The sequence below is a fragment of the Periophthalmus magnuspinnatus genome, chromosome 16 (genome assembly GCF_009829125.3).
Source record: "Periophthalmus magnuspinnatus isolate fPerMag1 chromosome 16, fPerMag1.2.pri, whole genome shotgun sequence".
Taxonomy (NCBI): Eukaryota; Metazoa; Chordata; class Actinopteri; order Gobiiformes; family Gobiidae; genus Periophthalmus; species Periophthalmus magnuspinnatus.
Window position 1 is genome coordinate 28,203,996 of NC_047141.1, and position 288,358 is coordinate 28,492,353.

Consider the following 288,358-nt stretch of genomic DNA (forward strand, 5'->3'; position numbering starts at 1 on the left):
TGACCGCGTGCGCTTCAGTTTCACGTCAAAGAGGCGTCGTGCGTCGTTTTCAGCACCACGGCCAGAGCCCACGGCGCGAGAACAATAGAGGAGGCGTTTAGGGACCGTGTCAAAGCTGCAGCACCACCACGGAACGAAGAAAATCATCAGCTGTGTTTTTTCAGACATAAATCAACAACACACACTCCAGAGACTCTGACACTGTGATTTAGAATGATGCCTTTTTCATTATCTTTTTGCATCTTTTTATTGGCAAGGCAAGTTTATTTGTACAGCACAATTCGTACACAAAGTAATTCAAAGTGGTTTACAGAATAAGGACATTAAAATGACACAAATAAAAACATAAATAATCACAAATAATCATCATAAAATTATTATTAAAACAGAAGAGTGCAAAATAAAAACCTTATAAAAACCTTATAAAAACCTTTCAGTCATATGCACAGCTGAACAGAACCATTTTGAATCTGGATTTAAACATTGTCAAAGTAGAGGTCTGTCTCACATCTTCAGAAAGACTGTTCCAGGTTTTAGCTGCAGAAAACTGAAACACTGATTACGACACTTTAGTTTTGTTAGAACTGGGAGAAATTAAAATAGTTGAATATGTTGTTTTCTTATTTCAAGACCAAAATTGTAAGAGACTTGTCATTAAGTTTAATTTGCATGCTTGATTTTTAGATATGTCTCGGGTGAAGGGTCCACTACATCATACCTTTGGCTGTAAAGTTCCCTTAAATGTGTTTATGTTAGTATATGGTATATTTAATTATGGGTGTTGTAAGAATGTTTGTTTGTGAGAGTCTGAAACATAAAGTCAGAAGGGTTTAAGGTGAAGTGAACGAAGCAATGGACTCTCTGGAAAGTACAGAAAAAGAGTCCTGAGATGTGCATGTTGACAACTTTTATAGTGTTCTCTTCTGGTCTGTGTGGCGTTGAACAAGGGGAGTGTTTTATAACCCTTTCAGATTGAGGGTCATTTATTCCTTCGTGAGGGGCCACAGATAAGAAACGTGGCATGTTCCATATCCACACGTTTTATTCACCTTAGCATTAGTAAATCAAGATACTAGTTTGATGTAGTGCTGCACTGCTAGAAAATACCTTACAGTGTGCTTACATTGTTTAGGCTACTGTGAGTGTGCTTGCATTTTCACAGATCTGACATGCAACACCATACGACAAAGAAACAAAGCAATACACAAGGCAAGTTTATTTGTACAGCACAATTCATACACAATGCAATTCAAAGTGCTTTATAGAATAAGAAGGACATAAAAATCACACAGATCAAAACATAAATAATCACAAAAAATCATCATAAAATATATAAATGAATGAATGAATAAATAAATAAATGAATGAATGAATGAATGAATAAATAACAACTTCATTTACCAGAACATTTACATAGTGTGGGATCCATTTAAACAGGTCTAAACGTATAAAACAAGATCACTCATTAAAACTCATTATTTCTCCAGTAAATGAATGAATAAAAAGTAGAAGTCAGCATTTTATTATTAGATTTGAGCATCTTTTTACGCTTCGTGGATGAACGCTCATTGCGGACGGCCCCTCGCTGTTGCGTCACGAGCTTGATTGAAGGGGGGAGGGAGAGAAAGAGTAGAGCGACCGGCGAAGAACAAGAAGAGGAGCCGAGCATCAGCAGCCGCCGTGGACTCCAGGACAGAGGCACAAATTTAAGGCAGAAGCGGTGACAAAGCGCGTCTCCAACGTCCGCGCCACGACTTTACGCGCTTGGATCGTTCCTTTTCTCGGTTACGCACGAGTTGGCACAGCTCTGGCGCCAGGCTGCTCCCCAAAAAAAACACCAAAACCTAGCGATCCTGTAGTTTGATCCGCACTTTAGACTTGCAAAAGGGTCACAGGGACAATTTGTGGATAACTACACCAAGTTTTTTTGTGAGTGGTTTTGTGAATTTTTTTTGGACTCTGAACAGTGATGTGCGAGTAGCCTGTTCGCGTAGGAGGAGGCAGAGGGGCACAAAAGAACCGCGAGCGCATCTACCCAGGAGAGGCAGGAGGAGGATCAGGATCAGGACTGACACGGGACAGAAGCAGAAGCAGAAGAGGAGACCCACCAGCGCGTCATACAACCCCTAACAAAACCACACCACAGCCTCTTTACGCGCGTTTCATCCAAAAAGTAAGTGTGTTAAATGGTCGTGGTGCCTCCGTGGCGCATGGACTTGTCTTTGGGGTTGGTTGTTGTTGTGCCTATAGTGTGTACATTGAGGGGGAGCGGACAAAGAGCGTGAGGGAGCCCCATGACATCCGTGTATGTTGTAACCTACAGCTGGCTAAACAAAGGAACAGCTCTCTCCCAAAGATTCAGCCGCTCTGCCGGATTTACGCACGACTTTACCCTCACCACCTTTTCATCTAAACGCCCTAAACCCCCACAGAAATCTGAATTAACATTTACTTAACTGAAAATGGGTCATTATTATGTTTTGATTGGCTGGTCCACATTTGCATAAGTGTTTACTGGAATCTGGAGGAGCTCTTTGTCACTAAGGGCTGGAAAGGATGAAACCCAAACAGCAAATGCTGACTGTTTTTTGGCAATATTTGGGGACACGCTGTGACCAGACAAGATGCAGCTCACATTTTGAATTATTTTGATGGATTTGGAATTTTTTCTAACCGATTTGAGCAACAATCTAATATTTCAGCCAGAAGTAGACAAGATAACGAAGCATTAGTTTTGATTTTATATCAAACGTCCGCTCAGAATTGATAAGTTTCTGTCTTACGTTTAGCTAATTCATGTATTATTGCTGAATTTGTACACTTTTATTAAGATTTTGTAAGGTTTAGTCAAATGTTTTGGTTAATAAGAGTAAAAAAAACATGTTCCCTGATTCCATTGTGCACTATGATGATCAATGTTCACAACTTTAAACGCCAATATCTCCCAAAAAAAAAAAAAAGAACGAAACCTTTATGTGTTTTATTCATTTTAATTAGTAGATTTATTAGTACATCACAGATAAACTGGTCAAAACATAACAAACTCTGCCTATTTGGTCCCATATTATCTATATTTAACTGCTTGTTTTGTGCTCTTCCTCGTTTCCAGCATCAGTTGCCTCTCTCGTGGGATTCCTGTCTCTCCACACTGTCCCGATGAAGGAGGCCGATGCCATTAAGCTTTTTGTGGGGCAGATTCCCCGAAATCTGGAAGAAAAAGACCTCAAGCCTATTTTTGAGCAGTTTGGCAAAATCTATGAGCTAACGGTGATAAAGGACAAATACACAGGGATGCACAAAGGTAAGAGACACACATGGGAAAACAAGAGGAGGGTTATTTTAAAAAGAAATACTGCGGTACATTTTTGGTTCTAGTTAAAAGTCCAGATTTGGTCCTGAAAATCCTGGTTTACGCTTGTTTTGTTTTGGTTGAAGTTCATTTTTCCTGACAGTCCTGATTAAAACCCAGTGATACTTTAGATCAGAGCCTCAGAGTGTATAAAGACCTGGTTTAGTCCTGGTTTAGTCCTGATTTAGTCCTGTTTTAGTCCTGGTTGCAATCCTCATGTAGATCCAGTTTAAGTCTGGTTCTGATCTTGTTTAGATTCTGTTAAACCAATCAAGTAGTTTTTGTTTAGACTTGGTTTGCGATTTAGTCTGGTTTTAGACCTGCTCTTGTCCTAGTTTAGACCTGGTTTAGTCCGGCTTTTGAACTAATTTAGTCCTGGTTTAGTTCTGCCTTACTTCTTTATGGTTTAGACTTGGAATTGGTTCAAGATCCTTATTCTTATTTAGTCCTTTAGACCTGATGTAGTCCTTGTTTAGTCCTGATTTAGACCTGGTTTAGTCCTTGTTTAGTCCTGATTTGGTCCTTGTTTCATCCTGGTTTAGTCCTTGTTTAGGTCTGATTTAGTCCTGGTTTAGTCCTTGTTCAATCCTGGTTCAGACCTGGTTTAGTCCTGGTTTAGTCCTGGCTCAGTCCTTGTTTAGTCCTGGTTTAGTCCTGGTTTAGTCCTGGTTTAGTCCTGGTTTAGTCCTGGTTTAGTCCTTGTTCAGTCCTGGTTCAGTCCTGGTTCAGTCCTGGTTCAGTCCTGGTTTAGTCCTGGTTTAGTCCTTGCGTTCACAATTAACACCTGAAAAATCCCGAGGTCTAGACATCTGATCCGTTTTTGACGCTTGCGCCCGTGAGTATAACACGTTACCATGGAAACTGTCACAGCGGCGTTTCTGTCTGTTTTTCACATAATCAGAAAATGGTCACGACAGCCCTGCCTCTGCCAATCAAAGATGCATGACCGAACGGATTTGGGCAAAAAACAAACAATGAAAATATGGTGAAATAAATGAATGAGAAAAAAATAACATAGACCCTAAAAATATGAAACATTTAAATTCTAACAGTCATCTTAAAACAACCATCAGCCTCGCTCTGTCTCTATGTCCCACTTCACACTGGGCCCTGTGTTATGGACCAGATTAAGCCGTGAGCCCCAATCAGTGTAATGGCCCCATAAGCGTGGACGACAGGGTAAGAGTAGTTTGTGTGGAGCGTCCCCTCTGCCCCATAAGCCCCTCTGAGGGGGACAGGGACGAGAGACAAAATACATGTGTGTGTTTCACTGTGTTTCACTGCAGCTCCTTTAACTGTGGGACGTGTTTGTCTAATTGTCTTCTCTCCCTCAATAAAACTTTGAGCTTATCTGAGATGTAACGGCGACTCTAACCTGCTGCTAATCTTGTCTTAGTGCTGGTGACAGGTGTAGTAAACAGCCCCGGCCCCCCTGATCTGGCTCCAGCAGCCCCCACCCCTCCCCTCTGTCAGAGGCTCAGGTACAGCCCATAGGGACTGAGGCGCTGTGTTTGGAGTGATCGTGAGGCATGCTTTAATGGTGCTAGCACAGGTACACGAGTTAGCCCTGTTAGCCCTGCTAGCCCTGCGCACACGTGTGTGGTGCTGTGCCGTGCCGTCCTGAACCGTGCCGTGCCGTGGACTGCTCCTCTTCTGTAGTAACTAATCCTGTTGTTTCCACAGAAGTAACCGTGCATGAAATACTCAGGGCACTCAACATGTGACCAGTAAAAATGTTTACAAACCTAGAATATTCTGACAGTCCTGGTTTCTTTTGTGTTGTGAGATACAGATGAATGTATAGTGTCATTTAAATACTTATGTAATGACTCTTTCTTCCCCTGTATCTGCCCCAGGATGTGCGTTTCTCACATACTGTGCGAGGGAGTCTGCGCTCAAAGCCCAGAGCGCTCTACACGAGCAGAAGACCCTCCCCGGGGTAAGTCCACACGCTGCACTCGGCCGTGTACGAGCCTGTTTTTGAAGCCCCTCCCCCTCAAAACTCTCAGAGACTCTGCTGTTTCTCTGCTCCACTCAGACATAAGTGGCCTTGGCTCGATGTGTGTTTCTACCATTGGTCGCCCAGCTCCCATTAGTAACAGTGACAGCACCCGTGGGTGTCTGTGTGAGGACAAACACTCCCCCAACAGGACACGCAGGGACACAACCAGCTCCTTTAGCCTAAGTAATACAGCTGATTCTGCATCTGAATCAGAAGCACCTGTCTGTCCCTCACATGTCTGTCCCTGTCCTGTCTGTCCCTCACATGTCTGTCCCTCACATGTCTGTCCTTCACGTGTCTGCTCCTGTCATGTCTGATCCTTGCATTTCTGTTCTTCACATGTTTGTCCCTCACCTGTCTGCTCCTGTTCTTCCTGTCCCTCACTTGTCTGTCCCTCACCTGTCTGTCCCTGTCTTGTCTGTCGTTCACCTGTCTGTCCTTCACGTCGCTCAAATGTCTATCTCTGTCTGTTCCGCACTTGTCTGTCCTACACCTGTTTATCTTTCACCTGTCTGCATTTGTCCTGTCTGTCCCTCTGTCTGTCCCTCTCCTGTCTGTTCCTCCTCTATCTGTCCCTCACCTGTCTGTCCCTCCTCTGTCTGTCCCTCACCTGTCTGTTCCTCCTCTATCTGTCCCTTACCTGTCTCTCTCTCCCTGTCTGTCCCTCCCCTGTCTACCCTTCACCTGTCTGTCCCTCCCGTCTACCCTTCACCTGTCTGTCCCTCCCCTGTCTGCCCCTCCCCTGTCTGCCCCTCCCCTGTCTACCCTTCACCTGTTTGTCCCTTCACCTGTCTGTCCCTCCCCTGTCTGTCCCTCCTCTGTCTGTCCCTCACCTGTTTGTCCCTTCACCTGTCTGTCCCTCACCTGTCTGTCCCTCCTCTGTCTGTCCCTCCCCTGTCTACCCTTCACTTGTCTGTCCCTCCCCTGTCTACCCTTCACCTGTTTGTCCCTTCACCTGTCTGTCCCTCACCTGTCTGTTCCTCCCCTGTCTGTCCCTCCTCTGTCTGCCCCTCACCTGTCTGTCCCTCCTCTGTCTGTCCCTCCCCTGTCTGTCCCTCCTTTGTCTGTCCCTCATCTGTTTGTCCCTTCTCTGTCTGTCCCTCCTCTGTCTGTCCCTCACCTGTCTGTCCCTCCTCTGTCTGTCGCTCCTCTGTATGTCCCTCCCCTGTCTGTCCCTCACCTGTCTGTCCCTTCTCTGTCTGTCCCTCCTCTGTCTTTCCCTCACCTGTCTGTCCCTCCCCTGTCTGTCCCTCCCCTGTCTGTCCCTCCCCTGTCTGTCCCTCACCTGTCTGTCCCTCCTCTGTCTGTCCCTCACCTGTCTGCAGTATTGAAAAGTACCTAAACACATAATAAAACACTCATTCATAAAAGTAGTCCTGAAACTGTATCTGACACAGTTACTCTCTTATTTATTTAGAGCGTCGTTACCTCCTAAAATCAAAAGAAAACATTGCGGAACATGTGATTTAAGCTTCAAACTCCACAGAATTAATGAAAAATCCAGATAACCCTGCTCTTGTGTTGAGTGTGTGATCTTTCCCTCTCCACTCAGTGATAAATGAACGCATAAAAAACGACGCAGCAAACATAAATCTTAAAACGCTTAAAACTCCTAAGTCATGAGTTTATACTACAACAAAACGCAACTCGGTGTGAAAGTATTCGCTAGGGCCGTTGTCGCGTTCGTTCGGTGTTTTAATCGGTCGATATTCCTCCGCCCGTCTCACGCTACACCATCGTTCGCCCCATTTAGAGCCCCGTTTACTTCTCCCCAACTCCAGGTGGGCGTGACCCGATTTCGGATCCTCGTTTCGCCGTTTCTAAGACGCAGCCCCGACGTGTGTTCTGTCCGAGTGACTTTGTGCATCGTAAATTCGTGATCGCCAAACATCACCATGGCAACAGCCAATAAAACGACAAACACGGAGGCTCGAGATGCAAAATCAGGAAATGGCGAAGTCTTTGTGCTCGGAGATTTCGTTTAAAACTCAAAAATCATTCTGTTCTTGTTATTCTAAGGATTTCTATTGGACAGCAGCAGTTATTTTGTGAACGAGTTGGAAGATTAAATGGGTTTTTTGGTGTTTACATGTAAAAAAAACACAGATTAACTCCTGATTCACAAGTATAATCTGTTTAAATACGTTGTTTCCAGGTATTTTTTTAATCCCGTGAGTGCAGATACATGGACGTACGTAATAGTCTTTAGTCAAACAGGAATTTTTTACACGTAGCACTCCGCTTGAACCGAATAAACCCAAATTCTTCCCAGTTTTCTCCTCTGTCTCCTTCCCTCAGTCTCCTCAGTTCCCCTTGTGTAATTAATGTGTCCGTTCCCTCGTCTCCGCTCTCGTCTCCGCTCTCGTCTCCCGTCTCCGTTTTGGACTCGATGGTCTTTAACGCGGTGCTGTATTATCTCTGTGTCTTCCCCCATCGTCTCTGTCCCTTCTCTTTTCGTGTTCGCTGTGACCTCGTTTCTGCTGCACTCGCTGAATGTTTTGGGCCATTTTTAACTTATTCCCAAAACAAGGAAAACCACTCTGTGTCAGCTCGGATTTAACACACTGGATTCGGGAAGCTGTTTTTAGTTTACACATTATCAGGTTACAAGAGCGATACAACACGTTTCCAGTAATTCATATTTATTTTTTGGAGTTTTGAGGTTTTTTTCTTTGTGTGACATTGGCAGAGTTATTTTTATTTTATATTGTCATATGTCTCTCTTACGTATTTGGATATCTTACTCCAGATGGCAATATTCCGTAGAAACGCACAGTTAAAACCACACTTCAAAACATTCTCCATGGATATACATTACGCTTTATGCCGTATAGTGCAAGATTATGATTATTATAAGATTATTATTGATGAATTTAAAACCCATCACTGTTTAGTCAATGAAAAAGTAGCTTGGACATCATTATCTGTCAAAAAGGAAAACTGTATAAATGTATTTACCGTATTTTCTGGAGTGTAAGTCGCACCTTTTTTCATAGTTTGGGGGTGCGACTTATACTCAGATGCAATTTATATGTGAAAATATAGAGTTTTTTTCTTCATTATTATGCATTTTTTGGCTGGTGTGACTTATACTCTGGTGCGACTTATACTCCGGTACGACTTATACTCCAGAGCGACTTATACTACGGTGCGACATATACTCTGGTGCGACTTATACTACGGTGCGACTTATACTCCAGAGCGACTTATACTACGGTGCGACATATACTCTGGTGCGACTTATACTACAGTGCGACTTATACTCCGGTACGACTTACACTCCAGAGCGACTTATACTCCGGTGCGACTTATACTGCGGTACGACTTATACTACGGTGCGACTTATACTCTGGTGCGACTTATACTGCGGTACGACTTATACTACGGTGCGACTTATACTCTGGTGCGACTTATACTACGGTGCGACTTATACTCTGGTGCGACTTATACTACGGTGCGACTTATACTGCGGTACGACTTATACTACGGTGCGACTTATACTCTGGTGCGACTTATACTACGGTGCGACTTATACTGCGGTACGACTTATACTACGGTGCGACTTATACTCTGCTGCGACTTATACTACAGTGCGACTTATACTACGGTATGACTTATACTCCGGTGCGACTTATACTCCAGATGGATTTATACTCCTGTGCAACGTATACTCCTGTGCGATTTATACTCCGGTACGACTTATACTATGGTGCAACTTATACTCTGGTGCAATTTATACTATGGTGCGACTTATACTTCGGAAAATACTCTGGAAAAAACTCTGCTATAAGGGACCGCTTCATAAACTGCTGCAATATCTCACGTTTTTGTTGAACTTTAATACAGAAACTTTTAATACAAGATCTCATATTTATATAAGTCTAAAAACTGGCCGCACTAGAACTGAAATGGCAAATAAAAAAAGCTTGTGGTTAATTTGCTTCCCCAAAATGGAATATATTTCAAGGACAAGTAAAACCGGATACTTTGGTGCCACAAATCCACTTTAATAATCTGGTGATGCACATTTATACTCACACCTGCTCCTGTTTTGAATGTTTTAAATAAACTCATGTAATTATTAGTTTTGTTTGTTTTTGTTTTGTATTGTTCTGTATTTGAACTGTGCGCCCGTGAAAAGGAGAGTCTTCACGCTCTCATTGGGCTCTCGCTGTTTAAATAAAGAAAAGTAAATACAAAGTAAATTACAGCTAAAGGAACAACATTTCCATGGAAACAAACCAGGTTTATGGAGATGCAAGCGCCCTCACAGTAAAGACACATGTTTTCCAGTGCAATCAAAGCAACCCTAATGAAAAAATGCTTTAGTTTAGTTCATTTTTGGGCTGGAATGTTACATACTGTAGCTTTAAAGGTCCTAGATTATACTTTTGTGAGCTTTAAGTCATTAGAATGTTGTTACCTCGTCAAAAACACACCTGGAGTTGTGTTTTGTTTCATTCACACACGTTTGAATAATCCTGCATTATTAGTCTGTACATCTCCAAACCTCAAAATGCTCTGTTCCACCTTGTGATGTCATGAAGTGACAGTTTTCACATTAACAGCTAATTTTTTACCATTTGTTAAGTAGCGATTATCAATTTTAGCGCTGAAATCATCCAAAAATGATTCTAGTGAAGGTGTGTGGAGTTTACAAACACTTCCTGTATCACCACACGATGACATCACAAGGTGGAACAGAGCGTTTTTCAGTTTGTTTAAGAACTCAACCTAAAGACGCGGGTTTGTTTGTGCATTAAACATGTGTAAATGTAACAAAACACAACTCCAGGTCTGTTTTTAAAGAGGAAATGACATTATAACACAGATAAAAAAAACAGCGAAATGATACGAGCGCTTTAAACATCAGGAACAGTTACACATGTTTGGTCGTTTCCTCTGGCGCAGACACATACACGCACTTATAAAACAGAGCACAATGACATAAATCCAATTAGGACCTACTAAACAGCCTGACCTTTAGTACAATGCCCCTTCCACTGTGAGCCGCGGTCGCGCGTCTTCACTTACGCCGCGCTTTGTCCTTTTAATCATCGCTATAATAACCTCCGTTGGGCCCTACCTTCCTCTTTGTGTCCCTGTCTTCGGTAATAGACTTGTTTTGTTGAAGGGAAAATGATTCGAAAGCTTTAGCAGTCAATAGTGGTGCCTTACTTCCAGATTACTCGTGATAAATATTCGGGACACAGCAGAGGAAGCATTTGCAGGGAGAATACTCATTAGCGCTTATACAGATTCACTAAAGAGGCAGCTCGCCACAATCAGGACTCAGGCTCCCCAGAGGATGCTGTTGCCGTGGCGAAGGGCGGGTGTGGCTATCGTGTGCTGGGTTCTCAATGAGCTTAAAGCCTTAATGACGAGCATTACTGTTTCCGCTGGTGGTTTTCTGGACTTTGAGAGTTTTCCACTTACAGCCAGGCCGCACTGTAATCATCACAGGGCTAATTGTAACAAACGATGTAAGCAAAAGTGCGCGATTTATTGTGAATGTTTGAATCGTAGATGCAAAGTTAGAATAATTATTGAGCAAAAATATAAAAATAAATACTGTTTTTGAGAGGAAGACGCACGTTTTTACTGATGGAGCGCAAAAATATCCCAGTTTAAAGGACATGTATTACGCTATTTTCTGATCTATGTTATAATGTTTTCTCGTTTCAAACACACCTGGAGTTGTGTTTTTAGGCTGAGTTCTTCTCTCAAACTGAAAACACTCCATCCCACCTTGTGATGTCATCATGTGGTAATACAGGAAGTGCTGTTTTTAAACTCCACACACCTTCACTAAAATCATTTGGATCATTTCAGCCCTGGAGTTGTCAATTTCTACTGAATTAAAGGTAAACTGTAGCGTAGCTGTTAACTTGAAATCTAACACTTCATGACATCACGAGGTGGAACTGAGCATTTTGAACTTTGGAGATGTAGACCAGAAGTGTCCAAACTTTTCTTTTTAAGGGCCACATATAAAAACAGACAAAGCCGAGGGTCGATTGAGGGCCATAGACCGGTCGCGAGTACAGTGAATGCTTCAGATCTGCGTGTTTTTTACAAGTTAGACTGAACCACTAGACCTTTATTCATCCTTACATCCTCAACAGGACACATAAAATATTTTATATGGGCTTGTTAAAGTAGATTTTCAGAAGTGTACCGTAAAAAGTGCTGTTTAAGGTAATATGGGCCAATTCACCTGGAAGCGCGAGGACCGAGAAAGATTGCTCTGAGGGCCGCATTTGACCCCGGGACCACAGGTTGGGCATGGCTGATGTAAACAGACTAGTAATAAAACGTTATTCAAACATGTGCGAATGGAGCAAAACACAACTCCAGGTCTGTTTTTGCGGCGTTAGCAACATTCTAACATGTCTTAACGCTCATAAGAGTTAATTTTGTGTAATACAGGACCTTTAAACGTGTACTACTTCATTCTTTTACACTGTTGTTCAAAGCTGCAGTGTGTAGCTTTTCTGCTTGTCACCATGGAGATGTTATTGTTTTTGTCTGGAACGTTCTAGGCCGGGTTAACTTACAGGTCAGCTCTGTGGAGAGGCAAACCCGTACACACACGCAGCACTCACGTCTCCATGGCAACCAAACAGCCCCCCCCCCCCCCCGAAAACTGACACCGTGTGCCTTTATGAAGGAAAAACACCGCGATGTAGAGACAAACATCCCCTCGTTTTAATTGTTTCCATGCCGCCCGTCTGTCATCCCATCTTTCCCTCCGTCCCGTCGCGTTACTCTCTATTTTTCCGCTATCCTGTGCTCCTCAGATTCTCATTTCACAGTCATTTACGGCCGCCCCTCTCTCTCTTAAACCCCTTCCTCCGTCTCTCCGTATCTCTCTCTTTTCCTCTTTCTCTCCCCCTCCTCCGCCTGATCTCTCCGTCTCATTTCCCTTCCTCTTGATTAGTTGACCCTTTTGACCGTTTTCACACCCCCATCTCCGCACGCACCCCCCTATCCTCTCCTCCTCTCCTCCTCTCCTCCTCTCCTCTCCCCTTCACTTCACTTGTTAAGCTACATGATTAGTTTCTCACAAACTCATTTTCATCGCGGCAGATCTCGGGCTCTCCGTGGACCGGCCTCGCACAGACGCAGGCTTCTCTTTCGTTCGTGTGAATACTATTGACCAACGCACGTCTCGGGTTATGACGTTTAATTGTTATAGATTCGTTCACTGTCGCTGGGTTTACAAGCGGGTCGTGAATGTGAAACGGGTTTGTTATGTGTCGTCTTCAGGTCAAAGATTAATTGAAAACTGAAGGAAATTGTGATTTAAATTACAAAGGGTCAGTACTTCTTATAGGTAATATGAAGAGTATAAACATCCCTAAACCTGTGCAAACATGTTCTGAAAAGCAGGGGATTATTGTTTTAGTTTAGCAGTTCTGACTTTCTCAAAATGTTGAACTGAGCAAAACATATCTAAAAAAACATTTGTAAAAGAAAAAAAAATAATTGTACCAATTATATTAAAGGTAAATAATGGTTCTAATGGTTTAAATGCATGAAATTGAGGTGGAAAACATTGAAAAAAAAACAATATTTCATCATTTTGAAGACAGAAACATTAAAATTCACCTGTAAATGTTTGGATTGAGGTTCAAATATTGCATAAAAATAAGCCGATATTTGCACTTTTTAGCTAATTGGATATCGGCCTTAAATCTCCAGCCCACGCCGATATTTAGTTTTGGCTCATCTGCTGCCTAAAGAACCACCATAAAGCTTGAAGAAACAAACTGGATCACAGCTCTCTAAAGGTTTATGGTTTAAATGAGCTGTGAGGGAGTTTGTGATGAATTTTAATTACAGAAATTGAGGAAAATAATCAAAATGGGTCTAACGTATCGAGTATCGGTTTCTCTAGATTCTATATCGGCATCAGCCATGAAAAAAACATATCTCTCAACCCAGATCTCTACATAAAAAGTGAATGAACTGCAGTATCATATAGTTTTAGTACAGTGTTTGTTTGTTTTCTTTTAAATTTTATTTATTTATTTATTAAATTTTATTTTTTGATACAGCTCATATTTCTACTGCATATATCTCTAGGAAAAGTATAATCTAACACAAACACAGTACTCTAGCCCATTCCTTGCCCATTCTCATTGACTTTAACTGCTATAATTAGGCGTGTGCAATGAATAAATTCCTTACTTTTTTTTTTTACATTATCTCCATGACGATATTCAGACAATATTTGAACAATATATCAAGAATGACGAGTGCTAAATGTCTCTGTAAATGTATTTGTTCGGAAGTCTAGCACAAAACATAAATAGAGCATAAAAGTAACCACAAAAGCACAGAAATATCACTTTATAGTCTCTTTTTGAAGTAATTTTTAATACTTTTTATTTACAGATATTGTAATCCAGCATGCACTAAAGTCTGGACACACTTTTTCATTTATTTTCGTCTTCATTTCCTTGATTATTTGCATTGTAGAGTCTCACTGAAGGCATCAAAACTATGACTAAAATATAACTATAAGTCACTTTTTTCTTTACTACATAATTCCAAACATCTTGCTTCATATATTTGACGTCTTATGCGTGGATTTAAAATGTAGAAAATGGTAAATATTCAGAAAAAATACAAGAAAAATGCGTGTCCAAACTTTTGCCCTGTGATATTATAATTTTTCGATATATCTCCCTCCTCTATTTCCACTGATTATTTCCCGCTGAGTAATAAAACTGATTTAATATAATTGCGTCATTGAACAGAAGCAGAGAAGCTCATTTTAACTTGAGCAGCAGAAATCTTTGACAGAGGGACAGTACCGAGCAGATGCCCTTATCAGACTCGTCTTTAATTTGGACACAGACGGACACAGAGATAAGAGACGCCCGTATTATTCACCCAGGAGGAAATTTCACTGCAAATCCACAAGTTTAAGTCTGAGTCTGGCCCCAGATGTTTCTCTGTGTTAGAAGCAGCGCTCTGGAGACTCCCTTTGGGATCCAGTCACATTAAACAGTGTAGTTAAGCTCTGGCAAATTGAATTTTTTTGTTACATAATTGTGTTCTGTAGTTAAACAAAAGAGACTGCACCAAGGAAGGAAATCTTGCTTCCGTAATTGTATAAGTTAAGACCAAAGGGTTGTTTCACATAAAAGACTCCAACAAGACTGAAAATATATAATGTGATTTAAGCAGCATTACCATTAGAGCTGATATTTATTTTATTAAAGCTGTACTACTGTGTAACATTTGCTTCTCTCAGAGCTGGAATGTTCTACAGTATCTCCACAGAGACAAATGCACGTCAGATCTGTGGAGAGGCAACTATTCTGCAAAAATTTACTATATCTATATATCTAGATGTGTTAGCTGGATCGATGAGTTTAGTAATGCCTTTTTGGGGAACATTCCAGGCAAAGCAGCGACATCTCCATGGAGACGAGGATAATTTGGTAGAACCTGCGGTACTTTTTAAACAGGAGCGTGAACAAATGATGGAAGACAAAGTTATTATCTGCTATAGAAGAGTGTGTTTCAGATGTTTGTAGAGGGTAAGCTGCAGGGTTAGCAGCTTTTACACAGAGTAAGAACTGATGGAGACACGAGGGAGGGCACCTGACACACAAGGAGGGCATCTGACACACGAGGGAGGACACCTGACACACAAGGAGGGCATCTGACGAACAGGAACACTTCAGAGCATGTTTGTAGAGGTCTAAATTACACGGTTAGCAGCTTTTATGCAAAATTAGAACCCATGGAAACAAATGGTGACTATTTGACACAATGAGGTTGGAATCTGACACAGGGAGGGCATCTGACACACGAGGGAGGGCGTCTGACACACAAGGGAGGGCATCTGACACACAGGGGGATGGCATCTGATGCACAGGGAGGGCATCTGACACACAGGAACACTTCAGAACATGTTTGTAAGGGTCAAAACTACAGGGTTAGCAGCTTTTACACAGAATTAGACCCCATGGAAACACAGGGGAGGACATCTGACACACGAGGGAGGGCGTCTGACACACGAGGGAGGGCATCTGACACACGAGGGAGGGCGTCTGACACACAGGAACACTTCAGAACATGTCTGTAGACGTCTAAACTACAGGGACAGCAGCTTTTACACAGAAGTAGACCCCATGGAAACACGGGGGAGGGCATCTGACACACACAAGGACATTGCAGAACATGTTTATATAGACGTCTAAACTACATTGTCAGCAGATTCACATGTATACCTGTATATTTGCTATGCTACGCTACGCTATTGGCTAATTACCTCCATCTTGACTTTTTGATCCAGTTACGTTTAATGTTACATCCTTTTTTCGGTGCATTATTGAAAGAAAAAACTGCTATTTTTCCCCCCGAGTGATAAATAGAGGACGTTATGGGGCAGTCCTTTTTAATTTGCCCGCTGTTAACCAGTTTCCCACCTCCCGTCAGCCAAGTCACGCCGTATAAAGGTTGAGTGTTTAATCATAACCTCATCTGCATTCATGACATGGGATATACACAGCCACATTCATTTACAAGCAGCACCTGCCCCCCTCCGCTCTCAAACGCTTTATGGGCGCCAGCTACGGGCTCTAAACGTGCGCGTCCTACGGGGAGTTGTAACAGTGATGTAGCAGCGGGTGTCTATGGGGTCAAAGGTCGTGTCCCTGCCCCTGTCCAATACTCAAAGGAGCACTGGCGTCAAAGCTGTAAAAATTTCCGAACCGCTAATGGCACAAAGGAACATCTCCCTGGAGTTTTAAAGACGCCGTTTTGTTGCTAATATATGGCCGAACACGGTAAAGTTCATAGGTCATGATTTGGAGTTTAGTAGTTTGTCATGTGCTAAACGAGGGGAGCGTGATGTGGAAAGAAAGTCATATTTAGTTTTGTTTTTTTAGAGCAGGGGTCCCCAACCTTTTTTGCACCACGGACCGGAATAATGTAGGTTTTATTTTCAGGGATCGGCAGATAAATATGGCAAAAATAAGTGACGTTAACTCTGCGCTTGTTTCTTCTTTCCTTCTTGTTCACATTTGTTTCATTCAAAAAACTCTCAAGACTTATCTTTTAATCCAGGGTGGTTAGTCTCCATGTGCCGAAGCAGTTTTGAAGGTTTCATTGCCTCGTTCGCTTATTACGCAGAGCAGACTTGGCGCGTGAGAGTCAACTGCAGCGACAAACTCATATTTTAAGTAAAACTCCTGGTATTGTCTATTAAATTTAGCTTTCTTTTTCTTGGAGGTCGTAGGCTCCTCTTCTGCCTTCTCTTTTGGCCTTTTCCCCTTTGCACAAAAGACTTTTGTTTTGGTTCATTTTCACTCTCTCGTGGCTCTACTTTTGGGCGATGTGTCTGATGCGTTACACGTGATACGTCATCGCGGAGACAAGAGCAGATCTAGCAGAGATAAAATAAAACCGCCGTTATATCAGTTGGATTTCTGTGGCGATTTCCTCTCAGGATTTTCATCATACATCTACAGACGAGCTTATTAGTGCGTCATGAGGGACAGGCGAAAGTTACGTCAGAGAAGATGCGGTCGCTGATAAATTATTTACTGTTTTTGTGCGGTCTGTTAGCAAATGTATAATGAACAGGTACTAGTCCTCGACCTGGTGGTTGGGGACCACTGTTTTAGAGCCTGGATTACAATTTCGATTTGATAACAGTTCATGTGCACACGGGCTCGGGACACACTGGTTTGGACCTAGTTTGGTCCTAGTTTGGTCCTGTTTTATTCCTGTTTTAGTCCTGGTTTAGTTCTGGTTTAGTCCTGGTTTAGTCCTGGTTTAGTCCTGGTTTAGTCCTGGTTTAGTCCTGGTTTAGTCCTGGTTCTGGTTTAGTCCCAGTTTCATTGCCTAAGTCTAAGTCTAAACATCTTTAAATTCATGACTGTATTAAACTTACACTATGTAACCTTTCTGATAGTGATAATCAAAAACGTTTCTTGTCTCCGTGGCGATGCAATGGGTGAATCTTAAATTAAATCACTGGTGTTTTTCTTCCTCAAATATAGATATATATATTGAAAAAAACATGGATTCTTACGGAGAGATGCCTCGCTTCTCCAAAGATCTGCCCTGTAACTTGATCTCTATTAAGATTTTGTTTTAATAAAGGTTTAAAGCCACATTTCTCGACATAAACATCACTGGTTGGTAGTTCCTTAATGTAAAGCGCTCTGAGTGTCTTGAAAGTGGAAAAGCGTGATATAAAAATGCGACTTTTTGTAACAAACCAATACTATTTCCATGGAGACCCTACGTCAGAGAAGTTACGTAGTGCGCCTTTAAACAGCGAAGACTGGCAGATTTCGGGTCACAATGTGTTATTCCGCTGTTACATCACCAACCCCCATACAACTGTTGACATCCTTGTACATGATTATGGTAATTTTGTTAAATGCATAATTCATATTTTCATCTTCCATCTTGTCTCGTCTTTGCTTTGCTCAGGGCTGTTTGGATTTAGCCACGCTCTTATCTCCAGTAGCATCTCGCACTTCCTCAACCCACCTCCGTCTCTGGCTTTCCTCTTCATATCTTATCGTTTTCTTTTGTTCTTTCTCTCCGCATCTGTCTCTCTCTCTCGGTTTTAATCTGCACTCTCTCCTTTCGTTTATCTCAGTCTTCATCGGCACTGGACTTGGAACACACATAGCTTATACACATCTGTTTAGTGTAGGTGAAATTAAAGTGCGATAAGAGGCTTAGCAGGTGTGTTGTCTTGCTTTACTGCGCTATAGGCTCCACTCTGCAACACAAACCCAGGGCCGGTCCCATTTTTCAGGGGGCCCTAAGCTGAATTTGTCTCTGGGGGCCCCACCTGGCTCATTGTCTATTGGTGATTCACATTTGACAACATTATGACTCTGCTCTCATCACCTTGACCAGTTTTATTTGTATTTATAAGACTAAAATCAGACTGAAAACATCCAAAACGTCACAACTACCACAGTCACAAGAACAGAACACGAACATATAAAGGGGGTCGTCAAGACTTTTTAAAATTCTAGACATTTTTTCATCGTTTTTGGTGGATTTTAACATGTTCCAGTTGGTGACAGTGGGCTTAAATTTACATTATAAAGCAGGGGCATCAAACTCAATTTCACCATATCAGCCATATCAGCAAAATAGTTTGTCTCAAATTTGCAAAGATATAAAAAATATGTTTGTGTAACTGCTTAACTCCAGATAAACTGACATTTTAAGACAGTCATACATTTAAATTTACCTTGTCGCGGGCCACATAAAATGACATGGCGTGCCGCCTTTGGCCCCCGGGCCTTGAGTTTGACACATGTGTTATAAAGGGTCCTTGCACCGGTGTAAACACATAGCTGCCCTCACCTCTGCCTGACTCAAAAACAAATATAGCAACAGCCGATATTTTGCGACTATAGATATAAAACAAATGTAATTGTTTTAGAGGGATATTTAGGCTGATGTAAACAAACAAGCCCTCTGTCCAGTAAAACTTTTTTTTTTTTTTTTTTTTTTTTTTTTTTTTTTAGGGTTAGGGTTGGGTTAGGGTTAGGGTTAGGTTAGGGTTGGGGGTTAGGGTTAGGGGTTGGGTTAGGGGTTGGGTTGGGGTTAGGGTTGGGTTAGGGTTAGGGGTTGGGTTAGGGTTAGGGTTAGAGGGTTAGGGTTAGGGGGTTAGTGTTAGGGTTAGAGGTTAGAGGTTAGGGTTAGAGGTTAGGGTTAGGGTGGGTTAGGGTTAGGGTTTGGGTTGGGGTTGGGTTAGGGTTAGGTTGGGTTAGGGTTGGGTTAGGGTTTAGGGTCAGGGTTAGGGTTTAGGGTTAGGGTTAGGGTTTAGGGTTAGGGTTAGGGTTGGGTTAGGGTTGGGTTAGGGTTTAGGGTTAGGGTTAGGGTTGGGTTAGGGTTGGGGTCGGGGTTGGGGTTAGGGTTAGGTCTTGTTTAATCTTTTTTTTTTATTTTTATTTTTTATTTTTTATTTTGAAGAACACCCAGTGACATAGAAACACATACAATATTTACAGCTTACTATTTACAGAGAAAGTTGTGTCCAGTAAAACTTGATGTATTATATTATTTTCAATATAAATGTATGGACTCTTGCGGGCCCCTTGGTGACCTCGGGGCCCTAAGCAGCTGCTCATCCTGCTTAAAGGCTGGACCGGCCCTGCTTGAACCTTTCGCCGAACATAAAGTTCAAATATCCACAAACAAAAACATGTACTCTAATGATAAATAGCCACGTTCTTATACAGCGCTTTTACATCATAGAACCAATCCCTCGTTCATTCATCAGTGTACGCAGACAATGGGGGTGTGGCGGGTTAAGTGTCTTGCGCAAGGACACAACAACAGTAAAGCATGTCGAGAGCGGGATTCGAACCAACGCTCTACCAACTGAGCCACTGTCGCCTGTAATACCTTCACTGATATCAGACAGGACTGAGTGACATGGAAAAAATATCTTTATATCGATAAACCACAATTTTTCAGTCAACTTTATTTTACAAATGACTTTCGCTAATAAGGCTGACGAGGCTGACTTTTAAAACAAACCTAATTTTAAAGAACAAATCAATGCTTTCCAATATGTTGCTAATTAAAAAAAACAAATCTTAAACTCCAAACAGCATTTTACTACCAAAGCGTTGGTTATAGACTCCCCAAACTCATTACTGACATTTGCAACTATTTGATCGTGATTTAATTAAAATGTTGGTTGGTTTTGAAATTGTTATTTGTAATAAGGCTGCTGCAAATGATTATTTTAAAACTTTTCATAATATGCACAGAAAGAACACCAAGACACCAAAAGACACCAAATTAAATCAGTGTTTTTAAAGTTTATTTAGCCTTAACTATATATTTTCTTGTCATTATAATCACTGTGTTTACTATGTACTTTTTAACTATAGTATTATTTATTATTAAGTGGGTGTTTTACTTTATATTGCTGTATTCATGCCTGAGGTTCTTGTGGTTTTCTGGTTTAGTTTTTCATGCCTGACTCACTGGTGGAGGCAGGACGACAGCGCCATCTGCAGTCCGACTTCTTCAGAAAAGTATCCTAGGTGTGTGAGAGTAAATAGGCCCCCTCGTCCCGGTTCAAAGCAGTCGAAACGGGAAACAAACTAAACCTTGGTCTGAAAATAGAATCCGTTCAAGTAAATATCCATCCATTTTCTTCCGCTTATCCTGGGTCGGTTTGCGGGGGACTTAATTAGGACTTAACTTTAACCAGGACTAAACCAAGACTAGAACAAGACAAGTTTACATCAGGACTCTACTTTGGGTTCAAATCAGGACCGAAAACGGGACAATCGTGAACGCAGCTACTGGCAACAAACCCCGACTGAATAATTCAAAGGAAAACGCAGCTCCATGGCTAATACAACAGGATCAATTTCTATTTTCCAACTAACTCCATATTTCTTGATTCGACACAGTTTTATGATACATTTCAGAGCAGTGATAAGAACAGCTTCAGGGCTCAACGGCTCAAACATACAAAACACGAGCCGCTACAGCTTTTTATGGAATCGAAGACAGAAAGATTTCATTTGATATTCACATAGGGCTGAGGAGAGTATAACACGGTGTAACTTCATACATGCCTCAGCCGTGGAGTCGCCGCTGCAGTTTACAGGTTGTCTTGTGTTTCTACGATCACACGCTTTTGCATTAAGTTGAGAAAAATACAGACAATATTACATCTCGGGATCTGATGAGGAGTTTAAGCCAGGTTATAAATATACAACTATGAGAAACTGAAGCATTTAAAGCTGCTTTGCGTAGCATGTCTGTGAGGATACGACACTTTGTTGTTTCCATGGAGATGTTTTTGCTTTGACAGTATGGCATTCAACTTTTTCTTAGCGTTTATTTAATTACTGGTGTTTGTATTGCTTAGAAAATGCTTTAAAAAAAAAACAAAAAAAAACAAAAAAACCAAAGCATTACTGAGAGTGGGGCATCGCTTCTCCATAGATCTGACCTGTAACTTGTGAATTTTGTGTATATATTTAGTTTATGTGACTAGAAACTTGTCTTGTTGTCTCCAAAAACTGCATTCACAAAAACCAATATGTCATCTTGCATTTTTAAAACTTACTTTACTAAAAAATTCCACTTTTAATTACCAGAAAATGTGAATTGTTTCAATCTATTGCGTCTTAATTTCAAACTAAATGATCCTCGATTGGGGTAAAAACACAGCCCATTGGCAGATTTATGTTCTTATTCATTTCAAGCTCAATTATCATCAAACCAATCAGAAACGTCCTGAAATAAATCACATAATTTAGCAGTATTTTTGTATTTTTGCCTCGTTATATTCATTCTCAGCGTAGCTCAGATCATAAAACCCATTCAAAACAACTCAGATCAATTGATATTCTGAATACGACCCATTTAAACTCTTGTGTTTTTGCAGCGTAGACCTCATTGTCATATTGATTCCAACTTCCTTAAAAGTTTAAATAATAGACTTCGGATTAATCAATAAATGGAGTCTATCCCAAACCGGCTCCTCGTCGTCTGAATACACGTCGTTTGAACACGTTTCGCAGTGCAGCCCTGACTCGTCTCACCGTTTCTCCTCATCTATCAGCTTGTATCTACCCTCCATCTCCAGTCCAGTGTGTGTGCGTGTGTGTGTGCGTGTTGCGTGTGCGGTTGTGCGTGTGTTTCCGTGTGGATTCTCCGATGCCTGGCAGCCGCCTCCCTGTGGGGGCAGAGCTATGATGAGCAATTATACACTAGGGCGACTTTGTAGGCTAATTTTGCATATTTATGTGGTCAGCAGCAGCACTGTTTACAATTCCCCTTCACTGCTTACTGCTGCACTTTCAATTTAGAGCAGTCCCTCTCTCTCCGTCTCTCTCTCTCCGTCTCTCTCTCTCCGTCTCTCTCTCTCTCTCCTCTCGTTTGTTTTGCTGTGTCTCTCTCTCCCTCTGTCCCGCGTGTTCTATCTCTCCGCCTGATGGGGTTTGTGATCTGTATCGCTCCCCCCTTCCTCATTCTCTGCCTCTATTTTTATCCCCGTTGTGTGGGATGGAGGGATGGAGGGATGGATGGAGAGGAGGAGAGGAGGGACAGGTGTAGCGTCATGTGTTTGTGTGTTTCTGCACTGTAAAAAAGAACGAGTGAAATTACAAACATTTACCATATTTAGTTTTGTCTCTATATTGCGCTGTATAATTGGAATCAGCTTTTTTTTTACTTTAAAGTGCACTGTGTAACTTTTCTGGTGGAGCGTCTGTTATTGCTTTGCTGGGAATGTTCCGCAGTATGGCATTAACCTTGTGTTTCTCCATAAGGACAAGCTGGGGCACATTAAACATGCATGGTTTTCAAGTTAGGAATAAAAGCATCTATAATTGAATAATGCAAGATAGATCAGCTTAATGCCATACTCTGTAACATTTCAGCCAGCGTAATAACATTTTCATGGAGACGAGAGATTGCAGACCTGCCAATAGAGAAGTTACACAACTATAACTATCTAATCTAAGTAAAAAACATACACAACGGGCAGATAATACAGATATAAACAAGAAAAATATAGAAAATATTCAGGAAAAGTTTGAAACAAATCCAGAAATCTAGCCGTAAATAAATATAAACATGCCAAGCCTACATCGGGGCTAATCCGAGCCTACGTCAGGACCAAACTGAGCCTACATCAGGACCAAACCGAGCCTACATCAGGACTATACTGAGCCTACATCAGGACTAAACTGAACCTACATCGGGACTAAACCGAGCCTACCTGAGCACTAAACCGAGCCTATATCAGGACTAAACTGAGCCTACCTGAGGACTAAACCGGGCCTACATCGGGACTAAACTGAGCCTACTTGAGGACTAAACTGAGCCTACCTGAGGACTAAACTGAGCCTACACAAGGACCAAACCGAGCCTACATCAGGACTAAACCGGGCCTACATCAGGACTAAACCGGGCCTATATCAGGACTAAACTGAGCCTACCTGAGGACTAAACCAGGCCTACATCGGGACTAAACTGAGCCTACTTGAGGACTAAACTGAGCCTACCTGAGGACTAAACTGAGCCTACACAAGGACCAAACCGAGCCTACATCAGGACTAAACCGGGCCTACATCAGGACTAAACCGGGCCTATATCAGGACTAAACTGAGCCTACCTGAGGACTAAACCGGGCCTACATCGGGACTAAACTGAGCCTACTTGAGGACTAAACCGGGCCTACATCGGGACTAAACTGAGCCTACTTGAGGACTAAACCGAGCCTACATCAGGACTAAACTGAGTCTCCATCAGGACTAAACCGAGCCTACATCAGGACTAAACCAGGCCTACATCAGGACTAAACCGAGCCTACCTGAGGACTAAACCGAGCCTACGTCAGGACTAAACTGGGATGAAAGTGTGGACACAGTTTAAATTCAAAGCGCTTTCACCTCCAGTAGACTGTGAGTTTTTGCAGTGCAGGCGGAGCTGCAGATCGTGGCACAGATGGGGTACTTTTCATTGCACAGTTTGGACCAAGAGGGATTTAGGTTATTTGTTTAAAAGTCTGACGTGTGTATGTGTGTGTGTGCGTCCCTGTGTGTGTGCGTGTAAACTATAGAAAGCACCGTGCCTCATATTTCACCACAGAATTGAAGTTGAATCTAATCACAGTCTCATAAAGGCCTGACCCGGGAGAGCCCCTGCCTCTTTAAGGACCCTCATGTTTGTGGGACATTACAGCGCTCATGACATCGCCCATCCTGAACCCTCATAACAACAAAAAACTACACAACAAAACCCGAATATCACACGAGAATATCATTCAGAACATTAATTTAAATAATACTGACTAGTTTAGATGTATTTTTTGGACTAAATTTCAGGATTGTTTCACTGTTTTTCAACATTTTGTTTCTTTTTACAAGCAAATGTATGTTATATTTGTGTTAGCGAAGGTTTTACACTCCTCTGACAAACATTTTGACTTGAAATTAGACCAAAAAATACCTGGAATAATCCATAGAGTGGCATTAAATGTGTATCTTGCGCTAAATTACAGGTATTTTTTCATTGCTGGAAAAAACATCTCGAAAAACATGAATTCTTACTATAAGCTGCGTCACCTGTCCATAGATGTGACCTGTAACTTGACTTGGTGATGTCGCAAGCTTGTTTCCATGGAGACAGATAAGTTATCATAGTTTTTGCTCAGCTTTGTGTATTCCAGATCATTATTATTACTACATTTACATGGCATTTCATCACTAAAACTTTACAAAACTTAAAGAGAAAAACTTCTGCTAAATCTGACAGTAGTCCTACATCCAACGAGTAAATTCTTAATCATAAACTGCTCGTTAAATGAACAGCGTTTCAAAGACGTGGTGCAGAATCAGAGCTCACGGGGGCATTAGTATCATGTGTTGTTGTGGTGTTGTGTGCCTGTGTGATTACCAGGCGGATGGTCTCTGCCAAATCCGCTCCCCTCTGATGCTAAAGAGCGCTAAAGTAACCCAAAGTTGAGCTGAGTCCATCGCACACACCATCTGCTTTGTGAATCCAGCCAGATACAAAAACCTGCTCAGCTCCGGCGCATTCAGATATATTTATTCATCAGCAAAAAATATGTGATTGCTTCTATTCTCTATCATTTTTTTCTATGCTATTGTATTATTATTATTGCTATGAAAGTCTATACAAGTTGCAATTGGACAAACAAACCAAGATTCTCAGACGTTTGTGCTGTTTGATTATAAAAAAAAACAACACATATATAATTACAATTACACGGGTCATAGTTTAAATCATGATTATTTAAAAGTGTAATTTATGTCCGGACAAACGTTAACATAGTGAAAACATATAGACTAAGCTTTTGTAATTCATATTTCAAACCCCAGAGTAAAATGTTTCTATCATTCAAAACATATGAGCCCTTTCTTCTTGTGTTTGTTCGTTTCTATTTAGACAAAAAATACACTTGAAACTGCACTAACAGCATGCACAAACCAAATGTGCAGCTTATACACTGAGTTTTATACGCAGACTGTAGTGGGGGGCTAATGGGTCAGACATACGCCTCTTTGTTGGTGCACAGGACGGCCTCTTTCTGTGGCGTTGTGTCTTACTCCCATTATTTTAGAGGATTCAGTCTTCATTACCCTGCTCCTTTTCCCCTTGTCAGTTGATTATCAGTTATTATCAGCACAATTTTGAACTAAAACATTGGTTAGAACTGGCTAAACAGTGTTATGCATCGTAGCAATAATATCTACACTTTTGTTTGTGAAGGTTTCCTCCTCGTTTGACGGATATTTTGACTTAAAATTAGACCAAAACATGTAAAAACTATTCAAAAGATACATTTAAAACTGCACTATTTAACTTATTGCTATGTCTGGGATAAAACAGTGTGGCGTTAAATGTGTGTGTCATGTGTTTCTTCAATTAGAGGTGTTTTTATTGCTGAAAAATATCTTGAAAAACATGAATTCTTGCTGTAAGATGGGTCACCTGTCCACAGATCTGACATCTCATGCTTGTCATCCCAGCAATAATACATAATTTTTCCCCTTTTTTTTAACTTATTGTAAAAAGTTGGAAGATATATGTGTAAAAAAGTGATGATATCGACATGTTTTTGTCTATATGTAAAGTTAGAGTTGAATATAGTGAACCTCAACCTCAGTTTTAGTCACACTTTTGCCCATTTTCGATGTATTTTTAGATTAGATTAGAATATTGTCTTTGTATCTATCCGTATAATGCAAAAACACATATGCACAGATCATATTTTCAGAGCAATATTCCACTTTTTTGTGCATTTTATTTTGTCTTTTAGGTTTATTTTTAAAAACACAGATTCAATTAACACCGTAGTGCTCCACGCATGTCAAAAAGTGAATAAAAAACCCCAAATGTTTGCACGGCCCCTCTGAGATCACAGCCGAACGTGTCGATTGTCTAAATGAAAAACGGGGGTCTGCTGCCGAGAGCTTAGGCCTGAATAGCTCCGCCAGGGGGGCAGGGCGAGACGGGGAGGAGCGGGTATAAGACACGGAGGAAACAAGACAAAAGTTTGACATAATGAGCGTGGAGGAGGGGTGGGCGGAGGGGTGGGCGGGTACAAAGAGGGGTATGAAAGAGGGGCTTGTGGGTGGTTGGAGGTTCAGGGGGTGGGGGTACTTCTTGTGTCATTCTGAACTGAGACATCTGTCAGAGGGGCTGCTGCTGATTAGCCAGACAAGAGGAGGAGAAGAGGGGAGAGGCACCTGTGCTCTGACCCCGGCTGGAGCTGCCCTCTTCAGCCACACTTCCACGTAATTGCCTTTGTGCGGAGGCCGGGGGGCATGGGGAGGGGCAAAAGAGAGAGGAGGGGGGGGGGGGGGGGGGGGGGGGGGGGGGTCCTGAGGTTCTGACAGGAGAAGACAGCACCAGGATGAGCCCAGAGCTGCACAAACTATAAGGCTGAACATGGACATGCTTCATTTTTAGTTTGTAAGTTCATATTTAAAGCAGACGTATTGTGCTGTAGTTATAATCTATGACACCTCTGGATCATTTTGTTATAATTTGGACATTTTAAATCGCAATATTCATCTAAAACGACTTAATAAAGAAGCAAATCCGCTGACTTTCGTGGTTGAAAATGGGAAAATGCGATGCCGTAAACCACCTTCTATGGATAGCTGCAGATCACACAAGCAAAAAGCGGATTTCTTTTTTAAATTTCTACCAAAATGACTGCGTGACTCTGCCAAATCTTAAGAAAATGAAATTGAAAAGCAAAGTAAATACAGAGCAGTGCGCGTGGACCTGTGGAGGTGAAAACGGGGATTTATCAGCAATATGGCGTCTTGAAAATAACTCAAATATAACCCGGAGAGGGGAAATGAGAAGAGGAAACAACTATAACATGGTTAAAAGCTCTAAAAGTCGATTTGGCGTTATAGGTCTGTGTTAAGTATTTTGTCGATTATTCAGGACGTGTTTTAAACGTGAACTTTGAAAAGAATCCTCTTATTAAAACACAAATTGCAAGTCTAACCACAACCGCAGAGCCTGTCAGAAAAATCTATATATCTATATTTTTCACAAATGGTTCAGACCTGTCTCCTGTGTTTGGACACAGAGATATAGAGTTTATGGCCCCAGAGGGAAATGAGTCTCCACTGACGTCATGACAGTTGTTGACATTTCACATCATAAACATGTAACACAGAAGACAATCAGCCGAGAGGATTGTGTCCTCTCTCTGTCTCTGACTTTGTCTCTCTCTTTGTCTCTGCCTATCTGTCTCTCTCGGTCTCTCTCTTTGTCTCTCTTTCTGTCTCTCTCTTTGTTTTTCTCTCTCTCTTTATCTCTCTCACTGTCTATCTCTTTGTTTCTCTCTCTTAGTCTCTCTATTTGTCTCTCTCTCTATGTCTTTCTCTTTGTTTCTCTCCCTGTCTGTCTCTCTCTGTCTCTTTCTCTCTGTCTCCCTCTTTGTTTCTCTCTCTCTGCCTTTCACGGTGTCTCTTTGTTTCTCTTTCTGTCTCTCTCTCTTTTTTCTCTCTCTCTTTATCTCTCACTGTCTATCTCTTTGTTTCTCTCTCTCAGTCTCTCTCTGCCTCTCTCTCTATGTCTTTCTCTTTGTTTCTCTCTTTGTTTCTCTCTCTCGGTCTCTCTCTCTCTGTCTCTTTCTCTGTCGCTCTCTTTGTTTCTCTCTCTGTCTCTCACAGTCTCTCTCTTTGTCTCTCTTTCTGTCTCTCTCTTTGTTTTTCTCTCTCTTTATCTCTCTCACTGTCTATCTCTTTGTTTCTCTATATATATATGTCTTTCTCTTTGTTTCTCTCTCTCTCTGTCTCTCTCTTTGTTTCTCTCTCTCTCTGTCTCTCTCTTTGTTTCTCTCTCTCGGTCTCTCTCTCTCTGTCTCTGTCTCTCTCTTTGTTTCTCTCTCTATTTCTCTGTCACTCTCTCTCCCTCTCTCTGTCTCCCTCTCTCTTTGTCTCTCCCTTTCACTCTCTCTCTCTCTCCCTCACTCCAGTGTTGTTTCCATATGGTTCACATCCAGGTTTGTGCCTTAATAGTAAAAACAGGGCATCACTATTATTGTACTAGTTGTTACTTTATATTTATATTACAAGTATAACTCTAATTTTCTTTTGTAAATACCTGCTTGTACAAGTTGCCACATGATTAAAAAGTGTATTTTCTTGAACTAAAGTAAAGTCAGGTAAATACAGAAATTCAGATTTTTTTTTTTATTAATACAAAAAAATGAAACTAATTTAACACCTGCCTGGAGTGTGATGTTTTGACTCATTAAGTTATTGGCACTTGTTAGGTGTAATTTTCTAACTCGTCTGGCAGATAAATTAGCTGGAAATAAGAAGAAACTTTTGGCAAATACTAAATGTACCTTCACTTTCATTAAAGCCAAAGAGAAATTCAATTCTGTCAACTGGGCAAAGGTTTTCAGTTCTAGTCAGATCACCGATGAACACAGGGGGCGCTAGAGGGAGGAGCTAACTACACTGAAACTAACACACCTATTGTTTACAGTTTCTGTTTGTAGGCTAGTTCTACCCCACCCTATTGCACAAGTCATATTTTGTATAATGTTAGAGGCCCCTAATGGATGCTCTCACACCTATTAGCATACTGGCTAGCGCTATTGTTTGTCCTTGTTTTGATTTAAGTCTGAGAATGGGGTTATAAATAAAAGATAAATGTCTAAGATCCCCTTTCCCGTTCAAAAGATGGATTGCCTTTCCTAACAAAAAATGCCTCTTTAACTCCCCCCTTAAACCATTTATTTTCAAAGGAATGATTAGTGGCTTTGAGATGAAGATGTACGGCAGATTGACGTCCTGAGCAGCTCTTACGACAGTTTTGGTACATGCTCTTATGAAGTGGCTGGTCTCTTTCTCCAATATAACACTCACTGCAGTCTTTACTTCACTTTCTCACTTACTCTACTGCATATTCACTTAAATTCTGCTGCTGTCTTTCGATCTTTCGTCGTAGCGTTGGGCCAAACCCTGTGTGCAAATTTACGCGATCGTTCTCTTAATCTGAGCAGATATATGAGACTTTTCCCATCATGAATTTATTTGGTTTTGCAATGCCTTTTTAATTCCCCATTTCCCAAAAGGCTTACTCTTCCTAAAATAGAACTCCAAGGTCCAAGTGCACAGGTCTAGCAGTTATCCTAGTGCGGCTGGATTATGTGGGACTAAAGCCAGTGGATCAAATTTCTGTGAGTGCCTCCCGAAGCCTCTCAGTAGACCTTGATGAAAACAGCATCGCATTATCTGGCTCAACAGGACGGTTAGTTCTGCTTTATGCATGGTTAAATATCATTACTTTAAAGAGGGATAAGGAGAGAGAAAGAGTGATAGAGTGGAGGAGGAGAGGATGACATGCAGTCTCAGGTGTGGAGGAGACAGAGCCGGGACGGGCTGGCAGGGGGATGGGTCACTGTTGTATTATGGTTTCAGGCGCCCGTTGCCAGGCGACAGAGCGGAGCGAGATGCTGGGTTGCCTGGTAACCTCCGGGATGCAGAGTCTAACATGGCGTGATGGAGGAGAGGAAAGCTCCACCTTCCGCTCAGCTCTGAACAGCTCAGACTGAAGAGAACGGGACAGACTTAAAGACTCGCAGCTTCAAGTTTACATTTTATATCATATAGCAGAGCGGCTAGATTAAGCACAGTCGAATCAAGATTGAAATTTCGCCGAATGAAATTAGCAAAACACAAAGGCTGTCATTACTGAAGCACCACAATCTGTCACAAACAACTAAATATCTGTCTTATTCTGTATAAAAACAGCTAATCCTGGAGTTTAGATCTGTGCAAACATGTTCTGAAACGTGATTCTTGTATAAACTGTATTTTGTCAATAATCCTGGAAGTGATGAATGTGAACGTTGAATAGAATGTTATTTTTTTTTAAAACATAAATCGCTAATCTAATAAAAAATGTAAATGTTTGTTAGAAAAATGACATTTGCATATTTAATTATTGCATATTATTATTATAATTATAATTTTTAACCAAATTCAGCTTGATTTATTAAACACTCTTTTGTTGAGACTGAGGCTGTGTTCAGAATCGTTTGGTCCTGGTTTAATCCTGATTTGGACATGGTTTGGTTCTGTTCCAGTCCTGGTTTAGTCCTGTTCTAGTCCTGATTTACTTTTGTTCTAGTCCTGTTTTAGTCCTGTTCTAATTCTGATTTAATCCTGTTCTCATCCTGGTTTAGTCCTGGTTTAGTCCTGATTTAGTCCTGTTCTCATCCTGGTTTAGTCCTGATTTAGTCCTTGTATAGTCCTGGTTTAGCCCTGTTTTAGTCCTGGTTGATTAGACTTGGTTTGGTTCCATTCCAGTCCAGTTTTAGTCCTGGTTTGGTCCTGTTCTAGTCCTGGCTTACTTCTGGGTTCAGTCAGTCCCAATTCTGATGTGAAAATATGAAAAGTGTGAACATTTCCTATCCATGTGTTTCAGAATGTTAAATATTACAACCGTTGCCATAGCAATTCACAATTTAAAACAAAATATTATATCTTCTGGATTGGAAAAAGTCCTCAAAATGCTGCATATAATCCTTATTAAAACATCGATTTGTATATTTCTATGTATGTGTCATTTTTAATCTCATCTATTATATAACACAATTTGTTTTTCTTCTTTCGAAACTTGGGAAACTCGGGATGCCGGGATATCGACTTACAAATATCGGTTCAGCTGATATCCTGGTTGGTGTAATAAAACTTTTTACTGGTTGTAGTTTTCCTCAAAAGAAATCTCATAATGTTTTGAGTTTATCCAAAGCTGTTGAGTGGTTATTTGAGGGAAAAATAAGAGTTACATAACACATTTGGATATGTTTTGCAGATACTAAACGCTATGGCATCAGTATCGATATCGGAAAACTCGATGTGTGTAACCTGCATGCCAAAAACACACACACACGAGGCCCTGTTTTGATCGTGTGAACGTGTACGAGAAAGAACAGCCCACATAACAGGATAGAGAGGAGAAAACGGGGATGGTTGGAAAACAGAAATAGTGGCAGCAGCAGCAGCAGCGTCCTCGGGCTGGGTTTGAAGAGATTAGAGAAGTGAAAGAGAGAGGAGGAGGAGTGAGCGCTAGATTGGGATGGAGGGATATAAATAGTTTTCCTTTCTTCTGCACTCTGGAAAATGGACATGTGAAATGGTGAGGATGGAGAGATAGAGAGAGAGAGAGGAGAGAGAAAGAGGAGGGGGGTGTGATGGGGTATGTGTCAGATATGATAGAAGTCACACACATACACACACACGCACACACACACACACACACACACACACGCTATTGTCTGCTGTCAAATTGTGTTGTCATACAGTTTGAGATTTTGTTCTGGTCATGAAACGTTGACTTGTTTAAATAAGCAATAAATGGATCCACGTATGACGCCGTATGCTAATCTGCACGCTCCGCTTAAGTACACATTTACATATAACTCTCGGCTCTACCCTCGCCGCGCGTCCCGTTGGTTCGTTCCGTTGATTTGGAGGGGGAGGGGGAAAGGGTAGAATGCGATTTGATTGGATAATCCCGGGATTTAATATGACTTAATCCCGGCACAATCCTTTCTGCATCACTGCGGGGACTGAGATTAAGTATATATGTGTAGTATGTGTTTGTGTCCCGGTGCAGGGGGTAGAGGAGGGGGAGAGAGAGGGGGAGAGGAGGGAGGAGGAGGGAGAGGAAGAGAGGGGAAGAGGGGGTAGATGGGGCAGAGAGTGGAGAGGGGGGTAGAGGAGGAGAGGAGGAGGAGAGGAGAGAAGAGGAGGCAGAGGAAGAGAGGACAAGAGGGGCTAGATGAGACAGAATGGAGAGGAGGAGAGAGGGAAGAGGAGGGAGGAGGCAGAGGGCAAGAGGAGCTAGATGACACAGAGAATGGAGAGAGGGAGAGGAGGAGGAGACAGAGGAAGAGAGGGCAAGAGGGGTTAGATGAGACAGAGAATGGAGAGGGGGAGAGGAGGGAGGAGGAGGGAGAGGAAGAGAGGGGAAGAGGGGGTAGATGGGGCAGAGAGTGGAGAGGGGGTAGAGGAGGAGAGGAGGAGGAGAGGAAGGAAGAGGAGGCAGAGGAAGAGAGGACAAGAGGGGTTAGATGAGACAGAGAATGGAGAGGAGGAGAGAGGGAAGAGGAGGGAGGAGGCAGAGGGCAAGAGGAGCTAGATGACACACAGAATGGAGAGAGGAGGAGGAGACAGAGGAAGAGAGGGCAAGAGAGGTTAGATGAGACAGAGAATGGAGAGGGGGAGAGGAGGGAGGAGGAGGGAGAGGAAGAGGGGGTAGATGGGGTAGAGAGTGGAGAGGGGGATAGAGGAGGAGAGGAGGAGGAGAGGAGGGAAGAGGAGGCAGAAGAAGAAAGGACAAGAGGGGCTAGATGAGACAGAGAATGGAGAGGGGGAGAGGTGGGAGAGGAGGAGAGGAGGAGGAGAGAGGGAAGAGGAGGGAGGAGGCAGAGGGCAAGAGGAGCTAGATGACACAGAGAATGGAGAGGAGGAGAGGAGAAGGAGAGAGGGAGAGGAGGAGGAGACAGAGGAAGAGAGGGCAAGAGGGGTTAGATGAGACAGAGAATGGAGAGGAGGAGAGGAGAAGGAGAGAGGGAAGAGGAGGCAGAGGAAGAGAGGGCAAGAGGGGCCAAAAGGGGTTAGATGAAACAGAGGAAGAAGAGGAGGAGAGAGATAGAGCAGGAGAGAGGAGGAGAGGAGGGATAGAAGGTGCAGAGTGGGAGAGAGATGAGGCAAAGAGGGGTAGAGAAGGCCCGAGGAGAGAGAGGAGGATGGAAAGGAGGAGAGGAATTATGGGCTAGAGGTGGAGGGAGAAGGGCGAGAGAGACAGAGAGGAGGCAATGGGGAATAAGAGGTGTGGGGAAAGAGGAGAGGGGTTGAACTAGAAAGAGTAGCAGAGGTAGAAGAGGAATGGGATGAGGAGGCAGACGAGGGAGATGGAGGAATGACGGAGGAAGTCAGACAAAGAGAGAGAGAGAGGAACAGGAGAGAGAGAGAGGGGGTAAATGCCTGGGGCGAGGGGAATAGTTGCCCCACATTGTCATATCCAGTGTGTGATTGAGTTGACACTAGCACATGCAGACAGATAGAGCTCCGTGTTTGCATGTTACACGGATGATGACATGTGCATGGATAGAGACCTGCGTTTGTGTGTTACACGGCTGACCACATGGGCACAGATGGAGCCCTGTGTTTGTATGTTACATGGCTGACCACATCCACATGGACAGAGCTCGGTGTTTGCATGTTACACGTCTGACCACACACACACAGATAAAGCCTGCTGACCACATGCAAACGGATAAATCCCTGTGTTTGTGTGTTACACAGCTGACCACATGGACACAGATGGAGTCCTGTGTTTGCACTCTACACGGCTGACCACTTGTACATGAATAGAGCACTGTGTTTGTGTGTTACACGGCTGACCACATGCACATGGATAGAGTCCTGTGTTCCCTGTATTTGTTTGTTTGTTACACGGCTGACCACATGCACACAGATAGAACCCTGTGTTTGTTTGTTACACGGCTGACCACATGCACACGGATAGAGCCTGCTGACCACATACACACAGATGGAGCCTTGGGTTTGCATGTTACACAGCTGACCACATGCACATGGATAGAGTCCTGTGTTCCCTGTATTTGTTTGTTTGTTACACGGCTGACCACACGCACGCAGATAGAACTCTATGTTTATTTGTTACACGGCTGACCACACGCACACAGATAGAGCTCTATATTTGCCTGTCATATTTCTGATGTGTGAATGGACATGCCTTATGATCCCACTGGCCCCGCTCACAACATACCGTTCGACCCTATACATATCTGGCCTCATGCACCACGCTCTGCCGCCCTGTACATACAAATGCAGAGCGCTGTTGGTATTCAGGTCCACGAGTCAGTCCCAGCTACAGTGTGGAGCTGTAGGACACGGCCATATTTGCAGATGGTTACTGTTAATTAAGACTTAATTGGAACGTGAGTAATTAGAGGGTAATGTGACTTGAAAGGAATGGGGCTGTTCATGTGTGTTCAGTGGAGAGGGGGAGGAAAGGAGGAAGAGGAGAAAGGGAGGGGGACCGAGCTGAAGAAGGGAAGAAAGAAAGAGCAGAGGAGAGAGGAGAGAGATAAATATGAAGCAGAGAGGGAGAGAGAAGGGGAGAGAGAGGAGGAGAGAGAGCAAAGGAGAGAGAGGGGGGAAGTAAAGAGAAAAGAGGGAAAGATAAAGGTGAAGCAGAGAAAGAGCGAGCGAGGCAGACAAATGAGAAAAAGAGGAGAGAGATAGTAGTGAGCGCGCAAGTAAGACAGAGCAGAGAAGGGGAGATAGTGAGAACAAGGAAAGTGGGAAAGATGTGAGAAAAAGAGAGAGAGGGGAAAAACTTGGAAGACAGAAAAAGAGGAACAGGGGAGAAAGAAAGGTGAGGACGGATAGGGAAAAAGTGGAAAGAGGAGTGAGCAACAGAGAGAAAGAGAGGGGAAAGAGGGAGGCAACAAGGGCAGAGGGAAAGAGAAGAGAGAGATAGATGAGGGTGAAGTCAGAGGGACGGCAGGAGAGAAGAGAGGGGGAGAACGAGTAAAGGTGAGAATAAGACAAGGAGAGAACAAGGCGGGTGAGAGGGAGGGATAATGGAGAGAGAAAGATAGAAATGGGGAGAGAGAGAGAGAGAGACTTGAAGCAGTCCCCATGTTGTTTGCATTTTTCTCTTGAGCACTGGGGAATCTTAATTACTCCCACACAGTATAGATCCAGCTGCACTCGTCTGTCCCACACGGAGTTAAATCACACTTTCTGTTCTTCCTGTTGTGTCGACACGCCTCTGTGCAGATGAACTATATCTCACACTTTTTTCTGTCAGATACGTTTACCACTAACATGCTCACGATGGAGTACGTAGCTAGAGATGCAGTGGAACATTCCAGGTGAAGCATTAGCATCTCCGTAGAGACGAGCAAGTGACCGATTCTGCACTAGAAAACCTAAATAGTGCAACTCAAACACGCACGTTATATTAAAATTGGGACTAAATGAGGACTAAACCCATAACCAAACCAAGACTAAACCAGGTCCAAATCAGGACAAGTGAACTACGACACAAATAAAAGGTACACAGCTATAAATCCCCCAAAAATAATGTTATTAATTCTTTAAACAATGTAGAGATTTCAGTGAAAACGTGTAGCACATCTGCATCACTCCTGCCGCTGTCTTTGCACAAACATCGAGAGGGGGGGGGGGGGCTCTCTGTGGCACCAGCCTTTCCTTTTGTTTACCGAGGAGCACAGCGGTCGCCCTTGGCAACAGGCATCCTTGTTTACCTACCCATAATGCCGTCATACGATCGCCATGACAACCGGCTCGTTGCCATGCCAGTTTTCCAATGCCATTTTGTGTGTCATCTTCAGAGCCACGGCCTTTTGCACCGCGTTTGTCGTACCTGGGCCGCAGAGGTGTGCCACAAAGCATTAGATGTACACGGTTTATAGAGTTAGAAGTAGTCAGAATTGGACTGTACTACTTATACGCAGTAGTAGTATACATCACTCCATATGGTTTACTTTACACCAGCGTATTCCAGAGTGACATGTGTTATTCATAGCTTTCAGAATCCTGTTACATGCAACATTTTGAGCACATTTTACCCGTTCAAAAGATGTAATATTTGGCAATTGCTCTGGCTCCTCGTAATTTTTTCATCATTCTGAAGCCCGTGGGAGAAATCAAATCTGTATTTTATTTTCCAGCAATCAGGGAACAAAGTGTACAAAGGGAAATTAGCCAAAATACATCAAAATCAAGGGCCACTACTGGTAAACTGAACCCACAGTAGGCCTAAAACATGCAATTATTTATGTATTTGTTTATATATTTTTGCTTCACAATGAACTGGGGACTCATTGTGTGTTAATTTTGTATAGCAATACATGCATTTGTGTTCTCTATATCTTACAGTATTAGTCGCTGTATTTATCCTTATTTTTACGTTGCATTGTTCTATATATAACGCATGTGTCAAACTCAAGGCCTGGGGGCCAAATGCGGCTCACCACAACATTTTATGTGGCCCGCGAGAAGGTAAATTAAAAGATATGACTGTCATTTTAAAATAAGTCTTTGCTGCTTTAATGTGTGCACTGACCATAAACTAATGAGATTGTTCAGGAAGAGGAAACGTGTATATTTTTGGTGTTATGAGGCGGGTCGGTTTTGAAAGAGTACAATCTATGACGGCATTTTGACACCAAACGCAGAGCTAAGTATGTAAAAGTTCGCCTTCAAGAAAAACAACAAATTGTCCTATAATTAAAAGTCCATAATCACAGGAGAATAAGTTCACAAAAGCCACAACCAAAAAAACATGCATCAGTGAAACTCGCTTTATTATGGCTGAGTCTGAGTCCCGATACACACTTTTAAAAATGTCAGTTAATCAGGGGACACACAGTTACACAAATATGTCATATCTGCATCTCGAATAAGCAATAAATACAGAAAGTTAAACAGTAGTTACCTTTATTTTACATGACATTTGGTTACATTTAGTGACATTTACAAACCCGCACGCACAGTTACATCTGGACCTTGACGGCGGCCATTTTGCTGATGTGGCCCTTGGTGAAAATGAGTTTGACGCCCCTGATATATAACAACAGTGGATAGTTTTTTTTTGACAACCTATTAAAAAACAAAAACTGAATACAAAATCTCACAGTAGCTCAGTTTGTAAAGCGTTTTTTTCCACGGATCCAAAGGTTGACGGTTCAAATCCCGCTCTTGACGTAAACATCATCGGTTGAGCGGTCAAATCCACTGACGCACAGGTTGTTGATGCGATTCCAGCTCCCACAGATGAACACTTGAGCAAGACACTTACCCCACCTCACCTCCAGTGTCTGCGTTCTCCGATGTGTGAATGAAAAAACGCTTCGAGTGCCCTGAAGGTGGAAAAGCACGATATAAAAACGTGACCATTTATCATTAAAGCTCCAACGCTCCTGAACATTACAACATTTTTGGCCCCTCCTCCCTCTCCCTTCCACTCATCCATCGCCGTCTTTCTTGTCATCATCGTCCTTCTTACATTTACTCAATAACTATCACGAGCCGGTTTTTGGTAGTTCCGTAGTTCGCAAACCCTCCGCCCGACGATAGCCCGTGACAGATGGACATTTGTTCCTGCTCATTAGTACTTGTGTTCATCTGGTTTTACTGTCACAGGGAACCAGATCCAATGGACCTAATGAACGGAGAGATAGAAAAAGTGATGGATGAAGCGGAGGGTAGAGAAAGGGTTAGTGGACACAAATCTCGCTACAATCAGGCAGCTTCACAACACGGGCCCAAAATCAATGGACAAGCCTTGGCCTGATCGATGGGTTGATAGTGTAAGATGGATGAGCGCGTGGTACGAGCGCAATAACACTGGGGCATATGATGGATACGTGGACAGGTCCCGGACAGCACCTATACCTCGTAAATGCAAGGCCGCAGAGGGAGTCACGTAGGGTGAGCTGTGTGTACATGCGCTAATGGCTAATGTTTATGGTGGTGGCGAGAGCAGTCGATACGAGCGAAGGGTTAAATGGACTGGAAAAGGGATAGGCTGTATAAAAGTATTGAAAAACAGATACGAATTGATGCTGAAACTAGTATCGAAACTGGATACTCGTTTGAGCGGGTGTTGATACTAAAAAAATTGCATTTGCAGGACAGAAATGAAGCTTTCCTGAATAGTTTTAGAATGATTTTGAGCTGAGGGATTACACAGATATAAGGACACGTGGGAATATAAAAGAAAGTACTACTATTTAATGCTGAAAATCACGTTCTATTGTCTAAAGAAAGAGGGTTTTTATTATCTTATTTTCATTGTGGTATCAGAATCGGTTGGGCATCGCGTCTATTTCTTAGTATCGTAATCAAGTTTGAAATTACGTGAGATTTAAACTGATTTCATTTCGGTTTGTCTTGTTTTGATGTTTGATTGTTCGATGACAAACTCAAAAATAAATCAAATCTGTCATGTCAAAGAAAGAAGTTAAATGTGTACTGTACTTTCTATTAACATAACATATTTAAAGGTGCACTGTGCAGTTTTTCTGGTACCTTCTTGTCTCCATGGAGATATTATCGCTTTGATTTTAATGATCCACAGTATGGCATTAGACTTATGCGTGGAGATAAGTGACGTCAAAGAGCCAAGTGTTATTATTGTTATTTTTTATACTGCAGCTTTATATCAATAGAAAAGTGACATTATGGTTCTGTTCATGTTATTTGTAAAGTGAACATTTTATTGTGTGAGTGTTACAGCTATGCAGTTGGTTTGTATAGGTAAAAAAATAAAAATAAATAAATAAAAACCTTAGAAATTTGTAGTCAGTTTTAATACAAGTTAAATTAGACATATGTTTAGGAGGATTTTTTTGCGTATTTAAATTGACGTGATTTTCTTCTAGCGGATGAGTTTGTTTGGAATACAAAAGCTATATTAACGAAAACCTATTGTGCTTGACGTCTCAAACGTGCACAAATCACATGAAATACAACTCGAAGAAGGGAAATGAGCAGAGGAAACAACTACAACACGGTTAAAAAAGTCGATTTTGTGTTACAGATCTGCTATAAGTCAAATAATCTAAATCTTCCTACAATAACTAATCAAAACTAGATAAATACAGTGAATTCAAAGCATTTTAAAGTAAAGTCCATCTGCAGTGTGGACGTGCCGGTTCCTGCCCTCTTCCCTGTGTGTTTTCCACTGTACTGTGCTGTGTGAGTGAACGAGGGCCCTCCTTGGATCAATAGCGCTGTGGTGACAGCTCAGAGCTGATTAATCAAACGTATGGATCTGTCTCTCTCTCTCTGCCCTCTCCTCAATTACCAGCTTCATTACATTGCCTTAACACCCCACTGGGACCTATTCTTCTCTCCTGCTCTCTCGCTCCTCTCCCGATACTCCTCCCTCCTCTATCCTCGCTCCTCTCTTCTCTTCTCTACACTTGATTTTTCCTCACTCCATCACTTTTATTTAATCTACTTATTTTGACGTTTTCCAGAAAGCTTTAAATTATAACGTAAAAGCAGTTATGAAGCTTTTAATCGGGGTGTCAGAGATTGAGACGTGTTCTTATTATGACGATAATAACAAGTACTGCATTACGTCAACCTTCCAGCTCATCAAACTTCACTCGACGCATTTATATGTTTTAGAGTACCATAGTTTTATATATTTTAACTGTGTCGTCTGTTATTTTAGCTGTGTGCACCTCCAAAACCGATTATATATGGATCAGTATCAACCCAGAAATCCACAGCAATCTGACTCTAGTTCTCACCAATCTTCTTATTTTTGTTGACATAACCCACCGTTTTTTCTCATATAACGCCTCGTTCAGACTAAACCCACATCGTCAAGGTGATCCAGCGTAGTCGCACCTATGAGATCTATGCATTTATATTATAATTTGATTCATAATTTGACCTTTATTTAACCAGGAAAGTCCCATTGACATTCAGAATCTCATTTACAGCGCGGCCATGTCCCCAGAGTGGACCCTTTTGTGCATGTTATAGTGACAGCGAACCAGGGAGGAAACCTATTGTCTCGCTCGTTCTTGTTGCTTCAATCTACACGCACATGTAAAGCTGTATTGCGTAACTTTTCTGGCGTAAAACCTGCCACCTGTTTTTGCTGTAAACCCACATAAGATTGCATGTTTAGATGCGTAATTAAATGCAAAATACACACGTTTAACGGCGTCCTGTGGAATATTTTGCAGTTAAGTAGTTAAAATAACTGCGGAGACAAGCAGGTGTCACAGAAAAGTTGCGTAGTGAACCTTTAACTTGCGGTTTTAACTTCCTCAAGGCAAGTCGTGACAGTTGCAGATCAAACGAGTCACGACTAAATCTGTGTACGCTCTGAAGCAGGCTCTAGGGGGCAGCGTTTCTTTCATCTCGTCTCCTCTCCTCCGTTATCCCAGATGCGTTCTTGAATCTTCACTTCTTTCAGGCCGTGTAGTTTTAGTTGATCAAAGTCTGCCGGGGTCCTTGGGAAGCCTCTTTAGTCCTCTTTAGACAGGATAGTCGAGTTTTAGTCCTGGTTGGGTTCTCATCAGGGCATGTGGGGTTTTCTTTGGTGGCAGTTTGTGAAAAAAAAGTGCACAAGATGTGGTTGAAATTTTTATTTAGTGTCAGTGAAAGCCGGTCTTTGTTTTCAACCTGTAGCTCGGTTAGTTCTGAACTCTCTAAGACCTGGTTTAGAGCTGTAGTTTCAAAGTCTTGGTCCTTGAGAAACCGCTTTAGTCCTGTTTTAATCCTGGTTCGGTTCTTGATGACACATGTAGATGCATTTATCAGGGCGTGCACACCTCTGGTACCATGGTAACAGTAACACGAGTCATGTCCCTGCGTTAAAGGGCCCATATTACGCTATTTTCTAATATGTTTTCTATGTTATAATGTTTCCTCATCACAAACAGACCTGGAGTTGTGTTTCGTTTCATTCACACATGTTTAACCCACAAAACCTGCATATTTAGGCTTCTCTCCAACTCTGTTCCACCTTGTGATGTCATCATGTGGTAACACAGGAAGTGCTTCACTGTGTTTTTAAACTCCACACATCTTCACTAGAATCGTTCAAATGATTTCAGTTCTGGAGTTGCCGATCTATATGAACTAAAGGTAAAAGGAGGTGTTAACTTGAAAACTACCACTGCATGGCATCACAAGGTGGAACAGAGAGCTTTTGAGTTGTAGACAGACTCAAAGACAGCATTATAACACGGCTTAAACCTCACAAGAGTCCATTTTGTGTAATATAGGACCTTTAAACTTACACTGTAAACAAGAAACTAAAAGCTAGCATGAATATTTCTGGTGGATTTCAAAACCAAACTGCCAAACTACATTATCAAGAACAATCTATATGTGTTTGTCTTATACTCAACCATTAACAAATGTTTTAGCACAGACGTACACACAAACTAAAAGCTTGCGTGCATATTCCTGATTAATTTCAAACATTGTCCAATTATTGTTATAAAGAAAAATGGAGTTGTGGCACAAAAAGCTGTGTTGTAAACTTAGCTAAACAGTTTTGCACCTTCATTACAGTTGCTTAAAACAATGCCACTTAATGGAAGAACAGATACTGGAGCAAAAGAAAAAAAAAAAAAACTTAGGTAAAAGCAAAAGTATTAGAGTACCTATTTACTTAAAGAGAAAGAAGTTAAAGTATTTCACACATATTTTGAGGTTTTATAAGGCTTGAAATGTAGTGATTTTGATAAAGATTTGTACTTAAGTTTGTTCAACAGAAACACCTCTATTTTTATTTGTATAAAAATAGATAGAATATTTTTACTTTTCATTCCAAAATGCAGTATAAAATCCAGATTCCTGCTCTCAAATGTAGTGAAATTAAAGTAAAAAGTATCCACTGTAAAGTACAGATATCTAAAATGTGTACTTAAGCATAGTACTTTCCTGCTTTTACTTTGTTACAATCCACTTCTCCGTAAACCTAAACTAATCATTAACTAAAATCCACGTTTAAGCACATTTTTTTCAATTTACAGAAAACCAAAAACTAGCATGCGGTGTATTTCATAACACTGTCTAATCCTAGTTATCAAGATCATTTTGAAACGCTCCAGACGTTTTTATTTGCATCTGTTTCGTGTATACTTGTTGCCATAGCGCCTCCTCTACATTTGCTTTGCGGCTCTTATCTCTATCTCAGCCCACACTCCTGTAGCTCATCTAATCCGGGTTTCTTCTTGTGTAATCCCGATCAGTTGGCCTGTTTCCTTAATCCCGTCACTTCCCAATCCCTCCTACTCCAATCTGTGTCATATGTAACATCAGACGCCCAAAGGTGCCTCATTTGTTTACACTAGACGAGACTTAACGCTCGGAGAAGGAACGAAGCACCTGTCACCTGCTCACCCTGATTAAACTCACTGCAAATAAATAGAGTCAGTTCAAACGAGGTTGGATCTGACCACTTCTCTTTTTTTTTTTTTTTTTACTTGATACTAGCTATGGGTTATTTCACTTGCAAGATTGTTTTTATTTTTTTTTTACAATTTTATTTATTACTGAAACAAGATAATAACCAAAACCCCAAATTTTAATATAAACAACATGTCCAGTGTTAAGAATATATCAGCATTAGAATCGTTATCAGTAAAAGTTATATTTGATTTGAACATGTTTATCCCGTATCTGAGGACATAGATAGAAACATTTAGATTAGAATCTTTCATACATTTAAATGAACAAATCTTACTCTACTGGTAAACAAAAAAAAATAAATTACATAGCAAATCTATGAACTAAAACAATCCAAATTTGTCAAAACTATTCAATTTATTTTATTTTATTTTTAATTTAACTATTTTGTATTTATTTATTTATTTTTATTTATTTTATTTTTATTTATTTATTCATGTATTTATTTATTTATTTTTATTTTATCTAAAGTTTATTTTTAAGCTTACCTAAGCTACTAAAAAAAATCAAAATTTGTCAAAACTATTCAATTTATTTATTTTTTTTGTATTATTTTATTTTTATTTATTTTATTTGTATTCGATTATTTTTATTTATTTATTATATATTTTTTATTTTATTTATTTATTTATTCATGTATTTATTTATTTTAATTTTATTTAAAGCTTATTTCTTGCACCTTTACAAGTCAAATATTTGTAAATCTGATGGGATAAAATCTGTGTTGTGATTATCCCGTCTCTAACCCAACACATGCATAGAATCAACAATATATCTCATTATTGCAATTTTCATTTTTATCAATTTTTCTCTCTTTTTGCTCATTTTTTCCTTAAATTCGAGACATACTTCACACAATATTTTCCCTCCTCCTCTTCCTTATCATCTTGTTGGCACCTTGTAGGTCCTTATGTTGAGCACCTGTTTGTGTTTGTTCCACAGATGAACCGGCCGATCCAGGTGAAGCCGGCGGACAGCGAGGGCAGAGGAGGTGAGACACTTGTCCAATCCACACCTCTCAGTCTCTCTCATAATTACATCACCCCATAGTGAACACTGCCCCCCGCTGGAGAACTGTGGGAGCTCTGCCAGTTCATGACGAGGACTGGACTTGGACTTAGATGTGTTCCTTGTGTTTCAATACGCAGCACTGGACATGGGTTTTGTCTCCACTTTTTCATATTATTAATTTATCATCCTTTATTTATTTCTTTTTTGCTGTGTGACAAAAATATTCCTAAATTTAGTTTATAGTAAAAGGGAATTATAGCATTTTTATTTAGTTTAGAACAAACACGAAACTGGGGAACAATAAGGATTATATGACCCAGGACTAAACCAGGTCAAGATATGTATATACTGTGAAAACTGGGGCTGATCTGGGAAAAAAAGGGACCAAACTAGGACTAAACTAGGACTAAACCGGCCCAGACTAATCCAGGACTAGTATAGGACTAAACAAGGGCTCAAGAAGGACTGTCATACGAACCAGGGCTAGATCATTTACCAAAACCAGGACTAAACCCGGAGTAACCTACGAAAGGTTAAAGTACTGCTCAAGAAGGATTGTGTAATATAAACCAAAACTATTAAGGTCTAACCAGGAACATCAAGACTAAACCAGGACTAAACTAGGGCTCAAGAAGGGAACCTGGGGCTAAATGTGAACCAGGACTAAACCATGTAACTGAACAAAACCAGGACTAAATCAAGAACAACATTTATAAACTTTAAAGCAGGACAAAAGTAGAACTAAACCAGAACTAAGCTAGAACAAAACACGGACTAAACAAGGACTAATGTAGGACTGCACTAGGACTACACCAGGACTAATCAAAGACTGTGTGAACGAGAACTAAACCAGGACTAAACAAGGACTAAAGTAGGTCTACACCAGGACGCAGAAATGACTGCATGAACCAGAAGTAAACCAGGACTAAACCAAAACTAAACCAGGACTAAACCAGGACTAAACCAAAACTAAACCAGGACTAAACAAGGACTAAAGTAGGACTAAGCCAGGACTTAGAAATGACTGCATGAACCAGAACTAAACCAGGACTAAACAAGGACTAAAGTAGGACTACACCAGGATTAAAAAAAGACTGAGTGAACAAGAACTAAATCAAGACTAAACAAGGACTAACATAAAACTACACCAGGACTAAACCAGGACTAAACCAGAACTAAACAAGGACAAACGTAGGACTAAACCAGGACTTAGAAAGGACTGCGTGAACCAGAACTAAACCAGGACTAAACAAGGTCTAACATCAGACTACACTAGTACAAAACAAGGACTGCATGAACCAGAACTAAACCAGAGCTAAAGCAGAACTAAACCAGGACCAAACCAGGACCAAACAAGGGCTAACGTAGGACTACACCAGGACTGCATGAACCAGAACTAAACCAGGACTAAACAAGGATTAAACAAGGACTAAACAAGGACTAAACAAGGACTAACGTAGGTCTATACCAGGACTCAAAAAACACTCCACGAACCAGGACTAAACAAGGACTAAACCAGGACTAAACCAGGACTAAACAAGGACTAACGACGGACTACACCAGGCTTGAGGAAGGACTGCACGAACCAGAACTAAACCAGGACTTTAATGGACCTCAGTGTATCATAAATTCTGCGTACGACCCTGCATCCGGGGCTAATTTCATTTTCCCCTCTCCTTTTGTGCTCCGTCTCAGAGGACAGAAAACTGTTTGTGGGCATGTTGGGAAAACAGCAGAGCGATGAAGACGTCAGGCGGCTGTTTGAACCCTTCGGAAGCATAGACGAGTGTACTGTGCTCAGAGGACCCGACGGCACCAGCAAAGGTACACACAAATACTACTGCATTTAGTACTACATCAACTCCAATGAAGTAGTTTAATAAAATAATAAAAAATGAACAGAAGTTACTCAAGTCAAATCACAAAAGCTGCAGATAACCTGACCGATGACGCCTCTAAAAATCTACATTTCCGATGGACTGTCTCCATGGAAACGTTATTGCTTTGCCTGGAAAGTCCCACAGTATGGCATTAATTTGAGTAGAAGCAGGCAGCACAACCAGCGGCAACAGGTCATATCTGTGGAGCGATGATAACTACGGGACAGTCCAAGCAAAGCAATAACGACTTCATACAGACAAGCAAGGGACTGATCTCTTACCAGAAAAGTGACATAGTGTGGCTTTAAATAATGTTATGTTCTTATTTTTCTTGCAGGATGCGCATTCGTAAAATTCCAGTCTCATGCCGAGGCCCAAGCGGCAATCAACAGTCTCCACGGCAGCCGCACGATGCCGGTGAGTCCTTCCCATGCGGCCGGTGCGATCCACGGGAAAAACTAGGACCGCTGCCATAGTGATTCACAATTTAAAACTAAATATTATACCTTTTGAATGGTAAAAATGTGCACATAATAGGAAGCTGAACCCCATGAATAGAACATGATGGTTTTACTGCTGTACAGGGCTGGAGGCTCTTAAAGATGTGTAAGTAATAATGTTCCAAACCTATACTTGGCCCGTCCCGTGTCCCCTGTGTCCCATAAAAGGATTCAATGGACAGAGAAAAGTCATGAATTAATAAACAGGGAGCACTGGCCCCGTTAACACACCGAGATGGCACATATCATCACTGGTAATGGCACTTTAAACCTCTGCTGCTCTCTAATACAGCTGCTCAAATCCATTTTACAACCTCACTTAAACGTATCACTACACCTGTGTATAGTTTATACAGAAATGTTGTTTTTAATATTTATAACGTGTACCTTTGTGTCTTTTTAGTGTGGGTATTTCGCACAAAAATGAATCTTTATTAATTAAACTTTAACTTGAATCTTAATATTACTTTGGTATTTGACAAGTTTTTTATTTTATTCAACAAAATTATCTACAAAACAGCCGAAGGACAACAGCTCTAATTGGATCACTATTGTTTCGGACTGGATTTTTTTAAAAATATTGATCAAAGATAAATTTTTATATAATTTAACAAACAACAAATAACAAAAATGGCTGAAAAAAAATGTCATTCAATTTGGTAGATTTTTTATGTTTTAAATGGACTTTTGTGCTCGTTTCATACTTTTGTTTGTTTTTCGTTTGTATTCCCGTACTTGAATAGGGCATCCATGAAAACACGAGTCTGAGTGCTCTCATTGGGCTCTCCCTGTGTAAATAAAGAACTAAAAACAAAGATAAATAAAAAATTGAGATAAAACATGTTGGGTTTGGTCACTGAAAAATTCCTCGAGCAGCTTTTACATTTCTGCAGTGCTGGATTTAGCGTTTGTTTTTCTATTTATTGGTTTATTTGTGTACTACCAGTCAATCCATTATTCATTTCTCCCTTGTGTGCACAGGGGGCGTCGTCGAGCCTCGTGGTGAAGTTCGCAGACACAGAGAAGGAGAGAGGGCTCCGGAGGATGCAGCAGGTGGCCTCTCAGCTCGGCATCTTCAGCCCCATGACCCTCAACTTCCCCGCATACAACGCATACACACAGGCCGTCAACGCACAGGCAAGTGTCCCCACATACATACACAACATACAACACACACCATACAACACACACAGGCCGTCAACGCACAGGCAAGTGTCCCCACATATACACACAACATACAACACACACAGGCTGTCAACGCACAGGCAAGTGTCCCCACATACACACAGAACATACAACACACACATGCCGTCAACGCACAGGCAAGTGTCCCCACATATACACACAACATACAACACACACAGGCCGTCAACGCACAGGCAAGTGTCCCCACATATACACACAACATACAACACACACAGGCCGTCAACGCACAGGCAAGTGTCCTCACATACACACACAACATACAACACACACCATACAACACACACAGGCCGTCAACGCACAGGCAAGTGTCCCCACATATACACACAACATACAACACACACAGGCTGTCAACGCACAGGCAAGTGTCCCCACATACACACAGAACATACAACACACACAGGCCGTCAACGCACAGGCAAGTGTCCCCACATATACACACAACATACAACACACACAGGCCGTCAACGCACAGGCAAGTGTCCCCACATATACACACAACATACAACACACACAGGCCGTCAACGCACAGGCAAGTGTCCTCACATACACACACAACATACAACACACACAGGCCGTCAACGCACAGGCAAGTGTCCTCACATACACACAGAACACACAACACATACACACAGGCCGTCAATGCACAGGCAAGTCTCCTCACATACACACAGAACACACAACACATACACACAGGCTGTCAACGCACAGGCAAGTGTCCCCACATATACACACAACATACAACACACACAGGCCGTCAACGCACAAGTCAAGAGCATCTAAACTAATGAATGGTAAAATCAAGATTAAAATTTCCCTAATTCAAACAATTTCAACCAATGCTAGATATTGTATTTAGTTTGTAATTTTTAGCAGCGTGGACAAGTCTGACATATGCACTAATATGAACAGAATCATCATTTTAAAATAAGCTGTAACAGATATAGAGTTCAACCCACTTACCGATAAACTAAACAACACAAAACATCTCGAAACCATCAACACAGTGCACACGGAGAGCGCTGCGCCTGTGAAAGGATCTAATAAGTTTGAAGAGGCTATCAGAGCCCTAATTGTGGCTAATGCTGTTACCTAGACAACAGAACATACGTCATCCGGCATTAGCTTTCCCGCTACACACCGACATTAACCCACTGACTAGGGACATAATGGGCCTGTAATTAGATCTCTATTCATCTATTCCTCCATCATCCCCTCTGCCTGTCCCCTCCTCTACCATCGCCTCTTTGTCTCTCACCGTTTCCCCGGTTCACTTAGCCGACTCGTTTTGCTTTCACTGCAAAAAAGTCTGATCGTATTTAAATGTATTTATGAACTTGTATGACCAGAGCTATCGAAGGCGAGTTCATTTGTAGAGCGCAAAGTCAATTAAAGTGCACCTTCGCTTATTTTATATATATGATATTTCTGAAACTTAAACATAAAATAAGAAAAAAGTAGGAGTGGACGATGCGTGTTATTCGTTTAAATCGGTCCATGCAATTCAGAACTATTACAAACTTTTAGTGCTTTCTGATTGGATGATTGGATTTAAAACCTTATCTCAAAACGTAAACTTTTACCTAATTTCAAAAGTTTTACAATTGTATTACGTTTACTCTATATTTAGTCCATATCTGAAGACGCAGTTTGATAATATGTATGAAATATTTGGAAAAAAATGCTACAAATCTACAAATAATTGAATTTTCTTAACTACCGGGAGTTAAATCTACTTAGATAAATGTAATATTCTGGATTAAAGTGCTGTTACCTCCTACGATCCCTCCCTTTTCGCAGCGCTCGTCCTCCTCGTTTAGCATAACTCTTTATTGTCATTGTAGAATCAATTAGAGCAGTCATTTGCGTTAACCTTTCCTCTGGCTCTTCTGTCTACAGCTTGTCCAACAGCAGGCCCTGGTTGCCCAGTCAGCGTACTTGTCTCCGGTGGCAACAGTTGCCGCGGTACAGATGCAGCAGATGGCGGCTCTCAACGCCAACGGGATCATCGCCGCGCCCATCACACCCATCACACCGTCGTCGGGTAAAAACATGCTCTGCTCACGCTCCTGCCAGGAACAAACTCGCGACGAAATCACGGTTTTGTGTACCAGGGCTGCACACGATGTAATCAAATCGAAAGGGAAATTTGAGTTGGCAGAATTATCCTGAAATGCATGAGGTTTTTTTGTTAGTTTATCAGTTCAGATTTCAGTCTGTCAAATGTTCACGCTTCTGGAGTTGTTTACGATGTGCGCTGTGAACAGAATCTGACTTTTTAACAATATATATCGCAAATCTAAAGCAATGTAGCTCTATTTTCTGCTTAATTTTAAACACCCCTTATGTTACGCTAGGTTAACTTTATTGCATTTCATAACAATTATAATGTTCCCTAATGAAAAACATACTTGAGTTCTGTTTTATATCACAATATGTCTGAGTGATCCTGCATATTGAGTCTCAAAATGCTCTGTTTCACCAGATGATGTCATAAGGTGGTCCATACACCTTTTCATTGCTCAAATTACATGCACTAAAAAGCGTGACATTGCTTATAAGGAGCAGCTATCGTTTTTAGCAGTATTTAAACCGCTTAACTCCAGTTCTTGCCCCCTCTGCTGGCATTATAAAAGTTTTAAAATCACAGAAATCAGCGGTGTTTTAGTCTATTTACTTACTACTTATAGTTTCCATACATATTCATTGTATTAAGTTATAAAACATGAAATAATAAATGTTTAAGAGACTTGTTAACGCATAATATATAAGCAAATGTACACAGAGACGCAGATAAATATTGCGTTTTGTTTCTACATCGTGTAATTTTCCATCATTTCTATTGGATGTCTAGTGTATAGTGAGATTTTTACAACAAACTACATTGAAAAAGTAAGTAAAATTATTAAGTCTGTAATTCATGATGTCTCCTGTTGTTTCCAGGTACAAACACTCCGCCCACAATTGCGGCTACACCTGTGCCAGCGCTGCCTCCACCGATCGGAGTCAACGGATACAGCAGTGTTCCTGCCCCCACCAACGGACAACAAGCAACCGAGACACTGTACACCAACGGGGTTCATCCATATCAAGGTACTTACAATATGTACCATATATGTACAATAATATATGTACCATAGACCAACTGAACCTACTGAAACATATTTGAAGCAGAGGGCTACAAACCGGTGTCAATACAGGGAGTCAGTTGTACCGTTGTACCGTTAATAAGACTTGGAAGATTATTTTTAGGTCTGCGTCACAATGCAAAGTGATGTTATTCAGGTTATAGACATAGAATTTCTTCAGTTTGTAGTAAAAAATTATTCCTGATCAATTGGGCCAGTTTATGAGGAGGCATGACGGCCAAAAAAAAGTGGTCTGAGGGCCATATTTGGCCCCTGGGCCGTAGTTTGGACGGCCCTGACATAGACTTTTGATACTATAATTCAGAGGGAAAAAATAGGGCTGAACAATTTGTTGCAATCAAGATTATAATTTGACTTTTGGGCAGTTATAAAATGACAAAAACTGCAGTTATTTAGGATGTTTTCTGCAAAGAACAAAATATCCTGTCAGTTTATAGAAAAATCTTGTTGTTTCTGTAGTTTAGACGTGTACAAACATGTTCTAAAATGCATGGGATTCTTTTATTAGTTCATGTTTTAGTTCTTTCTCAATGCTCCTTACGTAGTTTGCAGTGTGCCCTACATCTTAAACGGACAATACTAATCTAATCGCAATTGCAATACTTAACATGTTGTAATTAATAGAATAAGCCACCCTCCTTGTATTTAAAATGTTATGTTCTTTGCATTTGTTTCCACAGCCCAAAGCCCGGCTGCTTTGGACCCTCTACAGCAGGCTTATGCAGGAATGCAGCATTACACAGGTTAGTATCAAAAAGAAATGCATAAGAATAAGAGATACAGATACTTTAGGATGGTGAGGAATTACAAACAACATAGCGCAATGAATCTATCTTTCACAATCAGTATTTTCCAGTCATGTGACGCCATTTTGAATCAATCTCTACTTTAAAAACTCTAAAAGAAGAATCAATTTTTTTTTACTTTGAGCTGTGGAGTTTGAAATTTCTACATTCTAATTTACACTTTAAATTGAACTAAATTGAAATCTTAAAACTTGATTTGTTTTTAAATAAAGAATTATGCATAAAGTCCAGTATTTGAATAGTAATGTGAGTGGAAATCTCTGGTCCGGTCCCGGTATGAGCCCAGTTTACATCCTTATATAGTCTTAGTTTTGGTCCAGTTCTAGTCCTGTTTTAGTCCGGGTCTAGTCCAGGTTTAATGCCGGATTTTGTCCCAGATCAGAGTCATTTTAGATGTAGTGAAAGTGCAAATGTGAACGCTCCCTTACACACACTAAACTGACACTAAACCAGAACTAAACCAGGACTAGAACAGGACCAAACGACGACTACACCAGGACTAAACCGAGCTCAAACCAGGACACATGTGCGTTAACCCTAGTCCTGGTTTAGTCCTACTTTTTCTGTGTGTGTATGAGTGTGTGTGCGTGTGTGTGTGAGCCTGAATACACCCCGTAGCATGAAATAAAAAAAGAGACGGACCAAACCCTGTCTAGACATAAAAACAACATTAAAACGACCCTAGACAACACAGATGTACTAATTTGTCTGGGTTTATATCAAATGTGACTTTTTCCAGACTGATCCTGCCCTCTGAGTCAATATCCCCATCTGTACCCCTCATCAATTCTTTTAATACCCAAATGTCAGAGCCCTAGTCTGTTATTGTTTGACTTGCTCCACTGAACCCACTGTTACATTTAATTGTTTTCACCTTCATGTTTTTTGGTTGAAATCGAGCCGCGGCATTGGTCAGTGAGATGTTGCCACCTGTTGTTTCGGGCCAATCAGATGATGTTACTGTCCTGTCTCCCCCAATAGCGGCGTACCCGGCTGCGTACGGATTGGTCGGGCAGCCGTTCCCCCAGCAACCCACATTGGTTACCCAGCAACACCAGCAGCCCCAGCAACAGCAGCAGAGAGAAGGTGAGGAGACTTCCTGTGTGTTATCGGGACACGCCCCCCCTCGTCCTGCACTGTAAAAAACACTACTACACAAGTTTAAATGATGAAATAGCATGTATATATAGTTCAGATGAGTTCAAATTATTTTTTATGTTTGGAAATTGATTCACGGTCAAGAAAATTGCACTTAAATGTAAGTAGTGGGACTGGTTTCAAAATAGTACTGCAATTACCACAGGACCTGGGATGCCTTTCGCTGTCAGATACAGGGACACATTACAGTATATGACAGAGTGTCCTTTTGTCCTTTTACTTTATTACTAAGTTAATTTCATTTGAGCAGGTTGAGTTGCGCAGTTCTGTACATGAAATTTGTACCGTTTGACCTTTTCGTGCTCAAAAGAAACAGGAAAAATTGAAGAGTTCATTCGGAAAAACAGGGAAAGCGACATGTTTGCGTTGTTTGTACGGCACGATACTTCGATATAAGTGTTTTACGGAATAAGAAAGACGTTAAAATCACAATATAGCAAAGCAAAACATAGATAATCAGCGTAAAATTAATGTTAAAAGAGAAGAGTCGCATGCACAGCTGAACAGAAGCGTTTGAACCTGGATTTAAACAGATAAGTGCCATTTTAAAACGTTATCAGAGGCTTACGGTTTACGCTTTCTGTAGCTGTTTTACTCCTATCAAAATATAAATATAAAATCCACTCCACATTATAATACCTGCAGAAGATGGTAGCAAAAACAAAAATACAGAGATGTGTTTTTGCAGTTGGACTCTTAGGATCTGGCAACTCAAATGATGGAGAGTGAATAATTGGCTTGAAAACCAAATCATTAAATATAAACAAGCTCATTTTGTGTGATATATTTGGGTAATAGTGAATAAAACATCATTATTAAAGTTTAAAAAAATATCTAAATTATTTACTTAACGCTGAGGACACAGAAAAATACATGTACTTCTACTAAAATATGAAAATAAAATAAATAATAAAATAAATAGATGATTTGACACTGAAAAATTCGAGGAAGAAATGAAAAGAGACACTGGCCGAGTTTTGTTAATGTGTTAGAAAACAGTGGTGTAACGTAACAAAGTAAAAGTAATAAAGTACTGTACTTTTAGGTATCTGCACTTTACTTAAGTACATTTTAAACTGGATATTTTTGGATAATTTTTTACTTTTACTTCACTACATTTAAGAGCAGTATTTGTACTCTCTACTCCACAACATTTTTGAACAGGACTGAAAAGTAAAAGTATTTGTTTTTATTATTTTTTAACTTGCAGTAAAGGCTGAGGGGTTATTTTTAAGCAAAGCAAACACAAATATACAAAAATAAAAACAGCTAAAAAAAAAAACAAAAACAATTATGGATTCAATTGTTTCTGTTGAAAATTCAGCACAAATCTGTATCAAAATCACTACATCTGAAGCTTTAGACCTCAAAATCTGTGTGAAATACTTGTACTTTTAACTCTTTACGTACATTTTTAAACATGTACTTTTACCTACTTCTGCTTAAGCACATGTTTCATATGACACTTTCACTTTTATTTGAGTATTTTTTTGCTTTGGTATCTATACTTTTACTTAAATAACAAAAAAAAAAAAGAGTACTTCTCGCCCCAGTGTTGCGCTCGATATTCTAAGTTCAAGTTATTTATAGTTAACGGTCTTGTGAAGGAGAAAGTACACGTCTGTAGTACACTGTGTATCTGTGTTTGGAGTCAAGTGTCTCATATCGTGTTTTTTTGGGGGTTTTTTGCAGTGAAGGGTCTTATTCATTTCTTTTTTCATATTTCGTCACCTGTTTTTGATTTATGCGTCTGCTCCTAACGCTCCGTCTGTGTGTGTGTGTACTCGTGTGTGTGTGTGTTTCAGGTCCGGAGGGCTGTAACATCTTCATTTACCACCTGCCCCAGGAGTTCAGCGACTCCGAGATGCTCCAAATGTTCCTCCCTTTCGGCAATGTCATCTCCGCCAAAGTGTTTGTGGACCGCGCCACAAATCAGAGCAAATGCTTCGGTGAGACATAATCAGAAACAGACGGGTAAAAAGAGCGAAAGAGAGAGAGGAAGAGGAAGAGGAGAGGGGGAAGGACAGGTGTGTCAGACGGAGGAGAGGACAAATGGAGGAGAGAGGGAGGGAGAGAAGGAGAGACGGAGGAGGAGGGGGCGTTTAAAGGACAAAAAACACTCACCTTTATTTGCATACTACGATCGACAGCTTTGTTTTTGTTTTCCTGCAGAGGTTGCACTGGGTTTAATGGCGTGTATCCAGGCAGGTCAAGATTAATAGATTAATTGAAAAAAGTCGTTAGTTAATCTCAGTAATTACTAGAATTTATAACAGCAATATCTCAGTTCAATTCAGTTTTATTCATATAGAACATTGACCTTGATGTTGGCACTTAGTTATTATTAAAACCTCCACACGCAACTTGTTTTTTTTATGTTTAACTTGGGCTAAAGTCATTGTGAACATTTAAAATAATTTGCAAACTGGTTCAGTGCAAATTAAATATTTTAAAACAAGTCAAATTAATTAGGTTATGTTAATATTCAAATGCATGTAAATAACTTTAATCTCTTGAAATCACAATCAGAAATTCTGAATCTAAATTGTAATATTTCTTTGTCACTAGAAAAAGCCTAAAATTAAGAAATAATAAGAAAAAAAAAGTTATAATTTTAGAAGCAAAAATCTATGACACTTTAAATAATGTAAACTATATTATTATCATCTGGATTTAACAGCACGTTTGATGTAATGAAACTGCTCTCACAGCTTGAACAATTAGAATCTTAGAATAATAGATTTTTTTTATTTATTTCATTTTATTATTTATTTTAATAGGGACACATGCAACAAACACAGATTAATAATTTATTAATAAATAAATAAATACAGTGAATGTGTCAAAAGTGAATTGAGAATTGAAATAACACACATTTACAAACTCACACACTCATGTTTTATTTTCTTTCAGTTCTCTCTCTCCACCCTGCCCCCTCCGATTCTCTCTCCCTCTTTCCCCCGTCCCCCATACTCTCTCTGTCCCTCTCCCCCTCTCTCCTCTCTGCCCCCATACTCTCCCTCTCTCTGTCCCCCTCGCCCCCATTCTTTCCCTCTCCCTCTCTCCTTCTCCCTTGCCCTGCTGCATTCTCTCTCTCTATTCCTCCCTCTCTCTCCCCTCTGCCCCCCCATATTCTCTCTCTCTGTCTCTATCCATTTGCACCCCATACTCTTTCTCTTCCTCTCTCTCCCTGCCCCCATACTCTCTTCCTCCCTCTTTCCCGCTGTCCCCTCATTCTCTGTCTCTCTCTGTACTTCTTCCTCTCCTGTCCCCCCATTCTCTCTCTCTCTCCCTCCCTATTTCCCCTGGCCCTCCATATTCTCTCCTTCTCTCCCTCCCTCTCTCTCCCCTCGGTCCCTCATTCTCTCTCCCTCTTTCTCTCTGTCCCCTCATTCTCTCTCTCTCTCCCTCTCTCCCCTGTCCCCTTATTTTCTCTCTTCCTCCTTCTTCTCCTGTCCTCTCATTGTCTCTCTCTCCCTCCCACTTTCTCTCTGTCCCCTCAATTGTCTCTCTCTCTCCCTCTTTCTCTCTGTCCCCTCATTGTCTCTCTCTCCCTCCCACTTTCTCTCTGTCCCCTCAATTGTCTCTCTCTCCCCCTCTTTCTCTCTGTCCTCTCATTGTCTCTCTCTCTCCCTCTTTCTCTCTGTCCCCTCATTGTCTCTCTCTTCCTCCCTCTTTCTCTCTGTCCCCTCATTCTCTCTCTCTCCCTCCCTCTTTCTCTCTGTCCCCTCATTTTCTCTCTCTCCCTCCCTCTTTCTCTCTGTCCCCTCATTGTCTCTCTCTTCCTCCCTCTTTCTCTGTCCCCTCATTCTCTCTGTCCCCTCATTTTCTCTCTCTCCCTCCCTCTTTCTCTCTGTCCCCTCATTGTCTCTCTTTTCCTCCCTCTTTCTCTCTGTCCCCTCATTCTCTCTCTCTTCCTCCCTCTTTCTCTCTGTCCCCTCATTCTCTCTCTCTCCCTCCCTCTTTCTCCCTGTCCCCTCATTGTCTCTCTCTCCCTCCCTCTTTCTCTCTGTCCCCTCATTGTCTCTCTCTCCCTCCCTCTTTCTCTCTGTCCCCTCATTCTCTCTCTCCCTCCCTCTTTCTCTCTGTCCCCTCATTGTCTCTCTCTTCCTCCCTCTTTCTCTCTGTCCCCTCATTGTCTCTCTCTCTCTCCCTCTTTCTCTTAACATTAAAATCGCTCGTTTATTGTTACATCTCTCTTGTCCCGACTCTTCTTACAAATGTTTTTTTTTTTATATATATATTTCTCAGGATTTGTAAGTTTTGACAACCCCGCGAGCGCTCAGGCCGCCATCCAGGCCATGAACGGATTCCAGATCGGGATGAAGAGGCTCAAAGTGCAGCTGAAGAGGCCGAAAGACGCCAACCGCCCGTACTGAGCCGCACTGTGGACACGACAGACATAAGATGAGGTACGAGTATAAAAAATAAACTTTACTTCAGTTTTATGATGGAATAAAAAAGCAATAATTGAGAATAAGGAGACGCCGCAGCTGCAGAAATCCCAATTGTGATTAAGACAAAGGTTAACATGAGCAAACACTGCAACGAACAACGGACAGATGAGTTTAAATGACTTTAAATCAGGATCTTAATTTGAGTTTTTAATAGTTTTTTTTTTTTCTTTAGGCCTGTATATATATATATATATATATATATATATATATATATATATATATATATATATATATATATATATATATATATATATATAAAGAAATAAGAGTCAGGTTTATGGAGATGCAATTTATTTATTTATTTAATTTTTATTTTTTACTTTTATTTTTATGTATTAATTAATTAATTTATTTTTAATATTTTTTTTCTCTGTTCAATTAAAAAAAATCTGCTTTTATTAAATTTTTTGGCTTAAACTTACATAATGTACCTCTAAGTAAAAACAAATTTATTTCCTTAATTACATGGAATATTCCTTGTTCCTTAGGAAAATCTTATTTCTAGACACGTCACATTGTACTTATACTACTGCACTACTAATATTACTTTTTTAATTTTAGCATTTTTGTTAAGATTTATTTATTATTAATACATTTGCTCTATTCTCTATTGGCACATTTGGTTTTCCTTCCTTCTGCGCTTAACAAATTTAAAATCAATCAGAAATACCATGAAGCAAACTGTTAACCTGCATGATATTTACGATTAAATAACTACTTGAATTACAATCCATTTTAAAGTCATTTTACCGCAGTCTCGTTGCTCGTTTTTGCAGTGTCGCTATGGCAACCTTACCAAGTCATAAAAGGATTTGCTTTAAGTTGAATCTATCAAATTTATTTATTTTCTTTCCTGCTGTTTCCATCTTTTTCTGACACCCAAGACCCTCCTGTCCAATCATATTTCATGAGGACCCTGGCTATGATAAGCTCTGACCCCTTCCTCTCACGGTGTTGTAAGTTGATTGGTTGGCCTGTGTTTTTTGGGTTGCCGTGACGATTGATTGCCTGTGTTGGTTGCCCTTGGTCACCGCAGCAACCCGCCATGTTGACCTGCATGTCCTGTTGCCGTAGTGACCACGACTGTGTTTGGTGCATTGTGACTTTCTTTTGTATTGACCTGTGCACACACTGATCAATAACTGTCTACAGCCCGGGATTATTTTTTATCTGATTCAAAAGATTTTTAAACATTTAATTTTTCTTAATTTACGCATTGTAAACGATCAATTTTGTAAGTAATTTTCCGAGTTTTTTCTGCAGTTTTGTTTTTGATCAGTCTTGTAGTGTTCTGTTTGGTGTCATTATGATTTGAAGCGTTTTTTGGGTACAGTAGTGGACATTGTGTGTGTGTTTGTTACACTGTAGTGTGTAAAATGAGCGCTGCTATATCCCTGTTGTTTTGGTGTTTGTGTGGACGAGCTCAGCGGTTTAACGACGTGAAACAAGACAAATATAGACCTACACAAAATAGATCATAAAGCTTCTTCAAACTGTTTAATATGAGCAAGAAACAGACCGAAAAACATACGAAAACTGCACTTAAAAGGCTAATAACACACACAGGTTAATAGTTATGCATATTCATAGACTGTATATATAAATGGACATAGCCAACCTGCTAGCCGTCGTGTTCTAAATCATGTGCGCATCACTTTACGTTACAAAACTGTCACTCGTCTCTCCGTAACTGCTTGCTGTGTTGTTTTTATTTCACAATTTTGTCTGTAAATCAAGATATGAACATTAATAACAGACAAATCAGGCGCCCTCTTTCCGCAAAGTCGCTGCTGGTGGAGTTAGCAACAGGTTTGATTGACAGCGTTGCTAAGCGTCCCTGCCAAATCAGCGCTTCAACAGCCTCGCTCCGGATTGGCTCTTGGGTTGCTATGATACTCCTTTCTAACATGGAAGTCAGCTCCAAATTCGCCGCTATAACCGTTAGCCTCGATTAGCTTCATTTGACTTTAGCCGCACGCTGTTATCCCACTTCTTTATACAGTTTATCTGCGTACTGTATTCACACTACTCTGAGTACTATGTATAACCTGGGTATTTCCTATTTGCAGGCCGTATTAAAGCATTACGTAGTGATTAGTTTGCTTTAGTTTTCCTTTTTATTTACAAGTTTTCCATGTGTCGTCCCTGATTATTCCAAAAACTACCTAAAGATGGCGCCACACACAGGTGCAATTTAAATTAAGCAGTTTGTAACTAAGTCTAAACAATGAAAGCGACGCAGCGTAGTGACAGAATTTTAAAAATGGATGATACAAACACGAAGATGTCACATGGGCGTTGGGGACGTTGTGACCTAAAGCTGCCACAAGGAGGCGCTTTACAGTCTGGGATGTAGGACAGAGCAAAAACGCAGGATTACTGAAACAAAACGCAGCTCCAGGTATGTTTTGATGTGGATATAACCTTAAAAACATCACATTTTACTCAACTATACGCTCTTTAAACATGATGCATTTTGGGTAATCCTGTACTTTATAGTCGAGCTGTACTTTGACAGGCAAATATGGGTTGCTTTTACCTTTTCATTTGCAATATTTTTCTTTTATTTGTTGTTTTATTGTCACTTCCGCGTGGCAATGCCTTCTGCACCATATGCTACACTTCCTAAACCTAGTCCTACATGCTCCAGTCTCTCTCTTTCTTTCTTTCTTTCTTTCTCTCTGCTGCCTTTATGTTGTTCCACTTATCCAGGCTAAATTAATTGCATTTATCCATCCTGACCTCCTCTTTCTAACCTCTCTGTGGTTTAAAGGTAAAGGTTATGTGGTTGTCATGGTGGAAACATCTAGTGCCTCTTGCTTATTGGAGATCAGCCTTCAAATATAGGAATTCTGGGAGAAAAACGTTGAATTATTTAGCGTTTAAGCAGCGTAACGTTCAAATTTAAGCTTTTTTAGCAGCATCGGATGAACTCAGATAGACATATTGCCAAAAGGAAGTAGCTGTAAATGTATTTCGGATTTATTTTTAGAGTCAAAATAACAAAAATGGTCACCCAGAATTTCTATACTGCAAATGCGAGAAGGATTTGCATGTCGTAGTGTGTGCTTGCAGTTATCCCAAGAACACAAGTACAGCTATTGCTAATTCCAAGGCGCTCAAAATGCTATCTTTGTCGTTAACCCTGAAAGGTACAAAGTATTTTCACTCTAGACATGCATGGTCCAGGCACTTGTTTGTGGCCCAACAACATGATGTAATATTGCTGTTAGAATCAAACCAAAACGAAACAAAAGTTAGAATTGTAAAGTGGCTTCGAGATGGTGATGGTTATTTTAAAAGTTCCGCATTCAGTGTTGGGGCATGACTGGTTAGATCAATGTAATTCTTATCGTACACAAAAAGGATGATCTAAATGAGTTCAAATGACTTCAGTTCATCTTGTTTCACTTGTTTTGAAAGGCTTTTGGTGTATTTTATAAGTAGGACTACAACGTTTTTACTTCTCGGTGTGTAACAAGAAGTAAATACTTGGTTTTCTGGATCTAAACCAGGTCTAAACAGGACTTTTCCGGTCTAAATTCGAGCTAAAGCAGGTGTGGAAATGAAAAAACTACAGATTCCTATGCTAATTCTACCAAACGAGGACAAAAACGTGGAATAAATTGACTCTAAATTCAGAAAATATTTGAAATGCAGTGCAGGCAAATCAGTATAAAGCCTGAAGGAGCTCACGTATCCCATATTTTGTGAGCCGATACGTCCTGGGAGCTGCACTGCCGTTGCACCGGGTTGCACCAGCAGCATTACGGGATGGGTCAAAAGAAAAGGACATCGTTTCTTTTCAATAATTTCATTTTGGCTCAAGGACGATTTAGTTTCAAAATGATAATAACCAGAACCACTTATCTGCGAGCAAATAAACAAATCCACTTGTCAATTCAAACGATTCAAAACAAGTAAAAAATCCTGAATTCAAGTCATTTCAAGTCATGCGTTCCTTTTTGTACAGTGCGTATTCTAATGTGTCCTTTCCTCTGTCCTTTTTCCCCCTGTTTATACACCTCCATCCTTGTCTATCTTCTTCCTCTCCCCCTCTTTCTTTCTTTCTTTCTTTCTTTCTCTCTGCTCTCTCTCTCCGTCCGCACTTGCAGGTGACTTTTCGGAGACCGTTTTTTGGAGAAAGAAGAAGAAGGAGGAGGAGGAGGAGGAATCCCAGGGTTCATTGTGCTTTCCGACTGCCTGCTACCTTTAGAGCGTTTTAGGAGTGCGGCGTCATCGTCCTCAGCAGAAGCTCGCAGCACTCGCCCCACGCTCCAGCTATCGGTGAACGGACCAATACAAACAAAATGTACATAACGTGCACAAACACAACTTCCTTGCTAACATAACTGCAAGATACGTACTCAAATACTTACCTTCTGCCTGGTATGACGTCTGACCGTAAGAGTGGAATTTGCCAAGTTATAAAAATGGTTTGTAAAAAAAAAAAAAAAAAAAAACAACTACTGCTGTATCACTCCAAAACACTTGTCTATACTATGTCTATTACAGGACAAATATAGAGGGACTGATGTTTCATAGTTAAAAGTGAAGAAAAATCAAAAAATGCAACTACAAATGTAGGTTAGAACGAGTCAGGAGAGGAGAGCTGTAAATATTTTAGTTTACAAAGAGCAGCATTTAAAATCAACACTAGAAAAATGCAAAAATAATACGAGTTTAGATAACACTGAACAGACACGTCATTATTATTATTATTATTATTATTATTATTACTTATTAAGTCAAGACAAATCGCCATTGTCCTCATAAAAGGATATTACATTCCGAATTGTAAAGTAAAAAATCACTAACCTATTTTAAATTTCTACTTAGATTTTAGGTGAACTGTGGGGGTGGGGGGCAGCACTTTTATTCGGGAGCTTTTAATATTTGAACTATTTTTTATTTATTTACTAATTTATGAATTATTTTGTTTATCGGGAGGAGGGGTTTTGAACAGGCTGCAATATTTTGATTTTAGAATTTTATAGTACAAACATTTTCGAGAGCCTGTTTCTGTCAGACTCTTGCCATTGAGGAATTATAATGTATGTATTAATTATTACAACAATTATATTTATTTCTAATTTATTGAATCCTGTTTTTGATCCACTCTGTTTTTAAGTTAAAATAAAAAGTATCATGCGAAAAGTTGTGATTTTTGCTTGTTGCTGTAGCTGCTGTGCCTTTAGTGTCCAGAAGATGGCGCCACTTCAACTCACTGAACATTCTTATCTGTTAAATTCATTTATGGGAGTAGCTACATTAGGGTATTATCTATAAAATGCTCTATTTGTCTTATCTCTGAAGACAACTGCCCTATATTTTGCATTTACTTTGGGTCATTTCTATCAAAAAGTGGGTTAATTAGGTCAAATAATTACATTTTTATAATCATTAACATGATTTAAAAAACATAAAAGCAGTTATCTGGCTGCAGGTGTTCTTACAAACAAATGCTAACATGTTTAATACACAAATCCTGCGCATTTAGGCTGAGTTTGTCTCTCAAACAACAACAAAAACACTCTGTTCCACCTTGTGATGTCATCATGTGGCGATACAGGAAGTGCTCCACTGTGTTTTTAAACTCCAAACACCTTCTCTAGTATCATTTGGATGATTTCAGCACCTTCCCTAGAACAATTTGGATGATTTCAACCCTGGAATTACCAATCTCTACTGAACTAAAGGTAAAATGAGCTGTTAACTGCTCCCACTTCATGACATCACAAGGTGGAACAGATCATTTTGAGCCTTGGAGATGCTACAAAGTTCTATTCAGCTTGTTACGTCTTAATATTATGCACCAAATAGTAAACACAACATTAGCATAAATCTAGTTAGGCCTACGTCTATTAATTAAAAAAACAAAACAACAAAATGCTCTGTTCCACCTTGTGATGTCATTATGTGGTAACACAGGAAGTGCTCCAATGTATTTTTAAACTCCACACACCTTCTCTAGTATCATTTGGATCATTTCAGCCCTGGAATTGCCAGTCGCTACTGCACAAAAGGTAAAATGAGCTGTTAACTGCTCCCACTTGATGACATCACAAGGTGGAACAGAGCATTTTGGGCTTTTTTTAGATGCTATAAAGCTCAAGCCAAACAAACCAAAGAGTAAACACAACATTGTCATAAATCTACAGTCTTTGTGGACACATTCTTACCGTCCAACGCGCATGTCAGAGTCTTGGCACATTTTTTGGCCTTATGGTTCCTTAATATTTAATGTTCGCTTTAATAATTCAGATCTGGGGGATGTGTCTGTTAAGTTAAAAGGCCAACACCACTTACCGCGCTGTAGCCTACTTTACTGCGTCTTCATGTCACTCACCTTACGTGCTTTTTCACGAGTTCAAAGGTCACGAGCGGTGCACATGTCGTGAAAAAGGCTGAAGCTGATTGAGTGTAAAACGCAGAGTGAAACGCAGAGAAACATGTTTGAACTCAGCGGCCTATTGTCGCCTATAGACAAACGCAGAGGGAAAGTGGCACCGGTTTGGCACAGATCCTCGGCGTGTGGACATATGTTGCGGCGGGAGGAGCATGGAGTCCATTACTCCACCTCAAATTTGGAGGGAGAGGACTGAAAAGGAGGAGGAGGAGGTGGTGACTTTACTCTGAGCGGAAACAAAACGCACATGTGTGTCACTGCGGGTATTTATCACACTGTGGGGGCTCGAATCTGTATGTGCTTTTAATTCATGAGGACTAGGGATCAACTTTGTGGGATCCCAATGTTTTTTTTTTTCATTTTTTTCACTACTTTTTTCACTTTTTTTGTCTACAAACTGATCATAGACAGAAATAATCAAGGCTCAGATGTGTTTAAAATGGTTTAAACTGAGATTTGGGGTGTGTTTATGCTTTGAAATTATGAAAATTGAAATAAAATGTTGTGCCACAATGATAATATTTCTGTTTTTGACCTGTCTATCAGGACAAATATCACCTCCCCTGCCCTTATTATTAGATCAACAGCAGGGTTTAAAGTTCAGGTTTGGTTCAAGTAGCACGTTTTGATTAAGGTTATGGTTAAGATCAGTTTCCAGGGAATAAACGAATCCAAACTTAACGTAAAAATGTCCTCAACAAGCTCTGAACGCCAACATGTATGTGTGCGGGCTATTTATAACACTGTGGACACCTAAATCAGTGTGCTCTTAACTCATGCCTGTCTTCTTTATGGGAACCAAAGCGAGGGATGTGGCTGCAGACCTCTGTTCAGAGGACCCGACCCGCAGACCTCTACCAGGATGACCCTCAGGTGACTAACTTCAAATCACAGGGTCCTAAGAGTAAATAAACAAAACAGCGGTCGTGGCAGAACATCGCCAAAAGCTCACTGTTACATGGTCGTGTTGCAAAAGTTGACATTGTTTTACTAAAGACAAGCTTTTTCCTAACCTTAATCATTATAGATTTATGCCTGGTCTTAATAATCTTGACCAGAAACAAGGTCTACATGTGTCAAACTCAAGGCCCGGGGGGCCAAATGCGGCTCGCCACGTCATTTTATGTGGCCCGTGAGAAGATAAATTAAAAGGCATGACTGTCATTTTAAAAATGAGTCTATGCTGCTTTAATGTGTGCACTCACAATGAACTAATGAGATTTTCCCAGTAAGTGGAACTGAGAAATATTTGCAAATAATCATCACAAAATGTTCATGAAGAGGAAAATTGTTGGCATGGAAGGAAGTTTGGAGGAAGAAAGGTGAAGGTGAATAAAAGTTTGTGCTTTGAGGAGAAAAAAACTATGTTTTTTGTGTTTGTGTGTGGTCGGTACAATCTATGTTGACATTTTGACACCAAACACAGAGCTAAGTATGAAAAAGTTATTCTGCAAGAAAAACAACAAATTGTCCAATAATTAAAAGGCTGTAAAAGGACGAATTTGAAGCAGTGCTAAAGGTCTGTGAGGAGGTGTGTCCCGACCAGATACACACTTTTAAAAATGTCAGTTTATCACAGAAACCGTGATTTAACAAGTTAAAAAGTAATTACATTTATTTTACATGACAATCGGTTACATTTAGTGACATTTATAAAGCCGCACAGTCACATCTGGCCCTTGATGGTGGCCATTTTGCTGATGTGGCCCTCAGTGAAAATGAGTTTGACGCCCTTGGTCTACGGCAACACATTCACGGACAAACTACATCTATTACACCTTTGCTGTTTATGCCTTTGTACATTTAAGCCCATGATGAAAGCTAAATATACAGTGTGTTTTTTGATTTGTTTAAAAAGCGAATTAACCCGTGCAAAAAAAGTAAAGCAGAGACAACACAAAGCTACTTCACTTCAAACTAGAAATTAAATCTATTGGTTATTTTTGTATTTTTGTGAACCAAAATGACAGTTCCAAACAGATCCTCGGCCTTTGCTCAGTCGCCTTTTCATTTCAAACTATCAGACAGAGATTCAGCTTCCAGACTCTGAAATTGTCGATAGATTTGAATTATTTTACTAGAAATTTGAAAAAGTACATTTTAGATCATCAAATGTGTCCATGTCAGTCTGGTTAATTGGTAATGTTCTGTATTTACTGTAAAAAATCTGCACATAATTGAGTTTTTAAATTGGTTTGGACTGTAGGAAACATCATGTATTGGGCATATATTGTATTTTCCTGCTAATGTTAAAGATGAACTGTCTGTTTTATAATATAATTGTAATGAAATGTGTGTTTTAATGTGTGTTCACCTGCACAGGGACTGCACATGGACAGTAGTAGAAGCTAAATCTGGTACAAATCATATTTTCTTTTGTCAGATTCATGAATTTGTACATAGTCCCTGAGAAATACAGAAAGAAAGGAAGAAATTCAAAGTTTTGAAATGCAGTTAACAATCTGAAATGAGTTTTTAATCACCATTTATGATCTTTAATAGACAATGACCTAAAGCAACAACTGATAAAAAGTGTAATTAAGTCACCTATAAAGAAAAAATATGAAAAATGGTGAGGAACATGTCAGTGGAGGTGCATCCTGATGTAGGTCTGCGGGGTAGGGGCCTATGGGTGGAAGTCTGTAGCCAGACTCTCTTTAAAAAAACAGACCCCCTCGTTGTACATCCTTTATTATAAGCTCAACATGATTTAGAGTTCAGATATGAGTTAAATTGGGTTAAGGATAAGAAAGAAGCATAGAAGATCTGTCTATATGGTTAAGTTTAGGTTATAAGTCTCCAGTAATCACAAATAAGTCGATATAATGTCTCCAAAAAGCATGGAAACGCAAAATATATATATATATATTTATCATATTTTTTGTACATACACTCAGTTTATGGGGACCTGCCTCTTATAGAAAAAGAGCACCCATTACATGACTCCAATTTCAACATAATTAGATCATTATATTGAAATGTCATGATCTAAAGTGAAGATATGGGTTAAAATAGGTTATGTTTTAGATTCTGATTAGACAAACACTATGTCTAACTGTGGTTGAGGTTAGAATCAGTCTGCAGGAAATGAATGTGTCCCCAAGACGCACGTAAACCCAACATGTGTGCCTGTGTGCATGAGCCAAATGCTCCCTCATGTGCTCGCGCGTCATTTTGTGTCCCTCCCTCTCCGTTATCCCTCACTCCTCCCTCCCCTCTGTCTGTCTGCTGCTCTACGGTCCGCTCTACTGCCCGGCCCGACCTCTGCTGCCTCTGCTGCCTCTGCCCGGCCACACACACACACACACACCCACCCAAACGGACCCTGCTTGATTCCGGGACACGACACGAGGCCAAAAGAATCCAACACCCGGGAAACGGAAACATCAGCGGGACAGAGCTGCGCGAGGACCGGCCCGAATCACGCGCGCTGTGCCATCTTACAAGGGCTCTGATTGTTGTTTTCCACCGTGAAAAAAGCAACCAAAGAAGAAGAAAACATGTCGTGCTCAATGGGGAGATGTAAAAAACAGCGTGGATACTAAAACTTGAGCAGACTTGGCCCTTTTACGCACAGGCGGAGTGGCGCACCGTTAGATTCTGTGGCTGTAGCTGACGCCGAGGCTGCGTGGATCCAAGAAAAGTAGAAAACACCAACAACAAACGCGACACAACGGATAGAAACTCCAAAACAAGTAAGTACAATTTGACTTTCATGTGGATAAGAAGTCTGTATCCGTTTAAATGCGCGTTACACACTGCATCCTGTCTGCGCACGGACGTCATTACGCACGAGGAGGAATTGCTTAATGAAAGGAGCAGCGAGGCATTTTGGGCTTTTTAACTCCAAAACTAAAAGGATTGGACTTTAAATCAACATTTTACCACGCAAAAGAGTACAGATCTAACAAACTGTGTGGTGTAAAAGGCTGTGAAGTGGCACCCGAGTCACAAAACTCTCAGTTATGTGCGATAACCAACACAGCAGCGAACAACATTATCAGACAATTTGCTGATAATTTTATAACTACTATTGTGTTGATACAGTAGCCTAGTTTACAGCCTCTGAGACTCAAGGTTAACAAAGGCCCGGATGATGATGACAATAAGTGAAATTTATATGTCACCAGTGAAGAATAGGAGTAAACAAGATCATTTATTTAGGCAGTGTTTGGTTACTATTGGTCAGCTGTGGAGGAAACACTCAATTTTGTTAAGTGAAAGTAGAAATACAGAGGTAAAAAGTTACTCAAGTACATCTAATTAAGTAAAAGTATTGAAGTAATTGTTTAAAAATGTACTTTAAGAGCAAAAAGTGTTGTTCATTTGTGTTAAATGTAGTAATATTGTATAATATTGTAACATTTTTAAAATTTTTCTTTTGAATTTTGTGTATTTATTTGTTTGCTCAAACCCGAAGGTTGAACTCGGAAGCTTTAATCAGGATGTTAGCACGAAAATTATCAAAATAACTCCTCAAATCATATGAAAAGTACTTTTTACTTGTCAGTCCTGTTTAAAAATGTAGTAGAAAGTACAGATACTGCTCCAAGCCACTGTATCCACTGTAGAATCTACTTAAGTAAAGTACAAATACATACAAATTCTACTTAAGTACAGCACTTTACTGCTTGTATTACTGCTACTGGGCATTATCTCTCATTATTACACACACAAACCCACACAGTCCATTATATTTTAGAGTTTCCCGTATATTCGTAGCATTTCACTTGTTTTGCGTAATGCCTTGGTGTGTATCTTCATCCAAGAGGGATAAATTGCTCTGTTTACGGCATCCCTCTTAATAGAAGGAAGAAGCGGACTCCCAGGAGCCCGTCTAATTGCCCCAAGTATAAACTACCCTCTGGAAAAGGGGGGCATTTAATCATTACTTAAGAGAGTACAAGACAATCAAGACACCACCTCCTAAACCAGTGATCGCTGATTGAAAGTTCACATCAATAATTCATCAAGGCTAAAGCTGAGTGGTTTTAGACAATGCTATTTAGATGTCAGTATTTGCTTATCTGCTGTTCTTAGAGGTAGAGCTGGATAACACTGACGAGCACTGTTCTTCTTTGATGGGTAAAGATAGCTGCTGGCTGTCAGGGCACGAGGCGAAAGGAATGCTTAAAATGTGTGGGATTTGAGTGAGTCACCGTCAGGATGCTAAATGTCCACGTCGTGACCTGAGTTACGGCTAATGGCACAAGTGTAGAAAGTATGCCACTGTGTAAAACGCCTCCCACTGAAAGTATGTGTGTCTGTGCGTTTAGGCTGATTTTGACGGTTTCTGCAAGGAATACAAATGAAATAAATTGTTTTTATAGTTTATATGGTTAATTTATCAATGCTAATTATTCTGTCGTATTAAAATGCTTAGTAGTTTATAGCGTAATTGAAATCTAGTGGGTTTCAGTCCAAGATTTAACGAGTCAAAACAGTCCTGGATGATATGGCCAAACAAATTCATCCAATATTTTTTCCTTGTATCAATTTTCGATTCAATTTTCAAAGTTAAAAGTGCACTATGTAACTTTTCTGGTGGAAAGTCTGTGCTACCTGCGTCTCCATAGAGATGTTATTGCTACGTTTATGCTATTAAACTTATCTATGTACAGTGGTCCCTCAGGTTACGTTCTAAAAATAACCCGCAATAGGCGAAATCCGCGAAGTATCAGCTTTATTTTTACAGTTTTTTGCTGTAAAACACTTTCCTCACACAGGCGTTAACATTTTCTCACATTTCTCTCTTGTTTAAACTCTCTCAAAGTTCAAACAAACACTTCGTAGGCATCTTTGTCGGTGCAGAACGTTTCATCGACATTGTGAGTTTTGTCGGGGAGGAAACAAATTGCAAACGTACAGCACTTCAGAGTCACACTGCGATCCAACGTTTATGTAAATTGTCCGCATGATCGATAACTTTAATGCTATTACGCGAAAAATTTCTAGACATGTCCACATCTCCATGGAGATGAGAAAATGGCGGAAAACCAGCTAAAGTAGCATTTCTGCACCTTTAATTGAAGTGTACAAATGTGTAGTAACTTTTTAAACAGTACTGCAAAGAAAACTAAGGTTAACGGTTCAACTCCAGCTCTAATCACTGTGTATTCTTGTGTCATTGGGCAAAACATTCACCTCGCTCATAGTTTAAGTAATAAAATGTAATGTTGTCCTTTCGTAAAAGCATTTATAGCTCGCTAATAATACCACAAACGCAAGAAAATAATCACCGATTCGAGTGCGAAGGCGACAATGGTCAGGGTCACTGTGATAAGATTTTGCTAATAACATCACATTTTAGCGCGTTTCAGCAAACAGAAGCTCCAGAGTTTGTGTATAGATTACCACGAGGGTCAGTAGAGTAATAAAAAGCCCGTTTCACAAGTGTTGAGAAGGCAGTGTCCTAACAGCTGTCGTAAACGCACAAAGATCAGGCCTAGTTTGAGCATGTGCGAGTACGATCTGATTCATCTGTCTGTCATTAAGCCTAATATAGACAGATACGAGAATATACACAGTGGGACATATGGAGAGTTAGTTATAGCGCTTGCATTTGTTGTCATTAATAACATAACATGTAGCAGTAAAGTTATCCACTCAATGCAGTACAGTAAGTAAATAGGCTCTGTGTGCAGCTGCATGTTTGCTCCATTGCTCAAAGGTGGTGCTACTTTCATTAAAAGCGTAAAATATTAAATACAACAACCTATTTAAATTCAAATTAAGTGTTCCCTCGTTTATCGCAAGGGTCACGTTCTAAAAATAACCCGCAATAGTCGAAATCCGCGAAGTATCAGCTTTATTTTTACGGTTATTCTACGTGTTTTTTGCTGTAAAACCCCTCACCACACACTTTATACACTTTCCTCATTCCTTACATCCTCATTTAGGTAAACGAGGATGTAAATGAGGAGATTTATTGACAGTGGTCTGCAGTCAACTTAAAACGACGTCCCATTAACATGTTGTTTTGGAGTAGTTTTGACCTGATTTGCGTTTATTTGCTTATTTATTTCTCTAAAATACGTGGCAGTGGAATAGGCTTAATTGAACTTAATAAAGCTGATTTTCTTCTCGTGAAAGGGGCAAGTAGGTATTTAAAATTAGCTCCCGTAAACCCTTTGGCACATCGCTCATGCTTGGATTTTTGGGGCACATGCGGAGCTTTAGAACGGCTTTTTCAGATGGAGACGTGAAGCGGGGCCGACGTTGCACAATGACAATCAGCTCGCAATTCAGTTCAAGTTTATTTATATACAGGGTGGCCCAAAAGTCACTGACAGTTAAAAAAAAAGCGTAACTCTTTTGTTTCTTAATATTTTCATTTTTTCAGAGCATTTAGAACGACTCTTCCGACATTAATCTGAGCAAATACAGCAACGAGGAACGAACCTTCATTGTTCAGTGGTACTTTGAGTCACATGGATCAAATACTGAGTTTAACACCAGAGATGCCCCGAGCGTAAACACCATTAAACACCTTGTTTTTCAAAGACAGGGAGCGGTATGTGATCTCCACAGACCTGACTAGTCCTGATTTCTTCCTGTGGGGTGATCTTAAAGAAAAGGTGTTTGTGAATAAACCTCAGACGACTTAATAAACGACTTAAAGCGTAATATCGAGGATCAAATAAGAGCCAAACGCCTGGAAATGCTTTTAAATGTTATGAAAGTGTGTTGGATCGGGCTGTTCAGGGAGAAACCCAAAGTTCTGGACACTTAAAAAACATTATTTTTAAAAAGTAGGTCATTTTTACTTCCGCTAGTTTAAGTTGTGATAATTTAAATTGTAAGTGAACAATTATAACCGTATATATCACCAAAAATATCAGAAGGTTCAGTTTATCTACTGCTAAAATTTGTTGAGTAAAACCTAAGAATTATCAGTGCGATTGAAGATTTAAAAGTGTCAGTGACTCCCTAGCTCCGCTTCTCTCCTCTCTCTTTGTCCTTCTCCCCCTCTTTCATTTCTCTCTCTTTGTCCCTTTCTCCACTCTCTCATCTCTCCATCCCTCCTCTTCACCTCCCTAGCTCCCTTTCCTTCCTCTCTCTTTGCCCCTCTCCACTCTCTCTCTCATCCCTCTCTCCTCTTCATCCCGTTAGCGCCACTTCTCTCCTCTCTCTTTATCCTTCTCCCCCTCTTTCCTTTCTCTCTCTTTGTCCCTCTTTCCACTCTTTCTCTCATCTCATCCCTCCCTCCTCTTCACCTCCCTAGCTCTCTTTCTCTTATCTCTCTTTGTCCTTCGCCCCCTCTTTCCTGTATCTCTCTTTGTCCTTCTCTCCCTCTCTCCAGTCTGTCTCTCATCCCTCCCTCCTCTTCATCTCCTTAGCTCCCTTTCTCTTTTATCTCTTTGTCCTTCTCCCCCTCTTTCCTTTCTCTTTCTTTGTCCCTCTTTCCACTCTTTCTCTCATCTCTCCCTCCCTTCTTTTCACCTCCCTAGCTCCCTTTCCTTCCTCTCTCTTTCTCCCTCTCCCTCTCTCCACTCTCATCTCTCCCTCCCTCCTCTTCACCTCTCTAGCTCTCTTTCTCTCCCTCTCTCTTTGCCCCCTCCCTCTCCACTCTCTCTTTCATCCCTCCCTCCTCTTCATCCCCCTAGCTCCGCTTCTCTCCTCTCTCTTTGTCCTTCTCCCCTTCTTTCCTTTCTCTCTTTACCCCTCTCTCCACTCTCTCTCTCTCATCCCTCCCTCCTCTTCACCTCCCTAGCTGTCTTTCTCTTATCTCTCTTTGTCCTTCTGCCCCTCTCTCCACTCTGTCGTTCATCCCTCCTCTTCACCTCCCTTTCTTCCTTTCTCTTTTATCTCTTTGTCCTCCCCCTCTTTCTCTCCTCCTTTCTCTTTCTTTGCCCCTCTTTCTCTCATCTCTCCCTCATTTTCACCTCCCTAGCTCCCTTTCCTTCCTCTCTCTTTCTCCCTCTCCCTCTCTCCACTCTCTCATCCCTACCTCCTCTTCACCTCCCTAGCTCCCTTTCTCTCCCTCTCTCTTTGTCCTTCTCCCCCTCTTTTTTTTCTCTCTCTTTACCCCTCTCTCCACTCTCTCTCATCCCTCCCTCCTCTTCATCCCCCTAGCTCCGCTTCTCTCCTCTCTCTTTATCCTTCTCCCCCCCTTTCCTTTCTCTCTCTCATCTCTCCCTCCCTCCCCCTTTTAGTCCTTTTTGTTTCATATAAAACTCAACAAAAACGAAATATACCGATAACACGACACAAAGGAAAAGAAAAATAAAACACTAAGATGTCCTGTGGAGCTAGTGTTAAATACCAGGGAGGAGAGGTGGGTTTTCCGCTTTTATCCCGGAGCATCCCACACCGTCGAGTTTGTGATCGGAAAAACATTTTACAATCGTCAGGGAATCACTTACAATAGACTTTACAGACAAAAAACTGATTTATTGCATTGTAAGAGAAAAGTTTAGTAATACTCTATGTGTCTTTACTTGTTTAAAAACGTGCAAGATGCCCTAAAGGTGCACTATGTAACTTTTCTGGAATGTTTTGCCTGCAATGTCTCATAGTATGGCATTAAACAAGTTGCTTCCAGGCCCAGTTACGTGCAGGTAAACTCCCAATAAGAATGCGTGAATGGAAAGTTTGCGTCCACAATGAGACAGGAAAAACAGTAACGTCTCCATGGAAACAAGCAACGGCCAAATGCTCATCTAAAAAAAAGTTACATAATGCCAAAAACGTAAAGATAATTCTCAGCAAAACTCCAAAACAAGGTGATTATTCGTGTCGTTTAACCTGGACAGATGATCGTTTAGATGTGTTTTATGGATCTAAAATAGTAAATGCCGATGCCAGTGTGTTTACATTCCATAAACATTCCCGGGCTCTGTACCAGGATCCTCTCTGCTCCGGAGTCGTCGTCTTCTTCCTGGTTTTTTTACTTAAAACAGAGTCGTGGATATGAAAAACAGCTGGAGGGGTCGTGCCAGACGCAACTGGAGTTCTGTTTACAATCACAACTCGTCTGGAATACATCCCACAGAGAGAGAGGGGGGAGGGAGGGAGAGGGGGAGGAGGAGAGAGGAGCTAGGGAGGTGAAGAGGAGGGAGGGAGAGGGGGAGGAGGAGAGAGGAGGGAGAGGGAGAAGGAGGAAGAGAGGAGAGGAAGGGAGATAGGAAGGTGAAGAGGAGGGAGAGATGAGAGAGGGGGAGAAGGAGGAAGAGAGAGGAGAGTAAGGCCGCTAGGGAGGTGAAGAGGAGGAAGGGATGAGAGAGAGGGAGAGAGGGGTAAAGAGAGAGGAAAGGGAGCGAGGGAGGTGAAGAGGAGGGAGAGATGAGAGAGAGAGGGAGGGAGGGAGAGGGGAAGGAGGAGGAGAGAGGAGAGGGAGGGAGGTGAAGAGGAGCGAGAGATGAGAGAGAGGGAGAAGGGGAGAAGGAGAAAGAGCGAGGAGAGGAAAGGAGCTAGGGAAGTGAAAAGGAGAGAGAGGTGAGAGAGAGAGTGGAGAGAGGGACAAAGAGAGAAAAGAGAGGAAGAAGGACAAAGAGAGAGGAGAGAAAGGGAGCTAGGGAGATGAAGAGGAGGGAGAGAGAGTGGAGAGAGAGAAAGGAGAGAGGGCAAGAGGGAGAAAGAGGGAGGAAAGTAAGGGGGCTGGGGAGGTGAAGAGGAGGGAGGGAGAGATGAGAGTGGAGAGAGGGACAAAGAGAGACAATGGAAAGAGGGGGAGAAGGACAAAGAGAGAGAAGAGAAAGGAAGGTAGGGAGATGAAGAGGAGGGAGGGAGAGAGAGAGAGGAGACTGGGAGAGGGACTAAGAGAGAAAGGAAAGGGGGGAGATGGAGAAAGAGGGAGGAGAGAAAGTGAGCTAAGGAGGTGAAAAGGAGGGAGGTAGAGATGAGAGTGGAGAGAGGGCCAAAGAGAGAGAAAGAAAAGAGGGGGACAAGGACAAAAAGAGAGGTGAGGGAGAGATGAGAGAGAGAGGACAAAGAGAGAGACAGGGCAGTGAGACAGAGAGAGGGAGGAAGGATGGAAGGGTGCGAGGAAGGAAGAGACAGTGAGAGGTGGCAAAGTGAAAGAGGAAAGGGCGAGAGAATTAGAGATAAGATGGAGGGAGGCAGACAGAAAGAGAGCAGAGATATGGAGAGAGAGGGACAAAGAGATGGCAGAAAGAAAGCGCGAAGGGGAGAGAAGGAACAGAGTGAGAGAGAAACATAGGAAGCAGAGAGAGAGGGGGAGACACAGAGAGAGAGGAAAGAGGGAGAGCGCCAGTGGAGAGAGAGAGAGAGACATGAGGAACTTCCTTCTCCCTCCCCCGTGAGAGAGGCGTCCGTTATTTTGATTGGACCTTTGAAATGGTCAGAGTCGGGTCACATGATCGCACCGGCCAATTGGAAGAGGAGCTGGAAAAAAGTGCTTAAATTTGCTGATTTCATTCCATGAGCTCAGCTTTTCTCCTGAAATATCTCCCAAAGTTTATGATTTAGTGACTTTTACCAAAAATGATACTGTTAAAACTTATTAACAAGTGAACTTTATATTAGTGACTGACAGAGAGGGGGAGAGAGAATGAATGAGAAAGAAAGAGCATGGGAGATTGGAGGGTGGGATTCCAGAGAGGGGTGAGGGAATGGGACAAGGGGGGGGGGGTCCAGAGAGGGGTGAGACAATGGGAGAGAGATAGAATAAAGGGAGAGAGAGAAATGGGGGTGACACAGTAAAAGAGGGAGAGGGAGATTAAGGGAAAGAGAGGGAGCAAGAGAAAAGCAGGAGAGAGAGAGAGAAATGGGAAGACAGTAAAAGAGGGAGAGTGATAAAAAGACGGGGACTATGGGGAGAGACTGAAAAGAGGGAGAGAATGGGGATGAAAGAGAGAGAGAAGTGGGGAGAAAGAGAGGGGGTGATAGAATGGTTGAGAGACAAAAAGAGGGAGCGAGAGAAATGGGGGAGAGACAGAATAAAGGGATAGAGAGAGAAATGGGGGAGAGACAGTAAAAGAGGGAGAGAGATTAGGGGAAAGAGATGGAACGAGAGAAGGGGAGTACTGGAAAAGAGGGAGGGGGAGAATGGAGAAAGAGAGGGAGCAAGAGAGTGGGAGTACTGGAAAAGAGGGAGAGGTAGTAAGAGAGGGAGAGATAAAAAGAGGGAGAGTATGGGGGAGACTGAAAGAGGGAGAGTGATTGGGGAAGAAAGAAAGAGAGAGAATTGGGGAGAAAGAGAAGGAGTGATAGAATGGTTTAGAGACAAAAAGAGGGAGAGAGAGAAATAGGGGAGAGTCAGTAAAAGGGGGAGAGAGAGATTAGGGGAAAGAGAAGGAGTGAGAGAGTGGGAGTACAGGAAAAGCAGGGGAGAGAGAGAAATGGGGGAGAGGCAGTAAGAGAGGGAGAGAGATAAAAAGAGGGGTAGTATGGGGAGAGACTGATAAGAGGGAAAGAGAATGGGGAAGAAAGAGAGAGAGAATTGGAAAGAAAGAGAAGGGTTGATAGAATGGTTGAGGAAAAAAAAGGAGAGAGAGAAATGGCAGAATAAAGGGATAGAGAGAAATAGGGGAGAGACAGTAAAAGAGGGAGAGAGAGATTAAGGGAAAGAGAAGGAGTGGGAGAGTGGGAGTAAAAGAAAAGCAGGGGAGAGAGAGAAATGGGGAGAGGCAGTAAGAGAGGGATAGAGATTAGGGGAAAGTGAAGGAGCGAGAGAGTACAGGAAAAGCCAGAGAGACAGAAATGGGGAAGAGGGGTGAGACAATGGGAGAGAGACATGGATAGAGAGAAATGGGGGTGACACAGTAAAAGAGGGAGGGAGAGATTAGGGAAAGAGAAGGAGCGAGAGACTGGGAGTACAAAACAAGCAGGAGAGAGAAAGAAAAGGGGGAGAGACAGTAAAAGAGGGAGAGAGATAAAAAGAGGTGAGTATGGGGGAGACTTAAAAGAGAGAGAGAGAACTGGGAAGAAAGAGATTGGGTGAGAATGGTTGAGAGACAAAAGAATGAGAGAGAGAGAAATGAAATGGGAGAGACAGTAAAAGAGGGAGAGAGATAAAAAGAGGGGGAGTAAGGGGAGAGACTGAAAAAAGGGAGAGAGAGAATTGGGGAGAAAGTGAGGGAGTGATAGAATGGTTGAGAAACAAAAAGAGAGAGAGACAGAAATGGGGGACAGACAGAATAAAGGGAGAGATGGTAAAAGAGGGAGAGAGAGATTAGGAGAAAGAGAAGGAACGAGAGACGGGGAGTACAGGAAAAGCAGGAGAGAGAGAAATGGGGGAGAGGCAGTAAGAGAGGGAGAGAGATAAAAAAGGGGGAGTCTGGGGGAGAGATTGAAAACAAGGAGAGAGAATAGTGAGAGAGAGATTTGGGGTGAATTAGAGGGAGTGATAGAATGGTTGTGAGACAAAAAGACGGAGAGACAGAAAAAGAGGGAAATAGTGAATGGGAACGACCGGAAAAAGAGGGGGGAGGGAGAGAACTGGGGAGAGAGAGAGAGAGTCGGAGCAGAGTCCAAAGCTCATTGGGTTGTGTTGTTGTAACAGGAAACAGAAGTCATGACTAACGTGATGTGGAAAAGAAGAGAGTCGCTGAGCCGTGACACAGACCCCACAGTCAGCAGCTTCAGACCTGGGCCACGGTCACTGAAACAGACCATCGTTTACTCTGGGCACGTTTCAGCAGAAATGATAAACTAATATTATTGTTTACACCTGTACACGAGCGCTAACCTGCTAGCCGCTGCGCTCCAAATAAGAAGTGAACATGGACGCGCTTCCTGCTTCATCGACTCTGGCTCCAATTCACTTTACATTGAAAAACTGTGTCCCTTCTCTCTTTAAATTCTGCTGTCAGACTCGTCATTTTGGTCTTAAATGTTTGTATTAACCCGCTCTCTGTGATCCTACCTTTTTTATTTCACTATTATGTCTGTAAATCAAGATATGAACATTAAAATCAACCAAATCAGGCGCCTTCTTTCCCAGAGGTCGCTCCCGTTAGCGTTAGCAACAGGTTTTGATTGACAGCGTTGGGAAGGGGCGTTACTTTCAACAGCCTCGCTCCGGATTGGTTCTTTGGTTGCTACGATACGCGCGGTCGGAACTCCAAATACGGAAATACGATACACGATATACGGCACACGATTCGCAATATATGTGAAATTTTTAACAAGATACATTCATTTCCAATCGTCAGTTCACTGTCAGGACAAACATGGCGACTTCTGACTTTTGCGTGTTAATTACAATGATTAAAAACCTTAAAAATCTTCATAATCTCCAGAAATATAAATATCAAATAGCATCTTGTTTGTTTTTAATCAGACAAAATCAATGGAATAAAACATTTGGTTTGATCAACACGAGAAAAACACTTTTGTTTTTTTTGGTACATTGCGTAACCCTCATCATATTTGCTGTGTATGAAAAAAAAGCACTGTCTGAGAACTTACAAGGTTAAACTAAAAATAAAACAAGTGCGGATCAGCTTCAAGTGCTGCTTTGAATCGAAATGAATGAACATCTTGATGTGACACACACAGAAAATGTTCCTCAAGAGATAAAACAGCTTTATATAGTTTACAGGGCAGTTCTGAGGGAATATGTCCACTTTGATTTGTGCGTTCCGGTAAAGATTTAACCTTATATGGATCCCAAAACCACTTTTTGTCCTGGCACTGACCAAACGTGTAAAAGGATTTGTCTCACAATACTTATATGTGTATTTCATTCCTTAAAAACTAGTGCATTTGTCTGTCTTTACTGTATTTTTTTCCAAATTTGGATGTAACTCTGATCCCACTCAAAAAGTCAAGTGCTCCATGTTTTTTTTGTCTAAACATAGAAACAATCCTTTGACCCAAATGTCTGAGATATTCATCAAAAATCATCAAAACAATCCCACAAAAACGAGAGTTGATCCTTCAAAATGACAGAATGTGCCACTCCAGTAGAATTATAAGCGTGTTCCACATGAACTACTTCGAAATACAAGAATGTTGAACTCACTGCTCATGCCCGGTTAAGTGTGATTCATAATTCATAGTTGAAAATGTTCCATAGAAGAGCTTTTACTGTACTCAGCTGCACATGTTTCTGACCAAATGGAGGCTGGAGCTGTAGACACAACTTTGTCTCTGTGGGCCAAAAAGGGGAATCCTTGTTTTATTTTCTGGCAGTGTGTGAGAGGCTGGGTGGAGATGGAAGGAGGAGGAGGAGGGAGGTGGAGAAGGGAGGAGGGAGATGGAGGTTCGGGGGATTCTGGCATTTACAGCTGCGGAGGGTGGAACCAGGGCGGGGCTGGTCTCAGATGACATCACAACTTTCAATAGTGTTTAAAACGCGCAGAAAAATGTGTATAAAAGTATCGTTAACATACAGTTTTGAAATGATGGAGCTTGTACTGTTCACGGCAAAGTTGCACAGTGTAACTTTTACGATGGAGACTCCGCCATATGCTTGTTGTTTCCATGGAGATGTTAATTCATTGCTTGTAATGTGCCACAGCATTGAATTAAATGTATTTGCCTTGGATTTATTACTTTGCTACATGCGTTTTACATACATTTTTACGTACTCCTTGAAGATAAATACTGTAAGTTTAATGCTACGCTGTGGAACATGCCAGACAGCGCTATGAAATCTCCATAGAGACAAGCATGTAGCGGCGAAAAAGTTGTATAATGCACCTTTAAAATATCAAGTTCAATATTTGTGGATTTGCTTTTTGGAAATGTGTCAATCATGAGTTACTTACTCAATACTGACACAATAACCCTTAAATCGAATTATCTGCCAAAAACTATTCTAAATGTGTAATATGGTAAAAAATATGAACTGAAACTGCTAAAAAAAATGGCAAAATGAGTCATAGGCAAGTTATTTATTCCACCGTCTACAGCTCAAATCTTATCGTAGTACAAAAAATATAACAAAAAGTTCCAAACCAGTACAAAGAAAAAGTACCATGATGAAAACAGTTGTCCCTCACTAAATCGTGGTTCACCTTTCGTGGTCTTGCTGTTTTTTAATGCCATTTTTCATGCTTTTTTCTTACAGTATATGAACGTGCGTTGTGTTCTGCGTCCTGATTGGCTGTTGGACTGTAGACCATTGTCCATCAGTCTCCTCCGTGCCGTGTCTCCTCCGTTCAGACAAACTTACATAAACGTTGGATCGCAGTGTGACTCTGAAGTGCTGTACGTTTGCAATTTGTTTTCTCCCCGACAAAACCCACGATGTCGACGAAACATTCCGCACCGACAAAGGCGCCTACGAAGGTTTGAACTTTGAGAGAGTTTAAACAAGAGAGAAATGTGAGAAAATGTTAATGCCTGTGTGAGAAAAGTGTATAAAGTGTGTGGTGAGGGGTTTTACAGCTGCAAAACATATAGAATAATTGTTAAAAATAAAGCTGACTACTTGACGGATTATTTTTAGAACGTAATCCCCGCGATAAACGAGGGACCACTGTATAGACCCTCAAAAATCACATTTATTGAACGATAACTCAGTCGTAATTATCATGACAATATGACTAATGGCACTTTGTCGTAGTCATCTGGATTTTCATGCATTTTGAATCGTCAAGAAGATTCCCAATAGTACAAATCATATTAAGAACTCATATATTATTACAATTTAAATAAAACATTAGTGTGACGGTGTAATTTGACGCACTTAACTCATTCATTAACGTCATTCTTTGGCAGTGAAATCTACTCAAGTCTATGCAGTCACATTGAGCAGTTCCACGTCTTTACCCCACAGTTTTTCCAGTGTCGTCCTTGGTCCATCGCTACTTTTCTGTTCCGCACCATAAATCCACAAGCTGCAGTCATTTCCCTCCCCCTCTGACTGTATTAAACTGTACATGAGACACATATGGCCCTAGCATGAGTCACAGCCCTCCCTCTCCACCACAGCCACCCTCAGAGCCACTCCCTAAACTTAGAACTGAAATATTCAAGAGGTCTCTGAGGAAAACCCCACTCGACCAGCTGCCTCCAATGCTCCGTTTAAAAGTGGACCAGGCCTGACACAATAGACCAGTTTAAAGGTCATAAAACGAAAAATATATTTACCTAGATATCAACTACTGCTCGAATGAATCTTGAAACCGGATATTCATTTGGATTCAGCGTCGATACTGGAAAAAAATCACACAAACATGGACCTTTCCTGAATAGTTTTGAATACTCTGAATCTATATCAAAAGACAAATTCAATTCTGCCAACTGGACCAAAGTTTTAGAGTGAACACATTTGCCTTTCATCCGAGCGGCTCCTTCAGTGCTGAGTCATATTTTGCAAAATCTGACTCATCCCAGTTCAACAGAGCGAGCCAACGAGCAGAATCTGTAAACAAGAAACTGCAAACGAGCAGGTGTGATAGTTTCAGAGTTGTTAGCTGCTTAGTTCAGATGGATATAAGGCAGTGTCCGGTAGTAATCTGACCAGAACTGAAGAAGTGTCTTGGATGAGCAGCCAAAACGTTACATCATTCGAAAACTTTCATCCAGTTGACGGAATACATTTTTTCTTTTGCTCTTTTTCTTTTACATCTCTGACATCTTAGTGCCATAAGCATCATCTCACACTCAGGACTTCAGGGACCGACCTCCTGCTGGTGTCCAGAGTCAGAACTAAACATGGAGAATCAGAGTTTCAGTTTTATGCAGCTAAAACCTGGAACATTCCTGAATATGTGAGACATATGTGAGCTCAAACGGTTCTGTTTATCTGTGCATACGACTGAAAGGGTTTTATTCTGCACTGTAAATTTTATGATGATTATTTGTGATTATTTCTGTTTTGATTTCAGTCCAATAAACAAACAAAAAAAACACATGCTTTTATTTTAGTCTTTTTTTTGGCTAAAACATTACATACTGTGGCTTTATCGATATGGAGTTAGAATTCCCAAACCAGGAGTAGCCTATATCCTTTTTTTCTCACATTCAAAGCAAACTCTGATAACATTAACACAAGCTCCTGAAGAAATATTTCAGCAGCGTTGATGGGACAAAGTGAAGTCACATATTCCAGTAATAAATTTGGAAAAAGGGGATCACTGGTCGACCAAAGCTCACTATCTATCACGTCAAATGACTCAAGAGCAAATATTGATCTGGGAAAAACTGTTTTATGTGTCATATTGTGAACGCATTATTTTTGCGACTGGCTTTGCTTATGGAAATTTAAACACGAAACGGCCGTCTTATTTCCACTTATGAAACGCAAGGGACGGAGAAAACGTTTATGAAGAAGCTGCTGATTTGTTGATGTCATAATCTCAGACGCAGGGCAGGGACTTATATAACTCTATGGGACATTTACATTCATTTATCAGAGCAAGGTCTAAACTTATGGCCCCCAAACTAGTCATATTCATTTTATGGCTTGAAGTTTAATCTTTTTTGCTTTTTTATGTTGACTCTTGAACTTTCTGCTAGTTTTGTTTCATGTGGATAAGCTCAGTAATTACAGAGATGCTACTTAACCATAAACCAGACCTATCGTCCAGCTGTTTTAAACAATGGACAAACAATATTCTGGATTATCATTATGTCATTTGAACACAACTATGGCCTGAGAAACAAGAACAGAATCCTACTTTCTAAACATAAATGTCGATAGTAGTGTTGTTCATTTCCGTTGTGTTGTTCATTTTCAGGATGCTGTCCGACCTGAGCGAGTGGTTCTGGCAGGAGCGGCTGTGGTTCCCCAAAGGTCTGGGCTGGGCCGACCTGGAGGACAGAGACGGTCGAGTTTATGCCAAAGCCCGAGACCTGTGGGTGGCGCTCCCCATCGCGGTGGCCTTCCTCATCATACGACAGATATTTGAAAGGTTTGTGTAATGTCATTTTACAGAGCGACACTGAATTTGTAGATTGAAACTGCAGGGAAATTGACTTATGTCTTGAATATAGAACAACTTTTCATTTGAGCAGGTTAGTTTTATAATGAAGGTTGAGACTTTATGAAGGTCGACTGATGATTTGCAGTTTAAGGGCAACAAATCTTCAAAAATACACCATAAAAGCTGGGGAAATACGGAAAAACGTTGTGTAAATGCTACATGTCATGCTCTTAAAGGTTAGTAAAGTTAGTGTACAGAAAATATGTAATTACACATCAATGAATTTACATTTTTATCCCAATATTTTGAATGCAAAAACCATGTAAATTTTGGTCCATGTCAACTTTTTCTGCCTTTGCCGCTTAGCATATTTTTCTTTTTAAGCTAAAAAATAAACAAAAACAGAAGTTAAAGGTCCTATTATATGCAAAATTTATGTTATAATGTTGTTACCTCCTCAAAAACAAACCTGGAGTTGTGTTTTGTTTCATTCACACATGTTTGAGTGACTCTTTATCATGAGTCCATCTACATCTCCAAAGCTCAAAATGCTCTGTTGCACCTTGTGATATCATGAAGCGGTAGTTTTCAAGTTAACGGCTCCTTTTTACCTTTAGTTCAGCAGAGATTAGAAATTCCAGGCCTGAAATCATCTAAATGATTCTAGTGAAGGTGTATGAAGCTTAAAAACACAGCAGAGCACTTCCTGTATTACCACATGATGACATCACAAGGTAGAACAGAGTGTTTTCTGTTCGGAACTCAGCCTAAATATTCAGGATTTGTGTGTTAAACATTTAAGAATGAAACAAAACACAACTCCAGGTCTGTTTGTGATGAGAAAACATTATAACATAGATCAAAAAATAGCATAATATGGGCCCTTTAACTGTTACTTACTGAAAATTAACCAAATATCAAATAAAATGTGATGACTGCTTTTAGTAAAGTAAAAATACACACTTTGGTTATTCACATACATTAGATCACAGCCGCACAGTGACTTAGTGACCAGAACTTTCTCAAGAAGTCGACTCCTGGCGGCAAAGGCCCTTTCCATGTTTGCTTTGTGTGTTTGTTTCTTCCTATTTCTGTGTATTTCAAGAAAACTATTTGCCAGTTTTAGTATGAACAGAACACTACATTTATGACCAAAACAACATCTAAGAGTGTGCACAAGACAACTGCATTAAAATATAGCCAATTTGAGATAAACAATATTACAACAGAGGTATTTTGCGACTCGTGCAGGTGTCGTTCTTGCTTTACTTACCGTGAGTTTCTCTTCTGTTTGCAGGACGGTAGCGACGCCTCTGGCTGCTCTCCTCGGGGTTAAAGAGACAGTACGGCTCAAAGTGCTTCATAACCCCACACTGGAGTTCTACTACTGTAACGTCACCAAGACCCCCTCACAGGTAGAGACGCTCACACAATTTAATGCCGTACTGCGAGACATAGTAGGGAAAGCAACATCTCAAGCACATCTCTGGGCGAGCAAAATTTGAGCCTGTTAAAAGCTGCCAAAAAAGTACATTTTATCTCTTTCTACTGACTCCTCCTGGTGGTTAGGGTTTCTTGTGAATGACAGATGGTTTCAGCTAATTACAGTAAAGTTGGTAGCGTTTGTCCACTGATCCGAAGGTTGGTGGTTCGAATCCCGCTCTTCGCATAAACATCGTTGGTAGAGCAGTTATATCCACTGACCCACAGGTTGGAAATGTGGTTCCAGCTTCCACAAATGAATGCTGGTGTTGTGTCCTTGGGCAAGACACTTAACCAACCTCGCCCCAAGTGTCTGTGTGCACCAGGGTATGAATGTGTTTGTGAATGGGAGAATGATTCCTTGATGTAAAGCGCTTTGAGTGTCTTGAAGGTGGGAAAGTGTGACCATTTACACTGTCTGGCCAAAAAAAAAAGGTCACACACTCATTTGATTCTTCTGCCTTTAGCTTTGATTACGGCGCATTCGCTGTGGCATTGTTTCGATTGCGCTTCCGCAATGCCACAAGATTTATTTCCATCCAGCGTTGCGTTAATTTTCCACCAAGATGTTGCATTGATGATGGTGGAGTCTGACGCTGCACAAAGCTTCTCCAGCACATCCCAAAGATTCTCAATGGGGTTAAGGTCTGGACTCTGTGGTGGACAATCCATGTGTGAAAATTATGTCTCCTGCTCCTGATCCACTCTGTCACAATTTGACCCCGATGAATCCTGGCATTGTCATCTTGGAATACGCCCATGCCATCAGGGAAGAAAAAATCCTTTGATGAAATAACCTGGTCATTCGGTATATTCAGGTGTCAGCTGACCTCATTCTGCTGAACCTAGACCTGACCAACTGCAGCAACACCAACATATTTACTTTAATTAATTAAATTCAGGTGGTGACCTTTTTTTGTGGCAGTGTAGGTTGTGTTCAATGTTATGAATTAAGGACTGGGTTCGTAAACTTTACTTTGAAGTGACATGAATTAGATCTTGTTGGGGTTGAATAATGTCACCTCTTTCTGATGCTTTTGAGAAAAAACATATTTCTATTTAGATGATTTATACTGACACAGAAGACCTTGGATTTTATGTCAGTTTTATGTTTTTGTTTCATGTGGATAGGCGCAGTGATTACACAGACGGAGATATTAACCATAAACCAGGTCCAAACATCTGAAATTATACGTTTATGTAACAACAGATACCACTACAATTCTAACCTGTCCTCCAGCGCAATTTTAAACTATCCACGTGTTTCAAAATTATGAAAAATTAGCAAAATATACAAATTATTATAGATTTTTAATGGGAAGTCCTCAAAATATTGCATGTTAAAAGTTTAAACCCAGGGATAGGCATTATATAATCCTATGTCAAATTTACCCAACCTATTGTACAGAGAATTGTGCTTATTTTAAGTTATATGAACCTCCCTTTAAAACACCTTTGACCCTTTGTTTTCCATATTTGCAGACTTCCATAGTGAGTCTTTGTAAACAAACTGGACACTCGGAGCGACAGGTGCAGCGGTGGTTCAGACGGCGGAGAAACCAGGACCGCCCGAGTCTACTGAAAAAGTTTAGAGAGGCCAGGTAAATCATTCACCTTTTTATCATTTTGTTTTGGGATTTATTGCTTTTTCTGCCTGTGGGAAAATTAAAAGTATATAAACAAAGCATGAAAACGTTAACAGGCAAAATGAACTGTAAATACTGTAAAAGAGAGAAACGAGGCTTGTGTAGAATAATGAAATAAAGTGAATTTAAAGGGGAGTAGGTCGTTTTTATTATAGAAAACTACATTATATTCATGAATTATTGTTTTGTTTTATTTTTTTATGGGGTGCATTGTCTTACCCCACTGAACACTGTTTAGCTTGAAATTAGAACAATTAAAATCTAAATTAGATCAACTAAATACATAATTAAAGAACTATGTAACTTTTCTGATGGAGAGTCCGTCGTCCATCATCTTCTTGTCTCCATGGAGATATTATTGCTTTCACAGAGCAGAACGAAGCGGCTTGGATGAGCAGCGAAACGTCTTCACTCCTACAACTTTTTGTGCAGTTAACAGATTAGAATTTTTCTTTAACTTTGCCTGAAATGTTCCACAGTATGGCATTAAGTTTATCTGTCTAAATTGCTAAGTTACAGGTCAGATATCTGGAGAGGCGACATCATATCTGAAAATGAATAAACGCAAGATAGATGAGTTTTATGCCATAGTGTGGAATCTCCCAGGCAAAGCAGTAACACAGAGGTAAAGCAGCAGAAAAGTTACATAGCGTGGCTTTAATATTCCGAATTCAAGTCAAGGGAGATATTCGTTTTAGCCGTGTGTGGACGAGAAGCAAGGCACTATTTATGCTGATCTTTAATGACAGTGTGAGGATGCTCTGACCACACCCTCCGCGCTCTCGTTTATTCTGTCTGTCAGCAGCAGCTCGAGTTTGTGTTTGAGCTCAGACGCAGGTTAAACACACGAGCAGGTGACAAAACAACATTAATATACCACAGGACAGAAAGAAAGGGTCAGCTGCTGCATTCACAACTGGACATGAGGAGAGAAAATATATTTATACACAATATTAAGTCTAGTAAAGCGTCTAGAGTTGGGACAAGGCAAAATTTCCATAAGATGAGACACAAGATTTAAAGAAACTGCATATTATTATAAGATTTTTATTAAAATTTTCATAAACCTGGTCTATCTTTGTCCCAGATATGATATAAACCAGCTTTTACTGTCTCTCACTTGCCAGAGTTGCCAGTTTTAATGCTGAGATCCATTGGTTTAAACTTAAAATGACCCTTTCTGGTTTGAATCGTCTCTACGTAAACCCCAGCACCTGCAGCCAATCATGAATCAGTGCTAGTGCAGCCTATGCAGCTCAGGGAGTGAATTCTGGAGGTTCTGAGTTTTCACATGAGGTATCGCTTGTTCTTATACAGTGGTCCTTCGTTTATCGCGGGGGTCACGTTCTAAAAATAACACACAATAGGCGAAATCCTATGTTTTTGGCTGTAAAACCCCTCACCACACACTTTATACACTTTTCTCACACAGGCGTTAACATTTTCTCACATTTCTCTCTTGTTTAAACTCTCTCAAAGTTCAAACCTTCGTAGGCGTCTTTGTCGGTGCAGAACATTTCATCGACATTGTGGGTTTTGTCGGGGAGAAAACAAATTGCAAACGTACAGCACTTCAGAGTCACACTGTGATCCAACGTTTATGTAAATTTGTCTGAACACATTCTGTACTGTACAGGAGACACGGCACGGAGGAGACTGATGGACAATGGTCTACAGTCCCTTAGACAGTCAGGACACAGAACACAATGCATGTTCAGATGATGTAAAAAAAATTCAGCGAAACAGCAAGACCGTGAAAGATGAACCACGATAAAACGAGGGACAACTGTACTGAGAATGAGAAAAACCTTTGTCCTCTGTAGGCAGGGTAAGACACTAGCATCACATGTTCAGTTGTGATTGTTATAAATTTTTAAAACAGTAAGAGTAAGTCCAAATATTAACACATGGACAAAAAATAAATGTACATTTTCTCATGTGTGCAAAATCTCTTATCTCATGAGATCTTGCTCCACCCCTAAAAACTTTAATATGTTTTTAAAATCAGTTTCATAGCTACGCAGTGCAGACAGGATATTCAGTCCTCTCAGAGATAAGACACCTGCAAAAATCTAAAATTGCAATCAGACATTTTTATTTAAATTTATTGTTCAGCCCGAGCCAAAAAAAACAAACACAAAAAAACTTTAGAAATTGCAGTGTGATGGAGCAGTTTTGCCTGTTGCGTTTGTGCTCTTACTGGACTTTTTAAAAAATCATATTCCTCCTGGTGTTATCCTCTCACGTGTGTCCCGTGTTATCTGTCCATCGGTTGTCATGACGATGCAACCGGATATTAAATGGACACCTTGGATTGTTCTGGGTTGGATTCTCTCTGACTCTCTAAGCACGTCGTCATTTTAACATTAGTGACTGAGTAATTTTTAACATCATTTTCTCATGTGTGAAATAAACTATACTGTGAATGTGTTTTTGGCACAGTATAAAGAGTGTGTGTGCCGTGTGCTCTCTTTCAGCTGGAGATTTACCTTTTACCTTCTTGCTTTCATTGCTGGCCTTGCCTCCCTCATTGATGTAAGTTTAAAGACATTTAATGGAGCTTGTGTGTTTTGTAACCAGGATTAAACCAGGAATAAAGTAGAATTAAACCAGGACTAAGCCAGAAGTAAATCAGCAATAAACCAGGACTATACCATGTCTGTACCAGGACTAAACCAGGACTAAACCTAGTACACACCAGCTCTAAACAGGACTGAATTTAGACCAGAACCAGCATTAAACCAAGTCTAAACCAAGATCTAAACTAGGACTAAACCAGGACTAAACTAGAAGTAAACCAGGACTAAGGCAGAAGTAAACCAACATTAAACTAGGACTAAACCAGGACTAAACCAGGACTAAACCAGGACCAAACCACGTCTATACCACGACTAAACCTATTATAAACCTGGTCTAAAACAGACCTAATATTGGACCAGAACTAAACCAAGTCTAAACCAAGGTCTAGACCACGACTAAGGACTGTACCAGGACTACGCCAGTACTAAACCAGGACTAAAACCAGGACTAAACCAGGAAAAAAACAAGACTTAACTAGAACAAAACCAGGACTAAGCCAGAACTAAACTAGTCTTAAACCAGGACAAAACCAGGACTAAACTAGAACTAAACCAGCGATGACTAAACCAGGACTTAAATGTGTATACCAGGACTAAACAGGGAATAAACCTTAGTACAAACCAGATCTAAAACAAGACTGAATTTGGATCAGAACCAGAACTAAACCTAGTCTAAATCAAGGTCTAGACTAGGTCTAAACCAGGACTATACCAGGACTATACCTGTACTAAACCACAAATAAAACCAGGAAAAACCAGGACTAAACTAGAACTAAACCAGGACTAAGTCAGAACTAAACCAGCATTAAACCAGGACTAAACTAGAACTAAACCATGTCTATACCAGGACTAGACCTAATACAAACCAGGTCTAAAACAGGACTGAATTTGGACCAAAACCAGAACTAAACCAAGTCTAAATCAAGGTCTAGACCAGGACTTAAATTAGGACTGTACCAGGACTACACCAGTACTAAACCAGGACTAAAACCAGGACTAAACCAGGACTAAAGAGGGACTACAAATACAAACCAGATCTAAACCAGGCCTGACATAGTACTAAACCAGGACAAAACCAGGAAAAAACAGGACTAAACTAGAACTAAAACCATGTCTATACTAGGACTAGACCTAGTACAAACCAGGTCTAAAACAGGATTGAATTTGGACCAAAACCAGAACTAAACCAAGTCTAAATCAAGGTCTAGACCAGGATTAAACCAGGACTGTACCAGGACTACAAGAATACTAAACCAGGACTAAATCCAGGATTAAAACAAGACTAAAGAGTGACTACAAATACAAACCAGATCTAAACCAGGCCTGACTTTGAACCAGGCATAAACAGGGACTAAACCAGGATTAAACCAGATATGACTCAGGTTTAAACTTGGATATAACTTTGATGAATCCAGGTCTAAACGGGACTAAACCAGAGCCTAACAACACTAAACCAGGATAAAACCAGCCCTAAAACCAGCTCTAAACAGCTAAAATGGGGAACACTGGACATTATTTCACTACATCATCGACTGTACAGCTTCCTCTTAAGAAAATGACTGACGTGTTAAATGTTAAATACTGTTGTCTTAAACTTAAATTGTTTGTCTGCACAGAAACCTTGGTTATACGACCTGAAGGAGATGTGGGAAGGATTTCCAGTTCTGGTATGAGCTCCGCCACTTTGTGTTATAACAGTAATTCAAACCCACAATTATGTTTGCCAAAAAATAAATATATTGAAAACCAGATACAATTTGATACTAAAACTAAAACAAAACCTGTATGTAATTGAACAGGTATTAGTACTTAAGAAAATAAGACAAAAATAAGGCAAAATCAGACCTTTCCTATCAAAATAAGACCACATGATAATGTTAAATGAACTATATATAATTTGTGTTGAAAATTGCATGGTATTGTCAAAAATGAGTGTGAATTTTTTGTTTTTCCAATTCAGTTCAAGTTTATTTATAGAGCGCATTTAAAAGAACTTCAGCTGACCAAAGTCACATAAAAATCAACAAAAAGCACATATAAAGATAACACGGTGAGTAGGAAAAGAACAATAAAACATCAAGATATCCCGTCTAGCTAGTGTATCAGGGAGAAGAAGTGGGTTTGCAGGCTAAAAATTGAGTCATTTTAGTAACTCTACCCACAAGTGTTTCATGTGTTTGTTAATATTGTTTTTCGTTCTTTTCTCAGACCCTCCTGCCGTCTCAGTACTGGTACTACATGATCGAGCTCGGCTTCTATTGCTCTCTGCTCTTCAGCGTGGCCTCGGATGTGAAGCGCAAAGTAAAAAATCTCACAGTCTTTGTAAATATAGAGGACTGGGGTAAACTGTTTAAGAAGTCTTCTAAGCAAGACTTTAGTGCTTTACAGAGAGACATTAAAATTACAATAATCACAAATAATCATCATAAAATTAACATTAAAAGAGAAGAGTGCAGAATAAAAACCCTTTCAGTCGTATGCACAGATAAACAGAACTGTTTTGAGCCTGGATTTAAACATTGTCAAAGTAGAATCCTGTCTCACATCTTCAGGACTGCCTGGTTTTAGCTGCAGAAAACTGAAACACTGATTCTCCATGTTTAGTCCTGACTCTGGGACCAGCAGGAGGCCGGTCCCTGAAGTCCTCAGAGTGCGACATGGTTCTTATGGTACTAACATACTTTCTACTCATGGGCTTCAGATTCCTGTTATCTACAACATTTTGCAGACTTTTATCGTTCATTGTTTAAAACCTACTGAAAAGTCTGAGGGGTTTATTTTTTAACATGCTCGTAGTTTAAACAAACAAAAATATGCAAATAAACGCTATGAGAAAAAAACAACAAATGAAATTGTTTCTGTTGAACAAAAATCAGACAAAAATCAAAATCTGTAAATTTGAAGTTTTATTAGATTGAAAAATCTGCGAGAAACACTTTGACTTTTTACTCTTTATGTACATTTTGAAACAGGTACATTAATATTTTTACTTAAGTAGATTGTTCATGTGATACTTTTACTTCTGCTTGAATATTTTTTGCTCCAGTATCTGTACTTTTTCTTAGTAGGTTTTTTCATGCAATACATTTACTTTTACTTGAGTATTTATTTGCTCCAGTATCTGTACTTTTACTTAGGTCGTTTTTTTCATGCGATACTTTTACTTTTACTTGAGTAATTATTTGCTTCAGTATCTGTACTTTTACTTAGGTAGGTTTTTCATGCGATACGTTTACTTTTACTTGAGTTTTGTTTTTGTTTTTTGCTTGAGTACTTCTTCCACGACCGATTAAGACACACTGAGATGTTGTTTGCAGAGAGGACATTATACGACATAGATAATAAAAGTAGACAAGAACAACACAGAACATGACTAATGCTGTCTGTTCTTTCCGCTCTATATAAAACGCTTGATCCTATTGCACCATTTTAACCTCTGAAGTTCATTTTGACATCAGGCCATAGGTGGACATTAGACCCGCGTTACACATGGATTCCACTGCTGAACTTTGCTCAATCCAGGACGAGTTCTCAGTAAAAACAAAAACGCACATGCAACACAACCGCACACAGCTGATAACTTAGCTGATTATTACAATGTTTGAAATACAGTTTCCTTAGACCACTTTAGACAGAACTTTATTAATGTCACAGTTAAGTTCATTTGTTCATTTGGCTCTTAAAGGTCCAAATTGACTCTTGTGAGCTTTAAGTCGTGTTATAATGTTGTTACCTCCTCAAAAACAGACCTGGAGTTGTGTTTTGTTTCATTCACACATCTTTGACTAACCTTTTATTCGTCTGTCTACATCTCCAAAGCTCAAAATGCTCTGCTCCACCTTGTGATGTCATGAAGTGGTTGTTTTCAAGTTAACATCTACCTTTTACCTTTAATTTAGTAGAAATGGGCCGTTCCAGGGCTAAAATCATCCAAATGATTCTAGAAATGAAGGTGTATGGAATTTAAAAACACAGTGGAGCACTTCCTGTATCACCACTTGATGACATCACAAGGTGGAACAGAGTGTTTTTCATTTTAGAGAACAACTCAGCCTAAATATGCCAGGTTTGTGTGTTAAACATGCGTGAATGAAGCAAAACACAACTCCGGGTCTGTTTGTGATGAGGAAACTACATTATAACCCTTTAATAATAATAATACACAGTAGAGATGAACTATATTAAGAAAATGTGTCATCAAAATCTCATAAAAAATGAAGATTTGCTGAATATTAGCTTAGAGTGACTGCATGGCTTTATTTCTAGATGTGGATGTGGTTCTAGTCCTGGTTCAGTTCTAGTCTAATCCAGGTCAAGTCCAAATTCCAGTCCAGTTAAGTCCTTATTTTGATTCAGCATATCTGCAGTCAAGGTCAGACAACATTTTTATTAATCAACAGTGTTTTTTATTGGCATTATAAAGATTTATATGAAGAAAGGAGAGGGCATAGGTGCTGGGACTTTATTTTTAGACTGAACTTTTTGGTCCAGTAAAAATATGAATTGATAAGTGATTGTGTCGTTTTGTTCAGGATTTTAAGGAGCAGATCGTGCACCATGTTGCGACCATCCTCCTCATCAGCTTCTCCTGGTGCGTCAACTACATCCGAGCTGGAACTCTTATAATGCTGGTGCACGACTCCGCTGACTACTTTCTGGAGGTAATTTAAGACCATAGACAATAATACATGAGCTATGCAAGTGTGTTAGATATTTTGTAGTTTTCCAGTAATGATTAAAGGTCCTATATTAGACAAAATCGTCTCTTTTGAGATTTAAGCCACGTTATAATCACCACTTTATTATTAGTCTGTCCACATCTCCAAAGCTCAAAATGCTCTGTCCCACCTTGTGATGTCATGAAGTGGTAGTTTTTAAGTTAATATTTTACCTTTTGTTCAGTAGAGATTGGTAATTCCAGGTCAGAAATGATCCAATCTAGAGACGTTGTATGGAGTTTAAAAACACAGGAGAGCGCTTCCTGTATTACCACATGATGACATCACAAAGTGGAACAGAGTGTTTTCAGTTTGAGAAAAGAACAGAGCAGGGTTTCTTTGTTAGACACGTGTGACTTCAGGTGTGTTTTCGATGAGGAAACAGTGTTATAGATCAGGAAATAGCATAATATGGGTCATGGTTAACACTTGTGGCTACTGATTTCAAGATAAAAAACTCCAGATACTAGGGGTGATGTTATCTCCGGTGGCAGGTTGGTTTGCTTCGAGGTCCAGCCAGTGCATGCTACCAGTGTCCTTCTCATTCACTTAGCGTATATGAGTAATTGGCGGTGAATAGATAGGCTGTCATGTCTCTCTCAGTTCGCCGCGGGGAAACTATGCTTACATTATCTTACCATCAAGTGAGGAGTATGAATGAATAATGTAAGTAGACTTTGAGTGCCCATAAATCTGCTGTATAATTCACTTGGTTTGAGTGACGTTTAATCCTGAACGTGTAGACTTTGTTTGGCTCTACTCGAGTCCTGACTCAGTCCAGGTCTAGCGCAGGTTCTGAATAACAGGGTGAGTTTGGTGCATTACTAAAGGTACTAGCACTACACTGCCATCTTGTGGAGAAACTTTTACATTTACATTTTTGCTTTTTGTGGTTCTTTTTCCAGTCTGCAAAGATGTTCAACTATGCTGGATGGAGAAACGCCTGCAACTACATCTTCATCGTGTTTGCTGCAGTTTTTATCGTCACTCGTCTTGTGATCTTTCCCTTTAGGTTAAAAAAAAAACTGTAATCCACTTATAAACTATAGCATTTAAGCAGCCACGTAATGCAATGTTTTTGTTTCTACATTTCTACAGGATTATTTACTGCACATGGATCTACCCAGTGACGGTCTATGAACCTTTCTTTGGTTACTATTTCTTCAATGGACTCCTCATGGTGTTACAGTGTCTTCATATCTTCTGGGCTGTTCTCATTATAAAGATAGCAGTCCGCTTCCTTACCAACAACGTAAGCAACACTACAGTACAACTCCATATTTATGAATGAAATACTACAGTTAATTTGACATAATAAGCACTTTATGTTCAGTTTTACTTTTTGGAGTATATATTGATTCAAAATGACCTATTTGACTTCTAAAATTGTGTGATTATCATTCATTTTTAGTTCTTAAAGCAAGACAAATAGAATAAGAATAAGAAATACATTAAAATCACACAAATCAAACCAAATAATCACAAATAATCATCATAAAATTACCATTGAAACAGAAGCGAGCAGAATAAAAACCTTTCAGTCAACCTTGCAATTATTGTGACCAGAATTAGAGCTGCACAATTTTGGAAAAACAAAATCTAATTGCCAGTATTGGGTGTATATTTAATCCCTCAGACATAGTTATATAAGCGAAGATGTTTATAGTGTTCACCAGTAATCTGACTAGAACTGGAAAAGTGGCTTCGATGAGCAGAGAAACATCTTCACTCAAATCACTTTTTATTTATCTGACAGAATAGAACTTTTCTTTTACTATTGTGATTGAGATTAGACAAAAAATAACCATAAACTAAATAATCTTGACATTTGAGGAACGTGAACCACATTGATCCACCATACACTTTGCATTTGAATCATTTCTTGCCTCACAAAATATTTGAATTGTCGTTCAGGAAAAAGTTGACGATGAACGAAGCGACAAGGACGAAACAGATTTATCAGAGGACGAAGAAGAGGAGTGTGAGAAAAAGGACATAAAGAAAAATGGACCAGTGCAGAACGGGCACTCAGTTCACAACAATAACCACAACCATAACCACAATCACCAACGCCACAGCAAGATGGAGTGAGACAGAGACAGGACAGAGACAAACAGACAGAAGGACTTGAACCCTCTACTGCTCAGGCTGGAGGCTCAGGAGGGGGGCGGACCAGGGCTTATGTCCCTAAAACCAACGGGTATCCAAGAAAAACAGTGTTCCTCTTGCACAACACGCAAACACATCTGTATATTTAGGTGAAGGAAATAACCTCGTACACTACTACACTCTAAGACACAACTTCATGTCTGTTATTAGAGGATTATTTAGGTTTATTGGGTATTTCCGACTTTCAGAGATTCAAAAAATGGAGGAGCAAAGGGTGTGTTCACACTTAGACACTTACACTTTCCACATCAAAATTGGGATTAAACTGCGGGACTAATTTCGGAACTAAACCAGGACTAGAAAAGGACCAAACCAGGTCTACCATCTGGACTAAACTGTGCTCAAACCAGGACTCAACCAGGACAAGTGTGAACGCACCCAAAGTGTTAAACAGAAGCCATGTTTCTTCTAAAGCTTTCTATGTTCAACTGTGCCTTACTGCCCCCGGTGGCTGAAATATTACACGTTAATATTTCCTCTGCTTTGTTGCAACTATTATTTGTCTTCTGAAGGAACAATAGAAACTAAACCGTGGACAGTTATAGGGCATTTATTCGCTAAATTATTGTAACTATGCAAAATTACTCTTTTGAATCATGGTTTTTGCACAGATTGTTGTAGAACTGACACCAAATATGCTAGATTATCATTTTTAACATGGCGACAGGTACAAATCTGATTCTTGTTACGGAGAATTTAAATCTTTGGTGCCTACGCATGGAGCTGTAGCGTTCTGAAGATAGCTGCAATCGTGCTGTTTCTGTGCCATGTTCAGTGTATCACGTGCCATACATTGTTTAGACTCATTCATCAGCCACATTGAGCGTTTTATTTGAAATCCTAGTTTTAAATTGTGACAGATAGTCTATTTTAATGATACATTATTCTCCAATGGACTATTTCAGCTGTGAGACTGTAAGAAATCTTTTACGTTGCCTTAAAAAAAAAAAGAAGAAGTAAATTTTTTAGCAGTTTTAACAATTATTTTAACGAAATCTCTTTGTTTATGCTTTAAATTGTTTTGTATGCCAAGTGCCTTACGTGTTATTCGCAGACTGCTCTTGCCTCTTTTGTGTAAGTTTTATCTTACATCGTGAACTACTCTGACTTCCAGTGCATCGCTGCATTATCTGTTACTCATGTTTTTTTCTTAATTTTTCTATTTTCAAGCTCTCCATTCAACGACCTTCTTCTCACTAACACAGAGACCAACCAATGACGCCTCCCACCAGGGCAAATAAACTGTCCTATGAAGAGTGTTATTTTTATTTCCATTTTTGTTATGATGCAGAAATATTGTTAAGAATAAAATCTTAAACATTATAAAACAGGTTTGATGTTTTGTTCCTCGATGTTGTTGCCAAGTGACCAAAAGATGCTGAAGAGAAGATGTTGAGCCACTTTTTAGAAACAAAGTCATAGATGTAGTTGTTGTACACTGTAGGTTTGAACATCAGAATTAATTTTGAAAAGAACAACTTAAACCTTTCATGTGTATTAAGTATTTTCTAGACTAGGTTAAACTTAATAATAAAAAATATGTTTAAATTAACATGTGCAGCGAATTATAATAGAGGATACAATAGAAAAACAGTTTGAACTATCTAGTTTCAGAATAATGAAAAATGTGTACAGTTACCAAAGCAATTAACAATTTAAAAATAAATATTACATCTTTTTAACAGGAATAAGCCCTGAATTGTTATAACAGGACGATAAAACCCATTAATATTTAGCCAAACGTTTCCGGTGTAAGGTCCACTACAACGTACCACCGAGTATAAGGGTCACTTAAATAAAAAATATTACGAGAAAAAAGTCGTATTTTTATGAGAGTATAGGCTGCTGTGCGTGAATGAGTGACCAGTGCGTTATGTGTTATGGAGAATTTGGAGCATTTTGTTCAGATAAACTTTCAACTGGGGTTTACACACGATGAAATACTGTGTCTTTTAGCCCACCATCACCACACTATCATCAGTATAAGTACTTAGAAGGGGCACTGCAAGCATTTTGGTTTGTTTAGTTGGAGGAACCACACAGATTTAGAAGAAATTGCTATATCTGAACAAAATGCTCCAAATTCTTCATAACGCACTGGTCACTCATTCACGCACAGCATATTCTCATAAAAATGCGACTTTATTCTCGTAATATTACGACTTTTTTTCCTCGTAATATTACGACCTTTTTTTTCTCGTAGCGCCCGCATATTTTTTTTTTATTTTTATTTAATTGACCCTTATACTCCGTCGTAACAACCAGACTATCCTTGGAGATGTTATTGTTTTTCCTTGAATGTCACAAAGTGTGGCATTTAACTCCATGGAGACACTCAGATGTTGCCACTAGGCTCAGTTACAAGTCAGATTTGTGGAGAAGCGAGCCCGTTCATATTAAGAATACCTGTTGAGTGTAAGATAGACAGGCTATGTTTAATTTTATATTGTGGAGCATTCTAGGCAAAGCATAACATCTTTACAGAGACATGAGGAAAGTTACATAGTGCATCTTTCAAGTTGCCAGGCTACAAGAAGAAAAAAGTGAACGAAAACTAGTTGGATTAGTAGCATTTAATCAGAAGAGGTGGTCAGATGAGTTCACGGGTGCTTTACCGTGGCAAAAATGAGTATTGCATCTTTTCATAACCTACTTCTTAAACCGTCACATAGGATTTCCCAACGTGTTACGTCACTAGTATCCATCTGATTTGGACCAATCAGAGCGAAGGAAACACACAGAGCCGTGGACAGTCCGTGCGCTGCTTGGCTTCGCACGCCATCTTACACACTGAGGATTTAAACCGGCAAAAAACAGCAAAAACAGACACCAACAACAACATCACGCCATCTGTCATCTATTTAAAAGTGTCCGGAGACTTTGGAGCCGACTTGATCATGACTTAAGACTTCCTAAAGAGGAAAAAGAGCGATAAAAACTGCTTAGCCTCCAAGGAGCTCGCGGCTAGCTAGGGGGAGGGGTCAGTTTTTTTTTTCTGCAGCTGAAGTTGTTTGTTTATGTTATTCCACACGGATATGTCTTCATCAAACCCCGGTAAGGACGCGTATAAGTTATATTTGTCATCTAGCAGCTTTGTAGGTGGGTTGCAATCCCGTCTGTTACGTTTAAAGCTGAATTAAATACTTAAACAGAGATAGCGTGACAGCGTCGGGCAAGTCAGCTCAGTAGCTCTTTGGCTAACGCTAAACTAGGCTACATGCTAACAAGATCACATAAGTCGATTATGAAATTTTGCCATGTTAAGTTGAGTCACATTTTGATACAGTTGAAAATCTACTCGTTTACTGAGGTTGTTAATGTTTTTACGTGAGTTAAGGTATTAGATCGTAAGTAATTGAGGAAATATCCACAAATCTATGCAAGGACAATGTTTAAACCTGCCCAAATGTACATCTGTGACTGAATAACGAGATAAGATCATGAACAAAAAGGGAAACTGATTCTCTGAGGTGGTTTACAGAGTTTGGACATAGTGGGGAGATCACCTGTCACTTTGCCAACATTACATGTGGGTGTGACTTTGTTATTAATAGATTTAACAGACATGGGGGCCAGTGGGACCCAGGCGAGTGGAGCTGTCGTCCCCAAAGGAGCCAACAAGAGGCGGGCAGCGTAAGTGTTTGTGGTCTCTGTCTGGGCTGGCTGTTTAGACATGTGTTTGACTTGTAGACAGCTGAATCTCTTGATATGAACAGTTGTTTTTTGGTAACCATTGTGAGAAGGATGACAGCTGTTTGTTATTCTGTATTTCAGGCCTGACTTTGATGACGACGAGGGAAGCAAGTTGTTTAGGTACATTCTTAGTCTATTTACAGTATATTTTTGGTTACTAGGTTTGCACAGAGTTAGTAAAAGTGGTATATTTGCATACTATGTGCGTTAAATGTGGTGATCATATTAAATTATTTACTTTAGGGTTGTCAAAACTATCTAAAATCTGAGAAAGCTGATAACAAAACTAGATACTAATTTAAGCAAGTATTGGTACGTAAAAAACACATAACTATAAAATTGGACCTTTCCTGAACATTTTTATCTTGAGTTTTATCAGAACTAGTGTCAGACTACATGGTATAATAAACAAATACTATTATGTTTTGTTGAAAATGAGAACATTGTCTAAAAAAGAGCTTTCATAATTATCATTTGGGTATTGCTATTGAGTCTATTCTTTAGTAATGAAATCAAGTTTGAAATTTTAGTATTGTGGCAACACTAATTTAATTGCACCCTTTGGATCTAGTAAGTCCAGTTAGAATAGATTTTGAACAGTCAAAATGTGTCAGATCTTTTAATCAACAGTTCCTAATATTGACATAATAACTGTATTTTGTGTTGTGTTATGCAGCCCTGTTAGTTAATGTTTATTATTTGCTTATAACACCTCAAATCTGTTTCATTCCACAGGTGTGACGATGATACTTCAGGCTCCAACAACGACAAAGAGCGCTTTGCCAGGTACGAGGGTGGAAAAGCTTTAGTTACAGTGTGGAGGCAGCGTGTAGGAGTGACCGCACACGGCAACAATAATATCTCATCCTGCAGTCCACCGCTTCCCTTGTTATTATTTTTAGTGGTCTCTCTTTGGGCTCATGTTCAGTAGGTTAATTTCATTTCCAGGTTTTTGGAGGAAGATCAGAGTTTTGCAGATAAGGAAAAGCTAGCCAGGTATGCCCTCCACTACTGTGAAAGGCTCTTGCTTGTATCAACACAGACTGTGCTGTTAAATACTTAAATACAGATATCGTGTATGTTAATGTAGTCTATTGCACTGTGCATCTGTTTTGGTGCCTGCTTTGTATGAGACTCCCGTGGCACTAACTGCTGTGGAGTGACTCAAAAGCAGAGGTGGAACTAGACATCAGTTACATTTATGTGAAACATGGTGCTAGTACATTGTGTGTGATAGATATTTAATGATTTTTTAACCAAAATAACTTGCCAAGATTGTTGTTGTATATAATTGTATAGTCCATGTCTGTACCTCTTTGAAGATCTGTTCCTTTTATACTTCTACTTGTTTTTTTAAGTACTCTTTAGCTGGTAATCTATGTTTTAGTTTCTCTTTAAACTGTGAGTCTATAAGTGCCAAAAGCTTTGTTCACTCTTCATTAATTTGCACATTAATGCCTATGGAGCCTATGCACATAGAACTCTTTGTATGCAAAACTGATGCAATATCCCAAGTAAAACTAAACACTAAGACTAAAGAAATTACTTCTATTCTCCACTTTTTGGCATTTTAATGTGAATATGTAAAAGCCAAAGTATGGATCAGTATGGATCAGACCTGGACGGCTGAGGGATTTCACAGACTTTTTAATGTGAACTTAATTAATTTGCTGTTGAAAATGGTTAAACGGTACTACATATTTTTTTTACTCACAATTGCCATATTCAGGCCTGTACTTCAACTTGAGTAATTTCATTTTAAAGTAACAGTATTCTTAATTTTTGGCTACTTAATCCACCTCTGCTCCAGAGCCTCCTTCTGTTGATAACTCCCTCCCTCTTGAACTGTCCTCTCTCTTTTCTTCTCCCTCTCAGGACAAGTTCTGTCTCTTTTTACACCCACTCTCTTTGTCTCATACTAAAAGACAAGCTTCTCTTGCTTTCTCAGTTCATTTGGAGCGATCATGATCTACACAATATTATTTTGAACCATTTTTCCTCTCACTCCAACTTTGCTTTTGTTGTAACATAAACTCTAAACTGGACTCCATGTTGTCCACCCTCCTGCCTCTGTCCCACACCTCAATCCGTCCTATCCTCTCAAAATCCTGCCCCCGTTTCCAGGGAGAACCACAGCGAAATCGAAAGGCGGAGGCGAAACAAGATGACAGCGTATATCACTGAGTTATCGGACATGGTACCGACCTGCAGCGCTTTGGCGAGAAAACCTGACAAACTGACTATTCTGCGGATGGCCGTGTCCCACATGAAGTCTCTGAGAGGCAGTGGCAGCACCAACGCAGATGGGTCCTATAAGCCCTCATTTCTCACTGATCAGGTAAACAACAAATTAACAGATTAAGTCACCACATTTATGTTGTCTAAGCTTTGAGTAAAAATAAGTATAATATAATTAAAAACATACTTCATTTATATCTTAAGACAAACAATCGATCAATGTTTAGTAAAGCGGTTCAGTTTAAACATTGAAGGGTGCGTTCACTTCAGTTCAGTCCTGATATAGACTTGGTTTGGTCCTGTTCTAATTCTGGTTTAATCCAAGTTTGATGTGGTGTGTGAACGCACCCTGAACCTGAACTATACCAAGGCCTGGTAAGAATGAACCCGGATGTATATTAAAATAGAGAAAATACCACATTTTAATGCAGGACATGTGCTTTAAAAAAATCAGAGGTTGGGTTCATGTTTTGCCGTTTTTATATTGTAATATTTTTGGTGAAAGGCGCAAACAGAATTCTGGCATCCCATCAAGTCAATTGATTAAAGACTAGAACAGCAGTAGAAGCCCCCAAAATTTGAGAACCACTCTAGTCGATTGTATGAAGCTTTGACGATCCCTTTTGTTAACAGAGATTATCTCCTTGCTCCAAGTCCCATTCTCCCTGTATTTGTTTAGGAACTCAAGCACCTTATTTTGGAAGCGGCAGATGGCTTCCTCTTTGTGGTGTCCTGTGAGACCGGGCGTATCGTGTATGTGTCGGACTCTCTCACTCCCGTCCTGAACCACGCCCAAGGTGATTGGCTGGGCTCCTCTCTGTATGATCAGCTGCACCCCGACGACGCCGACAAGCTGAGGGAGCAACTGTCCACTGCTGAGAACAACAACACAGGTAAAGAGCACACAGGAGGGTTTAAAGAGGCTCATCGGATAATTTAATGCTGTATATGCCGGTGGAATTTTGGAAGAAATATTTAATTGATGTTACTATGATGATAAAAGGCTCTGTACCTGATTTTTAGCTATTTACTTACAAACTGTTTTCAGCGGTCCAAACTTATACATCCAACACATTGCGGTTTCATTTTAATCCTAAGAGCTGCTTTTATAATATATCTGTTCTATTCTATTTTACTTTATTGCATGAAATAAAAATGGGTACAGCTTATGTGAATTTACTGCACATTATAAACATCTATGAGCATTAACGTTTGAACAGTTGAGCTTCTAATCTAATACTTTGATTAGAATTTATGTATAAGTAGAGAAAGTATGTCTACATGCACTATAGCGTCGGCAGGTTTTGTGCATAGTCAAATCCCACTGGAGATAGAATACGTGGTTGTTTAGAATACAAAGCAACCGATGGCCAATAAGCTCTGCAGATATTTTTGGGCCAGTTTTGATTATTTTGCCTCAAATTATGTAATTTAAATTTACTACAAACTCATCCCAAGCCTTTTTTTTAACCACAAACCTATAAGAGTGCTGTGTTGTCACATTTTGGGCAGCTATCTCTTCGTATTAAAATGTTAATATAAAGTTTTTTGTGTATTTCTTAGGCAGCAGATTGAACAAAACCAAATATCGGCCTATGCTGGAGATTTAAGGCCGATAGCCATTATGCTAAAAAGTCAAAATATCTCTATCTATTTCATTCCAAATGTAAATTGGTCTTGCAACTGTGGTTCTTATAAGTCCTCACTGTTGGCACAATAAAATCAAAACTGGATTAACTGCAATAAAGATATACTTCTGTAATAAATGTGTTTTTAGGGAGGATGTTGGATCTGAAAACAGGAACAGTTAAAAAGGAAAGCCAACAGTCCTCAGCCAGAATGACGATGGGAGCTCGGCGATCTTTTATCTGCAGAATGAGGTCTAACACACTGTTATTAACATCTGTTATACAATATTTATTCATTAGTGATGTTTTATTGGTCCATCAGCCACAATAATGCTCTGTGTCTCTGCAGGTGTGGTAACTGTCCCGTGGAGCCAATGTCGATGAACAGGCTCAACTTTTTAAGAAACAGAAATAGGTAATTTTATCAGTGGTATATATTAGTACTTACTCTAGGGCTTGACTCTTTCCCTAGTCATGTTTGGCTTTTAACTCCACTTTTTAAGTCAGTTGCTATTAACTTGTATAATGTTAAGAAAGATGTGTTACTTACCTGAACTTTACTTTCCTAAAATATGTCTGTGTAATCCCTCAGTCATCCAGGTCTGATCCATAGCAAAAGATGAAGTTTAAATCTGTCAACTGGACAAATCGTCGTAAGAGTGAAGACGTTTCGCTGCTCATCCAAGCCGCTTCTTCAGTTCTGGTGATGCAGTGGCCACCAGTAATCGCTCCAGAACTGAAGAAGCGGCTTTGTCCAGTTGACGGATTTAAAATTCATCTTTTTGCTATGTCCTAAAATATTTTAAAAAAAAAGTTAATTTTAAACAGTTGCAGTGGTCCAAACCTATTCCTCACTTTCCTAATGCATTGCTACCATGTCATCTTTGCAAATTGTTATAGGATTCTGGTGTAAGGAAACACATCACTTTTTTTATTCTAGTCGTTTATTTTCTTAACACAAGGGCTACTGTAGGCCGTAACTCACACCAAAATAAGAGAAAAAACAACAGCAGCCTCCAAAAGTCTCCAAAACAGACCAGTAACTAACGAACAGAACCTTCACATCACATTGTCACACTGTCGGCATAGCAACCGAGTGTTATTTACAAAAAGCAGCACATTAACCACAACATAAACAGTTACAGGAACAACAAAAGGTGTCAACTCTGAAATAAACACAAAATATCAGACCATTACACTATTTAAATTGGCTGTACCAAAACCGTATAGATACGCTCATTTTTCATTTTAAGGAAGTGAACGCACAAATTGCCTGCTATTTTCAAAAAGATTAGTCATGGTATTGGCTAGTGAACAAAGACAATGCCCTGATTGAATCTAAGTGATATGAGCCAATATTACTCACGCACTTACTTCCTGTGTTTTTAGGAACGGTTTGGGAGCAGCCAAAGAAGGAGAGCCTCAGTATGTGGTAGTTCACTGCACGGGATACATCAAATCTTGGCCCCCTGCTGGTGAGCCCAAGATCTGTCTGCTGTCTTGTGTTGCTTCAGTTCACACTCTCATAATGATGTTAATATATATTTTTAAAGGAGTGTCGCTAACAGACGAAGAGGCGGATAGTAATCAGGGGAGTCGCTACTGTCTTGTTGCCATTGGAAGATTACAGGTAATTTATTTTATTCTGAATAAGCTGCAGTTGGTCAACAGTACAATGAAAACGATGCATTTCAGATTGAAATAAATAATTAATAAATGTGTTGGCAGCATTCACACTTGCACATACACACACATGACCTCAAAAATGGGACTAAACCTGAAACTAAACCACGACAAGAACAAGGATTGGAACAGGACGAAAAAAAATCGATCTCAAGATTAAACTAGGCTCAAACCAGGACCTGTGGGAAAGCAGCCAATAAGTTCCAATTTACTGAAGTATGTAAGGAAAATATATAGTAAACAATATAAACAAGAGATTGGGTACAGATATAGGAGCACTAAAATATGAATGACATATTTTAGTCTTCATATTGCATAACGATTTCCTTTGAGCAGCAATACAACTTATATTAAATGTGATCTTTTTCCAGGTAACGTGTTGTCCAGGAGACACAGATATGAATAACGTCAGCGTCCCAGTCGAGTTTATTTCGCGGCACAACTGTCAAGGTGTCTTTACGTTCGTGGACCATCGCTGCATGGCTGCTATCGGTTACCAGCCCCAGGTGAAGAGTTTTACCAATAGATATGTGCATTTTTTATGACTATTTCTTATATAGTTATACATTTATTAACTAACTGTTGCTGTCATGTGGTGTGGTGCAGAGGGCTGAATAACACGTTAGAATCATTATGGCCGCCATCTGCTAAACAGTGGTGGAATGTAACAAAGTACAGATTTTAGGTCATTTTACAGTGGATATCTATACATTTGAGAGCATGTACCTGTACTTTCTACTCCATTACATTTTAGATCTGAACTGAAAAGTAAACAGTACTTTTCATTATGGTTTGAGAAGTGCTGAAATCGCTGAGACTTACTTTTAGCACATTTATTTTTGAGTTAATTTCCCAACTTTGAGCAAACCAAATACACAAAATTAGCTAGAACAATAAAGAAATCGATTGAACTACTTGAATTCCGCTAAATTATTTATCAAAATATCCAAAAATCACTACATTTAATAGTTCAAAAAATCTCTTCAAAATACATTCTCTTGAAGTTGGATGAATGCGTTTAATTAAGTCGATTTTTTTCATGTGATACTTTTATTTAAGTATAGATACAGGGGTTAAAGATTACTCAAGTAACAAAATGGAGTACTTCATCCTGCCTGGTGCTAAGTAAATTTGAAGGACACTTTAGCTACATGAACGCAAGGCAGATTGTTTAATGTCACACAGAGGAACATTTCCAGACAAACATCTCGATGAAGACAAGCAGCTGACAAAACAAAAAAAATAAAACAAACTCCAGGAATGTTTTTGATGAGGTAACAACATTATAATTGTAGTATGAGCTCTTTAAGTACAGTTTACTTGGATTATCGTGCTTCAGAGTTGTGGCAGTGTCATAAAATGCTGATGAAATGGTAACAAAAAAATGATTATTGCTGTAGTTTCTGCATCCTAAACTAGTTACCAGTTATTAATACCTAAAACATGACAAAAAACTCATAAAAACAACACAATCACTATTTAGGCATCTGGTAAAAACATGTGTAGGTGTGAGTATAAAAATGTGTTAATGTTTTATATGGACTTTTATACTCATTTGTTTTGTTTGATTGGTGTTTGTCTTGTATTTTGAACAAGGCACCTATGAAAAAGAGAGTTTAAGTGCTCTCATTGAGTTAAATAAAGATTAAAAAGACCCAGTATGTTCATTTGTCTTATAATTAACGAACGATGAACTGTGTATCATTTCAGGATTTACTGGGAAAGAATATTCTGGAGTTGGCACATCCAGAGGACCAGGGTTTACTCAGAGACAGCTTCCAACAGGTACAACAACACACAAACCTTTTATAAGGTTTTTAACCTTTGTAGATGCATATGTAGTTTTAATTTCAACCTTGCTGAAAATTAAATGAACCTCAGGATAATTTGCAGTTTAAAAACTATTGTAAATGCGCAAAAGAGAGACAGATTTTATTATTTTTCCTCTCTCTATTCATTTTTGTTCATGTCTATAAACATATCTTGTTATGTAATAACTGTGCCACTAAATAAATACATAGATAAGAGTTCAAACATAATTAATTTTAAAAGATTTTTAGATGACCGTTTTTCCTTTTCTGTCCTAAAGAATTGTTGCCATCTCTAAATATAACGCTCTATTTTGTGGATCCATTACATTAAACCCAGTGTCTTGAGTGGTGACGAACGGTGTTTGCAGGTTTTGAAGTTGAAGGGCCAGGTGCTGTCTGTGATGTTCAGATTCCGCTCCAAATCCAGAGAGTGGATTTGGATGAGGACAAGCTCTTTTACATTTCAAAACCCATTTTCAGAGGAGATCGAATACATCATCTGCACCAACGTCAACGTCAAGTAAGGCCAATTTTATTCTATCACATCATTACATAGGTTGTGTTGGGGAGGTCTGTTTATATTTTTTTGTAGTAGCACATTATCATTGATGCTAATTAAATCGACTTTTTAGAGCTTTTAACCATGTCATAGTTGTTTCCCCTCAACATTTACTCAACCGAAGTTGTTTTTAGAGTGATTCGCGCATGTTTAAGCAATTTTTAATCAATTTTTAATCAATTATTTTCAAGCCGATCAGCTGCCGTTTTCACCACCACCTGCACACGCCCTCTTCTCTGTACTCACGTCGTTTTTCAATTTTATTTTCTTAATCGTTAATAAGCGCAGGATTCAACAGCGCTGCTTAGTTATTTTGGTACAAATGAAAAAAAATCTGCTACTCGCAACCGTGATCTTCAGCTATCCATCCTTCTAATGTGAAAATCAGTGGACTTGTTTATTTTAAGTCATTTTAGCTGAATATTGCGATTTAAAATGTCCAAATTATAACATAATGATCCACCGGTGTTGTATAGCATAATTATATATTAGACACAAGCACTTGTGACACTTTAACATATCTGTGACTCATTATAGATTACAACTGACATAATTGTGCTATTTGTCCATTGCAGCTCATTTTTAAATTCCGATGTGGTTCATTTAGAAAAAAATGTTTACTGGGGTTGTCCTGCTTTAAGGTTAATATGGATAAACATCTGTTCCTTTTTATGTTGTTGTTTATATTAGAGATTGTCTGATATATATATATATTTTTTTCATGGCCAATGCAAATACTGATAAATTAGAATAAACACCGCAGAATTTTTGGGCCAGTTATGTAGGGCTGATTTTGATAATTTCCCACAAAATTTATGATTTGAAATGACTACAAATGTATTTACAGTCAAGACTTTGCACTACTCCGCATAATTATAATAAGGGGAAAAAATATCAATAGAAATCTGTCACATCTGTTTTAATACTAATTTATAATGCAGCAGTGCAGTGCCATCATTGCACTCAAGTGTTTAAATAAAGCTTCATGTTTTTCCTTTGAACAACTGGTCAGCCCAAACACAGTATAGGCCAAAGCTGATGGTCACTATGCTAAAAAGTGCAAATGTCGGCCAACCTCTATATTGGTCCATTTCTAGTTTATACTTTTATTTATGATTTTATTTTTTTCTTTTGCACATTTGTTATTGTGTAGGGCACTTTGCTGATAAACTGAAACACAACCGCAGTCACTGATTTCTTCTCATAATCAACTATTTCACAGCTCAAATGAACAAAAATCTAACTCTGATCAGTCTTTTCCTCTGCACCACTTCTTATCATGACAAAATAGAAACTCGTCCCAGGAAGCCCTCACCCCCATGTCCTCCCCCGGGGGCTCCCTCCCCTCCCTGGGTCAGAGCAGCCCAAATAGAGTCCCTGTGCTCAGCCCGGCTCAGGTGCCCTCCAGGTGAGACCAGGCCGGACCTCGCTCCTGCTGCATGGGACCACAATGCATTCTTCTCACCGTCATCTCTGGTGTAAAACTGTTGGGACTTTCTTTTCAAGGGGTTTTGTTGTAGCTCTTGTTTTGAGATTCTAACCTTTACTTTTGCCAGTGTTTTTTTTTTTTTTTTGTAAAAACTAGTGAACAGGAGTGAGCGATATTGATATTGAGCAATAAAAATGAATAGGATTTTTTTATTCTTCCAGTACTGATAATCAGATTCTATAGAGTGTCCATAATGTATCTTTACAATTTTATAATTTAATTACAAATGCAATTGATAAAATATATTAATTAGATTTGTTCTGTTGTACTCAGTGATTATAAAGGTTTTTAATCACACTGAGGAACTCACAAACATGCAGACCCCAATCAAACATTTCCAGACTGTTGGATTGAAAGAGATGGAACAATTCTGGGACCACCACGTTCATCAGATCTCACACCTCTGGATTTTATTTGTGAACTGTGTTAAAAATGTTGTATATCAAACAAAGATACAGGACAATACTGAACTTAAAACATAACAGATGCGATTGCAACCATTGATGAGGTGAACGAGGCTAGAAATCTTTGGAAACCTCTGAGTACAATTGAAGTCTGATTAAAATAACTTATAGATAGATATCTTTTTTATTTTAAAGCGACTTTATGGACACCCTGTTTTTTTGCAGTCTGCCAAGAATGTGCTACAACGTATATGATCGTTTAGACTGTTTGGAATACTAAACACTAATAGTTTCAGTTGTTTTTATTTTTTAGCACATTTTTTCTTTCTTTTTTTTGCAGTAATGTTCTAAATGTGACCCAAATGATGTTAAGGCCTGATGCAGCTTTTGTCTATCAGAGTACACTTACAGACAAAATGGCTTTTTCTTCAAAAACACACAGTATTACACATGTCTTGTCTCATTTTGATGGAAATACTGCTCTGTCCGAGTCAACGTATGGCAACTTTTTGAGTCTGTTTAAACCGATTACTACATGAATACACAGTTGTTTGAATAATTGTTTTAAGTTGCGATGAATCGATTTGATTCACTAGTTTCATCCTTAAAACAGTATTTGCAGTTTATTCAAAACAAATATTTAAGTATAATCTTGTTGAAACTATATCGCTCACTCTTTTGTCGTCCAGTTAACTTTCCCCCCAGGTGCGGTAGTGGTGTACTTTCCTCTTCTTTTTTTTGTTGCTATGGTGACTGGTGGTGGGTTGGAGATTCTGTTTGGCAAAAGGTGAAGGCCAAAGAAACAGGTGTATTTAAAGCTTATCATTGATTTTCTGTGTTATTTTTAGGCAGTTACAGCAGCAGCAGACAGAGCTTGACGGTGGAGGAAGCAGAGATGGGTTATACGAGACAGGACAGGTCCCTCTGTCACAGGTAAGTCATCAACAACTGCTGCTGCAAGATTATAATGTGCAACTAACCCTAAATGTTATCGTTATTATTGCTCAAATCAATTACAAAAAAAACAAAGTAATAGTTATGTTTCCTCTCCTCTAATCCTGGCATATTTACACAAATGTTCATTTATATGTTCATTAATAATATGCACTGTCCCCAAAATAAATGCATAAATAAATCATACCTGGACCATAGTTATTTTAATCTACAGTGGGTTCTGCAACATGAACCGCAAACCATTACACATAATTGAAAGGTCTATTCTTCCTCTATTGAAAACCTGTAGCCACACATAAATAATAATGCCATAGTCTTATATAGGGCTTTTCCCGATGCTCAAAATGAATTTACAATTTTATGCATTATTCATTCACTCCACACTCAGTGGTGTTTGCAACCACCACTGACCAGGTGCAGACTGACAGAAGCGACACTGCCAATCTTCCCCATGGGCCCTTCAGAGCCGTTAAACTGCACATGTCCCTGTTACATGTAAAAAATAAGCTGTGGATGAGTAATACTGGCCAATGGAACAATGTCTTTTTCTAGTTGTTAAAATGCCCAAAACAAAATGCACTGTTATGTTCATTCATCTTCAATAAATGGAAGCTAAAAATAAATACAATTAATATTTATTTTTTGTGAAAATTGGGTTGATCTTTAAGTGTCCCGAAAGCCTTTATTTTTCACTGAATCGTATCAAATCGATTTGAAATATATCGTATTGTATAGGAAGTGACTGTGCACTGTATCAAGTTACATATCGTATCATGGCCTATGTGTTGGGGTATGTATCGTATCGGCAACTTCTTAATGATGCCCAGCCCTACTAAGGACACAACAACAGTGGCGTCCCATTGTGGCCCCTGGTAGAGTCCCAGCGGTCTCCCAAGTACTAACCAGGTCTGGTCTTGTTAAAGCCTGATCTTGTCAGATCTCAGAAGCCAAGCAAGAAGGTTTGGCCACATAAATGATCATTTCAAATAATTCAGATTTCAGTTATGACCTAAATAATTATGTTATTGTAAGTATATTTTATTATTATTATTATTTTGAAGAGATCTTTTTTTTCAAAAACAGTTAAGTGCCATGTTACGAATTACAGAGGCTTGCAGTTTGTATAGTCATGTTTTCAAAAGCCAAATGTATTTTACAGCAATACAAATATTACTCCAGTATAAATTATTTTCATTGATAAAATATGTTCAAATTGATAGATATCTATATTTGCAATAGAGCACTTCATGCTTGTTTTCAAATTTTAGCTGCTGGAAAACCTTTTGAACCTGAATCTTATTAATACATTTCAGATTCCAGTGCAGCCGGTGACAGCAGCAGCCCCAGACCACAGTAAGAGCCTGGAGAAGACAGAACTCTTCTCACCCCTGTTCCAAAGTCCAGAGCAGAGCAAAGGCCTGCCCTCCTCCTCTGCGCCTCCCAACCAGATCTACCCCCCATCCAACAACTACCCCGCACCTCGTCCTGAAGCCTACAAGTGAGTCCTCCTTCAATCTGCAACACAGTTTTAATCAGGAAATATTAGTTTAATTTTACTTTCAACAATCTTACCCCGAAGGTACAACATGTGTAAACAGTGATCATACATTTGATTTGAAGAACGTAATTGCTCTCACAGTGGATAAATTGACCTGTCACGGCTCTTTAATGAAGCTGGCTCAATCACATATACACACAAACATGGATGTCTTGATTTTTGTTCATGGAGCCCAGGGAGGGAGGTTTGGGATGTCACCATGAGCTTGGGATTGGGGATTTTTATTTTTATTTATTTTAAAATATCTAGATTTTGTTATCATACAAAAGAAAAAAAAAAGAAAAAAAATGTATTAAAAAAAATAAATTAAGTCAGTCTCCCAAAAAAATGACCACATGCAATGAATGAAAAATGTACTCAACGATAATAATTAGGATATACACTAATATTAATAGTTATAAATGTGTAAAATTGTTAAAGGTAGCTAGTTTGCAAGAATGTAAATACTTTCTTGGTGGAGGATCTGCTACCTTGCTTCTGTGGAGATAGTATTTCTTTGCCTAAAATGTTCCACAGTATAACATTGAATATATTTATCTTGCATTTGTTAAATTGCTGTTGTTTTTAGTGCTCAAATATATTTAAAAACCTTTCTAAAGGCTGTGTCTTACTTAGAGTGAGACCACCTCTCCACAGATCTGAACTTGGTTTTGTACTTTAACCGTTTGTATTTATTGAGAATGTTAAGTTGTTCAAGTTATGGAAATAATGAGATTGGAAAAGTTACATAATGGACCTTTGATTTGACATCAGGCACCATCAAGTTTAGTATTGCTTCTTTAAAGGGACCATATTATACTATTTTCTGATCTGTGTTCTACCTGGAATTGTGTTTTGTTCCGTTCCACTTCCTTAACACACAAATCCTGAATATTTAGGCTGAGTTCTTCTCCCAAACAGAAAACACTCTGTTCCACCTTGTGATGTCATGTGATAATACAGGAAGTGCTTAACTGTGTTTTTAAACTCTATACACCTTCACGAGAATCACTTGGATAATTTCAGTCTTGGAATTTTCCGCCTATTGAACTAGAGGTAAAAGGTTGCTGTTAACTTGAAAACTACCATGACCTCATATCACAAGGTGGAGCACAGCATTTTCACAGACTAATAATGCCGGATTACGCAAACATGTGTGAATGAAACAAAACATAACTCCAGGTATGTTTTTGATGAGGTAACAACATTATAACGTGGCTTAAAGCTCACGATTTTCAAATCCATTTGGTGAGATTAGAGATAATAGTTATTTGTTTCTATTTTCAGTCGTCCAGTGAGCATGGCCCCACAGATGGCACCGCAGCCACACTCAGCAGGGCAGATGTTGGCTCAGATTTCTCGTCAGAACGGAGCCCCTCAGACTGTGGCCCCCGGGACCACCACCAGCCCTCTGCATGCGGGTCCCAACGGAGGGTGGCCTGCTCCAGCTGCTGGAGCCAGACCGCAGTACAATAACCCTGTAAGCAAAACTTTTAATCATAGGTCCTGTACCTGATATGGTTCTTGTTGTAGAGTCAAATATTTTGTTCTACGTAAAGTACATTGTGTAAGATGAATTTAAGAAAAAAATCTGAAATGATCAAACTTTATCCATTTGTACACTGCTTTTCAGATGTAACTTTGTTTGTTTTTTGCATTTGAAAATTCAAACTTCCCTGTTATTAGTTAAAGCCAAATGTCACTTATTGAGAGCCTTAAAGGAACAGTATGTGCTGTTACTATGGGCTGAGATCAGAAAGAGTCCTTTTAGGTTTTAACCAACTGAATTTAGGTGTTGGAATTGGCAACTCAAATGAGAGACTAATGTGAGACTCATTCTGCTTTCTGATCGGAGAGCTACTTTCCAAACAGGCACCAAATCACAGTATAGGATCTGATTCTTCTGTTTTTATCATGGTACTGCCCAGACTTAATTATAAAGTATTATATTGTCCTGGTGTAATGAAACATGCTGAAATTCTTGTTGTTTTATTTCCTGAACACAAGAGCTGCCTTCGGCCATAATCCACGCTAAAGCAAGAGCAAAACAACCGCAATCTCAGCTCACTAGAGCCAGTCTCCAAAACAGACCACTGTCGGCATAGCAACCAAGTGTCACATACAAAAGCAGTTACATTAACAACAACACAAACAGTTACAAGAACAACAAAAGGTGTCAACTCTGGACTGAACGCAGAATATCAGATTGTTTTTCAATGTTCACAATTACTGCAGTTTAGGAATTGGGGTCTTTACATACATAATTGGGACTTAAAAGGTAGGTTTAAACTCTGTCACAGTCACAGACAGACACAGGATTATTCTAGTACAGGACCTTTAACTCTCACTGTTTTATAATTTGGCTTCACGTTTGACCTTGTGTTTTCTTCACTCAGCAGAAGGTAGCTCCACAGGCTGCAAAGACCATGCCGCCACAGTTCGCCCCGGTTGGAGGATTTTCAAATTCTTTTAACCAAATGCCAACCGGGACTGCTCCTACCCAGAACAACAGCGCCCCCTACCCTCCTATGAACCCCCGTGCAACCATCAACAACGGTTACGGTAACCTGAGTGAAAATGTGTGCTTTATTTTTGTTCAGTCCATATTTAGTACATGTCTTGAGTCCTTCCTGTTTCTGTCAGATGGTTCCCAGTCCGGACCGCAGTTCCCTTCCCGAGCAGCTGAGGCAGTGTGGCCCCAGTGGCAGGGTCAACAGCACCCACAGGGCAACCAAGAGCAGCACCCGCACGCTCAGGGCAACCAACAAGACATGTTTCCTGTGAGTGCAGTTCATTTACTACAACTAAGGCTCAATAACTGAATCGTGAAGTTCTGATAGATTTAGCAGGTTTTGAGATTTATATTTTAAAATTTAGATTCAATTTGCACATTTTTAAACACATCCAGAAGCATTAATATGTGAGAGGAGGCAGTAAAATGAACTTCTAAACTTGACAAAAATCACATGCCTTTCAGAACTTGTGTGCAGAGGTCTGAAACTAAAAGAACCACCTTCTTGACTCTACGGAGATGTTATTGCTTCAACTGGATCATTCCTCCAGTTCAGCAGTATTATCTATCTTGCATTTGTTCAATTACGGGTGTTTATTAGTTAAAATACCTAGCCTCTCCACAGATCTGACCTGTAAATTGGTTTGGTGACATTACCTGCTTGCCTCCAGGGAGATATACACGTTTAATGTCATACTTTTGAATATTCTAGTGAAAGTAAATAAGCAATAACATCCGTATTGAGACTAGCAAGTACTGGACCCTCCACCAGAAAAGTTACATACTGCACCTTTAACTGCAGGTTTGGCAGGTTTAACGTAAGACCTTATGGAGACAGGATATTTTGTTTGTTGAGGTCATTTTAAAGGATCTATATGTAAGATTAAAATTTAAAATGTGCATAAATTTTAACCAAGGTTCTGTTGTGATTGTTGCACTATTTTTTTTAAACGGCCCATATTAACATTATTTCTGCTCTGTTATCTTTTTGTGGAATTGTGTTTTGTTTCATTCACACACGTTTAACACACAACCCCTGCATATTTAGGCTGAGTTCTTCTCTCAAACTGAAAACACTCTGTTCCACCTTGTGATGTCATCATGTGGTGATACGGGAAGTGCTCTACTGTGTTTTTAAACTCCACACACCTTCACTAGAATCAATTGGGTGATTTCAGCCCTGGAACTGCCCATTTCTACTAAACTAAAGATAAAAGGTAGACGTTAACTTGAAAACTACCACTTCATGACATCACAAGGTGGAACAGAGGGTTTTGAGCTTTGGAGATATAGACAGAGGGTTACTCAAACATGTGTGAATGAAACAAAACACAACTCCAGATATGTTTTTGAGGAAGTAACAACATTTTAACATGGCTTAAAGCTCACAAGAGTCAATTTCGCATATTTTAGGACCTTTTACAGTTCTGTTTATGCCTAAATAACAGCAGATTTTGTGACTATTCAAATTAGGATTAGATCTTATTATCGCCATATTTAGGCTTGAATTTAAAAAAAAAAACCTTCCCCTTATATTAAAATTATTACTTCCCCTTCTGTTATGATTCAAACTTGACTTTTATGTTCTATCTTTTGAAACAGGATGTGCTGTCGATGCTGGACCAGCCCGCCAACTTCAACAGTGATGATTTTGAGATCCCCATGTACCCTTCATTTAACGAGTGACTTTATAAACACTTCTCTGGTATTTCTGCTCGACGTTTGAGCCCTCACTCTTCCATATTTAATTTAATGCTTCCCACAATCCCTCAAAACTGTCTTCTTCTGCTTTGCATGGCTTGTATTGCACTGCCATCTACAGTCACAAAGGGAGAACAAACCAGGAAACGCTACTGACAATTTTTAGCCATGAGATTACCCGACTAGCACTGCCCAAAGCTCCAATACCTGTTTTTATTTAAGTTTTGAACGCACAATCACTACTAAATCACACTTGAACTGCCTGCACACGCACACTTTTCTGCTTGGTCCAAAACACACAAGGCCTTTATTCTGTTTTTTCAGGTTTTTTCTCAGGCTTAAGGTCATGACTGTCCTTTGTTGAACAGTTTGGACTGCACAGTATACTGATCAGTATTTACAATATTGGTTAAAACGGTTTACACATAGCAACAGACTTAATGTTGCACAGTTCACAGCAGCACGCTAGCTAGCACACTGTGTCTCACTTTAAATAATAAAATAAAATAAACTTATTAAAATTCAAATTAACCAAAATAAACACTGCCAAATTATTTTTATATGTAGAATACTTCAGTTTGTGGCACTGTTTTAATATATAGTATGCCTAAAATTAGCATTAGCGTTAGCATTGAGACACACTGAAGACGCTTCTGTGTGAAGTTTTAATTTTCTTTGTGTAGTTTTCAACATCCATCCACCTGCAGCTTCTTTTCCACTGCCTGATCTCTAATGATTTATTCGTTTAGTGTGACTCGGTAAAAACCTCACAGTGATGCAAACGGACAGGAAGTAGTGACACTAGCAGTGAGGTCGCCGAGTGCTGTTGTGCTCAGTGCCAATTAAGGTGTTTATGGTGCACAATGTAATTTTTCTGTCTCCATGGAGATGTTATTCCTTTACCTGAAATGGTACACAGTAAACATGTCTGTCTTGCACTTAGCAGCTCACTTCTCCACAGATCTGACCTGTAATTTGCCCTGGTTGGGTCACCTGCTTGTTTCCATGGAGATATGTTAAATGCTAACCCTATTGCACCAGAAAAGTCAAGATTTTTTTCATCTTTGTTTTGATCATGGCTTGGTCACTAGTGAGTTCTTTAAAATTCCATCTGCAAAAAAAAGAAAATTGGAAAATCACAACACATTTTTCCTCATATTGTGCAGTCCTAACTCCAATAGTTTTAATTTATTCTCTCAGGAAACTGCAGAGCGCACAAACCGTAACTGTCTTCACTAATGTCCCTTTGATTTGACTGGTCAGCGCTGAAAATGCTGTTTTCTACATTTACTCTGGTTATGGCTTATTTTGGTGGACCTATTTTAGTCGTGTTCATGTACCTCTTGAAGAATGTGTAATTATTCTATTCTAACGAGCTTTAACTCAGTGGTTCTCAACTGGTGTAGCTTTGAGATTCAACTTCTTTTTGTCATGACAAGCCACAATCCAAACTAAAATCTATGCAATACTGCATATCACCCTGTAGTACAAAAACAGTACAGTGGTCCCTCATTTATGGCGGGGGTCACGTTCTAAAAATAACCCGCAATAGGTGAAATCTGCGAAGTATCAGCTTTATTTTTTACAATTATTCTTTGTGTTTTTTGCTGTAAAACCCCTCACCACACACTTTATACACTTTTCTCACACAGGCGTTAACATTTTTTCACATTTCTCTCTCATTTAAACACTTTCAAAGTTCAAACCTTTGTAGGCGCCTTTGTCGGTGCAGAACGTTTCATCGACATTGTGGGTTTTGTCGAGGAGAAGACAAATTGCAAACATACAGCACTTCAGAGTCACACTGCCATACAATATTTATGTAAATTGTGAGACTGATGGACAGTGGTCATGCACGCTCATACGATGTAAAAAACAACAACTGTGAAACCACGAAAGATGAACCGCGATATAGTGAGGGACAACTGTATTTTATCCATGAGGTTTGTCTGTTTCTTCATTCATAATAAGGTTCACTATCCAAAAAAAATCAAGATTCATTTTTTGCAAAGACACGCAACTCACTGAAAAGTAGTTTTAACATGGTCCTGATCTTTTCATGGGTTTCAGAATGATGAAAAATGTGGACCACTGCCATAGCGAGTAACAATTTAAAACAAAATATTATCCTTTGAATGGAAAAAAATTCTTACAATGTTCCATATAACAGGAACTTAAGACCCCATAAATATCAGAACATGTATTACACCACTTGATACTACTAGACTCAATACTAGACTTTTACTTGGTCATTCAATCCATTTTTTTATTAAGAACATTTTCTACACAAAGTGTCTGGTCTATATTTAAAAAAAAAAAAATTATAGAACCATCAAAATTTGTAGTAAACCTTTTCTTTAGGTTGAAATTTTACGTGTGTCCAGTCCCAGCCCATGAGTTGAGAACCACTGCTCTAACATACACTAGTGTTTACTATGCCTGTGCTGGTTGTCATAGTACCTAATGTTTTTCACTTAAAGCTCTGCTATGTAACATCTCTAATACAAGGTCTGTCTGCCACTGTGTTGATCTTGCATGTATGAATGTTACATAGTGGATCTTTAAACTACAGTAATATAAATAGTGACTGTATGCAAGTAAAACGGATGCTTATTTGACACCGAGTGAGGATCAGACTGTTTTTTTTCTTCTAATGCTACGTCACCCTGTACCAAGTATGGGACTTCTGTAAGAAAATGTTTAAAAAGCAATAATTAACAAGCAGGAAATGTGTACTTTTAAAGCCATTCTATATTGTGTTTTAAGGTTATTTTAATATTCTGGTTTTGTGTAGTAATGCTATGTTTTTAATTTTATGTTGCCCTATTCCAATTGGTATTTAATGAGTGGTTTAATCAGGGTATTCAGGATTCAAATGGAATTGTCTGAGGTAAAACAGTTTTTCCAATTGTTTAAAGGGCCCGTATTATGCTGTTTTCTAAGTTATGTTATAATGTTTCCTCTCACTCTGTTCCACCTTGTGATGTCATCATGTGATAATACAGGAAGTGCTCCGCTGTGTTTTTAGACTCCACACACCTTCACTAGAAACATTTGGATAATTTCAGCCCTGGAATTGCCAATCGCTACTGAACTAAAGGTAAAAAGTAGCTTGAAAACTACCACTTCGTGACATCACAAGGTGGAACGGAGCGTTTTGAGCATTAGAGATGTAGACAGACTAATAATAAAGTGTCACTCAGGTCTGTTTTTGAGACAGTAACAACATTATAACATGGCTAAAAATCTCACAGGAGTCAATTTTGCGTAATGTAGGACCTTTAAAAAAAACAACTGTTCTTTTGTATAAAATTGTCTTTGATTGAGACTTAGCCATAATTTTCCACTGAGTTTTCTAATCAATTTGTATTATAGGCAACTGTTGGAGTTTAATTTTGAATTGTAAAGTTGTGTGTGGCACTTGCACACTTGTGATGACAAATCATGAAAATATGTTTGTAACTGTCTGTTTCTCCACGTTGATTTGGAGGCTGCTTTGGTATCTCTCTATATCCTTCTCTCTCGTTGATGTCGACCTTTATCACACAAATATAATATACTGTATATGTTAAAGAAATGTAAGAAGAGCTGTTTGTTTTTGTATTAAATTGTTACATTGTTAAACGTGAATATGTACATTTATTTTATTTTTGGTCAAATGTTCTAGAGGTTCCAGTCAAGTAGTTGTTGTGGAAAACCTGTACAAAAAACAGTTGTGTTACCTGAGTTAACCCAGGTCTTTGCCGCCATAATCCCTGGAGGAACTTGTGTTTTTAGTCACATTTGAAGAGGCAGAGCGAGACACGCAAAAGTTCAAATCGTTTAATATCTTTTGGGACATTCTAGACTTAATCACAGTTGGATGATTAACCAAAACTTGTACTTAAGTCAGAATACTGTGACTCTAAACTATAACGCAGGTAGTAAATGTGTATTGTCTAGAACTTCTTAAAGATATTAGTTGCACAAGTTAATTAATCTGAGTTTAACTAAGTGTTCTGGATACAAAAAAACAACACCAAAAAAGTGCCCTTACGAGAGACAACAGAGTAAAAACACTGTAGACCAATCCAACGAGATAACAACTGTTGAAATAGCATAAGTTTCAAGTTCTAATTAATAAAAAAGTTTGTCACAAGTGGACCCACCTTTGGCTGTTTGACTTGGGTTGATACCACCCTGTCCTATTTCTTTGTACTAATTGACCTGCAGTTGTACCTGCTTGTTCTTGAGGCTTGGGTGACGTAATGACACACTTTAATTGGCCTGGATCCTTTTCTCTCATTTTGGCGACAGGCTCTGGGTGGATCAGTTTCGCACCTTGCCCTTCTCTCTCTCAAGAAAGAAAGAAAATGGGTCGCAAAACCACCAGGAGTAGTAGGAGTAACTGGACCGGTGGGGGTAGGGACTCATCTCCACGTCTGGAGCTGCTTTGGATTTGACGTTTTGGGTTGATGGAGGAAACTGCAAGGAATAAATCCACTCATACATGGAGAAATTATACAGTAGACATTACCTATTAGTGGATTTGGCACCAGAAAGTTCATATCCAGTAAGTCAAAAGTAAATCACACTTTTTATGTAGCCCAGTAAAAACAAGTTGATGAAAGTGCTGCACAAACAAAAACTACTTAGGCCTGGGAGCTTGAGGGTTCTGCGCAGTATCTTTTCTGTTTCTAGTACTTTTCTGGACTGAGATGTCTGATGTTTTTCCTGAGATTTGCTGTAGCCACTCCTTGAGTTTTGGGGGTCATTTCCTCGAGTGCTTCGATGACCACGGGCAGCACTGATGTCTTCACCTTAGAGACCTTCTCCAGCTCTTCTTTGAACCCCTGGTATTTCTGTAGTTTTTCATGTTCCAGTTCCCATTTCCATGTTCCAATGTCCGGTCACCACCACGCTGTCACCATTCTGTCAGTCTGTGTCTGGAAATGGAGTATGATCTTTTCACATACCTATCAACAAATAATTTAATAACAATTTAACAAATTGAAAAACATCTCATTACTCTAGGTCACACGTGTCAAACTCAAGGCCCGTGGGCCAAATGCGGTCCGCCATGTCACTTTATGTGGCCCGCGACAAAGTAAATTAAAAGATCTGAAAATGGTCTTAAAATATCAGTTCATCAGGAGATACGCAGTTACACAGACATTTTTTCATATCTATACAAATCCATATGCAATATTTGTAACTTGAATAAGTAATAAATATAGAAACGGTTAATTAAAAAGAATAAAAAGTAGTTGCGTTTATTTGACATTACATTTGGTTACGTTTAGTTACATTTATCTTACAGTTACATCTGGCCCTTTGAGAGCGACCATTTTGTTGATGTGGTCCTCTGTGAAAATGAGTTTGACACCTCTGCTCTAGGTTCGTTAAGTAAAGATGTCTGAATTCATGTCATTTAAACTTTCCTATAGACTGAACATTTTTGCAGTGTTGTTTCTGATCTGCTGTGATGTTTTATTCTCCTTGAGCGTAAACAAAGCCCACTAGAGGCACGATCCGTCATGTTTATAGACATGTCCCTTCCTGAGTTTATTAAGTTTTGTTGCTAATTGCTGGAGTCACTTTACTTTTAACTTGTGTCTCTGTGGTGGCATCAGAATACAGCAATCTGCATTTTTTGCCTTGGATCAGTTTCCTACCCCTCTCAAGTGGATTGCCACAAAGGCGTCATATCCTCTTTCTTCTCCCCAAGCTTCCCTTTCTACTTTTCACCCCGAGTTTAACATTTCGTTGCATTACATAAAACTGCAGAAACGAGTATTATTTTGCTATTTCGACTAATCAAAATGTGCAGGGTTTTGCCCTCCTTTCCAGCTCATAATTCTCCATTTTTCCATTGGTTCTCAGAAATAGGAAAGAAAATGATACTTTAAAGCGGATTAAAAAAAGCCAAAAATGGTTTACATAAGGACAAAGTACACAGCCTTTACCTCTGTCAGTAGTGAACCCTCCATGTCCAGTATTGGGAAGTAACTAAATACAAAATACCAAAAATAGCCTACATATTCAGAATACGACATTTGAGTAACTATATTCTGGGAGAGTTATCTTTCATTTGATGCTTTTCATAATACAGTTAGACTACTTTTCTCAAATCAAAAGAACATTGCAGTACTTCATTCTGTAATTTACTTTAACTTCCACCACTGCATAAAAGTAGTAAAGTACTGTGCTTAAATCAAATTTTTAGGTATCTGCACTTTACTTAAGTACATTTTACAGCAGATATTTTTTACTTTTACTTCACTACTTTTGAGAGCAGGTATCTGTACTTTCTACTCCACTACATTTTGAACTGGACTGAAAAGTAAAAAAGTACTTTTCATATTTATCATGTTCGTGGTAACACCTTGACTAAAGTTTTTGAGCTCAAGCTTTGGCTTTGAGCAAAACAAAAATAAATACAAACATGAGAAAAATTAAGAAACTGATTTGTATTGCTACTTTTAACCAAAATCTGTATATTTTTTTAATCAATATAATCAACATTTAACACATTAAAACATTAACAACCCTTTATCAAAATCTGTGTGAAATATTTTTACTTAACTATTACTTAAGTACATTTGTAAACAGATACTTTATTACTTTTACTCATGCAGATTTTTTTCATGTGATACTGTTACTTGAGTAATGTTTTACTTCTGTATTAGTACTTTTACTTAAGTAACAACTGAGTACTTCATCCATCACTTCATTTAGGCTTTGAACTGAATAACATTAGATTGAAAATTTTTCCCCATTTCCAAACAGTCTAACAAATACAAACCGGTTTTACACAATAACATAATGCAACTCTGTGTAAAAGTATCAGACCATGTAACGCAGTACAAAACACTTTTTAATGTAGGTATTCAGTACTGTGTAACTAAATCCATGTTTAAAGTATTCCTCTTCCCATCACTGTCAATGTCCCACCACATCTTACAACGACTCACTTTTACTACCCTTTGAGGTTGTCACCCTATCAGAGACACCGGGTCGTTCTAATCTCAGGAGCTGCCTGGATGACTGTCACCAAATTCCTCATTAAAGTTTAAAGTGTGACACAGGTGCCAAATGAGGCTTGCAGTGTCCTCCCGCCCATCTTATGTTCGGGACAATGACTGTACGAGTGTATAGGTGTCAACAGCAAGTGCCTCTACTCAAAGGATCAACTTTTTTCCCCCAAGCATGTAACCAAACAACACCAAGGATAAACTTTATTTTTCAAAGTTTTGCATAATGGACCCACCCACGGTTCCTTCAACCCGGTTAGAGGTAGACGTAGACCTGGGATTTGTTTTGTTCTTTTTCTCGCTCCTCTGTTTCTTCTTGTTGGTGACCATAGTGCGCTGTGCCCAGATGGTGCTGGATCCTTACAGCGCTATCTCCACTACAACTTATCAAGAGGAGCAAACGGAGGACTCATGAACGGGGCAAGACTTGTGGCACTTTTTTGTCCAACTTTGGAAATAATGCCCAGCCAATGCTCGCGTGTGTTTAACAATGTAGGTGCACCACTCTTAATTGGATGTTGCATAAAGAGTAGATTCAAAACAACAAAAATGAGGTAAGATCTGTTGGTCTAATTCCCCATTTGGCGTAAATAAGATGCTTTAAGTCATATCATGGGGGTTAGAGAGTGCAGAGTTTGGTGAGCACTGCAGCCCACCTCCTAAAAGCTGCTAAATTTAATGACCATGTACAGATCCAAAATAGACTGCACAATCTGGTATGGCTGGAAAGTAACTAATTACAAATACTTTTATTTATTTAGCACATTTACAACATCAGCTGCCCAAACACTTCACATGTACAACAAATGATAAAACAATATAAACCAGTAAAAGCATAAATCAAGATGCTCTGCTCCTGCTCTCATTTAAACACTTTATCTCAGCTTTAATAAGTTTAAATTTTTTGGCTATATTTTCTGTATAAAGATATTTATATATACAATCTATGCAGCAGTACTTGTACTTGCAACAGAGTACACGAGCCATGTATTCTACTGTAAAGTACTAAACATCTTTACTATACTGTAAAGTAGTGGAACATTTATAAATTTAATTGAGTAAACATTTTTTTTGAAGCCTACTTTTTCTCTTGTGCAATTTGGTTATACATTTTAATTAGTTTAAGTTTTCAAAAATAGAATCCAGGAGCTGTCAACATCTGCTTTTACTTTACAGTTGTTTGCGGTCTTATTATGATTATAACGAGGGAAATTAGGCGCCCAATCAGAAGGCAGAGTTAATGGTAGTTTGGTAATAGAAATATTGGTATTCCAACCGGGCGGTGCTTATTTTTTTACGAGCCGAACGCGAATATCACCGCCCATTCCAGATGCGCCGCACAGCAAACCCAGTGCTCCTATGCGCTGTTAGCATTAGACCGCTAGCTTTGTTTTCATATGAGGAAGCTGCAAGGATGGACGTCACAGAGGGGTGAGTGTTAAACGCGTGTTCTGCCTTAAATCGTATGATCTAAAGTACATTTTATCACTGGTCATTTGGAAACAGCAGATCGGTTCATGGTCCATTTGTTCTGCTTTTATTTGAGCACGTTAGACACTGCAAACAAAGCATGATGCTAAACAACGCTAACACGCTAGCCCCCAAAACTTCATCCGTGACCAAAACAAAGCGCTTAAACGAATTGGTTTTAATGTGAGTGATTTACAAAGGCACAGATGTCACGTGCTTGAAAATATCAGAGTGGATTGGTGGTGGAGTGTAAACAAACCCTGGCCCGGTGTAAATTTCAGCACGAGCAGCTCTGCCAATGCTTTTTAATTACTGACTGCGCGTTGTCTTAAACTATACATTGAAGGGTATGTCAAGTAATACAACTTTTTAGATGCATTATATAATTCATATACCATATCAAAACATAATAATTCATATATCCTTTGAATATTGTCATGTAAGCACCATTTTTATACTGAATTCATATATTCTTTGAATGCTGTATTCTTTTGAAGGTTGTCTAACAAGCACTATTTTTATACTAAAGTTTGAGCACTCAACATGAATATGCAAATATTATGCTGAGCAGGTTGACGCCTTGGTTCCTCCTTCCGGCCTCGTTCACCTCTCCGGCCTGCACCGGTCTGTTTTTCGGCCTTGAGTCTACTCCGGCAGCCTTATCTCTGTAAAGGAGTGTCTACACAACCCCAACAATTTCCCATAATTCATATCACACAATGTTGCCTTTAAAGAGAGGCTGTTATAATGAGTGAATAGTTTCAGTGTTAGAATATAGTGCTTCTTAGATATTTTCAAAAGGATACAACATTAATGAATAGTTTCAGTGTTATAGTATCAAACCAGTGCTCAAACTTTAGTATAAAAATAGTGCTTGTTAGACAACCTTCAAAAGGATACAGCATTCAAAGAATATATGAATTCAGTATAAAAATGGTGCTTACATGACAATATTCAAAGGATATATGAATTATTATGTTTTGATATGGTATATGAATGATATAATGCATCTAAAAAGCTGTATTACTTGACATACCCTTCAACATGCACACAATAAAATGAGATCAAAATACATGTACTTGTGTTTTATAGAGAAATCAGTGTTACACCTGTACTGCAACACTTTTAGACCAGAGCAATATATCAAAAATATTAAAGATATATAAGGATTCATATAGGATTTTGTTTTAATATAACTTATATTACAGTACAGTTAATAGCTATATAATTTACTTTTTTTTGAATAACTTGTTATAAAGGCTATTACACTGTCATTAAAGCAGATTTTCTGGGAGCCTAAAAGTGTAATACTTTTAGTCAACCCACGCAATTAGCAGTACCATATTTTTCGGACTATCGCGCTTTTTTCATAGTTTGTCCGGGGCTGTGGCTTATAATCAGATGCAGACTTATATGTGAAATTATTAAAATATATAATTTCACATCTTGGTTGTTGTCACAGTGAGAGCCGCGCGGGGGCGCTCTAGGCTCGTGTATCAGTGTGTGCTACTCCCGGATAGACACCTGAGAAAGACAGCACAAAGATGCCCCTTAAAAGAAAATCATATCCTGCAGATTACAAGCTGCAAGTAGTAGAATATGCAGCTAAAAACGGCAACCGAGCAGCAGAAAGAAAGTTTCGAGTCAATGAGAAACTTGTGCGGAACTGGCGAAAAGCGGAGGTTAATCTTATTTCAATGAAGAAAACGAAAAAAGCTAATCGTGGGCTAAAAGCTCGATGGCCAGAGCTGGAGGAACAACTCCACAAATGGGTGTTAGAACAACGCACTGCCGGGACAGGCTTTTCAACGGCGCAGTTAGGTGTCCAAGCCCAGGTAATTGCGAAGGAGATGAATATAAATGGTTTTACGGGAGGACGTTCTTGGTGTACTCGCTTCATGCAACGCAACAGTCTCTCTATCAGACCAAGGACAACGATGTACAAAATGTCACAAAAAGTGTCAACAGAATTCCAAGACAAGTTGCACACTTTCCATGAATTCTTAGAAAAGCAAGTAACTGAGCACAACGTGACCCCGGATCATATTATTAACATGGGCGAGGTCCACCTTTCGTTTGGCATCCCCATAGGATGGGATGTCCCAGAGACAGGGCAAAAGAGTGTGAATGTAGAGACAGCTGGTCATGAGAAATTACACTTCACAGTTGTGCTGGCATGTTGTGGAGATGGATCAAAACTGCCACCCATGGTCATTTTCAAACGAAAAAAAATTCCAAAAATTGTATCCCCCTCAGTTGTTGTGGCCGTGCATAACAAAGGGTGGATGGATGAAGAAATGTTGAACTTTTGGCTTACAGAGTGCTACACTAAGCGTCCAGATGGCTTCTTTAGAATAGACAAAGCCCTACTTCTGATGGACAGTTTGCAAGCAAACATCACGTCACAGTTAAAAGATCAATTAGAAGTTTTCAACTCCATACCTTGCATCATCCCTGGAGGCTTAACCAAAGTACTCCAGCCACTTGACATCTCCGTGAACCGGAGCTTTAAGGCAGTCTTGCACCACCTATGGGAGCAGTGGATGGTGGATGGAGAGCACAGCTTCACGGCAACTGGGAAGATGCGCCATCCAACTTTCCTGCAAGTCACTGAATGGATCGACAAAGCATGGACTTCAGTGACGACCGAAACCATCCTGTTGGGATTTAGAATGGCCGGAATAATTGGAACTGATGCTGAGTTTTATGACAGCCACGCAGAAGCTGGGTTTCATCTACCTCCGGAGTTGGCGGGGTTTTTCAGAAGCGACATCGAGGATGAAGAATTCAATGGATTTAGTGATTTGGAGTGAGATCGAGATTTTATGCTTTAGTTATCTGATTAATTGTTAATAACTTATATTAACATATCAGACATGTATTCAGTTCGTTGTCTATGCTTCATGTTGCTGAATAAATATAAATGTTCTACGGTAGTGTTATATATGTTTTTTCTTCATTATGCATTTTTTTGGCTGTTGTGACTTATACCCTGGAGCAATTTATAGTCCGGAAAATACGATAATATGGTAAATGTTGTCAGGAAATTATCACAGATGACATAACAATACATTGAGTTCATTATGCCAATTTTGTTCATTGTTATTGCATTGTAAACATGATTTTCACCTGATGTTTCTCTGTGTCAGTCTGGAGGTGAGCATGGAGGTGGAGGGCTGGGACTCGAGTCTGGAGGAGGAGCTGGGTATTTCCCTGGTGGAGCTGAAGCAGTGGATCGACGAGGCAGTGGAGAAGAGTGAGATGGTGCAGAAGAAGAAGGCCGAGCTGCAGGAGCTTCAGGAGTGGGTGGAGAAGAAAGAGCAGGAAAACGCAGTGGCTGAGTCGCTGCTAAAAGATGCCAATCAGTGAGTACATAATGCACTGTAGGTGTAACCGGTCCACCTCTTTTGATAGTACTCTGCCTTGTGTTCTGGTAGAAATGACGGGCTCAGTCCAGGTTAAGAGGGTTTACTGTTTGATTTACGGACGCAATAGGGAAATAAAAATACTAGGATCACCTCCAAAATGAAAGAGATGGTCTTTGACATTAGACGTGATACACCCCCAATTCAAACTGTGACCATCAGTGGTGAAGATATTGAAATAGTGTCCACATATAAATACCTGGGATTGCATCTGGACAACAAGCTCGACTGGTCCACAAATACAGATGCACTTTGTAGAAAAGGCCAAAGCTGGCTATATGTTCTAAGAGGGGAGAGGGGGGACAACATGGACCATGCTATATAAATAAACTTGAATTGAATTGAATCCCCTGAATTCAGCTTTTGAACAATAGCGAGCACACAGTTTGTGTCTGAGGTCAGTGAACTGCAGCACAGAACGTCAGAAGAACTCTTTCTTCTCAACTGCCGTAAGACCGTACAATAAGCAGGTTTGTAGGAGGTGAAGATTTAAAGAGACCCACAATCTGAATTTCCCCTTAGGGATAAATAAAGTCCTTTTGATTTGATTGATTTGTTGACGACTTTTAAAGCAGCAGTTACAGAGAGAGGGTCACCACTTTGCGTCTTTTTATTTGTATACACATTCATCTGATTACAAGAAGCAAAACGTTCTAACCAAGTTATTGTGAATTATTTATGTATGTAGTTATTTAAAAGGGACATTGCACATTAGAGTGACAGTAGCTCAGTTGAAAGAGTGTTTGTCCATTAAACCACAGGTTGGAGGTGTGACTCAGTTCCCCCAGATGAATGCTGTCATTGTGCCCCTTGGCTAAACACTTAACTTCCCTCTTCCTCAGTGTCTGCACATGCTGGTGTATGAATGTGACTGTCAATCAGCCTCAAACAATGTAAAAGCTCCCAAGTTGTTTTGAGGTAATAAGTTAATACTTAATACTGATTTCACACCACTGGGGGAAATGGTAAAACCTGTAATGTTCTTATCAAAGTTAAATTGATTTCATGTTCATTTTGGGGCCAATAATATGCATTCATTTGCTTGTTTTATTCTGTTTTAGATCTTTACTTGAATGTGAGAAACTGGTGAAGCAGACCTATGAACAGAATGGCCTGGTGTATGTGGAGAGCAGTTCGGAGGAGGAGGGTTTGGGAGGAGAGCCACTATCCTCTGAGGTCATTGAGATCGACGATGACGACGATGATGATGTTATCGCTGTCGGCTGCTGTATGTCTCATTTATAGCAGTTTGCTCATACCGTGTTTCTATGTATCATTATACTGATGTTTTTGTGCTATGTCTGTCTTGTAGTGGTTCCTCCCAAGTCCCCAGCACTTACTTCACCGGTGAGACATTGAATCTTTTAATATTTTATGTTTAAAGACACTTTTAAAGGTGCATTATGTAACTTGCTGCTAAATGCTTCTGACCATGGAGATTTGCCTGGAATAATTCACAGTATGGCATTAAACGTATCTATCTCCATGTAGACTAACAGGTGATACTCTTATAAGAATGTTTCACAAGTTATTTTTGAGCTATATGAACAAATGTAAAGAATAGATGCACGCTAGAAAGTTTAATGCTGCACTGGGTAACATTACATGGATCGCAATGACATCACCACGGAGAAAACCTGCAGTACATCGTGCATTTTTGAACTTTGATTAAAAAAGTTAATAACCGCTTGGTAAAAAATAGACTAAGAATTCCAAGGGATTATTATTATTATTATTATTATTATTATTATGTATTTATTATTTACTATGTATTTTATATGAACAAAAAAGAATTCCAGAGGGGTTGTTTGCGTTTTAGTTTATATGGTTTAGTCTTTATTTGTTCACACATATCCAGAAATTTAAAGATGCACCAAAACACTGACAAAATAACTTGTTTTTTTTTTTCATTTGACCTATTGTCTCTTCCATTGGCAGATGAAAGATACCTCAGCAGCTTTGCAGAAAACTTCTCAACAAGTTCAAGAGTTAGTCCAGTTTGTGAGCAAGTCGGCATTAGGACCTCCCCCGGGCAGGCAGGCAGGTGAGGACAAATCTGCCTTTTGTATTTGTTTTATATATTTACCTATATTTTACAAATCTGAATTGGTAGACTTGTATTTAAAAAAAGAGTCATATTTAGTTTTTTATTTATATTTGTATTTTTATTTACTCTATCAAACCAATGAATGTACAGTTGAAACCAGAAGTTTACATACACTATAAAAAGACACATACATTTTTTGTCACTGTCTCAGATAAAATCAAACTAAACTTTTCCTGTTTTAGGTCAGTTAGGATTACCAAAATTATTAGTATTTGCTAAATGCCAGAATAATGACAGAAGGATCACTATGCCTTTAAACTGTTTGGGAAAACCCAGATAATGACGTCATGTCTTTGGAAGGTTTATTGACAACATTTGAGTTAATTAGAGACACACCTGTGAATGGATTTGAAGGCACAGCTGAAACACACTGCTTCTTTGTGTAACATCATGGGAAAGTCAAAAGAAATCAGCCAAGATATCAGGAAGAGAATTGTGGACTTGCACAAGTCCAGTTCATCCTTGGGTGCAATTTCCAGATGTCTGGATGTGCCACGTTCATCTGTTCAAACTATTATACGCAAATATAAACACCATGGGAATGTCCAGCCATCACATCGCTCAGGGAGACCAAAGAACAACCCAAGAACAAAAGAAGACCTTGTGAAGATCCAGGTTGAAGCTGGTAAGAACGTGTCATTATTCAGAGAAATGATTACTGTACCGTCATGGGCTGAAAGGACATTCTGCAGGAAGAAGCCGTCACTCCAAAAGAAACAACAAGGGCACAGAGGCACAAAAACGTTCATTTTTGGAGATATGTCCTGTGATCTGACAAAACTACAAAAGGGGGAAGCTTCCAAGCCTAAGAACGACATCCCAGCTGTAAAATATGAGAGTGGCAGCATCATACGGTGGGGTTGTTTTGTTGGAGGAGGAACTGGTGCATTTCACAACATGGGTGGCATCATGAGGAAAGAATATTATGTGGAAATAGTGAAGCAACATCTTAAGACACCAGCCAGGAAGTTAACGATTGGGTGAAAATGGCTCTTCCAAATGAACAATGACCCAAAGCATACTGCCAAACAAAGTGGTTACAAAGTGGTTTAAGGATAAGAGTCAATGTTTTGGAGTGGCCATCACAAAGCCCTGATCTCAATACTATTGAAAATTTATGGGCAGACTTGAAAATGCATGTGCGAGCAAGACGGCCCACAAACTTGGCTCAGTTACACCAGTTCTGTCTGGAGGAATGGGCCAAAATTCCTGCCAACTATTTTGAGAACCTTGTGGAAGGATATCCAAAACATTTAAACCAAATCATACGGTTTAAAAGCAGTGGTACCAAATACTAATGTAATGAAAAATGGTCTAAAAACATTCTTCTCTAATTTTTCTGGCATTTGGCAAATAGAAATAATTTTGGTCATTCTAATTGACCTAAAACAGGAAATTTCATGTCAGACAGTGAGAAAAGAAATGTATGTGTCTTTTTATATAGTGTATGTAAACTTCTGGTTTCAATTGTATTTTGGTTACATTTAAGGACAAAGAAACACTAAATTCATAATGGAAATAATTGTTTATTAATAGGAGTCAAGGCATTAAATAAAAGGATAGTAACTCCTTAACCCTATAGCGTCAGATCCTATCGTCGCCGATAGAGCGCGAAAGCGGACTTTCCAGCAGCGTAACTCCGCAACCAGTCGTGCTCTCATGTAAATTCAAACGGCGTCTCAAAGTGGAGACACGGGGCCATCTAAATATTTTACCGTCATTATGGTAATCTGCCTCTGTTGTCCCTCGAAGGTGACAACTGAGAGCGCGTGTGCTGCGGGGATTTTCCCAGTCATTTATTCGATGTGTAAAAGAAAAAATACGGATGGATGTGTAAAATAGAAGTAGTTGTGTGAAAAAATTCAGTAAATTCTGATACTTTGTTTAAGATTTGATTTGATTTTTATGGCTAAAAAAGAATAAAAGTCTAGGTGAGCTATACTGGCCCATAGTGTGCTCAGTCCTTAAAGGGTTAAGGGGCTAAGATTAAGAGTTAGGAGATGAGGTTAATATTACTTAAGTAGTCACTAAGCCTGAATGATTCTTAAAAAACAGTTTGTTCATTCTGAATTAAATCTTTGCTCATGCTCTATTAAGGTAGTTATTATAAAGTGTTATCATTGTTTTTTTCTGTGTTATTTTCTTTAGGTCAGGTTCACCCTCAGGCTCCTCCAGTGATTGTGTCCCAGATCTCGTCCCAGTCGGTGACTCAGCCAAACCACTCAAACATCAAAGAGTACGAACTCAAAGTCGGGATGGTGGTCCTGGGGAAAAAACGCACCAAAATCTGGCACAACGGGACCCTCGTCGCCATACAGCCGTCTGGAGGTGTGTGAGCCTAGATGTCAAAGGGACTGTCTCTACATTTTTCATGTAAAAGTAAAATTTCACGAGTCAGGAAGTAAGGCTGGTTTATAAAGAAACATATTAACCCAGTATATAACGTCATAATATTAATCTGAAAGTCTTTTAGAATTATTTATCCTCTTTTTCGTTTTTTCGTCTCTCAGCAGATGGTGTTGAAAAGTTTAAAGTGAAGTTTGAAAAAGGCAAAAGTCTCCTCTCTGGAAATCACATCGCTTTCACCTTCAACCCAATCTTGGAAAACCTGTACGTCGGAGCTCGCGTTGTGGCAAAGTACAAAGACGGGAACTCCGAGTGGCTTTATGCCGGGATAGTCGCGGAAATGCCCAGTACCAAAAACCGTATGAGGTAATTGGGCAACTTTATAATCACAAGGCTGCGGGGGGGTATTTTTTTTAACTAATAAGGCAGCACAGGAACAAGTTTTAAAAGCACTGCCTTACACAGTTGTTCTAATCCCCTTATATTTTGTAGATTCCTGATATTCTTTGATGACGGTTATGCTTCATATGTAGGTTTACGAGATCTGTTTCCAGTTTGTCGGCCATGTAAGTGACAACTACATATCGCTCCAAGTACTGCTTTTGTGTTTGTTTTTCATTTTGTAAAATTTTAACTATACTACTACCTCCTGATAAAGAATATTACCGTAAATTTTGGACTTTAGAGCGCACCTAAATATTAGCCGCATCAGCTAAATTTGAAAAGAAAATCATTTTTGTCCATATATAAACCGCACCTGAATATAAGCCGCAGGTTTTGTGTTGTAACATGTGATATTTACACAGAAAGATGGTATACAGAAGAGTTTTTTTTGTTTTAATCTAGGAACTTTTTAAATTAAGGACTTTTTTTCTTTTTTTTAAAAACTGTGTCTGAAAAGCATCAGTTCATAATCTTTCCCCATTTCTCACTTTTACATTTACTGTTAGAGTGCCCCCCAGTGGCCGTTAGGCAGTAAAAATCTATAAATTAGCCGCACTGTTGAATAAGCCGCAGGGTTCAAAGCGTGGGAAAAAAGTAGCGGCATAAAGTCAGAAATTTACGGTAATTGAAATCACAAAATAAACTTGTGACATTTTGGCTTCATAACACAGACGTCTTTTGTACAGTCTTTATTACAGTAGACTGTGTACACAGCACCTAATAGATCCATAGCGCAGCAGCATGCTAGCTCAAAACTTATTAAAATCAGAAAACATAATATAAACAACCTATTAAAATTCAGTAATTAATAAAGACTACTCAATTACTTTTATATGTAGAATACTTCAGTTTAAGGCACTGTTTTAATATTTATTATGCCTGAAAATTAGCGTTAGCGTTAGCATTGAGACACAAACATCCCTCTTTCTAAACATAGTGGTGTCCACTGGTGAAGTATTTAATTTATTTGTGTAGTTTTTAACATGTTGTCAGTGACATCCATCTGCAGCTCCCTGTCCACTGCCTGATCTTTAATTATTTATACATTTTAGCGTGACTCGGCTAAAACTTCATAGAGATAAAATTGGGCAGGAAGTAGTGACGCTAACAGTGCGGTTGCCGGGAGCTTTTGTGCACAGAGCCTGTTATTAACTATGAAACAGTCACATTTAATCCCTATTTGTCATTGTAGCCCCTGTTATTAATGATTTTCTGGCTTTGAGGAGAATATAAAAACATTTCTAACTCGTTTTTTACCTGGTTTTATAGTGAACCGCACTTGGGAGGACATTGAAGACGGGTCATGTCGAGACTTCATTGAAGAGTACATCACTGCGTATCCCAGCAGGCCTATGGTGCTTCTAAAAGTGGGACAGATCATCAAAACTGAATGGGAAGGCACCTGGTGGAAGAGCAGGGTCGAGGAGGTGGAGGGAAGCTTGGTCAAAATCTTATTCTTGGTGGGTCATAGTAAATACAATAAATTCCTGTTACACTTTATAATGACTACACCTTCATTTCAATGTGTTTATTTATATAGCACATTTGCACCCCCCCCCCCACACACACACACTCTTACACTCCCATGCCAGAAGAACAGGAACTGTTCTTGTCTCGTCATCCACTTCAGACCTTGTGTGTCCACTCCCTCTTCCCAAAAAATGCCAATAGTCTCAGTTCATATTTTGTGATAATGTTTAACCTGTTTTTCAGTAACAATGTGTCCAAATCATTTCCTTCTTGCATCAGTTAAATCAAAATGTTAATACTACGTGAATTATAAAATATTGCATATATTTTATACTTTGATTGTTTGACAGGACGATAAAAGGAGTGAGTGGATCTACAGAGGCTCGACGCGTCTGGAGCCGATGTTTAATCTGAGAATGACCACAGCCAACACACAGGAGAAGCAGCTGGCCGGGCTGCAGAGGTCACGCCCCAATATGGGTAACACAGATCATTAGTATGTTTAATATAAAATTCTGATGTAGTTTTTTCCATTCAGTGTTGAAGTTCTTTACAATTGAAACCAGAAGTTTACAGTTGAAACTTTACATACACTTTATAAAAAGACATACTTTTTTCTCACTGTCTGATATGAAATCAGACTAAACGTTTCCTGTTTTGGGTCAATTAGGATTACTAAACTACTTCTATTTGTTAAATGCCAGAAAAATGAGAGAAGGATTTTTTTTGGGACAAATTTTCATTACTTTCTTCAAAGACAGAAGTTCACAAACATTTTGTAAGTATATGGTAACTTTACCTTTAAACTGTACAACTTGTGTCAAACTTTTGGTTGTCCTGGCACAAGACTCTCACAGTAGTTGGCAGGAATTTTGGAGAACTTTGAAGAAAGTAATGAAAATTCAGGAATTTAGCAGAAAGAAATTATTTTGGTAATACTAAAACAGGAAAAGTTTAGTCTGATTTCATGTCAGACAGTGAGGAAAAAAAAGCACATGTGTCTTTTTATGTAGTGTATGCAAACGTCTGCTTTCCACTGTATCTGTAATTGTAGATTTAAAAAATGTTATGACTTTTTATTTTGTCTGTGACCCGCAGGTGCTCTGAGGACTAAGGGCCCCGTGGTTCAGTACACCAGTGAGGGAGCAGTAGGAACGTCTCCAGCCAAAGCCCCACAGCCCACCTTAAACCCACCCTCACAAACCCAGATGCCCTCCCTTCCTACTCTTATCACGCCTCCACAACTAATACAGCAACCCTCCCCACAGCAGCCGCCTCAGCCTGTACAGCCTCCACGCGTTGAGTAAGTTTAGCAAAAATATGTCTGTTTACGTTCAAATAGTAGGGCTTTTGAACATTTGTATTAAAAGAGGGAAATTAACTTTGCTTTTATCAATAAATAGATTGCCAATATTTATGTAAATGTTATGACAATTTGCTATACTTGAAATCATGGTCAATTTAAACCATTATTTATGTACTGTCTAATGTTAAATTATAGAGGATTGATTTTCAAACTGTCCCAGGAAACATTAATGTGCCTTGAGATACGGCCAGTCCAGGCGCAATTAAATTAAGTCTCAATATTCTCTTTACACAGCAGCACGCGAGCTAGCTCACTGTCTCAAAGCTAAGAATCACTTTTATTAAAATCAGAAAACATATAATAAACAACCTATTAAAATTAAAATAAAGTCTACCCCATGATTTTATGTCAGAAGATTTCAGTTTGTGGCATTGTTTATTAGCATTAGCATTAGCATTAGCATTAGGATTGAGACACACGCACATCTTTCTCTCTAAAGTGTCCTCTGGTGAAATATTCATTTTGTTTGTGTAGTTTTTAACATGTTGTCAGTGACATCCACCCTTCCTGTCCACTGCCTGATCTTTAAATATTTATTCACTTTAGCGTGACTCAGCGTCGCTACTTCCCGTCTAATTGTGTGAGAGGTTTTTGCCAACAGTGAGGAGAGCCCATTCATTGAATAATTAACTATTTTTGAGTTTCCTAAGCTACTTCTGAACCAGTTGAAAATGCAAAACAATAATCATTTCTAAATATAAAGAGCGAGACACAGGGGCAAGGAAATGTGGGTTGTGTGTAATCGAAAAAAGGCTAAAAAAAAGTCTCAAAAAAGGTTGAAAAACACTGCTGTAGAGGATGATCAACATTGTTATCAATTTTTTATCAGCAATAACCACCTATCTTGTTTTTTTAAAGCTCAAAGCATCAGATGGCAAAGAAAAGCACGTCTCCGTTTGTCCCTGGGGTCGGAGGTACTCATGCTTCTAAAGTTATGCAGTCTCTATCCAACAGTCCCAGCAACGTCTCGGGGTAAGTCCTTTAACTATCAGGATAAGTTAAACAGAGCTAGTAACTATTGGAAGTGTGACCATTGTTAAATGAAAAAATGAGTTATAGGAAAATAAATGGGGTGAATCGTCTACAGTAAAACATGTCAGACAAAACCTGCAAAATCAGATGAAAAAATATTAACCTGAAGAGAATATAACATGTCTCTGCAGCTGTGGTTCATTTTACAGTCCAGACATTTTTTTTTATATGATAGTTGAACGTCACCCACCTGATTTTTGCCATCTTAAAACAAACTCGCTCATTTTAAACAGTTTGCAGTGGTCCAATTTTATTCCTCACTTACTTTATGCAGTACAAGCATCTTAATTATTCACTTCGATGAGCTTATAAGCGTTTTTCACAGCTCTGAGAGACGAGTGCGGAGTTTGCCATTACGGTAACGCACACTTCCTGATTATCTGAAAATAAAAACATTCATAATTAGATGCAGAGCGCACGCACCAGACTTATAGACTATATCGATACTGAGGCAAGGCAAAGTTTACTGGGAAAAAATAAATGGAGCACAGGCCCTTTTAATGATTCACTTTATTAAACTTTTCTTCTTCTTTTTGCTTTATCTGCAGGGCTAGAATACTGAGTCCTCCAACTACGTACCAGCGCCCACAGCCCATCTTACCCTCCTCTCCTCCCATGCCCCTCCCGGTCACCACCATCCCGCAGCAGCCCTCGTACCGCGCCCCTTCAGATCGCATCTTCTATTTTGCACATGGCTGTCAACCATCCTGCCTCAATAGGGTCAGACCCACAAAACTGGACTTTTACAGAGGAAAGAACCCCCTCCTCGTACCTCTGCTGTACGACTTCAGACGTATGACCGCACGCCGTAAAGTTAATCGAAAGGTACGTCTCATCATGATATCTAAAGTCGAAGAAATAAGCTTAAATAAGTCCTCAAAAGCGAAACAATAAGTGCTACATGAGTTTTGAAACCAACAATATTGCATTACAGCACTATTGGGATAAATTAATCAACCACTAAGGAAACAAACATAAAAAAAAACAAAAATTCAGACCTCCCAAAATAACCATACATCTGACCTGAGACCCCCAATACATAATGAAACTTTCCATTCATCCATCCATTTTCTTCCGCTTATCCGGGGCCGGGTCGCGGGGGCAGTAGTCTAAGCAGGGACTCCCAGACTTCCCTCACCCCGGACACGTCCTCCAGCTCCTCCGGTGGGACCCCAAGGCGTTCCCAGGCCAGCCGAGAGACATAGTCCCTCCAGCGTGTCCTGGGTCTTCCCTGGGGCCTCCTCCCGGTGGGACATGCCCAGAACACCTCCCTAGGGAGGCGTCCAGGAGGCATCCTGAGCAGATGCCCGAGCCACCTCAACTGGTTCCTCTCAACGTGTAGGAGCAGCGGCTCTACTCCGAGCTCCTCCCGTGTGACCGAGCTCCTCACCCTATCCCTAAGGGTGCGCCCGGCCACTCTGCGGAGGAAACCCATTTCGGCCGCTTGTATCCGCGACCTTGTCCTTTCGGTCATTACCCAGAGCTCATGACCATAGGTGAGGGTAGGAACGTAGATTGACCGGTAAATCGAGAGCTTCGCCTTCCGGCTCAGCTCCTTCTTCACCACAATGGACCGATACAGCGACCGCATCACTGTAGACGCTGCACCGATCTGCCTGTCAATCTCCCGCTCCATCCTTCCCTCACTCGTGAACAAGACCCCGAGATACTTGAACTCCTCCACTTGGGGTAGAGACTCACCACCCACCCGGAGAGAGCAAACCACCTTTTTCCGTTCAAGAACCATGGCCTCGGATTTGGAGGAGCTGATTCTCATCCCAGCCGCTTCACACTCGGCTGCAAACCGCCCCAGTGCCTGTTGCAGGTCCTGGCTCGAAGAAGCCATCAGGACAACATCATCCGCAAACAGCAGAGATGAAATCCTGTGGTTCCCAAACCAGGCCCCCTCTGGCCCCTGGCTGCACCTAGAAATTCTGTCCATAAATATAATGAACAGAACCGGTGACAAAGGGCAGCCCTGGCGGAGTCCAACATGCACCGGGAACAGGTCTGACTTACTGCCGGCGATGCGAACACAGCTCCTGCTCCGGTCATACAGGGACCGGACAGCCCTTAGCAAAGGGCCCCGGACCCCATACTCCCAGAGCACCCCCCAAAGGACACCACGAGGGACACGGTCGAATGCCTTCTCCAGATCCACAAAACACATGTGGACTGGTTGGGCATACTCCCATGAGCCCTCGAGGAGCTGGTCCAGTGTTCCACGACCAGGACGAAAACCACACTGCTCCTCCTGAATCCGAGGTTCGACTATCGGTCGGATTCTCCTCTCCAGTACCCTGGAATAGACCTTACCGGGAAGGCTGAGGAGTGTGATTCCCCTGTAATTTGAACACACCCTCCAGTCCCCCTTCTTATACAGAGGGACCACCACCCCGGTCTGCCATTCCACAGGTACTGTCCCCGACCGCCACGCGATGTTGCAGAGACGTGTCAGCCAAGACAGCCCCACAACATCCAGAGACTTGAGGTACTCAGGACGGATCTCGTCCACCCCCGGAGCCTTGCCACCGAGGAGCTTGCTAACCACCTCAGTGACTTCAGCCAGGGTGATGGACGAGTCCGCCTCTGGGTCCCCAGTTTCTGCTTCCTCCTCGGAAGACGTGACAGTGGGATTGAGGAGATCCTCAAAGTATTCCTTCCACCGCCCGACAACATCCCCAGTCGAGGTCAGCAGCTCTCCACCCGCACTGTAAACAGTGTTGGTGAAGCACTGCTTCCCCCTCCTGAGGCGTCGGACGGTTTGCCAGAATCTCTTTGAGGCCATCCGATAGTCCTCCTCCATGGCCTACCCGAACTCCGCTCATCCCCTCTCTTCACCCGAGTGTCCAAGACACGCGGTCGGAGGTCAGATGACACGACAACAAAGTCGATCATCGACCTCCGACCTAGAGTGTCCTGGTGCCATGTGCACCGATGGACACCCTTGTGCTCGAACATGGTGTTCGTTATGGACAAACTGTGACTAGCACAGAAGTCCAATAACAAAACACCGCTCGGGTTCAGATCGGGGAGGCCGTTCCTCCCAATCACGCCCCTCCAAGTGTCACTGTCGTTACCCACATGGGCGTTGAAGTCCCCCAGGAGAACAACGTTCCCCGGTTGGTGCACTGTCTAGTACCCCTCCCAGGAACTCCAAGAAGGCCGGGTACTCTGCACTGCTGTTTGGCCCGTAGGCCGACACAACACTGAGAGACCTGTCCCCGACCCGAAGGCTCAGGGACATGACCCTCTCGTTCACCGGTGTGAACCCCAACACGCAGCGGCTGAGCTGTAGGGCAATGAGCAAGCCCACACCAGCTCGCCGCCGCTCCCCGCAGGCAACGCCAGAGAAATGGAGAGTCCAGCCCCTCTCAAGAAGTTGGGTTCCAGAGCCCAAGCTGTGCGTGGAGGTGAGGCCGACTATATCTAGCCGGTAACGCTCAACCTCCCGCACAAGCTCAGGCTCCTTCCCCCCCAGCGAGGTGACATTCCATGTCCCCAGAGCTAGTCTCCATGTCCGGAGATCCAGTCGTCGAGGTCCCCGCCTTCGACTGCCGTCCGGATCTCTCTCCACCCGCCCCGCATGGCTCCTCTCGCAGGTGGTGGGTCCACGGGAGGACGGCCCCAGGCGCTCGCTGCCGAGCACCCACCCCAGGCCTGGCTCCAGGGTGGGGCCCCGGTAACGCCAGTCCGGCCGATGTAAACGGCCTTGTTGTGTTTTTCTTCATGAAGGGCTTCTGAACCGCTCTTAGTCAGACCCGTCTCCGAGGACCTGTTTGCCATGGGTGACCCTACCAGGGGCATGAAGCCCCCGACAACATAGCTCACAGGATCATTCGGGTGCTCAAACCCCTCCACCACGTTAAGGTGGCGGTTCGGGGAGGGGTTATCCTATGATTATCCTTTTTTTAAATTGTAATTGTTATAGTTATTATTTTTATGTGACCGTCACCCTCCTCTTTCCCCAGATGTCGTTCCATGTGATTTACAAAGCTCCGTGTGGGCTGTGTCTGAGGACCATGGCGGAGATCCAGAAATACCTTTTCCTGACGTCGTGCGACTTTATCTTTTTGGAGATGTTTTGCTTGGACCCGTATGTCCTGGTGAACAAGCCATTCCACCCTCAGAAACCCTTGTATTATTACATCGCTGACATCACCCGAGGCAAAGAGGACGTGCCCCTGTCCTGTGTCAACGATATGGACTCCATGCCCCCTCCCAAAGTCGCTTACAGTAAGTGAGACAACAGTTACACCAGTAATTCAATCTACTTCCTAAAAATGTATAGTACGTAACAATTTTTCATGTGCGATATATAGATGAAGAAAATATAGACGATAAACGATAATATGGATACTAATATTTCATAACCCTAAAGCAGGAGTATCCCCAAAAAACTACGCTACATGTAGAACACGGTTAAAAAATACAAACTGCAATAAATAAACATCAGAATGAGACACTTCAGTAGTTTTATTTTGTGTCTATAATGAGTTGTAGAGGTTATTTATTCAACCCCAAAATAAGTCACACCGGCTCCTGAAGATGTGAGACAGACCTTTACTTTGACGATGTTTAAATCCAGGCTCCAAACGGTTCTGTTTAGCTGAAAAGTTTTTATTTTGCACTCTTTTCTTTTAATATTAATTTTATGATGACTGTTTATATTTTGTGACTTTAATGTCTTTCTTATTCTGTAAAGCACCTTGAATTACTTACTTTACTTGCAGTGAATAATTAGGATGATAATATAATAATTAGGATAAAGAATAACATTGGACCACTGCAAACTGTTTAAAATTAACTCGTTTTTTTCAGGTTTTTCACATTCTTTTGTGCACGAATTATGCTACACAAATAAACTTGCCTTGCCTAAAGGTTCCCCACTAGTTCAAAGAAAATCTCCCCATGATAAATATTGACCTCCAAAATTAAATTATTGTTCCATCTATCATGTATTGAACAATAACTCGATGTAGCAATTATCATGACAGTCCTAATAGTAAAAGTATATTATAGTCTTGTTTGAATGAGGAGTCTTTTTCCATTTTAATCCAAGTACATATTTATATTTGCATGTACCAATAAAAAATCTTTCCTTTCTTTTTCTAGGTAAAGAGAGAATCCCTGAAGATGGCGTCTTTATAAACACCAGTTCAGATTTCCTGGTTGGATGTGACTGCACTGATGGATGTCAAGACAAGTTAGTACCTCATCCTGACTACTCTTTGCAGTACCACCCTTTTTCATTCTAATTATTTCATTATGTTTTTGCTTTTCCTGTAGATCCAAATGTTCCTGTCACCAGCTCACTCTGCAGGCGACAGCGTGTACTCCGGGAGGACAGATCAATCCAAACGCCGGATATTTGCACAAAAGACTCGAGGAATGTCTGCCCACCGGGTGAGATAGGGGGCAACAGTGGCTCAGTTGGTAGAATGTTTGTCCGCTGACGTCTTTTTACAAAATCATGCAACTTGATGGATGAATAGACGATTGGTTGGTTAACTGAAATTCAACAAAACAGTCGGGGTAGCATTTAGTTACATGTATCTTAAATGAAAGCTTATGTTTGTCTTATTTTTGGCAGGACTATCCACTCCAATTTAAAAGGTTTTTGCAACAAATAAAGAGTTAGCCCTATCTATGTAGTTTTACAATTACAATGCTAAAAGTGCATTTAACTGTCCTAAAAAGTGCTTTGAGTGCCTTGAAAGCGGAAAAGTGATTTATTGAACTGAGAATAAAAATAATGCAGCTTACATTTGGATAGATGAATTTCCGTTGTAGCCAAACACCCATTCATCCAACAAAAAAAATAGGGGAAACATTTAGTTACATTTAGTTATCTTAAATGAACGCTTATGTTTCGCTCTTATGTTTTATTTTTGGCAGGACTATCCTCTCCAATCTAAAAGGTTTTTGCAATAAATATAGAGTTAGTGGTGAAAAACAAAGCCCTATCTATGTAGTTTTAGAATCACAATGCCAAAAGTCCGTTTAACTGTCCTGAAAAGTGCTTTGAATGCCGCTTAAGTGGAAAAGCGCGATATAAAAATGTGACCGTTTACCATTTATTGAACTGAGAATAAAAATAATGCAGCTTACATTTGAATAGATGGATGGAAATTCAATAAAAGAATAGGGGAATTATTTAGTTACATTTAGTTATCTTAAATGAAAGCTTATGTTTGGCTCTATCCACTCCAATTTTAAAAAAGTTTTCGCAATAATTGTACAGTTATTGTTGGAAAAAAACCCTCATCTCTATGTAGTGTCAAAACTGTCCACCCATTTTCTTTCGCTTATCCAGTGTGAGCAGGGATTCCCAGACTTCCCCCACCCCAGACACTACCTCCAGCTCCTGCACTGGGACCCCAGGGCAGTCCCAGGCCAGTCCCCAGATACACCGTCCCTCCAGTGTTAGTTTCAGAACCACAATCGCAAAAGTCTGTACTACAAATTGCTTTATTAACAAGTTTCAGGAATTATCCATTTTACTTGTGGGTACATAATTGTTATTTTCCCCTTCTATAAACTTACAAAGCTTTTTTTAATGATCGCCGTTCTGTTATTATGACATTATCACCACGTTCCATTATGTTGACGCATAAAAACACGTCCATTAAATTGTTGTCTGTGTTTTCCCTCAGGATTTATGAGTGTAATAAGATGTGCAAGTGTTCCCATGAAATGTGCACAAACAGACTGGTGCAGCACGGCCTTCAGGTCCGACTGCAACTGTTCAAAACAACGAACAAAGGCTGGGGCATCCGCTGCTTAGACGATGTGGCAAAGGGCTCATTCGTTTGTATTTATGCCGGTAAGAAGAAAAAACATTTTACACAACTATTTTTCTATCGTCGTTGATTGATGATAATTTAATATTTGATTTGTTTTAATAAGAAAAAAATCAAATCAAGTATAAACATTTTCATGAATATTAACGAGACTGAAGCTGAAGAAACGATTAAATCTTGATTTGATTAAAATGTAATAATTTCACAGTCAAACTTTTGGATGATTTGCAAACTGGTCTTAGATTTCGTCCCTTTGGTTTGCCAGATACTACAACTATCTGCTTTCTGAATGGATAATCGAATTGACACAAAATATAAACATAAACATTATCAAGTAAAAAGGTTTTGTAAATGTGAATAAATCAACTTTACAAAACAAATATTTATCTGTAAAATCTATTTAATTTGAACATACCAGTAATTTCTTTTGTAGGCACACAGGTAATATCTGTGGAAAATGTAAGAAACAACATACTGTGTAATATAAAATTTAAATGGCTTTGTTAATGTAAATGTTAATATAAAGTTATTAACAGCTGTGTAAAAAACATTCTATCCAAGTGAACATTTCCTTTGTCTCTTTTCTGTTCAAAGGAAAAATATTGACGGATGATTTTGCGGACAAAGAGGGTCTGGAGATGGGGGATGAGTACTTTGCTAATCTGGATCACATCGAGAGTGTGGAAAACTTCAAAGAGGGATATGAAAGTGAGGCGCACTGCTCCGACAGCGACGGGAGCGGCGTGGACGTGTCCCGAATGAAAGTCAAATCCTCTACTGGGGCGTCCAACACACGACAGAAAGGTACAACAGACAACGTATGGACTTAACACAAAAATAAAGCTAGACCAGGACTAAAGCACTAGACCAGGACTAGACCAGGACTAGTACACTAGATCTGGACTAGTACACTAGATCTGGACTAGTACACTAGATCTGGACTAGTACACTAGATCTGGACTAGTACACTAGATCTGGACTCGACCAGGACTCGACCAGGACTCGACCAGGACTCGACCAGGACTCGACCAGGACTCGACCAGGACTAGACCAGGACTAGACCAGGACTAGACCAGGACTAGACCAGGACTAGACCAGGACTAGACCAGGACTAGACCAGGACTAGACCAGGACTAGACCAGGACTACAAAATGTCATGTTAATTTAGTAAATTAAATAAATAATTTTTACCAGAAAATATATTTTTTGGTTTTAACTATGATAAATTGTGTTGCATTCTTTGCTTCACGGGACCTGTAAAGAAGTGTTTTAGTTTGTTTTAGTTTTGTTTGTTCTGGTTTCAGGCTCTTGGAGTCAAAAGGGGAACTTGGATCTAGTCATCACTTGTTCCTTTCATTCATTTAATTAGTTGTTTTTTTTAATGATAATATCAGTACTTTAACTCAACAAAAACATCAACTTTTAATCACTGTATTTAATTTTAGTCATAGTTTTGTCATCATCACATTTTACTTAGTTTTAATCTGCAAAAATATGACATTAACAAAACTCGACCGAATTAACCCCGACTCTAAACCTTTTGTCTTTTGTTCTAAGGCAAAGGTTCGAGCTCATCTGGGGACAGCAGTGATGGAAACGATAAGGACTCAAAGAGCGAAGACGAAAGCGACAGTTCTGACAACACGTTTGTCAAAGAAAACTGCTTCAACTCCAGCTCAGTGTGGAGGAGCTACACCACCCGGCAGGCGAAAGGCAAGGAAGGTAAGGAAGGTAAGACCAAAGCTTAGGGCCTCATTTATCAAGCACTAAACAGCTAACAACGCAGTTTCTCAAAGATGCTAAAGAACACACTGCACGGTTTTGCTCCTATGAGGGAGTGAATCACCAAAATGGGGAGATTTTTTTGTCAAATTTGCAAAATCTGAGGCAGGAGAAATGTAAATGAAGTTGTTTAGTGAGTGTTGCCAGATTTATTACAATTATGAGAGCAAAAACTGCGTGGGAATACAGTACATTGGAGAGACAGGTGTGAATTTCTCGCAACACCTACATCTGATTTATAATTCACTGTTTTTATGAAGATGTTAAATAAAACTGATTTTCTTAGTGATTTTTCTTTGCAAGTCCAAAATTAGCCTTGATTAAGTCCTAGTTTTGTCTCCGTTTGGTTCTTATTTTTTACAAATTTTCAGTTGTACATGAAATTATTGAGTCAAAAAGCATTTTAAAAAATCGCAATATTATTAAAATCGCCGTTCCTGACAGGCATATCGTAAAATGTAACAATATGGTGCTGCCCTATTCCGCAGTAAGGCATTAAACTTGTCTATCTCCATGGAGACAAGGAGATAGGTTCAGGTTCAACATTGGATGGGATAAAGTAGCATATATTCAAAACTTTGCTCGCTCCTGCCCCCATCTGGAACTATGACATTATCACACAATCAATTAACGATCAATTACCTTGAATATTTTAAAAGATGTGTTTTCAGTAAAATCCTTGATGTATTATTATTATGTTTTTATTATTTTATTATCATGTTTTTTCAATATCTGAATACACAAATGGACAGTGTTTATGTGTTTAAACGTATTTGTTTAAATGTTGTGGACTTATTTCCGTGTGTCCTGCTTTGTTGATAATTCAGGGAGTCAGGACAGTAAAGACGACATGAACTCAAAGAAAACCAAAGTGACTCCGAACAAACCTCCATCGATGCCCGAGGAGACGGGGAAGAGCAAAGTGGCCTCATGGCTCACCAGCCAAGGTCTCAAGAAGGTGAGAGTGATGTCCAGCATCATTATTATGTGAAAATAGTAAATGACTCTAAACACTTTTATATACACTTTCACAATATACACATTTTACTTTATCGAAGGGATAGCTGCGCAAAACCTGACTACACAGGGCTTTTATAAGTTTGTGGTGATAAAACGGCTTTGGGGGACTTTGTAGTAAATTAAAAAGACATAATTTGTGGAAACTAATCAAAATCTGTCCAGCATATCGGCTCAAAATACTGTGAGAGCTTATCGGCCATTGGTTGCTCTGTATTCTCGGCATTCAGCATCGGCATTGGCCATGAAAGAAACATAATTCGGTCTCTAAGACACTACTAGTCAAAAGTTTGGACACAGCTGCTCATTCAATGTCTTTTTTTCTTTATTTTTATTACTTTCTACATTACAGATACACACAGAAGATTTCAAATATGTGATGTAAGATATATGGAATTCTGTAGCAAAGAAAAAAAGTTTATTTATTTTTGTGTAGTTATATTCAAATCTTCTAAGTAACCACCCTTTGCTTTGTCAAAAATATTTAGTAGAGTTATTTAACCTTTTTCCTTACTAAATAATTCAATATGTCTTGCTTCTTATGTTTAATGTCTTCTGTTTGTGTTGAAACTTTTGACTGGCAGTTTATGTTTAAACGACACCAAAACGTCAAAAGTTTGGGCACACTCTGTAATTCAGTGTTTTGTTTTTTTTCTTTATTTTTACCACTTTCTACATTTTATATACATACAAAAGACATCAAATATATGAAGCAAGATATATGGAATTATGTAGTAAAGAAAAAAGTATACGGAATTATGTAGTAAAAAAAAAAAGTATATGGAATTATGTTGTAAAGAAAAAAGTATACGGAATTATGTTGTAAAGAAAAAAGTATACAGAATTATGTAGTAAAGAAAAAAAGTATACGGAATTATGTTGTAAAGAAAAAAGTATACGGAATTATGTTGTAAAGAAAAAAGTATACGGAATTATGTTGTAAAGAAAAAAGTATACGGAATTATGTTGTAAAGAAAAAAAATGTACGAAATTATGTAGTAAAGAAAAAAGTATACGGAATTATGTTGTAAAGAAAAGTATACGGAATTATGTAGTAAAGAAAAAAAGTATACGGAATTATGTTGTAAAGAAAAGTATACGGAATTATGTAGTAAAGAAAAACAGTATACGGAATTATGTAGTAACGAAAAAAAGTATACGGAATTATGTTGTAAAGAAAAAAAGTGTACGGAACTAGGTAGTAAAGAAAAATTTTTTACGTAATTATGTAGTAAAGAAAAAATTTTTACGGAATTATGTAGTAAAGAAAAACAGTATACGGAATTATGTAGTAACGAAAAAAAGTTGACGGAATTATGTAGTAAAGAAAAAAAGTAACTCTAATGCCTCACAAGAGTCTATTTTGTGTAATGTAGGACCTTTTTAAAGGTGCATTGTGCAGCATTTCAGTCACCTTTATCTCTATAGAAAAAAATAAATAAAGGCAAGGTGGCAGCTGGAAAGTGATGTTCTGAAACATTCCTGGTAAAGCAAAAGGATCGACACGTTTTCATGCCATACTGTGGGACATTCCAGGCAAAGCAAGAACATCCTCAGACAAACAGGTGTCAGACCCTCCACCAGAAAAGTTACATAGTGCACCTTTAAACATTGGCTATATATGTGCAGTTTTTGTACTGGAATGCAGTCGTTTCATTAATTTTTCATTTTTGTTTTGTTTTCCTGCAGGATTCTGGAGAAGGCAAAAGGTGTGTGATGACATGATTAACAGGGAGAACAGTTTTCTCCATGTGATTATTGTGTTGTTTGGGTTGTAATACAGAATGTGTTTGAATATCTTACAGTGAAGGGAAAACTGAAACAAAAAAGCAGGAAGTCATGACTTTGTCGGACAGTGACGATGTTCAGACCATCAGCTCTGGGTCTGATGAAAAGGACAAAGAGAAAATCAGTGAGTTTTAATTTTATATATTTGTTTAGTGATTTCCTTCAAGAGAGGAGACATTGCAGCTGGTTTAGTGCAAAATGCTGCTTCTTAACAACCAGCTGGACAAAATATTGTTTATTTTTTATTTATCTGTCTTTATTTATACAGGGAGAGCCCATTGACAGCGCTTACTGTACTTTTCATGGGCGCCCTGTTCAAATACAGAACAATACAAAACAAATAAGTACATAAGTCTATAAATCCATTTGAAACAGTAAAAACAGGAGCAGCTGTGACTATAAATGTTTATCACCAGATTATTAAATTGCATTTGTGGCACCAGTGTATCCAGTTTTGAATGAGCTTGAAATGTACTCAGTTTTTGGAAGCAAAATAACAAAAGCTTTTTTTCTCTCATCTCAGTCCTGGTGCGGCCAGTTTTTTGACTTTCACAATCATAAGATCTTGTATTAAAAATCATCATTAACACTTTAATACTGTTCTTTAATACTGCGACGTGTGAGCATTTGAATTACTGCATTTTGTTCTGTTGTTCAGCTGTGACCAAGAAGCAGGTCGCTGTCAAATCCACCAGAGGCATCGGCCTGAAGACGAGTTACGGGATGATGGTGAAGACCGGAGGGGCGGGGGCTGGGGGGACGGGGGGTCAGGGAGGAAAACAACAAACCCCAGGAGGCAAAGACAGCGGACCCCGAAACACGCGCTCATTCTTCGACGGAGAGGAGTCTTGTTACATCATCGATGCCAAGCTCGAAGGCAATCTCGGGCGTTACCTCAATGTAAGTTGAACATACAGTTTTATTACACTGTTTACTATATGACATTAAAGAGGCATTATGTAACTCAAATGGTTGGAGCTCTGACACTTGTCTCCATGGAGATGTTATTGTTCTGCCTGGAATGTTCTACAGCAGGGGCGTCAAACTCAATTTCACCGAGGGCCACGTGAGCAAAATGGTTCGTCTCAAATTTGCAAAGATATAAAAAATATGTCTGTAACTGCGTAACTCCTGATAAACTGACATTTAAATTTACCTTGTCGCGGGCCACATAAAATGACATGGCGGGCCGCATTTGACACCTGGGCCTTGAGTTTGACACATGCGCTCTACAGTATGGCATTAAACGTGCAATAAAACACCTCTAATTAAATACATGTAAAAAGATAATGCATTCTTACTTTGAGTGGGGTTGCCTGTGCACAGATGTGACATGTAACTTGGCCTGGCTGCATCATCTCTTGTCTCCATGGAGATAGATGGATATAGGTTTTGATGACTCTGGAACATTCCAGGTGAAGCGATAACATTTCAAGATAAGCAGGTGGCAGATCTTCCACCAAAAAAGTCACTGACACTTTTAAATCTTCAATGACTCCTATAGTTTTTAAGTTACACTCAACAAATTTTAGCAGTAGATAAACTGAACATTCTGAGATTTTTGGTAATACATACGTTATAATTGTTCACTTACACTTGAACTCATCACTACTTAACCTAAACAATGTTTTTTTAAGTGTCCACCAATTTCAGTTTCGCCCTGAATAGCCCGATCCAACACACTTTACATAACATTTAAAAGCATTTCCGGCTTATGGCTCTTATTTGATCCTCGATATTACGTTTTTAAGTCGTTTATCATTTGAGGTTTATTCACAAACACCTTTTCTTTAAGATCGCACCACAGAAAGAAATCGGGACTAGTCAGGTCTGTGGAGATCACATACTGCCCCCTGTCTTTGAAAACCACTTATGCCCAGAGCGTAAACGCCATTAAAGGAATCTCTGGTATTAAACTCAGTATTTGACCCATGTGACTCAAAGTACCACTGAACAATGAGGGTTCATTCCTCGGTGCTGGATTTGGTCATATTAATGTCGATAGGGTCGTTCTAAATGCTCTGAAAAAATAAAAGGAAAATATCTAGAAACAAAAGAGTTATGGATTTTTTTCTAGCTGTCAGTAGTACATCTTTAACATCCTCCTCCCATTGAACACATGACCCCTGTCCTCAGGGATCTCCACTGGCTCCCGGCTCCTAACCACTGTGTACAATTTCCTCCAAAACCTGGTCCCCACCCACCTCTCTGAGCTCTTCCACCACCACACACCCACCCGTGCTCTCCGATCAGCTGATTCCAATCTCCTGTCACCCCCCGATCAGGACTAAACTGCTGCTCCCACACTACAGAGCTTACAGAAAATATAATGTGTGATAACGCTGCCTCTCACTCCTGTCTCTTTGTATTGTGTCTTATAGCACAGCTGCAGTCCAAACCTTTTCGTCCAGAATGTCTTTGTGGACACACACGACTTGCGCTTTCCCTGGGTAGCGTTCTTTGCCAGCAAGTGAGTGACACTCGATTAATCTTTAACACTCAAACGGGTTACAGATGACATCACTATTTTAGACTGGGACGACCAAAATAACCACATGAAAAACCCTGCTCCCCCTCCGTCAGATTGTGTTTAAAATAAAGCTCAGATTAAGTCTAAGTTGAGTAACAGAGCTTCTTACAGATTAGTGCTTTCAGTTAGCATCAGCTGCAGGATATCAGTGTATTTAAAATCATCTTTATTATCTCATAAAACTGCAGGGTATTCAAAAAGCTGGTGTAATTACATGAGAAAAGACAACACATACAGTAAGAGTCGCTGTTTATTTTGAGAAACCCTTTTGAAACCTGTGTAATTAAGACGACGCAGGCAAATGGAAAAGTTATGATGTAGTTACACAAATATAACATGACTAACAATAAGGCTGACCTCATATGTATTTATCGGTCCCTTGGTTGACCACACCCCAAAAATCCCATGATGCATTTATCGTTTCACTGACTCCCATCGCTTACAGAAACTGGTGATGTCATCTGAAACCCACCAGCGTTCTCCCCCCTGCACTGCACAGTATATCCTCCGGGGGGCACCGAAGCGTTTCAAATTCCCACAGCACATTTTTATTTATTCATAATGTTTACTATGTTTTTATATTTCAACCTCTCCTGTTTTCTTTACTTATTTATTTACCCGAGAAGTTATTTATGTGCATGTGAAACTGTTGCGTTACATCTTGACATAGTGAGTTGATTTTAGGGGTGGAAAATCGTTTGAAAAATTGATAATATCGCAGTTGTTTTGGAGATATGCAAAATTACAATATCGAGTACATTGTCTGTAGTTAAAACTGTTAAAAATTAGCTCTAATAAAGCTTTAAATGCAGTGATTTTTGATACAGACTTCTGCAGTATTTTGTTCAACAACTGAATCAATAGGGTTTTTTTTATTTTGCTATTTGTATTTGAACATCTTAAAAATAAACCTTCAGCCTTTTCTCAAGCAATAATAAAACACACTTTTACTTTTCAGTCCAGTTCAAGATGTAGTGAAGTGCAACGTACAGATATCTGCTCTCAAATGTAGTGAAGTAAAAGTAAAAAGCATCCTCTTTACTTAAGTACAGTATGTTATTACTTGTACTTTGTCCCACCACTGCATTTATGTTTCGTGCAATACTTAGGCCAAAATGTGCCTGTCTCAGTTGAGGTTCATTCCTGATATATAGTTGAAAATATTGTCCGAATATTGTTATGAAGATTTAAAAAAACATTAGTTATTCATTATTGTCATTATTGTCATCGCCGACCCCTGGTTGATGCAACCATGGTCCTTCCAATCACTCCAATCAGATTTTGCAGTTTGAGTTTGCAGTTGCGACAGTCACTCAGGCGGAAAAGCACTATATAAAAATGTTAATGTGTTTATGACAAATTCATCTATCTGCGACTTGTTTTGCAGACGTATCCGAGCTGGCATAGAGCTGACGTGGGACTATAACTACGAGGTGGGCAGTGTGGAGGGCAAAGTGCTGCTGTGCTGTTGTCTAGCTCCAGAGTGCAGAGGGAGACTACTGTAACCAGCTGTATCGACAGGAAGCTATTTAATTATATTTTATTAATTTAGTTGTAGTACATTTATGTTGTCCTTATTTTTTACAAAGCTGTTTCATCGTCTTTTAATGTTTTTCATTTCTCCTGAATAAAGATATTTCAGTGAACCCTGTGATTTGTGAGTCTCTTCTGCAATTTAAAACATGTACTACAAAGGCAACTGATAAGATATCTTAATCAGTTTTATTGTTTTATTGTAGTCTGTGGTTATAAATGTTTAAAACACCTCTATATGGGCACTATTAGTCATGAAAAACTTTAAGACAGTACTGGATTTCTTGCCGTGTTCGCTGTAGCAGAACCTCATTCACGGTTGCAATTACATGATATATTTTGCTTTAGCTCAATAATGTCCCGTATTTTTGTTCGACACATTAACACAGCCCCAATAAACCATGATACACACTGTGCTTCTCTTGAGGAATAGACATTTCTTAGGGCTTCGTTCTCTTTAATCAACAGGATGCATGAAATACAAAAGTGCAATGTGATTCAAAACTTGTCTAACCATTGAGTGAGAACAAATCTAATTAATAGATCTTATCAATTGCCTTTGTAATTCAAATTCAAGACTGTAAATAGACTTAATGGACACCCTGTATTTCTTCTTTTTTGTTGATATTTAGCCCAGGCAACCAAACTGCAGCTTGAATTTCATTAGTCAATATCAAACCTGAGGCTGACCAATCTGTTTGTGAGAAAATGTAAACATCAAACTGATACATTTTGAAATACTGCCGCCATTTTTGTTTCTTTTTTTCCTCAAACTGCAGGAAAAGAGCAGCAATTTAAAATGTTTTACTATCCAGCTGTCCTGAGGCGTCACACAGGATGCTTTTCTACTGTTTGGTGAGTTAAAATTGCGCATGGAGCCGCTTTTTACGCATGAGTTTTGTTGTGCCATTTTAAATTTAAATCTGGTAAAAGCTTAAGCCATTCTGTTCCTGGACGTGCTTATAAAACATCAATACAAAAACTTGTTAATATGTATCCTACTCAAACTTTATCTGTTTCATAAAGTTTGAATTGTTTCATAAATTGGCGACTGTAGGAAATGTGGCAGTGGGATCCAGCACCATTCTAGGACAAAATGTTGGCTAATAATTAAAATAACTTCAGTATTTTTAAATTCTAATTAATATAATGACAGCCTAATGCCATGGTTCACATATCTGCCAGGTTAAGAGAAATATGCCTTTGTTAAAATGCAAAGTTGCACCATTTTGCGCGCTTAAATGTTACAGACTTCAATCAGATCCAAGGCTTTGAAATGAGCTATTGATTAAAATATAGATTCATTTAAACAGGATAGTTAATCCTGTAGGATGTGATGGTGTGAAAAGTGCTGTAATCTACAAATTAATATGAATCAGAAAGGCCTATTCTAGTTTCAGTACTTTTATTTCTTAAAATGCTACTTTCTTTAGCAACAGCTTTTTGTCATGAATACACCTGTTGATTATTTTGTAGCCTACAATTAACTGAAGTGTTCAACTCCACCCCTAAAACTCTCTCTGTGCTCTGCCTACTCTCTGTGTGTTCAAACTTATCCCCTAAAACTGTCCCTATGTTCAATTCTACCCCCAAAACTCCCTCCGTGTAAATGCTGTGTTCAACATTATCTCCCCAAACTCTGTGTTCAACTCTACCCCCTAAAACTTTCTCTGTGTTCCCACCCACCCCCTAAAACTGTCTCCATGTTCAATTCTACCCCCCAAAACTGTCTTTGTCTGCAACTGTATGCCCCAAAACTCTCTCTGTGTTCAAACCTACCCCCAGAACTCTCTCTGTGTTCAACCCTACCCCTTAAAACTCTCTGTATTCAACTCTACAACCTAAAACTCCCTCTGTGTTCAACTCTACAACCTAAAACTCCCTCTGTGTTCAACTCTACAACCCAAAACTCTCACTGTGTTCACTCCTACCCCCCAAAACTCTCTGTGTTCAATTCTACAACCTGAAACACTCTCTGTATTGAATCCTACCTCAAAACTCTCTCTGTGTTCACTCCTATCCCCTAAAACTCTCTGTGTGTTCAAGCCTACCCGCCAAAACTCTCTGTGTTGACCCTACCCCCCAAAACACTCTGTGTGTTCAAGCCCAAAACTGTCTCTGTTCAAACCCTACCCCATAAAATATCCTCTGTGTTCAACCATACCCCCTAAAACTCTCTCTCTGTGTTCAAGCCTACTCCCCAAAACTCTCTCTTTTTTCTCTCTGCAGTAGGCCGCGTAAAGAGCTGCGTATGTGTGTATTTATTGTGTATTTTTCAGGCTGGTGGCCACAAAGGGCATAAGAGTCACACGTCGGGATTTCCTCAAAGTCAATGTTACCAAGACGTGGTGAGTCCTGGTTTTATATCAGTACTACATATTATAACGCTCTCATATGAGCCACAGCTCAGACCCAGGCTTCAGTACTTTTATGTTTACCGTGAATAGGACTAAATCCAGATGAAATGAAAACAGAAATAAACTGGGGAGCAACACAAGTCAGTAAGAAAATAGACTACATAGATAAACAGCTATTTATATGCACTTTCTCAACCAAGTATAATCCTACAGGGCTCTGCAAGTACTTTATTAGGGACAGTTTGATTGAAGAAATGAAGTAAACAATGATGGAAGAAGTAATTCTGTTACTTAAGTAAATGTACAGAGGCAGTAATATTAAAGTAAAAGTATCATATGAAATAATCTACTTAAGTAAAAATAGTAAAGTACCTCTTTAAAAATGCACTTAAAGAGAATAAGTAAAAGTATTTTGTGCATATGTGACGCCCACGATGTGTGGTCACATAGTTTTTATCTAATGTAATTTTATAAAAGAGTATTAGTGGTGTTTTTATTTTGATAACTGAACAATTGCAATTCTGATTGTCACCACTTGATGGCAGCACGCGCAGCGAGACGGTTTGCGAGAGGTCAGGCTTCTGCTTCCCGTTAGCGGCAGTAGCAGCGAGCCAAGACAGCACGAAATTAATGTGTCCGTCTCATTTTGTTTATTCCAGGTTGGTACAGTTCCACCAAACACGAAAATTGACTCATATGAAGTCCTAATGATATAACTTTTGTTGTAAGATTTGCTAGTCGTTTACTATTTGATTTATTTTATTTAGAAATATGATTAGCTCTTTATGCTAACTCCCGCGCTAGCGCTTAGCCTAGACCTTGCTACTTCTCCGTTGGCTCCACATGCTGTAATATAAAATTGTTCTCTTTCGCCACATATGGATTGTTTATATGTTAATGCAATGTGCTTGTATAAAAATAAAGTTGGCGGCAGTAGCAGCGAGCCAATACAGCACGAAATTAATGTGTCCGTCTCATTTTGTTTATTCCAGCAACCAACTCTCCCCTACAAATAATATTTTAAACTAGTAGCGGTGGTTGTACCGGCCCAGTACCTGCTACAGTTTCTTGGTGGCCCGTACGGGGAGAGTATCGGTCAACAATGATGAGCCCAGCAGTAACCAGAGGGATGAATCCAGATGGTGCCAGCTGCTGTTTACTGATGAAGATTCAACACTACTACACCTGTGGTGCTGAGTAAAGAGTACAGCTACAGTGTACAAGAACAAAGACTGAGTAAAGCCAACTTCAGTGTGGACCAGGTGAAACGACAATGGAGACAGCTATGGCAGAAGGTGAGAGGAAAGATTTGATGTGGAGCATCAAGAGAAGCCTGCTCACCCTCTCAGCTAATGAACTGTTTCAGCTTGCCAAGTCACTGGGGACCATGCCTGGAGTGGACGAGTCACGTCTTATGTCAGGGGACGAGGAGAGTTGTTTCCAGTACATAAGTGATGTTATGTGCAGTAAAGCTTTAATAGAATCTGAGGACCAGGGGATGTCACATCTACTACAGCTCAAAGATGTTATTGATCAAATCATACAAAGTCGTGGTTTGTTCACCAGTGTAGTCATGAATAGTCCAGATGCCCTATCCCCAGACACACAAGTTAAAGAGACTGTACAAAGCCAAAATAACTCTGAAAATGAGAAAACTGAAACCCAAAATATGACTGCAAATGACACAGAGATACAGGAGTTGCAGTTATGAAGAGCTAAGTAAAAAGGTAGCACAGTACATGCCTTCAGAAGCGGTGCCGTCTGCCACTCAGTCACCTGTAAAACCACAGTCAAAGTCACAGTTAAGAATCTAGAGTAACTCTGTTGAACTCCCCACGTATGAGAAAGTTGTGTCACTCAGAGATCTATCTTACCTGCATCGGAGAGAGTTCAAAATTCAAGGAGGTCAGATAGGGGATCAGGGGTCAGACATTAGTTATAATAACATTTTTTGTCAGATTGAAGAAGGGTTCAAAGAACAGTTCAGTGATGCTAAAATAGTCCGAGCTGTCTTGAAAGCCATCAAACCAGGTAATTTCAAGGACATGCTGATGAATAAAGATGAACTGAATGTAGAGGAATTAAAAGACTTTTTACATTCTCATCTTGGTGAACAGAACAACACTGAGCTTTTCCAAGAACTGATGTGTACTAAACAAAATGACAATGAGACACCCCAGCAGTTCCTATATCGAGTCATAGACCTAAAGCAAAAGGTTCTGCTTGCCTCAAAACATTGCTACCGATGTAAAATACAATGCTAGTACCGTTCAACACGTGTTTCTCCACACAGTGTACCAGGGCTTAGGGCACAAACACGGTGACATTCGCAGAGAACTCAAACCATTACTAGCTGACCCTTCAGTCACTGATGAAGCTATACTCAAACATCTCAAGAAAGTAATGAGTGATGAGAGTGAAAGGCAGCGTCGGTTAGGTCCCGTGTCACGCCCCAGAGGTACCAACGCGCACAGTGCAGTAACAGAAGTAAATGCTGCACAGGGCACTCCTGCAAAAGAAGACACGTGTGGGAAGAAACAAACTGACAAAAAGATTGACATCATTCAACAGCTTGTTGACAAGGTTGAAAAATTAACAAGTATGGTTGAACATCTGCAGTCACAAAAAGCAGAGCAGACAAATCAGTACATGAAAGGTAAAGCAAGTTATCAGAAGTCAAAACGACATGGTTGTGCCACATGTCTTGCTCAGGACCGCTCCGATTGTCCTCACTGTTTTTACTGTGGAGACGAAGGACATCGAGCAGTGGGCTGTCTCAAGAAGCCAATGCGCCAGGGAAACTGGAGCCGGTCACTGTCAAGGGACAAACAGTGATCGGATCCCATTCTTCGTCCCAACTTGCCACAAGTAAAAACAAGGACCAACACAGGGAAAAGCAAACACAGACTAAACATGTCAACACAATGGCTACAGACTTATCTGATGTTAAGAGTGAAAAACTGGCTAAGCTTATTGGGAAGAAGGCTGTTGCCCAGTGTAATTTAAATGGTTTAGCAGTTAGCGCACTATTGGACACTGGGGCCTAAGTAAACATTATTGATAAAGAATGGAAAGCCAAATATTAACCTGACACATCAGTTAGACCTATCAGTGAGATTGTTCATGAGAATGAGGACTTTAGACTACATGCTGTGAATGGTGACATTCTACCATTCGAGGGTTGGGTAGCTAAAACAGTGAACCTTATTGGCAACGTAGATCCCAATTTGTCAATTACAGTACCTTTCCTCATTAGTAGTTTTGCTCTGGAGAGACCCATATTAGGTTTTAACGTACTAGAGGAAGTAATCCAAAAACAACCTGAGAGGCTTATCCCAACACTCACCAGCCTACTCTGTAATGCCATATCCTTTCCATCTGAAAAAGCAGAGCTACTTGTGAACTTTATTCAGACGGACAAACTCTCTGTTCAGAATGAACAATTGCGCACAGGCAAGTGTGACACCATTATACAAGCTGGTCAACTTGCTTGGATCAAGTGTAATGTGTCCTCTGAAATAGACTTGTCAGAGACTGTTTTCCTTTTTGAACCTGATGAAACTAACACACATCTTACAGAACTTGACATTGGTGAGGGTCTTGTGGATGTGCAGAACGTGAAGAACCCCTATGTATTGGTACCGGTGGGCAACAACACTAAACATGCAGTGACAATACGAAGAAAAACTTCCCTTGGTAGTATCCAGAGTGTTGACAAAGTAATGAAATTTAACTCAGCTGAAGACCCCGAGCCCACAGTGACAGTCAGCGGCACCACCTGCACCCCTACCACTGACCCATTGCCATGGCAACCGCCTGTTGACTTAAGTCACCTCACTCATGAGCAACAAGCAAAAGTTAACAAAATGCTATGTGAAGAATCAGCAGCTTTTGCACAGAACAGTACAGACATTGGATGTATACTGATCCAGCAGATGTCAATCAACCTAACGGATGATATCCCTGTCCAAAGAGCCTACTCGTCAATACCAAAGCCACTTTTCAAAGAGGTCAAGGACTACATACAAGAGTTGTTGTTGAAAGGGTGGATAGTAAAATCGAGGTCCCCATATGCTGCTCCAATTGTATGTGTCAGAAAAAAGATGGCAGCTTAAGATTATGTATTGACTATCGGCTTCTCAACAAAAAACTGTTCCTGATAGACATCCACTGCCCAGAATACAAGACCTGACAGACACACTTGGTGGTTATGTCTGGTTCAGCAGCCTTGACCAGGGGAAGCCATACCACCACGGTTTTGTTGCTGAGGGGTCCCGCCAGTTCACTGCTTTCATCACGCCCTGGGGCTTATATGAATGGGTCCGCATCCCCTTTGGACTGACTGACGCCCCTGCGGCATTCCAAAGGAGCATGGAAGAAATGCTGGGTCCTCTCAGAGATGAATGCTGCTTACCTTATCTGGATGATATATTGTGTTATGCAAAAACCTTTGATGAACATGTGAGTGCCTTCGCAAATTTGCAGCTTCTTGGTTTAAATTATGCCTGATATGTCTAAAATTTGCTATATTTAGTTTCACTGTTTGGGTGGCCTTCTTTACATGTTGTTTAAAGGTAAGGTTTGAATCTAACACAACACCCAAATATTTATATTGCGTCACGATGCTTATTTTTTACCCAAAACAACAACATCAGGATTTGTGGAAGTTGATGATCTTTTTGCAAAAAACATGCATTCAGTTTTTTTTACATTTAGATGAAGATATGATCCAGTCATCCAATTTGAAATGTGGACCATAGTTTCAGACAGTTTTTTAGCAGTTTCATCTTTGTTTTTTCCATGTACATAGATCACAGTGTTGTCCTGCTTACATCCAAGACTTTTCTAGAATATCCAGACCTATCTATGAACTGCTCCAGACCAAGCCAGGCACAGCCCAAAGTCTTACCTGTAACAAAAATAGCAAACGCCCACAGTTACACTCCAAGTAGACTGTTGTATGGACAATTGTTCACCAAGAAGCTTTGGAACAGCTAGTCACCCTCTTCACTAGTCCCCCTGTACTAGCATATCCTGACTTTAACTTACCTTTCACACTGCACACAGACGCTTTGCTGTTGTGCTACAGCCAGGAGACCGAGTCCTAGTGTGAAATCTCAGTGAACGTGGAGGGCCCGGCAAGCTGAGATCCTATTGGGAAAAGACTGTTTACATAGTAAAAGAACAGCTTGGCCAAAATCCAGTGTATGTTGTCGGTCCTGAGAGTGGAGAAAACAGAAAAACTCAGACACTGCATCGCAACCTCCTACTGTTAGTAAATGACTTGCCTGTTGAGATCAGTACCCACCCTGCACAACCCAGAAGTGACAAAAACACAAAAGAAAACAGACCGAAGAGAAGGAGGATTGTAGAGAAACAACCACAGCCAAATAAAAGTGACAACTCTGAAAGCGAGTCAGATGAAGAGAGCAGCTCAGGCTACTGGTTAATGATACCTGTCGAGAGGACAGTGCATAAACTCCATACTAATGAGCAGCCTCCATCCCACTCAAAGACAGTACAGGAGCACATCAGAGAGCCTGCAAAGGGACAAACCAGATACTTACCTGTGACAACATGCCAGAGAGGACATGCCAGGTGCACCTGCCTACTTGCCTGCTGGAGAGGATCCATCTGCTGCAACTTGCACACCAACGAGAGTGGAGGTAACCGAGGACAACCCATCTCTAGTCATTCTGCCTGAAGAAGAGGGACCTGAGGACTACCCGACATTGGACCAAGAGCAGAGACTACCTACTCACCCAGTAGAGCACACAGAGGTTAGAAGGTCCACACGTGACAGAAAACCACATCAGGTATTCACTTATGAGTCACTAGGTCAGCCTTCACAAGCAACAGTCAACTTAGTGGAAGGACAATCTAGCCTGCAACACTTACCTGTTACGCACACCCAAAGTACATATCCACTAATGACCTACATGCTATCTATATACATGCCATACTTACCTAATGCATACTATCCTCTAGCTGCATACTCACCTTACACTTACCAGACACCTGCACACTCACCTGTGTACATGCAACCTATGGTGTTTGCCCAATGAAGTATTAGTGCTTTAAAGACATTTTTCAAGAAAGCTGAAGTTAAATATTGTTAAATGTGGACTGAGAAAAAGTTATATTTTGTTTTATGTTGGGAGCCATCTTTTCTTTTGTCAGGGAGCGTGTGACGCCCACGATGTGTGGTCACAGTTTTTATCTAATGTAATTTTATAAAAGAGTATTAGTGGTGTTTTTATTTTGATAACTGAACAATTGCAATTCTGATTGTCACCACTTGATGGCAGCACGCGCAGCGAGACGGTTTGCGAGAGGTCAGGCTTCTGCTTCCCGTTAGCGGCAGTAGCAGCGAGCCAAGACAGCACGAAATTAATGTGTCCGGCTCATTTTGTTTATTCCAGGTTGGTACAGTTCCACCACACACGAAAATTGATTCATATGAAGTCCTAATGATATAACTTTTGTTGTAAGATTTGCTAGTCGTTCACTATTTGATGTATTTTATTTAAAAATATGATTAGCTCTTTATGCTAACTCCCGCGCTAGCGCTTAGCCTAGACCTTGCTACTTCTCCGTTGGCTCCACATGCTGTAATATAAAATTGTTCTCTTTCGCCACATATGGATTGTTTATATGTTAATGCAATGTGCTTGTATAAAAATAAAGTTGGCGGCAGTAGCAGCGAGCCAATACAGCACGAAATTAATGTGTCCGTCTCATTTTGTTTATTCCAGCAACCAACTCTCCCCTACAAATAATATTTTAAACTAGTAGCGGTGGTTGTACCGGCCCAGTACCTGCTACACATACTTTGAGATCTAATAAAGCTTGAAATGTATTGGTTTGTGCTGAATTTTGTTCAGCAGAAACAACTGAATCAATTGTTTTTGTTTCCTCAAATTAGGAACGTGTTAAAAATAAACCCTCAGCCTTTTCAGCAGGTCTGAAACAATAATGAAAAATACTTTAACATTTCAGTCCAGTTCAAAAATGTAGTGGAGAAAGTACAGATAAGTAAAAAGTATCATCTTTAAAATGTACTTAAGTAAAGATACTGAACACTTTTACTTAATTATTTTACTACTTTTACTTTGTTACCTTTCCACTACTGAAATAGAATGATATTTGGAATATTTTTTATAATAATTTTCTTTGTCTCAGATACTTTATACCTTTAAGAATGTTTTTTCAAAGGACAATTTTGGCATATCATTAAAACAAATAGATGTAATGTGTAAGTGTCCTAATATTTAAACTGTACTAATAAACAAGGTGTTACTCCAGACAAAAAAACAACACTAACCCAAGATTTGCATAACACAAACCCTGTTACCTTCCAATCATTTTGCACGTCCCTGTTCACATATTGTTTCTGAGTAATATTGATCGTACTCTGCAGTGACGACATCATGGACTACGTGCTGGAGCGCGTGGAGCCCCCTAGAGCCGACCTGCCGCGACCGCGTTTCTGTACCTGTCGTCCCAGCTGCAGTACGGGGTCATCCTGGTGTACCATCGTCAGTGTGCCATTCTCCTGGGTATGGGATATTTGATTGAGAGAAGAAGTCAGCCTAAATGTGCAGGATTTGTGTGAGAATGAAACAAAACACAACTCCAGGTCTGTTTTTGATGAGGAAACAACATAACAGATCAGAAAATAGCATAATATGGGCCTTTTAAAAAAAACTGACATGTAGAGCTGACTCTGTTTGTTTTTAAGGAGTAATAAAAACACCCTTAATGAAATAAATGCCAGATAGATACTTGTTTTGGTCAATGATTAATACCTGTGAAATTCCTGAGCCTGTCCACATAAAACAAAAACTAGCACAGAGCCCAAAAGTATCAGCATTATCATCTCACACAGGTTTTCAAAGGAGTATGAGGATTTAAAGACACTAAAACACAATTAACCTGTGATTATAGGGTCATCCGCTGTGGACAAACACATTATATTTGGGTATTTTTAATTTAAATGGTGCTTTTCTGGACCATTTTTCCATTTTCCCTCAATTCAAATCTAGTCTGAAGCTATTATAAACCCAACAATTTGTCTTTGTAGAGGAGATCCAGTATGTAGTGGACTGGCTACTGAAGCAGAAAACAGGTCAGAAGAGCGATATGGACGACCACGGCAGGTCTGACCGCTGATAAATCCTGGTCTGAATCCATTCGGCAAAGGCTCATTATTAGTTATAACTCATGTTTGTTTGTGTTCAGACCAGCGCTGCTCCTCAAGGATGTGCTGTCCTTGATGGAGGAGACAGAAGACGCCCCTGACCCCCTGTTTGGGCGGATGTACATGCAAGAGGAGCTGTCCAGTCTGACGGCGCTGCTGCAGGTCCTGATTCAGCACTGTTTTATTCACAGGAACATAAGTACAGATGTTTTTATTAAAGAACACAATCAGATTTAGGATTTTTGACCATGTTATTCACTTTATTCTGAAGTTGCTGTGGGCGCCGCCATCGTCATTTGGTTAGTACAGTATTATTTTTGCATGGGGCTATTGATTTTGACAGCAAATTAATATATCCATACAGACTACACAGCTGTTTTAACGAACATGAACATAACACATTTTACACAAATCAACACTACTTTATATCATAGTTTTGAGGCAAAACTTTCCCAAATTCGCCCTTGAAAAGAATGGAATTTCCCCTTAACCCGGAAGTGCCACCACAAAAAAAGAGTGTTTAGAGGCAAAAGTGGGCGGGGCCGAATAAGGTCAATAATGTTTTCCTTTCTTAGCTTACAACAGTGGCTTTTGTAGTTAAAAAGGGGGTATTATACAAGGTTTCTGCCATGTTATAACATCGTTCTCACATCAGAAATATGCCTGAAGAGGTTTTATCTAGTTTTATAGCTTATGTCATCCATGTATGTTTGAGTAATATTTCGATTTAGCCGTATTTGAAACCTTCGAACAGTTACGGTACGATTCTGTCCAATGCTCAGCTCGCACGTCTACGTCACCCCTGCTCCCACATGGCGATTTTTCATAAATACAGTACACAAAAGCATGATGCAAAACAATACATTACAACTTGACAAACCTGATGCGATGTGCGGTAGTTTCATTAGCAGAAAGCAGGCAGATTGTGTTGTGGTAGCTCTCTGAATTGGGAGTGACTTAGCGTGGGGAGCAAGAGGAGGGAGACGTTGTTTAAAATGTTGTTTTTGGCAAATATAGCATTTTCAAAACAGTAAAAGTTAACACGGTGATGTAAATATATCATGTGTTTAATAGTATAATACCCTTAAAACCTATAGTTATGTATGAGCCCATGAGCTTTTTATAATGTAAATAGGCAAGTTTATTAGTATCACACACTTCGTACACAATTCAAAGTGTTTTACAGAATAAAAAAGATCACAATACAACAAATTGAAACATAAATAATCACAAATAATCAGTATTAAATTAACAATAAAGGTGAAAAGTGCAGGATAAAAGTGCAGGACTTTTACATATAATTAAGCGTGTAAACTAAAAGCTATAGATAAACTTTGTATGTATGTTATGTTTTTTAATCACTAATGTTCTTGTTGTCTGTCATTCTCTCACATTGTACAGGGTCACCTTAGGGACAAATCACCTGAGGCCACTCGTCCCTCACCTGTGGAAGAGGCGCTTCACACCGGTATGACATTTTTACATTATTGTTACCTCACTTTTAGCAACACATTTATTTATGAAGATTTTTAGGGCCAAACCAATATGTGGTTTCGTACATTTTTCATCCCTTTAGATATGTAAAAACGAAGGACATAGTACAAATGTATAGAAAATAGAGCTGTCTGGTTTGGAAAAGTGAAAAAGATATAGTCATTATTATTTGGTTAAGAAATTGTCATAACCGGTGAGTGTAGCGGACCAAGGGATGCAGACTCGGGGCAGATTTACGGTGTTTATTGACAAAAAGGTGCAGAAATGGGACAAAGTACGAACGGGGTGATCCGGAGGTGAGCAGGAACACTGGAACCGACAGGAACCGACAGGAACCGACAGGAACCGACAGGAACCGACAGGAACCGACAGGAACCGACAGGAACCGACAGGAACCGACAGGAACCGACAGGAGACACGACAAACGCAGCACAGACAGGGTGAGTACAAACAGACGATCTCGCACCAAGTGTCTTCCCCCATCTCCTCTTATCCATGGCAGGTGTGGTGATTAGCCAGATGGAGAGCAGGTGCGCGCGGGAGGAGCCGAGAGCTCTGCCCAGCTCCAGGTACAGGCAGGTGAGGGAGGGGGAAGAGCACACAGGGAGGAAAACCAGGAGCGGACAGTGCGGATCATGACAGAAATATATCCTGTTCATTTTGTGATTCATGTTTTAAAAGCCACTGCGGATCAGATTAGAAGTGGCTCTACTCTTGATACTGAGGGACAAAATTGAATTAATCATGTTTTTCCCATTTGCACCATTTTTGCAATCGTTTGTAGCAATAATTTTAATCACGATAACCACAGACTTGGCTGAGTTTGTATCGTATATTCCACTATGTTGCTCTTTTGATTGACAACTGAGGCGCCCCAGCCAACCACTCTAGATCTAGACAGAGGAGAGCTCTTTAAAGACAGTCTGATTATCTGATGTCTCTCCTGGAGTTTTGTGCAGATGGTTGAGATAATCTTTTGTTTTTCTCCAGGGCTCACAGCGTCTCCAGACACCATCACGCTGAGGGAGCCCGAGCCTCTCTCCGTGCCCTTTGCAGAGGTACGATTTGTCATAGGAAGAACTAAAGGAGAACTATGTAACTATCTGTGTGTGTTCTTGAAGATAGATCAATAAAAGGAAAAAAATCAATACACGTTAAAAAAGAAAATGGGGACTGAGTGGCTAGGACTCACGCTTCAGAGCAAGAAGGTTCTGGGTTCGATCCCCTGCTTGTCCTGGCCTTTCTGTGTGGAGTTTGCATGTTCTGCCCATGTCTAAATGAGTTTCTTCCAAGCACTCCAGTTCCCCCCATCAACCCAAAACATTCACCATAACTATAATCCTCTAGCTAAAATCGTCCTGACCGTTTCCCATGAGTTCCTCCCGGCACTAGGAATGGGACAATAAACAATAACATCGTGATGAAAGGGGAACACAATAATCATTCGTGGGACATTTTATATGATCGTGATAATCTCCAACAAAGATAAACAAAGCCATGGTATCACCAGAGTCAACAGGGGAGGACTAAGTGGTCTATTGTCCCAGGCCCCAGGGTTTTAGAAGCCCAGAATTGTGAGGCTTCTTGTCCTGGGCCCCCAAATCTCTGTGGAGGGCCCTGTTTATTCACAGTGTTCTCTGCGGGATTAAACTGTCAGCAACTTTAATTGTTATCGTGATATAATCGTTAATTGCATTTATTTTGGCGATGATAATTGCCACAAACACAAAATTTCAATATTGTCCCATGTCTACTGGGCACTGCTCCTGATGAAGTGCCCCAGCAGCACTGCAGGATGGGTCAAATGCAGAGGACAACTTTCTCTACAGGGACAGTAAAATGTACCTTAAAGATCAGTTTAATAGTTCAGTTAAATTCTGATAATTCTACTTAAAAAATGTCTTATTTACTCGGTTTAACGTGTCAAAGCTTGTCATCTGTTTTCTAGTTTGGAGGGATGGAGTTAGCAGACGTTCCGACCACTATCGACTTCCTGCTCGCCGAAACAGATGAATTTGTAGAAGGTCAGTTTCCAAATTCAGTTCGACTCTTCGACTGTTTTATATCAGCTTTGTTTTTGTTTCTTTGACCTTCATCACCAGGAGAGTTACCAAGAGGAGCTGAGCTAGAGAGAGAGCAAGAGAGAGGAGTGACCGAACAAGAGCGGACCGGAGAGCAGACAGAATCCACTGCAGAGTAAATGAACACAACAAAACATCAGTCATAGGAAAATATTTAATCAAATGCTGTGGTGATTCAGTGACTATCTGCTAATACGATGCATTCATGTCAAGAATTTGTAGGGTAGTGGCCTGTATAATGTTTCCACCGTCACAAAAAGAGCACTTTACATCATTCTACTTATGACGTTTATGTCGAGAGCGGAATTTGAACTCCCAACCTTCGGATCAGTGGGAAAAAACTCGACCAACTGAGCCACTGAACCAGATCATTATTTGTTTAAGACAGTCTCCACAAACTTGCCATTTCAATTTTATGTCTTTCAACTGACAACTATCATGTCTTTGGAGTTGAAAATGGCGCTACTTTCTGAAATTATTGTAAAAAAAAAAAAAAATTAAAATGTATTTATTCTAACGGAGAAGACTTTGAACTTTGTGCCAATTTTAGTTTCGTGTGAATAAACCCACTAATCACAAAGATATTAACCATAAACCAGGTCAACACATCTACAATCTGACAGTTAAACAGCTAATTCCACCATAGAATTGTTAAACTATTAGGATTCTAGGATGCAGTGGCGTTTATATAATATATTTCTTCTCATTCTCCAGATTACAGCCGACCACCACCACCCTGTCAAGTGAGGACCAGGCTCCGTTGCCCCAGGATAAGCCACACCTGCCCCCGGAGCCTCTAGCGCCCCCTGTGGACCAGCTCGCACCAGTTTCTGCCCCAGTCATGCCCTCCCTTCCATCTGCTGCAGATCGAGAAGACAGACAGAGGGCAGAGATAGAGGTGTGGCCGTTAAGAAAAATGAATTTATTTAAACAGTTACTACTACCTACACTACACATAGTCTTTTATTCTTTATTTTTTATCATTAAGGACATATAAAGGTGGAAAGTAACAAAGTAAACATAGTAAAGTACTCTGCTTAAGTATAATTTTTAGGTATCTGTTCTTTAATATTTGATCTGGATACTTTTTCTTTTACTTCACTACATTTGAGAGCAGGTATCTGTACTTTCTACTCCACTATATTTTGATTTTTGGACTGAGAGTTGCTGAAAAGGCTGAGAGGTTTTTCTTTAACACGTTCATAGTTTGAGCAAACAAAACTATAAACTGCAAAATAAACTGCACAATCTGGTATAGGTGGAAAGTAACTAATTAAAAATACTTTTATTTATTTAGCACATTTACAACATCAGCTGCCCAAACACTTCACATGTACAACAAATGATAAAACAATATAAACCAGTAAAAGCATTTTGGCTATATTTTCTGTATAAAGATATTTAGATATACAATCTATGCAGCAGTACTTGTACTTGCAACAGAGTACATGAGCTATGTATTCTACCATGTATTCTACTGTAAAGTACTAAACATCTTTACTATACTGTAAAGTAGTGGAACATTTATAAATTCAATTGAGTAAACATTTTTTTGAAGCCTACTTTTTCTCTTGTGCAATTTGGTTATACATTTTAATTAGTTTAAGTTTTCAAAAATAGAATCCAGGAGCTGTCAACATCTGCTTTTACTTTACAGTTGTTTGCGGTCTTATTATGATTATAACGAGGGAAATTAGGCGCCCAATCAGAAGGCAGAGTTAATGGTAGTTTGGTAATATGAATATTGGTATTCCAACCGGGCGGTGCTTATTTTTTTACGAGCCGAACGCGAATGTCACCGCCCATTCCAGTTGCGTCGCACAGCAAACCCAGTGCCCCTATGCGCTGTTAGCATTAGCCCGCTAGCTTTGTTTTCATATGAGGAAGCTGCAAGGATGGACGTCACAGAGGGGTGAGTGTTAAACGCGTGTTCTGCCTTAAATCGTATGATCTAAAGTACATTTTATCACTGGTCATTTGGAAACAGCAGATCGGTCCATGGTCCATTTGTTCTGCTTTTATTTGAGCACGTTAGACACTGCAAACTAAGCATGATGCTAAACAACGCTAACACGCTAGCCCCCAAAACTTCATCCGTGACCAAAACAAAGCGCTTAAACGAATTGGTTTTAATGTGAGTGATTTACAAAGGCACAGATGTCACGTGCTTGAAAATATCAGAGTGGATTGGTGGTGGAGTGTAAACAAACCCTGGCCCGGTGTAAATTTCAGCACGAGCAGCTCTGCCAATGCTTTTTAATTACTGACTGCGCGTTGTCTTAAACTATACATGCACACAATAAAATGAGATCAAAATACATGTACTTGTGTTTTTTAGAGAAATCAGCGTTACACCTGTACTGCAACACTTTTAGACCAGAGCAATATATCAAAAATATTAAAGATATATAAGGATTCATATAGGATTTTGTTTTAATATAACTTATATTACAGTGCAGTTAATATCTATATAATTTACTTTTTTTGAATAACTTGTTAAAATGTGTATAAAGGCTATTACACTGTCATTAAAGCAGATTTTCTGGGAGCCTAAAAGTGTAATACTTTTAGTCATCCCACGCAATTAGCAGTACCATATTTTTCGGACTATCGCGCTTTTTTCATAGTTTGTCCGGGACTGTGGCTTATAATCAGATGCAGACTTATATGTGAAATTAGTAAAATATATAATTTCATAATTTTGGTTGTTGTCACAGTGAGAGCCGCGCGGGGGCGCTCTAGGCTCGTGTATCAGTGTGTGCTACTCCCGGATAGACACCTGAGAAAGACAGCACAAAGATGCCCCTTAAAAGAAAATCATATCCTGCAGATTACAAGCTGCAAGTAGTAGAATATGCAGCTAAAAACGGCAACCGAGCAGCAGAAAGAAAGTTTCGAGTCAATGAGAAACTTGTGCGGAACTGGCGAAAAGCGGAGGTTAATCTTATTTCAATGAAGAAAACGAAAAAAGCTAATCGTGGGCTAAAAGCTCGATGGCCAGAGCTGGAGGAACAACTCCACAAATGGGTGTTAGAACAACGCACTGCCGGGACAGGCTTTTCAACGGCGCAGTTAGGTGTCCAAGCCCAGGTAATTGCGAAGGAGATGAATATAAATGGTTTTACGGGAGGACGTTCTTGGTGTACTCGCTTCATGCAACGCAACAGTCTCTCTATCAGACCAAGGACAACGATGTACAAAATGTCACAAAACGTGTCAACAGAATTCCAAGACAAGTTGCACACTTTCCATGAATTCTTAGAAAAGCAAGTAACTGAGCACAACGTGACCCCGGATCATATTATTAACATGGGCGAGGTCCACCTTTCGTTTGGCATCCCCGTAGGATGGGATGTCCCAGAGACAGGGCAAAAGAGTGTGAATGTAGAGACAGCTGGTCATGAGAAATTACACTTCACAGTTGTGCTGGCATGTTGTGGAGATGGATCAAAACTGCCACCCATGGTCATTTTCAAACGAAAAAAAATTCCAAAAATTGTATCCCCCTCAGTTGTTGTGGCCGTGCATGACAAAGGGTGGATGGATGAAGAAATGTTGAACTTTTGGCTTACAGAGTGCTACACTAAGCGTCCAGATGGCTTCTTTAGAATAGACAAAGCCCTACTTCTGATGGACAGTTTGCAAGCAAACATCACGCCACAGTTAAAAGATCAATTAGAAGTTTTCAACTCCATACCTTGCATCATCCCTGGAGGCTTAACCAAAGTACTCCAGCCACTTGACATCTCCGTGAACCGGAGCTTTAAGGCAGTCTTGCACCACCTATGGGAGCAGTGGATGGTGGATGGAGAGCACAGCTTCACGGCAACTGGGAAGATGCGCCATCCAACTTTCCTGCAAGTCACTGAATGGATCGACAAAGCATGGACTTCAGTGACGACCGAAACCATCCTGTTGGGATTTAGAATGGCCGGAATAATTGGAACTGATGCTGAGTTTTATGACAGCCACGCAGAAGCTGGGTTTCATCTACCTCCGGAGTTGGCGGGGTTTTTCAGAAGCGACATCGAGGATGAAGAATTCAATGGATTTAGTGATTTGGAGTGAGATCGAGATTTTATGCTTTAGTTATCTGATTAATTGTTAATAACTTATATTAACATATCAGACATGTATTCAGTTCGTTGTCTATGCTTCATGTTGCTGAATAAATATAAATGTTCTACGGTAGTGTTATATATGTTTTTTCTTCATTATTATGCATTTTTTTGGCTGTTGTGACTTATACCCTGGAGCAATTTATAGTCCGGAAAATACGATAATATGGTAAATGTTGTCAGGAAATTATCACAGATGACATAATACATTGAGTTCATTATGCCAATTTTGTTAATTGTTATTGCATTGTAAACATGATTTTCACCTGATGTTTCTCTGTGTCAGTCTGGAGGTGAGCATGGAGGTGGAGGGCTGGGACTCGAGTCTGGAGGAGGAGCTGGGTATTTCCCTGGTGGAGCTGAAGCAGTGGATCGACGAGGCAGTGGAGAAGAGTGAGATGGTGCAGAAGAAGAAGGCCGAGCTGCAGGAGCTTCAGGAGTGGGTGGAGAAGAAAGAGCAGGAAAACGCAGTGGCTGAGTCGCTGCTAAAAGATGCCAATCAGTGAGTACATAATGCACTGTAGGTGTAACCGGTCCACCTCTTTTGATAGTACTCTGCCTTGTGTTCTGGTAGAAATGACGGGCTCAGTCCAGGTTAAGAGGGTTTACTGTTTGATTTACGGACGCAATAGGGAAATAAAAATACTAGGATCACCTCCAAAATGAAAGAGATGGTCTTTGACATTAGACGTGATACACCCCCAATTCAAACTGTGACCATCAGTGGTGAAGATATTGAAGTAGTGTCCACATATAAATACCTGGGATTGCATCTGGACAACAAGCTCGACTGGTCCACAAATACAGATGCACTTTGTAGAAAAAGCCAAAGCCGGCTATATGTTCTAAGAGGGGAGAGGGGGGAAAACATGGACCATCCGCTGAATTCAGCTTTTGAACAATAGAGAGCACACAGTTTGTGTCTGAGGTCAGTGAACTGCAGCACAGAACGTCAGAAGAACTCTTTCTTCCCAACTGCCGTAAGACCGTACAATAAGCAGGTTTGTAGGAGGTGAAGATTTAAAGAGACCCACAATCTGAATTTCCCCTTAGGGATAAATAAAGTCCTTTTGATTTGATTGATTTGTTGACGACTTTTAAAGCAGCAGTTACAGAGAGAGGGTCACCTCTTTGCGTCTTTTTTATTTGTATACACATTCATCTGATTGCAAGAAGCAAAACGTTTTAACCAAGTTATTGTGAATTATTTATGTTTGTAGTTATTTAAAAGGGACATTGCACATTAGAGTGACAGTAGCTCAGTTGAAAGAGTGTTTGTCCATTAAACCACAGGTTGGAGGTGTGACTCAGTTCCCCCAGATGAATGCTGTCATTGTGCCCCTTGGCTAAACACTCAACTTCCCTCTTCCTCAGTGTCTGCACATGCTGGTGTACGAATGTGACTGTCAATCAGCCTCAAACAATGTAAAAGCTCCCAAGTTGTTTTGAGGTAATAAGTTAATACTTAATACTGATTTCACACCACTGGGGGAAATGGGAAAACCTGTAATGTTCTTATCAAAGTTAGATTGATTTCATGTTCATTTTGGGGCCAATAATATGCATTAATTTGCTTGTTTTATTCTGTTTTAGATCTTTACTTGAATGTGAGAAACTGGTGAAGCAGACCTATGAACAGAATGGCCTGGTGTATGTGGAGAGCAGTTCGGAGGAGGAGGGTTTGGGAGGAGAGCCACTATCCTCTGAGGTCATTGAGATCGACGATGACGACGATGATGATGTTATCGCTGTCGGCTGCTGTATGTCTCATTTAAAGCAGTTTGCTCATACCGTGTTTCTATGTATCATTATACTGATGTTTTTGTGCTATGTCTGTCTTGTAGTGGTTCCTCCCAAGTCCCCAGCACTTACTTCACCGGTGAGACATTGAATCTTTTAATATTTTATGTTTAAAGCCACTTTTAAAGGTGCATTACGTAACTTGCTGCTAAATGCTTCTGACCATGGAGATTTACCTGGAATAATTCACAGTATGGCATTAAACATATCTATCTCCATGTAGACTAACAGGTGATACTCTTATAAGAATGTTTCACAAGTTATTTTTGAGCTATATGAACAAATGTAAAGAATAGATGCATGCTATAAAGTTTAATGCTGCACTGGGTAACATTACATGGATCGCAATGACATAACACGGAGAAAACCTGCAGTACATCATGCATTTTTGAACTTTGATTGGTAAAAAATAGACTAAGAATTCCAAGGGGATATTATTATTATTATATATTATTATTATTTGTTATTATTATTATTATTATTTATTATGTATTTTATATTATTTATTTTTTAAGTTCTAGTTCTTATATAAATATTAAAAGGTGTGTATGCATTTGTTGTTTTAAATGACAGTATACTGTAACACTTGTTCACACATAAATAATAATATGAAACAAAAACAAAAAAGAATTCCAGAGGGGTTGTTTGCGTTTTAGTTTATATGGTTTAGTCCAGGGGTCGGCAACTTCGCTTGGCTTCGGGCCAATTTTTTTCAGCGCCCACAGGTGGCGGGCCAGATGGTTAAAGGTATTGGCTTACATATATTTATAAATACATAAATATGAATTACATGCATTTTAACTCACCTAAAACAGCCAATTAAAAAATCCTCGGACAAAAGCTTTTGCTCCTTTTATTATGGTTTTGGTAAGAATTATGCCTTTGTTGAACATGGTAATATGGATACTAAAGGCGCACAGTATCGGGTAGAGCTATGAAAAACTTTTCACTTTAAGGTTTTACCTCATTTATTCAGGTCTTTGTCTCATGATATTAATCGAAACTAATACTTTTGTGGTTAAAATGTGCGGATTTAAACAAGGATAAAATCTTTCTAAGACGATTACTTGAACCAGGAAGCTGCGTAATTATTGCTTATCGTCAAATCTCTCCATCAAAATTCTTTTCTCACGCTGTCTTCTTGTGACCATCACTGCGATTTAGCTCTGCCTCGAAGGTTAAACTACGACAGGCTTTTAGTCGTGCGTAATACCGCACTAACGGCTTCCTTACTCCGCATTTGGTGCCGTAATGACCTGCACCTTTACGCACCACTGTGGGAGAGCTGTAGGACTTGGATGATGCCAAGTGCAGCAAGGATCGTGATAAAATCACAACGTAAATGAAAAATGTTTAAAATTGACATGGCTAAGTGGATTTATGTTGTGTCAAACATGAGCAAAGGTCGGGAACAATAAAACCTGACATGCGGACAAAAAGCAAGTCCCCACCCCGGTTAAAAGAAATCTTCAAACTGAGTATTTTGACAGTTTTGTGATTAAGTGATTTATTTTAATAAAATAGGGAATTTTGAATAACTAACCACAGAAGTGCAAGAAGGCTATAGCGTAACGGGTACACATTCCTTGAGCTGCGCGCAGTCTGCTTGCTTGCCTCACCAGATGTCCAAAAACAGTTAGCCACGATTTTGACTGGTGAAGGTGTATGTACACACCAGTTCATTGTTTGCTTTTAATGTTGTGTTACATGCACACCATGGGTAGTGGAATGCCCGTAGCAGTGCCCACATAACTTGGTATTTGTCGTAACGGTGGGTGTAGCGGACCAAAGGATGCAGACTCGGGGAATATTTACAGTATTTATTAAAGAAATGACAAATGGTGCAGTTCGAGGGTTGATCCGGCGGTGAGCAGGAGGTGAGGCGGGCCAGGATCCAGGAGCGGAACGTGGAGCGCAGCGGAGATGACGATGCGGGCAGCACCAGGGCAGGACGCAGAGTGCTAACCAGGGTCCGGGGTCGCGGAATGCAGAGATAAAACAGACAGTACCAGGGCTGGGAAGCAGGGTGGAAGCAGGGTCGGAGCTGAGCCGGGAGCGCTGGAGCTGAGACGGTCCAGCAAGCTGGGTGGAGACGCACATACGATCCGGCACCGAACGGGATGAGGATGAAACGAAGATGAACCGGCACTGAACAGGGTGTAGAAACGCAGATGATCTCGCCCTGAGTGTCTGGTCCTGCCTCCTCTTATACACAGCAGGTGGTGGTGATTGCGCTGATGAGCTGCAGGTGCGCGCAGGAGGAGCCAGGAGCTCAGCCCAGCTCGGCAGGTGAGGGAGGGAACGAGCAGGACAGGAGGAAAAACGTGGAGCAGACGGAGCGGATCATGACAGTATTAAAGAATCAATGCCGGAAGAAAGTCCAAAATCCTCTGGCGGGCCAAAATAAATTGGCAAAGGGCCAACATTTTCCCGCGGGCCGGACGTTGCCGACCACTGGTTTAGTCTTTATTTGTTCACACATATCCAGAAATTTAAAAATGCACCAAAACACTGACAAAATAACTTGTTGTTTTTTTTCATTTCACCTATTGTCTCTTCCATTGGCAGATGAAAGATACCTCAGCAGCTCTGCAGAAAACTTCTCAACAAGTTCAAGAGTTAGTCCAGTTTGTGAGCAAGTCGGCATTAGGACCTCCCCCGGGCAGGCAGGCAGGTGAGGGCAAATCTGCCTTTTGTATTTGTTTTATATATTTACCTATATTTTACAAATCTGCATTGGTAGACTTGTATTTAAAAAAATAGTCATATTTAGTTTTTTATTTATATTTGTATTTTTATTTTTATTTACTCTATCAAACCAATGAATGTACAGTTGAAACCAGAAGTTTACATACACTATAAAAAGACACATACATTTTTTTTGTCACTGTCTCAGATAAAATCAAACTAAACTTTTCCTGTTTTAGGTCAGTTAGGATTACCAAAATTATTAGTATTTGCTAAATGCCAGAACAATGACAGAAGGATCACTATGCCTTTAAACTGTTTGGGAAAACCCAGATAATGACGTCATGTCTTTGGAAGGTTTATTGACAACATTTGAGTTAATTAGAGACACACCTGTGGATGGATTTGAAGGCACAGCTGAAACACACTGCTTCTTTGTGTAACATCATGGGAAAGTCAAAAGAAATCAGCCAAGATATCAGGAAGAGAATTGTGGACTTGCACAAGTCCGGTTCTTCCTTGGGTGCAATTTCCAGATGTCTGGATGTGCCACGTTCATCTGTTCAAACTATTATACGCAAATATAAACACCATGGGAATGTCCAGCCATCACATCGCTCAGGGAGACCGAAGAACAACCCAAGAACAAAAGAAGACCTTGTGAAGATCCAGGTTGAAGCTGGTAAGAATGTGTCATTATTTACAGAGAAATGATTACTGTACCGTCATGGGCTGAAAGGACATTCTGCAGGAAGAAGCCGTCACTCCAAAAGAAACAACAAGGGCACAGAGGCACAAAAACGTTCATTTTTGGAGATATGTCCTGTGATCTGACAAAACTACAAAAGGGGGGGGAAGCTTCCATGCCTGAGAACGACATCCCAGCTGTAAAATATGAGAGTGGCAGCATCATACGGTGGGGTTGTTTTGTTGAAGGAGGAACTGGTGCATTTCACAACATGGGTGGCATCATGAGGAAAGAATATTATGTGGAAATAGTGAAGCAACATCTTAAGACACCAGCCAGGAAGTTAACGATTGAGTGAAAATGGCTCTTCCAAATGGACAATGTCCCAAAGCATACTGCCAAACAAAGTGGTTACAAAGTGGTTTAAGGATAAGAGTCAATGTTTTGGAGTGGCCATCACAAAGCCCTGATCTCAATACTATTGAAAATTTATGGGCAGACTTGAAAATGCATGTGCGAGCAAGACGGTCCACAAACTTGGCTCAGTTACACCAGTTCTGTCTGGAGGAATGGGCCAAAATTCCTGCCAACTTTTTTGAGAACCTTGTGGAAGGATATCCAAAACATTTAAACCAAATCATACGGTTTAAAAGCAGTGGTACCAAATACTAATGTAATGAAAAATGGTCTAAAAACATTCTTCTCTCATTTTTCTGGCATTTAGCAAATAGAAATAATTTTGGTCATTCTAATTGACCTAAAACAGGAAATGTCATGTCAGACAGTGAGAAAAGAAATGTATGTGTCTTTTTATATAGTGTATGTAAACTTCTGGTTTCAATTGTATTTTGGTTACATTTAAGGACGAAGAAACACTAAATTCATAATGGAAATAATTGTTTATGAATAGGAGTCAAGGCATTAACTAAAGGATAGTAACTCCTTAACCCTATAGCGTCGGATCCTATCGTCGCCGATAGAGGGCGAAAGTGGACTTTCCAGCAGCATAACTCCGTAACCAGTCGTGCTCTCATGTAAATTCAAACGGCATCTCAAAGTGGAGACACGGGGCTATCTAAATATTTTACTGTCATTATGGTAATCTGCCTCTGTTGTCCCTCGAAGGTGACGACTAAGAGCGCATGTGCTGTGGGGATTTATTCGATGTGTAAGAAAAAATACGGATGGATGTGTAAAATAGAAGTAGTTGTGTGAAAAAATGCAGTAAATTCTGATACTTTGTTTAAGATTTGATTTGATTTTTATGGCTAAAAAAGACTAGAAGTCTAGGTGAGCTATACTGGCCCATAGTGTGCTCAGTCCGTAAAAGGTTAAGGGGCTAAGATTAAGAGTTAGGAGATGAGGTTAATATTACTTAAGTAGTCACTAAGCCTGAATGATTCTTAAAAAACAGTTTGTTCATTCTGAATTAAATCTTTGCTCATGCTCTATTAAGGTAGTTATTATAAAGTGTTATCATTATTTTTTTCTGTGTTATTTTCTTTAGGTCAGGTTCACCCTCAGGCTCCTCCAGTGATTGTGTCCCAGATCTCGTCCCAGTCGGTGACTCAGCCAAACCACTCAAACATCAAAGAGTACGAACTCAAAGTCGGGATGGTGGTCCTGGGGAAAAAACGCACCAAAATCTGGCACAACGGGACCCTCGTCGCCATACAGCCGTCTGGAGGTGTGTGAGGCTAGATGTCAAAGGGACTGTCTCTACTTTTTTCATGTAAAAGTAAAATTTCACGAGTCGGGAAGTAAGGCTGGTTTATAAAGAAACATATTAACCCAGTATATAACGTCATAATATTAATCTGAAAGTCTTTTCGAAATATTTATCCTCTTTTTCGTCTCTCAGCAGATGGTGTTGAAAAGTTTAAAGTGAAGTTTGAAAAAGGCAAAAGTCTCCTCTCTGGAAATCACATCGCTTTCACCTTCAACCCAATCTTGGAAAACCTGTACGTCGGAGCTCGCGTTGTGGCCAAGTACAAAGACGGGAACTCAGAGTGGCTTTATGCCGGCATAGTCGCGGAAATGCCCAGTACCAAAAACCGTATGAGGTAATTGGGCAACTTTATAATCTCAAGGCTGCGGGGGGGTATTTTTTTTAACTATAAGGCAGCACAGGAACAAGTTTTAGAAGCACTGCCTTACACAGTTGTTCTAATCCCCTTATATTTTGTAGATTCCTGATATTCTTTGATGACGGTTATGCTTCATATGTAGGTTTACGAGATCTGTTTCCAGTTTGTCGGCCATGTAAGTGACGATTACATATCGCTCCAAGTACTGCTTTTGTGTTTGTTTTTCATTTTGTAAAATTTTAACTATACTACTACCTCCTGATAAAGAATATTACCGTAAATTTTGGACTATAGAGCGCACCTAAATATAAGCCGCATCAGCTAAATTTGAAAAGAAAATCATTTTTGTCCATATATAAGCCGCACCTGAATATAAGCCGCAGGTTTTGTGTTGTAACATGTGATATTTACATAGAAAGATGGTATACAGAAGAGTTTTTTTGTTTTAATCTAGGAACTTTTTAAATTAAGGACTTTTTTTCTTTTTTTAAAAACTGTGTCTGAAAAGTATCAGTTCATAATCTTTCCCCATGTCTCACTTTTGCATTTACTGTTAGAGTGCACCCCAGTGGCCGTTAGGCAGTAAAAATCTATAAATTAGCCGCACTGTTGAATAAGCCGCAGGGTTCAAAGCATGGGAAAAAAGTAGCGGCTTATAGTCCAAAATGTACGGTAATTGAAATCACAAAATAAACTTGTGACATTTTGGCTTCATAACACATGTCTTTTGTACAGTCTTTATTACAGTAGACTGTGTACGCAGCACCTAATAGATCCATAGCGCAGCAGCATGCTAGCTCAAAACTTGTCTCAAAGCTAACAGTCACTTATTAAAATCAGAAAACATAATATAAACAACCTATTAAAATTCAGTAATTAATAAAGACTACTCGATTACTTTTATATGTAGAATACTTCAGTTTAAGGCGCTGTTTTAATATTTATTATGCCTGAAAATTAGCGTTAGCATTGAGACACAAACATCCCTCTTTCTAAACATAGTGGTGTCCACTGGTGAAGTATTTAATTTATTTGTGTAGTTTTTAACATGTTGTCAGTGACATCCATCTGCAGCTCCCTGTCCACTGCCTGATCTTTATTTATTTATACATTTTAGCATGACTCGGCTAAAACTTCATAGAGATAAAATTGGGCAGGAAGTAGTGACGCTAACAGTGCGGTTGCCGGGAGCTTTTGTGCACAGAGCCTTAACTATGAAACAGTCACATTTAATCCCTATTTGTCACTGTAGCCCCTGTTATTAATGATTTTCTGGCCTTGAGGAGAATATAAAAACATTTCTAACTCGTTTTACCTGGTTTTATAGTGAACCGCACTTGGGAGGACATTGAAGACGGGTCATGTCGAGACTTCATTGAAGAGTACATCACTGCGTATCCCAGCAGGCCTATGGTGCTTCTAAAAGTGGGACAGATCATCAAAACTGAATGGGAAGGCACCTGGTGGAAGAGCAGGGTCGAGGAGGTGGAGGGAAGCTTGGTCAAAATCTTATTCTTGGTGGGTCATAGTAAATACAATAAATTCCTGTTACACTTTATAATGACTACACCTTCATTTCAATGTGTTTATTTATATAGCACATTTAAAACAACTTCAGCTGCCCAAAGGAGTCAACAAAAAACAAATATAGATTGATAACACGATACATAGGACAAGAACAATAAAACACCAAGACATCCTGTTTAGCTAGTATTAAATGCCAGGGAGAAGGATGGGGTTTTAAAGACTGAGAGGATTCCATAGTCATCTTAATTAGTGTTAATGATGCATGAAGAAAGCCTTAATTCATTGTGAACAAATAGGTTATTAAGAATGATTCAGGTTTAATAACTACTTAATTAAAGGTTTAGAAGTTAGGATATTAACTACTTACTAAGCCTAAATCATTCTTAATAAACTGATGGTATATTTTTTATTTTAATGTGCAGTTTTAGTTCCCCCAACTAAGACACATGAAGTTGCCAGAGATTACATTACTTAGTCCATGTATTTGTTTATGTTGTTTGTAAACTTGTGCATAAATCAACTTTGGTATCTATTCTGCTAAATGTGAAAATTACCTGGACTCAGTAGCTCAAAAATACAATCTAAAAATATTGCCGTATAATTAAGTGCAAATAGAATTATAATACAAGTCATCAATTTGGTACTGGCACTACCTGGCAAAAAAATCAACAAAAGAAACAAAGGTAACGGAAGGGGAGGGAGGGAACGAGAAAAGGGAGTAAAAAAAGAGGAAGAAAAAAAACAATAAGGCAGGGATGTCAAACACATTTTCACCGAGGGCCACATCAGCAGAATGGCTGCTCTCAAAGGGCCAGAGCTAAAATAAATCTAACTACTTTTTTAACTTGTTAATTCACTGTTCTGTATTTATTACTTATTCAAGTTACAAATAATGCATATGAATTTGCCTAGATGTAAAAATATGGCCGTGTAACTGTACATCTCTTGGTAAAATGACATTTTAAGACTGTCATACCTTTTAATTTACCCTGTCGAGGGCCACATAAAATGATGTGGAGGGCCGCATTTGGCCCGTGGGCCTTGAGTTTGAAATGTGTGCAATAAGGAAATGAAAGGACAAAAATTAGAATCTCACTTGATAATTTTTTTTTCTCATCCTTTCCCTGTTATTTTTCTGTTTTAGTGCTTACACACGCGTGCACCCCCCCCCCCACACACACACACACACCCCACACACACACTTACACTCCCATGCCAGAAGAACAGGAACCGTTCTTGTCTCGTCACCCCCTTTAGACCTTGTGTGTCCACTCCCTCTTCCCAAAAAATGCCAAAAGTCTCAGTTCATATTTTGTGATAATGTTTAACCTGTTTTTCTGTAACAATGTGTCCAAATCATTTCCTTCTTGCATCAGTTAAATCAAAATGTTAATACTACGTGAATTATAAAATATCGCATATATTTTATACTTTGATTGTTTGACAGGACGATAAAAGGAGTGAGTGGATCTACAGAGGCTCGACGCGTCTGGAGCCGATGTTTAATCTGAGAATGACCACAGCCAACACACAGGAGAAGAAGCTGGCCGGGCTGCAGAGGTCACGCCCCAATATGGGTAACACAGATCATTAGTATGTTTAATATAAAATTCTGATGTAGGTTTTTTTCATTCAGTGTTGTTCAGTTTGATAATTGACATTTATGGGAAGGTTTTTAAGGGTTTAAATGTGTTTTTTAACACATCTTAAAGGTGTAAGATGCCTATATATATATATATATATATATATATATATATATATATATATCTTTAGAAAAGGTTTGAAGTCTTTAAATGTAATGGGTAAAGTGTTTCCTCCAATTAGCTTACTCCCTTTTTCTAAGTGGACAATCAGAAACCAAAACACAAATGAAGCATTGACAATATTGAGAAATTATAACTGTGATAAAGTTTATAGCACTGCTGTATCAGAAGCAGCTGTTTGATTAGACAAAATTTTGCATGGTTTTGGAAATAGTTTCTTAAATGTCTTAAATGTTTTCAGACACACTCATGCATTTTTTATTTATCTTTTTTAATTCTTAATACATTTATTAAGTTAGTTATTTCAGGAACAGGGCATATTAATTATCATTTCTGTAAATATGCCAGAATTATACAGCACGGCTATTTTCCATCTGCAGTCGTCTGTATTTTATTGTTGAAGTTCTTTACAGTTGAAACCAGAAGTTTACAGTTGAAACTTTACATACACTTTATAAAAAGACACACTTTTTTCTCACTGTCTGATATGAAATCAGACTAAATGTTTCCTGTTTTGGGTCAATTAGGATTACTAAACTACTTCTATTTGTTAAATGCCAGAAAAATGAGAGAAGGATTTTTTTTTGGACAAATTTTCATTACTTTCTTCAAAGACAGAAGTTCACAAACATTTTGTAAGTATATGGTAACTTTACCTTTAAACTGTACAACTTGTGTCAAACTTTTGGTTGTCCTGGCACAAGACTCTCACAGTAGTTGGCAGGAATTTTGGAGAACTTTGAAGAAAGTAATGAAAATTCTGGAATTTAGCAGACAGAAATGATTTTGGTAATACTAAAACAGGAAAAGTTTAGTCTGATTTCATGTCAGACAGTGAGGGAAAAAAAAGCACATGTGTCTTTTTATGTAGTGTATGCAAACGTCTGCTTTCCACTGTATCTGTAATTGTAGATTTAAAAAATGTTATGACTTTTTATTTTGTCTGTGACCCGCAGGTGCTCTGAGGACTAAGGGCCCCGTGGTTCAGTACACCAGTGAGGGAGCAGTAGGAACGTCTCCAGCCAAAGCCCCACAGCCCACCTTAAACCCACCCTCACAAACCCAGATGCCCTCCCTTCCTGCTCTTATCACGCCTCCACAACTAATACAGCAAACCTCCCCACAGCAGCCGCCTCAGCCTGTACAGCCTCCACGCGTTGAGTAAGTTTAGCAAAAATATGTCTGTTTACGTTCAAATAGTAGGGCTTTTGAACATTTGTATTAAAAGAGAGAAATAATAAAGTCTACCCCATGATTTTATGTCAGAAGATTTCAGTTTGTGGCATTGTTTATTAGCATTAGCATTAGCGTTAGGATAGAGAGACACACACATCTCTTTCTCTCTAAAGTGTTCTCTGGTGAAATATTCATTTTGTTTGTGTAGTTTTTAACATGTTGTCATTGACATCCACCCGCAGCTCCCTGTCCACTGCCTGATCTTTAAATATTTATTCACTTTAGCGTGACTCAGTGTCACTACTTCCCGTCTAATTGTGTCTCAGAGGTTTTTGCCAACAGTGAGGAGAGCCCATTCATTGACTAATTAACTATTTTTGAGTATCCTAAGCTACTTCTGAACCAGTTGAAAACACAAAACAATAATCATTTCCAAATATAAAGAGCGAGACACAGGGGCAAGGAAATGTGGGTTGTGTGTAATCGAAAAAAGGCTCAAAAAAGTCTCAAAAACTTTGAAAAACACTGCTGTAGAGGATGATCAACGTTGTTATCAATTTTTTATCAGCAATAACCACCTATGTTGTTTTTTTAAAGCTCAAAGCATCAGATGGCAAAGAAAAGCACGTCTCCGTTTGTCCCTGGGGTCGGAGGTACTCATGCTTCTAAAGTTATGCAGTCTCTATCCAACAGTCCCAGCAACGTCTCGGGGTAAGTCCTTTAACTATGAGGATAAGTTAAACAGAGCTAGTAACTATTGGAAGTGTGACCATTATTAAATTGAAAAATGAGTTATAGAAAAATAATTTTGGAAAATAAATGGGGTGAAACGTCTACAGTAAAACATGTCAGACAAAACCTGCAAAATCAGATGAAAAAATATTAACCTGAAGAGAATATAACATGTCTCTGCAGCTGTGGTTCATTTTACAGTCCAGACATTTTTTTTATATATGATAGTTGAACGTCACCCACCTGATTTTTGCCGTCTTAAAACAAACTCGCTCATTTTAAACAGTTTGCAGTGGTCCAATTTTATTCCTCACTTACTTTATGCAGTACAAGCATCTTAATTATTCACTTCGATGAGCTTATAAGCGTTTTTCACAGCTCTGAGAGACGAGTGCGGAGTTTGCCATTACGGTAACGCACACTTCCTGATTATCTGAAAATAAAAACATTCATAATTAGATGCAGAGCTCACGCAGCAGACTTATAGACTATATCGATACTGAGGCAAGGCAAAGTTTACTGGGAAAAAATAAATGGAGCACAGGCCCTTTTAATGATTCACTTTATTAAACTTTTCTTCTTTTTGCTTTATCTGCAGGGCTAGAATACTGAGTCCTCCAACTACGTACCAGCGCGCACAGCCCATCTTACCCTCCTCTCCTCCCATGCCCCTCCCGGTCACCACCATCCCGCAGCAGCCCTCGTACCGTGCCCCTTCAGATCGCATCTTCTATTTTGCACACGGCTGTCAACCATCCTGCCTCAATAGGGTCAGACCCACAAAACTGGACTTTTACAGAGGAAAGAACCCCCTCCTCGTACCTCTGCTGTACGACTTCAGACGTATGACCGCACGCCGTAAAGTTAATCGAAAGGTACGTCTCATCATGATATCTAAAGTCTAAGAAATAAGCTTAAGCGAAACAATAAGTGCTACATGAGTTTTGAAACCAACAATATTGCATTACAGCACTATTGGGATAAATTAATCAACCACTAAGGAAACAAACATGAAAAAAACTAAAATTCAGACCTCCCAAAATAACCATACATCTGACCTGAGACCACTGTTCCCTCTAAGCTGCGCGCGTGCGCAATTGCGCAGTGCTGACAAGGTCCACGCGCACAGAAAATCTGAATTGAAAATAAAAAATACACACAACAATTCATTCTGCGCTATTTTTCAGTGAGTGTGACCGGTGACGAGCTGCTCCAGTCAATTATGTGATTCACATACATATTTGCGCAGTTTATCAACGTCATTGACATGAGTCCTCATGCGCCGCTGTCAGTGTTTTAGCTGATGTGGAGTGAAGACTTGCAAACTATGCTAAGTCCTGTTTAAATTGACCCATTATAATAATGGCAAAACGAACGGGCAGTGGCACATCCCCTCACCAAGCCAAAGTAAAAAAGACATGCGATTATTTTAAAATGGAATGGTTGTCGGAGTCTGTCCAAATAGAAGAAAAAAATGTGAAACTGGGGGAGATTTTTTCTTTTTCGCACGAGAAAGGTCTGCTCTGCAAAACATACAGCAAAGCCAAAATAGCAAGCGAGTTTTCGGAAGGGAAGGTGGGGACAAAATGGAAGCTTTACTACCTCAAGCGTCACATTCAGCACAAAGTCATTTAAAAGCGATGGGAATTGTAAGAAGATGTAATATGGGAATGGGGATCGGTTCATTGTTGGGGGAGAGCACCAAAGACCGAGAGCAGAGGATTGAGCTGTCACTCGTAAATAAATCCAACCCCGAGCAAGTTAAAATTCTCATTGACAATATTCTGCTAGCCATCAACATGAATGCCTCTATGCTGTTGGTTCAACAAATTCACAATCACATGGAAGTATGTGAGTATACCAGAAAGCTGGCGAAGCAAAAATTATGCCTTTGAGTTTTTGAATTCCATCAATCAAATAGTGCAGAATGAAACGATGTGTAAAGTTAAAAATGCACCATGGCACACCCTGATCGTAGATGAGAGCACGGACATAACAGTGCACAAAATGTTAGTCCTGTATATTAAATCAGAGAGGAAAACGGCGTCAACCATAAAACCATGTTTGCCGGCATCATCCAGCTGACAGCATGCACCGCTCAGTATATTGTGCAAGCAATAAATCAGTTTTACACCAAGCATGGAATAGATATGCAGAGAATGGTGATGCTGACGTCTGATGGTGCCTCAGTAATGCTAGGAAAGCAGAACGGAGTTGCAGCGTTATTAAAGCAGCAAATACCACACTTAACTGAGCAACACTGTGTCGCCCATAGAAAGGACTTGAGCATCGATGATGCGTGGAAAGACGTACCTTTTGATGCGTGGAGTGGAAACTTTTCTTAGAACGGTTTACTCCACTTTCTCTAGATCCACTGTAAAGAGGGGAAAATTGGAAGAGCTAGCAAAAATTCTAGATGAGGATACACTGTCATTCAGGCCTCTGAACGAAGTGCGGTGGCTGTCGCGGGACCAAGCTGTGAAAGCTGTTCTTAGGAACTACACTGTACTGGAAGAATACTGCAAGAGAGAATCCAGTGATAACAGAGATCCTGTGGCAAATTACTGTTACAAAAAGATGACCAATTCAAAGTTCAAGTTTACTCTCACTGCTCTGGGAGATGTTTTGGGCGATCTGGCACACCTATGTCTTTCTTTTCAAAAACACAACCTGACTGTGCTGGAAGGGCACTGCTTTGCAAGAGCAAAAATTGAGAAGCTGCATTCCCAATACTTGATAGAGGAAAAGGATGTCAAGTGGAGTGACCGTGTCAAAGAGGTGATGAGGGCCTCATCAGCTGATGGCAGAGATACCGGTGAGATTATTCGTTTTATTAGTAAGCTCTGATCATTTGGATGCTCGTTTTCCAGAGGATGAATTAAAGGAGTGGTCTGCATTGGACATTGAGGCATTGAGCTCAGACATCAGTTTTGAGTATGGAGCAGTAGACATTGCCACACTGGCAAAGAAATATGAGGCCATTCTCCACCAGCCACATTCTGTGGAGGTCATTACCAGTGAATATACTGAATTCAAGTACATAATGAGGCAAAAACTGAATCAAGGATCAATCAGAACATTTTCAGACATGGTGGCTGCAACACTAAAATGTGAGGAGCTAAAACACATCTCACAGCTTGTGGATATTTCTGCTAGATTTCAAGCATCCCGTGCAGATTGTGAAAGAGGATTTAGTTTAATGAATCAGATCAAAATAGCATCCAGAAATCGTCTTGAAGTGGATCATTTGGACACGCTGATGCGCATAAAGTCAAAGCTGCAAGCAGACGAGGCCATCAACCTTGACAACATGTACAACCATTGGAGACGTGAGAAGGACAGACGGGAAACTTAAGGTGAATTTTTTTCTTGGTTCTTTTGAGCATATTCTAGTGTCATTTATTATGACTTTTCAACTATATGGTTAATAATTAAATGCTATTACCATGAGTAGTAGATATGCTAATAAAACAAGTTCAGTTTGGAGCGAGTGCTAGTAAATTATATGTTAGAGTTAATGGAACATGTCATTGTGCAAAATGTGAAAATTTTAATGTGAACAAAATTGTATCACTAAAAGGTGTACGTCTCAATTCTTTCAGAGCAGGAGCCCCACCCTGACTCCAGAAGGAGGACCTTCATACCCATTTTGAAAGAAGCAGACAGGGGTTTTCAACTGGGACAATCTGTGCAACAATTGGAGACATGAAAATAACGCACAGAAAAAATAAATTTAAGTCCTCAATTAGAATGTGCTCATCAAATGTCATTTATTTACAATTTTACTTTATGGATATTGGTCATTGAATACTGTCACTAGTGGTAATTGTAAAAATCAAATGATCGTGTCATATACTGAAAAAAGAGTTCCCGGACTGTCTCCCAGACACAGTAGGACAATCTCACTCAGTGCACAGCAAAAGCTTCACACAATGGGTTATACTCATAATACAAGTCAGAGCTTTATCATAAAAATGTTAAGTGTGTTTTCAACATTGGAGTTTACAGTTGTCCTGGTTTGGTTGGAAGCTCATGTTTTGCCATAGTTAAAATTAAATACTTATACTTCCAATAGCATTAACATACTACACAGGTCATTTTCATTGTATAAGTGGCTAAAGCAGTTAATTACAAGTCTTATAACACAAATGTGAATGCGGTAATTTGATTCTTTTTATAAACCATTTAACTTGGATGAATGCGATGCAGCATGACCACAGTGCGCATGTCTGATGTTGCTCACAGTGGTCCATGGGACCGCTCAGGGAGTTTGTGTTTGCGCCCAGGCCCGTGAAAAATTCGAAGGAACATTGCCTGAGACCCCCAATACATAATGAAACTTTCATCTAAAATAATTAAAATTGCGTAATTGTATTTACTTGGGTAGTTTATTGTCTTGTTTCACATAATATCACAAACAAATGCTTAAATTTAAAATAATAATCATATATTGCCGTGATTTTAAAATTAGATATTCACGTCATCTTCTATAGAAAATTGTGTGAAAAAATATGTAGCAACTATTTCTCAACTGGCTAAACAATTGGAGATAAAAACATTTTAATAAATAAACTGAAGCTGAAATTATTCTGGTTGTTTATTTTCTGGCCGTAACCCACGTCAAAATAAGAGTAAAACAACAGCAGTGTCACATACGAAAAGCAGTTACATTAACAACAAAAGGTGTCAACTCTGAACTAAACACAAAATATCAGATTATTACAATATTAATTACTAACTTCAATAAATCGGTTAACTCTTATGGCTTTCAAAAGAACGATTTTTGTTGTTTTTCTGTATTTCTCAATTACGTTGCCAAACTTGAAGCACAATATAGTTTTGTGAAATGTAAAATATTCTAAATGTGTAATTTTGATTTAGTAGCTTGCGGTATCAAAACAAAATTTATAACGTAACCGTCTCTTTTTTTAACTTTTTTATTTATTTTTATTTTTTTAGACACAACATCACAAACAACTTACAAGGACACAAAGACACACACACACACGAGAGATGGGCGGATATATGGGTTGGTCGACGTATTGGGGGTGACAGATCTTGTAAAATCATAATCTTTGTTACTATGATTATCCTTTTTTTAAATTGTAATTGTTATGGTTATTATTTTTATGTGACCGTCACCCTCCTCTTTCCCCAGATGTCGTTCCATGTGATTTACAAAGCTCCATGTGGGCTGTGTCTGAGGACCATGGCGGAGATCCAGAAATACCTTTTCCTGACGTCGTGCGACTTTATCTTTTTGGAGATGTTTTGCTTGGACCCGTATGTTCTGGTGGACAGGCCGTTCCACCCTCAGAAACCCTTGTATTATTACATCGCTGACATCACCCGAGGCAAAGAGGACGTGCCCCTGTCCTGTGTCAACGCGATGGACTCCATGCCCCCTCCCAAAGTCGCTTACAGTGAGTGAGACACCAGTTACACCAGTAATTCAATCTACTTCCTAAAAATGTATAGTAGGCAAGGCAAGGCAAGTTTATTTGTATAGCACAATTCGTACACAAGGTAATTCAAAGTGCTTTACAGAATAAGAAAGACATTAAAATCACACAAATCAAACATAAATAATCACAAATAATCATCATAAAATCAACATTAAAAGAGAAGAGTGCAGAATAAAAACCTGTCAGTCATATGCACAGCTAAACAGAACTGTTTTGAGTCTGGATTTAAACATTGTCAAAGTAGAGGCCTGTCTCACATCTTCAGGAAGACTGTTCCAAGTTTTAGCTGCATAAAATTTAAACGCTGATTCCCCATGTTTAGTCCTGACTCTGGGCACCAGCAGGAGGCCGATCCCTGAAGTCCTCAAATTGCGAGATGGTTCATATGGCACTAACATGTCGGAGATATACTTTGGACTTAGGCCATGGAGAGACTTATACACAAGCAGAGCTGCTTTAAAGTCTATTCTTTGAGCTACAGGAAGCCAGTGCAGAGACCTGAGCACAGGACTTATGTGCTCATACTTCCTGGTTCTAGTCAGGACCCGAGCAGCAGCATTCTGGATGTACTGCAGCTGTGTTAAGGCTCGTTTGGAGAGGCCAGTGAGCAGGCCGTTACAGTAGTCTAACCTACTGGAGACAAATGCATGGATAAGTCTCTCTAAGTCTGGCTTTGACAGTATACCTTTGATTTTTGCAATGTTTTTTAGGTGGTAAAAAGCTGCAGATGTTATTGATTTGATGTGGCTGTTAAAGTTCAAGTCTGAGTCCATTATTACCCCTAGATTTCTAGCCTGATTTGAAGGTTTTAGAGAGAGAGACTGGAGGTGACTGCTGACACTTTCTCTATGTTTCTGTGGGCCAAAGATGATAACTTCAGTCTTGTCTGAGTTTAGCTGGAGAAAGTTGTTTTGCATCCACACACTGATCTGTTGGATGCAGTGGCAGAGTGAATCCACTGGTCCATATTCACCTGCTGCTAGTGAGACATAGATCTGAGTGTCATCTGCATAGTTGTGGTAAGACACATTATTGCTGCGTATTAACTGGCCTAATGGCAGCATGTAGAGATTGAACAGCAGGGGTCCCAGGATTGAACCCTGGGGCACCCCACAGGTCAGGGACATTTTATCTGATATACATTTTCCAATTTCAACAAAGTACTCCCTGTTTTCTAAATAGGACTTGAACCAGTTTAGTGCCGTACCAGAGATGCCCACCCAGTCCTCCAGTCTCTGTAAGAGGATCCCATGATCAACAGTGTCAAAAGCAGCACTCAGATCTAACAGGATCAAGACTGAGACTTTGCCTGCATCAGTGTTCAGGCGGATGTCATTTGTCACCTTGATAAGAGCAGTCTCAGTGCTGTGGTGGGGTCTAAAACCTGATTGGAAAACATCAAAGGAGTTGTTCATTTCAAGGAAGTTAATAAGCTGTTGGTAAACAACTTTTTCAAGGACTTTGCCTAAAAATGGCAGATTTGAGATTGGTCGATAATTGTTCAATATTGTGGCATCAAGACTGCTCTTCTTTAGGAGAGGCTTGATAACCGCAGTTTTCAAAGCACTTGGGAATGTTCCAGATTGAAGTGACATATTAACTATGTGAGTGAGTGGTGACAGCAAACTGTTGAGCACAGACTTTAAAAATTTAGTGGGTAGCACATCGAGGCAGCATGTAGATGAACTCAGACTGGTGACAATCTCTTGGACAGTTTTATCAGTTACAGGTGTAAAGTGAGTCAGCTCTAAGTGTCTAGGTGGGTGCTGGGTTGTTATTTGTGTTGTGGAATTTATGGCATTTTTAATACCCTGAACCTTGTCATTAAAGAATACTGCAAACTCATTGCACTTAGATGTGGAAATTAGTTCTAACGGCAGTGGAGCTGGGGGGTTTGTTAATCTGTTTACCGTTGCAAACAGGATACGAGAGTTGTTACTACAACTTCCAATAATGTCAGAAAAATACCTTTGCCTTGTTCTACATAAACTGTGGTTGTACATGTGCATCTTTTCTCTGTAAATTTCATAATGAACCTGGAGCTTTGACTTGCGCCATTCCCGCTCGGCCCTCCGGCACTCCCTTTTCTGTGCCCTGACCGAGTCATCATTCCTCCATGGCGCTTTCTGCTTATCTTTAACCATTTTAACCTTCATCGGGGCAATGGTGTCCAGAACATTCAAAACACTCGAAGTTACAGAGTTCAACAAATCATCAACATCAGAACGTAACAATTTTTCATGTGCGATATATAGATGAAGAAAATATAGACAAACGATAATATGGATACTAATATTTCATAACCCTAAAGCAGGAGTATCCCCAAAAAACTATGCTACATGTAGAACACGGTTAAAAAATACAAACTGCAATAAATAAACATCAGAATGAGACACTTCAGTAGTTTTATTTTGTGTCTATAATGAGTTGTAGAGGTTATTTATTCAACCCCAAAATAAGTCACACCGGCTCCTGAAGATGTGAGACAGACCTTTACTTTGACGATGTTTAAATCCAGGCTCCAAACAGTTCTGTTTAGCTGAAAAGTTTTTATTTTGCACTCTTTTCTTTTAATATTAATTTTATGATGACTGTTTATATTTTGTGACTTTAATGTCTTTCTTATTCTGTAAAGCACCTTGAATTACTTACTTTAATTGCAGTGAATAATTAGGATGAACATTGGACCACTGCAAACTGTTTAAAATTAACTAGTTTTTTTCAGGTTTTCACATTCTTTTGTGCACGAATTATGCTACACAAATAAACTTGCCTTGCCTAAAGGTTCCCCACTAGTTCAAAGAAAATCTCCCCATGATAAATATTGACCTCCAAAATTAAATTATTGTTCCATCTATCATGTATTGAACAATAACTTGATGTAGCAATTATCATGACAGTCCTAATAGTAAAAGTATATTATAGTCTTGTTTGAATGAGGAGTCTTTTTCCATTTTAATCCAAGTACATATTTATATTTGCATGTACCAATAAAAAAATCTTTCCTTTCTTTTTCTAGGTAAAGAGAGAATCCCTGAAGATGGCGTCTTTATAAACACCAGTTCAGATTTCCTGGTTGGATGTGACTGCACTGATGGATGTCAAGACAAGTTAGTACCTCATCCTGACTACTCTTTGCAGTACCACCCTTTTTCATTCTAATTATTTCATTATGTTTTTGCTTTTCCTGTAGATCCAAATGTTCCTGTCACCAGCTCACTCTGCAGGCGACAGCGTGTACTCCGGGAGGACAGATCAATCCAAACGCCGGATATTTGCACAAAAGACTCGAGGAATGTCTGCCCACCGGGTGAGATAGGGGGCGACAGTGGCTCAGTTGGTAGAATGTTTGTCCGCTGATGTCTTTGTACAAAATCATGCAACTTGATGGATGCCTAGACGATTGGTTGGTTAACTGAAATTCAGTTCCTAGTTTGTGAACACAGTTCACAAACTAGGAACTTATTTTGGTGATAAAGTGCAACATAAAACATAAAACACACTGAATAAATAAAAATACAAATAAGGGCATGCACGAAGTTAAAAAAAAGATAGGCTTAAAAATCAAATTAAATACTTAAATTATACTTAGTTACATGTATCTTAAATGAAAGCTTATGTTTGTCTTATTTTTGGCAGGACTATCCACTCCAATTTAAAAGGTTTTCGCAATAATTGTACAGTTAGTGTTAAAAAAAACCTCATCTCTATGTAGTTTCAAAACTGTCCACCCATTTTCTTTCGCTTATCCAGTGTGAGCAGGGATTCCCAGACTTCCCCCACCCCAGACACTACCTCCAGCTTCTGCACTGGGACCCCAGGGCAGTCCCAGGCCAGTCCCCAGATACACCGTCCCTCCAGTGTTAGTTTCAGAACCACAATCGCAAAAGTCTGTACTACAAATTGCTTTATTAACAAGTTTCAGGAATTATCCATTTTACTTGTGGGTACATAATTGTTATTTTCCCCTTCTATAAACTTACAAAGCTTTTTTTAATGATCGCCGTTCTGTTATTATGACATTATCACCACGTTCCATTATGTTGACGCATAAAAACACGTCCATTAAATTGTTGTCTGTGTTTTCCCTCAGGATTTATGAGTGTAATAAGATGTGCAAGTGTTCCCATGAAATGTGCACAAACAGACTGGTGCAGCACGGCCTTCAGGTCCGACTGCAACTGTTCAAAACAACGAACAAAGGCTGGGGCATCCGCTGCTTAGACGATGTGGCAAAGGGCTCATTCGTTTGTATTTATGCCGGTAAGAAGAAAAAACATTTTACACAACTATTTTTCTATCGTCGTTGATTGATGATAATTTAATATTTGATTTGTTTTAATAAGAAAAAAATCAAATCAAGTATAAACATTTTCATGAATATTAACGAGACTGAAGCTGAAGAAACGATTAAATCTTGATTTGATTAAAATGTAATAATTTCACAGTCAAACTTTTGGATGATTTGCAAACTGGTCTTAGATTTCGTCCCTTTGGTTTGCCAGATACTACAACTATCTGCTTTCTGAATGGATAATCGAATTGACACAAAATATAAACATAAACATTATCAAGTAAAAAGGTTTTGTAAATGTGAATAAATCAACTTTACAAAACAAATATTTATCTGTAAAATCTATTTAATTTGAACATACCGGTAATTTCTTTTGTAGACACACAGGTAATATCTGTGGAAAATGTAAGAAACAACATACTGTGTAATATAAAATTTAAATAGCTTTGTTAATGTAAATGTTAATATAAAGTTATTAACAGCTGTGTAAAAAACATTTTATCCAAGTGAACATTTCCTTTGTCTCTTTTCTGTTCAAAGGAAAAATATTGACGGATGATTTTGCGGACAAAGAGGGTCTGGAGATGGGGGATGAGTACTTTGCTAATCTGGATCACATCGAGAGTGTGGAAAACTTCAAAGAGGGATATGAAAGTGAGGCGCACTGCTCCGACAGCGACGGGAGCGGCGTGGACGTGTCCCGAATGAAAGTCAAATCCTCTACTGGGGCGTCCAACACACGACAGAAAGGTACAACAGACAACGTATGGACTTAACACAAAAATAAAGCTAGACCAGGACTAGTACACTAGACCAGGACTAGTACACTAGATCTGGACTAGTACACTAGATCTGGACTAGTACACTAGATCTGGACTCGACCAGGACTCGACCAGGACTCGACCAGGACTCGACCAGGACTCGACCAGGACTCGACCAGGACTCGACCAGGACTAGTACACTAGATCTGGACTAGTACACTAGACCTGGACTCCACCAGGACTCCACCAGGACTAAATGAGAACTAGTCCACCAGATCTGGACTAGACCAGGACTAAACCAGGATTAAACCAAGATTAGAACAGGACTAAAGGTCTACATCAGGACTAGTCTAGAGTTAGTCAAATAACGCCTAATTCAAACACAAACCACATCAATATTTTAACTAAAACTAAAATGTGACTTAACGCAAGCCAACGCCGGGACTACACCGGGACTACACCGGGACTACACCGGGACTACACCGGGACTACACCGGGACTACACCGGGACTACACCGGGACTACACCGGGACTACACCGGGACTAGTTCACTAGATCTGGACTAGATCTGGACTACACCAGGACTACACCAGGACTACACTAGGACAAGTACATTAGATTTGGTCTAGACCGGGGCTAGTACATTAGATCTGGACTAGCCTGGGGTTAGACCAGTGATAGACCAGAACCAGTACACTAGAACTGGGTTAGACCAGGACTAAACCAAGACTAATCCAACAAACAAGATCTGGACTAGATTTAGTCAAATAACGGCTAATTCAAACACAAACCACATCAACATTTGGACTAAATTGTGACTTAACCCAAAACTAGACCAGGACTAGACCAGGACTAGACCAGGACTAGACCAGGACTAGACCAGGACTAGACCAGGACTACAAAATGTCATGTTAATTTAGTAAATTAAATAAATAATTTTTACCAGAAAATATATTTTTTGGTTTTAACTATGATAAATTGTGTTGCATTCTTTGCTTCACAGGACCTGTAAAGACGTGTTTTAGTTTGTTTTAGTTTTGTTTGTTCTGGTTTCAGGCTCTTGGAGTCAAAAGGGGAACTTGGATCTAGTCATCACTTGTTCCTTTCATTCATTTAATTAGTTGTTTTTTTTATGATAATATCAGTACTTTAACTCAACAAAAACATCAACTTTTAATCACTGTATTTAATTTTAGTCATAGTTTTGTCATCACATTTTACTTAGTTTTAATCTGCAAAAATATGACATTAACAAACTCGACCGAATTAACCCCGACTCTAAACCTTTTGTCTTTTGTTCTAAGCCAAAGGTTCGAGCTCATCTGGGGACAGCAGTGATGGAAACGATAAGGACTCAAAGAGCGAAGACGAAAGCGACAGTTCTGACGACACGTTTGTCAAAGAAAACTACTTCAACTCCAGCTCAGTGTGGAGGAGCTACACCACCCGGCAGGCGAAAGGCAAGGAAGGTAAGGAAGGTAAGACCAAAGCTTAGGGCCTCATTTATCAAGCGCTAAACAGCTAACAACGCAGTTTCTCAGAGATGCTAAAGAACACACTGCACGGTTTTGCTGAGGGAGTGAATCACCAAAATGGGGAGATTTTTTTGTCAAATTTGCAAAATCTGAGGCAGGAGAAATGTAAATGAAGTTGTTTAGTGAGTGTTGCCAGATTTATTACAATTATGAGAGCAAAAACAGCGTGGGAATACAGTACATTGGAGAGACAGGTGTGAACTTAATATAAGTTCACACCTGTGAACCTATAATTCACTGTTTTCATGAAGATGTTAAATAAAACTGATTTTCTTAGTGATTTTTCTTTGCAAGTCCAAAATTAGCCTTGATTAAGTCCTAGTTTTGTCTCCGTTTGGTTCTTATTTTGACAAATTTTCAGTTGTACATGAAATTGAGTCAAAAAGTATTTTTTAAAAATCGCAACATTATTAAAATCGCCGTTCCTGACAGGCATATCGTAAAATGTAACAATATGGTGCTGCCCTATTCCGCAGTAAGGCATTAAACTTGTCTATCTCCATGGAGACAAGGAGATAGGTTCAGGTTCAACATTGGATGGGATAAAGTAGCATATATTCAAAACTTTGCTCGCTCCTGCCCCCATCTGGAACTATGACATTATCACACAATCAATTAACGATCAATTACCTTGAATATTTTAAAAGATGTGTTTTCAGTAAAATCCTTGATGTATTATTATTATGTTTTTATTATTTTATTATCATGTTTTTTCAATATCTGAATACACAAATGGACAGTGTTTATGTGTTTAAACGTATTTGTTTAAATGTTGTGGACTTATTTCCGTGTGTCATGCTTTGTTGATAATTCAGGGAGTCAGGACAGTAAAGACGACATGAACTCAAAGAAAACCAAAGTGACTCCGAACAAACCTCCATCGATGCCCGAGGAGACGGGGAAGAGCAAAGTGGCCTCATGGCTCACCAGCCAAGGTCTCAAGAAGGTGAGAGTGATGTCCAGCATCATTATTATGGGAAAATAGTAAATGACTCTAAACACTTTTATATACACTTTCACAATATACACATTTTACTTTATCAAAGGGATAGCTGTGCAAAACCTGACTACACAGGGCTTTTATAAGTTTGTGGTGATAAAAGGGCTTTGGGGGACTTTGTAGTAAATTAAAAAGACATAATTTGTGGAAACTAATCAAAATCTGTCCAGCATATCGGCTCAAAATACTGTGAGAGCTTATCGGCCATTGGTTGCTCTGTATTCTCGGCATTCAGCATCGGCATTGGCCATGAAAGAAACATAATTCGGTCTCTAAGACACTACTAGTCAAAAGTTTGGACACACCCGCTCATTCAATGTCTTTTTTTCTTTATTTTTACTACTTTCTACATTATAGATACACACAGAAGATTTCAAATATGTGATGTAAGATATATGGAATTCTGTAGCAAAGAAAAAGGTTTATTTATTTTGTGTAGTTATATTCAAATCTTCTAAGTAACCACCCTTTGCTTTGTCAAAAATATTTAGTAGAGTTATTTAACCTTTTTCCTTACTAAATAATTCAATATGTCTTGCTTCTTATGTTTGATGTCTTCTGTTTGTGTTGAAACTTTTGACTGGCAGTTTATGTTTATACGACACCAAAACGTCAAAAGTTTGGGCACACTCTGTAATTCAGTGTTTTGTTTTTTTTTCTTTATTTTTACCACTTTCTACATTTTATATACATACAAAAGACATCAAATATATGAAGCAAGATATATGGAATTATGTAGTAAAGAAAAAAAGTATACGGAATTATGTAGTAAAAAAAAGTATACGGAATTATGTAGTAATGAAAAAAAAGTATACGGAATTATGTAGTAAAGAAAAAAAGTTTACGGAATTATGTAGTTAAGAAAAAAACTATACGGAATTATGTAGTAAAGAAAAAAAAGTATACGGAATTATGTAGTAAAAAAAAAAGTATACGGAATTATGTAGTAAAGAAAAAAAGTAACTAACGCCTCACAAGAGTCTATTTTGTGTAATGTAGGACCTTTTTAAAGGTGCATTGTGCAGCATTTCAGTCACCTTCATCCTATTGCTTTGCCAGGAATGTTTCAGAACATCACTTTCCAGCTGCCACCTTGCCTTTATTATTTTTTTTCTATAGAGATAGGCACGTTTTCATGCCATACTGTGGGACATTCCAGGCAAAGCAAGAACATCCTCAGACAAACAGGTGTCAGACCCTCCACCAGAAAAGTTACATAGTGCACCTTTAAACATTGGCTATATATGTGCAGTTTTTGTACTGGAATGCAGTCGTTTCATTAATTTTTCATTTTTGTTTTGTTTTCCTGCAGGATTCTGGAGAAGGCAAAAGGTGTGTGATGACATGATTAACAGGGAGAACAGTTTTCTCCATGTGATTATTGTGTTGTTTGGGTTGTAATACAGAATGTGTTTGAATATCTTACAGTGAAGGGAAAACTGAAACAAAAAAGCAGGAAGTCATGACTTTGTCGGACAGTGACGATGTTCAGACCATCAGCTCTGGGTCTGATGAAAAGGACAAAGAGAAAATCAGTGAGTTTTAATTTTATATATTTGTTTAGTGATTTCCTTCAAGAGAGGAGACATTGCAGCTGGTTTAGTGCAAAATGCTGCTTCTTAACAACCAGCTGGACAAAATATTGTTTATTTTTTATTTATTTGTCTTTATTTATACAGGGAGAGCCCATTGACAGCGCTTACTGTACTTTTCATGGGCGCCCTGTTCAAATACAGAACAATACAAAACAAATAAGTACATAAGTCTATAAATCCATTTGAAACAGTAAAAACAGGAGCAGCTGTGACTATAAATGTTTATCACCAGATTATTAAGTTGCATTTGTGGCACCAGTGTATCCAGTTTTGAATGAGCTTGAAATGTACTCAGTTTTTGGAAGCAAAATAACAAAAGCTTTTTTTCTCCCATCTCAGTCCTGGTGCGGCCAGTTTTTTGACTTTCACAATCATAAGATCTTGTATTAAAAATCATCATTAACACTTTAATACGTTTCTTTAATACTGCGACGTGTGAGCATTTGAATTACTGCATTTTGTTCTGTTGTTCAGCTGTGACCAAGAAGCAGGTCGCTGTCAAATCCACCAGAGGCATCGGCCTGAAGACGAGTTACGGGATGATGGTGAAGACCGGAGGGGCGGGGGCTGGGGGGACGGGGGGTCAGGGAGGAAAACAACAAACCCCAGGAGGCAAAGACAGCGGACCCCGAAACACGCGCTCATTCTTCGACGGAGAGGAGTCTTGTTACATCATCGATGCCAAGCTCGAAGGCAATCTCGGGCGTTACCTCAATGTAAGTTGAACATACAGTTTTATTACACTGTTTACTATATGACATTAAAGAGGCATTATGTAACTCAAATGGTTGGAGCTCTGACACTTGTCTCCATGGAGATGTTATTGTTCTGCCTGGAATGTTCTACAGCAGGGGCGTCAAACTCAATTTCACCGAGGGCCACGTGAGCAAAATGGTTCGTCTCAAATTTGCAAAGATATAAAAAATATGTCTGTAACTGCGTAACTCCTGATAAACTGACATTTAAATTTACCTTGTCGCGGGCCACATAAAATGACATGGCGGGCCGCATTTGACACCTGGGCCTTGAGTTTGACACATGCGCTCTACAGTATGGCATTAAACGTGCAATAAAACACCTCTAATTAAATACATGTAAAAAGATAATGCATTCTTACTTTGAGTGGGGTTGCCTGTGCACAGATGTGACATGTAACTTGGCCTGGCTGCATCATCTCTTGTCTCCATGGAGATAGATGGATATAGGTTTTGATGACTCTGGAACATTCCAGGTGAAGCGATAACATTTCAAGATAAGCAGGTGGCAGATCTTCCACCAAAAAAGTCACTGACACTTTTAAATCTTCAATGACTCCTATAATTTTTAAGTTACACTCAACAAATTTTAGCAGTAGATAAACTGAACATTCTGAGATTTTTGGTAATACATACGTTATAATTGTTCACTTACACTTGAACTCATCACTACTTAACCTAAACAATGTTTTTTTAAGTGTCCACCAATTTCAGTTTCGCCCTGAATAGCCCGATCCAACACACTTTACATAACATTTAAAAGCATTTCCGGCTTATGGCTCTTATTTGATCCTCGATATTACGTTTTTAAGTCGTTTATCATTTGAGGTTTATTCACAAACACCTTTTCTTTAAGATCGCACCACAGAAAGAAATCGGGACTAGTCAGGTCTGTGGAGATCACATACTGCCCCCTGTCTTTGAAAACCACTTATTCCTTTAATGGCGTTTACGCTCGGGGCATCTCTGGTATTAAACTCAGTATTTGACCCATGTGACTCAAAGTACCACTGAACAATGAGGGTTCATTCCTCGGTGCTGGATTTGGTCATATTAATGTCGATAGGGTCGTTCTAAATGCTCTGAAAAAATAAAAGGAAAATATCTAGAAACAAAAGAGTTATGGATTTTTTTCTAGCTGTCAGTAGTACATCTTTCACATCCTCCTCCCATTGAACACATGACCCCTGTCCTCAGAGATCTCCACTGGCTCCCGGCTCCTAACCACTGTGTACAATTTCCTCCAAAACCTGGTCCCCACCCACCTCTCTGAGCTCTTCCACCACCACACACCCACCCGTGCTCTCCGATCAGCTGATTCCAATCTCCTGTCACCCCCCGATCAGGACTAAACTGCTGCTCCCACACTACAGAGCTTACAGAAAATATAATGTGTGATAACGCTGCCTCTCACTCCTGTCTCTTTGTATTGTGTCTTATAGCACAGCTGCAGTCCAAACCTTTTCGTCCAGAATGTCTTTGTGGACACACACGACTTGCGCTTTCCCTGGGTAGCGTTCTTTGCCAGCAAGTGAGTGACACTCGATTCATCTTTAACACTCGAACGGGTTACAGATGACATCACTATTTTAGACCGGGACGACCAAAATAACCACGTGAAAAACCCTGCTCCCCCTCCGTCAGATTGTGTTTAAAATAAAGCTCAGATTAAGTCTAAGTTGAGTAACAGAGCTTCTTACAGAGTAGTGCTTTCAGTTGGCATCAGCTGCAGGATATCAGTGTCTAGTGCATTAAAAATCATCTTTATTATCTCATAAAACTGCAGGGTATTCAAAAAGCTGGTGTAATTACATGAAAAAAGACAACACATACAGTAAGAGTCACCGTTTATGTTGAGAAACCCTTTTGAAACCTGTGTAATTGAGACGACGCAGGCAAATGGAATAGTTATGATGTAGTTACACAAATATAACATGACTAACAATAAAGCTGACCTCATATGTATTTATCGGTCCCTTGGTTGACCACACCCCAAAAATCCCATGATGCATTTATCGTTTCACTGACTCCCATCCCTTACAGAAACTGGTGATGTCATCTGAAACCCACCAGCGTTCTCCCCCCTGCACTGCACAGTATATCCTCCGGGGGGCACCGAAGCGTTTCAAATTCCCACAGCACATTTTTATTTATTCATAATGTTTACTATGTTTTTATGTTTCAACCTCTCCTCTGTTTTCTTTACTTATTTATTTACCCGAGAAGATATTTATGTGCATGTGAAACTGTTGCGTTACATCTTGAAAATATTGTCCGAATATTGTTATGAAGATTTTAAAAAACATTCGTTATTCAATATTGTCATTATTGTCATCGCCGACCCCTGGTTGATGTGTTCTTCTCCTTCAAACACATTTCACTGCATTATTGATCATGGCTGTGGTTACATGCATGCTCAAAATGTAATTACAAACAGTTAATATAAAAAAAAAAAACATGTAATCAGCAAACTCATCTGTTTTCTTTCTGACCATGGTCCTTCCAATCACTTCTATCAGATTTTGCAGTTTGAGTTTGCAGGTGCGACAGTCGCTCAGGCGGAAAAGCACTATATAAAAATGTGACTATTTACCATTTTTCATGCCATTTGATTGGTTGATTTTGGTGTGTCTGTAACCATAGCCTCTGTTAATGTGTTTATGACAAATTCATCTATCTGCGACTTGTTTTGCAGACGTATCCGAGCTGGCACAGAGCTGACGTGGGACTATAACTACGAGGTGGGCAGTGTGGAGGGCAAAGTGCTGCTGTGCTGTTGTCTAGCTCCAGAGTGCAGAGGGAGACTACTGTAACCAGCTGTATCGACAGGAAGCTATTTAATTATATTTTATTAATTTAGTTGTAGTACATTTATGTTGTCCTTATTTTTTACAAAGCTGTTTCATGATGTCTTTTAATGTTTTTCATTTCTCCTGAATAAAGATATTTCAGTGAACCCTGTGATTTGTGAGTCTCTTCTGCAATTTAAAACATGTACTACAAAGGCAACTGATAAGATATCTTAATCAGTTTTATTGTTTTATTGTAGTCTGTGGTTATAAATGTTTAAAACACCTCTATATGGGCACTATTAGTCATGAAAAACATTAAGACAGTACTGGATTTCTTGCCGTGTTCGCTGTAGCAGAACCTCATTCACGGTTGCAATTACATGATATATTTTGCTTTAGTTCAATAATGTCCCGTATTTTTGTTCGACACATTAACACAGCCCCAATAAACCATGATACACACTGTGCTTCTCTTGAGGAATAGACATTTCTTAGGGCTTCGTTCGCTTTAATCAACAGGATGCCTGAAATGCAAAAATGCAATGTGATTCAAAATTTGTCTAACCATTGAGTGAGAACAAATCTAATTAATAGATCTTATCAATTGCCTTTGTAATTCAAATTCAAGACTGTAAATAGACTTAATGGACACCTTGTATTTCTTCTTTTTTGTTGATATTTAGCCCAGGCAACCAAACTCCAGCTTGAATTTCATTAGTCAATATCAAACCTGAGGCTGACCAATCTGTTTGTGAGAAAATGTAAACATCAAATTGATACATTTTGAAATACTGCCGCCATTTTTGTTTCTTTTTTTCCTCAAACTGCAGGAAAAGAGCAGCAATTTAAAATGTTTTACTATCCAGCTGTCCTGAGGCGTCACACAGGATGCTTTTCTACTGTTTGGTGAGTTAAAATTGCGCATGGAGCCGCTTTTTACGCATGAGTTTTGTTGTGCCATTTTAAATTTAAATCTGGTAAAAGCTTAAGCCATTCTGTTCCTGGACGTGCTTATAAAACATCAATACAAAAGCTTATTAATATGTATCCTACTCAAACATTATCTGCTTCATAAAGTTTGAATTGTTTCGTAAATTGGCGACTGTAGGAAATGTGGCAGTGGGATCCAGCACCATTCTAGGACAAAATGTTGGCTAATAATTCTAATAATAAATAAATTCTAATTAATATAATGACAGCCTAATGCCATGGTTCACATATCTGCCAGGTTAAATATGCCTTTGTTGAAATGCAAAGTTGCACCATTTTACGCGCGTAAATGTTACAGACTTCAATCAGATCCAAGGCTTTGAAATGAGCTATTGATTAAAATATAGATTCATTTAAACAGGATAGTTAATCCTGTAGGATGTGATGGTGTGAAAAGTGCTGTAATCTACAAATTAATATGAATCAGAAAGGCCTATTCTAGTTTCAGTACTTTTATTTCTTAAAATGCTACTTTCTTTAGCAACAGCTTTTTGTCATGAATACACCTGTTGATTATTTTGTAGCCTACAATTAACTGAAGTGTTCAACTCCACCCCTAAAACTCTCTCTGTGCTCTGCCTACTCTCTGTGTGTTCAAACTTATCCCCTGAAGTGTTCAATTCTACCCCCAAAACTCCCTCCGTGTAAATGCTATGTGTTCAACATTATCTCCCCAAACTCTGTGTTCAACTCTACCCCCTAAAACTTTCTCTGTGTTCCCACCCACCCCCTAAAACTGTCTCCATGTTCAATTCTACCCCCCAAAACTGTCTTTGTCTTCAACCGTTTGCCCCAAAACTCTCTCTGTGTTCAAACCTACCCCCAGAACTCTCTCTGTGTTCACTCCTATCCTCCAAAACTCTCTGTATTCAATTCTACCCCAAAACTCTCTGTGTTCAACTCTACCCCCCAAAACTCCCATGGTGTTCAACTCTACAACCTAAAACTCTTTCTGTGTTGAACCCTACCTCAAACCTCTCTCTGTGTTCAACCTTACCCCTTAAAACTCTCTGTGTTGACCCTACCCCCAAAACTGTCTCTGTTCAAACCCTACCCCATAAAATATTCTCTGTGTTCAACCATACCCCCTAAAACTCTTTTTTTCTCTCTGCAGTAGGCCGTGTAAAGAGCTGCGTATGTGTGTATTTATTGTGTATTTTTCAGGCTGGTGGCCACAAAGGGCATAAGAGTCACACGTCGGGATTTCCTCAAAGTCAATGTTACCAAGACGTGGTGAGTCCTGGTTTTATATCAGTACTACATATTATAACGCTCTCATATGAGCCACAGCTCAGACCCAGGCTTCAGTACTTTTATGTTTACCGTGAATAGGACTAAATCCAGATGAAATGAAAACAGAAATAAACTGGGGAGCAACACAAGTCAGTAAGAAAATAGACTACATAGATAAACAGCTATTTATATGCACTTTCTCAACCAAGTATAATCCTACAGGGCTCTGCAAGTACTTTATTAGGGACAGTTTGATTGAAGAAATGAAGTAAACAATGATGGAAGAAGTAATTCTGTTACTTAAGTAAATGTACAGAGGCAGTAATATTAAAGTAAAAGTATCATATGAAATAATCTACTTAAGTAAAAATATTAAAGTACCTCTTTAAAAATGCACTTAAAGAGAATAAGTAAAAGTATTTTGTGCATATTTTGAGATCTAATAAAGCTTGAAATGTGTTGGTTTGTGCTGAATTTTGTTCAGCAGAAACAACTGAATCAATTGTTTTTGTTTCCTCAAATTAGGAACGTGTTAAAAATAAACCCTCAGCCTTTTCAGCAGGTCTGAAACAATAATGAAAAATACTTTAACATTTCAGTCCAGTTCAAAAATGTAGTGGAGAAAGTACAGATAAGTAAAAAGTATCATCTGTACTTAAGTAAAGATACTGAACATTTTTACTTAATTATTTTACTACTTTTACTTTGTTACCTTTCCACTACTGAAATAGAATGATATTTGGAATATTTTTTATAATAATTTTCTGTCTCAGATACTTTATACCTTTAAGAATGTTTTTTCAAAGGACAATTTTGGCATATCATTAAAACAAATAGATGTAATGTGTAAGTGTCCTAATATTTAAACTGTACTAATAAACAAGGTGTTACTCCAGACAAAAAAACAACACTAACCCAAGATTTGCATAACACAAACCCTGTTACCTTCCGATCATTTTCCACGTCCCTGTTCACATATGGTTTCTGAGTAATATTGATCGTACTCTGCAGTGATGACATCATTGACTACATGCTGGAGCGCGTGGAGCCCCCTAGAGCCGACCTGCCGCGACCGCGTTTCTCTCTGTACCTGTCGTCCCAGCTGCAGTACGGGGTCATCCTGGTGTACCATCGTCAGTGTGCCATTCTCCTGGGTATGGGATATTTGTTTGAGAGACGAAGTCAGCCTAAATGTGCAGGATTTGTGTGAGAATGAAACAAAACACAACTCCAGGTCTGTTTTTGATGAGGAAACAACATTATAACAGATCAGAAAATAGCATAATATGGGCCTTTTAAAAAAACTGACATGTAGCTGACTCCGTTTGTTTTTAAGGAGTAATAAAAACACCCTTAATGAAATAAATGCCAGATAGATACTTGTTTTGGTCAATGATTAATACCTGTGAAATTCCTGAGCCTGTCCACATCAAACAAAAACTGGCACAGAGCCCAAAAGTATCAGCATTATCATCTCACACAGGTTTTCAAAGGAGTATGAGGATTTAAAGACACTAAAACAAAATTAACCTGTGATTATAGGGTCATCCGCTGTGGACAAACACATTATATTTGGGTATTTTTAATTTAAATGGTGCTTTTCTGGACCATTTTTCCATTTTCCCTAAATTAAAATCTAGTCTGAAGCTATTATAAACCCAACAATTTGTCTTTGTAGAGGAGATCCAGTATGTAGTGGACTGGCTACTGAAGCAGAAAACAGGTCAGAAGAGCGATATGGACGACCACGGCAGGTCTGACCGCTGATAAATCCTGGTCTGAATCCATTCGGCAAAGGCTCATTATTAGTTATAACTCATGTTTGTTTGTGTTCAGACCAGCACCGCTCCTCAAGGATGTGCTGTCCTTGATGGAGGAGACAGAAGACGCCCCTGACCCCCTGTTTGGGCGGATGTACATGCAAGAGGAGCTGCCCAGTCCGACGGCGCTGCTGCAGGTCCTGATTCAGCACTGTTTTATTCACAGGAACATAAGTACAGATGTTTTTATTAAAGAACACAATCAGATTTAGGATTTTTGACCATGTTATTCACTTTATTCTGAAGTTGCTGTGGGCGCCGCCATCGTCATTTGGTTAGTACAGTATTATTTTTGCATGGGGCTATTGATTTTGACAGCAAATTAATATATCCATACAGACTACACAGCTGTTTTAACGAACATGAACATAACACATTTTACACAAATCAACACTACTTTATATCATAGTATTGAGGCGAAACTTTCCCAAATTCGCCCTTGAAAAGAATGGAATTTCCCCTTAACCCGGAAGTGCCACCACAAAAAAAGAGTGTTTAGAGGCAAAAGTGGGCGGGGCCGAATAAGGTCAATAATGTTTTCCTTTCTTAGCTTGCAACAGTGGCTTTTGTAGTTAAAAAGGGGGTATTATACAAGGTTTCTGCCATGTTATAACATCGTTCTCACATCAAAAATATGCCTGAAGAGGTTTTATCTAGTTTTATAGCTTATGTCATCCATGTATGTTTGAGTAATATTTCGATTTATCCGTATTTGAAACCTTCGTACAGTTACCGGTACGATTCTGTCCAATGCTCAGCTCGCACGTCTACGTCACCCCTGCTCCCACATGGCAATTTTTCATAAGTACAGTACACAAAAGCATGATGCAAAACAATACATTACAACTTGACAAACCTGATGCGATGTGCAGTAGTTTCATTAGCAGAAAGCAGGCAGATTGTGTTGTGGTAGCTCTCTGAATTGGGAGTGACTTAGCGTGGGGAGCAAGAGGAGGGAGACGTTGTTTAAAATGTTGTTTTTGGCAAATATAGCATTTTCAAAACAGTAAAAGTTAACACGGTGATGTAAATATATCATGTGTTTAATAATATAATACCCTTAAAACCTATAGTTATGTATGAGCCCATGAGCTTTTTATAATGTAAATAGGCAAGTTTATTAGTGTCACACACTTCGTACACAATTCAAAGTGTTTTACAGAATAAAAAAGATCACAATACAACAAATTGAAACATAAATAATCACAAATAATCAGTATTAAATTAACAATAAAGGTGAAAAGTGCAGGACTTTTACATATAATTAAGCGTGTAAACTAAAAGCTATAGATAAACTTTGTATGTATGTTATCTGTTTTTTAATCACTAATGTTCTTGTTGTCTGTCATTCTCTCACATTGTACAGGGTCACCTTAGGGACAAATCACCTGAGGCCACTCGTCCCTCACCTGTGGAAGAGGCGCTTCACACCGGTATGACATTTTTACATTATTGTTACCTCACTTTTAGCAACGCATTTATTTATTTATGAAGATTTTTAGGGCCAAACCAATATGTGTGCAAGTATCTTACATTTTTCATCCCTTTAGATATGTAAAAATGAAGGACATAGTACAAATGTATAGAAAATAGAGCTGTCTGGTTTGGAAAAGTGAAAAAGATATAGTCATTATTATTTGGTTAAGAAATATATCCTGTTCATTTTGTGATTCATGTTTTAAAAGCCACTGCGGATCAGATTAGAAGTGGCTCTACTCTTGATACTGAGGGACAAAATTGAATTAGTCATGTTTTTCCCAACTGCACCATTTTTGCAATCGTTTGTATCAATAATTTTAATCACGATAACCACAGACTTGGCTGAGTTTGTATCGTATATTCCACTATGTTGCTCTTTTGATTGACAACTGAGGCGCCCCAGCCAACCACTCTAGATCTAGACAGAGGAGAGCTCTTTAAAGACAGTCTGATTATCTGATGTCTCTCCTGGAGTTTTGTGCAGATGGTTGAGATAATCTTTTGTTTTTCTCCAGGGCTCACAGCGTCTCCAGACACCATCACGCTGAGGGAGCCCGAGCCTCTCTCCGTGCCCTTCGCAGAGGTATGATTTGTCATAGGAAGAACTAAAGGAGAACTATGTAACTATCTGTTTGTGTTATAAAGATAGATCAATAAAAGGAAAAAAATCAATACATGTTTTAAAAAAAATGGGGACTGAGTGGCTAGGACTCACGCTTCAGAGCAAGAAGGTTCTGGGTTCGATCCCCTGCTTGTCCTGGTCTTTCTGTGTGGAGTTTGCATGTTCTGCCCATGTCTAAATGAGTTTCTTCCAAGCACTCCAGTTCCCCCCATCAACCCAAAACATTCACCATAACTATAATCCTCTAGCTAAAATCGTCCTGACCGTTTCCCATGAGTTCCTCCGGGCACTAGGAATGGGACAATAAACAATAACATCGTTTATCGTGATGAAAGGGGAACACAATAATCATTAGTGGGACATTTTATATGATCGTGATAATCTCCAACAAAGATAAACAAAGCCATGGTATCACCAGAGTCAACAGGGGAGGACTAAGTGGTCTATTGTCCCAGGCCCCAGGGTTTTAGAAGCCCAGAATTGTGAGGCTTCTTGTCCTGGGCCCCCAAATCTCTGTGGAGGGCCCTGTTTATTCACAGTGTTCTCTGTGGGATTAAACTGTCAGCAACTTTAATTGTTATCGTGATATAATCGTTAATCGCATTTATTTTGGCGATGATAATTGCCACAAACACAAAATTTCAATATTGTCCCATGTCTACTGGGCACTGCTCCTGAAGAAGTGCCCCAGCAGCACTGCAGGATGGGTCAAATGCAGAGGACAACTTTCTCTACAGGGACAGTAAAGTGTACCTTAAAGATCAGTCTAATAGTTCAGTTAAATTCTGATAATTCTGCTTAAAAAATGTCTTATTTACTCGGTTTAACGTGTCAAAGCTTGTCGCCTGTTTTCTAGTTTGGAGGGATGGAGTTAGCAGACGTTCCGACCACTATCGACTTCCTGCTCGCCGAAACAGATGAATTTGTAGAAGGTCAGTTTCCAAATTCAGTTCGACTCTTCGACTGTTTTATATCAGCTTTGTTTTTGTTTCTTTGACCTTCATCACCAGGAGAGTTACCAAGAGGAGCTGAGCTAGAGAGAGAGCAAGAGAGAGGAGTGACCGAACAAGAGCGGACCGGAGAGCAGACAGAATCCACTGCAGAGTAAATGAACACAACAAAACATCAGTCATAGGAAAATATTTAATCAAATGCTGTGGTGATTCAGGGACTATCTGCTAATACGATGCATTCATGTCAAGAATTTGTAGGGTAGTGGCCTGTATAATGTTTCCACCGTCACAAAAAGAGCACTTTACATCATTCTACTTATGACGTTTATGTCGAGAGCGGAATTTGAACTCCCAACCTTCGGATCAGTGGGAAAAAACTCGACCAACTGAGCCACTGAACCAGATCATTATTTGTTTACGACAGTCTCCACAAACTTGCCATTTCAATTTTATGTCTTTCAACTGACAACTATCATGTCTTTGGAGTTGAAAATGGCGCTACTTTCTGAAATTATTGTTAAAAAAAATCATTAAAATGTATTTATTCTGACGGAGAAGACTGAACTTTGTGCCAGTTTTAGTTTCGTGTGAATAAACCCACTAATCACAAAGATATTAACCATAGACCAGGTCAAAACATCTACAATCTGACAGTTAAACAGCTAATTCCACATTCCATAGAATTGTTAAACTATTAGGATTCTAGGATGCAGTGGCGTTTATATAATATATTTCTTCTCATTCTCCAGATTACAGCCGACCACCACCACCCTGTCAAGCGAGGACCAGGCTCCGTTGCCCCAGGATAAACCACACCTGCCCCCGGAGCCTCTAGCGCCCCCTGTGGACCAGCTCACACCAGTGTCTGCCCCAGTCATGCCCTCCCCTCCATCTGCTGCAGATCGAGAAGACAGACAGAGGGCAGAGATAGAGGTGTGGCCGTTAAGAAAAATGAATTTATTTAAACAGTTACTACTACCTACACTACACATAGTCTTTTATTCTTTATTTTCTATCATTAAGGACACATAAAGGTGGAAAGTAACAAAGTAAACATAGTAAAGTACTGTGCTTAAGTATAATTTTTAGGTATCTGTTCTTTAATATTTGATCTGGATACTTTTTCTTTTACTTCACTACATTTGAGAGCAGGTATCTGTACTTTCTACTCCACTATATTTTGATTTTTGGACTGAGAGCTGCTGAAAAGGCTGAGAGGTTTTTCTTTAACACGTTCGTAGTTTGAGCAAACAAAACTATACTAATAAAAACATTTCGGAAAAAAAAATCACTATCACAATCAAAATCACTACAGACCTCAAAATCTGTTTAAAATTACAAAGAGGTATATTAATATTATATTAATACTTTTACTTGAGTATTTTTTTGCTCCAGTATCTGTACTTTTACATAAGTAACAAAATTGAGTACTTTGTCCTTCACTGCTAATTATAAAAATACTCACATTATTGTAATAGATCAGATTTAATTGTACTTTTTTGAGGACGTTTTAACATGTACTTGTAATTGTGATCGTGTGTATCTCTAGCCAGGTTATTATAATGACCTACTTTTAAAATCATAGGCGCAAACTCCCTGATTGGTCAAAGCTCACAGAATATGCAGATTGTGGTTTAAAACAACTTATTTCCGCTGTTTAATGAACCAAGGTTTGGATAAATGCAACTAAAATTGTGCAGAAAGTAGTAAGTAGTATTTTTGTAGTATACTTTTTACTTTTAAGAAGCCATCCAGAAGGTATTTTCATGATAGCACTGATTTGAGGAACATGTAGAGCCAAAACATCTACAAAAACAGTGTCCAAATAATTAAAACTGAAACCTTTGCATTGGATTACTCCCTGCTATATCATTTTTACTTTAGTCCAAATTTGTTAGATGTATTTGTACTTTAGTTGTATTATTCTAACCATGTAACTGCTTGAGTAAACATTTTTCCATTTCATTTACATTGTCTCTGCTCTGTTGTAGTTACACTCCAGTCCAGAGGAGGTGCTGCGGCGCAGGAGGAGAAGGGGTAGACAGTTGATCTTCATCGATGCTGAGACTCAGCTCTCTCAGGAGGAGCTACAGCAGCAGATCAGTGACCCCCGCACACAAACTGCCCCCGCCTCCCTCCTGCCCCGCTGCCTCCCTGCTCTCGGGCCCTCCGCTGGGGACCTACTCAACGCCGCCTCCACCTGTCAGTACCAAAGCACAACACGCTCACGGACACGTTTAGGAAGCTCAACAGTAGTATTTTGGAGTCTGATATATCACTGAAGTAATTAAAACGAATGAAAGTAATTATTGCCGCAACCCAAGAGCAGATTTAAACCACAAAAACTGTTCTAAATCTACAATATTGTTAAAAATCATGAATAATAACAAAGCAATAAACAAAGAGCAGATGGAAACAATTTAGTTGTTAGTTTGCATCTATAATGAGTCATAGAAGTTATTAAATAAGCCTTCTACAGCTCAAATCTTACCAAAAAAATATCTGACCCCAAAAAATATCATTCCAACTTTCATTTACAGAACGATAAGTCGATAGAGTAACCATCGTGACAGGACAACTCAACAGTAATTAGTATTTTGAGTTAGTGAAATTATGAAATCGTAAGTGTGCATTTATTTAGACTGTCCACTATAAACAACAAATGATCTTATTATGAAAAAAACTGAACCCTGTAGTTTCTAGACCTCTATAAATGCTGTGAATTGCATGGACTACTATTTATAAATAAATCACAAATCTAACTGGAATATTTGTCAGAAAATCAGTTAGGTAGATTGATTTCTCAAACTGTGCCGTCCGACTCAACAGTGTCTCTGGAAATGTCCTGTTTATTACATTTTCAAATAAGACTTCAAAAGCCCTGACAGTGGGACACTAATTATTCATCACTGAGCTGTGGATCATAATACTGTTTTAATGTTCAATCAAAAACGAATATTGAATAGTTTGGGTTATACTTTTTCAGTCGCATATTCAAAATAAAATGATTTGTTTGTTTGTTATGAGTTTTTAAGAGTTTTTCCACAGCCCATTTATGTGTTTATAATGTGACGAATCATATTTATTACAATTAATACAATAATTTACTGACAGCGGTGCAGGTAGTAAATTATGCAATTATGCTTATTTAGTTTTGTCGCACATTTTATTTCAGCTTCTTTTCTCTGCTCATTGACTTGTTTAAAGGCCATGACTCCCGTGACCTTTTCAGAAATAAACCAATTGCTATTTTCTGCCAGCGCTCGTGTCCGAGGAGCTGCAGTTACTATGGAGACGGGCTGCGGTCATCACGCCTGTCCCGGGATTAGACCTCCGGATCAGGGAGAGGGGTCTCGACTCCACCACTGACTCCGAGGAGAGCGAGGGGAGAAGAGGAGAGGAAGAGGAAGAGGGGGGGGAGATGATGGAGGTGCAGAGGCGAGAGGCGAGCTCCAAAGAGGTGCGGACAGTTGTTTTGTCTCTGTTTTGTCTATTCATAAAGCTCCCAAAATGTCACGACTCAAATGATTGTGTGCAGATCCCCAGAGACGAGGCAGAGGCGGAGCAGCTCGATATTTCTGGTAAAACAAAAACTGTAGATGCTGAAAACATGTTATTTTGACACACAAACTCAGGAAAAAAAAAACAAAAATACTAAAAAAGTCCATGTTTCATCTGTTTACTCACACTTAGATCCCCATCATTACAAGTTCTTTTACAATTCAAAGCTAAATAGTTTATCTTTTGAATGGTAGAAAGTGCTCAAAATGGTGCCAATAGACAGGAAGATAAAACCCATGAACAGGCGACATTTTGAGGACCATTCAAAAACATAGAAAGCTGAACTTGAATCCATTGCTCTGGTAAAAGTGCTTGATTTTTATCACGTTGATGATGTATAAAATAATTTCTGTTTCATGTTTCCTCTTCAAGCTGTGACGTTTCTGCACTTGGAGGGTTCGGATCAAATGGAGGGCTCCAGGGAGATCTCGCCTGTGTTCACCCCAGACAAAGAGGGGTAGGTGGGCTGAGCGTTGCAGCTGTCGGGGGGCTTCCGTGGTGGTATATGACTTTTCTGTTTCTCGCAGATTGGCCACGTCCAAGTCCGTGTCCGTCCTACAGGACATCCCAGAGGAGACAGCTGAGGCGGTGGGGGGGCTCCTGGAGCACTCCCCTGGGTAAGACCTTTAACCAGCACTTGACATTAACACTGAACTACTGGGGAATAACGACTGGCTGCATTTAAGAAGGCAAGACAAGTTTATTTTTATAGGACAGAGTGCGACATGGTTCATATGGCTCTAACATATAACAGCCAAAGGGTCAAATGTTGGTAGATTTCAACAGATATTAACAGTTGAATGAAATTTAAAGGAGCTATACCCAGTATCTCTATCGGTCCATCGTGGTAAAGAAGGAGCAGAGTCGAAAGGCAAAACTCTCGATTTACCGGTCAATCTATGTTCCTACCCTCACCTATGGTCATGAGTTCTGGGTAATGACTGAAAAGGACAAGATCGTGGATACAAGCGGCCGAAATGGGCTTCCTCCGCAGGGTGGCCGGGCGCTCCCTTAGAGATAGGATGAGAAGCTCAGTCACACGGGAGGACATGATGCCTCCTGGACGCCTCTCTAGGGAGGTGTTCCGGGCATGTCCCACCAGGAGTAGGCCCCAGGGAGGACCCAGGACACGTAGGAGGGATTATGTCTCTCGGCTGGCCTGGGAACACCTTGGGGTCCCATCGGAGGAGCTGGAGGAAGTGTCTAGGGTGAGGGAAGTCTGGGAGTCCCTGCTTAGACTGCTGTCCCCGCAACCCGGCCCCGGATAAGCAAAAGAAAATGGATGGATGGTAATAAATCAAATACATTTGTTTTTCCCCAGTACAGTTATATTGTAAAAAAAAAACAATTCTTATCTATCGCCATGGAGAAATGCTGGAAAAGATGATGTCACCAGGTCATGTTGCAGGTCAGATCTATGGAGAGGCGACTTTGCTGAGCTACAGTCACTCAGCAGGTAGAATGTTTTTTCCACTGATCTGAATTTTGGCGGTTCAAATCTCGTTCTCAACATAAACATCATTGCTAGAGCGGTCTGATCCACTGACCCACAGGTTGGCGATGCGATTCCAGCTCCCACAGATGAATGCTGCAGTTGTGTCTTTGGGCAAGACACTTAACCCACCTCATGTCCAGCGTCTGTGTATGTGTGTGTGAATGGGTGAGTGTTTCCTTGATGTAAAGCGCCTCGAAGGTGGAAAAGCGATATACAAACGCGACCATATGTGACCATCTGCTCGTCATGCTTCCCGGGGCATTGAAACATCTGTACTTAAATTAATGCAAGATAGTTAAGTTTAATGCCATACTGTGGAACATTTCAGGAAAGCAATAACATCTCCATCAGTCCATGCCAACACTACCACCAGAAAACTGACACAGTGCACTTAACTGCTAAAAAAAACCTTGATTTAGCATAGTTGTGAACCACTGTAACTGTTGAAAATATCTAAATGGCCTAAAAACCCACAGACCCCGGGCCGTCAGTTAGAGGTCATTGTTCGTCCGTGTGTTAAAGTCACAGCTCCTTGCCCTCAGCCCTGTGCACACATCTCGGTAGCAGCTGGGTGATTCTCTGTGCAGGTTCTTACTGGACTTAGTGGAGCGTGAAGAGGTTCCCACGTCGTTCCAGTCCCTCCTGCCACACGGAGCCAGCCGCAGAACTGTCAGCCATCATTTTGTAATGCTTTTGGGTAAGGGAGGGGAGTGGGGTCAAAACACTTCACTGATATTAGCAAATCACTGTGGCTGCTGTTATTCAGGTAATAAGGTAATATGTATAACACAATATTGATACTTTGCAGTGACATCGTGCTGGGGGTGATTTGCATGTATATCTATGGCGGAATATTCATGCACACATTAGCAAACACAGCCCTATAAAGTTTAAGATTATCTTAAAACTCAAGAAAATGCAAAATGGATTTAAACACGTTTTCAAGAGCCTGTGATCACTATAAACGATTATGGTCCTGGTTATGTGTTTGATTTTCAACAAAAAAGGTGAGATTAACTGTTTGCTAACGCTAGCTAGCTAGTGGCTGTAACGTTAATCAGCTCACATGTTGTGGTAAATCAGCTCTTTTCGATAAGACTGTGTTAAAATAAAGCCTGGATTAAAGTCTAACTTGAGTAACAGAGCTCCAGACAGAGCAGTGCCTACAGTTAGCATCACACCTCCAGGGAACATTGATGACATAAGCTGCAAAGTATCAATAATTACTGTATTTTCTGGAGTATAAGTCGCACTAGCCAAAAAATGCATAATAATGAAGAAAAAACATAAAAGTCGCATTTTGGGGGGAAATTTACTTTAGAAAATCTGAGACAACGAACAGACATTTTATCTTTATAAGCAAAGCACGCTAACGTAACACATTTATATTTATTCAGCGACATGAAGCATAGACAGAACTGAACACGTGTCTGGTTTGTTAACATAAGATATTAACAGTTAATCAGATAAATAAAGCAGAAAAAACAAGCAACAAGTTTACTCTGGATCTCACTCCAAATCAATAAATCCACTGAATTCTTCATCCTCGGTGTCGCTTCTGAACAACTCCACCAACTCTGGAGATAGTTGTTCCTCTTCTGCGTGGTTCATCAAACTCAGCAGAATATGACTTACTTTTAGGCAGCAGCGTGCGGTTGTCAGTGCGACAATAACGAAGATCTGAAATTATATATTTGAATAATTTCACATATAAGTCGCATCTGAGTATAAGCCGCACCCCCGGACAAACTATGACAAAAGTGCGACTTATACTCCAGAAAATACAGTAGTTGTGTGTGTGAATAGTGACGACAGAGACACACTTGGAAAGAACAATTTGGATGATTTTTTTGTGTGGGAATAATTCACTACAGATTTGGAAAAAAATGGGCTCACAGTGGAAAAGCAACCTGGAAAATAGGATAGATGTAAGGAGGGACTGTATTTGAGTTTGTTTTTTTTAAGTTATTGCGTAGTTTTAGTGTTTAGTTTTCAGTATTACGCCTTGTCTTGTTCCTTTTTTGTTAAAATTAAGCAAAATATTATAAGTGTCAATGCGCAGAATGATACCAGCTTCACAATAAATATATTTTAAATTAATTTAAATAGACGCCATGTGCCGGGTTTGGATAAAAATGCTTGATATTACAATTAAATTAAAAGGTTTACTGATTGGGTAGTTCATTCTATACAACAGTCTTAGTTTTATTTAATTTAAAAAGGTCCCACTATGAAACCACACACATCTGCACACACAAACAAATCCACAAACGCACAAAACAACATCACTCACACATTCCTTCAGCCTATCAGTTCGCGCAGGTTTGTTTTGAAAATAAAAACCGCGTCGTCAGGAGGATATAAACATTTTCCGTGCGTTGAATTGAACTGAATTGAATTTCTTTCCCAAAATAAGCAGCTTTAGAATATGTTTTATGCAAATATGTCTGCCCTGTATCCTTTTGGTTTTTTGTTTGTTTTGTTTTTGTATTTCTTCCATCTGAATTTTGCTCTAATCTTTCTTTGTGACGTGTTTGTTTTGCAGAGGATTTATCCACGAGGAAACTGCGCGCGGAGCAGACAGAGCCATACGGTGACATCCTGCTCTCACGATCGCTCTAGTCGTCTGTGTTTTGTTCTTTTAATCAGTATTCCTGAATATTTTTATGCGTTTTTACAGAATTCATGATAAATAATTTAAGATGTGCTTTATTATCCAACACTGTTTAAGATTCATAGCACTTCATTGTCCTCCTGTTCTGAATATATTTACATTTTAACACATTTTCCCATGTTACATAACTTTCTCTGCATGACAAACTTGACAAAACTGTAACTATTTTGCTCTAGTTTTAAACTTTGCTTTTGTGATCCCAGTGGGGAACCTTTTCCATTGCGTTTGACCCATGTTTTAACCTAAAATTTCCCAGGTTATAGCTAACATTCTTAAAAATTGTTATAGATTACATGATGAATTTCACTGTTTTACTATGAAATTTGAGATATTCGTTATATGATCCATGTGGGGAAATGGGTCCTTTGCATTTGACCCAGATTCCAATGACTAGTGCAACCTAAATTTCCATTATTACAAAATTTACATGCATATTGTTATATCGTGCAAAATTAATTGTTCAAACAATTTTTACTATGTTTAAAAGTCGTGGTTAAAATATGCTTTATTGATCCTCCTGGGGAAATGGTTCCTTTGCATTTGACGCAGATTTCAATGTCTAGTGCGGCCTGTGTTACATAAGTGCTTAATGAATTGTTCAAACTATTTTTACTATAATTAAATGTTTTAGTTAAAATATGCTTTAGTGACCCCCCTGGGGAAATGGGTCCTCTGCATTTGACCGACAAAATTGCCATACATAATGTTATAAAGTGCTTAATGAATTGTTCAAAAATATTTTTACTATGTTTAAAAGTTATGCCTAAGATATTCTGTATCTCTTTATTGATTGGGGAAATGGGTCCTCTGCATTTGACCCACATTTCAATGGCCAGTGCAGGCTATGTTTTATAAGTGCTTAATTAATTGTTCAAACTATTTTTACTATGTTTAAATGTCATGGTTAAGATATTCTTTATTGATCCTCCTGGTGAAACGAGTCCTCTGCATTTGACCCCCAACTTGGCATACATAATGTTATAAAGTATGTAATGAACTTTAGAAACAATTTTGTTATGTTACATTATGTATAAAATATTCTTTATTTCTTTATTGATTGGGGAAATGGGTCCTCTGCATTTGACCCACAAAATTGTCATACAAATTGTTATAAAGTACATAATACATTTTACAAACTATTTTTACTATGCTTAAAAGTTATGTATAAGATATTCTTTATTTCATTATTTATTGGGGAAATGGGTCCTCTGCATTTGACCCCCAACTTGGCATACATAATGTTATTAAGTATGTAATGAACTTAAACTATTTTGTTATGTTATGTATAAAATATTCTTTATTGATTGGGAAAATGGTTCCCCTGCATTTGACCCAGATTTCAATGGCTAGTGCAACCAAAATTTCCATTGTTACATTTTCACGCATATTGCTATATCGTGCATAATGGATTTTACAAAATATTTTTACTATAATTACAAGTTATGGTTAAGATATTTTTTATTGATCCTCCTGGGGGAAACAAGTCCTCTGCATTTGACCCAGAAAATTGTCATACACTTTGTTATAAAGTACATAATACATTTTACAGACTGTTTTTACTATGTTTAAAAGTCATGGTTAAAATATTCTTTATTGATCCTCCTGGGGAAATCGGTCCTCCGCATTTGACCCACATTCCAGTGCCTTTTACCACGCACAATCTAAATATCCCAAAACTCTGTGAAGCATTTTATAAACAGCTGGAGGCATTTTACCATCTCATTTTTCACATTTTAAAATAAGTTTGTCAGGCAATGTTACAAAGTGCAGACAGCCACGTAAACTTATAAATAAAAGTATTTTATGAGCGTTGTCGTGAGTTATTCCTGTAATCAAAGCACTGCCCTGTATATTGAATAGTATGTGCAGAATGCAGAGATAGACAGGTGTGGCATAACATAACATGGAGGGGTAAAGGAGGTAAGTGAGTGCCCTGAAACTGGATCCGAGACTTTGGTCGGTCCACGTCTCGATCCTCCTGAGGACTTTCTCAGGGGGCTGGGACCAGAGTTATTCTTAGAGTGTCTATGTTTCTTATATCCTTTTCCCCTGGTCCTGTTTATACTCTGTCGCTCTCACATGCAGTTTAGATGTTACTTACCATGTTTACTTGCTTATGTTTTAAAATAAGCTTGTTTTTTTTTGTATTTTCTGGATTATGTTGTAGTTTTTTGGAGCTCTACAAACACGCTGTGAAATGCATGTGACGCTCGTAGTAGTAGCAGTTCATATTAATGCATCTGGACTTGTTTAAAATGTGTACTGAACTCTGATTTGAAGACACATATCTGGTATTTTTCCTTTTTTATATTTTCTTATTTAACCACAGGGTGTTTTTTCTTTGCTTGAGCCCTGTGTGCACTTCATTCCGCTCGAGTTTAATATTGCATTGTCTTGTTCTTTTCTAGCTGCTGTGTCTTCCTGACGTCCCTGTGTACCTCATCCTCTTCCCCTTCGGCTGTGGTATTCTTTGAGCATCCCATCGCTGCTACACAATGGGACGGACAGAGCTGTTCTCGCTTTATAAGGCTTTTGTGGATTGCCTCTGCATTTGTGTTTCTGTAAGTTGATAAACTTCTACACTATTTCCCTCCTTCACGCTTCAAGTGCATTTAACAGGTTTTCATGTTTTTATAATTATGACCTGGGTTGATTGGATAGTACCTGTGCTAAATATTTCATAGTTTTAATTAGTTTTTGTGTCAGTTAAGTGGGAAAAAAGCTGAGTAGAAAAGTACAAAAATACAAGAAGTAGCGCTGAGTCCTAAAATAAAGTACCTCAATCAATTTACGCATCAGGAAACCGTTTTTTCTTGCAGTTTAAACCTTCATTTAACAAAATAAAGTTGGTGACTTGATTTGATTGGATAGTACCTGTGCTAAATATTTATCATAGTTTTAGTTACCGTAGTTTTTGTGTCAGTTAAGTGGGGAAAAAAGCTGAGTAGTAAACTACAAAAATACACAAAGTAGCACTGAGTTCTAAAACAAAGGTACCTCAATCAATTTACTCATCAGGAAAACATTTTTTTCTTGCAATTTAACAGAATAAAGTTGGTCTAATTTTTTTTTTTTTTTTGTCTAATCATAACTATTGTGCTGTTTAGACAAGTTTTGGCCCTTGCTAACATTATGGTTGCTAGGTAACAGTTGAAACCAGGAAGTAAAATTATAAACATCACCAAAATAAATTTTTTTTTTTTTTTAAAAGTGATTTTTTTTGTGTTAAATCTTAAATATATTCATGTTCACTAGGTTTTATAGAAATGAGTAGTGTAACCTCATGTACATTCTAACTGCTGATTGAAGACTATCTTGACGCTATGTTAACACGCAGGAGGTGTAGCATAAAAGTGGCAAATCAGTCCAAGGGTGCATTTTCAATCAGTGCATGCCTCACTTCTGGCACTCGAGTGCTGTATTTTGTGGCTACTTTGCAGTAAGTGGCAGCACATGCTGAGCTTCTGATATTAATAACAGGCTCAGAATGTGGATGGAAATAGAAGCGCCACACAAGCTCACAGTTACTTGACATTTCTCATTAACCCCCATAGAAAGCAATACCTATGTGACATGTAAAATGTCCGATGTAAATAAACGTTAACATGAAACAAGAGATGGGAGAAATAGGACACACTTGTGACAGTTTGAATGAAGTGAAAAGCCTTAATTATGCAACAGCAGATATGACGAGACTTCTTTGGTGTATGTTTTTCCTGTTTCTTTGTACTGTCAGACGGACAAGTACAGCACACATGTCATGTTAGCATCAGCTCAAACAAATAGTAGTATTTGTTTGAACTAATGAAATCACGGTTGCCAGATTAATCACACTGAAGCTGTAATTCGGTCAGTTTGTAGTAGAAAGATCACTTCAAAATATGACATTTTGCTCTAGAACGGTGGTGGAATGTAATAAAGTAAAAGTAATATTTGTATTGTACTTTTTTCTACGCATCTACTTTACTTAAGCAAATTTTAAAGTGGATATTTTTTACTTTTACTTTACTGTACAGTTCAAAAATGTAAAATGTAGTGAAGTAAAAGTACAAGTATTTTTTATGATTGTTTGAGAGGTTGAGGGGTTTATTTTTACCACGTTTGTAGTGTGAGCAAAGAAAAATATATTAGCAAAAACAGCCAGAAAAAAACAACTGATTGAATTGTTTCTGTTAAATAAAAATCAGCTCAAATCTTTAACAAAATCACAACATTTGAAGCTTTATTAGATCTCAGAATTAACTTTTTACTCTTGAAGTACATTTTTAAACAAGTAGATTTTTTTTTTACTTGAGTATTTTTTTTTTTTTTTGCTCCAGCATTTGTACTTGAGTAACAAAATTGAGTACTTCTTTCATCACTAGTATAAAGTATAAACCTGTTAGTCCTGTGGTTTAGACCTCTACAATTTTTCTGCAGTCATGCTTTTGGATATTTTTTTAAAATAAATTACACTTTGAACAAAATCCTACAATTAAAACATTCATCAAATATAAATTTTTCTATCCAGCTACAGAAAACACAGGAAAAAATATTCTTTACACGCTCATTTTTTCAATTTTCTTTTTGTTTAAACTTGAAAGATCATTGAGAATTATGCAGATTAGAGAGAACAGAGAATCAAATATAAAACTGTAAAGAAGATAACTGACAAGATCATACAATTAAATAAGACAATGTGTTTTTTGTTTTTTTAATCTATTGTTCCTTCAGTCTTGACTCTAAAACCGAAATTAGTTTTGTCAATGCAGCATGTCAGTTTTGAGTATGTTTTTTTATTAAGTTATGCTTTACTGCCGTTGTTGCCCTCCAAGGATTTTTACAAAGGCATTTTGACCTGCTGACCTCCTGTCTCTGCCTCTCTGACCTTTGACCCCTGTTGCTGGTGAATTTGCAGAAGGAAACAAGTGAAGCCGAAGCAAACATCAAAAGAAAGGCAGAAAATGGCCACTTGATTTACAGCAGAGGGGACGTCCTCCAAGACAGATGTAAGTGTCTGTTTAACTAGATATTTATGACTATGGGTGCTCTACGGGGTCATTTTGTCCTTCTCCAAATACTTGCTCCAGTTTATTTGCATATACTCACAAGCGTAAAAATAGTAGCTTTAACATGCACAGCTGGTTTAGAAATGCAAACACAATCACTAAACATGATAAGCCCTTTATGGTTTATGACAAACTGGTTTAAAATGCAGGATCTGGCAACACAAAGTGAGGAGCTAATTCTGATCTTTAGCTCAATATTAGCTTGTAAAAGTATTTGATCGAATGTTTGTCCACTGATCTGAAGGCTTGCGGTTCGAATCCCGCTCGAGTGGTCAGATCAACTCGGAAAACAGTTTGAACAAAGTTTATTTGCAGACACAAGAATGTGAATGAAGGTGGACAGAGCAGACAGTTGGGAGCGGGCAGTCGTAGGCAGTCGCCTTGGGGCAGGTCGTGGGTCGCAGGGTCAGAGGCTGGGGTGTGCGTACCGGTTGAGACGAGCTGGATCTGAGGCTGAGGTGTTTGTACCGGTCGTGGAAAGCTGAGTCAGAGACGGAGGTGCAGAGTGGATCCACGAACAAATAAACCGGAGCATGACATGAAGAAAAAACAAAAGATGACAAGACGATCTGGCCCTGAGTGTTGGATCCTCAGTCCTTTTGTACTCACAGGTGAAGGATCGATTGCGTGATCAGAGGCAGGTGTGTGGAGGTGGTGCCAGAGTCTCCGCCCAGCTCCAGGCTCAAACACAGAAGGGAGGGGGGAAAACAGCACAGGACACACAAAAAAAACAAATCCTGACATAGTGTAACAATTAAGATGTCAATATTTGTACAGTATGTTAAATATGACACAGATAATCAGGTATTATTAAAATCATACATAAAACATTTAATCTATTAGTGAACTTCATCTATGGTAGTGCACTTGGCCTAAAAATGTGTCATTTTCAAGACCTATCTATGCAAACATACATTTTTGTCTTTAAGTAGAAGTTGGATGTAATGTAAATATATTGAGTTCTTTGTGATGACCATTACAACTATATAAGTTGTTAAACATCCACCTGCAGCTCCTGGTCCACTGCCTTATCTTTAAATATTTACTCATTTTATCGTGAGTCTGCAAAATCGTCATAGAGATACAATTGGACAGGAAGTAGTGACGCCAATAGCGTAGTTGCCGTGCGCTGTTGTGAATGAGTCTATTACTTGTTAAATCAATATAAAGCTTTAAAAAAGTGCATTTCAATCATGGTTAAATTGTGATCTAAGCTCTAAAAAAAATCCTTATTTGTTGTTTGTATTACCCATCACTGAATATAACATTACTTTTTTTTACGTTTTCCAGATGAAATATTGAACAGTTTAGGCGAGGGCACATTCGGGAAGGTGGTCCATTGTTTAGATCATGACAGGTAAATTTCCACTTGCTGAAAGCTACAGGGGCGTGCTAAATATCGACTGCTCTGAACTCTGCTTTTCAATGCAGAGGTGGGCGGTTTGTGGCTCTGAAGATCATTAAGAACCTGGAGAAATACAGAGAAGCAGCCAAGCTCGAAATCAATGTGTTGGAGAAAATCATTGAGAGGGACCCGCACAACGAACAGTGAGTCGCTCTGTTCTATGCTGTCAATTTCTGGGCAGTAATAAAACAAAATGTTGGCTCTATTTAAAGTGTGTCTGGCAGGTTAGACTACTCAGTTCACCAAAACATAGCTAACATCATTATATTTAAGATTTTACTAATAATCTTGCATATTTTGTTCTAGTTTTTTTTATAATTTTGCTTCCTCGTTGGACATTTGCAGCAGATTTGACATACTTAGAGGCAATTGCATAACTGTTAACTAGAAACCATAATGTTAACCATAGACTGTATATATAAACGGACATAGCTAACCTGCTAGCCTCCATCGATTCTGCCTCCAATTCACTTTACGTTAGAAAACTGTCGCCCCTCTCTCCATAAACGGTGCTCTCATACTCATCATTTTGGCCTTAAACTGTTCGTATTAACCCACGCTACATGATCCTGGTATTTTTATTTCACTATTGTGTCCGTAAATCAAGATATGAACATTAATAACAGACAAATCAGCTGCCTTCTTTCCCAATTCGCCGCTATAACTGCTTTAGCCTCCATGAGCTTCATTTGAACGGAGCCAAACGTTCAAATACAGTTATACAGTCTGTGGTGTTAACAAAAGCTAAAAGTCTAAATGACACAATAGTTATAATTTGAAGAATAAAAATAAATGCCAACACATCTATTGTGTTAATTAAATGTTTTAAATGCCTTTCTTGAATGTAAATTGTTCGTGCATTTTGGTTAAACTTTTCAGTGTCTGCTTTAAAACTCACCACTACTTCCTGTATTTTTGTTTTTACCTTTTTCCCATAAATTGCCCCTTAACTGATATAAAACCATGATAAATATTGATGCATGCACTATCCCACTGAACCAAGTAATAACAAGGAAAACGTGATAACTTGTCATATGCTGCAGTGCCTAATGTTTCTGCTCATGTCTATGGGAACGTTATTGATTATCCTGGAATGTTCCACAGTACGGCAATAAGCTTTGTTGTTTTGCTCGAAATACCTTGCATTCTTGGTGTGTGAACTTGGTGTCATCTGCTTGTTGTCTTCATAGAGACTGATAAGTAAAGTTTAATGCCACAGTGTGAAACATTCCAGGTGAATCAATACTATTTAGTAACAGTAAAAGAAGATGAATAATTCAATGAAAACAGGGAGAAATACTATATTAAAAAAGGAACAGTTCATTTCTTTGAGAGTCAGTTGGATTCAAGTAATGTCATAGTAACATTGCCTTTAGTTATGTGTTTAAGGGGATGCTCGCTGCTATTTCTATGGTTAAATCTGCTGCTAAATTTTAAAAAGCAGATATTTAAACTTTTAGGAAATTATCCAGTATATGCACACACATTCTGTTTAAAATACTACAAATAGTTTGACTAGTTGACTAATCGAAGAAAAAAAACACACTGGAAAAAATAACCACTGGCTTGTTTATAGTTAGTTTCAATAGCTGCAGAACTATACTCAAAATTACTCTATATATAAATACACATTGATTAGATCTTAATTATTCTGTCCATCAGCAAAAAAAATTTCAGTTTTTTTTTTTAACCTTTCTTTAATCACATTTTTTATTATATCAAGAGAACAGAGATTAACAAATGAAACAATAAATGCTAAAATTGACCAAACTATCATATAAGACATTTAAAACAGTTACAATAAAGAACATTGTGCTCATTTACATTTTTTTTTCATGGATTGCTTCTGGGAATATTACAATAATCATACTCTATATTTCTCGGCTATATTCATTTCTACAGGCTGCTGCCCCTCGTCTGAAATTTGCACATCAATAGATTCATTTCTGTTTCTGTTCTGTGTTTGTGCAGTCACTGTGTGCAGATGCTGGGCTGGTTTGATTATTTCGGACACATGTGCATCTCCTTTGAGCTTCTGTCTCTGAGCACTTTCGACTTCCTCAAAAACAACAACTTCAGTCCGTATCCACTCAGCCAAATCCGGCACATGGCCCACCAGATCTGCCACGCTGTCAACTGTGAGTCCCCTGCACGACATTATACTTTTATATCGTGAGGTTCAGTGCGTCTTCTGATCGTTTAATCGAAAAGATTGTTATTTCAGACCAAAGTTTGTCTTGATGTCCTCCATAGTATCTCAAGCCAGAACTGAACAGTGGATTTGTTTTGCATCCACACACTGATTTGTTGATGCAGTGAGTGAATCCACTGGTCCATATTCACCCGCTGCAGTGAGACATAGATCTGAGTGCCATCTGTAGAGTTGTGGTAGGACACATTATTGCTATGTATTAACTGTCCTAACGGCAGCATGTAGAGATTGAACAACAGGGGTCCCACGATTGACCCCTGGGGTACCCCACAGGTCACATTTTATCTGAGACACATTTTCCAATTTCAACAAAGTACTCCCTGTTTTCTAGATAGGACTTGAACCAGTTTAGTGCCGTAGCAGAGATGCTCACCCAGTCCTATAGTCTCTGTAAGAGGATCCCATGATCGACGGTGTCAAAGGCAGCACTCAGATTTAACAGGATCAGTGTTTAAGCGGATGTCATTTGTCACCTTGATGAGAGCAGTCTCAGTGCTGTGGTGGAGTCTAAAACATGACTGGAAAACATCAAATGAGTTGTTCATTTGGAGAAAGTTAATAAGCTGTTGGTAAGCAACTTTCAGTCCCGTATGACATTTTTAAGCAGCCATATTTGTTTTGATACAGATGAACCATGCGAGTCCCTGATTGGCTAATCCACCTGTCAATCACACTCACATCTTCGAACAGTATTGAAGAAGTGTGTATTCTGGATCCCAAGCAAGTCATGTGATGTTACTGCGATGTATGTTTTCAGCTGAATTACTGGTTTACTGTCCCACTACTTCTGTACTGAACTGAAGGAGTTTGACTGTAGATGGCGCTGTAGTGTCGTCCTCCGTCTATCAGTAGGAAGACAGAGATACACAAAATAAAAATATAAAATCTGGACAAGTGAACAAAACATTGTAGGAGTGAAAATGTTTCGTTACTCATCTAAGCCGCTTCTTCAGTTCTGGTCAGATTACTGCTGGACACTGCCTTATATCTGCCTGAAAGGAAGAGCTAACTACAATGAAACTAAAAACACCTATAATTTACAGTTTCAGTTTGTAAGCTAGGTCTACTGCACTACCCTAATTGTGCACTGTACCTGAGTCCTGAGACTTGGCATAGTCATTCAAGCCCCTAATGAGTGATTTCACATCTATTAGCATTCTGGCTAGACCTATTGTTTTTTTTGTTTTGCTTTGGGTCTGAGGGTGGAGTTATAGAGAGGGGATAAATGAAGTCTGAGTCATCCAAAATAATCCAAACTCAAAGCTCAAGGAAACTCACAAATGAACTCACAGAAGGACAGGACGATGACAACGCTCCAACAAAGGACAACGGGAAACATGAGGCTAAAATACACCAGGAAACAAGGAACAGGTGAAACACATGAGGCTGGGACGGACAGTCAATACGCAGGAAGTAAAACTCAGAAACACAAGCACACAGGACACATGCTGTTTGTGTTATTGATTAAACATTTACCCCCCGACTTGATGTCACTATCCACATGTCGCCTATTGATTTTACAAATGACTAAGTTGTTTCTCATCTGTAACTGGATTTTTTTCATCCTTTCTTTTCTACTCAATAACTTCTATGTACGTTATGACACGGTTCATTCATTCATTGCTCTGATTGGCAAATTCAGGACCAGACTCCCGTTAGCTTTTCAGGTTTGATTGACAACGTTGCTAAGCGTCCCGGCCAAACCAGGCAGTGTGGGCAGGAAGGGGCGTTACCTTCCACAACCTCACTTCTGATTGGCTATTTGGTTGCTATGATACTCGCGGTCGGATTTTCAAATATGGAAATCGGCTCAAAATTGGTCCCTATAACTGCTACCCTCAATAAGCTTCATTTGACTGGAGCCGAACGCTGCAGGTGACGTCACACTCACGTAGTCCACGTCTTTATCCAGTCTGTGCTTTGAACTGAACGTATTTAATCTATATCTGGTTTGCTTTCACTATGCTCTGATTATCCCGCTTACAGTCTTTTTGCTTACAAGTGAATTTCTCCCGGGTTAAACAGCTTATTTCAAACGGTCCCATTTAGCGGTCAGTGAATCGAGCAGATATTTTGAGGGTGACGGTAACCTGAAGATGATACTGATTTAAGACTGCTACGTTAAGGAAAATATCTTTGCAGCAGATGCTGTCAAAACACTGGCTGAGTTTGAGTTTGCTGCTGAGAGAAAGTAGGGCAGTGACTTGAGAAAAAAGAGATGACTCAGAACTAAATGTACCTATTTGTTTCTTTTAAGCAAGTCTTATTCAACCTGAGAGATACTTCTAACAAATGAAAAATGACAAGCTTTCGTCTTTGTCGGGCTATCCCTGTTTTGGGGTTTTGAATAATTATGAGTCTAGGCTTGGGTTTCAGAATGATCACAAATATTACTGTTACCAAAGCTGTTAGAACATAATTTAAAACAGACTATTATATCATTTGAATAGTGAAAAGTCCTTAAAATGCCTGATACAACTGATACTTTCAACTTCAAAACTTAACTTCATTACCTCAAACTTTGCTGCAACTAAAAGAAAAACAAACAATTGAATAGGTTGCGTTCATGTGACATAACAAAATGATTATAGAGTTTGTCAGATGCCATATTTTGTGACTAGGTTTATGGTTAAAATGCAAGAGCCTTTCCTAGTTTACCACGTTATGACATCACAGAGTGGGACAGAGGTTTCAGGTCTGGAGAGGAAGATGGGGAAAAACGCCAAGAACGTTGCAGGTAGGGCTGTGCTACGCAGCAAAAATAATTCATCAAGATCTTTCAACCCTTTTAAAAACAAAGAGGACATGCTTTTAATGACATAGTTCTGAGTTCTGACAATCACAATTTCTTCAGTAATTACAGTCCCCAAATCTTGATCTTGCTCAGTCCATCCATCAATTTTCTTCTGGGTCGTGGGGGCAGCAGTCTAAGCATGAACTCCCAGACTTCCTACACCCCAGACACTTCCTCCAGCTCCTCCGATTGGACTCCAAGGCGTTTCCAGTCCACCCGAAAGACATTGTCCCTCCATGGTGTCTCCTCCTGGTTGAAACATCTCTAAATGCACTGCCATAGTTTCAAGATGTCTCTGCATTACAACGTGGCTACATAAATGTTACTCATTATTATTCCTTCTATCTCTGCCGCAGTTCTCCATGACAACCAGTTGACCCACACAGACCTGAAGCCCGAGAACATCCTGTTTGTGGATTCTCAATACTCTGTCATCTACAACCCCGAGAAGGTACAGAACGAGGCATTTCTCTGTATCAGTTATGAAGAAGTACAAAATGTTCCAGTTTATGAAAGAAATTGTTTATAATATTCTATATAATATTATATATATATATATATATATATATATATATATATATATATATATATATATATATATATATATATATATATATATATATATATATATATATATACACACACACCGGTAATAATTACATGTTTCCACATTAACACAATATGGAGTTTTTTCTGTTTGTTTGTCTTAGTGCTCTGGCCTAGAACTGATATTTGCCAATAGAAGTGTCAAGATTTGTTTTATTTATAAGCCTTACACAATGATGTCAAGTTGTAGTTAAGTTCACAAATTTACCAGGCGTGATAATGAAATGTGTTTATCAGGGTCGTGAAGTAATTTGTTGCATGACTGTGTGAAACTCGGGACCTCAATCTGCCGTACATCTTCATCCCAAAGCCACACATCACTCGTTTGAGGATAGTGAGGTACAGATCTAAGCCAAAGAAAATAAATGATTTGAGAGGAGAGTTAAAAAGGCAGGTTTTGTTAGGAAAAAGAATGTATCTTTGAACAGGTATGAGAGACTTAGACATCATTTATCTCTTATTTATAACTCCATCCTTGGACAAAAACACTACGCACAGCCACTTAGCGTAGGTGTGGTAGTTTCAGTGTAGCACAACTTTTTGTCCATTTGACAGAATTGAATATTTCTTTTGCCAATGATCGTGTAAAGATACAGCCACATTTTAGTCTAATTCTTCTATTTTCATTTGAACTCATGACTCATCTGTTTAAAATCTGATGCACACAGGACACACTGGGAACGGCACATGGGGAAATATTAGTGCTAAATATCAGATAAAAGTTAAATATATCGATATAGACACTGAATACCCTCTGATCTCACTAATAACAATAATAGCACCACATACTGTCCCCAGCTGTGATTTAAAACATGCAATACCAGAGATATGACCCCTCAATCTTTCTGCCCTTTCTTTCTCCCTGTCTCTCTCAATCTCTCCCCCTCTCTCTTTATCTCTCTCCCTTGCTCTCTCTGCCCCTCTGTCTTTTTCTCTTAATCTCTCCCTCCCCCTCTCTCTTTATCTCTCTCTGCCCCTTCTTTCTTTTCCCTTTTTCTCTCAGTCTCCCCCTCCCCCTCTCACTTTCCCTCTCTCCCTCTCTCTCTGCCCCTTCTTTCTTTTTCCATGTTTCTTTCAATCTCTCCCCCTCTCTCATTTTCCCTTTTTTCTTAATCTCTCCCTTCCCCTCGCTATTTATCTCTCTCTTTCTCTCTCTCTCTGCTGCTTTTTTCTTTTTCCCTGTCCCTCTCAATCTCGCCCCCTCTCTGCCTCTCTCTATCTCTGTCTCTCTGCTCCCCTCTTCCTTTTTCCCTGTCTTTCAATCCCTCTCCCTTCTCCTTTCTTTCTCCCTCTTTCTCTGCCCCCTCTCATTTTCCCTATCTTTTTGTAATCTCCTCCCCCTTTCTTCTCTTTCTCTCTCTCTCTTTATCAATCTCTCCTTCTCTCTCTTTTTCGCTCTTTCTTTGTCTCTCCTCCTCTGTCTCTCTCTTTCCCGTCCTCTCCCTCCCTCACTCTCTCTTTCTTTCCTGCAGAAATGTAACGAGAAGAGAGTAAACGACACCACGGTTCGACTCGTTGACTTTGGGAGCGCCACCTTTGACCACGAGCACCACTCCTCCATCATCTCCACCCGTCACTACCGCGCCCCAGAGGTCATTCTGGGTCAGTGCATCTGCGGCACTTTTTATTCAGAAACTAATAATTGAAAGAAAGACTAAGGGTTAATTGTCCAAACGTGATCTGCATTGAAATATATTTACATTTTCTTAACTGCTTGTGATATATTAGCTAAAAACAAAAAAAAGCACTGAAAAAACATCCATCCTTACTGTGAGTGGGCTCGCCTCTCCACAGATCTAGCTCGTAACTTGGCCTGCTATTGCCACCTACTTGTTTTCCATGTACATAGATGTAAGAAAGCCACACTGAAACATTCTGAGCACAGCAATAACACAAAAGAGTTCATCCTCTTATCCAAAGGTTGGCGATTCAAACTAAACATAAAAAAAAAACATTTACCATTTGAAAAAAAAAGCTTCTGTACCAAAAATATTGTTATATTTTCTTACAATAATATGTTGTTTTATGTCATTTTAACGTATAAATCCTTCACTTGGTGTTGTCTGCTTTGGTGTGACGCTGTTTCTTGTGCAAGCTGTGTAAAAATAGGAAAAAAAAAAGTTCTGTCTACATGAAAGAGCTCCATTTTGAACACTTCACGTTGTTATGTCGTTCAGAAGTATTTTATTTCACAGTAGACTATTGCGTTATCTCCCCTCCTGTGTCCCGCTCCGGCAGGGCTGGGCTGGGGGCATCCCTGTGACGTGTGGAGTATTGGCTGTATCCTGTTCGAGTACTACGCCGGCTACACGCTGTTCCAGGTCAAACTTTACTCCACAAATACTAAACGATATAAAAGGCTCATAGTAAATATTGATGTGTTTATGTTTTTACTTTTAGACCCATGACAACAAAGAGCATCTGGCCATGATGGAGAGGATTCACGGTCCACTGCCTCAGAAGATGATCCGACGAAGCAGGTATTTAATTATTCATTTATTGCAAAGGTAACTTCCGTCTGTAGTCCCGTTAAAGGCGCACTACGTAACCTTTCTGATGGAAGTTTTGCCCCTAAACCTCTTTCTTTGGAGATTTTATTGCTGATCAGTTCAAATCAGTTCAGTTTTATTTACGTAGCATATTTAAATACAACTTCAGCTGAAAGTGCTTCACATAAAAAGATGACAACTAACAAAGAAATGTCCCACTGTATGGCATTAAACGTATCTATGTTTCATTAATTCAAATCCAAGTGTCTTTTGATATTTGATTGCTTAAAAATACCTTGAAAAACATGCATTGTCACTATAAGCAGGCTCGATTCTCAACAGATCTGACCTGTAACTTGCCCTGCTTGTCTCCATGAAAACATAAAAGTTTAATGCCATACTGTGGAGCATTCTGTGATGATTCATTGTGATCATATTTATGTACATTTCCAACCCAAAAATGTAGTTGTTTTGTATTTTCAGAAAGCAGTATTTCTACCGTGGACGACTGGTGTGGAATGAGTGCTCTGTGGCCGGACGCTATGTGAAAAGCAAATGCAAACCGCTGCAGGTGAGACAAGGCGGGGACAGGTGAGACAGGGCGGGGCAGGAGAATCAGGGCAGGTAAACCAGGGTAGAATCAGGTTAGCAGAACAGGACCAGGTGAGTTAGGGTGTGGTCAGGTGAACCAAGACGGCGAGCGGACCAGGAGAAGGGCAGGTGCCAGGGCAAGCAAACCAGGGAGGGGGCAGGTAAAGCAGGGTAGGGTGCAAAGGTAGGTGCAAGGGTGGAGGCAGGCGAACAGAGATGCAGGTGAATCAGGGTGAGGACAGGTGAATCAAGGCGGGGGCAGGTGAATCAGGGTGAGGTCAGAAGCCAAGGCAGGTAATCCAGGGGGCATGTGACTAGTGTGGGGGCAGGTGAACCAAGATGACAGGTGTAAAGGTGGAGACAGGTGCCAGAGCGAAGGCAGGTGAACCAGGGGAGGGGCACAAGACCAGGTGAACCAGCTTGAGAACAGATGGGCCACGGTGGAGGAGGGTGAACCAGGGTGGGGGCAGGTGCACTTAAGTCCTTTTGTTAAACCACACCTCTCTCTCGCAGAAGTACTTGTCGTCACAGAGCAGCGAGCACCATCAGTTCTTCGACCTGTTGAGGCAGTTGCTGGAGTACGAGCCATCAAAGCGCATCACCCTCTCCTCCGCCCTGAGCCACCCGTTCTTCTCCTCCCTCTCTCGATCCCAGAGGAGGAGCCACGGGTGGAGAAACAGCTGTGATCTCAGCCGATGAAACACAATCATCCAACTCTGCACATTATACACTACAGAAAGTAATATGTAGGTAAGTTAGACTTAGTGGGAACATTTAGTAATAAGTACACTTGAATTAGCGTTAATAAAGCATCAACATAGACCTGCTGATGTTAACAAGTAAACAGTTGTAGGGCAGTTTCACTCTAAAACTCCTCCCTTTGAGGCTGGACTTAGTTAAATCAGAGTAATATAAATCCTTCAAGCCAACTAATTGAAAATGGTTTCTGGATGTGAGCTGAAACGTTCTGAAACACAAAAACAGTGACCACCACTGAAACCACCTCTACATTGAACCTCTCCTGAATAAATGAGGGTTACACCTCCACAGATCTGAGTACTGTAAAATACTTAAAACCACAGTAGTAACTTTTTTTTTTTTTTTTTTTCAAAAATAGACTTTGAACCAAATAGAATTTGGTTGTTTTTATTGCACTGAACAATATGCATCCTTACTGTGAGCGGGCTTGCATCTCCACAAAACTGAGGGCTTCCTCCTGCTGCTTGATTCTATGGAAATGCTGTTCCTTTGGCTATAATCTGTATGACATAAAACTTATCTGTCTCTTCTGAAGTATGGTGTTACTTCCCTGTCCCCCAGCTCCTGTGGGGACAGGGAAGTAAAAAATGGAAAAATGGTAAATTAAGAAGTAATTTAATGAACAGGGATGTTAAGGGTAAACTAAACAGAAGGGGGTCAAAAAATACTGAAACTACCAGTACCTTCCAAGGTTTTAACAAAAACAAAAAGGTAAAGTTAACTAAAACACAAATTTTACAGTAACAAAACAAAATCTTGACGAACAAACACAGAGTCACTACTGACGGCGAAGAGTCTCAAGACGCAGTGTCACTACCACAAGAGAGACACGCTACACAAACAAAATGGCAGACTGGCCCCACACAGGTCACAGCCCCAAACAGGTGTCCTGAATCTTCTGAAATGGGGGGAGGCGGCTGAAGGTCGACCCCAGGACCGTCCAAGCTGGGAAACAGTCCAACCACAGCCAAGTGGACAGATTCAAAGACAAAACATAATGTACAAATACAAACAACGAAAGGAACTTAAGGCCTAGAGCTGTAACATGATTTTAACTTTCTATTTCCATGGAATCAAGCAGGAGACGTGCTACCCCCAGAAAGTTACATACTGTACCTTTAAGTAAAATGTAGACTTTGTAAAGAATGTAATACTTTTGTTTTCGTTTGTTTTTTATGAACATTTGTATTATTAAATTGCGTTTATTAAAGTCAGAATGCTCTGTGCTTTAATGTTTGAATATTATGTAAGTGTTAGATTTACAGTGGACCTTCACTCGCTGTGGTCCGTCTGCAGTGAACACATGTCCATGATACAAATGAGACGCACACAAGGACAGACAGGCAGCCTTGGCATCTGTTTGTTTTAATACTAAATACTTTTTTAACCCTCCCCTTTTCCACAGCTCCTCTCCACACAGACAGCTTATGATTTTATACTTTTTGGGGACATTACACTCATTTTAATCTAAACCACTTTAACCTAAACAGTAATCTTAACTTTAAATAGCCCCGTATCTTAACTTAAAACCATGTCGTTGATATAGTATTGAAGGATTTTGAAGTAGTGGGTCTGCATAAAGGAAATGTATATAGAAGTCAGTCCCCATATTGTGATGAACACCTGCTGACACACACACAAAATTTAATAATAACTCTTTTTTTTGTCAGCGCCTTTCTTGACACTTTACAAAGAATTAAAATACATAAACAAATACAACCGGTAACACATCAAAACAGCAGTATAGAAAAATGGGTACAGGGGTTATTTATGCTGTTAATAAATAATACTTTGTCTTGTAGAAATACTATTTTTTAAAGTGCTTTTGTGGCGTTTCTGCGGTTTTGTGCATTTTGACCCATTTATCTCAAATTGGACGTAATGATGCGTTTCTGCTCAGCCTTGTGGTATTTTTGTTTTTCTGCTCCTTCACATGTTCACGTTCCATCATGTCATTTCGCATCGTCTAACACTGCTTTCTGTACAACCCGTTAAAAAAAAACAACATCATTTGTCTCCATGGCAACACTGGATCCTTTTCTGTGAGAGTGACACGTCCACTCTCCGGCCCGGGCTTGTCTTTGGGCCGCGGTCACACTTTGTGCATGTGAGCGCTCACATGGATCACACGTTAAGAGGAGCCGCTTCAGTCCAAAGCTTCACCATGAGTCAAACGTTTGTGTGAAAGCCTCGGTGAACTTTGACCTCCTCTGACCTCTGCACACTTCATGACATAACTAAATATCATGTGATCTTAAGGCTGTCAGTCACACATGAATGAGAATCTATAATGTTAGACGAAATAATAATGAAAAAATAACAAGTCGGAAGAATAATTCAGTTTTTGTTTCCGCGTTTCTGTGTTAATGAGGGGTCTCCGTGAGCTGCTCGTGTCACGTGTCGCACCGTTAGCACAGAATCTTTTAAGTGGCTTGTTTGGTGGGATTGCGTAGTGGATCGCACACAGAGAACACGATACGGGACGTTAAGCTTCATTATTCCTTCTTAATTATTGTTTTAATAGTGCAAAGTTGTCCCAAAATTGCTTAGATAAACAATGCGACAAAGCACTGGTCTCAGGTCATTCAGTGGATGGTTATTAAAGGGGCGTGGCCTTGAGTTAATCCGTTGTAAACCACAGAGCTACTTAAACTTGTTTCAAACGCAGCTCCACATGGTTCTAAAGGCAGAGCGGGTCATTCACATACAGATTTGAATGATTATTAGATTGGAGATGGTGTCATAATCAGAGATAGGGGAACAAGAGACAGTTTCCCCTTTTAATTATACAGAGAAAGAGGAGATTCTGTTTACAGTGACAGATCGCAGCATTAAAACACTACACGCACGCACACACACAGCCTTTCACACAAGTCAGGTGCATGTACATTATGAACATCAGAAGCTGGGCCGTTGTCACAAGTGCAAATGAGGCATTAAGTGCAACAGTAGGAAAATGCTAAGGCCAGATACAACACATGTGGTATTTTCATAAGCAATTTCCAAATGAAAAAGCTACAGATGTTGAACTTGACCTTTTATAAACGTGGCTGTTGAACTCATTGTCTTATAACCAAAATCATTTGATCTGTGCTCTCTCTGCAGGTCAATAGATGTTTTAATGTCATCCACGCTACTGACTTTTACTAGCGCTTATTTTAAACTCAAAATAGACATTAGAAACACAATGTAATGTACCGGTACTCAAACGAAACAGTATTAAAATAGATATAGTATTAGAGACATATGTCGAAGCAGCTGTGTTATCTGTCCTCATCTCAGTCTATTGCTTTATTCAGTCAAAATCTCAATAGAAATACTGGAGAAACTTGACCAAAAAGCCCTAGCGACAAATATGATCACGTTTATTTTCTGTTTTTGGTCATGCCATATACTAGACTATATCTTGAACACCTGCTGTTTCTATTGTTCTGTGAATTTCCTCTTTTGTTTAGGATAATCTCTCCCAGACTGCCCTCCTGTCGCCTTTCATCACTATTTCATTTCCTGTCCTCTGTTTGTTCAGCAGCAGCAGCAGTGGTTTGTTCAGAGCAGTGTCAGTATTAAAGTGTAGACTCACAGGAAGCACATACATCATATATACAGTAAAACACATAAAACAGATCATTACACCGCAGAACATTTCAGATGAGTTTAATCTTGAGTACTAGATTTACATTATTTGACAGATTTGAATGTATTTTTTTTTTATTTCAAGTCAGGAAATTGCACATTGGAGAATTTTATTTTCTTTAAACGTGCATTATGTAACTTTTTGGTGACGGTAAAAAAGAAAAATATCTGTCAACTGGACAAATCGTAGTAGGAGTGAAGACGTCTGGCTGCTCATGCTTCAGTTTTGGTCAGATTACTGCTGGACACTGCCTTATATCTGTCTGAAGGGGACATCTTTTAGTTGGTCTCCATGGACATGCTATTGTTTTGCCTAGAATGGTCCACAGTAAGGCATTAAACTCTTCTTTCCCCATGGAGAAAAGCTTCTCCACCAGAAAAGTGACACTTTTCCGCTAAATTATTCTGAAATGACCTGACTAAATAAATCAAAACTATACAATTTTAGTATTTTTTGTTTTTTTTGTAGAGTTTGAAATCAATAATGACATCATACACCTGCACATGCCCCGTCACCATGACTACAGCGGGCTTGTGATTAGACACGTGAGTCCTGGTGCATTCCCTGCCGCGGCTAACGAGATTCCCCTCATTAAGTCCTTTAGGTGCTAATCTGAGGCGCAGAGTCGGGGTTTGGTGCAGAGGGGGCTGATGTTCGTATAGAGAAAAAGCAAAGTAATCCATCAGCCCGAGTGAACAAACTGCTCATTTAAATGTGACCCGGGACACACAGGATCCATATCTCCACTGGTGTCTGCTGCTCCTCTGGTTCCCTCAGAGCTCCTCCAGATTGGTAGAGAAGGCCATCTGCTCCTGTGGTTTATCAGGATTTTATGTTCTGAGCTCCGGGCCAACTGTGGACACACTCGTATGGGTAAGACTCAATTTGTTTGCTCATTTATTTATGTATTTAACTTTCAGCTTCAAGTGATGACACTGCCATCATTAGTTTGCATGTCAAGTTTCACATGGCATCGCCACATTCTGAAAGCCTATAATATTTAAAGCTGCACTGTGAAACATTTCTGCTTTTTCCTGTAGACAGGTGTTTGCTTAATCTGGCTACGCAGGTTAACACTGGTGTTTTATATCTTGAGAATGCACGGAAAACTATCTTTTTTTAACTATTTTACTGCTGTCTTACTGTGAGCAGGCTTGCCTTTCCACAGATCTGACCTCCAACACCATGTCAATACATAAGTTTAGTGTAACATTATAGGAAAAGAACCAACATCTCATTGCCAATACTGATTTATTTTAATGTTCTGTCTGGTAAAAGAAAGGTTAAATCAACAAAGTGAACGATCAGGTTGAAGGTTTGTGGATTTTTCTGATAATAATTACGATTATTCAGATATATCTCTCCATATTATATTTCACAGCTTTTGAAGGTTAGCACTGGTCGTTCTCTAGAGCTGCACAGTGTGACGTCACGGGGCCGCACTGTTCTGAGCTCCACGGGCAGACTCAGCAAAACCATGGATTTTAGATTTACCTTTCGCTGACAAATCAAGGGCTAAACCGATTCAGACTCAACAATAACGGTGTCAAATTGTACAGTGTGTCGCAAAGCCGTTTATTTTTGCAGGATCAAATGTTTTAACAGAGACAAATCAGCCAAAATTGTGAAGAAGGTCCATCCATCTAACCATTTTCTTCTGTTTATCTGGGAAGGGTCGCGAGAACTTCTCTTCTTCTCTCACCCCAGACACTTCCTCCAGCTTCACCAGGTCCATATAGACACAAAAAGCAGAAACAACAACTTTATCTGAACGTCCCAGTGAAAGACGCACTACTAAATCATATATTCTTTCTCACAACATTTTTATTTTTGTACAGATTTAAATTTTTTAACACTTAAGAGCAGGATAGAACCAGCCAAAATTACATTGCAGTAAATGAGGAATCCCATTTGACCCAGAACCACTGGTTATATAACACCACTGCTTCACTACCTCCATACTGAAGCCCTACAGAATATCGTGATGTTATCTGAACTCCAATGATACAATCTGTGTATAATAACGTGTCATATTTGTGTCTTGCCATGTGTCTGAGCCCCATCTGACTTTGCCTTCTCCTTCGCAGCCCTCGACCCAAATAACACGTCTGCAGAGCGGCTTAGCACAACATGAGCGCGGCACAACAGAACCACTTCTCCCCCTGAACAGCATTGATTACACTGAGCTCATGGAGTCCGTGGTGAAAGTGAAGAAGTGCTTTCAGAAGCCCATGAGGAAGCTGACGAGCTGCGTGCTGAGGCAGGAGGAAAAGAGGCTCTGCTCTGGACACAGGTACATTAAACTCAGAGGGAAGAGTAGTACTTAAAAATCACTCGCTCCGCTGCATTTTTATTTTCCTACATCTTCACTCATTTTGATGATTTCAGCCCTGGATTTACCAATCTCTACTGAACTAAAGGTAAAAAAGGAGCTAAGTTAACTTGAAAACTACCACGACATGACATCACAAGGTGGAACAGAGCATTTTGAGCTTTGGAGATGTTACAGACTAATAATAAAGTGTTACTCAAACATGTGCGAATGAAACAAAACATAACTCCAGGTCTGTTTTTGACGAGGTAACAACATTATAACATGGCTTAAATCTCACAAGAGTCAATTTTGTGTAATATAAATAGCAAGTACTTATCTAGAAGTACAAATACTAACATGAATGTGGTGGGTGCATGAGTGATTGGTGTTCGTAGGGGCCACAGGAGCAGATTTGCAGCCTCGCTTCTGCCAGTATCTGCAATATTTCATCAGTTTGTGTGTTTGTTAAATAAAGAATAAGTTTATATATATGTTTTATCCATAGTGTGAATGTAACTGACTTCTATCTATGTGTTTCCCGGGACACAGGGCAACAAGAGGTAGAGGGTCCGGCACCAGGAGGAGGAGGAAGGACCCTCTGAGACAGACCCCCCCTCGCTCCTACCAGGCCGACCTCGACAAGGAGAGGTGAGGCCCAATCAATGAGACACTAGGTTTTTTCATGTATAGACTCAAAAAAGATAAACTAAAACTAAAAAAATCCATGTACACTGTTTGGATCAATGTAAAAAAGCAACGTGAGATTGAGATTCATAAGACCAGGCAAAAACAAACAGCGGAATTCTTATGCTACGGTGCTACAAAGTTACACAGTGCATCTTTAAAACTGGATTCGACAATATATAAGTATTTCTGAGTCATTTATTGAAGGTAGCTGCTGTCTGTCAGTACAATACATGAGTTGTGTTTTCTTACAGCTGTATTGTGAAAAACTGGTTCTTTCACAGCACCTGCTTCATTGTTTGTGCCTCGTATAGTTTGTGCGGTTTGTCAGCTGTGTTTGTTTGTTCACAGGAAGCTGAGGGAAGCGATGAATGCTCAGAAGAACGCAGAGAGAGCTGCCATGAGAGCGCACTTCAGGAGGAAATACCAACTGTCTGAGGTGGGTCTATTTTTCAAGTTTGTTTTTAATTAACCTTGGATTAACTGCATGCTATTTATCATCTTTGTTGGTTTATAATAACTACTACCCTTTTTACAGTCCCAATAAAACATGAAAAAGACTGAATTCATTAAGTACAAATAGTTAATTAAGATTGATTCTGGTAACTACTTAATAAGAGGTTAGGAGGGTTATTAGGACAATTAAGGTGCAGTTATTACAAAGTGTTACCTATGTTTTATCTAAAGTATATTTTTTTATATTTTAACCAGCTGATATTTTAACTCCAGCTAATAGCTACTACTAATGTCACAACACAGTTTCTATACACTGATAAGTTTAACCAGTGTATAGAATGTAACAGTGTTCATAATTCAAATCTGCTGAGATGCATAAATGCTCATATGTTCTGTGGACAGGACCCTCAGGACCGGTACCACCTGCGCTCTGTCGGGGGGAAAGTGGCGCTGCCTCGTGAGCTGTCCAAGATCATTTGTCCTGAAGCTCAGACCAAGGACGAACGTTTCGACCTGCTCAGCGCCTTCCAAGGACTCAGCCTCAGCCCAGTGATCGGAGCCAGCGGCCCGAGTGCAGACGGCTGCAGAGTCATGTGACCTGAGTCTGCAGAGTCATGTGACCTCATCATTTAAGTCTACAGAGTCATGTGACCTCATCTGTAGTCATGCGACCTCATCATTCAAGGCTGATGCCAAAGAGACTGTTTTTAAGAACTGTCTATGTCCCATTTGCTGCTATAGTCAGAGGAATGGGTTTTATTGTAGTCTCACTTGAATGTTTGCAAATTTCAAATGTATTCACTTATTTCTGTTGTTTTGCCTTTTCTGTCACGATCAGATGATAATGTCACCAACAAGAGGATGTAGTCTTGATTTACAGGTATCTCTGATGGAATTCTCAAAAGTTGAAAAAAAAAAAACTTAAATTAAAAATTAATAAAAAATTTTATTATCATGTACATAATCTATAATTATGTGTTATGCAACTGCTGTACATGAGCCAACTGGATCTGTCCTGATCTGTCTCTGTGCTTCTCACTGACGTTTACAAACCCAGGTGTCCCACAGACGACAAATGAATAAACCTCTTTAACATCATCCTTGACTTGTTTTTTTCGTGCCATGGAGTTGTGAGCGTTTTGGCTCAAGCAACATTTGTGCTGTTGTGTTTCTCTTGAACTCTTGACTTCAGATCCATAAATCACTGGTCCTATCACCACTTGATGGAGCACATTCAAGGATGATGGGCTCAGGAGAGGGGCAGTTCAGACCTGAAACTGGTTCACACCTGATCGAGTCCTGCTCCCGACGTGAGACTGGTCCAGACCTGAGCGAGTCCTGGTCCACAGAGGGACTGGGCCCATGAGGAGCATGTCCTCCCCAGTGATGGTGTGGTGCTCTCAGGGACAGGCCTGCAGACAGGTGCTCTGTAGAGGCTTCAGTCTGGCTGCTACCAGCCAAGTGGAGGATGGAGCAGTGGAGCGTGGGGCAGTGGGGAGTGTGGGGGTCCGGAGGAGGGGTGTAGATGGACGTGTACGCAGCTTTGAGGAGATCCCTCACACGGGACGCAACGGTTGGGTCAACCTGCTCAAGTTCTGGAGAGAGGATCGCTTCAGACACCTGCACAAGCACATGGAGAAGACCTTCAAGGAGCTGGGACCAATCTACAGGTACCAAGCATTAGAGTGGGGACAGAGGGGACTAAAGGGAGTCTAATAGGGTTATAAAGCAGGCCTAACGGGGGTCTAAGTGGATGTAAAGTCTCTGACATGTCTCTGTGTCTGTGCAGGGAACATGTGGGCACCCAGAACACAGTGAACATCCTATTGCCGGGCGACATCAGTGAGTTGTTCCGGTCCGAGGGGTTGCACCCTCAGAGGATGACCCTCACGGCCTGGGCCACACACCGTGAGATCCGCCAGCACAGCAAAGGGGTCTTCCTCAAGTCAGTATCACATTTTAACCCTTAAATACAGTGGATGGTCAAATGTAATGGACGTGAAGACACTACTGAACATGATCATATATAAGAGTTTTATAAAATTTTTGAGTTTTTTTTTCTTCTCTTTTTTGATTTTGGTCTTTATAATTTAACTTCTTGGTTGGAGACGCGATAACATTTGACATAGAGGTATTCCATAAGTCTTACCTAGCAACTATACAGTAAACAAGGACCAAAACTTGTAAAGTAAATTGCACAATAGTTATGATTAGACAAAGAAACATAATTGGCAACATCTTTATTTGGTTAGATTAAGATTTTAACTGCCATAAAAATATCTTCCTTGTGCATAACTTGTCCCTGCATTTTGTGTGGAACTTTCTCCGTTAATGACATAAGTATTCTGCTTTAAAACTCATCCCTACTTCCTGTATTTTTGTACTTTTCTTGTCATCTTTTTTCCCCACAAACTGACACTTAACTGATGTAAAACTATGAAAAGTCTTTACCACAGATACTATTCCACTAAACAAATAATAATAATCAGAAAAACATTAAACCTCCTATGCACTTTCAACTTGTACATATATACGTCTACACTGTATTTCTTTCTTCCCCTCACAATCAGCCAGCTCGGTGTGCTCTAAACGCCCCTCTCTTCCTTAGAAACGGCAAGGAGTGGCGATCCGACCGCCTGCTGCTCAACAAGGAGGTGATGATGGCCTCCGCTGTACGACGCTTTCTGCCCCTGCTCAACGAAGTGGCCACAGATTTCTGCCAGATGCTGATTGGACGAGTGGAGCGGGAGGGGCGGGGCCAAGGGGGCAGGGGCGGCCTCACCATCGACCCCAGCCCTGACCTCTTTCGTTTTGCCCTGGAAGGTTAGAGCCTGTTTTGTGTGTGTGTGTTTGGACTGTTTAAATACCTTTTTCATAAGATTTAAAGAGTGACTTATAGGAAAATGGCTTAAATTGCTGCATACTTTTACTCCTACTTCAGTAATATCTTGTTTGAAGTAATATTAAGCCTGTCTAAGTCAATAAGAGTAAGTCTATAGGTCTGGCACTGCTCCTTCAGGTATCATTTAGTCAGGATGGAAGTACAGATTATCAAGCAGCCCTCTCTTACAGTTTGTTATTCAGTGCATGCTCTCTGACGTAGATTGTGACGTCTAAGCTTCTATCTGCAGAGTTTTTCTTTAAATCGGCCTTGTCTGTCTCCCTTAGCGATACCACGGTTTCCTTTCAGCTCAGTCTCACCTTTGAAGAACCACAGCTCATTTAGCAAAAAAAGTCATTACCATTTGTGCAGCTCAGTGGGTCAAGGAGAACGCACTTTATCACAGCCCTGTTTGTTTCTGATTTTTTTTTTATGTTTGTTGTGTGCATTTTTAAACACCCAAATCGAAATATTCTTCAAGTTTAACATGACGCTGTATCCGTGGGTTTCAGAGTGATGAAAAATGAGCACCGTTGCCATAGCGTTTGACAATTTTAAACTAAATATTATGTCTTTTGAATAGCGAAAATCCTCAAATGTCATTTATAACAAGAAACTGAAACCTGGGGATAGGGGTTTTCATTCTAAAATTTAAAATTGAACTATATATGCTGTTATTTTGCTTTGAATGTCCCACAGTACGGCTTTAAACTTGTCTGTCTAGATGGAAACAAGAGCATGAGACCACCAGGCCAAGTTAAATAAGGTGTAAGCACATTCATAATTAAGAATCTTGCTTTTCATAGTTGTTTTTTTCCCCGTCGAAACACCTTTAACTGAATAAATAAAAGTAAGTAAAGTAAAAGTATAATGCTGTACTAGGGAACATTCCAGGCAAAGCAATAACATCTCCATGGAGACAAGGTGGCAGACAGCCCACACGTTGGACTTTTAAAAACTCTAAGGCAGAATTTGCTTTTTAATTTCACATTGGGGGTTGTGTAACTTTTCTATTAGCGGAAAATGAACTAAGCCAAGGTTACATCATTCTGTCACTAAATGTTCAGAAAAAGGTTTCATTATTCAATCACACCTTTTCTCTGTCTCGCTTTCCTTTAGGCCAGTTTCTCTTTTGTAGAAACGGTTCTCATTCATTCAGAAAACGTTCATTAACATATCCTGAGCTCAGAGGGTCAAGGAGAACAGGGCCGTATTTAAAATAGACACAACAAACAGGATCAAAGCAGCTGCGTTCTGTCTGCAGTCCTGTCCCTCAGCACCACACGCCGATTAGAAGTGTTTACTATGTGCACACTGCAAAAAGGAACACTTAGATTCATTAAAAGTGCACTGTGTAACCTTTCAAGAGGAGGGTCTGCTATTTACTGTCTCCAGGGAAATGCTATGTTTGGTGTTGGTGTTTTTATTCCTCACAATACCCTGTAAAACATTTATGAGAGGATGCATTCTACTGTCTGAGTCTCCGCAGATCTGATTAGCAACCTGGGCTGTTAGGGGTGCGTTAGTGTCTCCATGGAGATACATAAGTTTAATGCCATACTTTTGAACAATCAGAGAACCTTTATTTGTCCCATAATGGTGAAAATTTAAATTTAAAGGGCCCGTATCACGGTATTTTCTGATCGTTCTAATGTTGTTTCTTCATCACAAACAGACCTGGAGTTGTGTTTTGTTTCAATCACACATGTTTAACACACAAACCCTGCATCTTTAGGCTCAGTTCTTCACTCAAACTGAAAACACTCTGTTCCACCTTGTGATGTCATCATGTGGTAATACAGGAAGTGCTCCACTGTGTTTTTAAACTCCATATGCGTTCACTACAATCATTTGGATAATTTCAGCTCTGGAATTGCCAATCTCAACTAAACAAAAGGTAAAAAAGCAGCTGTTAAGTTGAAAAATACACCACTTCATGACATCACAAGGTGGAACAGAGCATTTTGAGCTTTGGAGATGTAGACAGACTAATAATGTAGGATTACTGAAATGTGTGAATGAAATAAAACACAATTTTTATTTTTATTTTTTTAAATCAAGATATGTTTATTGTTTTCAAGTTATCAAATACAGTCAAAAAGTAATAGAACAAGAACTAACAATACAAAAACAATACAAACATAAAGAAAAAGAACAAAATATAAAACAAAACCCACCCACCCTGTCACCGCACGGGTAAAATATTTATACCGGGTGCTGTATTTATTCACATGCAACTACAGCCCCATGTCTTCTCAAATACATTCATATTTTGATTGAATGAAAATCTATTCTTTTGGGTTTTTTTTTTTTTTTTTTTTTTTTGTGGCACTAAAATGTACATAATCCTCCAAAACACCAAAAAGGGCCAATACAGGGTTTGTTTCCACCCTAGTATTGAATATTTGGGACAGAGTGTTAAAAATTGTGTGTTTTTGACAGGATAACAACATTATAACATGGCTAAAATCTCACAAGAGTGAATTTTTGAGTAATACAGGACCTTTAAAACAGCAAGAGAGTAGAAATAGGCGCTCAAAACACTACACTGTGCAATCCTTTTGTTCTATTCATGTTATTTTAAACAAGTGTGAATGCGTTTTTGTCAGTGCTGTCCTGTTTTATATAGGCCTGTCTGCGCTGTGCCTCTGTTACGTGTGAATACTTCGGAGCATATATGTGTGAGTGTGCGAGTGCCTGATGTCTTTGTTGTCGATTGGGATCAGCAGACGCGCTCGGTTCAAATGTCCATCAGTGTTACAGCTAAAGTAGGAACAGACAGGCGGGAATCTCAGTGCAGTCAGATCTATGTTGTCAATGTGTTTCAGGGACGAGGCGCGAGATGTTTCAGTAGGAGTCGCCCTGCACTGTAAAAACAAGCACTTTGACACAGGGTTTGACGTGTTTCAGATGTATTTTCAGACTGAGAGATGCATAAATACTTTACTGATCCCGAGGGAAACTCCAGTGCGGTTTGTTACTGAATATGACAAACATAAAAGTTATCAGAATGAATAACTTCACTTTCGATGCATTCACTCTATTATATCTATAGCATATTTAGAGCAACACTGTGTAACATTTTAGCCCAAAATAGACTAAAATAAAAGCATGTTGTTGTTTTTTTTTCATTGGGTTGTGTTTATTGCACTTAAAAACTGAAAAAAACATGTGTTTTTACTCTGAATAGTCTCGCATCTCCACAAACCTTACCCTTTTTGTTGTTCCTTTTGCTATAGGATTCCACAGTATGTTATATAAAACGCACCTATGTCTATGGAGAATGTTCCGAAGTATGGTTTTAATTTTCTATTTCCATGGAATTGTTGTCACGTCCAGAATGTTACGTACTGCATCTTTAAAGGTCCTATATTATGCAAAATTGACTCTTGTGGGATTCAAGCTGTGTTATAATGTTGTTACTTCCTCAAAAACAGACCTGGAGTTGTGTTTTGTTTCATTCACACACACAAAATGCTCTGTTCCACCTTGTGATGTCATGAAGTGGTAGTTTTCGAGTTAACAGCTCCTTTTACCTTTATTTCAGTAGAGATTGAAAATTCCAGAGCTGAAATCATCCAAATGATTCTAGTGAAGGTGTGTGGAGTTTAAAAACACAGTGGAGCACTTCCTGTATTACCACATGATGACATCACAAGGTGGAACAGAGTATATTTTTGATGAGGAAACGACATTATGATAACATGGCCCAACAATAATACAACATAAGCCCTTTGAGTTGCTTTAATGTTTAGCTGTGTGAAAATGGCCTGTGTTTTTCTTGTTTTTTTGTTTGCTTGGTGATTCTGGAGAGTTTATTCTTATCTTTTCTAGTAGATATGAACCAGGAGACTCTTGATGATGTGTAGACAGTTGTTAGAAGTGTCCCCAGTAAAAGCAGACCGCTGTGCCTCCTGTAAGCAGCGTCTGTGCTGAAGGTCATGTGACTGTCCAACAGGACCCCATGTATCTGAACCTCCACCTGCTCCGCTGTGAGCTCAGGATCACAGGGTCAAACGGAGGACACGGCTCCTGGGTTTTGGATACACTGCAAAAAATAATATCAGGGTTTAAGTAAGCTTCAAGTAAGAATTTATTTTCTTACTTTAAAGGTCCTGTATTACACAAAATTGACTCCTGTGAGCTTTAAGTCATGTTATAATGTTGTTACCTCCTCAAAAAACAGACCTGGAGTTGTGTTTTGTTTCATTCGCACATGTTTGAGTAACACTTTATTATCAGTCTGTTTACATCTCCAAAGCTCAAAATGCTCTGTTCCACCTTGTGATGTCATGAAGTGTTTTTTAAGTTAACAGCTCCTTTTACCAGAGATGAGAAATTCTAGGGCTTAAATCCTCCAAATGATTCTAGTGAAGGTATAAAGAGTTTAAAAACACAGTGGAGCACTTCCTGTATTACCACATGACATCACAAGGTGGAACAGAGTGTTTTCTATTTGAGAGAAGAGTGCAGTAAGACAAAAGTCAAATCAGGATAATCTATTCTTACTTCAGCAAACTCTATGAGTTGCTAAAAGTTTTTCATTTATTCATCTTTTTAATGATTCCCGTGATTATTTACATTGTAGATTCTCAATGAAGGCATCAAAACTATAAATGTGAAATGAAATAAATAAAATAAATAATAATAATATTAATAAAATGAAATAAATGAACATGTGGAATGCAGCAAAAAAAAAAAGAATTCATAATAACTCAACTCATGTTTTAGATTAAAAACGAAAAATTTAAAGAAGCCTTTGCTTTGAGCCCTGGTTTGACCCTGATGCAGCAGACCTTTGAAAAACATAAACATAAAGCTGATGGAGGAAAGGCCAAGAGTTTACAGCATCAACAAAGCAAATGGTGGACACTTCGAGGATTTGTGTATAAAAAGCTGATTTATTTAACTTTCTTCTTTACTACAATTCCATATATTTGATGTTTTCTATTTGTATTTAAAACATAGACAATAGCATTATTATTATTATTATTATTATTATTATTATTATTATTATTATTATTATTATTATTATTTTCCAGTGTAAGAATCTTTACTCTGATCAGTGCCGGTGTTTAGTGCTGCTATTTTACTTGTCTCCTTGAAAATGTCCTCTGTCTGTCCTCCTCTTTCTGTCTCACCCTCTCACCCCCATCCCCCTCTCTTTCCCTCCTTCTCTCTTACCCTCCCACCCCTTTCTCCCTCCTTCTCTCCTACCTTCTCACCTCTCTCTCTCCCTCCTTCTCTTACCCTCCCACCCCTCTCTCTCCCTCCTTCTCTCCCACCCCTTTCTCTCACTCCTTCTCTCCTACCCTCCCACCTCTCTCACCCCTCTCTTCTTCTCTCCTCCCCTCCCACCCCTCTCACCTCTCTTTCTCCCTCCTCCTCTCCTCTCCTCCCCTCCCACCCCTCTCACCCTCCAGCCAGTTGTCACGTCCTCTACGGGGAGCGTATCGGCCTTTTCTCCGCCTCTCCGTCGCTGGAGTCTCAGAAGTTTATCTGGGCGGTGGAGAGGATGCTGACCACCACTCTGCCTCTGCTGTTCCTGCCCCCTCGCCTGCTCCTCCTCATCGGCGCTCCCCAGTGGACCCAGCACGCCAAAGCATGGGACCACATCTTCAGCCATGGTAACGTTTTAATAACTGATAACGAATAGAAAATATGTGGAAATATAAAATATATTACTCTCCACACCGCGGCTTTTGTGTGAGGAGTTTTAGGTTCTCCATAGCTTCTTCTGACCAAACCTGGCACTAGGTCTGGAAGCAGGTCATGTATGATCACCTGACCCGTCAAACAAGCTGCCCCGGTGCTTTGAAAGATCACAATTCTCACATACAGAGGGCACATTTCCATAAAAGTAAATCTAAACCCTGTCCAACACTAATGAGAAGCTTATCACTGTTTTATGTAATGAAATGGTAAATAGTAAATCAATAGTCACATGTTTATATTGCACTTTTCTACCCCCAGAACCCTCAAAACGGTTTACACCAAGGACCTACTCACCCATTCATACACACATACATTAATTTATTCATTCATACATTCAATTGTATTTATATAGCACCGTTAAATACAACTTGAGCTGACCAAAGTGCTTCAAATATACAATATACAGATAATACGATACATTAGTGTAAACGGACAATGGGGTTGAAGTGGGTTAAACGTTTTGCCCAAGAACAAAATGACAGTATTCATTTGTGGAAGCTGGAATCGCACCGTCAAACTATGCGTCAGTGGATTTAACCGCTCGACCGATGACGTTTATGTCGAGAGCGGGATTTGAACCACAAACCTCCAGATTCTATCAACTGAGCCTCTGTAATGTGAAAATAAACATCGTGGCACCATATTAAACCTCAATATCATGGCTGTCATTTGTTATTGGTGAATTATAATAAAACGTTAGTCTTATATGTACAATTCTATGTATTTTTCACTCTGTAGTCAGTGGTGTTAAACTAATATAGTAGCCACAGCTGCCCTGAGACAGACTGAAAGAAGTGAGGCTGCAAATCTGCGGCATTGGACCCTCCAGACACACACCTCAAGCAGCTAAACTATCAAAATATCCCCATAATAAAAGATATAACCGTCAGGAACGACCCTTTTTATTCCTCACGTCGCTTATTTAAAAATTACAGATCGGTAACAGTTTGGAAATAGAAAATTACACACATATTATCTTCAGTTTGTGCGTCGTCTCACTCTCAGTTCGTCCCGTTTGTTGTAGCTGAGTCACGGATCCAGAAGGGCTACCAGCGCCTGTCCTCCTCCAGAGAGCAGGGGTCATCCACAGCGACCAGCAGGGGGCAGTATCCAGGAGTTTTAGGTCAGCTGATGGAGAAGGGACAGCTGTCTTTGGACCTCATCAAAGCCAATCTGACCGAGCTGATGGCCGGAGGGGTGGACACAGTACGTTTATGATTTAAACATTAACTCTATGCAGGTTTTTACTGGTTTATGTTTGAATTTATTGAGCCGATCCACATGAAACTAAATAAAACAAAAATTCTGAATTATTCTGATTAAATCATTTTCTCACAAACCTATAATAAAAGCTGTTAATTGTCCATAGTTATATTGGTCCCTGCCTTAAACATAATCAAAATACTAATCAAAAACTACTTTATAAACACAACTTATCCAAACAGAAATGGGGAAAAAAAACACATTAAAGCACATGATCCATCAGACTGCTTTTCACTAAAACATAGTAAACATAATTACATTTAACAAATTACTACAAATCTTGCCTATATTTTTAATTTTGATGAAGTTTATTGTTTTAGTTCCTGGTTGGACACAGATATGACAAACATAATGCAAACAAGAGCTAAAAATTGTGTCTAAATTACACAATAGTTATGATTAGACTAATATAAATAAATGACAACGTTTATGCTGTTAAATGAAGGTTTAAACTGCTTTTCTAGAGCATCAATTGTCTCTTGTAGATCTCAGTACCTACTACTTCCTGTATTTTTGTATTTTTCTGCTCAAGCTTTTTTTCTACACACTGCCATTTTCCTGATGTAAAACTATTATACATACAGTGTTACCAGGTAGACCATTTTCCCACAGACTAGAGGTATTTTCCATGTAAAACTGTATTAATTTTAGAATAATCCAATCGAAAGTTTTGAATTTTAGTGACAAGTCTTGATATTTAAAGCCTCCGTGCTATGAGGAGCTTCTATTTGTGTGAGAGGGAGGAGAGGGGGCAGTGCTACTTTTATAAATACAGAGGAAACTGCAGCTGTGCCATATGTTTTGCGGGTGTTGGGAGGTTTCTCAGACGCTCTTGTTCGGGTTGGGCAACTGGCATCTCTGAAAACATATTTACCACAAGTACTGCCTCACCAAATCATAATTACAAACACTTAAAAACCACTGAACCCACTCTTGGTCATCTCCTCTTGTCGCAGACTGCTGTCCCTCTGCAGTTCGCTCTCTTTGAACTGGGTCGAAACCCCGACGTGCAGGAGGAGGTGAGGAAACAGGTGAAGCAATCGTGGGCTAAAGCCGGGGGTGATCCTCAAGTAGCTCTACAGGGGGCGCCACTCCTCAAAGCCACCATCAAGGAGATACTCAGGTACGTACTAACAGAGGCGGAAAACAGGTTGAAATGCATTTAAGTTATACAGTACTTTTACATAAGAGTGGGCCAATTTAGAGCTTTATAATATAGAGGTATAATGTACAGTTGTCATGGGTTAAAGAGAGATGAAAATGCAGTACTGTTGCCATGGAAATTCACAAAAACAAATGACGAAAAGTGCTAAAACTCTACTAATAGGCCCAATTTGAATGGGGGAGGTGACGGCATTGGTGAATGACAGGCAGGGTTCGTTTGTGTTGGGAGAAGTGGGTTGAATATGTAAATCTAGAAATGCCCAATTTTATTTAAGAATATGACTAAATGGAAGATTGATGTGCAATTTGTGGTCTCTCCATTTTGTTCCATTTATGTTATGTGGTGGTGGTGCAGTGGTGTGTGGTGGTTCTGGTGGAAATGGTGCGAGTGGTTGTTGGGAGGAGAAAAAAATGTGTATGTTAAAAGTCCCCACCCTTGTAAAACACTAAAATTCATAAATAAAGAATAAAAAAAAAACAAAAAAACAACACTAATAATAAACAGGAAGAAACCTATGAATACACTGCATTCACGATTTTGAATTGGATTTTGTCAAATGGAAAGCCAGGACCAGTTCAACACAATGGGGAAATATCCAAACAGAAAATCCACAAAAATATCCCCAGATATTAAACATGAAATTGAACAATACAAAAATTATTAGAATGGCTCACTTGAATCACTTTTAGACTGTATTTTTCCACCTTTGTTCATTTGTGCCGACGAAGAAGACGTCTTTTTGTGACCCAGAAATTACAAATATATTAAAATTCCTCAACCCCAGTTTTAAAATATTCAAAGGGTTTCAGATGGATGCAAAATCAGGACTGTTGCCGTATCAATTAACAATTCAAATAGTCTAATCCTCAAAAAAGCACCTATACAACAATAAACTGAAGTCCATGACGTTTTAAGAGTTATATTATCCATTTATTACCTATTAATTACTTTGATAATAAAGTACTTAGACTAAATCATGTGTATAATGGTCCGACACGCCTTAGAGCAGCTCGACACATCGCGTTTCATTGTTGTGAAGAAAACCCTGCTCCTTCAGATCAATACAATCTCTCAGGTGACAGCAGCAGTTGGAGACGTTTGACTCACACAGACGGGAGACAGGACAAATGACTATCGATCATTATTAGGACATAAACAGTAATGTGTGGACAGACTGACTGGACTCGTGTGATGTGAGCAGGTTGTATCCAGTCGGCATCACGGTGCAGCGATATCCAGTCAGAGATATCATCATCCAGAACTACCACATACCCGCCGGGGTGAGTACAAATATATGTTTACACTATCACAGTTATATATAGTGTTTTTCCACGTTCAAGGCCCTCAAAGCACTTTATATGAAGGAACCACTCAGTGTACACAGACTCTGGGGACGAGGTGGGTTAAGTGTCTTGCCTAAGGACGCAATGACAGTTTATAGTATCTGTGGGAGTTGGATTTGCACCACCAACCTGTGGGTCAGTGGATCTGCCCGCTCTGCTAATGATGTTAATGATGAGAGCGGGATTCGAACTGACAACCTTCGGATAGGTTCAAATAACTCTCTACTAACTGAGCCACGGTTTGTCCAGATGTGAGGAAATACTGTATGTTTAAGTCAAATACTGCGTTTACAGATAGCATTTGAAGTACTGGTTTATTCTTCATTACATAACTTTGGACAGTTTATACCACATATGTCAAACTCAAGGACCGGGGGCCAAATGCGGCCCGCCACGTCATTTTATGTGGCCCGCGAGAAGGTAAATTAAGGCTTGACTGTCATTTTAAAATAAGTCTGTACTGCTTTAATGTTTGCATCGACAATAAACTTATGAGATTTTCCCAACAAGTGACACTGAGAAATATTTGCAAATAATCATCCCAAATTGTTCAGGAAGAGGAAAATTGTCGGCATGGAAGGCAGTTTCAAGAAAGGTGCTAAAGGTGAATACAAGTTTGTGCTTTAAGGAAGAAAATCTGTATGTTTTTTGTGTTATGAGGTGGGGTCGGTACAATTTACGTCGACATTTTGACACCAAACACGGAGCTAAGTATGAAAAAGAAAAACAACAAATTGTCCAATAATTAAAATGCTAAAAAAGACACACTTTTAAAAATGTCAGTTTATCAGGAAATACACAGTTACGCAGACACGTAATATTTGCAACTTGAATAAGTAATAAATACAGAAACGGTTATTTAACAAGTTTAAAAGTAGTTACATTTATTTTACATGACATTCGGTTGCATTTAGTGACATTTATCCTGCCGCACAGTCACATCTGGCCCTTGATGGTGGCCATTTTGCTGATGTGGCCCTCGGTGAAAATGACACCTCTGGTTTATACGATGATCATGTGGTTTATGTTGTCCTTTTTTGGTTTTCAAGATGGTCCAATCAGAAAGCAGAATGATCCTCACGTGAGTTTCTCGTTTGGTTTGCCAGTTTAAATCCTGAAATCCAGTTGGTTTAAACCTAAAATGTGTCTCTCTGATCTAAACGTCCACTACCTGAACCCCAAAACCTGCAGCTAATCATGACTCATTGCTAGTGCAGCCTTTGCAGCTCAGTGAGTGAAATCGGGAGGTGCTGAGCTTTCACATGAGGCCTGTTCATACACGGAGAATGAGAAATACTTGCGTCTTTGTGTTCTCTATACTCAGGGTAAGACTCTCGCAACATGAGTTCACCTGTGACTTTTTCCCCTCCCTATAATGACACAGTTTTGTTTTATTTTTTCTTGTTTTTTTGTTTTTTTAGAAATCGATAAGCGATAACAATAATACATCTTTGTACCCTAGACAGCGGTCCAGGCCTGTTTGTACCCGATGGGGCGGAGCGCAGAGGTGTTCCCTGACCCCCTGCGATTCGATCCGGGCCGGTGGGCGAGCAGAGGAGAGGAGGCGGGTACAGGCACAGAGGGGGCGGGGTTTCGGTCTTTGGCGTTTGGCTTCGGGTCGAGGCAGTGTGTGGGGAGACGGATCGCGGAGAATGAGATGCAGCTGCTCCTGATGCATGTAAGGATGGAGTTTATTTACTGTTCATCCATATAAACACAAATGCAGTAATGTATACAACTTTAATTCAAATATTTAAATATGAATTGGCAAAATGTTTCTATTTTTTAAAAGGCACTTAAAAGACAATAGGGAATCATTCACAAACACACGCTCTTTTATTCACAAGTGTATGCATCCACTGTAGGGAAGGTGGGTAAAGTGTCTTGCACAGAGACACACAACAACAGTATGCACAAATGGGTGCAGAAATAGAATCAGGAACCTTCATTTTAGAGCACAAATGTTCAAATAGTTAACATACATGATCATTCACACAGACAAAGGCTCTCTCTTTTCTGCATCACTCGAGGAAAAACAAAAACACAACTCTACCCACACCAGTCCGTCTTTCCCTCTACTTAATAATAATAATAATAATAATAATAATAATAATAATAATAATAATAATAATAATAATAATAATAATAATAATAATAATAATAATAATAATAATGCACGCTTCATTCCCTAGATTCCCAGAGTGCTACAATAAAACAAGAACTTTAATTGTTAAATGCTAAAACATCAACAATAAGCTTTTCTAAATAAAAAGGTCTTTAGATTAGCTTTTTTTAAAAAGTCCAGTCTCTGTGTGGGTCTCAGCTGGACAGGGAGGCAACTGCTCCCTACTCCCTTCTACTATTTGACTTTATCCTGTAAAGTGTTTTTATGCAAAATCATTTACCAGTATTAGTAAGAATTTTTTGCTTAACAAGATAAAAAGGGGTAATTTTAGTTGAGATAAGGCAAAAACAAGTCTGACCTCTGAATGATCGAAGTCAAGTATTTAATGACTCCAACACCCAGTTTATCAAATCTAAAAACAACAGTGAACTCAACTCATCTTAACACCAACAAACTCGTCTGTGTAATTTATTTATTTTTTATTTATTTATTTATAGCGGACAGTGCATGTTGACCAACAGTAACTGTTTAACATGCCAGAATTAGCCAAGAGGCTAGTTTTCATCTGTTGTCCGTTGCCATGATGTACAGATGGCTCCTTGCAAATTTAAATAATTTACAGAGGACACAGAATAAAATAAAAATAAAAATAATAATCCCTCAGTCGTCCAGGTCTGATCCATAATTTCAGCTGAAACTGGAGACAATAGATGTTTACAGTTCCAGGCAGTGTCCAGCAGGAGTAATCTGACCAGAACTGAAGAAGCGACTTGGATGAGCAGCGAAACGTCTTCACTCCTCCAACATTTTGTCCAGTTCACAGATTTAAACTTCGTCTTTTGCTGCCTCCAAGATTCATTCAGTCATTTTTTGCAGTGATTATGAATCTCCTCCATGTTTGTTTTGGTCTAGATCCTGCTGAACTTCCACTTGACGGTGCCGTGTCCAGACGACTTGGAGACCACGTACACTTTAATCCTCCAGCCGCGGGTTCCTCCCAGAATCACGTTCAACAAGCTCTGATTCAGCTCATAACAAACACAGCTCAAGTTATGACTGTCTCAGTCCTGAATTATTGTCAACTCAAATCGCTGTGAATGTCATTTTAAGTGGTGCTTTTACAACTGATGAATAAAACCTGTTTGAAAAGCTGCACTATGTAACTTTTCAGCGTCTGTGTGCACTGGTGTATGAATATGTGAGCGAACGAGTGAGTGATTCCTTGATTTAAATCGCTTTGAATGCCTTGAACGTGGAAAAAATGATACATCAAAATGTGACCACCCCCAGTTTCCATGGGGATGTCCCACAGTACGGCATTAAACTTATTTATCTGGCATTTATTCCATTTATAGCTAAGAAAAATATGTTGTTATATGTCTTCTTTATGTGAGCGGGATCTCCTATGTACAGATCTGACCTGTAACTTGATCAGAATGTATCACCTCCTTATCTCCTTGAAGATAGATGTGTTTAATGCCATATTGTGGAAAATAACATTTCCGTGGAGACAAGCAGGTAGTGGAAAATCCATCAGAAAAGTTGCATAATCCGGCTAGACTGTAGTCCCCTTTGAATTATAATGCTTTATCCGCTGTGTTTGTTGAGTTTTTATTAATATATTCTTGTTTCTAAGCAACAGCACAGGTATTTTTATTAGTTTAAACCCACTTCCTCTTTTTTTTACACAACTAATTTCAACTTTAAACAAAAAGAGAAAATATTTTTACTTCTAACACTGTACAAGCGAACAAATCTCACTCTTTAGAGGCAAAAATCACTGTTTTGTGTTAATTACTCCACTCTGTAACTTTCCAAATACATTCATAAAAAAGGACAAAATGTTTCTTAAATCCTTCAGTCTGTGTACACAAGGTGGCGCTGGTCAGACCCCTGTTTTATGTCTGTTTGTCTGGACCCTCCCCTTATTCCTCTGGCCCTTCACCATGGATCCAACAGGTGCGTCACTGCATCTTCAAATATTTATGATTTTTATAGCCACTGTGATTGTATTTGTAGTAGTAGCAGTAGCAGCTGAAGCAGTAGTAGTAGTAGTGGTACATAGTTGTCAGCAGTAGTAGTATTTTAAGGCAAATATTTGTAAGTTTGTAGTTTAATCTGTTAGCTATTAACTTGCCTGTGTATTTCTGACTTTTACCCCGTCATGGTTCATTTAAAAGTATGTGGCGGTAGTAGTAGTAGTAGTAGTAGTAGTAGTAGTAGTAGTAGTAGTAGTAGTAGTAGTAGTAGTAGTAGTAGTAGTAGTAGTAGTAGTAGTAGTTGTGGTGTTTTTAGTACAAAAAATCATATTAATCTTAACAAACATGTGAAGTTAATTTGTATAATCTTTACTTATTTTTGAATGAATAGTTTTATCTGTTATCACCTAGGCAACACATGACCTTTGCACTTTTATGGCTGCTGCTTTTAAACGTATGTGGAGGTACGTTGAAGTAGTAGTAGTTTTGAGTTAGCAGTAGTAGTAGTAGAAGTATTAGTTTTGATAGATTATTGAAGAAACGTCATTTATTATGTTGCATTTTTTATATTTTACTGCAAAAAATCTGTGGAGCTATTCTATGTTATGCGACAGTGACCTTTGAACCGTCATGGCGTAAACATTAAACAGATATGTGCGCATGTATGTGGTGGTAATAGTACGAGCTGCAGTATTAATAGAAGTAATAAGTAGTAATCTTGAATCTGCTTTTATCTGTGAGATATTAACTGCCTCGCTCATTAAACCTTGACCTTTACACCGTCAGGGCAGCATTGTGAGGTTGCCGGTTTGAATCCCGTGAATAAGCGTGATGTCGTTGTGTCCTTGGTCAAGGCACTTAACCCACCTCGTCCCCGGTGTCTGCGTACACTGGTGTATGACTGTGTGTGTAAGTGAGCGAGTGGTTTCTTGGTGTAAAACGCATTGAGTGACGTGAAAGTGGAAAAGCGATGTATAAAAATGTGACTGTCCGTGGCTGCTTCACATTTAAGCATCTCTGGGCACGTGTAAGTAGTTAGTAGCAGTAGCAGTAACGATTTTTTGTAAGATAATTGGGTGACAAAAATAAATAAATAATAAAAAAATAAAAAACAAAAAAAATGAATAAATAAATAATTCACTATTTGCAATTTTTACATTTTAGCTTAAAAAAAGTTGCTTATCTGGAAGCTACTCTGCATTATGTAACACTGACCTTTGAACCATCATGGCTGAAACATATATACATGTACAGGAAGTAGTCGTATTAGTAGTACTAGTAGTATCAATAGTAGTAGTAGCAGTCGTAAAAAGTGCTGCGTAAATATCATTCAGTATTATTTATTTGTAGCAGTTGCAGTGGTGATTATTTTATTGGATTGAGGAAAACTATTCATTTTTAGATTAGCCTTGTTATAAAAGAAATTTATAGTAGTAGTAGTAGTAGTAGCAGTAATACGCAAATTGTACAGAAAAGTAGTTAAACATTAGATATTGTTTAGCTTATTTTTTATTGTTTATTGCAAAAAATGTGTTGGTATGTACATTTACCTGGTCTATATAACATTGACCTTTGACCTCTGATGGCTCATAGACTTAAACATCTGCTATACGGGCCTGGGTGATGCAGTGGACTTTTTCTCATGTCGTCTCTGCAGGTTAAAGTCTGTGTGTTCTTTGGCTAAACATTTACACCTCTATCTGTGTCACCTTGAGTTCATAACTGTAACTTAATACAGCGATGGGGATATGCTGAGTACTGATGAGCTTTAGCAGTAACATTTCATAAACTGTGTCAGCGAAACCAGAGGAGCTTATCACAGAGAGACCAAAGTCCAGAAATTAAAATAGCATTCACAGTTATAACATGTTGTATTGATAGTTTAAAATTAGAGGTAGATTTTGTAAGAAAATTAGGAAAAAGTACGACATTTGAACCTGTTTTGGACATTTTGGGCTCATTATATACGCTATGATGAGAGCACATGGACTTTCCCTCTACTGTTGCACTAAAGAGTTGAGCAGTTTAAATGAGGCTTAAACAATAGCTGCTAGCTTCAAGAGCGATGAAATGATCAGAATGAATCAGTAAAAGTTTTATATACTTTAAAAATCACTGAGGAGGAAGGTGGAATCAATTGTTTGGACTCCAGAAGCATAGACTGTATATATAAATGGACATAGCTAACGCACTAGTCGCTACGTTCCAAATAGAAAGTGAGTATAGTTGTGTTTCCGGCTCCATCGGCTCCAATTCACTTCATATTGAAAAACTGTCGCCCCTCTCTCTGTCACTGCTGCTGTCAAACTCGTCATTTTAGTCTTAAAATATTCGTATTAATTGGCGCTACATGATCCTGGTGTTTTTATTTGGTGATTTTGTCAGTAATGAGGTGTCTTCCTTACCTGAGATCGCTCCAGCTAGCGTTAGCAACAGGTTTGATTGACAGCTAAACCAGCGGTGTGGGCGGGAAGAGGCGTTACCTTCAACAGCTTTGCTCCGGATTGGCTCTTTAGTTGCTATGGTACTTTTTTTTTGCCCTCCCTCTGAGTTATGAGGGAGATGTAAAGGAACCTCTTGGGGGTGTCAGTTATGTCATTTGTGCTGTTTTTTACAAAAATCTAAAAATTATAGTATATATCTGCTATTTTTTCTGATCGATAATAATCATTATATTTTTCTGGTCATTATCCATGCATTTTTACTCACAAAAAACGTTTGTATGGTGAATTATGCACAATCTTGCGGGTGTTTTTTTGGGGGTCTGATTGTGAATATATGTGTCTTACGACTATTGGTTGATTAAACTAAAGGGGGCGGTCCCTTAATTTATATAAGGGGAAAGGAAGGGGCTGTCCTCATACCTGAAGAAGGTCAGAGCGACCAAAACGTTGTACGGAATAAAACTGCATTAAGAGTGAGACAGTGTGCGGGAGTTTCTTTTATTCTTCAGATAAAGTGCTCCACCTCCTACACACCTGTCGCCCAGTCAGGTGTGCAGAGTTTACAAAGAAACTCAGTCGGAATTCCAAATATGGAAGTCGGCTCCAAATTGGCCTCTATAACTGTTAGCCTCGATGAGACTGGTGCCGAACACTACGGATGACGTCACTCGAACTTATTCCTCTTTTTTATACAGTCTATGTCCAGAAGAGGAGACAAGTGTGACTGAAACAGCATTAAACATAAAATAACTTAGATATATTTGTAAGGAAGCTTGTAATTTACCATAAATTCCGGACTACAGAGCGCATCTCATTAAAAGCCACACACTCTAATTTTAGAGAGAAAATCAGTTTTGTACTTGTATAAGCCGCACCGGATTTTAAGCCGCAGGTATCCCACGTAGTAATATGAAAAAATAGCTAAAAACGTTCATTATATCTTCTTATTACTGTAAGAAATGAGTTGACAGCGAGTGACAAGCAGGAACAACATCCACTATTTTCACTTTTATGTATATACAGAGAACAAAAAAACAATTTATTATATGAGATATTTACACAGAAAGATACTACATGTGAGGATTTTTTTTTTTTTAAACTTTTTTTAAATTTAATTCGCGTAACATAAACAAATATATTACATTACATACGTATTGCTAATCCCCTCCCTGAACCGCTACCTTAACATGGTGGAGGGGTTTCAGTGCCCGAATGATCCTGGGAGCTATGTTGTCGGGGGCTTCATGCCCCTGGTAGGGTCACCCATGGCAAACAGGTCCTGGGAAATGGGTCTGACTAAGAGCGGTTCAGAAGCCCCTTATGACGAGTGCAAAAACAAGGCCGTTTACGTCGACCGGACCGGCGTTACCGGGGCCCCACCCTGGAGCCAGGCCTGGGGTGGGTGCTCGACAGCAGGCGCCTGGTAGCCGGGCCTTTCCCCACGGGGCCTGGCCGGGCTCAGCCCGAAGGAGTGACGTTGGGCCGTCCTCATGTGGACCCACCACCCGCAAGAGGATCCGTAAGGGGCCGGTGCTTGAAGATCTGGGCGGCAGTCGAAGGCGAGGGCCTCGACGACCGGATCTCTGGACATGGAGACTGGCTCTGCGGACATGGAATGTTACCTCGCTGGGGGGGAAGGAGCCGGAGCTTGTGCAGGAGGTTGAGCGTTACCGACTAGATATAGTCGGCCTCGCCTCCACGCACAGTTTGGGCTCTGGAACCCAACTTCTTGAGAGGGGCTGGACTCTCCATTTCTCTGGCGTTGCCCGCGGGGAGAGGCGGCGAGCTGGTGTGGGCTTGCTCATTGCCCCACAGCTCAGCCGCTGCGTGTTGGGGTTCACTCCGGTGAACGAGAGGGTCGCATCCCTGCGCCTTCGGGTCAGGGACAGGTCTCTCACTGTTGTGTTGGCCTACGGGCCAAACAGCAGTGCAGAGTACCCGGCCTTCTTGGAGTCCCTGGGAGGGGTACTAGACAGTGCACCAACCGGGGACTCCATTGTTCTCCTGGGCGTCTTCAACGCCCATGTGGGTAACGACAGTGACACCTGGAGGGGCGTGATTGGGAAGAACGGCCTCCCTGATCTGAACCCGAGTGGTGTTTTGTTATTGGACTTCTGTGCTAATCACAGTTTGTCCATAACAAACACCATGTTCGAGCACAAGGGTGTCCATCGGTGCACGTGGCACCAGGACACTCGGAGGTTGATGATCGACTTTGTTGTTGTGTCATCTGACCTCCGACCGCGTGTCCTGGACACTCGGGTGAAGAGAGGGACTGAGCTGTCAACCGATCATCACCTGGTGGTGAGTTGGATCCGCTGGCGGAGGAGGAAGCCGGACAGACCTGGCAGGCCCAAGCGTATTGTAAGGGTCTGTTGGGAACGTCTGGCGGAGCCTTCTGTCAGAGGGGTCTTCAACTCACACCTCCAGGAGAACTTCTCCCTGATCCCGGGGGGAGGTTGGAGACATGGACTCCGAGTGGGCCATGTTCTCCACCTCTGTTGTCGATGCGGCCGCTCGTAGCTGTGGTCGTGAGGTCTGTGGTGCTTGTCGCGGCGGCAATCCCCGAACCCGGTGGTGGACACCGGAAGTAAGGGATGCCGTCAAGCTGAAGAAGGAGTCCTATCGAGCCTTGTTGGCTCGTGGGACTCCTGAGGCAGCCGATGAGTCCCGGCGGGCCAAGCGTGCTGCGGCTCATGCGGTCACAGAGGCAAAAACTCAGGGTTGGGAGGAGTTCGGGGAGGCCATGGAGAAGGACTATTGGACGGCCTTAAAGAAATTCTGGCAAACCGTCAGACGCCTCAGGAGGGGGAAGCAGTGCTTCACCAACACTGTTTACAGTGCGGGTGGAGAGCTGCTGACCTCGACTGGGGATTTTGTCGGGCGGTGGAAGGAATACTTTGAGGATCTCCTCAATCCCCCCGTCATGTCTTCCGAGGAGGAAGAAGAGACTGGGGACCCGGAGGCGGACTCGTCCATCACCCTGGCTGAAGTCACCGAGGTGGTTAGCAAGCTCCTCGGTGGCAAGGCTCCGGGGGGTGGACGAGATCCGTCCCGAGTACCTCAAGTCTCAGGATGTTGTGGGGCTGTCTTGGCTGACACGTCTCTGCAACATCGCGTGGCGGTCGGGGACAGTACCACTGGAATGGCAGACTGGGGTGGTGGTCCCTCTGTATAAGAAGGGGGACTGGAGGGTGTGTTCCAATTACAGGGGAATCACACTCCTCAGCCTTCCCGGTAAGGTCTACTACAGGGTACTGGAAAGGAGAATCCGACCGATAGTCGAAACTCGGATTCAGGAGGAGCAGTGTGGTTTTCGTCCTGGTCGTGGAACACTGGACCAGCTCTATACTCTCCATCAGGTCCTCGAGGGTTCATGGGGGTTTGCCCAACCAGTCCACATGTGTTTTGTGGATTTGGAGAAGGCATTCGACTGTGTCCCTCGTGGTGTCCTTTGGGGGGTGCTCCAGAAGTATGGGGTCCGGGGCCCTTTGCTAAGGGCTGTCCGGTCCCTGTATGACCGGAGCAGGAGCTGTGTTCGCATTGCTGGCAGTAAGTCAGACCTGTTCCCGGTGCATGTTGGACTCCGCCAGGGCTGCCCTTTGTCACCGGTTCTGTTCATTATATTTATGGACAGAATTTCTAGGCGCAGCCAGGGGCTGGAGGGGGTCTGGTTCGGGAACTACACGATTTCATCTCTGCTGTTTGCGGATGATGTTGTCCTGATGGCTTCTTCGAGCCAGGACCTGCAGCAGGCACTGGGGCGGTTTGCAGCCGAGTGTGAAGTGGCTGGGATGAGAATCAGCTCCTCTAAATCCGAGGCCATGGTTCTCGACCGGAAAAAGGTGGTTTGCTCTCTCCGGGTGGTGAGTCTCTGCCCCAAGTGGAGGAGTTCAAGTATCTCGGGGTCTTGTTCACGAGTGAGGGAAGGATGGAGCGGGAGATTGACAGGCGGATCGGTGCAGCGTCTGCAGTGATGCGGTCGCTGTATCGGTCCGTTGTGGTAAAGAAGGAGCTGAGCCGGAAGGCGAAGCTCTCTATTTACCGGTCAATCTACGTTCCTACCCTCACCTATGGTCATGAGCTCTGGGTAATGACCGAAAGGACAAGGTCGCGGATACAAGCGGCCGAAATGGGTTTCCTCCGCAGAGTGGCCGGGCGCACCCTTAGGGATAGGGTGAGGAGCTCAGTCACATGGGAGGAGCTTGGAGTAGAGCCGCTGCTCCTACTCGTTGAGAGGAGCCAGTTGAGGTGGCTCGGGCATCTGCTCAGGATGCCTCCTGGACGCCTCCCTAGGGAGGTGTTCTGGGCATGTCCCACCGGGAGGAGGCCCCGGGGAAGACCCAGGACACGCTGGAGGGACTATGTCTCTCGGCTGGCCTGGGAACGCCTTGGGATCCCACCGGAGGAGCTGGAGGACGTGTCTGGGGTGAGGGAAGTTTGGGAGTCCCTGCTTAGACTGCTGCCACCGCGACCTGGCCCCGGATAAGCGGAAGAAAATGGATGGATGGATGGACGTATTGCTAATGCTTTTTTTCTAACAGTGCCTGTAACGCGGCTACCTTGAAATATACGTTTGTATCGGTTACACACAAATTATGTTGCTTATGCTTTTTTACTCAACAGTGCATGAAAAGCATTCCAGTATCTCCTAATAACTGGTAAAAACATATAGCAATATTGCATTCTGCCAGAAAAGTCACTGATCGCCTTCTTCATCTTCCTCCTGCGCACTAAAACCATCAAAGTCCTCTAATTCAGTGTCCGAATTAAACAGCCTCAGGATATCATCACTTACTACAGTCTCCTCGTTTTCAATGTCACTTGGGTGCACGTCGCCTTCTTCATCACGCAGCAGTCCAGCCTTTCGGAACCCGTTGGTGATGGTTGATGTTTTGACACAGCTCCACGCATTTAGGATCCACTGGCAGACTTGATTTAAAGACGCTCTTCGCATGCGGCCTGTTTTTGTAAAAGATTTTTCACTACTTGTCATCCAAGCCTCCCACTCTTCACGCAGTGCCACTTTAAATGCCCGGTTCACGCTGATCTCCAGTGGCTGGAGATACTTAGTGGTACCCCCAGGAATCACAGCTGGAATTGAATTTGTGCTCTTGATGGCAGCTTTCACTGAATCTGTTACATGGGCCCTCATGCTGTCCATAACGAGCAATGCTTTTTTTCTGTGAAAAAAGCCACCCAGTCACTTTGAGTAGCACTCTCTGAGCCAATCCTTCATTAGGCTCTCCATCATCCAACCTTTTTTATTGACTTTCACCACAATTTCTTTTGGGAATTTCTCCTGTGGCATTGTCAGCTGCTTAAAAATCACCATCGGAGGAAGCTTTAGTCCGGATGCTGTGCAACTCAGAACACAGGTAAAATGCGTTCTCTCATGGCCGCTTGTTTTCAGTGTGATAGACGAGTCACCTTTTTTATTTACGGTTCGAGTGAGAGGCAGGTCAAATGTCAGAGGTACTTCATCCATATTTATGATATCATCTGGCCTGATGTAATTCTCTGTTATCTTTGTTTGAGTGAATGTGTGGAAGTTAGCAAGTTTCTCCTCGTAGTCAGGAGGGAGCTGCTGACACAAAGTTGTGCGTGCCCTCACGGACAGGCCTTTCCGTTTTATAAATCTAAAACACCACGATGGCTCACCTCTAAAATCTTCTATTTTCATTTTGGTGGCGATAGCTTTAGCCTTCAGTCTGATTTGTACAGTGGAAACACCGTGGCCGCCTGCTCTCTGTGTGTTAACCCAGTCTTCCAGGTAGTTTTCAAGCTCGGGCCATCTGCTATGATTACCTCTGAAAGCTTTTCTCGTCTTTTTGCATTGGCTCAGTTCTTCATGCTGGCGTCTCCACCTTCTCACCATTGATTCATTTATGTCAAGATTACGTGCGGCAGCTCGATTTCCTTCTTCAACCGCCAGAGTGATCGCTTTTAACTTAAAAACCGCATCATATGCTTTTCTTTTAGTATTTTCCATGTTGATTAGGGTTAGTACAAATGACTGACAGATGATTTACAGTAGTTGTTATAGTGCGCTTGACTGATCATACAATTTCATTGGACCTCTGTGAACTACTCATCAATTTTATTGGTCAATTGTTGCTAGGCAAAATGTTTTTGGCGCCACGAAAAAAAAAAAAAAAATGTATAAGCCGCACTGCCATATAAACCGCAGTATTTAAAGTGTAGAAAAAAAGTAGCGGCTTATAATCCGGAATTTACGGTATTTTAACTGTATGTAATTCAATTAGTTTTCAATTATTAATCAGTGTTTATGTTAACTTTGAATGATGGTTAACACATTACACAGTCGACAGGGCGCGGTACTGTCACAAATGGGTTCAGTTGTGGGTTAACGTGTCATGGGTGTGTTCTCATATAATCTACAGCTCATATACATCCTGCACTTCCTTGTTCCCTATATTTATTGAATACTATAAAAATGTATAGAAATAGCTAGAAGAAACATTATAGTACAAACTACTCAAGTACGTAATAAATAAATATGTTTTTGGTGGAAATATTGAAAAACGAGTAGCCTACTGAGTAACTGTTTGGACACAACATTTACTAAGCAGTATTTTCAATGCATCGATAAAAGAAATACACTTTTAAATCGATCTTATATTGTCAATGTAAAGCTTTTGTCATTTTAATTCCTCATAAGTAGCCAAATCTTGTACTAAAGTAAAAAAAAAAATACTGTTAGGACTTGAAAATAGTGTTCAAAATGTCACAGTTAGAGTTAAAAGCAGAAAATATATTCTCTGTACAATTTCCTCAGTTTAATTAAAGCTACAGTATGGACCTTTTTAAGCCAAAAAATTGTAAAACAAAATCATGAACACCTTTCTCACGCCTTGCATCCCCACAAACCTGACTCTTATTTGTCTCTTCCTGCTTGTTTCCATGGAGACGTTGTTTCTTTTGCTATACTATTCCACAGTATGGCACAAAACATATGTATCTCCATGGAGAATGTTCCAAAGTATGGTTTTAACTTTCTGTTTCCTTGGCATCATGCAGGTGATGTGCCAGCTCCAGAAAGTTACACACTGTACCTTTAAGTAAAATGTAAATATTAGTGAAGTAAAAGTTTAAGATAAGATTTTACCCAAGTAATTCTGTGTTATGTAAGTACTTCCTCCCTCATGAGCATAATTTGAGTTACGTATTATGAATGTAAGCCAAAGCGAGGAGGAAGAGAGATACGACATGGTTCAGGGGTCAGAGGTTAAAACTGCAGAGGCTGGGTCAATGCGGTTGCCAGAGCGACAGGTGAATGACCCGATCAGTCGCGGGACAGGGAGCAGGAGGCACATGCTCATGAACACTTCTATTTAAAGCTTAAAATAACTGATAACGACACGCACTCGGGTTCAAAATGATGGATCCAAAATTGGAGTCTATCAAAATGATGGGTAAGTGCTGTTTTGTGTTGCTATGATACGGTTTGTAATGGGAAATAGCTTGAGATTGATTCATTGATTTGATGTAGAAAGAGCAAAGAGTCATTTGAACAGCGGGACAATGGAGCTGTGAATGGTACTAATTAGTATCGTGTCGTTTATCAATCGATACACTGCTTTCTCTGAATAGTAGCAAGAGGAACAGGAATAGTAGAAGTAGTAGTAGTAGAAGTAGTAGTAGTAGTGGAAAAAGTCATTGTGGTAAAGTAGCATTAGCATTACTGCAACTATTACCCTAAAAGTACACAGCAGTTGTGTAATCTGTCAATCAATACACTGCTTTCTCTGAATAGTAGCAAGAGGAACAGGAATAGTAGAAGTAGTAGTAGTAAAAGTAGTAGTAGTAGTGGAAAAAGTCATTGCGGTAAAGTAGCATTAGCCTTACTGCAACTATTACCCTAAAGGTACAATACAGTACTCTGCTTTCTCTGAATAGTACTAAAAGGAATAGGAGAAGGAACAGTACTAGTAGTGGGTGGTGGAAGTGGTAGTAGTAGTAGTAGTTCTTTTTAAGTTTTTTTTTAGCAGTATCAGAAGTTGATTAGACTAGTAGCAGTATAATTTTAGTAGTAGTAGCAGTAAATACAGCAGCCAACTACTCAGAAAAAAAAGAGAAGTAGCAGCAGTAGTGGTGGTTGTAGTAGTAGTAGTAGTGGTAGTAGTAGATGCAGTTGTAGTACTTTTTATTTATTTATTTGATTGCAACAATGCATGTTAATGAACAGACATGGTACAAACTGTGGTGTAGGTATAGTAGAAGTAGTAGTACCAGTAATTTAGGTGTGGTAGTACATAGCAGAATCATGCAGTAACAGTAGCAGCAGCAGAAGTAAATAGTTGTAGTTGATTTAGGCTAGTAGCAGCAGTACCAGTAAGAGTAGTAGTAGAAGTAGTCCCAGTGATGTCGGAGTGGTAGTAATTGTAGTAAAAGTAGCAACAGCAGCAGTAGTGACAGTGATATTAGATGTTGCAGGTAGATGGAAGAAATAATGTGTGAAATAATGAAGTAGCGATTGTAATAGTACTATTATCCTAAAAGTAGTACCAAAAGTTGTATTGTAGCAGTAACAGTGCTGATTCACAGCTGCAGATTTGCTATTATATCCGAACCAGGTTGACCTTTTACTGCTGGTGCTGGAGACCTATTAATGATTCAAGGTTGAGTTACAGGTTCCACAGTTCACTTGGATCTTATCTTTGGAGTCTCTTTTACTGTCTCAGCCTCTACATGTACTTTTACTACACAAACACACCAATAATAGGTAGTAATAGGTAGTGCCCAAATGAATTCATAATAATATTATAGTAATTTCAAACCAACAACAGTTTATCCAGGTCAAAAACTGCTCCTTCTCCACTGCTCCTCTGTCGTAAGGTGTTCCTCAAGGTTCAGTACTAGGTCCTCTTCTGTTTATCCTCTACTTCATTCCCCTCAGCAACATCATCCATCCTATTTCTACTGCTACACCAATGACGTACAACTGTACAACTGTAAACTCCATCAGTCACCCCTTGTCTGTCTCAAATCAAAACTTGACTCCATCAAAACGTCTTTTCAGCAAAACTTCTACTAAACTGTGACAAAATCAATATAATCATAATTGGCCCACAATACACTTACAAATCCATCTAAAACTTACAATTAAACTTTGACCACACTAGACTTTCTCCATCCCCAGTCATCCATAGCCTCTTTGACACCAATTTCACATTTAAATAACACCAACATCAACCAAATAACCCAGTGCGCGTTCTGCTTTCACCACAAAAACACTGCATTTCATCACATCCAGATGAGATTTTTGCAGTAGCACAGCCTCCAAAATAGTTAATGAATTGCATCCAAAATTCTGACTCCCGCCTCCACACTCTCTCTCACACACACACACACACACACACATACACGTTTTTCATGACATATGGGGACCTCATGCAGTACTGTGATATATGGGGACCCTACCTTTCTGAGGGACTTGGAGTCACCAAAACCACACTCAAATTTTTTAATATTTTTTCTTGGCCCAGGAAAAAAAAGTGAACCAAAATGTCCACTGTTTTCTAGTTTGAGATTTTTCTGGTTTTTGGTGACTTCTGGGGTCGCACCAATTATGCAGTACTGGGTACAACCACCAGATGGCAATATTATTTATTTTTATTTTTTCCCCTTTTTGGCTATATTTTTCCATAAATATTGACTTATGACATTTGCATCATTCAAAATTGCAACAGTGCCAGTGTTCCCTCTAATTTTTCATGAGTCTGAGCAAACACACAAACTCCCTGAGCGTGCCAGTGTGAGCGACATCAGACGTGTGCACTGTGGTCATCAGACGTGCACACTGTGGTCATGCTGCATCGCATCCATCCAAGTTAAATGGTTTATTAAAAGAATCAAATTACCGCTTTTACATTTGTGTTATAAGACTTTTAATTAAGTGTTTTAGCAACTTATACAATGAAAATGACAAAAATCTTGCTCATGACCTGTGTAGTATGTTAATGCTATTGGAAGTATAAATATTTAATTTTAACTATGGCAAAACATGAACTTCAACCAAACCAAGTCAACTAAACTCCAATGTTGAAAACACACTTAACATTTTTATGATAAAGCTCTGACTTGTATTATGAGTATAAGTCATTGTGTGAAGCTTTTGCTTGATTTTTACAACTCAAACTAGTGACAGTCAATGACCAACACACACAGAGAGGAATCTGTATCTGCACAGCTGCTCTATTACTGTACATTTATATATCAAAACACAATATAAAATGTGTATTTGTATATAAAATATAGTCAAAACGAGTGGTATGGGTCAAAATAAATATATATTTACAAACCACACACTGCAAACTAAAAATACACTGTACATGTGACAGTGAGACAGTCATTCTGTGACAGAGGTTGAAGGATCGAGTCCCGTTTTGCCTTTACGCACAGGACGCAGAGCGCACTGGACAAACTTAGTTTTGCTTCTTTCACTAAATTCATCTCTAAAAATCATTCAAATGCTTTATGCAGTCATTTTATTTGTAGGGGAAACATTCATATACACATATAATTATTTTTTTTTAAAACAAAATGCCAAAAAATGTTTTCTTTAGGTCTACTGAACACCATTAGTGATATAAAAATGAAATATATAACTTTTACATGACAGAAATGCAAATGGCACTATGTGTGCCAAATGGTGCCAAAATGGACACCTCGCCTGACATACCTGTACTAAAATCTCTCTTTTTTTGATCTGCTTCACCTAATCAGTTTCAACCTTTGCAGAGATAATGTTCACATGTTTGGTTTCTATTTTATGAAGTAAAAAGGCTATGTTAGCAACATTCCAAAGAGTTATTCATCATAAAACATGTTTTTTTTAAGGCAAGGCTAAAAAAATCTAAATTTTTGCTGTGTTTCATCCATTTTCTCTTTATCAGTAACACATACATGGATAAATGACATATCAAATTATTCTGCCCAACAATCCCTTTACAATGGCTTAAAAATAATTCAAATACACCTTGGGGTTGCTGAAATAGACCAGTTTATAAATGAATATACATTTTTCGAATGTTTTTCTTCAAAATGGGTTTAGGTAGGAACAAGGCAAGACACTTCACCCAAGTGGTGTGTGCGTGAATGATTGGTGGTCGTGGGGGGGGGCTCTAATGCTAATGATTACACATAATACACATTTGACCCACAATTAAGTCAATAGCAGAATAAACCACACTTACCGATCAGGAACAGCATCCAGTCCATCAGCACATCAGGTCCTTTGCTCCTGAGTCCATCATGATCTTCACTCGGTTCCATGAGCCGCTCCAGGTCCAGATGTCTCTAGTTTAACTTGTACAAACATCCACAGTGTCCTCGGTCGCGTACTTCCTTTGTTTTGTCCGTTTCGTCCTGTTTAAAACGCAAAACTGCTGCAAAACAGTGCGTAAAATTACGCAATTACGCGCGCGTAATTTTACGCGCGGATCTTTGCCCGAGGGCGGGCTGTCGGAACGTTCAGGGGTTAAACGCTTAGAATAATTAGAGAGTTTTCACGCCACGACGTCCACACCGGCTAAAACACTGATAGCGGCGCATTAGGACGCCTGTCAATGACGTGGATAAACTGCGCAAACACGGAATTGCGCATGCGCGCAGCTTGGAGGGAACAGTGGACATAGCAATACATAACTAATGTTGATAGATAAACTTTGGTTTTAGAAAATAGCTCATGTTTAAATTATAGGTTATATTTTATATCATGACACACATTTCTGCATTAAATGCATCACTGTCTTTGAAGGAAAAATAGAACAAAAATAAATCTAATGTTATTATATATTTATATATATAATGAAATTGATCTATTCATAAATTTGAAATATATTATATGATGTTAGTCATCACTTATTTAGACTTGATCAAAGTGAGGATCTAAAATGTCAGAAACTGTGCTTCAGAATAAGACCATGTGCCATATTGTTTGTTCTGCTTAGACATTAGTTCATTTAGAGGTTTAGAGACAGTGGTGTAGCGTAGTTGTAGAAGGCCCCGGTGCAAGTTTGGCATTGGGCCCCTCCCTCCAACCCACGCCATCTTAACCCATCCCTGTGTGACAAACATATATCCACTTCCTACCTCTACAGCCCAAGACCCCAAAACAGAAAAGGGACACACAATCACTATTATAACCCAGTCTGTACTGGGCAGGAGGGCCAATCTTAGCCCGCAATGGGGCCTCAAAGTGCTGTGGACCCCAGTGGACACAAATATTCAGACTTTATGAGGACAAATATTCAGGTTTGTGTGTATGACGACTCGGACGGCCATGTTGTAATGTTGGTGAACGTCGTAAGGATAGACTTTATGAGGACAAATATTCAGGTTTGTGTGTATGACGACTCAGGCGGCCATGTTGTAGGGTCATGAATGTTGTAAGGATAGACTATATGAGGACAAATATTCAGGTTTGTGTGTATGACGACTCGGACGGCCATGTTGTAGGGTCATGAATGTTGTAAGGATAGACTATATGAGGACAAATATTCAGGTTTGTGTGTATGACGACTCGGACGGCCATGTTGTAATGTTGGTGAACGTCGTAAGGATAGACTTTATGAGGACAAATATTCAGGTTTGTGTGTACAGTCCATCAATTAAAACAATAAACCTGATTTTTAATATTAAATTTGTGTTTATTTACATGTTTAGTTCTGGGTAATTATTATTATACGTGACAAAGTGGGCCTTTGTCCCTTTTTAATAGTACTATAATTTGGTTTGTGCACATGTCTGTTCATTTTCAATAACTCAATACTAAACTAAATAGAACTATCCCGGGTTTGTTTTGTTTAGTTTTTCAATCAGTTAAATCCCCACACACTAGTGAGTTTAAACATTTTATTTAGTTAAATGTGTCAGTTCAGTTCAATACAGCAAGCCACTTACCTGCATCTCCACATGGTCCAAACAAAGAGGGGGCGTGGCCTATGTCAGCCATTTTATAGACTTGAGAGGGGTCGTGGACCGGACCATGTGGAGGGGAAAACTGGTTTAAGTTTGTTTATTTCTTTGTGTTAATGTTTTAGGTATTTTTGTTCAATGATATAAGTGTTTATAGTTTCTTTTGTTAAACACTTTAGTTAAGGGACTTGGGCCTGAGAGATGGTTTTATATTGAAGAAACTGCTAATGTTACACCCACAGCACCTGGAGAAAAGATGGAGTAAACCGGGGGAGGAGCTTCCAGTGCAGGGGAGTATTTGAGCAGGGCTAATTAGACAGATGAGAGACATCAGTGTAGCCAGGGCACACATGGCTTTTTTTTCTTATTTTCCATTATTTTTTGTAAATATGTATTATTTTTTGTGTTCACGGGGGATCACCATGCTGACAATACATTTTGTGTAACGGGACTTCTTTTGAGTTTGCCTCCTATTTGATCACTTCGGACCAGCTTCCCCACATTATATATAAAAAATGTAAAAATGGTTTAAAAGTCTTGATTTACTTCAAAGAAAATCATAACTAAACAAATCTCCAGCACTGGAAGAGGTAAAATAATTAAAAAAGCAAAGTAAGGAGGAAGCAGCAGGAGCAAGCAAGGTTTGCGTCTGCACTCTTCAGAAGCAGGAAGCTAAACTGTGGAGAACATAGACCCTTCTAGGAGTTGTACGTTTAGAACATCTATAGCCTGGGAATTGGAAGAAATATCAATTTGATTATAGCATCAAATAAAAAAATGTTTTGTGTGTGTGCTAACAGTGCAGACAAATTGTTGTATATTGGTTGATCTTGATGAGTAATAACATGTATGCTAATGGCTAATGCTAACAATCTACACCAGAGATCTTCAACCTGTAGCTTACCAGTACCTTCAGTGTAGCTCCCCAAAAGAATCTGAAATCCAATATTAGGTTCCAACATACATTTATCCATCCATCCATTTTCTTCCGCTTATCCGGGGCCGGGTCGCGGGGGCAGCAGTCTAAGCAGAGACTCCCAGACTTCCCTCACCCCGTACACATCCTCCAGCTCCTCCGGTGGGACCCCAAGGCGTTCCCAGGCCAGAGAGACATAGTCCCTCCAGCGTGTCCTGGGTCTTCCCCGGGGCCTCCTCCCGGTGGGACATGCCCAGAACACCTCCCTAGGGAGGCGTCCAGGAGGCATCCTGAGCAGATGCCCGAGCCACCTCAGCTGGTTCCTCTCCACGTATAGGAGCAGCGGCTCTACTCTGAGCTCTTCCCGTGTGACCGAGCTCCTCATCCTATCCCTAAGGGTGCGCCCGGCCACTCTGCGCAGGAAGCCCATTTCAGTCGTTTGTATCCGCGATCTTGTCCTTTCGGTCATTACCCAGAGCTCATGACCATAGGTGAGGGCAGGAACTTAGATTGACCGATAAATCGAGAGCTTCGCCTTTGGGCTCAGCTCCTTCTTCACCACAACGGACCGATACAGCGACCGCATCACTGCAGACGCTGCACCGATCCGCCTGTCAATCTCCCACTCCATCCTTCCCTCACTCGTGAACAAGACCTCGAGATACTTGAACTCCTCCACTTGGGGCAGAGACTCACCACCCACCCGGAGAGGGCGCCACCTTTTTCCGGTCGAGAACCATGGCCTCGGATTTGGAGGAGCTGATTCTCATCCCAGCCGCTTCACACTCGGCTGCATACCGCCCCAGTGCCTGTTGCAGGTCCTGACTCGAAGAAGCATCAGGACAACATCATCTGCAAACAGCAGAGATGAAATCCTGTGGTTCCCGAAGCAGACCCCCTCCGGCCCCTGACTGCACCTAGAAATTCTGTCCATAAATATAATGAACAGACCCTGTGACAAAGGGCAGCCCTGGCGGAGACCAACATGCACCGGGAACAGGTCTGACTTACTGCCGGCAATGCGAACACAACTCCTGCTCCGGTCATACAGGGACCGGACAGCCCTTAGCAAAGAGCCCCGGACCCCATACTCCCAGAGCACCCCCCAAAGGACACCACGAGGGACACGGTCGAATGACTTCTCCAGATCCACAAAACACATGTGGACTGGTTGGGCATACTCCCATGAGCCCTCGAGGACCCGATGGAGAGTATAGAGCTGGTCCAGTGTTCCACGACCAGAACGAAAACCACACTGCTCCTCCTGAATCCGAGGTTCGACTATCGGTCGGATTCTCCTCTCCAGTACCCTGGAATAGACCTTACCAGGAAGGCTGAGGAGTGTGATTCCCCTGTAATTGGAACACACCCTCCGGTCCCCCTTCTTATACAGAGGGACCACCACCCCGGTCTGCCATTCCACAGGTACTGTCCCCGACCGCCATGCGATGTTGAAGAGACGTGTCAGCCAAGACAGCCCCACAACATCCAGAGACTTGATGTACTCAGGACGGATCTCGTCCACCCCCGGAGCCTTGCCACCGAGGAGCTTGCCAACCACCTCAGTGACTTCAGCCAGGGTGATGGATAAGTCCGCCTCTGGCTCCCCAGTTTCTGCTTCCTCCTCGTGACAGTGGGATTGAGGAGATCCTCAAAGTATTCCTTCCACCGCCCGACAACATCCCCAGTCGAGGTCAGCAGCGCTCCAACCGCACTGTAAACAGTGTTGGTGAAGCACTGCTTCCCCCTCCTGAGGCGACGGATGGTTTGCCAGAATCTCTTTGAGGCCGTCCGATAGTCCTCCTCCATGGCCTCCCCGAACTCCTCCCAACCCCGGGTTTTTGCCTCTGCGACTGGCCGAGCCGCGGCACGCTTGGCCCGCCGGTACTCATCAGCTGCCTCTGGAGTCCCACGAGCCAACAAGGCTCGATAAGACTCCTTCTTCAGCTTGACGTCATCCCTTACTTCCGGTGTCCACCACCGGGTTCGGGGATTGCCACCGCGACAAGCACCACAGACCTTACGACCACAGTTACGAGCAGCCGCATCGACAGTAGAGGTGGAGAACATGGCCCACTCGGAGTCCATGTCTCCAACCTCCCCCGGGATCAGGGAGAAGCTCTCCCGGAGGTGTGAGTTGAAGACCCGCCAGACGTTCCCAACAGACCCTTATAATGCGCTCGGGCCTGCCAGGTCTGTCCGGCTTCCTCCTCCGCCAGCGGATCCAACTCACCACCAGGTGGTGATCAGTTGACAGCTCAGCCCCTCTCTTCACCCGAGTGTCCAAGACACGCGGTCGGAGGTCAGATGACACGACAACAAAGTCGATCATCGACCTCCGACCTAGAGTGTCCTGGTGCCACGTGCACCGATGGACACCCTTGTGCTCGAACATGGTGTTTGTTATGGACAAACTGTGACTAGCACAGAAGTCCAATAACAAAACACCGTTCGGGTTCAGATCGGGGAGGCCGTTCCTCCCAATCACGCCCCTCCAAGTGTCACTGTCGTTACCCACATGGGCGTTGAAGTCCCCCAGGAGAACAACGGAGTCCCCGGTTGGTGCACTGTCTAGTACCCCTCCCAGGGACTCCAAGAAGGCCGGGTACTCTGCACTGCTGTTTGGCCCGTAGGCCGACACAACAGTGAGAGACCTGTCCCGACCCGAAGGCGCAGGGACGCGACCCTCTCGTTCACCGGAGTGAACCCCAACACGCAGCGGCTGAGCTGTGGGGCAATGAGCAAGCCCACACCAGCTCGCCGCCGCTCCCTGCGGGCAACGCCACAGAAATGGAGAGTCCAACCCCTCTCAAGAAGTTGGGTTCCAGAGCCCAAGCTGTGCATGGAGGTGAGGCCGACTATATCTAGCCGGTAACACATTTATCCATACCAATGAAAATATACTGTACCATTAAATGTCCATTTTTTTGCAATAATAAATGTAAAGTGTTCTTAAGACACACCAGAGAATTTAAAATCTTCTGGGATTTTTAATATGTAAAAAAAAAACAGTGCAGCTACAGACATAAGGAGAGTTTGTGCTGATTATTAGTCTTAGTCACATGAAGGACAGAGACACCACACATTTGTGTCTCAGATTTGTCCAGCAGAGGAGCAAGTTTCACATGTGAAATGAAGAGTCAGAATGAAAACAAACACAAGAGAATATACACACTTTAGAAATCTAATCTCTGCTCAAACAGTGAGATACAGGACTACATTCATACTATAATACTCCCTACAACTGTACAACAGCTCACCTTTATGTAACAGATAATACTCCCTACAACTGTACAACAACTCAATCTTAAGTAATGGAACCTGCCCTGTCAGTCAGCATAGTATTTGCACTGTCATTCTTGTCTCTTGTTTATAGCTGTGATTTTATAGTTTATTACTTATTTTTCTATTTTATTTTGACTTGTACATATACATTTATTTTTATAATTATGTCTCATTTGACACCTGTCTCTTGCTCTTTTTGCTACATCATCTATTTTTGTTACTCTCTGTTATTATATTATATTGTGATGAGTGAGCGACTGTATCCAAATCATTTCCCTTTTGGATCAATAAAGTTTGTCTAAGTCTAACTCTATCCCGAGTCACAAGTGTGTGGTGTCTCTGTCCTTCATGTGACTGAGACAAATATAATTAGGATGGCCCATATTTTAACATGTTTTACAATTACAAAATTTTTAAATCCGCTCGTGTGTTCCGACCTTTAGGCTACTGTAAATTTCACTGGCTTAATTAGTTTTCGTCACTAAAAGTAGAAGCTCACTATCATTTACTTTGCAAAAGTACCTCTCCAGGACAAAAGGTTAGAGACCCATGATCTACACCAAACACTTCTACACATGGTAATGTTTTCTAGCTAGGCTCTGGTGTTTTTCACATATACTCCAGTGGTTTGGTCTGTTGATCTCAAGACCCCCTCTGCTGCACAGTATGTGCTTGTTGAGCACCACCTTTACCTGGTGGGTTATGCATTCAAAGCCGTCTCATCTCATCTCATGAGTCATGCTCCTTACAAAGTCCCAGTTATAGTTAAAAATGAGTCTGAGCAAAACATGCTGATTCTCCCTCAAACAGTGATTGGCCATATCGGGGAGCCTGCCAGCATTCTATCCCAGCAAGTAGACACTCATTCTGCTGCCCCCAAAGAATCCTCCATCAAATTCACCTTTGGAAATTCTCCCTTGCCAGTAGAATGGAGAGAGTGCATCACATCCAAACTGAACTGTATGCCTGAGGTATTCTCACAGCACAATTTAGACTTTGGCTGCACCGACAAAGTCCAGCACCACATCAAATTGCATGATGAAACCCCCTTCAAACACCGAGCTCGACCCATCCACCCACAGGACATTGAAGCAGTTCGCCAGCACCTCCGTAACCTTCTTGGAACTGGTGTGATCCGAGAATCTCAGTCGCCTTTCTCTTCTCCAATCCTTGTTGTTCGAAAGAAAAATGGAGATGTCCGTCTGTGCGTAGATTACAGGAAGCTCAATCTGCAGACAGTGAAGGACGCCTATGCTCTCCCTAATCTGGAAGAATCCTTCTCAGCCTTGATGGGTTCTAAATGGTTCACTGTTTTGGACTTGAAATCCGGATATTATCAAATAGCCATGAGAGAAGAGGACAAGGAAAAAACTGCATCCGTCACCCCATTAGGGTTTTAGGAATTCAAGGGTGTACACCTGAAGGAGGCACTTGTTTTTCTGGATGATATAATCATTTTCTCTGATACATTGGAGGCGCATGAAAAGAGATTGCTGCATGTTCTTGGTCACTTGAAGGAGTACGGACTGAAACTCTTGCCGGAGAAATGTCAGTTTTGCCAGACATCAGTGAAGTATCTTGGCCATGTGGTGTCAGAGCACGGGGTGGAGACAGACCAAGAGAAAATTGAGGCATTAAAATCCTGGCCAGTTCCGACAAATCTCAAGGAGTTGAGATCTTTTCTAGGTTTCTCTGGCTACTATCGACGCTTCATAAAAGACTATTCGTCTCTCACCAAACCACTAAACGATCTCACTAGAGGGTACCCACCAGCTCACAAATCGGCCAAAGTAAAGAAGACGCAAGTACAATACTTTGATACTAACCAGTCTTTTGGCAACAGATGGACGCCAGAATGTCAAAGGGCATTTGAACAGTTGATCGACAAATTAACAACATCCCTTTTTCTTGGATTTGCCAACCCCAAGCAGCCATACATTCTGCACACTGATGCCAGCACCACGGGTCACGGAGCCTTGTATGAAGAACAGGAGGGACGATTACGTGTCATTGCCTATGCCAGCCGAGGATTGTCCACCAGTGAGTCACGGTATCCGGCCCATAAACTAGAGTTCTTGGCGTTGAAGTGGAGTGTGACTGACGAGTTTCATGATTACTTATATGGAGCCAACTTTACTGTAGTAACTGACAGTAACCCACTGACATACATACTCACCTCGGCAAAGTTAGATGCCACTAGCCAGAGGTGGCTAGCCACTCTCTCAACCTACTCCTTTAAGCTCCAATATCGTGCCGGTCGACAGAACTACGACGCTGATGCCCTAACCAGATGCCCACATTTGTCACGTCCAGAAGATGAGCTCTCTGCCAAAGAACATGGTCTCATCCAGCAGTTCTTGAAAGAGCGTGTGGCGGATGATGCAGAGGAGCTCTCGGGCGACATTGTCAATGCCATCTGTGAGAACTCCCTGGCTAAAAGTTCTGCCCCAGTCTCCATCACTCTTGCTGAATCTCTCTCCATCCATGTCAATGGCCTTCCAGAAAGCTATTGCTCCGAAGACAAGCATGGACTCCCAGTCCTTCCAGCACTCTCTCTATTTGATCTGAGAGAGCAGCAATTTGCAGACCCTGTTATCCGTGAAGTAGTCCATCAGCTGGTGATAGGCAAGAAAGTGGTCCCTGCCATCAGACATGAGCTTCCAGAACTCCGTCTACTCTTGAGAGAACTGAACAAACTGGAGTTAAGAGATGGAATCCTCTACAGAAGACGACAAGAAGACAGACACACTTTTCAGCTCGTCTTGCCTTCTGAGTTGTGGCCTTTGATACTCACTAGTCTTCACGACGATATGGGCCACATGGGGATAGAGAGAACTCTGGACTTGGTACGCCAGCGGTTCTTCTGGCCAAGGATGTCCTCTGACGTGGAAAAGAAGATCCACACCTGTGATCGGTGTGTGAGGCGAAAGGCCATGCCAGAGCGTGCTGCCCCTTTGGTCAACATCAAAACATCTCGACCCCTGGAGCTACTGTGCATGGACTTCCTTTCGCTAGAACCTGACAGCAGCAACACAAAAGACATTCTGGCACTCACAGACCATTTTACGAAGTTTGCGTTCGCTATCCTTACTCCAAACCAAAAGGCGAAGACTGTGGCCACATCCTTGATGAATGATTTCATTTTCAACTTCGGTATCCCTGAGCGCCTACACACAGATCAAGGACCAAACTTCAAGTCCAAGTTGATCAAAGCGTTCTGCATGGTGACTGGGATGAAGATAAACTCATACTACTGCTTATCATCCACGAGGTAACCCAGTGGAGCAATTTAACCGGACCTTGTTAAACATGTTGGGCACCCTTGAGCACAAGCAGAAAAGTAAATGGCGAGAATATGTGAAACCCCTTGTACATGCGTACAATTGTACACGCAATGAGGTCACAGGATTCCCACTCTATGAACTTCTCTTGGGAAGATCAACCCGTCTACCTGTAGATCTGGCATTTGGTCTGCCTGTCCGGGAGAAGACCTCAACCACACACACCCAGTACCTCAAAGATCCGCGGTTTCGTCTCGAGGAATGTTACCAACTATCAAAAAATACCTTCAAGTCTGTAGCGTGACATGGATTTTTACAGCGGACTATGGTTGAACTGCGGACTCTTTTAAGCCAAAAATGTCAACTTAAACAGTGCACTTTGTAAATATTGTAAATATTGGGGTTTCATACTTTTGTCACAATATATGGTATATTGGCACCACATCCTGCTGCAGTTTTCCTCATCATTGAGTACTGTCTCCTTTTCCTCTGAGCTGAACCCGATCTTCTAAGCCCAAAGTTCATTTTTTGCTAACACACGTATTACAAGTCACTAAAACAAACCTGCAGATTAACACTAACTCAAAAACTTACTGTTTTAATAATTACATATTTTCTGTTTGTCTTGGTTGTCTTTTTTGACGCATACGTTCTACAGTATAATAATGTCCTTTTGGAATTTCTCCACTGTGGGACTAATAAAGGCATATCTTATCTTAATTTAATTTAATTTTGATTTTTAGATTAGGTTAGTACTAGCTCTGCAATACCAATGCTTACTTTTACACATATGTTTGTGCACTTACACCACACATAAAGGTCTTAACCTGCTGTCTCTATAATAGCTGCACAGTCTGCATCATTTTGCGTCATTCAGCTTCTGAGTGAATGGAGCTCATTATACCCCACCCTCTTATATACAATAAGTTACTATGATGGATTCAGTGCAACAATCAACATAGTTAGAATAAATAACAATAAAGTGGCCGTATAAAGTACGTATATTTATTGTATGCAATAATAATATGGCTAAGTTATGAACAGTGCAGCAAATGAACAGAATAAATAATGGTAAAGTTACTTCAGTATATTCATGTCGAAGTTTAAAGTCAATTAAATGAAAAATGTTTAAATTTGTAGATGCAGGTCTAATGTTTGTGGTGACACAAGTGTTCAAGTTGCAAAGTACTTTCTTGCATTTGCATTTACAATAAAATATCATATATAAATATAAATAATAAATGAAAAATATATTTTTAAATGTTTTGAATTGTTTATCATTTATAAATCTATTTATTGGAAAAACTAAGAAAAAAAAGAATATAAATACAATATAAATAGAATGCAACTGTAGTACCAACAGCATCCATTAGGAGTCGCTGCCGAGTGGGGACTTGGGGATACACACAACCAGAACAGGGTGCCTTATGGGGGCTGCAGTACCTGAGTGTGTCCACTAGTTTCGCATGCACTCACACTAAATCAGGTTTTGGGCCCTCTGGGGTCTTCTGAGAAAAACAGTTCCTGATCATCTTCAGGCTGTTTCCAGCCTATTAAATGCATTGTGCCTGTGGGGACCTCAACTGAGGTCCCCATAGGGTTTTGGGTCCCCACATGTCTGTGTGCAAACAGGCGCATGTCCCCATATGTGTCAAAAAACAAGTACACACACACACACACACACACACACACACACACCCGGTCCCATGAACACACCACCCCTGTCCTCTTAAACTCCACTGACTCCCCATCTCTCAGTTCATTCACTTCAAAGTCAAATCCATCATCTTCAAAGCCCTTCACAACTGGGCCCCTGCCTTTTCACTTTGGATATTTTAAACTGACTAGAAACCTTAAAAAAAAAACATGGATTCTTAGCAGGCTTGCATCTCCATAAACCTGACTCACGCGTAGCTTAAAGCTGAGTCTCCACCTGCTTGTCACAGTGGAAGTCGTATTAATTTGGATAAACTGTTCCCCTGTATGGCATAAAATGTCTACATCTTTTTCGAGAATGTTCTGGTTTGTGCAGCCACAAAAAAGTTGCATGACGTAGCTATAAAAAAGAGCAAAGAAACCAATTGTTAGGTCTTTTTTGGGGAAATGGTTCTCTAATGCAGTGTCCAAAACTTTTCTCCCAATCTGTGCTGTTCCCATGCCAACCCCCCTGAGTGACTAGACTAATGACTTCACCTGGAGGAAAGAGAGAAGCTGAATTTTGAGATACAAATAAAACAGGTTATACACACTATTAATTAATTAATTAATTTATTTATCTATCTTATTTTGTATTATTATTATTATTATTATTATTATTATTATTATTATTATTATTATTATTATTATTATTATTATTATTATTTCACCTGGAGAAAGGGGAGAAGTTGAATTTTGAGATACAAATAGAACAGGTTGTACACAACATTGTTGTAGTTATTTATTATTTTTTAATTTTATTTAGTATTCATTATTATTATTATTATTATTTTTTAATTTTATTTTTTTTATTTTTTTTGCAGTAGTTGAAATAGTAGCAGTATTAGTTAATGTTATGCCTTAGGGTGCATTAATAGTTTGGTTTGGTTATGTTTTGAGTAAAGTATAGTCCTGGTGTAGACTTGGTTTGGTCCTGTTTGTCTTGGTTGTGTTTATCGATGTAAAATGGCTAAGTAATAGAACGAATCCACTGACTTTCTGTTCAAAAGTGCAGAACTTCATAGTGCCATTTCATCGTAGCAAGGAGAGGGTTTTCATTTGCATATTTTTATTGTTGAAAATACAAAAGTGGGCAGGGATAGGGGGTAGGTGAAAACAGCACTGAAGGACAATGCAGTATTACTCAAACATGCATGAATCACTGAAATATATATGTGAGGAAGATAATACTGTGATCATGAGCAGCAACATGGATTCTGGGTGGACGTATGAGTTCCACTGTGTCAAAAGTTACATTTCCAGATTGATAAATGTGCATGAGCTACACATATGAGTCTCTTTTTGCGTTATCGTTCTTGAAATCTCACATGTGCACCATCCACTTCCTTCCACACACGTCTAAATCTGTCCTGCTGTGGACTTTCTAATCTAGCATTTCACCACAGGGTCAGTGACCTGGTGCTGGGGTATTTATAGAGCTACCTGCCTGACCTGCTTGTACCTGTGTGTGTGTGCGTTCATGTGTGCGTGCATGAGTGTGTGTGTGTGCGCTGAACAATGAGGTGTTGGAGGAGCCACTCAGAGTCACACGTAATGATGAGGCCAGTGGAGCGGGAGAAGTGGGTCACGGGGAGAGAAACCTGTCAGACCCCAGAGCTGGAACATCAGGCAGCGACAGCAAGTCCCAGCGTCTAAAGCAGTGAAGTCACAACAGTTTAAATAGTAGCTTTGCGTCGGGTTAAAGAAACAACTAATGTAGCAAGAAGTTTTGATTTTTCTGTTTGATTAAAGGGCAGAATGTAACTTTTCAGGGTCAGCCGCTTGCGTGTCTCCATGGAGATGTTATTGCTTTGTTTGGATTGCATAACTGTTTTCACAAACTCCATGGAGACAGGTGACAATGTACTTTTATAAAACACCTCAAGTTTAATGCCATACTAAATAAAATTCCACAAAGCACTAACCTCTAAATGCAGATGAGAACATGGCAGACTTTTTCTTTTTGTTCACTGCTAAACGTTATTTTCTCGATGAGTCAAAGCTCCTTTAATTACGCTTTTAATACATTTTTCTCAAGTTAAATTATCTATCTGGCTTTTGGTTCATTAAAAAGATAAAGAAAAAAAATGTGAAATGAATGTGTCTGCAGCAAATGAAGAAAAGTGCTTCACTAATCATGATTTTTTTCACTTATAACACAAAAAATCATTATGAGATTTTACCTGTTTCATCTGTTTTGTGCATCTCAGTCTCCAGTTGCTAAAATTACTCACAGTTTTATTATAGTTTAAAGTGAAGTGAGGCTTATTTAGACATGGTTTGGTTTAGTCTTTATTTGGTCCAGCAGTAGTCCACTTTTAGTCCTGGTTTTGTCTCTGTCTCAATGCATTTTTATCATTTTTATTATGTCTTCCCTGTGTTTTTCAGTAGATACTTTCTGCACAAACATTCTGCATTGAAAACAAAATCCACCCACTCCTGTATCTGTGCTCATTACTGCGCTTGTGGCTATTGTGTTATGCTTCAGCTTCCTGTTTAGATGCAACATTTTGAGCACTTTACCATTCAAAAGATAAAATATTTAGTTTTAAATCGCTATGGCAACGGACCTGTTTTTTTCCCCACAGTCTGAAACCCGCGGCTCGTCTTGTCCCCTTCACCTCCCTGCTCCATTGTTTGCCGCTCCCTGCTCTGTTGTACCATTATCTCTGACCTTGCCTCCCTCTACCTCCGCACCCATCCAGGCTGTTTCTCTCTCCTCTCCTCTTTTTCCTCTCCTCTTTTTCTCTCATGCTGGAATAGATTGCAGGGCTTAACTGGCTGTGACATCCCCTAAAATGGTGTCGTTGGAGTGGCTCAGAGCACTCAGCCAGGTATGGCTTTGTTTCGCTTTTAGGGAGATTCAGGGAGTTCATTTTGATGCACGGATATAGCAGTCGTAGTCGTAGCTCCGTTGGATATTCAGAATACTTCACCTCTACACATGCATTCCCACAAAAGTATATGCAAACGAAGCCAAGAAAATAAAAACAGTACTGGTTAAAGGGACCGTTTTACGCTGTTTTCTGATCTATTATAATGTTGTTTCCTCATCACAAACAGACCTGGAGTTATGTTTTGTTTCATTCACACATGTTTAACACAAAAACCCTGTATACTTAGGCTGAGTTCTTCTCTCAAACGGATAAAAAACACCCTGTTCCACCTTGTGATGTCACATGGTAATACAGGAAGTGCCCTACTCTATAGCGTTGGATGCTATCGCCGCAGACAGATTTGCGGTTGTGGACTTTCCATTACCGTAACTCCGCAACCAATTGTGCTTCATTTAAATTCAAATGGCGTATCAAAGCAGAGGCATTGGGGCTCTTTAAATATGTTTCTGTCATTACAGTAATATGCTCACATTGTCCTTCGAAGACGACCAATCAGAGCGCAGGTGCCGCCAGGATTCTCCCAGTGAGTTATTTGATGCGACAAAGGAAAAATAAGGATGGATATGTAAAATAGAGGTAGTTGTGTGAAAAAAAAGGTAAAAGTATATGCTGATACTTCTTTTAACATGATTTTTAGGGCAAAAAAAAAAAAAGTCTAGGCGAGTTATAATGGTCTATAATGTGCTCAGTCCAGAGCCCCATGCCTCTGCTTTGAGATGCCATTTGAATTTACATGAAGCATAATTGGTTGCGGAGTTATGGTAATGGAAAATCTGCAACCGCGAGTCTATCAGCGGCGATAACATCCAACGCTATAGGGTTCACCTTCACTACAATCATTTGATTTCAACCCTGGAATTGCCGTTCTCTATTGAACTAAAGGTAAAAGGAGCTGTTAACTTGAAAACTACTACTACATGACATCACGAGGTGGAACAGAGCATTTTGAGCTTTGGAGATGTAGACAGACTAATTATAAAGGGTTATTTACACATGTGTGAATGAAACAAAACACAACTCCAGGTACATGTACGTTTTTGAGAAGGTAACAGCATTATAACATTGCTTAAAGCTCACGTTGATTTTGTGCAATATAGGACCTTTAATGGACAATTTCTCTACCATCTGAGCTGTTTTGAGTTATTATGACTAGTGAATATAACACAGGTATTTTTACTTGTGTATAATTTTGTGGTATATTCTATAATGCTACTTTACGGTGGCCCTCAAAGTCACAAATTTCAAAACTGACTGGTTCTGGTTTAGGTTCTGCAAAATCAACTTTTCAGAGCTTTTAACCATGATTTAGCTATTTCTCCTCAACATTTCCTCACCCGCAGTTGTATTTGGAGAGATTTGGAGCATGTTTGAGCAATCTTTAATCGCTTATTTTCAAGACGCCATATTGCCGATCAACCCCCATTTTCACTGGCGCACACCCACTGCTCTGTACCTACTTCATTCTCCAATTTTATTTTCTTAATCGATGATGTACACAGTCATTTTGGCACAAATTAAAAACAAAAATTTGATGGTCAGCTCCCATTGGGCACCGCAGTTTTCTAATGCAGAAGTTAACGGACTTGTTTCTTTTATTAAGTTTTTTTTTATTAAGTTTTAGATTAATATTGTGATTTAAAATGTGCAAATTACAACATAATGATCCACAGATGTCATAGATTATATCACAGACACAAGCACAGCATCTATTTTTTTAAATTAAGGGTTAGGTTAAGGTTATATAACTAGTATTTAAAGATCTTGGCCACTTTGAAACTGAACATAAGTGCTTTATTTTTCATTTATATGGTTTTGTATTTGCGTGTGCGACTTGCCCTTCATGCCCATTGTTTTCATATACTATAAATGCAACTGATTAGCCGGTCCCTCACTCCGTCGAAACTGTGGAAATGACAAAACATATTCACTTCACCACTTTGTATTTATGACATAATTTAATAATCTTTTGAAATGGAACCAGCCCGGACACCTTAGATTACACAGGACCCTTTAAGTAGTCATTTAAAATAAACCTCATTTGACAATCGCACAAAGAGATGATAATATGATTGTGCCGTGTGTGTGTGGCAGACGTGATCCTGATGTCTGCTCCTTCAGGATGTTTCAAATCAGAGCCACCGCTGCTTCTATTTTTACCCTCTTCCTCATTTCGACCCACGACTGAAGTGCGAGTCTCGTAATTAACACTGCACACCTCCATCTGTTTGAGCCGATCACGTTTGATGCTGACAACAGGTCTAAAAGGAAAAGTGTGGAATCTTCTGCTTTTACACAATGTCCTCGCTGCTGTTTTGAAGATAAAGCAGAAGTGTACCGTCTATATTGTATGTGAAAACTGTCAAAAAGCTGCAAAATGCAATCTTTTTCTTATGTAATCTTCCAAACCAGGCATAAGGTGACTGGAAGGTTATTTCTGCACCGTGTGAAACTTAAACCTTAACCAAAACATAATAATAACAATCTTATATAGAGCTTTTTGGACACTCAAATCCACTTTACTTTACATAACAAGCAGGTTTTAAAGGGAATGTTACTGCCCAGCTCTGCAATGATCAGAAAACAGATGGAAAAATGGTAAAATAAAGTAGTAATTTAATTAACAGGAATATAAAAGACAATACACATGTACACAGATTAATTATAAAGGATTACTCAATGTTTGAATGAAAGGTAACAACATTATGTCATGGTTCAAAGCTCACAAGAGTCAATTTTGTGTAATATAGGACCTTTAGTGGTCAATGTATGACTTATAATAAGGTATTTACAGTTGTGTATAATTTTGTGGCATATTCTATACTGTAATACTATTTTATGGTGTTCATCAAAGTCATAGATTTTCAAAACTGACTCCCAAATATGAGTACAGTAGGTGTAAATATATGTAGTAGTTAAATAAGCAACTAAACTACAAAACCACAAAAATTTACTACGAGTGTCTCTATAATGAGTCACACAAGCCCATAAACTGAATCGAGTGAAAATGAACAATAAAGACACATGAAGAACAACAACACTAACAAGCTTGTATCTCAAGACGGACAACACCAGACTACTTCTTCTTGTTTTTGTTCTTCTTGTTTTTGTTGTTCTTCTTGTTCTTGTTCTTGTTCTTTTTGTTGTTCTGCTTCTTGTTCTTGTTCCTCTTGTTCTTCTTCTTGTTTTTGTTCTTGCTCTTCTTGTTTTTGTTCTCGTTCTTCTTGTTCTTCTTCTTGTTTTTGTTCTTGTTTTTGTTCTTGTTTTTGTTCTTCTTGTGTGTCTTCTTCTTCTTGTTCTTGTTCTACTTCTTCACAATCATTTGGATTATTTCAGCCCTGGAATGGCCAATCTCCTGTGAACTAAAGGTAAAATTAGCTGCTAACTTGAAAACTAGCACTTCATGACATCACAAGGTGGAACAGAGCATTTTGAGTTTTGGAGATGTAGACAGATTAATAATAAAGTGTTGCTCAAACATGTGTGAATGAAACAAAACACAACTCCAGGTCTGTTTTTGAGGAGGTAACAACATTTTAACAGGGCTTAAAACTCACAAGCCTCAATTTTGAGCAATATAGCACTTTTAACAACATGTCCCCGTGCTGGTCTAAAGTTTACATAAGTTTCCTGGTTCCTCCACAGCTCGTATCCGGCGCTACTCGGACGTCATGTCTCTTCCGGACTCATTCATCCAGAGGCAGCAGTTGGACGCCAGTATGGCTGACACCTTCCTGGAACATCTGTGTCTGCTGGACATCGACCAGGAGCCGATCACAGCGCGCAACACCAACATCATCTGCACGATCGGTGAGAGCGATGAAAAAAAACACAAAATGAATATTTACACTATTAATTAAAGGCACAATGTGTAACTTTTTTCTGGTGGACAGTCTGTCAACTGCTGGTCACCATGGAGACGTTATTGCTTTGGCTGATATATTTCACAGTATGTCGTTAAACTTATCTCCATGGGGACAAGCAGGTGACACCTCTAAGTTAAGTTACTGGTTAGCTCTGTGGAGAGGCAACCCTGCTGACTTATGATATTCTTCTAGTGATAAAAAAAAAATAAGCTGAATTAATTGATGTGTTTAATGCCATTCTGTGGAGCATTCCAGGTAAAGCAATGACATCTCAGGAAAAGTTACATAATGCATGTTTAAAATAGCTTGAATTGAGAAAGTTTAACTGCAGTTTGAGTAGATTTCACAAAAATATCTGCCAATTTTAAGTGAATTTACATAAAAATAATGATAATAACAAATGATTTCAAGTGTGTGGTTTGTATGTTTTGAAGTATAAACAGACATATTAGAGATATGACAGATACTTTTCCTGCAAATCAAAGAGGAAATATTCATAATTCAAGTCATAAAAGTAGAATACTATACAGAAAAGTCCCAGTTACACGGTGGGGAATTGGACAATCAACTGAACACCGAGGAGTCGCTCACACATTCATAGACCAGCAGATGGATGGAGGACATGAGGAGAGTGAAGGACACAGCTGAAATATGGAAATCTGAGTTGAAGCTTCAGATCGTCAGGCTCATGTTTGTGTGAAGCCGTTGTCACAGCACAACTCTGGGCTGAGAGAGGCCTCCTGCAGAGCTGAGAGTCATAACAGTCCTCTGCTCCAGGCTCACGCACGATGCGTGGAAATACAGTACGCACAAACACGTTTTCTCAACACATCACTTTAGCTGAATGACAGGTATTTATTTTATCACGTCAAAGATCATTGGTCACATGAAACAGCTCCGTAAAGTCACTATGAGGTGTTTCACTCATATGAAATGATGAAAAGAGTAGGTCAAAAATACAATATACAGTCTTATATAGAAGAGGAGCATAAAGATGAGTAACTGTTTGAGACCAGCTAAAAAGGCAGAGGAGTTTATTTTTAACACGTTCATAATTTGAGCAAATAAAAAAAGCTGGAATTAAATAAAATATAAAATACATTTTTTTGTGTTGAACAAAATACAGCACAAATCACTACATTTGAAGCTTTATTACATCTCAAATTTGCACTTTTTACTCTTTTAATATATTTTTAAATGGGTATTTTTACTTAAGTAGATGTTTTTTCAGATGATACTTTTACTTTAACTTGAGTTTTCTTTGCTCCAGTATCAGTACTTAAATTACAAAATTGAGTACTTTCACTACGGCCTATAAGGTGCTATTTTGGTGTGTTTTTATCATGGGACACCACATCAAACCAGTCGTTTGTGGTCATTTGGCAGATTTTTCTGTCAGATGCCCTTCCTTTTGCAGTGATATAGTGACTGGTCTGTGTGTTCAGGGTTAAAGAGCATAGTCTGTGATTGACTGGTTGCTTTCTTATGGTTTTTACCTCATAAAATGCCTTTAAAATAAACTGAATTGGTGAAAAGAGCATTTATATCAACTAGAAAAAGAGTCAAATGTGTGTAGAAAACAGAATGAAGAACTCTGTGTCCCTTATGATCTGAGTCATACTTCACTGAAAAAGCAAAAAATATGAACCTTCCACATGCACAGATTTCTGTCAGAACACTTTCCTGTTGTGCCTCTCGTAGGTCCCGCCTCTCGGTCGGTCCCCAAACTGCAGGAGATGGTCAAAGCAGGAATGAACATCGCTCGCCTCAACTTCTCCCACGGCTCACATGAGGTGGGTGTCAGATTTTAGAAAAGAAACAAGCAATCAGGTCATATAAAGAAAGCACAAAACAAGCAACTCCAGACACATAAAACTGAAGTGAATGAGTCGTAGAAGAGAGAATTGATTACTTGCACAAATATTGAATTGTAAACTTAACAACACCGTTTAGTCTGGGAAGCTTGTTCCTTTTGTGACCGTATAAGCAACGGAATTTCACTTTTGGACTAAAGTCTGAGAATCCTGATTTAATTCTGTTCTGTATAAAATGTCAACTTTGCAAATATGTAATGCCTGAACAACCATAGACTGTATATATAAATGGACATAGCTAACCTGCTAGCCGCCGTGTTCCAAACAAGAAGTGATCATGGGTACGTTTCCAGCTCCATCGACTCTTTCTGGCTCCAGTTCACTTTCTAATGAAAAACTTTCGGGCATTTCCAAAAAAAAATTGCTGTCACGCTCGTAATTTTTTTTTGCTATTTTTCCGTAAATCAAGATATAATCATTAAAAACAGACAAATCAGGCGCCTTCTTTCTCCACGGTTGCTCATTCTAGCGTTAACAATAGGTTTGATTAACAGCATTGCTAACTGCCCGCTCCATGCTAAAGCTAAACCGGCGGTGTGGTCGAGAAGGGGCGTTACCTTCAACAGCCTCTGGACCTCCATATAGAATTGCAATATAAATCCATTTGTCATAATTACTATCAACATAAGAACAAACAAACGAACACGGTGAGGGTCGAGACACGGACTCACAACGGTAAAGAAACACACAGTTCTGCTCTTCATCTGGGTAAAGTGAGCAAAGATCAAGAAAGAATTTGAAACCTTGTTCTCGCCATAGTTTCGGAAAAAATAAATAAATCAGTTTGACAGGTTCTCTGATGTGCAGCAGTAAAAAGGAAGTGGAGATAAGACAATGTGGAAGAAGTATCCAGGAGATGAGGAGAGGCTCGCAGTTAAAACAGCCTATAGGTTTATCCCAAGATGGCCGCCTGGAAAGACTGGACCTGAACGTTACAGGTCACACTCCCTTAGTCCACTTCTTTATACAGTCTATGAGGACATCAGGATTACACAGACATCTTTATATATCTGCAGTGTTGTTGTCTCTTGGTGTGTTCTTCTCTTGTTTAGCCCTGGTCCCTAGACAAAAATACACTTGTCCATGTGACTCGTGCTCCTGCATTGATCTTGTGTCTGTCTGTTGTTCTCTCTTTAGTACCACAGAGAAATCACAACATCCCAAAGGCTGTGTGTGTTTTTTTGTGTTTTTTTTTAAATTAAGTCCATGTTTAGTCCTGGTTTAGATCTTGTTAAGTGATCTAGATCTTTTGTTTTTTATCATTTTAAGT

General features: G+C 39.9%; 11 protein-coding genes across 21 annotated transcripts in view; all 11 read left to right on the forward strand.

Moving 5' to 3' along the window:
- Positions 1-1,631: 1,631 nt before the first annotated feature.
- celf3b (cugbp, Elav-like family member 3b) lies at positions 1,632-61,336 on the forward strand. 2 transcript variants are annotated; one of them, XR_008649024.1, is made up of 15 exons: positions 1,637-2,173; positions 3,110-3,301; positions 5,206-5,288; positions 43,352-43,400; positions 45,116-45,244; positions 45,638-45,717; positions 46,782-46,937; positions 48,903-49,047; positions 49,947-50,096; positions 50,833-50,895; positions 51,940-52,044; positions 53,922-54,065; positions 56,368-56,528; positions 57,458-57,529; positions 60,689-61,336. XR_008649024.1 is itself a non-coding variant. In XM_033981095.2 (14 exons), exons 2-13 carry the CDS (start codon positions 3,157-3,159, stop codon positions 56,493-56,495), a joined length of 1,377 nt encoding a protein of 458 aa, XP_033836986.1. In that variant the 5' UTR covers positions 1,632-2,173; positions 3,110-3,156; the 3' UTR covers positions 56,496-56,528; positions 60,689-61,336. The 2 variants fall into 2 exon arrangements, 1 of the variants encoding a protein (XP_033836986.1); XM_033981095.2 differs by lacking the exon at positions 57,458-57,529 and having other exon boundaries at positions 1,632-2,173.
- Positions 61,337-66,210: 4,874 nt separating this feature from the next.
- On the forward strand, positions 66,211-95,688 carry cers2b (ceramide synthase 2b). Its single transcript, XM_033981111.2, has 11 exons — positions 66,211-66,677; positions 81,579-81,752; positions 83,062-83,179; positions 84,729-84,847; positions 87,370-87,427; positions 89,088-89,138; positions 89,680-89,772; positions 92,004-92,132; positions 93,095-93,201; positions 93,288-93,441; positions 94,104-95,688. Exons 2-11 carry the CDS (start codon positions 81,580-81,582, stop codon positions 94,278-94,280), a joined length of 1,179 nt encoding a protein of 392 aa, XP_033837002.1. The 5' UTR covers positions 66,211-66,677; position 81,579; the 3' UTR covers positions 94,281-95,688.
- A 1,405-nt stretch (positions 95,689-97,093) lies between these two features.
- arnt (aryl hydrocarbon receptor nuclear translocator) lies at positions 97,094-118,197 on the forward strand. Of its 4 annotated transcripts, none has more exons than XM_033980874.2 (20): positions 97,094-97,412; positions 97,913-97,991; positions 98,133-98,171; positions 98,787-98,837; positions 100,176-100,389; positions 100,969-101,182; positions 102,067-102,169; positions 102,267-102,332; positions 103,307-103,392; positions 103,471-103,547; positions 103,972-104,106; positions 105,311-105,385; positions 105,780-105,931; positions 107,262-107,378; positions 108,712-108,796; positions 110,131-110,315; positions 111,642-111,834; positions 112,751-112,916; positions 112,998-113,134; positions 114,469-118,197. In XM_033980874.2, exons 1-20 carry the CDS (start codon positions 97,376-97,378, stop codon positions 114,550-114,552), a joined length of 2,295 nt encoding a protein of 764 aa, XP_033836765.1. In that variant the 5' UTR covers positions 97,094-97,375; the 3' UTR covers positions 114,553-118,197. The 4 variants fall into 4 exon arrangements, with proteins under 4 accessions (XP_033836765.1, XP_033836766.1, XP_033836768.1 ...); XM_033980875.2 differs by having other exon boundaries at positions 112,754-112,916; XM_033980877.2 differs by lacking the exon at positions 107,262-107,378 and having other exon boundaries at positions 97,100-97,412.
- A 3,609-nt stretch (positions 118,198-121,806) lies between these two features.
- On the forward strand, positions 121,807-121,995 carry LOC129456966 (cortexin domain-containing 1 protein-like). Its single transcript, XM_055228099.1, has one exon. It carries the CDS (start codon positions 121,807-121,809, stop codon positions 121,993-121,995), a length of 189 nt encoding a protein of 62 aa, XP_055084074.1.
- Positions 121,996-125,450: 3,455 nt separating this feature from the next.
- On the forward strand, positions 125,451-150,803 carry LOC117384092 (histone-lysine N-methyltransferase SETDB1-B-like). Its single transcript, XM_055228204.1, has 25 exons — positions 125,451-125,859; positions 126,200-126,415; positions 127,537-127,703; positions 127,788-127,822; positions 128,414-128,519; positions 130,731-130,910; positions 131,093-131,294; positions 131,421-131,494; positions 132,642-132,832; positions 133,193-133,322; positions 133,941-134,145; positions 135,067-135,180; positions 135,789-136,065; positions 139,212-139,476; positions 140,356-140,446; positions 140,530-140,646; positions 141,897-142,066; positions 142,638-142,847; positions 143,601-143,774; positions 144,653-144,783; positions 146,532-146,551; positions 146,648-146,754; positions 147,289-147,530; positions 149,012-149,100; positions 150,548-150,803. Exons 1-25 carry the CDS (start codon positions 125,594-125,596, stop codon positions 150,663-150,665), a joined length of 3,897 nt encoding a protein of 1,298 aa, XP_055084179.1. The 5' UTR covers positions 125,451-125,593; the 3' UTR covers positions 150,666-150,803.
- Positions 150,804-166,668: 15,865 nt separating this feature from the next.
- Positions 166,669-199,765, forward strand: LOC117383974 (histone-lysine N-methyltransferase SETDB1-B-like). Of its 6 annotated transcripts, none has more exons than XM_055228202.1 (25): positions 166,669-166,737; positions 169,230-169,445; positions 170,537-170,703; positions 170,788-170,822; positions 173,312-173,417; positions 175,627-175,806; positions 175,981-176,182; positions 176,308-176,381; positions 177,534-177,724; positions 179,181-179,310; positions 180,453-180,657; positions 181,270-181,383; positions 182,003-182,279; positions 186,563-186,827; positions 189,889-189,979; positions 190,063-190,179; positions 190,963-191,132; positions 191,704-191,913; positions 193,229-193,402; positions 194,275-194,405; positions 195,772-195,791; positions 195,888-195,994; positions 196,529-196,770; positions 198,252-198,340; positions 199,505-199,765. In XM_055228202.1, exons 1-25 carry the CDS (start codon positions 166,721-166,723, stop codon positions 199,620-199,622), a joined length of 3,648 nt encoding a protein of 1,215 aa, XP_055084177.1. In that variant the 5' UTR covers positions 166,669-166,720; the 3' UTR covers positions 199,623-199,765. The 6 variants fall into 6 exon arrangements, with proteins under 6 accessions (XP_055084177.1, XP_055084178.1, XP_055084175.1 ...); XM_055228203.1 differs by having other exon boundaries at positions 175,984-176,182; XM_055228200.1 differs by lacking the exon at positions 166,669-166,737 and adding an exon at positions 168,253-168,889 and having other exon boundaries at positions 175,984-176,182.
- A 686-nt stretch (positions 199,766-200,451) lies between these two features.
- LOC117384254 (meiotic recombination protein REC8 homolog) lies at positions 200,452-214,376 on the forward strand. Its single transcript, XM_055228100.1, has 17 exons — positions 200,452-200,507; positions 201,756-201,824; positions 202,836-202,978; positions 203,503-203,578; positions 203,661-203,781; positions 205,011-205,077; positions 205,639-205,706; positions 206,602-206,677; positions 206,756-206,849; positions 207,448-207,631; positions 208,690-208,900; positions 209,959-210,158; positions 210,237-210,279; positions 210,632-210,716; positions 210,787-210,876; positions 212,342-212,451; positions 214,300-214,376. The coding sequence occupies exons 1-17, from the start codon at positions 200,452-200,454 to the stop codon at positions 214,374-214,376; spliced, it is 1,770 nt and encodes a 589-aa protein (XP_055084075.1).
- Positions 214,377-216,496: 2,120 nt separating this feature from the next.
- clk2b (CDC-like kinase 2b) lies at positions 216,497-231,549 on the forward strand. Its single transcript, XM_033981159.2, has 12 exons — positions 216,497-216,719; positions 216,837-216,989; positions 219,326-219,416; positions 220,767-220,833; positions 220,908-221,024; positions 222,853-223,019; positions 226,244-226,338; positions 227,966-228,095; positions 228,732-228,814; positions 228,894-228,973; positions 229,466-229,553; positions 230,087-231,549. Exons 2-12 carry the CDS (start codon positions 216,924-216,926, stop codon positions 230,270-230,272), a joined length of 1,170 nt encoding a protein of 389 aa, XP_033837050.1. The 5' UTR covers positions 216,497-216,719; positions 216,837-216,923; the 3' UTR covers positions 230,273-231,549.
- A 3,162-nt stretch (positions 231,550-234,711) lies between these two features.
- Positions 234,712-238,083, forward strand: LOC129456975 (complexin-3-like). Its single transcript, XM_055228211.1, has 5 exons — positions 234,712-234,839; positions 236,054-236,259; positions 236,830-236,928; positions 237,316-237,403; positions 237,823-238,083. Exons 2-5 carry the CDS (start codon positions 236,156-236,158, stop codon positions 238,015-238,017), a joined length of 486 nt encoding a protein of 161 aa, XP_055084186.1. The 5' UTR covers positions 234,712-234,839; positions 236,054-236,155; the 3' UTR covers positions 238,018-238,083.
- A 662-nt stretch (positions 238,084-238,745) lies between these two features.
- Positions 238,746-252,970, forward strand: LOC117384256 (cytochrome P450 11B, mitochondrial). The gene is made up of 9 exons (XM_033981542.2): positions 238,746-239,090; positions 239,210-239,365; positions 240,029-240,243; positions 245,725-245,928; positions 247,041-247,222; positions 248,236-248,402; positions 249,646-249,724; positions 251,250-251,465; positions 252,825-252,970. Exons 1-9 carry the CDS (start codon positions 238,783-238,785, stop codon positions 252,933-252,935), a joined length of 1,638 nt encoding a protein of 545 aa, XP_033837433.2. The 5' UTR covers positions 238,746-238,782; the 3' UTR covers positions 252,936-252,970.
- An 886-nt stretch (positions 252,971-253,856) lies between these two features.
- Positions 253,857-288,358, forward strand: part of pklr (pyruvate kinase L/R) — a 55,802-nt gene continuing 21,300 nt past the window's right edge. Inside the window, exons 1-3 of one of the 2 annotated variants that reach the window (XM_033981029.2) lie at positions 253,857-253,871; positions 284,994-285,158; positions 286,916-287,007. In XM_033981029.2, coding sequence (XP_033836920.2) covers positions 253,859-253,871; positions 284,994-285,158; positions 286,916-287,007 — 270 coding nt within the window. In that variant the 5' untranslated portion in view covers positions 253,857-253,858. Of the gene's footprint in view, positions 253,872-263,615; positions 263,772-284,993; positions 285,159-286,915; positions 287,008-288,358 lie in introns of those variants that run through there. The other variant, XM_055228209.1, reaches the window with a different exon arrangement.

Bases quoted from the DNA above. Each gene is read 5' to 3' on its own strand.
- arnt (XM_033980874.2), top strand. From the start codon at position 97,376: ATGTTATTCCACACGGATATGTCTTCATCAAACCCCG. The intron at 103,548-103,971 runs GTAATTTATTTT...ATCTTTTTCCAG, and splicing joins TTGCCATTGGAAGATTACAG to GTAACGTGTTGTCCAGGAGA. The intron at 105,932-107,261 runs GTAAGGCCAATT...ATGACAAAATAG, and splicing joins TGCACCAACGTCAACGTCAA to AAACTCGTCCCAGGAAGCCC.
- LOC129456966 (XM_055228099.1), top strand. From the start codon at position 121,807: ATGGACCCACCCACGGTTCCTTCAACCCGGTTAGAGGTAGACGTAGAC.
- LOC117384254 (XM_055228100.1), top strand. From the start codon at position 200,452: ATGTTTTACTATCCAGCTGTCCTGAGGCGTCACACAGGATGCTTTTCT. The intron at 200,508-201,755 runs GTGAGTTAAAAT...TGTATTTTTCAG, and splicing joins GGATGCTTTTCTACTGTTTG to GCTGGTGGCCACAAAGGGCA. The intron at 208,901-209,958 runs GTCAGTACCAAA...ATTTTCTGCCAG, and splicing joins ACTCAACGCCGCCTCCACCT to CGCTCGTGTCCGAGGAGCTG.
- celf3b (XM_033981095.2), top strand. From the start codon at position 3,157: ATGAAGGAGGCCGATGCCATTAAGCTTTTTGTGGGGCAGATTCCCCGA. The intron at 3,302-5,205 runs GTAAGAGACACA...TATCTGCCCCAG, and splicing joins ATACACAGGGATGCACAAAG to GATGTGCGTTTCTCACATAC. The intron at 45,718-46,781 runs GTGAGTCCTTCC...TTGTGTGCACAG, and splicing joins ACGGCAGCCGCACGATGCCG to GGGGCGTCGTCGAGCCTCGT.
- cers2b (XM_033981111.2), top strand. From the start codon at position 81,580: ATGCTGTCCGACCTGAGCGAGTGGTTCTGGCAGGAGCGGCTGTGGTTC. The intron at 81,753-83,061 runs GTTTGTGTAATG...TTCTGTTTGCAG, and splicing joins ATACGACAGATATTTGAAAG to GACGGTAGCGACGCCTCTGG. The intron at 93,202-93,287 runs GTTAAAAAAAAA...ACATTTCTACAG, and splicing joins CTTGTGATCTTTCCCTTTAG to GATTATTTACTGCACATGGA.
- clk2b (XM_033981159.2), top strand. From the start codon at position 216,924: ATGGGACGGACAGAGCTGTTCTCGCTTTATAAGGCTTTTGTGGATTGC. The intron at 228,096-228,731 runs GTCAGTGCATCT...CCGCTCCGGCAG, and splicing joins CGCCCCAGAGGTCATTCTGG to GGCTGGGCTGGGGGCATCCC. The intron at 228,974-229,465 runs GTATTTAATTAT...TTGTATTTTCAG, and splicing joins AAGATGATCCGACGAAGCAG to AAAGCAGTATTTCTACCGTG.
- LOC129456975 (XM_055228211.1), top strand. From the start codon at position 236,156: ATGGAGTCCGTGGTGAAAGTGAAGAAGTGCTTTCAGAAGCCCATGAGG. The intron at 236,260-236,829 runs GTACATTAAACT...CCCGGGACACAG, and splicing joins AGGCTCTGCTCTGGACACAG to GGCAACAAGAGGTAGAGGGT. The intron at 236,929-237,315 runs GTGAGGCCCAAT...GTTTGTTCACAG, and splicing joins GCCGACCTCGACAAGGAGAG to GAAGCTGAGGGAAGCGATGA.
- LOC117384092 (XM_055228204.1), top strand. From the start codon at position 125,594: ATGGTGGATGGAGAGCACAGCTTCACGGCAACTGGGAAGATGCGCCAT. The intron at 135,181-135,788 runs GTAAGTCCTTTA...CTTTATCTGCAG, and splicing joins AGTCCCAGCAACGTCTCGGG to GGCTAGAATACTGAGTCCTC. The intron at 146,552-146,647 runs GTGTGTGATGAC...AATATCTTACAG, and splicing joins GATTCTGGAGAAGGCAAAAG to TGAAGGGAAAACTGAAACAA.
- LOC117383974 (XM_055228199.1), top strand. From the start codon at position 168,288: ATGGTCATTTTCAAACGAAAAAAAATTCCAAAAATTGTATCCCCCTCA. The intron at 170,704-170,787 runs GTATGTCTCATT...TCTGTCTTGTAG, and splicing joins TGTTATCGCTGTCGGCTGCT to TGGTTCCTCCCAAGTCCCCA. The intron at 195,792-195,887 runs GTGTGTGATGAC...AATATCTTACAG, and splicing joins GATTCTGGAGAAGGCAAAAG to TGAAGGGAAAACTGAAACAA.
- LOC117384256 (XM_033981542.2), top strand. From the start codon at position 238,783: ATGAGGAGCATGTCCTCCCCAGTGATGGTGTGGTGCTCTCAGGGACAG. The intron at 245,929-247,040 runs GTAACGTTTTAA...CGTTTGTTGTAG, and splicing joins GGACCACATCTTCAGCCATG to CTGAGTCACGGATCCAGAAG. The intron at 247,223-248,235 runs GTACGTTTATGA...CTCTTGTCGCAG, and splicing joins TGGCCGGAGGGGTGGACACA to ACTGCTGTCCCTCTGCAGTT.